The 270,548-nt window shown below is 39.8% G+C and overlaps 11 protein-coding genes and 3 long non-coding RNA genes across 26 annotated transcripts; 5 read left to right on the top strand and 9 right to left on the bottom strand.

The window, feature by feature from the left end:
* Positions 1-62,654: 62,654 nt before the first annotated feature.
* Positions 62,655-65,715, bottom strand: LOC111072122. Its single transcript, XR_002607554.2, has 3 exons — positions 65,548-65,715; positions 65,436-65,491; positions 62,655-63,435 (listed from the first exon to the last, which is right to left on the bottom strand). It is a non-coding gene; the product is annotated as an uncharacterized LOC111072122 (long non-coding RNA).
* A 3,742-nt stretch (positions 65,716-69,457) lies between these two features.
* On the bottom strand, positions 69,458-81,117 carry LOC111072121 (REST corepressor). Of its 3 annotated transcripts, XM_022363783.2 has the most exons (11): positions 80,583-81,113; positions 79,909-80,235; positions 79,786-79,833; positions 79,597-79,731; positions 79,170-79,384; positions 78,931-79,104; positions 72,544-72,926; positions 72,068-72,287; positions 71,168-71,362; positions 70,449-71,096; positions 69,458-70,376 (listed from the first exon to the last, which is right to left on the bottom strand). In XM_022363783.2, the coding sequence occupies exons 2-11, from the start codon at positions 80,135-80,137 to the stop codon at positions 70,308-70,310; spliced, it is 2,316 nt and encodes a 771-aa protein (XP_022219475.1). In that variant the 5' UTR covers positions 80,138-80,235; positions 80,583-81,113; the 3' UTR covers positions 69,458-70,307. The 3 variants fall into 3 exon arrangements, with proteins under 3 accessions (XP_022219475.1, XP_022219476.1, XP_022219477.1); XM_022363784.2 differs by lacking the exons at positions 72,068-72,287; positions 72,544-72,926 and having other exon boundaries at positions 69,459-70,376; positions 80,583-81,111; XM_022363785.2 differs by lacking the exons at positions 69,458-70,376; positions 70,449-71,096; positions 71,168-71,362; positions 72,068-72,287; positions 72,544-72,926 and adding an exon at positions 77,771-78,202 and having other exon boundaries at positions 80,583-81,117.
* Positions 81,118-82,232: 1,115 nt separating this feature from the next.
* Positions 82,233-96,994, top strand: LOC111072129 (probable isocitrate dehydrogenase [NAD] subunit alpha, mitochondrial). Of its 2 annotated transcripts, XM_022363795.2 has the most exons (6): positions 82,233-82,361; positions 82,612-82,698; positions 83,333-83,500; positions 95,268-95,662; positions 95,749-95,884; positions 95,947-96,994. In XM_022363795.2, the coding sequence occupies exons 1-6, from the start codon at positions 82,335-82,337 to the stop codon at positions 96,283-96,285; spliced, it is 1,152 nt and encodes a 383-aa protein (XP_022219487.1). In that variant the 5' UTR covers positions 82,233-82,334; the 3' UTR covers positions 96,286-96,994. The 2 variants fall into 2 exon arrangements, with proteins under 2 accessions (XP_022219487.1, XP_022219488.1); XM_022363796.2 differs by lacking the exon at positions 82,612-82,698 and having other exon boundaries at positions 82,235-82,361.
* On the bottom strand, positions 84,954-91,998 carry LOC111072130. Its single transcript, XR_002607564.2, has 3 exons — positions 91,865-91,998; positions 85,122-85,174; positions 84,954-85,061 (listed from the first exon to the last, which is right to left on the bottom strand). It is a non-coding gene; the product is annotated as an uncharacterized LOC111072130 (long non-coding RNA).
* Positions 96,995-109,187: 12,193 nt separating the features above from the next.
* On the bottom strand, positions 109,188-181,149 carry LOC111072158. Its single transcript, XM_022363837.2, has 7 exons — positions 181,055-181,149; positions 180,455-180,647; positions 135,876-136,231; positions 135,735-135,811; positions 119,973-120,178; positions 116,369-119,920; positions 109,188-111,089 (listed from the first exon to the last, which is right to left on the bottom strand). The coding sequence occupies exons 3-7, from the start codon at positions 136,058-136,060 to the stop codon at positions 109,800-109,802; spliced, it is 5,310 nt and encodes a 1,769-aa protein (XP_022219529.2). The 5' UTR covers positions 136,061-136,231; positions 180,455-180,647; positions 181,055-181,149; the 3' UTR covers positions 109,188-109,799.
* On the bottom strand, positions 139,990-179,812 carry LOC111072159 (6-phosphofructo-2-kinase/fructose-2,6-bisphosphatase 1). 5 transcript variants are annotated; one of them, XM_022363840.2, is made up of 2 exons: positions 179,724-179,812; positions 139,990-142,706 (listed from the first exon to the last, which is right to left on the bottom strand). In XM_022363840.2, the coding sequence occupies exon 2, from the start codon at positions 142,225-142,227 to the stop codon at positions 140,617-140,619; it is 1,611 nt and encodes a 536-aa protein (XP_022219532.1). In that variant the 5' UTR covers positions 142,228-142,706; positions 179,724-179,812; the 3' UTR covers positions 139,990-140,616. The 5 variants fall into 5 exon arrangements, with proteins under 5 accessions (XP_022219532.1, XP_022219530.1, XP_022219531.1 ...); XM_022363838.2 differs by lacking the exon at positions 179,724-179,812 and adding an exon at positions 172,046-172,417; XM_022363839.2 differs by lacking the exon at positions 179,724-179,812 and adding an exon at positions 172,046-172,417 and having other exon boundaries at positions 139,990-142,703.
* Positions 150,947-152,491, top strand: LOC121404205. Its single transcript, XR_005967803.1, has 3 exons — positions 150,947-151,152; positions 151,257-152,275; positions 152,338-152,491. It is a non-coding gene; the product is annotated as an uncharacterized LOC121404205 (long non-coding RNA).
* A 1,006-nt stretch (positions 181,150-182,155) lies between the features above and the next one.
* On the top strand, positions 182,156-183,087 carry LOC111072160 (NADH dehydrogenase [ubiquinone] iron-sulfur protein 4, mitochondrial). Its single transcript, XM_022363843.2, has 3 exons — positions 182,156-182,277; positions 182,345-182,662; positions 182,723-183,087. Exons 1-3 carry the CDS (start codon positions 182,231-182,233, stop codon positions 182,901-182,903), a joined length of 546 nt encoding a protein of 181 aa, XP_022219535.1. The 5' UTR covers positions 182,156-182,230; the 3' UTR covers positions 182,904-183,087.
* Positions 183,088-183,379: 292 nt separating this feature from the next.
* LOC111072161 (protein kish) lies at positions 183,380-183,959 on the bottom strand. Its single transcript, XM_022363844.2, has 3 exons — positions 183,849-183,959; positions 183,680-183,789; positions 183,380-183,620 (listed from the first exon to the last, which is right to left on the bottom strand). The coding sequence occupies exons 1-3, from the start codon at positions 183,849-183,851 to the stop codon at positions 183,515-183,517; spliced, it is 219 nt and encodes a 72-aa protein (XP_022219536.1). The 5' UTR covers positions 183,852-183,959; the 3' UTR covers positions 183,380-183,514.
* A 1,301-nt stretch (positions 183,960-185,260) lies between these two features.
* On the top strand, positions 185,261-191,113 carry LOC111072154 (5'-3' exoribonuclease 1). 3 transcript variants are annotated; one of them, XM_022363833.2, is made up of 13 exons: positions 185,261-185,457; positions 185,530-186,624; positions 186,699-187,013; positions 187,073-187,537; positions 187,602-187,870; positions 187,940-188,259; positions 188,339-189,232; positions 189,391-190,001; positions 190,069-190,185; positions 190,312-190,524; positions 190,579-190,680; positions 190,743-190,832; positions 190,906-191,113. In XM_022363833.2, exons 1-13 carry the CDS (start codon positions 185,383-185,385, stop codon positions 190,972-190,974), a joined length of 4,635 nt encoding a protein of 1,544 aa, XP_022219525.2. In that variant the 5' UTR covers positions 185,261-185,382; the 3' UTR covers positions 190,975-191,113. The 3 variants fall into 3 exon arrangements, with proteins under 3 accessions (XP_022219525.2, XP_022219524.2, XP_022219523.2); XM_022363832.2 differs by having other exon boundaries at positions 190,270-190,524; XM_022363831.2 differs by having other exon boundaries at positions 190,069-190,524.
* Positions 191,114-194,274: 3,161 nt separating this feature from the next.
* LOC111072145 (probable ATP-dependent RNA helicase DHX34) lies at positions 194,275-199,405 on the bottom strand. Of its 2 annotated transcripts, XM_022363821.2 has the most exons (7): positions 198,677-199,396; positions 198,079-198,615; positions 197,645-198,015; positions 197,381-197,578; positions 195,503-196,419; positions 195,212-195,444; positions 194,275-195,144 (listed from the first exon to the last, which is right to left on the bottom strand). In XM_022363821.2, exons 1-7 carry the CDS (start codon positions 199,227-199,229, stop codon positions 194,588-194,590), a joined length of 3,366 nt encoding a protein of 1,121 aa, XP_022219513.2. In that variant the 5' UTR covers positions 199,230-199,396; the 3' UTR covers positions 194,275-194,587. The 2 variants fall into 2 exon arrangements, with proteins under 2 accessions (XP_022219513.2, XP_022219514.2); XM_022363822.2 differs by lacking the exon at positions 194,275-195,144 and having other exon boundaries at positions 195,325-195,454; positions 195,736-196,419; positions 198,677-199,405.
* Positions 199,406-200,046: 641 nt separating this feature from the next.
* LOC111072144 (28S ribosomal protein S14, mitochondrial) lies at positions 200,047-200,966 on the bottom strand. Its single transcript, XM_022363820.2, has 2 exons — positions 200,853-200,966; positions 200,047-200,786 (listed from the first exon to the last, which is right to left on the bottom strand). The coding sequence occupies exons 1-2, from the start codon at positions 200,913-200,915 to the stop codon at positions 200,463-200,465; spliced, it is 387 nt and encodes a 128-aa protein (XP_022219512.1). The 5' UTR covers positions 200,916-200,966; the 3' UTR covers positions 200,047-200,462.
* Positions 200,967-201,012: 46 nt separating this feature from the next.
* Positions 201,013-205,092, top strand: LOC111072143 (N-alpha-acetyltransferase 16, NatA auxiliary subunit). Of its 3 annotated transcripts, none has more exons than XM_022363819.1 (7): positions 201,013-201,098; positions 201,462-201,626; positions 201,975-202,463; positions 202,548-203,335; positions 203,503-203,930; positions 204,006-204,658; positions 204,718-205,092. In XM_022363819.1, the coding sequence occupies exons 2-7, from the start codon at positions 201,570-201,572 to the stop codon at positions 204,976-204,978; spliced, it is 2,676 nt and encodes an 891-aa protein (XP_022219511.1). In that variant the 5' UTR covers positions 201,013-201,098; positions 201,462-201,569; the 3' UTR covers positions 204,979-205,092. The 3 variants fall into 3 exon arrangements, with proteins under 3 accessions (XP_022219511.1, XP_022219509.1, XP_022219510.1); XM_022363817.2 differs by lacking the exon at positions 201,013-201,098 and adding an exon at positions 201,289-201,383; XM_022363818.2 differs by lacking the exon at positions 201,013-201,098 and adding an exon at positions 201,300-201,387.
* A 34,309-nt stretch (positions 205,093-239,401) lies between these two features.
* On the bottom strand, positions 239,402-261,648 carry LOC111072118. Its single transcript, XM_022363770.2, has 2 exons — positions 259,808-261,648; positions 239,402-241,751 (listed from the first exon to the last, which is right to left on the bottom strand). The coding sequence occupies exons 1-2, from the start codon at positions 261,399-261,401 to the stop codon at positions 240,586-240,588; spliced, it is 2,760 nt and encodes a 919-aa protein (XP_022219462.2). The 5' UTR covers positions 261,402-261,648; the 3' UTR covers positions 239,402-240,585.
* Between the last annotated feature and the right edge of the window lie 8,900 nt (positions 261,649-270,548).

Here is a 270,548-nt window from a genome sequence, read left to right as displayed (position 1 = left end):
ACAAATAGAATCTAATTAATGCAGTGTTATATGAATGACAATTATATGGATATTATAATTTATTATTTTTATTAATTTGCATATACATATATAAAACAAATATTGTTTTCAAAACATTTTTTATTCACGGTGTCCGGCACGGGAGTCGTCGCCATCTGCTGCTGCTGATAGTCAGACACATTACCTTGCCAATAAAATGTTGGGAAGCCCAGATGTGCCTGTTTACGATCCAACAAAATTTCATCCACTCCCTCATTTTCCATCACCACTTATTAGTGGATCTCATGTTTAATGTGTTATGTAAGTGAATTACCGCTGTGGTTGATATGTTTGGAAATTATTTTTAAGAGCCAAGGCGCTTCCATAATCTCTATTTTTATCGGATTATTTATATCGAAGAAGAATGTGGAAGAAAATTTGATGCTTTTACATGGCAAGGCAATAGTAGTGGAAATAGTGACATGGTGGCGAAGAGCCTACCCGGATATTAGAATCTGAAATGAATTTCCGGGTCTGGAACGCCCACCGTCTCGACCCTTAAGTTTTCTTTGGGCAGCAAGAAAATATTCTTTCAGGACAAATAAAAAAACCTGAAATTCTTATTAGCCTATTAATGGAAGAACACCACTAACAATTTCAAAAGAAAACTTACCAAAGTAAATTGAATCAATTTGAAAATGATTATTTTCTTCTATCTTTGCCATTTGTTTCAGGCATGTCCCCGGAAGATGAGTGGTACAACAAGAGTCTATCCGCTCTACGGATGAACTCGTCGCATCATCCGAATCTATCGGCACCAATGCTCCAATACCAGACATAATCAAAAACCTTTGACGACTTCTTTTAAAAGATCGCTCCACAGCCGCCCAATCAAGGGCGGTTGATTTGCGGTGCTTTAAGAGCGAGTACGTCAAATGGTGTCCCGCAACACAAGCATGTATCCGTGAATATTTCTGTCTATAACTATGCATATATCTGTGTATATATGTATATAGTAAAATGGCAGTCGGTAGTTTCCAGCCCTACGTTCCAGCTCTAGACTAAAGATACGCAAAGAAAACCAAACCGGGCAGATCGCAGCTCGATCAAATCGTTCGGTTGCACTTCTAGCTAGCTGTATGCTAGACGTACTTATAAGACTTGTTGATATTATCCTGTTTTTTTGTGCACTACATGTCTTGGAAGGTAAGCGAATAAGCCGAATCAGACTCGAAAGTAAACAAAAAAAAAATGGAATATACTGTAATAAGAAACTAGTCATAGAATTTAATTGAATTGTGTATTGAGATTTTAGCGTGACATTATAAAGAATAAAAGTAAACCAGAAATCACGAAATATATATATATATATATATATATATATATATATGTATATTTATATATTTTAAACAGTATACATTATCGATAGCATTAAGCATTTTCAACTCCACACGCAGACAAGTCGGGTCTGTTCAAATCTGGCTCAAGGATCAGCGCTCAAACTGAAACTGAAATCTCCATTCTTTCAACGATTTTTAATTGCCTGCCCAGTATATACTAAATATAGAATACCGCTCATGCAGAATACGTACATAGTATATATACATACATAGGTCCAAATCCTCCCCAGTAGCCCACTCTACTATCACACAGCTCGGACTCTCTGCTGACCAAGGTAAGCGACAGATAAGGCCCAAGAAATCTAAACCAAGCTATCGTAAAAAACTATGAAACTTTCGAACTATATCAAGATGTGTCGAGTTAATATAAGGGTTTTTTTTTTTAGCTAAGCAATGCATTAAAAAGTTAAATTAAATTGTAATACTAAACTAAGCCCAAAACACGAAACCAATTAAAATACATATGTATATTAAATATTGTATGTATGTATATTTAAACAAGAAAAACAAAAAGCAAAACAGAACTACAAAAATCATTTTTAATAAATTATGCCAGACTCACCATCTATGGAAATAATAAAAGTAATACAATTTAAAAAAATTGAATCAAATATGCTATCTTTATTTTCTACTAGCGGAACCGCCGAACATCGTCTCGACCCAAATTAATGCCTTCAGATAAACTCTACAGATAGTTAAAATTTCAATATAATTTAAATGAATGGAATTAGCTCTTAATTGAAGCACCTTTTGATATACGACATTTTTATACCCGTACTCAAAAAAGAGTTAAGGGGTATATTAGATTTGTGGTAAAAGTGGATGTGTGCAACGCAGAGAAGGAAACGTTTCCGACCCCATAAAGTATATATACTCTTGATCAGCATCAATAGCCGAGTCTATATAGCCATGTCCGTCTGTCCGTCCGTCCGTCTTGATGAGCGCCTGGATCTCAGAGACTATAAGAGCTAGAGAAACCAAATTTGGTTTCCAGACTCATGTGATATCACACTGCTACAAGTGTATTTCAAAATTTCGCCCCGCCCCCTTCTGCACACACAAAAGACGAAAATCTGTGGCAGGCACAGTTTTAAAGATACGATAAAACTAAAAAAGCAGTATCGTAGAGAATGACCATATCTACCAGATTGCCGAATCTGAATCAGATCGGATCATAATTATAGCCAGAATGAAGAAATTAACTTTCAGTTGCTTCCCCTCCCCCTCCCGCCATCGACAACGCAACACATTTTCCTTCTCGCTCGCACACTCTGCCGCGTTCAGTGCGCGAGCAGCCCCTAGCGGAGGAGATGTAGAATCTAAATGGTACATGTACAATCTACATGTTAGATGTAGAATAGACATTGTAGATGAGATGTAGATAACAAATGTAGCAAAAAAATGTAAAATGTAAAATTTTTTTTTAAATTCTAAAATTATAAAAAATCATGCTCAAAAATGTATATACTGACTGAGTACGGGTATAAGTAGAGTCGCGTCCCCAGAAGCGACTAACACGTTCCTTCTCGTTTTTTTGGTATGTTTAGACCCACCTCGGAAATTATATCCATTTGATATATTTTGCCAGCAAACACGAAGCAAACATTGCAATAAGAGTACACAAAACCAAATGAAATATTTTAATAATGAAGACAAATAGAATCTAATTAATGCAGTGTTATATGAATGACAATTATATGGATATTATAATTTATTATTTTTATTAATTTGCATATACATATATAAAACAAATATTGTTTTCAAAACATTTTTTATTCACGGTGTCCGGCACGGGAGTCGTCGCCATCTGCTGCTGCTGATAGTCAGACACATTACCTTGCCAATAAAATGTTGGGAAGCCCAGGATATGCCTGTTTACGATCCAACAAAATTTCATCCACTCCCTCATTTTCCATCACCACTTATTAGTGGATCTCATGTTTAATGTGTTATGTAAGTGAATTACCGCTGTGGTTGATATGTTTGGAAATTATTTTTAAGAGCCAAGGCGCTTCCATAATCTCTATTTTTATCGGATTATTTATATCGAAGAAGAATGTGGAAGAAAATTTGATGCTTTTACATGGCAAGGCAATAGTAGTGGAAATAGTGACATGGTGGCGAAGAGCCTACCCGGATATTAGAATCTGAAATGAATTTCCGGGTCTGGAACGCCCACCGTCTCGACCCTTAAGTTTTCTTTGGGCAGCAAGAAAATATTCTTTCAGGACAAATAAAAAAACCTGAAATTCTTATTAGCCTATTAATGGAAGAACACCACTAACAATTTCAAAAGAAAACTTACCAAAGTAAATTGAATCAATTTGAAAATGATTATTTTCTTCTATCTTTGCCATTTGTTTCAGGCATGTCCCCGGAAGATGAGTGGTACAACAAGAGTCTATCCGCTCTACGGATGAACTCGTCGCATCATCCGAATCTATCGGCACCAATGCTCCAATACCAGACATAATCAAAAACCTTTGACGACTTCTTTTAAAAGATCGCTCCACAGCCGCCCAATCAAGGGCGGTTGATTTGCGGTGCTTTAAGAGCGAGTACGTCAAATGGTGTCCCGCAACACAAGCATGTATCCGTGAATATTTCTGTCTATAACTATGCATATATCTGTGTATATATGTATATAGTAAAATGGCAGTCGGTAGTTTCCAGCCCTACGTTCCAGCTCTAGACTAAAGATACGCAAAGAAAACCAAACCGGGCAGATCGCAGCTCGATCAAATCGTTCGGTTGCACTTCTAGCTAGCTGTATGCTAGACGTACTTATAAGACTTGTTGATATTATCCTGTTTTTTTGTGCACTACATGTCTTGGAAGGTAAGCGAATAAGCCGAATCAGACTCGAAAGTAAACAAAAAAAAATGGAATATACTGTAATAAGAAACTAGTCATAGAATTTAATTGAATTGTGTATTGAGATTTTAGCGTGACATTATAAAGAATAAAAGTAAACCAGAAATCACGAAATATATATATATATATATATATATATATATATATGTATATTTATATATTTTAAACAGTATACATTATCGATAGCATTAAGCATTTTCAACTCCACACGCAGACAAGTCGGGTCTGTTCAAATCTGGCTCAAGGATCAGCGCTCAAACTGAAACTGAAATCTCCATTCTTTCAACGATTTTTAATTGCCTGCCCAGTATATACTAAATATAGAATACTCGCTCATGCAGAATACGTACATAGTATATATACATACATAGGTCCAAATCCTCCCCAGTAGCCCACTTTACTATCACACAGCTCGGACTCTCTGCTGACCAAGGTAAGCGACAGATAAGGCCCAAGAAATCTAAACCAAGCTATCGTAAAAAACTATGAAACTTTCGAACTATATCAAGATGTGTCGAGTTAATATAAGGGTTTTTTTTTTAGCTAAGCAATGCATTAAAAAGTTAAATTAAATTGTAATACTAAACTAAGCCCAAAACACGAAACCAATTAAAATACATATGTATATTAAATATTGTATGTATGTATATTTAAACAAGAAAAACAAAAAGCAAAACAGAACTACAAAAATCATTTTTAATAAATTATGCCAGACTCACCATCTATGGAAATAATAAAAGTAATACAATTTAAAAAAATTGAATCAAATATGCTATCTTTATTTTCTACTAGCGGAACCGCCGAACATCGTCTCGACCCAAATTAATGCCTTCAGATAAACTCTACAGATAGTTAAAATTTCAATATAATTTAAATGAATGGAATTAGCTCTTAATTGAAGCACCTTTTGATATACGACATTTTTATACCCGTACTCAAAAAAGAGTTAAGGGGTATATTAGATTTGTGGTAAAAGTGGATGTGTGCAACGCAGAGAAGGAAACGTTTCCGACCCCATAAAGTATATATACTCTTGATCAGCATCAATAGCCGAGTCTATATAGCCATGTCCGTCTGTCCGTCCGTCCGTCTTGATGAGCGCCTGGATCTCAGAGACTATAAGAGCTAGAGAAACCAAATTTGGTTTCCAGACTCATGTGATATCACACTGCTACAAGTGTATTTCAAAATTTCGCCCCGCCCCCTTCTGCACACACAAAGGACGAAAATCTGTGGCAGGCACAGTTTTAAAGATACGATAAAACTAAAAAAGCAGTATCGTAGAGAATGACCATATCTACCAGATTGCCGAATCTGAATCAGATCGGATCATAATTATAGCCAGAATGAAGAAATTAACTTTCAGTTGCTTCCCCTCCCCCTCCCGCCATCGACAACGCAACACATTTTCCTTCTCGCTCGCACACTCTGCCGCGTTCAGTGCGCGAGCAGCCCCTAGCGGAGGAGATGTAGAATCTAAATGGTACATGTACAATCTACATGTTAGATGTAGAATAGACATTGTAGATGAGATGTAGATAACAAATGTAGCAAAAAAATGTAAAATGTAAAATTTTTTTTTAAATTCTAAAATTATAAAAAATCATGCTCAAAAATGTATATACTGACTGAGTACGGGTATAAGTAGAGTCGCGTCCCCAGAAGCGACTAACACGTTCCTTCTCGTTTTTTTGGTATGTTTAGACCCACCTCGGAAATTATATCCATTTGATATATTTTGCCAGCAAACACGAAGCAAACATTGCAATAAGAGTACACAAAACCAAATGAAATATTTTAATAATGAAGACAAATAGAATCTAATTAATGCAGTGTTATATGAATGACAATTATATGGATATTATAATTTATTATTTTTATTAATTTGCATATACATATATAAAACAAATATTGTTTTCAAAACATTTTTTATTCACGGTGTCCGGCACGGGAGTCGTCGCCATCTGCTGCTGCTGATAGTCAGACACATTACCTTGCCAATAAAATGTTGGGAAGCCCAGGATATGCCTGGGGAAGAGCAGCCCCAGCCGAAGAAGTGCATTTTATTAACTTTAAACAAAACCAAGCAGCGGTCTGAGCAGTGTAACCGTTCGGAATGCAGTGACACCTCTGGTCACACCACTGATCGCTCGAAAAATATATGACATCTGTTTGCTAGCTAACAGTTTTTGGGTCTGAGTATTAAGCATTTTTTCAAAAACAGAAAAATGTCAGATTTTGAACAGCAATTATAAATTTAAAAAAAAATTGTAAATTATATAATTTTGGTTTTGAATAGCTTGATTAATTCCTAATTGAAGTGTAACAAAAGTTTTGCCAAATTCAACAACACAATATCCGAATTTTGCAACGAGTTTTTGGAAAACGAGCCACTGTGCGGCGCTAGTCGACTTCCGTGGGGTTTCGAGCAAAAGTCCGAATAGGCCCAATGGTCAAAAAGGAGGTCAGCAGGAACTGATCACATGACAAAAATGATATCAGAAAGAACAGACGAAAAAATTAAACATTCGATTTTATACAATACTAATAGACCTGCGCGCTTCGCTGCTTACTAAATGCATTTCATGTTTAGAAATTCATCGAAGTTAAACAATGATAACACTACCCGACACGATTTTTCCTCAAGGAACGAAACCAACTTTTTCTTAAGGATTTGGGGCTTAGAAATGGTTCGATGATATATATAATTTTTTTCTATGGCAGAAGTTGTTTTTAAATGATTTTTGAAAACTGGTATTTTTTTTAAAGCTTTTTTCAGAGGTAGCGCTTGTTTTTTCACATAACTCTAGTATCTTACGTCTAATTGTAAAAAACATTGCCATTTTGAAAAGAGAATTAAAACAGCTAGAAGTTAAGCCCAAACCCTTTGTGATTTCAGCTTACCGTCTGGGAAATATAAAGCATTGAAATGCAAAAATGATGATTTTTGTGCGGTATTTTTTACGAAATTTTGACTTTAAAAACTCAGGTAAAGTCGAAAAAAAATTATATCCTGTGTCCTCTATCTTTTTGTGTATAGGTGCATTAATTTGGCGTCGTTTAAGGTATCGTTAACCAAACCTAAAAAATGAGAAAATTTAACAAAAAATACCTTTTGGAAGGTTGCGGGCCCAACTGCCAATTGGGAGCAAAGCAAACTAAAAAGGGTTGTACATTTGGTACCTGATCGCGTTCCTTTGGTATGAAATGTTGTTGACAGTTACTTTTTTCGTTATCTGAGGTAGGATACCTATTCAGGTCAAATGTTTCCTTTATATTCTCACAAGTGCAGGTCCACACAAATTAGATATTGTCGCGTATCATAGTTATGGATATATAACTCTGTGACTATAGTGTCTGTACCTTAGTATAGTAAGAACACGAGTGGAAGGTGGAAGGTGTGACTTAAAAGTTGTAGCCATATTAACGGGATTGCAAGGTGGTTGCACAAAATACTGCTGCTCCCTGTGCTTATGGGATAGAAGAGCTAGAACTGAGCATTACTCAAGAAAACTTTGGCCAAAACGGGAGGAAAATACATTGGAAAATTACAACATACAGAATTCAGCTCTCGTGAAGTTTAAAGACGTTATTTTACCACCATTACACATTAAGCTGGGACTAAAAGCTGTTTTTCCACGTCTATCGCTATCAAAAGTAAAAGAAGGAGTATTTGATGGTCCCCAAATAAAAAAACTACTAAAAGGGAAATCCATCCCAAAAATGTTATCTAAGAATAAAAAAGCAGCTTGGAACTCATTCCGAATGGTAGTAACAAACTTTCTTGAAAACAGCAAGTCGCCCGCAACCTTCCAAAAGGTATTTTTTGTTAAATTTTTTTATTTTTTAGGTTTGGTTAACGCATTTTAGATTCAAAGTCTCCATCGATTTTAATGAGCGATACCTTAAATTTTTTTAAACTTTTCCTGAGGTTTTAAAGTCAAAATTTCATAAAAAATATCGCACAAAAATCATCATTTTGGCATTTCAATGCTTTATATTTCTCAGACGATAAGCTGAGATCACAAAGTGTTTGGGCTTAGCTTCTAGCTGTTTTAATTATCTTTTCAAAATAGCAAAGTTCTTTATAACCAGAAGTAAGATACTAGAGTAATGTGGAAAAAAACAAGCGCTACCTCTGAAAAAAGCTTTAAAAAATAGACTTCAAAAATTCTACAAAAAAAATTTCTGCCACAGAAAAAAAACCATAATTCTTTAAAAAATTTCGATTTTGTCGGGTAGTGTAATCAAAAGCAACAAATATATTTGCACAGATTGCAATTACAAAAAGGTAAAAAAAAAAATCTATCATAAAATGTTTTGTTCTATAGAAAGACAAAATTAAATGAAATAGGCGTTCAATCACACATTTTTAGACCAAATTTAAGATTTTTTTGATTAATTTTTAGTTCTTCAAGAACCTATTAAGAGAAAATTAAAAATTTGTTTGTGCAAACCAGGCCACATTCTCTGGCTATCATTTAAAAAAAACAGCATGTAATTTGGTGCACGCGTTGCGCAGATAGCCGCTTACACACAGATTTTTTTCTACATCGAATTAGTTAGTGCGGAGAGGAAGTTGGAAGGGCAAAACATAGACAGACAAGAGGAATGCTTTATGCTCTAATATTAATTCTTGCACTTTGTTTATCCCTTTTGTACTCCTAGATCTAATTGTCTGGACTTTGATATTCAATGCCTGCACCATCAAGTGGCCCATGCGACACCAAGCTAAAGCCTGTTACGCGCGGACCCCAGGCAGAATCGCTGCCCCTACTCCCACTCAACCGACCGAGATGCGCTGCTGCATGACGCGCGATGCGTGTAACCGCGAACATGCAGGAACGATAGGGGTAAGACTAATATTCGAGGAAAATTAGAGCTAAACATAACTAAAAGAGCTAAGCATGCAAAGATAGCTAAGAAAAGTACGACACCCTTGATCAGGTTGTGTATAAAAATCACACTTATCATTTTTCTACGACTAACTAAGTTTGGAAGCTTTTTTAAGAGCAATATGCGAGGGAAAGAAGGCAATCTAAGGCATCCCAGTTAAGGCCACGCAGAGAAAAAAGTAAATGGTTTTTCTGGACTGATTCTTTACGGTCCTGGTGTATTTTGTGCTGAGGGAACCATACACAACAGCCGTCCTCTAGAATCGAACGAGGAAGCGAGATATAGAGCAAGCGTTATATAGGGGTCGTCAAATTCCTTTGACCGCCTCTTTATAAACCCAAGCACGCCCATGGCCTTATTTACCATGGTAGAAATGTGTTCAAAAAACTTTAACTTGGGGTGTACTTTAACGTCAAGATCAGCAACCAAGGTAATTCTCTCAAAAGAACCACCGCAGAGGGCGTAAGGAGCCAACAAGGGGCTGGAGCGATGAAATCTAATTTCTTTGCATTTCGAGGCATTTATATGTAACATATTTGCACAACACCATGACTGAAAGATAAACCACATCTCCCCAAAGGACTACAGACCCATCAGTCTGTCCTAATTTTTACTAAAAACGATGGAGCGACTAATGGATCTATATATCAGAACCAAGCTAGACAAACAAGTGTTCAGTGGAGCAGGGAGGAGTTACCTCCTCCTTCTCTGAGGAACTAGCAACCAACACATCCCTGAGACTAGTGTAGTGGTGGTGCAGTGTATTCCAGGCGGAGATATATGCAGTATGGCAAGCTGCTAAGTTGGTATACATCTTGGTGATACCTCCGAGGAACATAGCAATCTGCGTTGATAGTCAGGCTGCCATCAAAGCCTTGGTATCCTGCAAGACCACAATCAGACTCGTACGTGATACGGTTAACGCGCTAAACCAGATCAGCGCGCACTCAATCACACTCACGTGGGTTCCGGGTCATACCGACAAGGTACAGACTGCCCTACCATGACTTATGTCGCGGCTGCAGGGACGAGGAGGAAATAGAGAGCATCCATCACCTTCTCTGCAACTGTCCTGCACACATGGGGAGGCGTCACCGAATACTCGGCAGCGCCTTCTACGAAGACCAGGACAGCCTGGCAAACATCCCTCTAGAGAAACTGGTGCTCTTTATAGAGGCCTCGGGATGGTTCGCGAAACCTCCCTAGGCACCGGACATTATCCCGTGACGAGTGTGGGCATCACAATGGGCAGACTTGCCTCCGAGTGACCTCGACTTCGGTCGAGCAGACCTATAAACCTAACCTAACCTAACCTATGACTGAAAGTTATTAAGATCGGATTGCAAGCGAGAGTGAAACGAAATGTCTGTAAACTGGACAGAGAACTTAACATCATCCGCATACATGAGTACTCAAGAGTTTGTTAATACTGAAGGTCATTAATAAAGAGTGAATTCGCCATTCTGAAAAGCTAATTGAAGAAGCTATAAATTTTACTCAAACACTTTGTGGTTTAAGCTTATCGTCTGGGAAATATTGAGCTTTTAAATGCAAAAATATTGTGTTTAAAAACTCAGTAAAAGTAAAAAATAAATATATCCTAGGTTCTTTATTTTTATACCCGCCAAGGGGGGGGGGGGCCCCCGGCCGCGGCGGGCCGCGGCCGCTGCCGCGCGCGTCCCTGCGCCCAGCGGCGGGCCCGGCCCCCGGCCGCCGTGATTCCGCCCGCCCCCCGCCCCCCGGCGCGGGGGCCTAGCGATTGGAGGGGCCCCCACGCGCGCGCCCGGCGCCGTGGTTTGTGCCCGCCCCCCCCGACGACGACACACTTCCCCGCTCCCCCTGCCGCGTAGGCGGCCCCGCGGGGGGGCAGGGCCGGTACGGGGCGGTTTTTTCAGCGCGGGGCGCGCCGCGCCGCCGCCCGTTTTATTATATTATTATTTTTTGTGTATAGGCCTGTCTCCAGCACCGCGGAAAATTCCTGCCAGGAATTTACTAGTTATGCCGTGAGGGTGTAGAACATAGCTAAAATAGGGTTGATGAATCAGCTTTTTTTTTAAACAGAGCCAAATGTTAAAATTTAACTGAAATTAAAAAAAAAGGAAAAAAAATATGAACTCTGACGTTCAAGTGATTGTGTCGGTGGCGACATATATTGTTGCAAAACAAAAAAGAATAATTTGCATCTGTCTTTTATGTTTTGCGCACAGATTAATAATTCCTGCCACAGTTTTTTTATATGGAGTTTGACAGAAATTTTTCGATTCCGTGGTGCTGGATACTATGCTTTACTGAGGGGAGTGGTCCGAAATGATCAATATGCAATGTGTCTAATGGAATTGGTATTTTCGTTATACTATGCAGTGAGCGATTGTTGGAATAAGACGGAAAACTGAATGTGATGCACTTAATACAATTTGTTATAAAACTATCAACTATCAATAATGTTTTTTAATCTCGGTTGCACATTTCTTAACTCCCAAATGGCATAATTTATCGTGAACTTTTCTTATTAAAATTGGTTCCATTTCTGACGGAACATAAAGCAATTCAAAATCACCATCTTTTCTATAAACAATACCAATATTTTTCACTGGTTCATTTACTAACTTATGCTTCAACTGAACAATAGTGCTATCACTATTTTGCGTAGCCTGAAGCTGAAAATTGATGTCGTCTATATCAATAACTGAAACTATTCGATCCTTATTTGTATCTTCCTCAACTGAATTTTTTGGTTCGTATATAAACCCTGGACTTATGGTAGGGTATCTAATGAAGCCGACAACATGAGGCATATATTTACCACTTCGATGATTCACTGTGTAGTCATAATTTTCGAGTTCAAGGGCCCTGTTGAGATATTAAGCGCTTTAAACAGCTATTGATTTTTATACCCGTACTCAAAAAAGAGTTAAGGGGTATATTAGATTTGTGGTAAAAGTGGATGTGTGCAACGCAGAGAAGGAAACGTTTCCGACCCCATAAAGTATATATATTCTTGATCAGCATCAATAGCCGAGTCTATATAGCCATGTCCGTCTGTCCGTCCGTCTGTCCGTCCGTCCGTCTTGATGAGCGCCTGGATCTCAGAGACTTTAAGCGCTAGAGAAACCAAATTTGGTTTCCAGACTCATGTGATATCACACTGCTACAAGTGTATTTCAAAATTTCGCCCCGCCCCCTTCCGCCCACACAAAGGACGAACATCTGTGGCAGGCACAGTTTTAAAGATACGATAAAACTAAAAACGCAGTATCGTAGAAAATGCCCATATCTACCAGATTGCCGAATCTGAATCAGATCGGATCATAATTATAGCCAGAATGAAGAAATTAATTTTCAGTTGGTTCCCTCTCCTTCTCCAGCGCTGCTGACGCTTCTGATTCTCCTTCTCGCTCGCACATTCTGCCGCGTTCAGTGCGCGAGCAACCCCTAGCTGAGGAGATGTAGAATCTAATTGGAACATGTAAAATCTACATGTTAGATGTAGAATATACATTGTATATGTAGATGTAGATATCATATGTAGCAAAAAAATGTAAAATGTAAAATTTTTTTTTTTTCTAAAATTCTTAAATATCATAAGCTCAAAAATGTATATACTGACTGAGTACGGGTATAAGTAGAGTCGCGTCCCCAGAAGCGACTCACACGTTCCTTCTCGTTATTGTTGAGCTAGCGATCTTTTTCACTAGCAGTTGCAATTGTTTTAATGATTAAAGTCATTGGATTTAGTTGAATATATTCAGTTCATTAGTTGCGCGGTATAGCGGCCTGGCAAGGATCAATATTGTTTGTGAGGATAGAAAAAACTATTCGTATGTCGGTATGTGAGACCGACTACTATATATGCTGTTATGTATGTAGAATGTTGATATAAACCACTCAGTCAATCAGACGTGTTTACATCGAGCTCCGCGAATACGTTCGATTTGTTGTGAAGAACCTGCGAAAAAAACAAATGAGCTGCTGATATACTCAGATAAGGTGCTTACCATCATTCGCGCACTGCCAGCAAATCCCAAACTTTATGGTAATAACTGGTTTTAAGTTTTTGTTCGTCCAACGTCGAAAAGCCACTCAATTTTGGCAAAAGTGTGGAAAGAAGGCCGAAAAAAGCGGCAAATAAAATTTCACTGAGTGAAAAGTGCAATCAAAGCAACCAAAACAAAATTAGAGGTCACACCAGACAGCTGATCAACGATCGATAGCACCTGCCACCTCGATTTGAATTCAACCAAAAGGCGATTAGCATCAGTGCAAAGCAGTGCATCAAATGAACAAGGATAAGGAAGGCGAATCAATGCGTTACCTAAAAGCTGTTTTTCCACGTCTATCGCTATCAAAAGTGAAAGAAGGAGTATTTGATGGTCCCCAAATAAAACGAGAAGGAACGTTTGAGTCGCTTCTGGGGACGCGACTCTACTTATACCCGTACTCAGTCAGTATATACATTTTTGAGATTATGATTTTTAAGAATTTTAGAAAAAAAAAAAATTTTACATTTTACATTTTTTTGCTACATATGATATCTACATCTACATATACAATGTATATTCTACATCTAACATGTAGATTGTACATCTTCCAATTAGATTCTACATCTCCTCCGCTAGGGGTTGCTCGCGCACTGAACGCGGCAGAGTGTGCGAGCGAGAAGGAAAATGAGTTTCGTTGTCGTCGTCGGGAGGGGGGGCAGGGGAAGAAAATTAATTTCTTTATTCTGGCTATAATTATTATCCGATCTGATTCAGATTCGGCAATCTGGTAGATATGGGCATTCTCTACGATACTGCGTTTTTAGTTTTATCGTATCTTTAAAATTGTGTCTGCCACAGATTTTCGTCCTTTGTGGGGGCGGAAGGAGGCGGGGCGAAATTTTGAAATACACTTGTAGCAGTGTGATATCACATGAGTCTGGAAACCAAATTTGGTTACCCTAACTCTTGTAGTCTCTGAGATCCAGGCGCTCAACAAGACGGACGGACGGACGGACAGACAGACATGGCTATATCGACTCGGCTATTGATGCTGATCAAGAATATATATACTTTATGGGGTCGGAAAATTTTCCTTCTCTGCGTTACACACATCCACTTTTACCACAAATCTAATATACCCCTTAACTCTTTTTTGAGTACGGGTATAAAAACTACTAAAAGATGATGGATTTCCAAAAATGTTATCTAAGAATGAAAAAGCAGCTTGGAACTCATTCCGAATGGTAGTAACAACCTTTCTTGGAAACAGCAAGTCTGATGATTATGTTAATATCGTCCAAGAGCTAATTAAGAATTATAAAAAAATCGGGGCAAATATGTCACTAAAAGTCCATTTCCTGCACTCCCACTTGGACTTTTTTCCGACAAACCTAGGCGACGTTAGTGATGAACACGGAGAGAGATTTCATAAACAATTTAAATCTATGGAACAACGTTATCAAGGTGTTTGGAATGAGAACATGATGGGCGACTATGTGTGGAATCTCATAAGAGAAACTGGTTCGAATACAAAAGGAAGACAGCCAGAAAACTTAAATTATTTAAAAAAATGTTAACAAGCATTAGAAAACCAAATGTATCACTTATGTTTAAAAACTTGTAGCAACATAACACCAAATAAAAAAGTTTGTATATCCTTAGAATTGACTGAAAAGACTAAAAATTACTGATTGTTGTATGGGTTAAGAAATGAAATCCCATATCTCAGGTATTTCTACTTTGGTTTTATTGAAATATGATTAGGTAGACGCGACGAAATCCAAGTTGTGTGGACCTGCACTTGTGAGAACATAAAGGAAACATTTGACCTGAATAGGTATCCTACCTCAGATAACGAAAAAAGTAACTGTCAACAACATTTCATACCAAAGGAACGCGATCAGATACCAAATGTACAACCCTTTTTCGTTTGCTTTGTTCCCAATTGGCAGTTGGCAGATATCTTCAACGACGCCAAATTAATGCACCTATACACAAAAAAATAGAGGACACTGGATATAATTTTTTTTCGACTTTTCCTGATTTTTTTAAGTCAAAATTTCGTAAAAAATACCGCACAAAAATCATCATTTTTGCATTTCAATGCTTTATATTTCCCAGACGGTAAGCTGAAATCACAAAGGGTTTGGGCTTAACTTCTAGCTGTTTTAATTATCTTTTCAAAATAGCAAAGTTCTTTACAACCAGACGTAAGATACTAGAGTTATGTAAAAAAACAAGCGCTACCTCTGAAAAAAGCTTAAAAAAAGCTTAAAAAATTCTTCGAAAAAAATTCTGCCATAGAAAAAAAACCATAATTCTTAAAAAAAAATTTAAAGCCCTATATCTATCAGAAAAAGTCGGTTTGGATCCTTGAGCAAAAAAAAAATTCGATTTTGTCGGGAAGAGTTATCTAAGTTAATTTTCTTACTCAACATTATTTTTAAGAACCATTATCTTCTATTAATAATCTTTGTTAGGGATCTCACTCTCTCCACATTATCTCTCCTTACTGACAATGGATGATAGTGCATGGACATCCAGTGCGAGCAGCTATACAATGCTGAGAGTACTTGTGAATCAAGGAACAGGTTTGCGTGTCTGCCACATTAATGCCCAAAGTCTGACTAAAAAAATTGACGAATTTAGGTATATATTTGTCCAGTCCAATGTTGATGTCATATTATGTGTGTCTAAAACGTGGTTTTCGTCTCATGTTAATGATGTGTTAGTAGAATGTTTGCGGCTATGACCTGTTTCGATCTGATCGAGATAGTCAAGCAGGACTATGCCAAAAATACTGCCATACGTAACCCACTTATACAACACAGCATTGACTCAATCAATATTTCCTGATTCTTGGAAAGTAGCAAAAATCAATGGGCTAGAATTAAACCCAAATAAGTCAAAATGTATAGTCATAGGTAAAAGACAGTTCAACACTGACACTCTACAAAAATTACACTACTCGACAAAATTGAACTTTTTATTTAGGCTGTAAGCCAAAACGACTTTTCTGATAGATTTCGGGATTTAAAAATTTTTTTAGTACTTTATTATTTTTTTTATGGTGTCATTTTTTTTTAAAGCATTTTTAAAATCTGGTATTTTTTTCATGGTTTTTTTTAGAGGTTGTGCTTCTATTTTTCACATAACTTAAGTATCTTATATCTGGTTGCAATTTGTTATAAAACTATCAACTATCAATAATGTTTTTTAATCTCGGTTGCACATTTCTTAACTCCCAAATGGCATAATTTATCGTGAACTTTTCTTATTAAAATTGGTTCCATTTCTGACGGAACATAAAGCAATTCAAAATCACCATCTTTTCTATAAACAATACCAATATTTTTCACTGGTTCATTTACTAACTTATGCTTCAACTGAACAATAGTGCTATCACTATTTTGCGTAGCCTGAAGCTGAAAATTGATGTCGTCTATATCAATAACTGAAACTATTCGATCCTTATTTGTATCTTCCTCAACTGAATTTTTTGGTTCGTATAACCCTGGACTTATGGTAGGGTATCTAATGAAGCCGACAACATGAGGCATATATTTACCACTTCGATGATTCACTGTGTAGTCATAATTTTCGAGTTCAAGGGCCCTGTTGAGATATTAAGCGCTTTAAATAGCTATTGATTTTTATTGTTGAGCTAGCGATCTTTTTCACTAGCAGTTGCAATTGTTTTAATGATTAAAGTCGTTGGATTAAGTTGAATATATTCAGTTCATTAGTTTCGCGGTATAGCGGCCTGGCAAGGATCAATATTGTTTGTGAGGATAGAAAAAACTATTCGTATGTCGGTATGTGAGACCGACTACTATATATGCTGTTATGTATGTAGAATGTTGATATAAACCACTCAGTCAGTCAGACGTGTTTACATCGAGCTCCGCGAATACGTTCGATTTGTTGTGAAGAACCTGCGAAAAAAACAAATGAGCTGCTGATATACTCAGATAAGGTGCTTACCATCATTCGCGCACTGCCAGCAAATCCCAAACTTTATGGTAATAACTGGTTTTAAGTTTTTGTTCGTCCAACGTCGAAAAGCCACTCAATTTTGGCAAAAGTGTGGAAAGAAGGCCGAAAAAAGCGGCAAATAAAATTTCACTGAGTGAAAAGTGCAATCAAAGCAACCAAAACAAAATTAGAGGTCACACCAGACAGCTGATCAACGATCGATAGCACCTGCCACCTCGATTTGAATTCAACCAAAAGGCGATTAGCATCAGTGCAAAGCAGTGCATCAAATGAACAAGGATAAGGAAGGCGAATCAATGCGTTACCCAAAAGCTGTTATTCCACGTTTATCGCTATCAAAAGTGAAAGAAGGAGTATTTGATGGTCCCCAAATAAAAAAACTACTAAAAGATGATGGATTTCCAAAAATGTTATCTAAGAATGAAAAAGCAGCTTGGAACTCATTCCGAATGGTAGTAACAAACTTTCTTGGAAACAGCAAGTCTGATGATTATGTTAATATCGTCCAAGAGCTAATTAAGAATTATAAAAAAATCGGGGCAAATATGTCACTAAAAGTCCATTTCCTGCACTCCCACTTGGACTTTTTTCCGACAAACCTAGGCGACGTTAGTGATGAACACGGAGAGAATTTCATAAACAATTTAAATCTATGGAACAACGTTATCAAGGTGTTTGGAATGAGAACATGATGGGCGACTATGTGTGGAATCTCATAAGAGAAACTGGTTCGAATACAAAAGGAAGACAGCCAGAAAACTTAAACTATTTAAAAAAATGTTAACAAGCATTAGAAAACCAAATGTATCACTTATGTTTAAAAACTTGTAGCAACATAACACCAAATAAAAAAGTTTGTATATCCTTAGAATTGACTGAAAAGACTAAAAATTACTGATTGTTGTATGGGTTAAGGAATGAAATCCCATATCTCAGGTATTTCTACTTTGGTTTTATTGAAATATGATTAGGTAGACGCGACGAAATCCAATTTGTGTGGACCTGCACTTGTGAAAACTTAAAGGAAACATTTGACCTGAATAGGTATCCTACCTCAGATAACGAAAAAAGTAACTGTCAACAACATTTCATACCAAAGGAACGCGATCAGATACCAACCCTTTTTCGTTTGCTTTGTTCCCAATTGGCAGTTGGGCACGCAACCTTCCAAAAGGTATTTTTTGTTAAATTTTTTCATTTTTTAGTTTTGGTTAACGAATTTTAGCTCCAAAGTCTCTCCATAGATTGAGCGATACCTTAAACGACGCCAAATTAATGCACATATACACAAAAAAATAGAGGACACAGGATATAATTTTTTTTCGACTTTTCCTTAGTTTTTAAAGTCAAAATTTCGTAAAAAATACCGCACAAAAATCATCATTTTTGCATTTCAATGCTTTATATTTCCCAGACGGTAAGCTGAAATCACAAAGGGTTTGGGCTTAACTTCTAGCTGTTTTAATTATCTTTTCAAAATAGCAAAGTTCTTTACAACCAGACGTAAGATACTAGAGTTATGTAAAAAAAACAAGCGCTACCTCTGAAAAAAGCTTAAAAAATTCTTCAAAAAAAATTCTGCCATAGAAAAAAAACCATAATTCTTAAAAAAAAATTTAAAGCCCTATATCTATCAGAAAAAGTCGGTTTGGATCCTTGAGCAAAAAAAAAAATTCGATTTTGTCGGGAAGAGTTATCTAAGTTAATTTTCTTACTCAACATTATTTTTAAGAACCATTATCTTCTATTAATAACACTACTCGACAAAATCGAACTTTTTTTTCCTCAAGGATCCAAACCGACTTTTTCTGATAGATATGGGGATTTAAAATTTTTTAAAGAATTATGGTTTTTTTTCTATGGCAGAACTTTTTTTTGAAGAATTTTTAGTCTGGTATTTTTTTTTTAGCTTTTTTCAGAGGTAGCGATAGTTTTTTTCACATAACTTTAGTATCTTACGTCTGGTTGTAAAGAACTTTGCTATTTTGAAAAGATAATTAAAACAGCTAGAAGTTAAGCCCAAACACTTTGTGATTACAGCTTACCGTCTGGGAAATATAAAGCATTGAAATGCAAAAATTATGATTTTTGTGCGGTATTTCTTACGAAATTTTGACTTTAAAAACTTTAAAAAAGCAAACGAACAAGGGTTGTACATTTGGTACCTGATCCCGCTCCTTTGTTCCCAATTGGCAGTTGGGCCCGCCGCCTTCAAAAAGGTATTTTTTGTTCATTTTTTCCATATTTTAGGTTTGGTTAACGAATTTTAGCTCCAAAGTCTCTCCATAGATTTTAATGAGCGATACCTTAAAGGACGCCAAATTAACGCACCTATACACAAAAAAATAGAGGACACAAGATATAATTTTTTTTCGACTTTTCCTAGAGTTTTTAAAGTCAAAATTTCGTAAGAAATACCGCACAAAAATCATAATTTTTGCATTTCAATGCTTTATATTTCCCAGACGGTAAGCTGTAATCACAAAGTGTTTGGGCTTAACTTCTAGCTGTTTTAATTATCTTTTCAAAATAGCAAAATTCTTTACAACCAGACGTAAGATACTAAAGTTATGTGAAAAAAACTATCGCTACCTCTGAAAAAAGCTAAAAAAAAAATACCAAATTTAAAAAATTCTGCAAAAAAAAGTTCTGCCATAGAAAAAAAAAAATATCATCAAACCATTTCTAAGCCCCAAATCTTTAATAAAAAGTTGGTTTTGTTCCTTGAGGAAAAATCGTGTTGAGTAGTGTAATCTTTGTTAGGGATCTCACTCTCTTCACATTATCTCCCCTTACTGACAATGGATGATAGTGCATGGACATCCAGTGCGAGCAGCTATACAATGCTGAGAGTACTTGTGAATCAAGGAACAGGTTTGCGTGTCTGCCACATTAATGCCCAAAGCCTGACTAAAAAAATTGACGAATTTAGGTATATATTTGTCCAGTCCAATGTTGATGTCATATTATGTGTGTCTAAAACGTGGTTTTCGTCTCATGTTAATGATGTGTTAGTAGAATGTTTGCGGCTATGACCTGTTTCGATCTGATCGAGATAGTCAAGCAGGACTATGCCAAAAATACTGCCATACGTAACCCACTTATACAACACAGCATTGACTCAATCAATATTTCCTGATTCTTGGAAAGTAGCAAAAATCAATGGGCTAGAATTAAACCCAAATAAGTCAAAATGTATAGTCATAGGTAAAAGACAGTTCAACACTGACACTCTACAAAAATTACACTACTCGACAAAATTGAACTTTTTATTTAGGCTGTAAGCCAAAACGACTTTTCTGATAGATTTCGGGATTTAAAAATTTTTTTAATACTTTATTATTTTTTTTATGGTGTAATTTTTTTTTAAAGAATTTTTAAAATCTGGTATTTTTTTCATGGTTTTTTTTAGAGGTTGTGCTTCTATTTTTCACATAACTTAAGTATCTTATATCTGGTTGCATAGAACTTTGCAGTTCTGAAAACCTGACAAGTGCAGCTATAAATCCGACTCAGATCTTTTGTATCTGCAGCTTAACGCCTGAAAGATATTAAGCTTTCAAATTCAAATTTCATAATTTTTTGCGGTATTTTTTTTTTGAAATTTTGACTTTAAAAAATCGGGGAAAAGTGGAAAAAAAATTATTCTTGGCCAACATTTTTGGTTTTAGATAGACGCATTAATTAGGCGTCGTTTAAGGTATTGTTCATTAAAATCTATTGATAAACGGTCAACGTGCAGCCGTTTGACCGAAACGACTCAAACCTAATTTTACCTGAAAAATACCGTTGCTGGTCCAATGCCAAAGGACCAGGTACCAAAAATTCAAGCCCTTTTCGTTTGCTTTGTTTCCAATTGGCAGTTGGGCCCGCAACCTTCTAAAAAGTAAGTTTTTTGTCTGTTTTTTCACTTTTGAGGTTTGGTTAACGAATTTTAGCTCCACCGTTTATCCATAGATTTTAATGAAAAATACCTTAAAAGACGCCTAATTAATGCGTTTATCTAAAACTAAAAATGTTGGCCAAGAAATATTTTTTTTTTCGACTTTTCTCGAATTTTGTAAGTCAAAATTTGGAAAAAAAAATACCGCAAAAAATTATGAAATTTGAATTTGAAAGCTTAAGATACAAAGAGTCTGGGTCGGATTTATAGCTGCATTTTTCAGCTTTGCAGAACTTCAAAGTTCTATGCAACCAGATATAAGATACTTCAGTTATATGAAAAATAGAAGCACTACCTCTAAAAAAAACCATGAAAAAAATAACAGATTTTAAAATCTCTTTAAAAAAAAATTTTAAACCCCGAAATCTAAAAGAAGCTATATTTTGGGCCACAGCCTAATTCTAGTGTTGATTAGTGTAATATAAACTTTTTAATAGTGGGGATGGACGAAAAGAGAGCGAGACCTATAGAAGTGAAATTAAATAGATAAGTTCAATTATAATTATAGCTGTAATTACTCTTAAATGTTAATATGTATTCTGAATTTTTAATGTCATAACTATTAGAATTGTTGTGACTAGCGCCTTAATTTATAAGTATTTATATGATTGTCGCGCTAGGATTGAAAATACAAAAAAAAAAAACAAAATACAAATATGTTCTTGCAGGTTCAGGACCACATCAAGACGAAAGAAAGTTACTGTGATAATTATGACGATCAATTAAAGACTAAAAGGCGGACCGAATTGCCCGTGCCCTAATGCAAGCGAGAGAGAGAAGAGATATAAAGAGGCGAAAGAACGGTCGCTGCCGTGAGTATTTATGATCGGTTACAATATTTATATGCAGTGGGCAATGCAAATAGCAAATAAACTTGGAATTACGTTAATTTGCTCCACTGGCAATTTTGAGGAATTTGTTGGGGAATATGAGGCTGGGAAACCAGACAGGCCCATCTAGCAATTTTTATACCCGTACTCAAAAAAGAGTTAAGGGGTATATTAGATTTGTGGTAAAAGTGGATGTGTGTAACGCAGAGAAGGAAAATTTTCCGACCCCATAAAGTATATATATTCTTGATCAGCATCAATAGCCGAGTCGTTATAGCCATGTCTGTCTGTCTGTCTGTCTGTCCGTCTGTCTGTCTGTCTGTCTGTGTGTCTGTATGTCCGTCTTGTTGAGCGCCTAGATCTCAGAGACTATAAGAGCTAGAGGAACCAAATTTTGTTTCTTGACTCATGTGATATCACACTGCTACAAGTGTATTTCAAAATTTCGCCTCGCCCCCTGCCGGCCACACAAAGAACGAAAATCTGTGGCAGGCACATTTTTAAAGATACGATAAAACTAAAAACGCAGTATCGTAGAGAATGCCTATATCTACCAGATTGCCTAATCTGAATCAGATCGGATCATAAATATAGCCAGAATGAAGAAATTAATTTTCTGTTGGTTCCCTCTCCTTCTCCAGCGCTGCTGACGCTGCTGACGCTGCTGACGCTTCTGATTCTCCTTCTCGCTCGCACACTCTGCCGCGTTCAGTGCGCGAGCAACCCCTAACGGAGAAGATGTAGAATCTAAATGGTACATGTATAATCTACATGTTAGATGTAGAATATACATAATATATGTAGATGTAGATAACAGATGTAGCAAAAAAATGTAAAAATTTTTTTTTTCTAAAATTCTAAAAAATCATATGCTCAAAAATGTATATACTGACTGAGTACGGGTATAAGTAGAGTCGCGTCCCTAGAAGCGACTCACACGTTCCTTCTCGTTTCTTATAGATTTCGGGGTTTAATTTTTTTTTTAACGAATTATGGTTTTTTTTAGGGTTACATTTTTTTTAAGAATTTTTAAAATCTTGTATTTTTCTAATGTTTTTTTTTCAAAGGTAGTGCTTTTATTTTTCACATAACTTAAGTATCTTATATCTGGTTGCATAGAACTTTGCATTATGAAATTTGAATTTGAAAGCTTAATATCTTCTAGACGTTAAGCTGCAGCTGCAAACATTTTAGGAATAGCGGATTAGATATACCTCTATAATTATTTGCATCAGACTTGCTACCTTTCTTATGGAGCGGAATAATAAAAGATTCCTTCCAGATGGGGGGGAAGCATGAAGAGTTAATGGATAGGGTGAATAGTTTTTAGCAGGGGTCCACAAAGCACACAGCGGACGTTCTACGCTTACTATTTACGAAGCTGTAGAACTGTTTAGGGTTCTGTGAAAATCGTATCCTGCATCGAGATAGGTAGTTTTTATAGCATTGAGCGTTAAGAATGGAGAAAATTGACCGAGCTATTACATAGTGAGAAAGAGAAGAGGGAGAACGGAATTCTCGAAATTTTTTATAAAGTCTTGATTTTAAGTTTTTTAGACTGGACTTTTTAGACTTTGGTAAACCAAGGAGGCTTTCCAGATCTAACCGGAAAAGAAAGTGGGACACAAGAATCAAAAAATGTGTCAAGTACATTGTAAACGAGAAGGAACGTGTGAGTCGCTTCTGGGGACGCGACTCTACTTATATCCGTACCAGTCAGTATTTACATTTTTGAGCATGATTTTTTAGAATTTTAGAATTAAAAAAAAAATTTTACATTTTACATTTTTTTGCTACATTTGTTATCTACATCTCATCTACAATGTCTATTCTACATCTAACATGTAGTTTGTACAAGTACCATTTAGATTCTACATCTCCTCCGCTAGGGGCTGCTCGCGCACTGAACGCGGCAGAGTGTGCGAGCGAGAAGGAAAATGAGTTGCGTTGTCGTTGGCGGGAGGGGGAGGGGAAGCAACTGAAAATGAATTTCTTCATTCTGGCTATAATTATGATTCGATCTGATTCAGATTCGGCAATCTGAGATAGCTCTACGATACTGCGTTTTTAGTTTTATCGTATCTTTAAAAATGTGCCTGCCACAGAGTTTCGTCCTTTGTGTGGGCGGAAGGGGGCGGGGCGAAATTTTGAAATACACTTGTAGCAGTGTGACATCACATGAGTCCAGGCGTCAAACAAGATGGACGGACGGACGGACAGACAGACATTGATGCTGATCAAGAATATATATACTTTATGGGGTCGGAAAGGAGGCACACTGAGATCCGGTCACTTAATTTGAAACTTAAATTTTCAATTTTATTATCTTCATGTTTTTAATATTTATAAAATGACAATTTTAATATATATTTCTTCAAGAAAGGTCGACCCAACAGCAAGTCTTCTGACATGTATTCGTCTGGCATAATATAAAACAAAATCATATTCTCAATGTCATAATAGGTTATGTGTAAGTAAATTGTTCCGTAAGTGAAAAGAAGTAAGCCACTGACACTACGAAGCTTCGATGGTAATAGTATGTTTTTTGATGTTTTTGAACAGTAATGTTGAAACTTTCACACTATTAACGGCGCTGCTCGTGTCGAACATAGCGGAAAGAATATTTTTATAAGTTTTCGTATTGGATCAGTGTAAAAATACCTACCTGGTTAAATATCGGAACAAATGGGTATTCGTCTCTTTTCTCATCCTCTCTGCGAGTTTTTGGTTCCATTGCTGATTTGGTGTACATTTGCGGCTTCTCCAGACACGTCTTTATAGTGTGTCCAAGAGAGCCGCAACGGAAGCAGGACCCCTTCTCACGTTTGGGAGCCGTACAGTCTGAAGCGTAATGTCCAAACATCAAACAATTGTAGCATCGCATCTCACCATGGGAGGTTATTGAAGATTTTGTTGAAGTTGAAGCTGAAGAGACAGTCGATGAGTTCGATTTTGGTTTGTTTTTTGCTCGTAAGTCGGTGGGACAATTCCTTAAGTTCGTTGATAGTTTTCGCTCCATATAACATGGCAATGGCTGGCGAGGAGTCACGGAAACCATCGATGATGAAGTGGACTGCTTCAATCGCACATACTCTTGCGCGCAACGCCAACTCTTGCATTTGCAGAATGTATCCCATAACGGAAGTTTTTTCCGGAACATAGAATATTTTCTGAAGTCGGATCATTAATTCGGTTGTCAAACATGCCTTATCAAATGTTTTCAACGAGTTTGTCTTAAATTGGTCGTCATTTTCTGAAGTGTCGAGCATCAAAGTATCTGCCACTGAATTTGGTGCCACTAATAAGCGTCCACATCGTAGCTTGTAAGCGTCTCCTTCATCAACAGCGGAACAAGCACGCTCTAATTTGTTGATCCACAATCCAGCGTCTTGGTCTCGGCTTCGAGAACGGGGAAATTGCACGGATTACTTCATTGACGCTGCTATTCTCCGCCATTAGTTTTGTGAGCAAAGCCTTTTTTTGTAAAACTCTAATGGCGGCGTCGATCTCCTCTTCTTCACGCTTGTTTTGGTATGCGTCGTTTTGTGTGCGCGCCTCGTCAATTGTTGACGCCAGCGTGTCGGAGCCGCTTTTCAAGTTGAGGTTAAGGTCGGCCGGAATGTCGGAGTCGGCAGAAGCGCAAGGTTCGGTCGGAACAACAGGGCTGGTTGGATGATCAGGAACATAGCCATTCTCATACACCGATAGAAAAAAGCCTTGAAATTTTAATTTTTTTACTTAGATTTTAATATTTATGCCATTAATTTTCATCCAATAGTGGGGTTGTATTAAAATTGAATATTTTTCACTTACATTTTGATATTAATATGAAAATATTAAAATTTAATATATTTTATATTTAAATTGAATATTTTTCATACTTAAATATAATATGTTTTATATATAAATATAATATGTTTCATATTTATATTGAGTATATTTAATTTTTAAACTAATTTGTTATTATTTTGCCTACGCGGACTACATTTTAAGTCCTCATGGTGTGAAATTCACAGAAATTCACAACATGAGTAGAACTGCATTGGTTTGATTATGCCCCTACGCAAAGATAATTTAACTTTGTATTCAAGGCTGCAGCAGCGCGAACCAGTTGGGAATTCGATGGACATAAAAAAATAATATAAACATATTTAAAATAAATACAAAAAATAATTAATTTAATATGGAATATTTAAAATAAAAAGATTTCCTTTTGATTTTAAAACAAAAACTTTGAAATCAAGTCAAAATAATATTTTATTTAAATATGAACCATATTAAACTACAAATTTAATATATTATATTTATTTTAAAGTGTTTTGTATTAAGATTAAATATAACCATATTAAAAAAGCCATTTTAATACAATTATGTTTGAATAAAAGTCAATTCTATTTAATTTTACTATGTTTGTATTTAAAAATCGAATTTTAAATTCAAATATGAATGTAGTTATTTTTACTATGCCTTTTTTGTATCAGTGTAAGCGAGTTTCTGCAGCTGCCGCAAAGTTGCATTGAATAAACGTAGGCGTTTTTAAAGTGGATTCAGTATCCCACTTCTGAAGTTGTGGCACGAGTTTTGGTTATTTTAACATCTTCCTTTTCCTTATTTTTATTTGCACGTCTCTCTTTCTTTCTTCTCGATTTCCGAATACCAGCTATCGTGCTCTCTTCTTGATTCTATCGAATACTATCCATAATGTAAAAAATGTAAAATATAAAATAATTTTTTAATTCTAAAATATCATAAGCTCAAAAATGTATATACTGACCGAGTACGGTTATAAGTACAGTCGCGTCCCCTTCTCGTTTATCTTTAGATAGGCAAAAGTTTCTTCAAACGTAACCATTCTTTCTTTATTAAATGTTTAACATATCTAACTAAGTGCCCACCAAGAGGTTTCGCGCCCCGTTCTGTCCCAAGAATTCAAAGTTGCGCGGGAAATCACAAAACAGAGTTGTTTTTTTATTTTTAAGTGTCAAATGTTGGTCAGCTGTTTTGGTCAGCTGTAAGCTGTCTGTAAATTGCAATTAATTAGACAAAGTGAAAGATCAACTTTAAGCTCAGCTTTAATTCTTAAATTTAACTTAGGAAGAAATGGAAGCCGAATTAAATCGTATGAACTAGTGTACTCTTATGAAAAGTGAACGTCTTATTGTGATCCACGTCATAAGGTAAAATATACAGTTGTGTAAAATGAAATAGTAGTGCTGCACCTCATCACTTTCAAAACTTTTTTTGAGACACTTCCAGCTATCCAAATTGAACAAATTATACTTTTTAAATAGACTAGACTGTCAGAATTAAAAAAGAAAGAAGAAATATCCTTAAATTCAAGTTCCAAGTCTTACGTCATGTTAGCCGAATACCCATGAAATGTACTGTTCAATGAAATAGTAGTGTTTTTTAAGAAAATTTAAAATAAACAACGAAACTAATATGAAATCATATATTTCATGTTCTGCATGTTTCTTGAGATTCATTATTTAGTTTTTAATCAATTGGGTTTTCATTGCGAACTTGCACCGGCCGGACATGGGTCATTAATCTCTTGCCAACGCTGCAATAGGACTTGAGCCAATAATCCTTGAACCACTTGCTAAAACTTTGTTCTGGTTGACGAATTTGAAGTTGCAACAATTTTTTTGGTATGTATTTGGAACATTTCAAAACGTCGATCTTTTCCGACTAAACCCAATTCCTAGCGAGCTTTTGTGAGTGTTTCACGTGAATATCGTGATAAACCATCCTGTTAAAGGCATTTTCCAACTGTAATATGAATGTTACGTATTGTATTGTACACAGTTAATCAATACTCCAACGCCAGACTATATGGCAATAGTTCAAATGAGCTGGGCCCTATAGGGCTCAGCCCAGCATGCCCAATGCTATTTATACCCGTACTCAAAACAGAGTTAAGGGGTATATTAGATTTGTGGTAAAAGTGGATGTGTGTAACGCAGAGAAGGAAACGTTTCCGACCCCATAAGGTATATTTATTCTTGATCAGCATCAATAGCCCAGTCGATATAGCCATGTCTGTCTGTCTGTCTACTGTTAGATCTACTAGAAACTTTATTCCTTTGTTCCTTCCGCTTTTTAGATCGAATTATTCCTTGCACGAACCATTTAGGGTCCTATGCTCGGACTTCAATTTCCTCTACCATATAATATCCACTACTAATTCCCTTCCTCTTCTTAAATCACTAATACTGACATACCTTTCCCGTAATTAGTACTATTTCTTAGCTATCTTTGCATTTTTAGCTCTTTGAGTTGTGTTTAGCTCTAATTTTCCTCGAATTTTAGTGTAATGAGCTTGTCTCTGGCAGGGAAGGCGGGGGAAGCAGCTGAAAATTTCTTCATTCTGGCTATAAATTTGATCCGATCTGAATCATATTCGGCAGTCTGGTAGATATGGTCATTCTCTACGATAATGCGCTTTTATGTGCCTGAGAGTGCCACAGAGTTTCGTCCTTTGTGTGGGCGGAAGGGGGCGGGGCGAAATTTTGAAATACACTTGTAGCAGTGTGACATCACATGAGTCCAGGCGTCAAACAAGATGGACGGACGGACGGACAGACAGACATTGATGCTGATCAAGAATATATATACTTTATGGGGTCGGAAAGGAGGCACACTGAGATCCGGTCACTTAATTTGAAACTTAAATTTTCAGTTTTATTATCTTCATGTTTTTAATATTTATAAAATGACAATTTTAATATATATTTCTTCAAGAAAGGTCGACCCAACAGCAAGTCTTCTGACATGTATTCGTCTGCCATAATATAAAACAAAATCATATTCTCAATGTCATAATAGGTTATGTGTAAGTAAATTGTTCCGTAAGTGAAAAGAAGTAAGCCACTGACACTACGAAGCTTCGATGGTAATAGTATGTTTTTTGATGTTTTTGAACAGTAATGTTGAAACTTTCACACTATTAACGGCGCTGCTCGTGTCGAACATAGCGGAAAGAATATTTTTATAAGTTTTCGTATTGGATCAGTGTAAAAATACCTACCTGGTTAAATATCGGAACAAATGGGTATTCGTCTCTTTTCTCATCCTCTCTGCGAGTTTTTGGTTCCACTGCTGATTTGGTGTACATTTGCGGCTTCTCCAGACACGTCTTTATAGTGTGTCCAAGAGAGCCGCAACGGAAGCAGGACCCCTTCTCACGTTTGGGAGCCGTACAGTCTGAAGCGTAATGTCCAAACATCAAACAATTGTAGCATCGCATCTCACCATGGGAGGTTATTGAAGATTTTGTTGAAGTTGAAGCTGAAGAGACAGTCGATGAGTTCGATTTTGGTTTGTTTTCTGCTCGTAAGTCAGTATAACGGTGGGACAATTCCTTAAGTTCGTTGATAGTTTTCGCTCCATATAACATGGCAATGGCTGGCGAGGAGTCACGGAAACCATCGATGATGAAGTGGACTGCTTCAATCGCACATACTCTTGCGCGCAACGCCAACTCTTGCATTTGCAGAATGTATCCCATAACGGAAGTTTTTTCCGGAACATAGAATATTTTCTGAAGTCGGATCATTAATTCGGTTGTCAAACATGCCTTATCAAATGTTTTCAACGAGTTTGTCTTAAATTGGTCGTCATTTTCTGAAGTGTCGAGCATCAAAGTATCTGCCACTGAATTTGGTGCCACTAATAAGCGTCCACATCGTAGCTTGTAAGCGTCTCCTTCATCAACAGCGGAACAAGCACGCTCTAATTTGTTGATCCACAATCCAGCGTCTTGGTCTCGGCTTCGAGAACGGGGAAATTGCACGGATTACTTCATTGACGCTGCTATTCTCCGCCATTAGTTTTGTGAGCAAAGCCTTTTTTTGTAAAACTCTAATGGCGGCGTCGATCTCCTCTTCTTCACGCTTGTTTTGGTATGCGTCGTTTTGTGTGCGCGCCTCGTCAATTGTTGACGCCAGCGTGTCGGAGCCGCTTTTCAAGTTGAGGTTAAGGTCGGCCGGAATGTCGGAGTCGGCAGAAGCGCAAGGTTCGGTCGGAACAACAGGGCTGGTTGGATGATCAGGAACATAGCCATTCTCGTACACCGATAGAAAAAAGCCTTGAAATTTTAATTTTTTTACTTAGATTTTAATATTTATGCCATTAATTTTCATCCAATAGTGGTTGTATTAAAATTGAATATTTTTCACTTACATTTTGATATTAATATGAAAATATTAAAATTTAATATATTTTATATTTAAATTGAATATTTTTCATACTTAAATATAATATGTTTTATATATAAATATAATATGTTTCATATTTATATTGAGTATATTTAATTTTTAAACTAATTTGTTATTATTTTGCCTACGCGGACTACATTTTAAGTCCTCATGGTGTGAAATTCACAGAAATTCACAACATGAGTAGAACTGCATTGGTTTGATTATGCCCCTACGCAAAGATAATTTAACTTTGTATTCAAGGCTGCAGCAGCGCGAACCAGTTGGGAATTCGAGGGACATAAAAAAATAATATAAACATATTTAAAATAAATACAAAAAATAATTAATTTAATATGGAATATTTAAAATAAAAAGATTTCCTTTTGATTTTAAAACAAAAACTTTGAAATCAAGTCAAAATAATATTTTATTTAAATATGAACCATATTAAACTACAAATTTAATATATTATATTTATTTTAAAGTGTTTTGTATTAAGATTAAATATAACCATATTAAAAAAGCCATTTTAATACAATTATGTTTGAATAAAAGTCAATTCTATTTAATTTTACTATGTTTGTATTTAAAAATCGAATTTTAAATTCAAATATGAATGTAGTTATTTTTACTATGCCTTTTTTGTATCAGTGTAAGCGAGTTTCTGCAGCTGCCGCAAAGTTGCATTGAATAAACGTAGGCGTTTTTAAAGTGGATTCAGTATCCCACTTCTGAAGTTGTGGCACGAGTTTTGGTTATTTTAACATCTTCCTTTTCTTTATTTTTATTTGCACGTCTCTCTTTCTTTCTTCTCGATTTCCGAATACCAGCTATCGTGCTCTCTTCTTGATTCTATCGAATACTATCCATAATGTAAAAAATGTAAAATATAAAATAATTTTTTAATTCTAAAATATCATAAGCTCAAAAATTTATATACTGACCGAGTACGGTTATAAGTAGAGTCGCGTCCCCTTCTCGTTTATCTTTAGATAGGCAAAAGTTTCTTCAAACGTAACCATTCTTTCTTTATTAAATGTTTAACATATCTAACTAAGTGCCCACCAAGAGGTTTCGCGCCCCGTTCTGTCCCAAGAATTCAAAGTTGCGCGGGAAATCACAAAACAGAGTTGTTTTTTTATTTTTAAGTGTCAAATGTTGGTCAGCTGTTTTGGTCAGCTGTAAGCTGTCTGTAAATTGCAATTAATTAGACAAAGTGAAAGATCAACTTTAAGCTCAGCTTTAATTCTTAAATTTAACTTAGGAAGAAATGGAAGCCGAATTAAATCGTATGAACTAGTGTACTCTTATGAAAAGTGAACGTCTTATTGTGATCCACGTCATAAGGTAAAATATACAGTTGTGTAAAATGAAATAGTAGTGCTGCACCTCATCACTTTCAAAACTTTTTTTGAGACACTTCCAGCTATCCAAATTGAACAAATTATACTTTTTAAATAGACTAGACTGTCAGAATTAAAAAAGAAAGAAGAAATATCCTTAAATTCAAGTTCCATATTCTTGTCTTACGTCATGTTAGCCGAATACCCATGAAATGTACTGTTCAATGAAATAGTAGTGTTTTTTAAGAAAATTTAAAATAAACAACGAAACTAATATGAAATCATATATTTCATGTTCTGCATGTTTCTTGAGATTTATTATTTAGTTTTTAATCAATTGGGTTTTCATTGCGAACTTGCACCGGCCGGACATGGGTCATTAATCTCTTGCCAACGCTGCAATAGGACTTGAGCCAATAATCCTTGAACCACTTGCTAAAACTTTGTTCTGGTTGACGAATTTGAAGTTGCAACAATTTTTTTGGTATGTATTTGGAACATTTCAAAACGTCGATCTTTTCCGACTAAACCCAATTCCTAGCGAGCTTTTGTGAGTGTTTCACGTGAATATCGTGATAAACCATCCTGTTAAAGGCATTTTCCAACTGTAATATGAATGTTACGTATTGTATTGTACACAGTTAATCAATACTCCAACGCCAGACTATATGGCAATAGTTCAAATGAGCTGGGCCCTATAGGGCTCAGCCCAGCATGCCCAATGCTATTTATACCCGTACTCAAAACAGAGTTAAGGGGTATATTAGATTTGTGGTAAAAGTGGATGTGTGTAACGCAGAGAAGGAAACGTTTCCGACCCCATAAGGTATATTTATTCTTGATCAGCATCAATAGCCCAGTCGATATAGCCATGTCTGTCTGTCTGTCCGTCCGTCCGTCTTGTTGAGCACCTGGATCTCAGAGACATGTGATATGTGATATCACACGCCTCCTTCCGCCCCAGAAAGGACGAAAATCTGTGGCAGGCACAATTTTAAAGATACGATAAAACTAAAAACGCAGTATCGTAGAGAATACCCATATCTACCAGACTGCCGAATAATCAGATCGGACCATAATTATAGCCAGAATGAAGAAATTCATTTTCAGTTGCTTTCTCGGCCTCCCCCTGCCAGAGACAGACACGCTACTCATTCTCCTTCTCGCTCGCACACTCTGCCGCGTTCAGTGCGCTAACAACCCCTAGTGGAGGAGATGTAGAATATGAATGGTACATCTATAATCTACACGTTAGATGTAAAATATACATTGTAGATGTAGATAACAGATGTAGCAAAAAAATGTAAAATGTAAAGGGGGCGAGTTGCCGAGTTATACGACATTGCGGTACAGTTTGCCACCTATTATCTGTTAGTAGCTTGAAGTGCTCTTTTATAATGTGCTTACAAGTGGCCATTGGCATACGAATGTCCTCCTTATCTTGGAGAAGGGGGTTGGCTTCAATGTCCTGGTGGCCAGGGACCCATATTAGGCTGATAACAAACTGATGAGCCATCTCGTGGATAGATTTGCGACAGTTTGCCACGGTAGCCGAGCTCGATGTTATCGCATTTAGCGATTTGATCGCAGCTTGGTTGTCACTATAGATGTTTAAATGAGTTGCCGTAGTGGCAATTTCACAAAGACACCACAAAGCTTCGTTAATCGCTATGACTTCCGCTTGGAAGACACTGCAGTGATCTGGAAGCCTGAAAGAGTGTCTTATTTTTGGCTGTTCGGAGTAGTATCTATTCGGAAAGTATCTATGCACTCCCTGGGAACACAGTAGTCCGTTTTTGTTGGGACGATCTCGTTTCCATTTAGGATAGATGCGTGACCAGTGTGCTGTGACACCCATTGGTCGGAGTCTCTCAGACGAATTTCTGCCATTTCTGCCTGCTCCCTGCCTGCAAGGTCTAGGCTCTGGAGGCATAGGATGGCATTTAGCGCGTCATTTGGTGTGGTGCGTAGGGCTCCTCTGATGCATACTGCGTAGAGTAGTATTGGCCTAACAATTGCTAGGTATTCGTTAACCAAACCTAAAATATGGAAAAAATGAACAAAAAATACCTTTTGGAAGGTTGGGGGCCCAACTGCCAATTGGGAACAAAGCAAACGAACAAGGGTTGTACATTTGGTATCTGATCGCGCTCCTTTGTTCCCAATGGGCAGTTGGGCTCGCAACCTTCCAAAAGGTATTTTTTGTTCATTTTTTCCATATTTTAGGTTTGGTTAACGAATTTTAGCTCCAAAGTCTCTCCATAGATTTTAATGAGCGATACCTTAAACGCCAAATTAACGCACCTATACACAAAAAAAATTGAGGACACAAGATATAATTAATATAATTTTTCGACTTTTCCTGAGTTTTTAAAGTCAAAATTTCGTAAAAAATACCGCACAAAACCATCATTTTTGCATTTCAATGCTTTATATTTCCCAGACGGTAAGCTGAAATCACAAAGTATTTGAGCTTAACTTCTAGCTGTTTTAATTACCTTTTCAAAATAGCAAAGTTGTTTACAACCAGACGTAAGATACTAAAGTTATGTGAAAAAAACTATCGCTACCTCTGAAAAAAGCTTAAAAAAAAAATCCCAGTTTTCAAAAATTTTTTTAAAAAAAGTTCTGCCATAGAAAAAAAAAAATATCATCAAACCATTTCTAAGCCCCAAATCTTTAATAAAAAGTTGGTTTTGTTCCTTGAGGAAAAATCGTGTTGACCAGTGTAATTGGTGAAATCTATTGCATATATATTAATACCATTCATATCGTCATTAATCAGTTATTGGCAGTAAGAAACCTGCACAAGCTTTTGCGAACTAGTTAACTAAATATATCAACCTCAGCTAAACTTCAGGATTTTCACTAATCGTTAATTTTTGAACAGAAACTAAAAAAAAAATAAAAATACCTTTTTTTAATATGATCTAGTTTCGAAGAGTCAATATTATTTGAAAAAACCGACGAATTAAATTTTTTTTAATGTATATTTACGCAAACATTTTTATTTTCTTTTCGTGGTAGCAACCGCCAAACTTTTAACTAAAAATTTGAAAAAATTTTATAATTTCATTGAATAACAAAGATTAGAATTGGGAGGTGTCCCCTTGAATAAACAAAAAATTAATTTTTTGGTCAAATTTTGGCCCAGCCTATTGTGCACCCTGGAAAATGTGTCTCGAGTAGAATATGTAGGGATTCCTCACTAGAGTTAGTCCACGTACCATCCATTCTTTTGAGGTACCCCACCGAGGGGGCTGTTTTTGAGAGGATCTTACGGAGCCTTTCAGCTTCCGACGTATCCTCAATGTCAGACCAGAATTTTTGCCAAGAGGCTCTTTTTGCTCTCCTAGTTTTCCTCTTATATAGGGCTAGCTTACTCTTGTAGTTTGCCCAGTGCTCCTCCTCGCTGTGGCGTTTAGCTCTATTGAAAAGAGTCCTGCAGCTTTTACGTAGGATATCTATTTGTTCTGACCACCCTGGTGCACTAGGGGGGTTTCTTTTTCCCCCTGGGCTTGGTTGAGGGGCATGCTGCCGTGAAGGCTTTTTTACATGCTTCCGTGAAATTGTCCACTAGACCATTAAAATCATCTCGAGTGTCCGGGAATTTGGTGCTAAAGGGGGAAGTAGTTCTTCCATTTTTGAACTATATACAGTATATCCCAGTTGGCTTTCCTGGGGTTTATGTAGTCAGTGGGTTTAGGGTTTTCGAGAGATAGGACTGTCTCAATATACCTATGATCAGAGAAGGAGTGGTCCTCTAGGACTTTCCAACTCTTAATTATGTCTGACAGTTTGTGAGACACTGAAGTGAGGTCGATAACCTCCTGCCGGTTTTTTTATAATAAAGGTGGGATCGCTCCCCCGATTACAAATAAGCAGATTCGAGTTTAGGATGAGCTGAAAAGTGACTCACCCCTTACATTTGTGTCCGAGCTCCGCCATTGAGTGTGGTGAGCGTTGGCGTCGCAGCCTATTATGAGGCCTGTATTCGACCTCTCACAGTCGCTGGCTAGCTTGCGAACGAGGTCACTTGGAGGATCGATTTCCTCGTGGGCTATGTAGGACGACACCAGTCTTAGGTGTGTCCCCTGTATTTCTAGGCAAGCCGCCGTATTGTCGCCGTTGCTAATATTGTGGAGCAGAAAGATATTTAGGTGTCTTTTTGCAAGTATGCAGGTATGAGTTTTACCTTCCGTTTGGGCTACGGTAAGCTTGTAGTCCTTCGTCACTAATCTACAGACCTTGCGAGTCGAGTCCGTGAGGTAGCCATCCTATTCCGGCCCCAGCTAAACATCGGGTCGGTAACTCTTTCCCGTTACGAGTGTTAAATCTAGCACGTTTGAAGAGGTGGGACCTACGAAGGTGTATTCCTCTCCTACGTTTGCTACGTCTAAGTTAGTCCATAGTATAAAGTCTAGGACTGACCTCTGGGGCATCGTTGATGTCGGGGCTTCCCCACACGTTGTGATGTGCGTTTGCGTCCGTACCAGCGAGAAGTTGCTGGTCTTTCGGGATGGCTTCCGCCACTAGATGCCTCAACTCTTCAGGTGGAGCTGGCCTGTCGTGTGCCATGTGCAGGAAGCTACCATCAGGCGCCTTTCCTTACTTTCTAGCATCACCACGGTAAGATCGTCGGTGCTGTAATGAGACATAAGGTAAGCATGGATTCCCTTTCGTACGAGTACGGCGGTTCTGTTCCTGCTTACCGATGGTGTATAGAATACGTTAAATTTTGAGGACTTTAGCCCGGCCACAGCATTGCCTGAGGCAACCCATGGCTCCTGGACTAAGGCTATGTCGGCGGGCCCTTGCTCCATGGCAAAGAGGAGCTCCGCCGACGCAGTTTTACTCTTGTGGAGGTTGAGCTGCAGCACACTCACCATGTGCGTCTGGCTCAGCTCCGCTCGACGGGTTGACTACTACCGTCAGGTCACCGTCCTCCTCCGAGTCCAGCGCAAGACCCTGGGCGGCCTCCACGATGGTGTCCAGACCAAGGTCCTTCTCCACCTCGCCTGCCTGTAGAGTGCGCGCATCCTTATCCTCGGGGTGGCGCTTTTTCAGACGCAGGTAAACACTGCCCATCCGCCACGCCATCTTCCCGAACCTGGGGTAGAGCAGATCCTCCGCCTCCTTGCTAATCTGCAGGATGGAACATTGGCCCCCCTCGTTGGGTAATGGGCTCCCAATGTGCAGTATCCTCCAGTTCGCCGGTGGCACATCCGGATTCTGCCGCTGTAGCAGCTTCAGCGCACGGTCCCCTTGGATTGCGATGGGGAAGAGTCCCTTTGCCTTTGGTATGGTCGGGATTAGCTCCCTGTCCACCACCTCCAGTTTGGCCCCCTCCCACAGCGCTTCCAGTTGGCAGACCCTTTGCGTCAGCCACTTGAGTGTGGGGTCGTCAATACACTTGAGTATTTTGACCCCGTTCAGCCAACCTGCACCATCGAACGTGGGCATGGGGGCCGTTAGGTCCTCCTCCATTAGAGTAAACAGCGCATCCACGAGCCGCGCGTGCACCGTCTTCCACCGCGTGTGCCGTCATTTTTCCGTTCTCGTCGCTTCGGTCAATGAATGCCACGATTAAATGTCGTCACCTCACTGACCTTCGCTTTGAGCTGGGGTTTCTTCGCTTGTTTGGGTGTGGGGCCTGCCACCTTGGGCCCGCGTTGCCGCTTGCTCACCGGAGTGTCCTTGATGGCACTCTCGGTCGAGCGTTGCCTTTTGGTGGCGAGACTCTCCTCCACCTTATTGGCAAATCCTTCCGTCGATGCCTTCATCTGCGGCATCTGCGCGAAGTGCAGCCGTCCCTCTTCTACCCTCTGCTCGGCCCAGGCCAGTTTGGTCTTCTCCTCTTCAGAGAGGTCATTCTTGCCCTGGAGCCGGCCCAGAATTTTGAGGGCCGCTTTATATTGGGCCTTTGCCTTCATCCTGGAACCTGGTTAAGGGGAGCGGAGAAGGCTTACTTCCTCCGTCTTAGTAACGTAGAGCACGCTCTCCAGGTCCGAGTCTGTATCGACCACGGCACCTGTGCGGCTCAACTTGGAGTGAGTCGTTTTTGTGGCAGCAGCATTGCAACTGATATGACCTGCTCACGCCATATCAGAGGTGTGGCCGCTGGCGACACGCAGAGAGGATTGCTCCTCCCCGTGCCCGCCGGTGGTAGCAGTCACGCTTTCCACAGACGTTTGGGATGACATCCCAACCCTTGTTTGCTCCTTCTTCCGCTCCATTGTTGGCCCATGCTGGTTGATATTTTTCGGGGGGACCCTAGCGTTTTATGCCTACCCGCCAGGCACCTCCAGCCATGGCCATGGTTCAGTTCCCCCAAATTTTTGGTCGGGAAGACCTGGACCTGGCCTTGGCTAGACACTGCATTACCCCGGACAGAGCAAGCGGCAATGCATTACCCGATCCGGGATGATCTGGGTGAACCACCAAACGTAGGCGATCACGCGCAAGCAGGGCCATTCCACCACATGTCACTTCCGACCAGGTCAGTGGGTGCTAGCCCTCGACTGGCCAGGTTGTCCGGATTGTCTTCGGATCGGACGTGGCTCCATCGCGCGCTGGGCCAACAGCGAGGGATTTTGGCTACTAGATTTCCCACGAAAGTGGTCCAATCCCATGCCGGCCTGTTCAGCCAGGCCAACACAATTGTGGAATCAGTGCAGAAGGACACCTGGATGGTGTCTAGAGGCAGTTGAGGAAGGATGGCCTCGTAAAGTTCAGTCAGAAGGAAGGCTCCGCACAATTCGAATCGAGGCAAGGAGACCGTTTTCACGGGGGCCACGCGGGTTTTGACTGTGCCCTGCGGCCGGTCAACTCGGATATAAATCGCTGCCCCATAGGCACGTTGAGATGCGTCGCAGAAGCCATGTATCTGTACCTTGGCCGTCGGACAACCGTGCAACCACCGCGGAATGCGGATACCTTGGATGGCCGGAAAACTTCTCAAGAACGTCTCCCAGGCTTGATACAGATCGCTAGGGAGGACGCCATCCCGCCCTAACTCTCTCAACTAAATTTCCTGCATGAAAATTTTCGCTTGAATGACAAAGGGGGCAAGCCATTCCGCTGGATCGAACAGCTCCGCAATCTGGGACAAAACATTGCGCTTCGTACAGGGCTCCCGATGGATTAATTTGGGAGGAGCAAAGAACAACTCATAGGCACTGGCTTGCCATCGGACCCCCAAAGTGTTAGCGACCCTACTTTCTTCAAGCTCTAGGAAGTCAGCTCGAAGTAGGTGGTCGACCGGAATGTCGCGCAGCACGCCCTTATTGTTTGCTATCCATTTTCGGAGGGGAAACCCAGCGGAGTCGAGTGCTTCGCGTAATTCGGAAATGGCGGAAATTGCCTGCGACTGAGTGTGAGCACCAGCTAGCACGTCGTCCACATACATGTAGGTTTCCAGGATGTCACTGGCCATTGGCAACTGTGGGCGCAGCTCTTGTGCTAGTTTCTTGATGGCGCGAAGGGCGAAGAACGACGCGCAATTCACTCCGAAAGTGACAGTGGTGAGCTCATAGTCACACACGTCGCCGTTACGGTCGCGAAAGAGTATTCGCTGGTAGGGCGTGTGTTGGGAAGCCACTTGGATCTGGCGATACATCTAGTTGATGTCGGCATTAAAGACATAAGACGCGCCACCTCAGGATTTGCATGGTCAAGTCAGACTGAAGGACTGGGCCTGCATGCAATGTGTCGTTAAGGCTTCTCCCGTTGGAAGACGGACTGGAGGCGTTCAAGACGACGCGCAATTTGGTTGTGGTGCTGTAGGGTTTGAACACAGCGTGATGTGGAAGGTAGAAATGGCCGAAGACATGACTGGGTGTAACCGCTGTCATGTGGCCTAGCTCTAAATACTCATGAATAACGGCGTCGTCCTGCTCTTTTAGCGGCAAATTCTGCTGCAGACGCTGCTCGTTTCTAAGGAACTGGGCGTGTGCCGCGCGTCTGGAGTGGCCTAGATCGACATTTTCTGGACATTTGAAAGGGAGAGTGACAATGTATCTCCCATCGGGGGCTCGTTTAGTAGTCTGGCGGAAATTTTCCTCGCACATGAAATGTGACTCACTCGTAGGTCTTCCCGGAAGGTCCTCCATCTCCCAGAATCCGGCTCGAAGGATCAATGCTTAAGCTAAGGCGTCTCAGAGGGGTCCCACAGATAGAGTCCCAAGATAAAATATGCAGGGTCCAAATTCTTCAGTGTATGGTTTTATTCAGTATATATGTATAATCGCTTGCAAAAGAAGTCGGTCTTTTTGCTTAGGTTGTAAAGCGAAGTGTTCTGAGGGTTGCGCTCAAAACTGCCGGTGGCTGTCGACAGCGAGAGCGGGAGCGTGAGCGTGGTGAGTTGTAAGCGCGAGAGCGCGTCGCCGGGTGGAAAAATGCTCAGAAGCGCGAGAGCGAGGGCAACCGCTTGCGTAGTTGGAACGCTAACAGAGAGTTGTGGCTGGAATGCCCACAGAGCGAATGCCCCGCCGGCGCCCTCCCCCCTCGGAACACTGATGATTTGCGTTTATTTGTACAATCGAATATAACCAAATTGAATATTCAGCAAAAACATGTATATGTCACAATCATGCAAGCCGTTTCCAATAATGCAGGTGGATTATATTTCTTGGATGCACCTGGTGGTACAGGCAAAACGTTCGTTATTTCATTGATTTTAGCGACTATTCGATCGGAAAAAAAATTGCATTGGCACTTGCATCTTCGGGAATTGCTGCTACATTATTGCCATTGAATGTACAGGTGATTGAAACTCCAACTTGCAATATTTCGAGAAATTCAGCTATGGCAAAAGTTCTGCGATTAACGTCAATTATTTTATGGGATGAGTGTACAATGGCGAATAAAAAATCACTAGAAGCATTTACTTGAACAATGCAAGATTTACGTGGTGGTGCTTTGATTTTCGGCAAACATTGCCTGTCATTCCTCGGTCAACTCCTGCTCATGAAATAAATGCCTGATTGAATTCATCAGTTCTTTCGAGATATGTAAAAAAAATTGACACTGAACATTAATATGCGTGTTCACCTACAAAATGATCCAGCTGCCCATGAGTATTCAAAACAATTGTTAGAAATTGGTGATGGAAAAATACAAATCGACAATACCAACGGATCGCTGTACCGAACAATTTGTGTACAATTGATAGATGAATTGATTGAATGTGTTTTTCCGAATATTCTTCAGAATGACAAAAATAAAGATTGGTTGAGAGAACGTGCCATTTTAACACTGAAGAACATTCGTATCAATGCCATTAATTTTAAAATTAAGGCGAAACTGTTAGGTGTAGTCACAACATATAAATCAATTGAAAGTGTTATGAATCAAGATTAGGCAATGAATTATCCTATTGAATTTTTAAATTCATTGGAACCGGCTGGTATGCCACCGCATTGCTTCTTGCGAAATATTAATCCACCAAAACTGTGTAATGCTACGATCTTAACTGGCAAATCAAAAGGAGAAGTTTGTTTGATACCGCGTATCCCTATGATTCCAACTGATTTGCCATTTGATTTCAAACGATTACAATATCCTGTGCGTTCATAATTTTTTATGTCCATCAACAAGGCCCAAGGGCAAACACTTTACGTTTGTGGTGTGAATTTGGAGTAATCAAGTTTTTCACATGGCAGATTAGACGTGAAAAGCAAGTGGCCGATACTGTGCGTCGGTCCAGACGAAGACAGGACCTGAACATAGGATTAGAGAACAGGCACAAAATACAGTAGAACACATAGTAAGGCACACGGACGCGCGCAGACTAGACGTGACTAGCAAAGGACAAATACAGAGAGGAGACAGCGCCTGCGTGGATACAACGAACGGAGACGACTGTTAGAAAGAGAGCAGGATAGAGTTCGCAGGGCCCAAGAAAGATGTTTAATAGACCTCAGGCATATCTTGGGAGAGCGAGAAACTCTGGCACGTCAAACTGCTCGTGCCGCAGCTCGTCGGTCCGCAATTGACGCTGCCAGAAGTGCTAGTCAGAGACTTAGACAATATAGGAGCGATAGCAGCAATTGGCTTGAGCAAAACTTGAGAAACGCCTCCCGAATGCAAGAGGAAAGAGAAAATATCTCCCAGTATTTAAAACTAGTTTAGCAATAGACAATACCATTTGGAGCGCAAACGGCCTGATCAACAACAGGCCCGAGGTCGAGCTATACTGCAAGACCAACCAAGTCGACATCATACTCATCTCACCTTGAGAGGGTATGACCTTATCTCCGCCAACCACCCCAATGGTTCAGGCCGCGGCGGGGCGAAAATCCTCATCCGCAGCAGCATCAAGTTCGAGACCCTTCCGGCCATCCAAGAGGATTGTGTGCAATGCGCCCGAATTTCCGTCAACGCCACCCACAGTGACATCACTGTATCCGCTGCCTACTGCCCTCCCAGGCAAATTGTCAGGGACGAGGATTTTGGAATGCTCCTGGACAGCCCCAAGTTCGTCATAGACTTCAATGCCAAGCAAACCTGGTGGGGATCCAGGGTCTGCAATCCAAAAGGCTGAGTGCTGTCTACGCAGGTTCTGTCCCGCAATCTCAATTGCCACGGGACTGGCGCATCGACCTACTGGCACACCGATCCCAGAAGTCTTGGGCGAGAGAGGGCGAGGGTCTCCTCTCGGACCACAGCGCCATCGCCATCTCCGTGTACGCCTCAGCCTTGCTGCGATCCGTCTGTAAAGATCTGATCTACAAAACCTCTGATATCAGCAGATACCATCACTGAATAACTCCACGAGCCCCAACCCACCACTGGACACTCCCGAAGACAGCGAGGCGGCTGTCGAGAATATCGCCATGCAAATTCAGGAGGCAACGGCACATGCTGACCCCCACCACAACCTGTGGAATGTCACTAAGCACATTAAGCGACCACTAAAGGATTCCGCCCATTAAGAAAGCAGACGACTCTGGTGCAGAACAGAGGCGGAGAGAACCAACTCGCCGAGCACTTTGAGGGAGTCTTCACACCAATTAGTCGATGCTCTCCCTATGAGGCAACGGAAACGGCCAGGCTCCTGGCTGAACCTCTCGAAGACTCTGAGCCGATTCCCTAGGTCACGGAAGAGGAGACTGCCGAGCTAATAGCTGCAATGGGTAACAACAAGGCACCAGGCGATGATGGCATCAATGCAATCGCATGAAAACTCCTCCCACCCACAAGCATGAAGCTTGATATTCAACAAATGCTTTCAAATGGGGCACTTCCCATCATAATGGAAATGTGCTGAAGTAGTTATGATATCTAAGCCTGGTAAACCTGAAGCTTATCTTGCGTGCTATCACCCGATCAGCTTACTGCCAGTGCTCTCCAAGATACTCGAAAGAGTATTCTTGAGTAGAGTATTGCCGGTCATGGATGAGGCTGGTCTGATCCCCGATCACCAGTTTGGCTTTAGGCGCCGCCACGGGACCCCAGAGCAATGCCATCGAGTGGTTGAATATATCTTGGCTGCCTTTGAAAACAAGAAATATTGCCTAGCGGTCATGCTGGATGTCAAGCAAGCCTTTGATCGGGTCGGGCACCCTGGACTCCTCCTGAAGCTTAAAACTGACCTGCCTCAGCCATACTTCAAGTTACTGAAATCATTCATGGAGGTTCGCCGTCAAATGTGGAGAAACGCGCTCAGGAGTCAAAGACGTTCACGCTGGTGTTTCCCAGGGAAGCGTCCTCGGTCCGCATGCATACACGGCCTTCCTTACCGTAGCAAACACCCCAGCAGAGGCTTCCCAGGTAATGCAAGAGCAACTCTACCTGCTTAACTCGTGGCACAAGAAGTGGAATATCTCTGTCAATGGCGATAAGTCCACCGCCACCACTTTCTCCATCCACCGCGGCAACTGCCCTCCAGTTAGCCTTAACAACGTTCCACGACATCCACTCTCAATTACCTTGGCAGCACTCTTGACAGAAAGCTAACGTGGAGACCACACCTGCTGAAGAAGCGCCGCCTGGCAGAAGACCGCGCCAAAGCATTCCACTAGCTGATGGGTAGAAGATCGAAGCTGCCGACGTCATCAAAGTTGCTCCTATACAAGGCGATCATCAGGCCAATCTGGACATATGGGATAGAATTGTGGGGCACCGCCTAATGTCCACATCATCCAGGCATTCAAGAACAGAGCTCTCCGCACCGCCACCAGCGCTCACCTCCTGCACGACAACGCCACAATTCATCAAGTCCTCAGCTTCTCTTGAGTGGAGGACGAAATTAAGAGAAGCAGCAAGCGGTACATGCAGAGGCTACACGACCACCCCAACAATTTGGCGATCAATCTGCTGGACAACAGTGAACGGACCAGGAGGCTGCTCAGGACCCATCCTCTGGACCTCCCCTGGGACTAGCCGGATACTGCTAATTGACAAATGAAATAATTTAATTGTGAAGTTTCATTTAACCAATTTAATGATTACACTACTCAATAAAATTGAACTTTTTCTTTAGGCTGTGGACCAACATGACTTCTGATAGATTTCGGGATTTAAAAATTTTTGTAGTACTTTATTTTTTTTGTATGGTATAATTTTTTTTAAAGAATTTTTAAAATCTGGTATTATTTTTCAAGTTTTTTTTCAGAGGTAGTGCTTCTATTTTTCACATAACTTAAGTATCTTATATCTGGTTGCATAAAACTTTTCAGTTCTGAAATGCTGAAAAATGCAGCTTAAAATCCGACCCAGACACTTTGCATCTGCAGCTTAACGTCTGGAAAATATTAAGCTTTCAAATTCAAATTTCATAATTTTTTTAATTTTGACTTTAAAAACTCGGAAAAGTCGAAAAAAAATATAATTCTTGGCCAACATTTTTAGTTTTAAATAGACGCATTAATAAGGCGTCGTTTAAGGTATTGTTCATTAAAATCTATGGATAAATGGTCAACTTGCAGCCGTTTGACCAAAACGACTCAAAACTAATTTTACCTGAAAAATACCGTTGCTGGTCTCAAATAGAGTTTTGTAAGTGATGAGGTGCAGCACTACTATTTCATTGAACATAACTGTATGTGTCTCTTAAATTTGTAACAAATGGATATTTTGAATATGTTTTTAATACGCTCTGATCCAATAATATCTTTCAAACGGAAGTTGCCGGAAAAAAAATGTTACACATTTTAAAAAGAAGCTTTATAAAAGCTCCAGAAATAAATAAAAGCAACAACCAAAGTGAAGAAAGCGAAAGTATATCGAGTCTGATTATTTTATATATAATTTAAATTTTTTTTAATTTATAATGTATGTTTTTAATAATAAACTTTGAATTTTGTATGACTCTTTCTTTATTTCGAAGAAAAAAAAGATTTTCATGCATTTTTAGCATGTTGTTTCTATGGCAGATAGTCCACCGATTCTTATTATTCTTCATATAATAGATTATGGAAAATTTCAGCGTTAAAAATAATGCAATTCCTATTTTTGTTGTGAAAAACCGAATATTAGGAAAATTGACTGAAATAAAATAATTAAAAAAAACAAAATAAGTACTTAAATAGTTAATGATTTGCACTTTTATTGATCAAATACAAAATAATAACAGTCCAATTTTTGGACGGTTGAATTAATCGTCACTTTTGGGGTCTTTCACCACAGTGTGCGTCAGTGTGCTGATAGCACTAGTCAACACGATTTTTCCTCAAGGAACAAAACGTTCGTTTTTCTTAAAGATTTGGGGCTTAGAAATGGTTTGATGATATTTTTTTTTCTATGGCAGAACTTTTTTTTAAAGAATTTTTGAAAACTGGTATTTTTGTTTACCTTTTTTCAGAGGTAGCGATTGTTTTTTTTCATAACCCTAGTATCTTACGTCTGGTAGTAAAGAACTTTACTATTTTGAAAAGATAATTAAAACAGCTAGAAGTTGAGCCTAACACTTTGTAATTTCAGCTTACAGTCTGGGAAATATAAAGCATTGAAATGCAAAAATGATGATTTTTGTGCGGTATTTTTTACGAAATTTTGACTTTAAAAACTCAGGAAAAGTCGAAAAAAAATTATATCCAGTGTCCTCTATTTTTTTATGTATAGGTGCATTAATTTGGCGTCGTTTAAGGTATCGCTCATTAAAATCTATGGAGAGACTTTGGAGCTAAAATTCGTTAACCAAAAACCAACCCTTTTTCGTTTGCTTTGTTCCCAATTGGCAGTTGGGCCCGCAACCTTCCGAAAGGTATTTTTTGTTCTTTTTTCCATATTTTAGGTTTAAAAAAAATTTTTTTAAAAAGTTCTGCCATAGAAAAAAAACCATAATTCTTTAAAAAAATTTAAAGCCCCATATCTATCAGAAAAAGTCGGTTTGGATCCTTGAGGAAAAAAAAGTTCGATTTTGTCGAGTAGTATAGCCAGACACATTTCCTTGTCAATAAAATATGTGGGGGCCTAAGATATGTTAAGTTTAAACAAATTTTTAAACAAAACACAGCTGACTGAGCAGTGTAACCGGTCACACTCAGCCGCTAGTAGGCTGCTGCGCCTTAGCAAAGTCTATTGTCATAACATTTTAAATCTGCTGCAAAGAGAGGGACAGCATGAGACACAAAATGCAAAACGATTGTTCGTAGTCGTCTCTAGACACTTCTAATGGTTTTCCGTCGAACAACTGAGGCACTAATTGATACAAAATTATGTTTCTAGCTAAATACAACCACCAAGCCAGCAAAATTGTTTCCGCAAATTAAAACATAAGGCTAACTGTATTTTTGTAGTGCAGCTATAGTCATATGTTTTGTGTAGGGTATAGGTGAGTTTCTTGTAATGATATTAGTTTTGGGATGTGGTTTTTAATAAGGATTTGCAACTGATTATACTACACAACAAAATTTAACTTTTTCCGCTGTAGTCCAAAATTAATTTTTTTGATAGATTTCGGAATTTACAAATTTTTAACGAATTATGTTTTTTTTTTAAGAATTTTTAACAATCTGGTATTTTTTCATGTTTATTTTCAGAGTTAGTGCTTCTATTTTTCACATAACTTAGGTATCTTATATCTGGTTGCATAGAGCTTTGACAGTTGAAAAACGCAGCTATAAACCCGACCCAGACACTTCGTAGCTGCAGCTTAACGCCTGGAAGATATAAAACTTTCAAATTTCATAATTTTTTCCGGTATTTTTTTCCAATATTTTGACTTTAAAAACTCAGTAAAAGTCGAAAAAAAAATAATTCTTGACATGCATTATTAGTTTTAGATAGACACATTAATTAGGCGTCGTTGTTCATTAAAATCTATGGAGAGACGGTGCACAGTGGCTCGTTTTCCGAAAACTCGTTGCAAAAGTCGGATATCGCGTGCTTAAAAGGCAAAGGCTAATGAATTTTTTCTTAAAAAGTACTCAAGCTGGGAAAAAATTTTTTTCTTCCCTAATTTAAGGAAAAAATTTAAAATATGAATTTAGAAAAAAAAGGAAATATTTTTTGCGATTATATGTATTTTTGTTAGATTTTTTTAAGAAACGTCATATTTTGCACTATTTTCAATTTTTAGCGGAATATAAAAAAAGGCCATATTTAGCCAAGCATTGGACTGCACGAAAAAATAGTGGTGATATTCAGCAAACAAACAAAAGAAAAAACCATTACCACAATTGCACCTTTTAGGAGATATTAGTTATTTTCTATTCTAACCCATGCTAACTAAACGGCCCAACGTAGCCGGTCATTAGAGAACGCAGCAGAGATGATGCTCAATATATTCATTGTTTCAAATTCTTACTAGCTAACAATTAACAAACACATTCATATGGTATAAATGCGTAAATTTTAGATTAGCCAAGCCACGCCCCCTTCTAAATGAATATATGCATATTAGACTGGGCCAAAAAACTTTTTTTTCGAAATTCAAACGGGACACCCACTAGTTTTGTTACCTTGGATTTAATAGTAATTTACATGTTTTTATTTTTATTTTTTTTAATTTTTTAGAGGTTGCTACCGAATTTTACAAAAAAATGTAATCAAGAAAATTTAAAACAAGTTTTTGCTGAATGAGTTGTATAATTGGTGAAATATATTGCATATATATTGATAACATTCATATCGTCATTAATCAGTTATTGGCAGTAAAAACCTGCACAAGTTTTTGCGAACTAGTTAACTAAATGTATCAACCTCAGCTGAACCTCTTGATTTTCACCAATCGTTAATTTTTTAACAGTTACTAAAAAAACGAGAAGGAACGTGCGAGTCGCTTCTGGGGACGCGACTCTACTTATACCCGTACTCAGTCAGTATATACATTTTTGAGCATATAATTTTTTAGAATTTTAGAATTAAAAAAAAAAAAATTTTACATTTTACATTTTTTTGCTACATCTGTTATCTATATCTACATATATTATGTATATTCTACATCTAAAATGTAGATTAAACATGTACCATTTAGATTCTACATTTCCTCCGCTAGGGGTTGCTCGCGTACTGAACGCGACAGAGTGTGCGAGCGAGAAGGAAACTGAGTTGCGTTGTCGTTGGCAGGAGGGGGAAGGGGAAGCAACTGAAAATTAATTCGGCAGTCTAGTAGATATGGTCATTCTCTACGATACTGCGTTTTTAATTTTAGCGTATCTTTAAAAATGTGCCTGCCACAGATTTTCGTCTATTTTGTGGGCGGAAGGGGGCGGGGCGAAATTGTGAAATACACTTGTAGCAGTGTGATATCACATGAGTGTGGAAACCAAATTTGGTTGCCCTATCTCTTATAGTCTCTGAGATCTAGGCGCTCAACAAGACGGACAGACAGACAGACGGACATGGCTATATCGACTTGGCTATTGATGCTGATCAAGAATATATATACTTTATGGGGTCGAAAACGTTTCCTTCTATGCGTTACACACAGCCACTTTTACCACAAATCTAATATACCCCTTAACTCTTTTTTGAGTAGCTTCTAAAGACGCGACTCTACTTATACCCGTACTCAGTTAGTATATACAGCTTATGATTTTTAGAATTTTAGAAAAAAAAAATTTTACATTTTACATTTTTTTGCTACATCTGTTATCTACATATACATATACAATATATATTATACATCTAACATGTAGATTGTACAATGTACATGTACCATTTAGATTCTACATCTCCTCCGCGCACTGAACGCGGCAGAGTGTGCGAGCGAGATGGAAAATTAGTTGCGTTGTTGTGCTGAGGAGGGGGCAGGGGAAGCAACTGAAAATTAATTTCGTCATTCTGGCTATAATTATGATCCGATCTGATTCAGATTCAGCAGTCTGGTAGATATGGGCATTCTCTACGATAATGCGTTTTTAGTTTTATCGTATCTTTAAAAATGTGCCTGCCAGAGATTTTCGTCCTTTGCGGTGGCGGAAGGGGGCGGGGCGAAATTTTTAAATACACTTGTAGCAGTGTGATATCACATGAGTCTGGAAACAAAATTTGGTTGCTCTAGATTTTATAGTCTCTGAGATCCAGGCGCTCATCAAGACGGACGGACGGACAGACGGACATGGCTATATCGACTCGGCTATTGATGCTGTTACCACTCCGTGTGGCAAATAATTAACAACAACACCAAATAGAATCTTTATGCTTCGAAATACATTTATTTATGTAAGCACTACAGTTATGATTTATTAAATTGTGTTGTCGTGCCGCCGTCTTCTTTTTTACTCTCCTCTTCGTTCTGTTTTTTAGAGATCGGCGACGCGACTTAGTCCCGATATTTTCTCGTTCTCAGAAACATCGATAGCAGGCTGATAATATTAAGGGTAGGAGCATGGTGACCGTTTGAGATTAAAAATTTGAGTTCGAATCAGCAACCGAATATTTATTGAACCAGCAACATCCCGCCCACCGTAAAACTACTCCGGTGTTTTACCTAAGACATCCAAAACTGCTAATTTTGATACTGGACGAATGCCTGTGGATGTTTTAACTTCTACTAATCTAATATGACCATCTTTGGCTAGAATCGTGCTGACAATGATTCCTCTTTTCCAACTTCCTATAGGTTGATTATCTTCGCAAATTATTACTACATCTCCAATGGTGATAGGCTTGGTCCTTAAATGCCATTTGGTTCGTCTAGTCAGAGTCGGCAAGTATTCTTTAATCCATCGACTCCAAAAGTGATCCTTTAATTGCTGGGCAATGCGGTATTGTTTACGATGACAAAAATTGTTTACATCCCCTGGCGTTTGAGTAGAATTCGTCGTTCCGAGCAAAAAATGGTTAGGCGTTCGAGGCTCCAGGTCATCTATGTTAACAGGTAGGTGAGTAAGAGGTCGACTATTTACAATATTTTCGGCCGAAATAAGTAAACATCTTAACGTTTCAACGTGTGGTGCTTTCTCCTTGAGTGTTACGCTCAGGACTCGTTTTGTTGATCTCACCAAGCGCTCCCAGCATCCTCCTGAACTGGGATTCGAAGGGCAATTGAATTTCCAGTCGATTCCTTTATTTGACAGCTCCGATTTTATGTAATCCCAGTCAAATAAATTCTTAACCTGTTTTAGTTCGTTATCTGCTCCGACGAAATTTGTTCCCATATCTGATCGTATTTTTACGGGAACACCTCTTCTGTTCACGAAGTTCCTTATACATAAAATACAGGCGTCTGTGGATAAATCAGCAGCTAGTTCCAAGTGCATGGCTCTGATTGTCAAACACGTAAAGAGTGCAACCCATCTTTTTTCTTGTCGTCTTCCGATGGTAACCATCACCGGACCAAAGTAGTCTAATCCCACAAAGGTGAAAGGTCGTTGATATGGTGTCACTCTCTCCTTGGGTAGTTGACCCATTAAAGGAACGATTGGTTTGGCACTATGATTTTTGCAATATTGGCAAAAAGCTTTTGCCCGACGAACCGCTTTTCGTAGATTTGTGATCCGGAATTTGCATCTTATTTCGTTTATAATGGTATCGTCGTTTTGATGGTGGTAGATTTCATGATACCATTTTATAATAAGTTCCGTGAAGCTATGTCGTGGCGGCAGTATTATTGGTTGACGTTGTGTTTCTGGTATAGCGATGGCATAGTCCAATCTTCCTGCGACAACTAAAACTTCACACGCATTTAGTTTTGGAGAGAGCGTATAAATGGAACTACTCTTAGAAACTGTTTCAAATTTGTGTAATTCAGCAACCTCCTCTGCGTATACTTGATTTTGTACCATTTTAGTTTTAGTTTTTACAGTCATTGTGATTTTACGCCTTTCAGTATAGTCATCTCTCGAAGAACTGTACTCCATCGTTGGCCAGGTATCCTTTTCAGCAAGCAAAAATTCGGGACCGCTTATCCATTCGCTTTCAACTGAATACTTTGGGCAATGGCTAGACTTTGTTGCCTTGTCTGCTGTGTTAAAATGCGTAGGCACCCATCTCCAATCATTTTCAGATGTCGATTCCAGTATTTCGCTGACCCGATGGGCAACGAACGGCTTAAACTGTCGATGATCTGATCTAATCCAAGAAATGACAGTTCGCGAGTCTGACCATAGTGTCGTTTTATCCACAGTCACGTCATGACTCTCTAAAATGGTTTTTTTCATGCGTGTACCCAACACTGCTACTTGCAGCTCCAGCCTGGGAATTGATAACATTTTCAACGGTGCGCACCTGGTCTTTCCTGCAATAAAGTAATACCACAAGTTATGCGCATCAACGAAAATATGCAACTCTATGTTATCCTTTGCTGACAAAAATTCTGGCTTATAGCATCTATCCAATTTAAAATGTTTTACTTGCTCTAACTGAAGTACCCAAATCTTGAGTTTTGAAAATAAATTTTCCGGTAATAAGTCATTCCAATGTATTCCAGTCCTCCAAACATCTTGTATCAAAATTTTACCGTGTATCATTAAGTCCGCTAACATTCCGAAGGGATCAAATACAGACATGACTAGGCTTAGTAGTTGGCGTTTAGTAGGGCACTTCATTCCCTTTACAATTTCTTTGTCGACACGGTTTAGCTTGAGATCGAATACAAAGTTGTCGGACTTACTATCCCAATACATGCCTAAAATCTTGTCTGCTGATTCGTTACTCATTTGGACGGTTTGTGCTACCAAGTCGTTTTCCTCCGTGTCATTTAGCAATTCCTGAATTCGTTTGGAATTAGATACAAAGCCCCTGAGTTCAAATTTTCCCATCTTATGTACTCTCTTGACTTCCTGACTGATTTGAAAGGCTTCTTCTTCGGATTCAAAACTAGCAACGAAGTCATCTACATAATGCTTCGTCTGAATGGCATCGATTACTTTCTCCCTATAACTTTCAGCGTTTTGTGTATTGATATTCTTTATGTATTGGGCACAACAAGGAGAGCATGCTGCTCCAAATATAAGGACAGTCATCTTATAGGTTTCAACCTGAGCATTACGATTGCCATGTCTCCAAAGGAATCTTAAAGAATCCTGGTCCTCTTTTCTGACTTGCACTTGTAAAAACATTTCCTTTATATCAGCACATACTGCAAATTTCCCTTGTCGAAATTTGAAAAGAATCGTTGTCAATGGTGGGTTTTCATCAGGTCCCTTTAAGAGCATGGTATTTAGGGAAACAAAATTGATAGTCGCGGCTGCATCGAAAACCAATCTCATTTCTTGGGCTTGTTTATGTTAACAACACCGAAGTGCGGTAAATACCAAGTCCTTGGTTCAATAAGGGCTGCTTCTTGCTTTGCCATTTTAACAGCGTATCCTTTTTGAACAAAATCCATAATGGCTTTGTCATATTCGTCCATCTTTCCTAATCCGTGCATTTTGTTCTCTACTCCGTGCAACCTCTGAAGAGCCATGTTGTAGCTATCCGGGAATTTAACCACATCCTCCTTCCAAAGGAGTCCAGTTTCGTAACACCCTTCTAGTTTTCTAGTTGTGTTCTTTAATATATCCCTAGCTCTAGATATATCCTCTGATTCCAATGGTTTTATAGGTATCTTTACTCCAAAGTTCTCCGTTGTGAAGTAATCTGCCATCATATCATGGATTTCTTGTTCTGAGCTGTCTTCTTTTGGACATGCATGTAAAACCACTGACAATCGTGTTAACCCAATCTTTTGGACTCCATTCGAGCCATACAAAAGCCAGCCCAAAGGCGTTTTAGCTGCTATTAGATTTATATCTAAATAAACACTTTTGATGTTGGCTATCAAATGACAATTATTAATTCCGATCAAAATCATAGGATTAGCGTCTGTATATCCGTTTATTGGTAAATTTCTTAGCCGTGTGTATTTTTCAGTAAGTTTCTCTACATCTATTGACTGCAAGGGTAGATCTAATTGAGGTACTGAGTTCCCGGTCATACGTAGCCATTTTTTATCAGCTCCAGGTGATCTAATGCGAAGATTGCATTCCATTGACAAAAACTCTTTTGCGTGATTTTCTATCCAGTTCAAAGTTAACTTTCTTTTTTGTTCATTTACGCCCAGCATATCTGCTAAATTCTCGTTTATCAATGAGGCAGATGATCCTTCGTCTAAAAATGCGTATGTTCGAATGATCTTGTTGTTTGGTCCCATAATTTCTACAGCCAAAACCTTGAACAGCAATTTTGGAGTGTCTGGCTTAATCGTATTTATCGTAGCCTCCTGCGGCTCAACTTTCTCTTCCTCTTTAGCATCTTCCGGGTGTAAAGAGACATGGTGCTGCTTCTTGCATCCATTTTTCTTACATTCGCGTTGGTATTTGCAAAATGTCAGAGTGTGTCCCTTCCGAAGGCAACCATAACACAATCGTAAATCCTTAACGATTTTCCATTTATCCTTTCCTTCAGCCTTTAAATATTGTTCACATTTATTTAAATAATGTTCACCATGACAATGAAGACATTCCACTTTGTTCCGGCTATGTTCTTTTTTGGAAGAGTGTAAAATATAACTTTGTGGGCCTTTATATTCACCTTTCGACTGTTTTACGTTAATTGGGCCTGCAATCGTTGCTCTTGCTATACTTCTGGCCATATTGCTCAGCCAGTTGCTAAAGTTGTCCAAATTAGGATAGGGCTGTATTTGCGATGAATATTCAATCCATTGAATACGTTTACTAAGTGGCATCTTTCCTACCAAGCTTTCTATCAAAGATGGATTCTGTAAATGCTGAGTAGCATTAGCTGATTTCAAAAATATTACTAAGTTATCTACTTTAGAAGCAAATACGACTAGCTTTTCTAGATTATTCTCTGTTACAGGTGCTATTTGATTAACCATATTCATTTGACTACTAATTAACATTTCTGGCCTTCCATATGTAAACTGTAGTCGTTCCATAACAAACCCAACATTTACAGGATTAATTAATAGACCCTTAACATCTTCTCTTGCGCCTCCCTTCAGACTCTTTTGCAACCTCAGCAGGTTATCCAAATTTGTATACCTATATGCATTCGATGATTCCCAAAACATTGTTGAGAATACTGGCCAAGACTCAGGGTTGCCATCAAATTCTGGTAAATCTATCAGTTTTCGTGGGCATATATTTTGGGAGTGCTGATGTTCATTCAAATTACCATTAATGTCACCATGCTAATTGTCCCCACCAACATTATCAAACCTGTACCTACCAATATTTCTGTTGACATCAGTATTTCGAAAGGGTTGACTTCTAGTCGCATCTCCACCAGTGCTGAAGCCATGTCTTCCTTCCGTAGTGCTAGAACCATGTGCGCCTCCAGTAGCGCCAGGATTGAGTATGCCAGGGCCATGTGTGCCTCCAATGGCACCGAGATTCTGTGCGCCTCCAATAGTGCCAGGATTATGTGCGCCTCCAGCAGCGCCTCCATATGGACCAAGACTATGTGTGCCTCCAATGGCACCGAGATTCTGTGCGCCTCCAATAGCGCCAGGATTATGTGCGCCTCCAGCAGCGCCTCCATATTCATCAAGACCATGTGTGCCTCCAATGACACCGAGCTCCTGTGCGCCTCCAATAGCGCCAGGATTATGTGCGCCTCCAGCAGCGCCTCCATATGGACCAAGACCATGTGTGCCTCCAATGACACCGAGCTCCTGTGCGCCTCCAATAGCGCCAGGATTATGTGCGCCTCCAGCAGCGCCTCCATATGGACCAAGACCATGTGTGCCTCCAATGGCACCGAGCTTCTGTGCGCCTCCAATAGCGCCAGAATTATGAGAGCTTTCAGTAGCCATAATCACCCTGTTGTCTTGCTTCTGCAGAAATTCATTTGGATGCTCCGGTTGTACCAGTGTACGCTTTGCTTCTTCCATTGTTTCACATGCAGATCTAATTTCATTTTTGCACATGTACATCAATCGCTTTTCCAACAACATGACTTGGTTTTCCTGACCATCAATTCGGCCATTTAATTGATCTTTCATGTTAACTTGTTCTTCTTTTATGCTTTTCATCATATCCATTAAATCCCGAAAGATGTCATTTTTCGAATCCTTTTCTTTTGGTTCCACCATTGTATTCTCCTTGTCAGAATCCATATTGTCCTCTGAGTTTGATCCATGGTTTGATCTTGGTGTAGATGTACCAGCCATGTCGCTCGAATCAAATTCCAATTTTTTCTTGCTGCGCAGATTCATCTGAGCTTGTGTGTTAATTTCACAACTTTTCAAAGTGTGTACGGCTTCATACGTGCATGTATTTGTGAATTTCACCACTTTGCGAAATTGCTCTTCGACGGTCAAAGTTGCAAATTTAATAAAGATGTTACCACTCCGTGTGGCAAATAATTAACAACAACACCAAATAGAATCTTTATGCTTCGAAATACATTTATTTATGTAAGCACTACAGTTATGATTTATTAAATTGTGTTGTCGTGCCGCCGTCTTCTTTTTTACTCTCCTCTTCGTTCTGTTTTTTAGAGATCGGCGACGCGACTTAGTCCCGATATTTTCTCGTTCTCAGAAACATCGATAGCAGGCTGATAATATTAAGGGTAGGAGCATGGTGACCGTTTGAAATTAAAAATTTGAATTCGAATCAGCAACCGAATATTTATTGAACCAGCAACAGATGCTGATCATGAATATATATACTTTATGGGGTCAGAAACGTTTCCTTCTCTGCGTTGCACACATCCACTTTTACCACAAATCTAATATACCCCTAACTCTTTTTTGAGTACGGGTCTAAAAATGTGTTTCGTTTGCTGGATGGGGCGGGGGGAAACAACTGAAAATTAATTTCTTCATTCTGGCTATAATTATGATCCGATCTGATTTAGATTCGGGAACCTGATAGATATGGTCATTCTCTACGATACAGCGTTTTTAGTTTTATCGTATCTTTAAAAATGTGCCTGCCACAGATTTTCGTCCTTTGTGGGGGCGGAAGGGGGCGGGGCGAAATTTTGAAATACACTTGTAGCAGTGTGATATCACATGAGTTTGGAAACAAAATTTGGTTGCTCTAGATTTTATAGTCTCTGAGATCCAGGCGCTCATCAAGACGGACGGACGGACAGACGGACATGGCTATATCGACTCGGCTATTGATGCTGATCAAGAATATATATCCTTTATGGGGTCAGAAACGTTTCCTTCTCTGCGTTGCACACATCCACTTTTACCACAAATCTAATATACCCCTTAACTCTTTTTTGAGTACGGGTATAGCAATTGCGTTAAAAATTTGTAAACCCCGAAATCTATAAGAAAAAGTAATTTTAGGCCACAGCCTAAATATAATAACCACTTAAGTTCCATTGGAGAATTTTTAGCATGGTTAAAGTTAAGTTTTTGGTAGGGTGCTATATGGTATTTATTTCATTTCAGGTGCAGTTGCATTTGGTTAGTTAGAATTAAACGCTGTCGCTATCACTATTACGCAAAGAGCTAGTGTTTTTGCTGTTTTTATTGGGTCTTTCTTAATTTCATTACTTTTAGGGGGCTTGGCAAAGGTGTTTTGTTTATTTGCGTAATTTCTAAGTTTAAGTTCTTCTGATAGGGATGAGCTGATTGTTGATGTTGATTTTGGTGTTGAGGCTGATGTGGTTTTGGCGAGTTAGGTGTTGTTGGATGGTTTATATGCGGTTTGATGATCGGACAAGCAAGTAGATGGTTTGGTATGGTAGGGGTATTGTTGCATTTTTGGGTGGTTGTTCTGCTGATATGGTAGAGTATAGTGCTGGATGGTGTCGGGTTTGGTATACTTTAATTGCTGTTTTGTGGTCAACTTTTTCCGGGGATTTGATTGATGTTAGCTCTTTTATTTTTTATGAAAGCTGGGCATGTTTTATCAATTGGGCTGTGTTTGTTGGCTGGCAGGTCGTATTTGCAGTTTATGCAGAACTTATCATTGGATGTGTATTTCTCTGCGGAGCAGTTGTTGCATAATGTGTTGGATTTACAAGCTATTTTGGGGTGTCCAATTGCGACATCTGAGTGGGAGTGGTATGTATGGGCGTAAGTTTACTTTTTCTTAGCCAATCATTGTCTCTGGGAGTGTTAGTGATGCGAAGGTTATAATGATGAGTCCAGTTTCTTTTAGTTAGTTTTTTTCCATTTTCTTTACTTTGCGTATTTCTGTGACGTTTTGTGGTTTGAGTTTTTGCAATATGACTTCTTCATCGATGTTACGTAGCTCGTTTTCGTAAATTACTCCCTTGGAAAAGTTAAGAGTACTGTGCTCACTAACTGATACGGGGAAGTCGTGGAAGGTGTTAGGCTTTGCGAGTTTCAAGGCTTGTAGTTTGTTTTAGTTTTGATAAGTAGACCGCCTACTCTTGTTTTTTTGCACGATTCCACTACACCATTGCATGTATGATCAATTAATTTTTTTTATTAGGAAGGGGTTTACATTTTCAAATGTTTTATTGTCTGTTCTGTTTATAATAATGAATTTAGGGCCGGTGTCGCTTGTTTCAAAAAGTATATTTATATCGGGAGGCATTGTTGTTGCTGTAGGGCAGTTGCTGAAGCTTTGTAACTTTTATGTCGATTTTTTTTTGTTTTTATTGTCTTTTTTCAGAGTTTGTTTTGTGCACTTGTTTTTGTTGCAGTTGTTTTTAACTGATCAGACTTGTGTCTGGGGCTCGCTCGCATGTCACATGTCGTTACTCCTCAAAGCACAGAGTGAAACTGATAGGTACATTAAGTAGCGTCGTTTAAGGTATTGTTCATAAAAATCCGAAAATTGTACCATTTGTAACGTTGCTGGCCCACCAAGCAATTCTTGTTTGACATGTAGGAAAATTATAATAACATACCAAGTAAACAAGCATTTCTTGGTGATATATAAAATGGGGTACACTTACTATAAAAATCGTACCGTTGGCATTCTTTGAACAATTTTATTTATTACTAGCTTATTTTGTTAAGAATGTGTGCCGCTTAAAACAACCATACCATACGAAATAATATTTTTTAAAATGCCAAAGTGGAAGAAACATTATAAATGGTATAAAACTTAAGCTTTGAGTCGCTATATCTTCGCTATATCTTAAACGACGCCTAACTAATGTATATATGTAAGCGCAAAATATAAATACAAAAAATTAAGGCAGGCTCACGTTTTCACATTCACTTTGCGTTTTACTTTTCAGCAAAAAGTCGCTCTGGGATCCACAAAACTCGATTTATTTACCCCCTGTACTGTTATGCGCTAAATTTACTGCTGTTATACCCACGCGCTAGTGCTAGCTCATAAAAAAATACCTCCGTTATGGTTAACAGAGATTATCGATAGCCAAATCGCGCTGCCACAGCTGTTCGGAGAAATTCACTATTTGTTGATGCCCTGACAAATTTTTACAGATCCAATTTTGAGGTTGTTTTTATTTTTTAATTACACTAGTCAACACGATTTTTTCTCAAGGAACAAAACGAACTTTTTCTTAAAGATTTGGGGCTTAGAAATGGTTTGATGATATTTTTTTTTTCTATGGCAGAACTTTTTTTTGAAGAATTTTTGAAAACTGGTATTGTTTTTTTAAGCTTTTTTCAGAGGTAGCGCTTGTTTTTTCACATAGCTAGTATCTAGTATCTTACGTCTGGTTGTAAAGAACGTTGCTATGTTGAAAAGATAATTAAAACAGCTAGAAGTTAAGCTCAAACACTTTGTGATTACAGCTTACCGTCTGGGAAATATAAAGCATTGAAATGCAAAAATGATGATTTTTCTGCGGTATTTTTTACGAAATTTTGACTTTAAAAACTCAGGAAAAGTCGATCCTGTATATCCTGTGTCCTCTATTTTTTTTTGTATAGGTGCATTATTTTGGCGTCGTTCAAGGTATCGCTCATTAAAATCTATGGAGAGACTTTGGAGCTAAAATTCGTTAATCAAACCTAAAAAATGAAAAAAATGAACAAAAAATACCTTTTCGATAGTTGCGGGCCCAACTGCCAATTGGGAACAAAGCAAACGAAAAAGGGTTGTACATTTGGTACCTGATCGCGATCCCAATTCCCAATGGGCAGTTGGGCTCGCAACCTTCCAAAAGGTATTTGTTGTTCATTTTTTCCATATTTTAGGTTAGGTTAGGTTGAGGCGGTTGTTGGGATCGCTAGGAACCCGACACACTTGGGCCGGTTACGGCCCGTTCTGATGCCGCGTGGATCATGTCCTCTTCCCTTGTGAGACACTATGTCAGCAGTTGTCCCATCCGGATACCCTTATGAAGTTTGTGATCCTTCTTGGACTCATATTAGACATGTCCGATATGTCGTTCATGAAAGGCATTCCCAGGTATTGTAGCCTCCTTCTACTGAGAGCCGGACAGGAGCAGAATAGGTGTTCCACCGTTTCTTCCTCGTCCTCATCTATACAGCTACGACAGAAGTCGTTGAAGGGTGCACCCATCCTGTTGGCATGGATGCCTATTAGCCAGTGTCCTGTAAGGGAGCGTATGACTGAGCTGCACCTTCTTCTGCTGAGCCTGCAGAGCTCAGTGGTGCGCTTCTTTGTGATATTAGGCCATGTTTGCCGAGTTATACGACATTGCGGTACAGTTTGCCACCTATTATCTGTTAGTAGCTTGAAGTGCTCTTTTATAATGTGCTTACAAGTGGCCATTGGCATACGAATGTCCTCCTTATCTTGGAGAAGGGGGATTGTAGTTCCAGTTCTGGCCAGCTCATCTGCTATGCAGTTGGCTTCAATGTCCTGGTGGCCAGGGACCCATATTAGGCTGATAACAAACTGATGAGCCATCTTGTGGATAGATTTGCGACAGTTTGCCTCGGTAGCCGAGCTCGATGTTATCGCATTTAGCGATTTGATCGCAGCTTGGTTGTCACTATAGATGTTTAAATGAGTTGCCGTAGTGGCAATTTCACAAAGACACCACAAAGCTTCGTTAATCGCTATGACTTCCGCTTGGAAGACACTGCAGTGATCTGGAAGCCTGAAAGAGTGTCTTATTTTTGGCTGTTCGGAGTAGTATCTATTCGGAAAGTATCTATGCACTCCCTGGGAACACAGTAGTCCGTTTTTGTTGGGACGATCTCGTTTCCATTTAGGATAGATGCGTGACCAGTGTGCTGTGACACCCATTGGTCGGAGTCTCTCAGACGAATTGCTGCCATTTCTGCCTGCTCCCTGCCTGCAAGGTCTAGGCTCTGGAGGCATAGGATGGCATTTAGCGCGTCATTTGGTATGGTGCGTAGGGCTCCGCTGATGCATACTCCGTAGAGTAGTATTGGCCTAACAATTGCTAGGTATATCCATTGGACTATGCTTGGGTTCATGCCCCATTTCAATCCAATGGCCTTTTTGCAAGTGTAGAGGGCTATCGTGGCCTTCTTCACTCTGTCTTTGATATTCAGGTTCCAACATAGCTTTTTGTCAATTACCAACCCTAAGTATCTGGCATTGTCGCTGAAGGGGTGACAGGACACCACCTTGCGGGGTGCCTCTGTTGACATACCTCGACTGAGTGGACGATCCCATTGATGAAGTCACCGTCCTGCATGTAAGCAATTGATCAATGAGCATCACCATGTGACGATCCACCCCCAGGTCAGTCAGGGCCTCCGTGATGGCCTCTAGAAAATCTAGGATATCTAGGAAAGCTATTAAGGAGTATTCTTTGACGTGTAGGGATTTCTCTACCGTCGAGACTACTTCATGGAGTGCCGTTTCCGTGGATTTTCTTTTCAGGTAGGCATGTTGTGCGCCTGACATTACTGAGGATTTATGGTTGTTCTCAGATATAGCCCGACTAGTGTCTCAAAAGTTTTGAGAAGAAAGGACGATAGACTGATTGGTCTGAAGTCCTTTGGGGTTGAGTGTGAGGCTTTCCCTGATTTGGGGATAAAGACTATTTTAGCCTTAAGCCAGGCGTGAGGAATTTTTCCCACTACCAGTATCTTCCTGAAGATGCATTGCAACCAGTTAATGGCTATGTCTCCGGCTTTTTGTAATTGAGCCGGAATGACCTGGTCGGGACCAGGTGATTTGAAGGAACTAAAGCTATTTATTGCCCAGCTGATGTTTATTTTTGTGAGGATGTGCGCCATCGATGTTTCCGGGCCATCAGTGGGGGGGTCTGCCAGCTCGATGGTTGTGCACTAGGCTGGGCCAAAAAATATTGTTTTCGAAATTCAAACGGGACACCCCCTAGTTTTTTTACCTTGGATTTTATAGTTATTTACATGATATTATTTTTTTATTTTTATTTTTAGAGGTTGCTACCGAGTTTTAATCAAGAAAATTCAAAAAAAAATTAGTTGCTGAATGAGTTGGATAACACTACTCGACAAAACCGAACTTTTTTTTTCCTCAAGGATCCAAACCGACTTTTTCTGATAGATATGGGGCTTTAAAATTTTTTAAAGAATTATGGTTTTTTTTTTATGGCAGAACTTTTTTTTGAAGAATTTTTGAAGTCTGGTATTTTTTTTTAAGCTTTTTTCAGAGGTAGCGCTTGTTTTTTTCACATAACTCTAGTATCTTTCATCTGGTTATTAAGAACTTTGCTATTTTGAAAAGGTAATTAAAACAGCTAGCAAAACAAAGCAAACGAAAAAGGGTTGTACATTTGGTACCTGATCGCAATCCCAATTCCCAATGGGCAGTTGGGCTCGCAACCTTCCAAAAGGTATTTTTTGTTCATTTTTTCCATATTTTAGGTTTAGTTAACGAATTTTAGCTCCAAAGTCTCTCCATAGATTTTAATGAGCAATACCTTGAACGCACCTAATGCACCTATGCAAAAAAAATAGAGGACACAGGATATACAGGATCGACTTTTCCTGAGTTTTTAAAGTCAAAATTTCGTAAAAAATACCGCAGAAAAATCATCATTTTTGCATTTCAATGCTTTATATTTCCCAGACGGTAAGCTGTAATCACAAAGTGTTTGGGCTTAACTTCTAGCTGTTTTAATTATCTTTTCAAAATGGCAAAGTTTTTTACAATTAGACGTAAGATACTAGAGCTATGTGAAAAAGAAGCGCTACCTCTGAAAAAAGCTTAAAAAAAAATACCAGACTTCAAAAATTCTTCAAAAAAAAGTTCTGCCATAGAAATAAACCATAATTCTTTAAAAAAATTTAAATCCCCATATCTATCAGAAAAAGTCGGTTTGGATCCTTGAGGAAAAAAAAAGTTCGATTTTTTCGAGTAGTGTTATTTATAAAAGGACACAAGCTCAATTGCTCTATTAATGATGTCAAATTCATGTCAATACATCAATACGTCATCTATTTTTTTCCTTTTGCAATTTTGTTGTATAAAAAGCCGTTTACTTTTCATATGTTGTCTGACTTGTCTTTTTGAAAAGTTAATCACATTTTTTTTGTGAATGTAAAAACCGTGGGGCAACGCCGGCTAGCTCTCGACCCCAGGGATGGGTAGTTCCCCTTGCCCGCCAAATGTAAGCAAAGTTTGAGATTTCGACTTCTCGGGACATCAATTCAGACAAAAAAACTACAATAGACTGCAAGACAAACAAAAAGAACCAAACAAATAGACGGCTGTCAAGTGGGTGAAGTCTAGGTGCCCACCCTACCTGTGGTCAAATACAACGTTCATTTTGGCCACCCTCTGCTGGAACGGCTGCGGCTGGTCTAATCCATGGCTTATGCCACGCGTCCTCCCTCTAAATTAATTTAGGCCTTCATCCTTTCAATATTCCTTAGTTTAATATATAATATAAAATGACAAATACATCTCCTAACTATAATTTTTCTTCCTAGATAATAAACAATGATAATTTAAATAAATAACATAACAAAAAAAAATACCAACTCACTTAACGACAACACTCAAATAAATACCAACTGGATTAGGAGAATATACCTATGTGCGTAATGGGAGTTTTTATGCAGAATTAAATTGGGAAATGATTTAAATTTCTTTGGGCCCTCCCGAGACTAACCTACCAAGAGCTCTTGGTAAGGGTCATAGGGGCAGATAAAAACAAGGCCATCGACAACAAAAATGACCAAACAATATTTCACCAAAACGGTGGGCTTGTGGGACCCCGCGCCGCGCACAAGGGTTAATCCTACCATATGTTTTGTTTTGTGTCTATGTCGGGCAATGTTTGGCGTTTACAAAAGTGTTTGTTTACGTTAGGGTTTGCTTAAATTACTAATAAATAACAATTAACACATATAATAGGGACAACACGATGGACAATACGAATACTGTCGGGCACATATGTGTCCGTAGCAGCTAGCGAGGAGTGTGAGGAACAATTCCCAAAAAAAACATATATTACCTGTGGGCGATCGTCGGTCTGCCAATATGTAGGTGCAAAAGTGAGTGTAAACGTGAGTGTAAATCCTTAGGTGATCGTAGAGGTGGCTCCGGCAGAGTCCAACGGCTCGGACTACGTGTACCACTGCGTCTGCGGCACCGTCCTTGGTCACTCTGCGCGGATCGTTCGTTTGACCTGGTTAGGCATGCACCGCTCACAAATCTCGTCTTCATACACGGCACAAAATAACAGGCACGGAACGGACTCACAATTTGGTTTCGACGGTCGGCTCATCTGGCACATCCTCTCCAGAAATTATCTCCCTTGAGCAAAATCACTGACCCGGCTGCGCTGGGCAATCTTCCGGGCCAGGCTATGGGAAATGCATCACGGATTACATTTTATTTAAATTCGAATTTTCACCACTCACTTTCACTATGTTCCGCCACTAACCATACAGTATATAGATGTGCCAGTTCATACAACGAAAGGGGCGCAAGCTGAGTGTTCTGTCCCGGCTCCCAGCGCTTCGGCTCTGTGAGGCTGAGACACTCGGGTCGGGAGCCAGGCCATTCGGGTCGGGAGCTGGGCCGTTCGGCATGTATGACTCATGTCGAGAAGCGAAAGCAAGCTGAGAATTTCAAATGTATGTGTGTAAACAGACACGACAAAATTTTGTATCAATTCTTATTTTCCGAAACCGTTTTGAGTTTGTTTTGAGTTTCGTTTCCAGGTTACGTAAATGTGTGTGTGCCATGTATTCACACATACTGTGCTTGTGTGTGGGCTCTACAATTGTTGGCCGCTTGAATTGGTTTTTCGCCCTCCTTTATTTTGTATTTTTCTCAGTGGCTATTATATTTTTTATTCATTATTTGGAGTTTTGTTTTTTCAACAAAATTTTTCTGTTATTTCTAGGAGGGCCCTAGGCAACTGCTAATCCGGCCCTGGACCTATTCCCGTCGTCAGACTTCATATTTTATTGGTGTATTCTGTCGCTCGACTCGACGCGGGCAGAGGCATTTACGAAGCCAAAAGCAGAGGCAAAGGCTAGCCTAAAAGAGAATGGAAGAAATACCCCGCGCGCCCGTCGCAACATCAGCTTTTCAAAACAAAACGAAAAAATATTTTATGAACGGCTTCGTCAATGCCTCGACCCGACCCGCGTCGAGTCGAGCGACAGAACACACCAAGAAAATATGAAGTCTTACGACGGGAATAGGTCCAGGGCCGGATTAGCAGTTGCCTAGGGCCCTCCTAGAAATAAAAAAAAATTTTGTTGAAAAGACAAAACTCCAAATATTGAATACAAATATAATTTATATAATACAATATAATATAATATATTTTTTATTATAATAATATAATAGTAATATAATGGTTGCCCAGGGCCCGGTTCAGGGTTGATCCGGCCCTGAATAGGTCGCTACATCACATCAGCCCTCAAAACAAAACGACAAACCAATTCAAGCGGCCAACAATTGTAGAGCCCACACACAAGCACAGTATGTGTGAATACATGGCACACACACATTTACGTAACCTGGAAACGAAACTCAAAACTCAAAACGGTTTCGGAAAATAAGAATTGATACAAAATTTTGTCGTGTCTGTTTACACACATACATTTGAAATTCTCAGCTTGCTTTCGCTTCTCGACATGAATCAAACATGCCAAACCCGAAATGCCCGAACCCGACTCCAGGCCCAGCGCTGGAGCCCGAACACTCAGCGCGCCCTTCAGAACTGGCACATCTAAACGTTGGTCCAGCACCCAGCCAATCGGATTTAACCCCACTCGGCCTCGATTCTGGCTCTCCTAATACACTTGTGCATCCGCTTCGGATGACCAGCAATTATTCTGTCCACGTTTTGGATTTTTTCACTCCTATTTAATCCCCTCCGGCCGCCCCAAACACCTACTAACCACCCCTCTCAGTAACGGAACTCGCTCTCACCGATACTGTCCTACCATAGTCTCCTTGGAAAACCGATAGTGGCGCTTGGACTCAGCCCTGGACAATCTATCGCTGAGGTGGGACTGGAACAATATTTCCCAGACCATAATCTGAAGATACAAAGTGTTCGGGTCTGCTTTACACCTGAACTTATTAGCTTCTCAGAATGGCAGAGTTTATTAAAATCAGATGTAAGATACTCAAGTTATGTGAAAAAAGCGCTACCTCTAAAAAAAACCATAAAATAAAACAAATTAAAAAAACTTAAACTTAAATCTATCAGAAAAAGTCGGGTTGGGTCTTGAGTAACAAAAAAGTTCGATTTTGTCGTGTAGTGTTATCAGAATAAAACAGAATCTTCTGCTGATCGTATTGATAATTTATATTATTTTCCACCTTCTTCCAATCAACATACTTGTAACATACCGAGCTAGTACCGAGCTCCGCCAATATATACGTTCTTTCAAGAATCTGCAAACAATAAAGGATCAGCTCTTGGAAAATACAAGCATAAGGTCAGTTCTTACTAACACTGACTCTCCCACTGAACGAGCTGTGGAAAAAACAACTTTATATTTTTGTCGAAATCCATCATCTCAAAAACACTCAAACTTGGCTCACGTGAGGAATGGAGACGAGGAAAGAGCTCGAAATAACAATTCTCACTCAGCGTGTGAAGACAAAACCAATTGCACTTTGCATTAGAGGTAACAATAGACAGCTGTTCAACGATTATTACCGATATCGGAAAAGCTTGTCACAAATTGTCACCAGAGGGCGCTCGCTTACCACACCAGATCCGTTGATCGGCAAAGCAGTATCGGTGTTACAACTTTCAAGCAGTTTTTCCGTTACAAGTTTAAATGCCGCCAGTTACGAGTGTGTGAAAACACCGACACTGACCTCAAATCAGCACAAAAAGCTGATTCTCTGTCGCCAAGCCTTCTGCAACTATTGGACAAACGCCTAAAGGAACAGACGGATCTCATTGCAATAAAAATGGAATAGTGCGAAAATCGGCTATGTGATTTGTTAGCCGAAAAAAAAGCACTCTAAATGGGCAAATAAAGAAGCAGCTTAGCGACCGGGTGGAGTTCCTTGAAAAGGAGTTGGGCGTGGCTCCCTGTTCTTACGTTGTTGAATTTTACTTCATTTAAACATTTAAAATGGGTGATTCCAGAGAAAGCATAAGCCCTAATACTCATTGTTTGTTAAGAACTCTGGTGAAGCAAAGAGCTGGCCTAAAAACTTGCCATATTAATGCACAAAGCCTGCCAAAGAAAATGGAAAAGTTCAGATACTGATTTACTGTTACTGATACTGTTTACTGATTCTAAGATAGATGTTATTTGTGAGTCTGAAACTTGGTTTGTCTCTGAATGTAGTGACTTGTTGATTGCATGTAGTGGTTAAAATGTGTTTCGTTCAGATCCAATGCCAAAGGAACACGTTCAGGTACCAAAAATTCAACCCCTTTTCGTTTGCTTTGTTTCCAATTGGCAGTTGGGCCCGCAACCTTCCAAAAAGTATTTTTTGTCTATTTTTTCACTTTTGAGGTTTGGTTAACGAATTTTAGCTCCACCGTTTATCCATAGATTATAATGAACAATACCTTAAACGACGCCTAATTAATGCGTCTATCTATAGCTGCATTTGCCACCTTTTAGAACTGCTAAGCAACCAGATATAAGATACTTAAGTTATGTGAAAAATAGAAGCACTACCTCTGAAAAAATACATTATAAAAATACTAGATTTTAAAAAATTCTTTAAAAAAAACTAAACCATAAAAAACGTGAAGGAACGTGTGAGTCGCTTCTGGGGACGCGACTCTACTTATACCCATACTCAGTCAGTATATTAATTTTTGAGCTTATGATTTTTTAGAATTTTGTGAGGGTTAAAAAAAAATTTTTATCTGCTCGCGCACTGAACGCGGCAGAGTGTGCGAGCGAGAAAGAATTCTCTTAGCGTGTCTCTGGCTGGGGAGGCGGTGGAAGCTGAACTGAAAATTAAATTTCTTCATTTTGGCTATAATTATGATCCGATCTAATTCAGACTCTGGTAGATATGGGCATTCTCTATGATACTGCGTTTTCAGTTTTATCGTATCTTTAAAATTGTGTCTGCCACAGATTTTCGTCATTTGTGGTGGCGGAAGGGGCGGGGCGAAATTTTGAAATACACTTGTAGCAGTGTGATATCACATGAGCCTGGAAACCAAATTTGAGAGATCTGGGATCTCTGAGATCTAGGCGCTCATCGAGACAGACAGACAGACTGACAGACGGACGGACAGATAGGCATGGCTTTATCGACTCGACTATTGATGCTGATCAAGAATATATATACTTTATAGGGTCGGAAACGTTTCCATCTCTGCGATGCACATATCCACTTTTACCACAATATTGTATATTGTAACCCCTTAACTCATTTTTGAGTACGGGTATAAAAAGAGTTTGGTTTGACCGACGCGTCGATTGCGACGTCGACTTCATATTCTGCTCGTCTGCCGCAGCGACAGAGAAAAAAATCCTGAATGACGCGTAGTTGACATTTGGTCATTGCTCACTTCTGGTACTGCAGAGTGGCACAATATGAGTTTTAAAACTAAATTTGGTTGCTTTAGCAACACCAAGATGCCGCATGAGCGACCAAAAAGCTGTTCTATGGCGAGGCTTAGCGGTGCCCCATGGACAGGGGGGTTTCAATTCTCTTCTCGGCTATGCCGACAGCGTTGCTGCCCGACGGCTTCGTCTGTTTGTAAGAAACGAGTCGAGCGAGCTCGAGACAGCTCAGCAGATGCGCACAGTGAGCCCAGCTTGATAAATTATAAATTAAAAAGAGTTCAAAACATTTTTGTACATTTCATTTTCAACATTTTCAACTTGAGTGCTCATATCTCCTAAACTAAAATTATCTTGCAAATTAGATTCGCTAAGATTCTGGAAATTTTAAATTTTTTTTCAAGTGGACACCCTCTTATTCTGTTCTTTGTTAGAAAATAAAATTATACAATTTTTTTCAAATTTTTAGTTTAATGTTTGGGGTTGCTACCACGAAAAGAAAGTACAGTTTTTTGGTTAAATATACATTAGAAACTAAATTTAATTCGTCGGTTTTTTTAAATAATATTGAAACTTAGAAAATAGTTCATATTGATAAGGTATTTTTATTTTTTTTTGTTTCTGTTAAAAAATTAACGATTGCTGAAAATCAAGAAGCTTAGCTGAGTTTTATATATTTAGTTAACTAGTTCGCAAAAATTTGTGCAGGTTTTTACGGCCAGTAACTGATTTATGACGATATGAATGGTATCAATATTGGATAATGTGGTGAAATCAATTGCATATTGATTTCACCACATTATCCAATTCATTCAGCAAAACAAATTAAAAAAATTTTTTTTGTTTCAATAATTTTGTAAACATTGGTAGCAACCTCTAAAATATTTGTTTATACAAAAATAAAAACTTTAATATTACTATCAAACCCAAGATAACAAAATTAACGGGTGTCCTGTTTAAATTAAAAAAAAATTGTTTGACTCAACTTAGTGTACAATTTATTTTATTCAAAGCGTTCATAAAATATTTATTAATTTTGGCACCTCTTTTCGGCTGAGTCCCCACTGTATATGTACACAATACAAACAAATAACAACTTTAAAACCAAACTCGACCTATTCAGGATCAACCCTCAACCGGGCCCTGGGCAACCATCAATCTGGGGGCCCTTCTTTTTTTTCACGACAGCTCCCTTCTTTTTTCATTTTAAATAAAAACTTATAATTTTATGTTTGTTTGATTATTTTGTATGTTTTTCAGTGGCTATTATATTTTTTATTCATTATTTGGAGTTTTGTTTTTTCAACAAATTTTTCTGTTAGCCCTAGGGGGCCCTAGGCAACTGCTAATCTGGCCCTGGACCTATTCCCGTCGTCAGACTTCATATTTTGTTTCTTTTATTTTATTTCTGTCTTTCGACTCAACGAGGGCCGGGACATTGACGAAGCCGAAAGCAGAGTCAAAGGCTAGCCTAAAGGAGAATCGAAGAAATACCCCGCGCGCCCGTACCATGAAGCGTCAAACGAAAATTGAACGAGCATTTGCTCCTCATGCAACATCTTCGTATTGAATAGTGTTTGACATTATCGGAAGCACTATTTTGAATGTCAAATTAAGTGAACATTTTTTGCTATCAGCAATTCCAATTGTTCCAATAGACGTTCCAATTAATATCAAACTTTCTATTAGATTGACTTTACAAATGACAATAACAAGGCCAAGCCGAAGTCTGTTTCCGGCTGGGATTTGGGCTTATTTACGTTGGCTACACTTCATTGCTTTTTGAAATGACAGAACAACGTTGGACGGGTCAGCTTGTATTTTGAATTTTTGTTTAATTTTATCATTTTATCAAAAAGATCTCTTTTTATTTAATATAACGTATTTATTTGTATGCTTTTAAATGGATGTCGCTTTTGTATACATTTTGTCCAGTTATATTGTAATTTATCTAATAGCAATTTGCAGTTGAAGTCGAGCAATCTCTTTGCCGTTCTTATATGTGTAGAGACTGGATTCAGCTGTCCTATCGCTTGGAATACATCCCATCTTGCTGTCTAGTGATGGTTTCAAGACTTTGCCAAGTTCTTCATTAAATGCTAATTACAGCTCAAAAAAAAAAGTGACAGTACAGTTTATAATTTACACTTGTGTAATTCGTTTATACTCATATTATTAATTATATTAATATTACACACAGGTTCTGTAGTAACTTCTCTGTGTACTTTTCGTTAGTTTTTGTGGTCTATACAGCCCCGACTACGCAGCACTTATAAATTTATAGGAAAGTATTTTAAGACTTTATCTTTTCATCCAACTCCAGCAACTTTGTTCCGTCAAAAAATATGCACATCTGCCTGTCTAATCAATTTCAGTGTAATTCGAAATACGAATGTAATGTAATTGCTTTAGGTCTAGGTCATGCTGTGATGCTTTTTATATATTAAATGCGTCCCAAAAACGAAATATAAAGAAAAACAGTATATGTAGTCAATTCAATAAAAAAAAAAAACATTAGAAATACCCCCTACACCCAGACTGACGGCATATTCGTGTGTCTGTATTAATCACCGGTGGTTTCGGCTCAAACAAGATGTCTCAGCTTGAGTGCAGATTGAGGCGGCTGCACAACAGTTGGCTATATATGTATGTATCGGTATATATTTAAATGTATATATATATCTTATGTGAACACAGCACCGAGCTCCGTAGGTCCTTTAGTTCTCGACGAATTCCACGCTGGCGCAGAGTGCTACTTTTTTGGCTGGGGGCTGTTCGGCAGACGTCTGTGGACAGATACAAGAAAGACAGTAGTGATAACAAATGTTTTTACTGAATCGGCATTGGATTAGACCTACCACGGTGGAGATGTCGCGCTTGGCAATGGTCACCCCTGTGACCGAATTTGCTCCAGCAGCATCTGCTGTTGAACTGTGATTGGGTGCGGATAACTCTTCGCTGTCGGGCTCTTTCTGTTCAACCGATATGAGCGCGGGTGGAGTGTTAACGCTCGATAGTGACGAGGATGAGACGGCAACACCGGTATTGGTGCTGCTGGTGACCATATCGCTACTCGAGTTAGTGCCGGTATCAGACTCATCCATAATGGTGATTGTAGCAGACTTGTTGCCGGTACTTACGGCAACGAGGCTACTGTTTGAATTAACAACCGCGGCGTGCATTGCAATGGCAGTGATAACTGCTGTATTACTGCTGTCGCTTTTTACTGGAGCTGTTCCCAGTTCGGGCTTCTCCATTTTAGCCTGTAACTCCTGATCAGGGTTAAGTCCGTTGTTGCTGGCATCGGTAAACGGATTGATGACTGAACCTGAATTGGGTGTTGCTGCTGATCCCTCATGTTCGTTCCCATCTTCAGCACCGGACTCTTCAGACTTTCCAGCCTCATACTCCTTAACGATCTGGTCGAGATTGTATCGGCGCCGATTATTCAAGTAGAAGGTTCGGGCATGCGCTTCCGTCTTGGTGGGCACTAGCTTCGCTATCATCTGGAGTTTCAAGGAGGGCATATCCAGATAATTGTTTCGGACTTTTCGTGAATAAAAGAAGTTATACTCACCGGATAGTTCTTTCCATAGTCGCGCAAGACCAGGAGCGCCACCTTGATCTCATCCGGAGTCCAACGAGCCGACGTGCGCGGCTGCGCAGTGGGCGCTTCCGAAATCGCTATCGTTGGCTTAGATACAACATCCTCAACATTGATGGCATCGCATTCTTTATCCAACAGCTCCATAAGCTGTCTATTTTTTTGTATCTGCAATGGGTCAGGGTGCAGGGGGCATTCAATTGAAAATTGTCATTGTGTCTAAGGGTACAATTGGGTCAGGTAAACGTGTAAATATATATGTGAGTATACATATATATGTGCGTATTGGTGAATGTGAAAGCAGTGATATGAAAATCTCTGATCTCAATCAGCCGCATTCTTATATGATGACCTTGGATTACGAGCTGTTTTAAGCGTTAAGACAATTAACTCTGGAAAGGAATTGCAATTGGAATGCACTCGCACGTTTGATGTACATTAATGTACAAAGTAGACAATACTCCGAATAAAGAATTTAGGCCACTTTTAATATACGATGATGTTTATATTATTAATATCATTATATCATTATTGTGCGCAATGTAAAAATCCTTTGCTACTTTCCGAGAAGATTCTTGTATATTATATTATCAAATGGAGCTAACTAAAGCAAATTATATCGGTCTAGTCAACAACGGTAAAAAAAATTGTCTGCTATTTTCATTGTTCCTACTTTAGCTTAGGTTAAAAGACTTTCTATATTTAGATAATATATTAAATTATATGTGGGAAAACCTTTTTTAAATGGTTAGCTTTGTCAAGGTCACAAAAATTTAATTTTAATTAGGTCGGAACATAGTTTTTTATCAAAAGGTGTGTTAGAAAGCACCAGGTGTCATGGATGGAAAAGGAAGAGCTTATCACATTTCTTACTTCAGCCATTAATGCGTTGATCTTTCGATCACGTTCGGCTAAATACACGCTGGGGTTCCTGCAGGTTGCGAGGGCAGTGAGATCGTCATGATTGATATACATGCCCTTGGGTGGTTTTCGTTTGGAGCGATCGGCAGCCACAGTCGCGGCGCTGTTGTGATTAGAACGTCTGGGTGCATTGCTCTCAGGACCGGAGATTGGACGAAGATTTCCGGTACGTCTATCATAGGGTCAAGTAAAAGAATTGGACCGTGAAAGATTCGGGAACGACACGATTCATGTGTAAGTGTGTATGTGGGACGAGGAGCATTGTTGTGGCACAAACAATATTCAATTGAATGCAATATTTTTAGAGGAGAAGGGAGAAGAGAGAGAGATAAAAAACTTAGCATTATCTTGATGGTTTGTACAACTTATAGCGGATATTATATATACATATATAGTACAGTATATGTTATCCATAGCATAATATCTACCTCCAATGCGTATGACAACTTTTACACATGCGCCCCAATGGCGAATCGTATAGAACATGGCAAACCACATTGCACGTCTTACAAAAACCGCCCACAACCACTCGTCGCGGCGAATTGTCGTCGGTGTTGATATCGCCGCCAATGTTGCCGTTTCCATTGTTGCTGTTGGTGCCATTGGCTGCAGCTTCGGTTGACAGACCATAGCCTAGCATATCATCGCTGAGCGCGTTCGAAGTGTAGATGCACAATTGATCCGCGTCCAAGTCATTGCTGTTGTTGCTGCTGTTGCTTCCTCCATTATTGTTGTCGCAATTATTGTTGCTGATGCAGCTGCTGCTAGTACTATTACTGTTGTTGGTTGTACCATTGTTATTATGGCCCTTCTGTTGGCGCACAGACCAGGCAAAGATTTGATTCATGTCAGATTTGATGCAACGCATTCACAGTGCAGTAGCAACGATTTTTTAAATTGTTTGTTGAAATTCAAATTCGAGACCGGATAATTTAATGGGTACCACACGTTATGCTCAATAATTTCGACGATTTTTTTTTTATTTTGGTTGTATGTTTCGGACAATTTTGAGTTGAGTTTGTATTGTGAGGTGTTTAGTGTGTCGGATTTATTGACAGTAAATGCAAAGAGAAGAGAAAAAACGTATTTGGTTGTTGCTTTAGTTCAGTTGGTAACACTTAACAAGTACAAGATTGTAATTGAATTGTTTGTTGTAGGCTGATTGCTTGATTGGTTGGTTTGTATCTTGTTTCTTGATTGGCAGTCCAAACGGTGCTGCGGTGTCCCGGCTTTTCATGCTTTCCCTACCCAAACCCTTCCAAAAAAGATCTCTTCCTACATGTGATTCTTGTTCCACAGTCCACAATCTCCAGATGATTTTTCCAAATAATTGAGAATAAGGTGCACTAATTGTGCTGATTTTCCGAAAGCAAAGCTCGTGTATGCATTGATGTGTGTTTGTGTGTGTGTACCAATACATGATTGTGTATCTTTCTCTCTCTCTCTTTCTCTCTCTCTTCAGGTTTCTCTCTGTGAATGGGGGGGGAGGGGCAGGGTCGGCTTGAATACTGTCTTTTACTTAAGAGTAGAAAATTCAAATTTCCACCTTGTTAAATAGAATTAAATTTGAGTACATACTACGCAACATTATACCGAGTAGCGAGAAATGTTTTGACAGTGGATTAATCAGGGAATACAATGGCGCATACATTATGACAAATATCAATACAAATTTGTTGTTCTACATAAATGTATGTATGTATTTTCATATCCATGTTCATATGCATAACATATATGTCTGGGTGGTTCATTGCGAAAGTGTAAAATTGAAAATCAAACAGATATGGAGGAAATAATAACGAATCTCCATAAATAGGAACCAAAAGGTTTCAATTTTCGTTTCGACTTTCTAAAAACAAGAACTTTAAGAAAAATATAACCTAAAAAGGATAGCATTAGGTGTGGTGATCCACAGGTATTGTGATCTGCATTTTTTGCGAGCGTTGAGTATTTTGCCTGAATTTCTATATCTGTCAATGTATTTATGTATATAAATATAGACATACTATACACATGTACATATGTACTATATACATTAGGGTTTGGCTTAAATAAAGAAATTTAATTTTCAATGGTCTTAGAATGTTCTTTTTGGTTTACAGAAAATAGCTGCAAAGCTATAGCCTGATCCGACAAGGTTTAGAGCTGCAGAATTTACCTAAAAGTGGAAAAATACATTTTTTCCGAAGGCGGAGTAGGAGCTTAGGAGTTTTTATTATTTAATGGATATTATCTAGACTCTAGAGCAGTGGTCGGCAAGCACACATTCACATTTTTACAGCACGCATTCCAAAACACATTGTTCCAACCACGGTAATGTACATGACCGGCAGCGCAGTAGCAGCGCCTTTTTGTATACCCATTGTATAGGGCTGTGCCAAGCCCTCCTCTAGAGTATACCTTTGGGACGTGCAATAACTTCTGAAATTACTCCTGTTCTACTTTCAGCTGTCTGTACCTCTAAACATTGTCATGTCGGGCTATAAATTGTATGTTGTGTTATACCAGTGGTCGGCACGCACATATTCACATTTTATGCAATGCGTTTGTGTGCATATACAGCAAGAAAAACGGAACATTGTGTTGGTGCCAACCACAGTTAATGCACTTGTACATGAGCGGCAGCGCAGATGCAGCGCCTTTTTTTATGCACAACTGATAGGGGCGTGCCGACCCCGGTTTTACAACAAGAGGAACAATTTTAGACCCTGAGAACTTAGATTAAAACCAATTTTCGTTCGTTCAAATAATTGGGCCGAACTCTTATGTACATAACATATTTATAAATACTTTTAAAAATAGATATTTATGTACATATGTACATACATATATGTACATACATAATACAACGAGAAGGAATGTGCGAGTCGCTTCTGGGGACGCGACTCTACTTACAGTCATGTGATTAATAATAAGGACACTTGGCCATGCTTCAGAAAATGCTCTATAAAATGACTATTTTCTGGAATTTTGCGGTGATCTTAATTTTTATTAGTAGATTTATGTTTGCACTCCATAAAAAAAGGTAAAAAACCCAAGTATAATGGTGAAAAAAATAATACAAAATTTTGATCGGTACGTCATCGACTTTTGGCTGTGCGAAATAATAGGGACACCGAAATAAAACATGTTATATTTCGTAAAAACAGCATTTTTCTAAGACGTGTTTGGTCTTAAACTAATGATTGTAATTAGTTTTAGTAATTTTAGATATAAAAACATCCATAAAATGAAGTTTAGATATTAGAGATGGGAAGGGACTTGCTTAGAAGTACCCAGATACCCATGGACATGAAAAAGTCCACAAAATGGATTTTCGTAACGGAATATTTGCCGAAACATTGACGTTTTCCAAGAAAAATAATGATAATGCAATAAAACATACTATTTAGGAGGAAACACTGGAAAAAAAATCAAAAATATTCCGAATTCTGGAGAAAAATGTGATGAGATTCGTGAGGCAAGACACATTTAAAAATTCTTATAATTAAAAAAAAAATAATCTATGGAGGCAAACCCTTCTAGAATATGAATAATACTTGAAGCTAACAATCTAAAGTCCAAGAGACCCCAAAGAGTTCCGTGTCTATTGAATAGGGATATACCAAAGATGGTGATGGTCGCTGCGGACCATGAACCATAATTTTAGTTTCCATGTTTCCTCTTAAATAGTATGTATTATTGCATTATCATTAATTTCCTGGGAAAACGTCAATGTTTCGGCAAATATTCCGGTACGAAAATCCATTTTTGTGGACTTCCATGTCCATGTGGACTTTCATGTCCATAGGTATCCTGGGTACTTCTAAGCAAGTTCCTTCCCATCCCTAATATCTAAACTTTGTTTTATGGATGTGTTTATATCTAAAATTACTAAAACTAATTACAATCAATAGTTTAAGACCAAACCACCTCTTAGAAAGACGCTGTTTTTACAAAATATAACATGTTTTATTTCGGTGTCCCTATTATTTCGCACAGCCAAAAGTCGATGAAGTACCGATCAAAATTTTGTATTATTTTTTTCACCATTATACTTGGGTTTTCTACTTTTTGTTTATGGAGTCCAAACATAAATCTACTAATAAAAATTAAGATCACCGCAAAATTCCAGAAAATAGTCATTTTATAGAGTATTTTCTGAAGCATGGCCAAGTGTCCTTATTATTAACCACATGGCGGTATACCCGTACTCAGTCAGTATATACATTTTTGAGCATATGATTTTTTAGAATTTTAGAATTACAAAATAAAAATTTTACATTTTACATTTTTTTGCTACATCTGTTATCTACATCTACATATATTATGTATATTCTACATCTAACATGTAGATTATAGATGTACCATTTAGATTCTACATATCCTCCGCCAGGGGTTGCTCGCGCACTGAACGCGGCAGAGTGTGCGAGCGAGAAGAAAAATGAGTTGTGTGGTCGTTGGCAGGAGGGGGCAGGGGAAGCAACTGAAAATTAATTTCTTCATTCTGGCTATAATTATGATCCGATCTGATTCAGATTCGGCAGTCTGGTAGATATGGTCATTCTCTACGATACTGCGTTTTTAATTTTAGCGTATCTTTAAAATTGTGCCTGCCACAGATTTTCGTCCCTTGTGGTGGCGGAAGGGGGCGGCGCGAAATTTTTAAATACACTTGTAGCAGTGTGATATCACATGAGTCTGGAAAATTTGGTTGCCATAGCTCTTATAGTCTCTGAGATCTAGGCGCTCAACAAGATGGACAGACAGACAGACAGACGGACAGACAGACATGGCTATATCGACTCGGATATTGATGCTGATCAAGAATATATATACTTTATGGGGTCGGAAACGTTTCCTTCTCTGCGTTGCACACATCCACTTTTACCACAAATCTAATATACCCCTTAACTCTTTTTTGAGTACGGGTATAAAAATAAAGAGACATACATAAGTACATATGTAAATACATATGGGCATTTCTCTGACGAGGTCCTCCGAGACCACATAATTAAATGTCTATAAAAATGTATTGAACGAAAACTTAATAACACAATAGACATATAATTTCATTAACTTTCATGTAAAAAACTATAAAACCTAGCCATGTTTTCTATTACTATGATCTCTTATAAAAATATGATTCTTGAGAAAAGTTATTCCACATAATCTTTCTAACATATTTAACTATCTAACAAAAAATATGAGAAAAATGGTTCAATCTCGACTAGCGGTTAATTTTTAACTGTTATTAGCCTAGGAATTTTTTCCGTATTTTTTGCGTATAATTATAACCATTTTAAAGAGACATCAATGCACAACATGTGGAGAAATTCGCATCAACATATTGCATCAACTTTTTCCCGTGCGAATGGTTTGGGTTTTTACAACATCTCGATAACGAATAGTTGCCCAATATCGACCTTAGCAAAACTTTTAGGGCTAGTCAAGGTAAAACAATTTTGAAAATCTATCTTATTTTGACTTTTCTACCACTTGAAATGCGTGCGACTGTCCTGTTCGACTTCAGAGAAATGCCCATATGCATATCCATTTATTTATAACTATAATAACATACATATGCATTTTTATTAATTTAACTTTTATATTTAGCTTTTTTGTTGGTTTAATACTCAGGTAATTTTAGTTGAGCAATGTCTTTAAATAATTTAATAATTCATGTTATTAAAAAAAATATTTGTAGCTGAAGAAATGGTTTTTTTTTTCGCTTAGTCTAGTGCATTGTTAGGCACACACGCACGCACAGGTTTGCAGTGCGTATACAGCCAAACACTGTGATACACGTGTACGTGAGCGGCAGCGCAGCAGCAGCGCCTTTTCCTATGCACAATAGATAGGGCCGTGCCGAGCCCTAGTGTAGCCTAGTGTAACACTGATCTTTTGATTTAGCCAAGTAAAATCATAGTTTCTCAATCAAATCAGTTAAACTCTGCAATTTTTGCAACGTATTTTTGTACGAGTACGAAGTGTTATTAATGTAAGTCTTGTGTATGCTGGTCAATGTATTGGTTTTGGCATTAGTATAAGTATGTGTGCGTGTACTCTGTTAAGTGTTTATGAGATGTATGCAGGCACGGCGATCATCTGAAAAAATAACGAACCATACTTTGTAACGATGTATACCGATAGCTGAGTTTGCAGAGCTGGGAATCGCAGAAGATACAGACCCAACTTAATATACATACAAGCACGAAATTTCAATTTGTTAGAAGAAGGGTTTGGAAAGGAGTATCAATACATGTATTCATACAATAAAAATCAGGTAAATCTCTTTCATTCTCAAGCAGTCATTGTTCAAGAGTTCACCCTTAAGGTGTATTTTTGGGTCGTTGAAAGATCAGTTTAAGAATAGAATATATGTACATATGTATGTACCTAATAAATCGGATCCTTAGATATATTAGAGTATAAAAAAGGGAAAAGAAACTGTACAAAACATGTAAATACATATGTAGGAATCGAGACAAACAGATCGAACAAATTATCGAAATTTACCTGCTACAAGCTAACTAAATTCTATACGTTACATACATATGAACATAAGCATGTACAAAAAAACAATTTTTTGTTTTTCCGCCAACCATAATTTACTGTGGTAATTGCTCATTTATGGTTACGGGGGAAGCGGACGGGACGGCCCATCTTTCTCGCTTGCTTATGAGTACGTCATACATACATATGTTTTCGGTTTGAGTAGATGAGAGGAGCGTTTATATATATGTATTCGAGTGTTTTTGTACATATGTATGTATGGATGTGATATAGCAGGGACGAATCTTTACATTAAAGGTAGCTTTCTACCTGATAATTACCTTATCATCGTTATCAGACTCCTCATTGCTGCCTACTTCACTGCCATTCTCGGAGCCATCCTTGACAGAAACCTTTATGTTCTTTTCCTGTCGATCCATTGCGCTGCTACGATGACGCGTCTTCTTCCACGAGTAATAGTATTTCACCAAACTTGCGATTGATTTGTCTGGTAGCTTTTCAATAAGTTAAGGAGAAACTAGGTTAAGCTAACATCGGATCGCCCCAGAGATTCACGTACCATTTGACGTATGCGATGGAAGCTTTTCCCATGAAACTGAAACGCCTGCTCAAATAAGACTTTGTCCTCAATGGTCCACTCATCAGGAAATGGTGTAAAATTGGCCAAATCCATCACGGCCCGCTCCAAGTCGTGTTTGTGCCAAAACAGCATGCCCAAAGCCTGTTCACCGTTGTATCCGTACTTCTCCTTTGCCACTGAAATGTATTCCTCGACTGCATGTTGACGAGATTTCATATGAATAATTTAGTAGACAACAGAACATAAACAGCGAGTTCGGCATGACATTACACCACCTCATACAAAAGAACAAATTTATCAGTTTACCGAGTGAATATACAAATTCAGAGGTCAATCTGTCAAATTTAGATTCAAAGAAGCTTTGGATTGGGTATTGTAATGCCACCAAGCTTACTATGTAACGTACGTTTTAGGTCTGGTATCTCTTTTGTTGGCGACCAGACCAAGAGGGCGCGTTCATTCATTTGTTCAGGGCGGCGCTCCACTTCGGCGACGAGTGGGGGACAAACCGCCTGATAGTCGCGTCCAACGCGAATTTTTTCTGTGAGGAAGTATTTAGCATGAGAAGCGAACGATGAGCAAGCATCTGATTTACCTTCATACTCAGACTGCTTGGCCTTTGACTTGCCGTTGCGCTTTGTTGCTAGGATTTTGTGGGAGAGAAGAAGCAGTTCACTTTCTGAATTACTCACTCGTTGGGCTAACTTCATCTACTTACAGTTGTCGTCGTCTGAGCTCTCCGGCGTGCCCGCACCCGGTACGAGCGTTGAGGCCTTCTCATTGGATGTGGGATTTGTGGGGTTACCACCCCCAGCCCCACCACCACCGCTGACAACTATGTTTGCATTAGAGGCGACACCACCAGTTGTATTCGTGTTTGGGCTGGGTCCACGCGACCGACGTCCGTTTCGCACCACATCCGTGGTGTTGCGCTCAGCCAACACCATTTTGTCCCGTATGAGCTGGGCGCGTTTATTTACCTTCTCCAGTGTGCTAATTTAAATTAATATTGCCGTCTCAAAGAGAAATACAACGATCCCGAAAACTATGAGTAGAAAAAGAAAAAGCGAAGTGTTAATAGCATGCTTATGTATATTCATATATTCATATATATTATATTATATATTATTCATATATTACTCCTGGGGGAAAATAAAAATGTTAAACGGAAACTTCAACGTTTGCAACGCATTAATCGAGGGTGTGCGTACTTTGTCTAAAACAGCCGCAACATTGTTCTGGCAAACATACATGTATTAAACTATACGTGTGTGTATGGGTGAGAGCTCGCGCAAATGGCAAAGCTAGAAAAAGTTCAGATTCATTGGATTTAGGGAAAAATGTTTGTTTTCAACTATGCGAAATTTGTATTTTCCCGAGGGACCGATTTACCTTTCAGGCTGACCGACCGCAGCGTTCCACCCGGACAATTGAAAACCCGCGCTAGAGTGCTGCACAAAAGAAATGGACGCTCACTTTCGCTATCGCTTACGTATTTCTTTAATTTGTAGTCCCTTATCATAGAATGATACAATGCACAGACCCACAGACAATAACTGTGGTAAAATTTTTTATTTTTAAATTCGAGTCATTGGGACGCTCAACCAAACACGACAAAAACGGCTGGGTTGTTTCGCGCAGGTAACCGAAACCAAAACTGAAATGCGAAAAAAAAAACCGCTCGCGTACGTCTCTGGCGGATTTGATTTCAGCGCACTTTGACTCAAACAACCGTAGCGTAGCTTTGTCTGTCGCTAGATCTGGTTTAATGTTTAGCGTTGGTAATTTGTCTTGCGATTTTCGCGTAAAGCTCTACAATCCATGATTTGAAAATTTAGCATATCTTTAAATTTGAGTTTATTTAACAGAATAGACGGTAAAACTGCCGAAATGCCCGAATTTTTAAACTAAGGCTGAAAAAACCATGGTTGTAAGGGATACATTTACACTATCGATATAAACGTTTCGATGTATCAATTACGGATCCGCTGTTCAGGTTTATAGTAGTCGTATTCCAATACACGTCAAGACCAATCTAGTCTGAAAAAAACACTACGATAAATTGGTGTTGGTTTTGTTGTTTCAAAACACGCTAAGATGATTTATAATCAGCCAGGCTCCGGCTTTCACTACGTTCTACGTTTTCACCCAAAAGTCATACATTTCATTTCAAAGCGCTCTGACATTTGCAAAATTAAGGTTTATTTACAAATATTTCAGATTTCAATTTTTTCAGATCCAAATTTGAAGTTGGCTTAAATAAATTGAATTAAAATTTTGTATTGGCAAGGTAATGTGTCTGACTATCAGCAGCAGCAGATGGCGACGCCTCCCGTGCCGACCACCTTGAAGACAAAATGTTTTGAACACAATATTTGTTTTATATATATTAAAATTAATAAAAATAATATATTATAATATCCATTTAATTATCCTTCATATAATACTGCATTAACTAGATTCTATTTGTCTTCATTATTTAAATATTTCATTTGGTTTTTTGTTCTCATATTGTTTGCTTCGTGTTTGCTGGAAAAATATATCAAATTGATATAACTTTCGAGATTGGTAGAAACATACCAGCAATACAAGCAAATAATTTGGATATTTTTTTAGAATATACCGACCTTTTTTTGTTAATCTGAATACTGTCTTCCGTTCAGAGCCTAGAAAACAGTTTTGGCCCGAAAATATTTCTTATCGGTTTCATACGAATATCAACCCTGATTCTGTTCGCGAGGTGTTTTATCATAAGCCTAGTGTTCAGATATGCCTGGAGAAGAGCGAAGAGCCGAAGAAATGCATTTTATTAACTTTAAACAAAACCAAGCAGCTGTCTGAGCAGTGTAACCGTACGGAATGCAGTGCACACCTCTGGTCACACCACTGGCCGCTAGAAGAATATATGACATTTGTTTGCTAGAAAACAGTTTTTGAATCTGAGTATTAGGCTTAAAATTCTTTAAAAACTCAAGGTGGCTAGTGGATATTTAATATCGATATCATGTATTCTATCATTCATTCTATCGGCAGACTCGCCAGTTTTCCGCAAGGTGGCGACTACGGCGGGCGCAAATAGATTGACAAACGAGTGAATTTTTTTCTATCCACGAAGAAACAAGTGCAAATATTTTAAGCAACGAAATGGCTGCTAGATTCATACAGAAAATTGTAAGAATATGTGTAAATTTAATTGGACACTGTTCTAAGCTAATTTGATGGCGAAACATCGCATAGAAGTTTTTTCCTGGATCACCCCTTTGTACAACCCCACCTTGGGGCTAATAGGACCAACAATGATTACGTTCTTGTTATAATATCTATAAATAATGAAAATAAACTTATTTTATTTTTCGTTCGGATGGCGTTTCAAAAACATGTACTCAATACAACCACAAACCATTACGCAAAACATTTCCAGCTCAATCAATTGGGTTTCAGTGCTGCGCGTGATCCGGCAGCAGTGTCTGCGTCAACGATCTTAACTGAAACAACACTTAAAACTAAGGTTCGTTTATACAAAAGTGAATTCGAGCCAGAATCATTCCTATCTTCGCCCCATAATTCGCAAAATACTGTATACCTTAAATTTGCGAACTTGCAAACAAATTGCAAGAGCCCCCTTTACATAACAAGTTGCGAATCGTTCCTTCTCTTGTTGCGTGGTCGTGGTCGTAACTGGCTGGTGGGAGTTTTTAAACATTTGCGTAGATTGGGTTGCAATTAATAAGCACTTCAAATTGGAACAGTAAGCGTTATTTAGTTAGTATCCGTTTACCATTTGTGCTTAACACTGCCCTGCTGCTCTCTAACCTCAACCTTACGCTCTCTGCAGCAGCAGAGCTAGGGTAGAGGAAATATCCACGGGGATAGAGGCTGCAGCTGCCTTTGTGTTTGTTTCTTTGCAAGGTTTCTTATGTAATCTTTCTATGCATATGTGTATGTGTACTATGTTTTTATATGACTTCATTCTAAAAAAATTAAACACAGGTCTTTCATTCTTGTTTTTTTTTTTATAACCGTTCTTAGTTAAACCTCTAGCCACTAGCCAGTAAGTTCAAATTGCCTTTTCAGTCAATTTGTCCCGAATTTGTGCGAGCGCGCAAATGTACGATGCATTTAAAACGTTTTGTTGTTTGCAGGTCAACACAACTCCATCTGCCAGTCGTGCCTACTCATCTGGATCTAAAAAAGTCACACTGATACCCGGGGATGGCATTGGTCCTGAGATCTCCGCAGCCGTTCAAAAAATATTCACTGCGGCGAATGTGCCCATTGAATGGGAAGCCGTCGACGTGACCCCCGTTCGTGTAAGTATCACCTGTGTCTCATAAGACTACATATGTAACAAAATAAATGTGTTTTATTTAATAATGAAACCAATACTTCTGCAGCAGCAGGGCATAGGGTAGAGTGCGACACGAAGATGAATAGCGAGTACCCACGAGGATATAAAATAAATTATGGTTTTCAAACCCTTTATTCGAAGATTTTGGGGATATATTAGATTTGTGGTTTGTCTGTAACACTAAGAAGGAAGCGTTTTCTACCTCAAAAAGTATGTATGTATTTATGTACATATATTCTTAATTAGCATCAATAGCCGAGTAGATATAGCCATATCTGTCCATCCGTCCTGCCTGTCGCCTACTTCTCAAAGACTAAGAGCTAAACTCCTGTGATATCATACTGTTACTAGGAGAGTTCGTATGAGTTCTAATTTTTATAATAAAAATGTAATGGGATTCATGTTAAGATAGTTAAATATTTGCTCAGCCATTTTTTTTTAAAGTCACTGAATCTAACAGATTGAATATCACTGTTTCATCGGTAGTTGGCACACAAGCTTCTTTTAATTTTCTTGATGAAAATGAGACAATTTTGTCTAAATTTCTCTGGTATCATCTTCATCCTTTATATAACGTATCCGCAAATGCCTTCGGTAGTTAGTATGACACGGCCAGATAACAAAAAATGCGTGCGGTTGCTTTCAACTATTTCGACTGACTCAATTAAAAATAATAATTCGAGCAAAACGGAATTAGAAGAGTGTAGTTAGCTGTGCTTTTGGCTATGCATGTGAGAGCGTTACAGTTAGTTTTGCACATAGTCAATAACAAGAATACTATGAACATAAAAATAGTTGCTTAAACATTCAGTACAATGATGAACATACATACTATACATATGAATTGGAAATGTGAGAATATGATTGCAATGATATACAATATCACGATGCGTGGCTCAACACTTTACATTTTATTTTCGCTTATTTTGTCTTTTGGATGGTATTATTTGGTATTTTTATCCTTTATAATTCCAGTAGTCAGATCGGCTAAATTTTTTGTCGACCGAATCAGGGATGATATTCGTATGAAAACGATAAATCCTAGTACTCAGATCCAACAACTGTTTGCTAGCAAAAATATGTCATATATTCTTCTAGTGGACAGTGGTTTGACCAGAGGTGTGCACTGCTTTCCGTACGGTTACACTGCTGAGACAGTTGCTTGGTTTTGGTTAAAGTGAACAAAGTTAATGAAAGGCAATTCTTCGGCTGGGGTCGCTCCTCTCCAGGTATGTCCTGGGCTCCCCAATATCTTATTGCCAAAGGAATGGCTATCAGCAGCAGCAGATGACGACGCCTCCCGTGCAACCGCCGCCGACCACCGTGAAGAAAATATGTTTTGAAAAAAATATTGGTTTTATATTTATACAAATTAATAAAAATAATCAATTTTAATATACATACATATAATTGTCCTTCATATTGCTGCCTTAATACGATTCAATTTGTCTTCATTATTTAAATATTTCATTTGGTTTTTTGTTCTCATTTTTAAATGTTAACGTTTGTATTTGCTAGGGTACCTGGCGGAAGATAGAACATTGATATCTTTTTCGAGCTGCTAGCAACATACCAACGAATACCAGCAAATGCTATTGGCTGCTTTTCTAGTCTCTTTCAACCTTCCGTACAGAGCCTAAAAAACAGTGTGCCCAAAAAAATATCTTATCGGTTTGATACGAATATGCTTGTCACTTAAATGTTTTTGAGTGATAGTTTGCAATATGTGCTGTTGTACTGCGTCTTATGGGCGATTGTTGTTGCTCCAAATGTCTACACATATTGTACTACAAAAATTCGATTTGTTCGAAAACGTGTAGATTTGGAGTAAAATAATTAGTTTTTCACTAATCTGCACACTTTGGTTAATAACTACTCACTTAAAGCTCCTTGCAACTCTTTGCCATGCAAAAGTACTGATCCACAAAACACAACTAAATTCGCTATGGTCATTCTAAAACACACATAGACAAAATCCGTCACAATTGGACAGAAAAACATAACATCGACACAAATATTTGTAAACTATAGTTTTAAATACCTGGACAATCGTTTTCCATAACAATCCTTTTCACTTTTGTGTAAACTTTAGCCAAACAAGCAATCCAAGTTGTAAAATTTTATCCGCCAATTTCATAATTGTGGTACATAACACTACTTGACAAAATTGAACATTATCTTCCCGCTGTGGACTAAAATGAATTTTTTTGATAGATTTCCGGATTAAAAATTTTTTTTAAGTATAATGTTTTTTAATGGCTGAGTTTTTTTTTTCAGAGGTATGTAGTGCTTCTATGTTTCACATAACTTAAGTATATTTTATCTGGTTGCATAGAACTTTGCAGTTCCAAAAAGCTGAAAAATGCAGCTATAAATCTGACACAGACACTTTGTAGCTGCAGCTTAACGTCTGGAAGATATTTCAAATTTGATAATTTTTGTGCGGTATTTTTTCCCGAAGATTTGATATTTAAAACTCAGGAAAAGTCGAAAAAAATATTTCTTGGCATGAATTTTCAACCCTTACTCAAAATCGAGTTAAGGGGTGTATTAGATTTGTGGTAAAAGTGGATGTGTGCAACGCAGAGAAGGAAACGTTGCCGACCCCATAAAGTATATATATTCTTGATCAGCATCAATAGCCGAGTCGATTTAGCCATGTCAGTCCGTCCGTCTCGATGAGCGCCTGGATCTCAGAGACTATTAAAGCTAGAGCAATTTGGTTTCCAGACTCATTTGATATCACACTGCTACAAGTGTATTTCAAAATTTTCAAAATTTTTTTAAATTCTACAATTCTAAAAAATCATAAGCTTGAAAATGTATATACTGACTGAGTACGGGTATAAGGCTGCTTTTTCATTCGTAGATAATATATTTTCAAATCCATCATCTTTTAGTAGTTTTTGATTTTGGGGGCCATCAAATACGCCTTCTTTAACTTTTGCCAGCGACAGACGTGGAAAAACAGTTTTTAGGTAATTCATCGATTCACCTTCCTTATTCTGTGCTTTAACAAAATTTTTCATTAGTCCCAGCTTAATGTGTGATGGCGGTAAAATAACGTCTTCAAACTTCACTGCATTATGTATGTTTTAATTTTCCAATGTATTTTCCTCCCGTTTTAGCCAGAGTTTTCTTAAGTAATGCTCAGTTCTAGCTCTACTAAACCATAGGCACAGGAAGCAGCAGTATTTTGTGTAACCACCTTGCAATCCCGTTAACATGGATACGACTTTTAAGTCACACGCGACCTTCCATTTGTGTTCTTTATATTTTATATTTTCAAAAAATGTAGCCATATTTTTATATGTGTTTCCTTCATATTAACAGCATGGGCAATGAGAACAGACGGCTTTTGGTTTCCATTGTGTAACAAAACAGCCTTTAAAATTTCCTTACTGCTGTCAACAAATAACCTCTAATCTTTTGGGTCTTAAGCTTCACCCAGTTGCTTGAAGAGTTCAAGAATGTCGTGGCAAACGCACATATCATCCTTCGTCATATAAAATTGTGCGTGACCCAAATGACGCGTCTGGAAATGAGTTATTTTGACATCTTCCTTCAATATAAGGGCATCCTTAAAAAAGAAAGATCCAGTATCCTCAACAAATCGTTCAATTATTCCTCTGAAAGAGGCTTGCAATATTTATATTCTCCTGATTGGTCATTACATGAATCCATTGTTCCATGCGACGAAGACGACATCTATTTTTTGCGTTTTAGTATTTCCTCTAAAGGAGGAGCAGGTTGTTTCGGGTAGTCCCATTTCATGGATCATGGATTCCAGTAATTTTGAATGAACAAAAGTAACATTCAGAGGCGTGAATCTCTGGTTTTCTCCACAGAATTGGAGTAAAAGTAACTATCCACAACATTTACAACCCAAATGGATATGAACAGGTATTTTGTTTTCTGCAATCCCATTTTGGCAGTTGAACCAGCAACGTACCGGGCGGTATTTTCAGGTAAAATGAGTTTTGAGTCGTTTTGGTCAAATGGCTGCAACTTGGCAATTTATCCATCGATTCTTACAAACGATACCTTATGCCTAATTAATACGTCTATCTAAAACTATGCCAAGAAATATTTTTTTTCGACTCTTCCTGAGTTTTTAAAGTCAAAATTTCGGGAAAAAATATTGAAAAAAAATAATCAAATTTAAAGATGCTTAAGTTATGTGAAAAATAGAAACACTACCTTTGAAAAAAGACATTAAAAAAATACCAGATCTTATAAAATTCTGTAAACACGAGAAGGAACGTGTGAGTCGCTTCTGGGGACGCGACTCTACTTATACCCGTACTCAGTCTGTATATACATTTTTGAGCTAATGATTTTTTAGAATTAAAAAAAAAAAAAAATTTTACATTTTTTTGCTACATCTGTTATCTACATCTACATCTACAATGTATATTCCACATCTAACATGTAGATTGTACATGTACCATTTATATTCTACATCTCCTCAGCTAGGGGTTGCTCGCGCACTGAACGCGGCAGAGTGTGCGAGCGAGAAAGAGAATCAGTAGCGTCAGCAGCGCTGGAGAAGGAGAGGGAACCAACAGAAAATTCATTTCTTCATTCTGGCTATAATTATGATCCGATCTGATTCAGATTCGGCAATCTGGTAGATATGGTTATTTTCTACGATACTGCGTTTTTAGTTTTATCGTATCTTTAAAATTGTGCCTGCCACAGATTTTCGTCCTTTATGGGGGCGGAAGGGGGCGGGGCGAAATTTTGAAATACACTTGTAGCAGTGTGATATTACATGAGTCTGGAAACAAAATTTGGTTGCTCTAGCTCTTATAGTCTCTGAGATCTAGGCGCTCATCAAGACGGACAGACGGACAGACGGACGGACGGACAGACAGACATGGCTATATCGACTCGGCTATTGATGCTGATCAAGAATATATATACTTTATGGGGTCGGAAACGTTTCCCTCTCTGCGTTACACACATCCACTTTTACCAAAAATCTAATATACCCCTTAATTCTTTTTTGAGTACGGGTATAAAAACTAAACCTAAAAAATACCATAACTCGTTAAAAATTTGTAAATCCCGAAATCTCTCAGAAAAGGTAATTTTGGGCCACAGCGGAAATGTCGTGTCGACTAGTGTAATCAGCTGACTTTAACATCGCGTTGACAGAAAAGGGTTGCTCCACATGTTAAAATTAAATATTATTTTATTTTATATAATTAGGGTGTGTAGAAATTAAAAATCAACTATATATTAAATTACTTAACAAAAAAAATTGACTTTATCTGAATATTATTATTGCTAGGGCGACCAAATTTGGTTTCCAGACTCATGTGATATCACACTGCTACAAGTGTATTTCAAAATTTGGCTCGGCAGGCACAATTTTAAAGATACGATAAAACTAAAAACGCAGCATCGTAGAGAATTACCATATCTACCAGATTGCCGAATCTGAATCAGATCGGATCATAATTATAGCCAAAATGAAGAAATTAATTTTCATTCTCTTTCTCGCTCGCACACTCTGCCTCGTTCAGTGTGATAGCGTGGCCCACTAGCCCGCTAGCCCGCAGTGCCCGCTAGCGGAGAAGATGTATAATATAAATGGTACATGCATAATCTACATGTTAATGTAGAATATACATTGTAAATGTAGATAACAGATGTAGCAATGTAAAGCACACATATTTATATACTGACTAAGTACGGGTATAAGCAGAGTCGCGTCTCCAGAAGCGGCTCACACGTTCCTTCTCGTTTTATACCTGGTACTCATTTTAATAATTTATAAGGAGATAAAAAACATGTTGATTACATTTCTGTCCGGCAAATAGATATTTCTGCTTGCTTTAATACAAAATTTGAAAATTTTACAGATTCTTTTCGTCATGTCATGCCATGTCTGTCTGTCAGTCTCAGAGACTGTATGAGCTAGACCAACCAAATTTTGTTTCCGGACTCATGTGATATCCATGTGATGTCTGTGACATCCACAATTTTGAAGATACAAAAAAAACGGAAAATGCAGTATCGTAGAGAATGCCCATATATAACAGATTGCCGAATTTGGTACACGCTACTTATTCTCTTTCTCGCTCGCACACACTCTGCCCTATGCAGCGCGCGGAGAAGATGTAGAAGATGCGTAGCAGATGTAGAATCTACATTGTGTGTGTATAATCTACATTTTAGATGTATGTATAATCGAAATTTTATAAGTATGTATCAGATGTAGCAAAAAAATTAAAATTTTTTTTTAATTTTTCATAAGCTCGCAGATTTATATACTGACTTATTACGGGTTTAAAAGTAGAGTCGCGTCCACAGATACGACACACGTTTCTTCTCGCTTTTTTATTTTTCTACATAATTCTCTTTTAGCTCTACTATATGGGCAGTTCCTATCTGGCGTTACGTTACATTCGTACGACAAACTGTTGAAAAAAAAGAATAAAAAAGTAATCAAAGTTAATTTTCCAACTTATTTAATGTAAAAACTTTTCCTCTTTTTTTGTGAAAAATCCGCGGAGGCATCTGGCGAACGTTACTGGCGTGACGTTACATATTTCTATTGAAAGTTTTTTTCTAAGAATGTTTTTAAATCCATTCTTAACGAAAGTATAATAATTTAAAAGACATACAAATTTTTTTTAAATTTTACTTAGAATATATCAATTTTTATTGATTTATTATTTGAAGATAATAAAAAAATTAATTTTATATGAAATGGGTTATGAGTGTGAGTAATGGGCTATGAGTTAACACTAGAGAAACAAAGAATTATTGTAATATAATAGTATTATTTGAAAATGCAGTTTCAGCTGCTTTTATTTGCATTTCTTCGCTGCTTGACAAATAATGCATTTCATGTATGCCAGATATTTTCTTCACCTTCTCCCACTTTTCAGCTCGCCCAGTCGAAAATGCGTATATTTGTTTTGAAGAAATATATGTTAAATTAATTCCTGACAGATTATTTTTATCTGTAAAAAAATAGGCGCTGTCAAAAATAATATTCTTTGTTTTTGTAATCTGCCAAACATTTCGTTGTATGGTTGCCCCTACACCATCGATCGCACCTTTGCCGTGAGAGGTTGTAAAATAGTTCCACTCCAAAACCTTGCATTTGAATTCAGAAACAAAATCAGGTAAAGTTCGAGCTATAAACTTGTTTTTAAACTTGAGAGCTGCTTCCATCTGAGAATATATAAATATTTTGAAATTGTTCGTGTTCTGTTTTAATGATCTCCACAAGTTTTGTCAAAAAGCAACAAACATCGAACTTATTGTGGGTGGGTTTGTCACTCATTACAGCATACGATTTTACACCGCTCATTACCAAAGCAACGCAAGTAAAAATGGTAACCTGTCGATAGCTGAATTGAGCGCTCTGTATCTCATTTTGAAAAATTATTAATCTGTAATTCTCTGCAGAGCCAGGTCTTCTGCCCGAATATTTTTTTTAACAAAAAAGTGACGTTTATAAACGGGTAGCTGTGCATTTAGTTTGTACAGAAGATCGGATAGAGAACCTTCGGTGCTTGTCAGATCTATCCGGTCTTCCACTTGGCGCCTATGCTTCCATTTAAGGATTTCATCCATTAATGAATAGTATTTTAAGGGAACTAAATCACTTTTTACCTTCCTTGTAAAATTTCAACAATTACTCATCATACATTCTTCATTATCTATGCTGCAACAGACAGATTTCAGGAATGTTTCGAAATTTGTGGATATTGTTTGTACAATTTCTCCACTGCTTTCCAGCAGAAACGAAAAATTGGCATGATGCATACAGACGCACATATTATGTGGTATCTTGCATAAGAGTAGTACATATTTTGGTCGCAATTCGTAAAACACCGTCTTACTAACGTAGTTAGTGCCAATCTCCTTTTTGTAAAGTTCATATGACTCCTTAACAGTCAGCAACAAAAAGCGCTTGGCCATTATCACGCCATCGACAATTAAAGTGTCCTTCCGACCAGGAGCTTGTATACCAATATCGTGGCGCAAATGAAATTTTTTAACAAGTTCTTTTTCTTTTTTCGAACCCGAACTGATCATTCCAAAACATAATGAACCATATTTTTTATACAGTAAGTCAACAATATGTGCTCGTTTCTCCGGGTCGCCTTGCAAAGCAGTTTTGACTTTCTTGAAAGCTTTCCCAAACGTTTGCTTACAATTGTAGGGTTGACCAAGTGGGGGAACGACTGTTTCTGCAGGTTTATTCTTCTCCTTCAATCGGAATTGTTATACCCTCAAACGAGTTTGTTCTTTATCTATTCTTTTCTTTTGTCTAGTCTAGATAGTAATAAAAACTACTTACAATCTTTCGGGAAGTTACAAAATTTAGAAAATTGATATAAAATAGAGTACACGCTACAGTGTCCTCGCGATTTTTGTTGAAGTGTGTTTCTTAGTTGAAGCTTTATTAAGTCGCTAACTTTTATCCACTTCTCATCCACATCGCAGACACAAGAAGACTAGATGATATTTTTTTGGCATTACGTTACATTAGAACATCGCTCAAAAGCAAATCGAAATTTTACAGTTAATATATATTTGCTAGCTCTCTTTCATATTATTTTACGGTTATTAGTTATTGGAGCAACAGTTTTGCGAAAAGAGTGCAATTGAAGATGTTAAGATGTAATCTGTAAAGAGAATACGCACTGACAAATAAACAAAACAGCCCAAAGCATGAAGTTGGACTTTGAGGACCGGTATCTCGCAATCGGTTTGAAGGAGACCTTTGATCTATTTAAATTATTTAATTGAAAATATTTCTCTTTGCTATTACAAGTTAGAAAAAGCTTTTGGCTAAATTTAAAATTTTCGGTCGTTGTGGACCTTGTGGCGGAACTGCCCAGATATACTTTTTACCATAATTTCTCCAATTTTTTTTATCCCTTCATTATTGGACTGAAATCTTTTTCCGCCAATGCATTGTCCTGGTGGAAAATAAATTTTTTCTGATAAAATAACAATTTTTAAAAACTTAATTGTCTTAAAGCTTTTTTTAGAGGTAGGGCTTATTTTTTTCACATAACTTTGTTGTTTTTTTTTTTTTAATTCCAAATTTCAGAAAGTGAGCGGAACGTAAGTAGATGCTACAAAGTGTTCAGATCCACTTAATAGCAGCATTTATCAGCTTTTATGAATGGCAAAGTTCATTACAACCAGACGTAAGATACCTAAGTTATCTGAAAAAAGCGCTAAAAGCATGCTGTACAAAAAACGAGAAGGAACGTGTGAGTCGCTTCTGTGAACGCAATGTAAAATATTTTAAAATTCTACATAAATCATAATCATAACAGTAGAGTCTGTTATACCCGGGCTCAGTCAGTATATAAATATGTGAGCTTATGATATATGTAGAATTTTAAAATATTTTACATTGCTACATCTGTTATCTACATATCTTTTCTATATATATAAAAGAAAGTCGTGTTTGTTACAACACTTATAACTCGAGAACGGCTGGACCGATTGCCATGGTTTTTGATTTGTTGGATTTGTTTCCGTCCCGAATAGCAGAATACATCTTAAAAACAATGAAAACTCGATATGTGTAATGAATACTGAATCATTTGAATAGATGCTGATTTGTTTATTACATGTCAGACATTTGTTGTCCAATCCTGTCAAATAGTGTAACAACTATTTTTTTTTTTCTTTGGAGCTTATGGCCTGGTTTCTGAGACCTTTAAGCCACAACTTTATTTTTTTCTGAAGACATCATGTGTGCGTTCAGAAATTTTTTTTTTGTAAAATGTCTACAAAGTTCGGGTACTGTTATATTTGTTTGTTTTAGACATTAATTTTCGAAAATTATTTATTAATTATTTAATTTTTAATTCCCGAAAAATAATACCTAAGATTTATTCTACAGTAAAAACATAAAATCATCGGAAAGGAACGGAATTTAGGGAATAAAAAATCAGTTTGGTGGTTTTATGCGAATGCACATTTTAATAACAATGCCGCGACCTAGAAGCCGTAATGCAATTAGGCAACGGAATATCGTGAGTCAATTATCTGATGGAGAACGAGAAATTGCACGAGAACAGCGCAATGACTCGAGATGTTTTGGTGGTGCAATGATTTTATTATCTGGCGATTTCCGACAAACACTACCAGTCATTCCAAGATCTACTGCTGCCGACGAAATAAACGCTTGCCTCAAAGCATCAAATCTGTGGCGATATGTAAAGAAACTTCAACTGTCTGTAAATATGAGAGTTGCATTGTTGAACGATCTATCTGCTGATGATTTCTCGAAGCAATTGCTGACTATCGGTAATGGCCGTGTTCCTGTTGACAAATCGAGAGGTTTGATTTCATTTCCTCCAAATTTTTGGAATTTCGTATCATTAAAAGACGAGCTTATCAACAAAGTATTCCTTGATATCATTGCTAACCACAAAAATACTAAATGGTTAAGTGAGCGAGCAATTTTGGCCGCTAAAAATAAAGATGTAGATGACCTCAATTTTATAATTCAAAATCAAATCGTAGTTACTCTGTATTCATTCAAATCTATCGACTGTGTAACAAACGAAGAAGAAGCCACTAATTATCCAACTGAATTTTTAAACTCCTTGGATGTGCCTGGTTTACCACCGCACAATTTAAAACTTAAAGTTGGCTCGGTAGTCATCATGCTTAGAAATTTAAACCAACCAAAACTGTGTAATGGAACGCGTTTGGTGATAAGAAAACTGATGAGCAATGTGATTAACGCGTCGATACTTAAAGGAAAATTTAAAGATGAGGAAGTTCTTATTCCAAGGATTCCGATGATCCCAACGGATATGCCCTTTGAGTTTAAACGAATTCAATTCCCGATTCGTCTTGCCTTCGCCATGACGATCAACAAATCACAGGGCCAATCCTTGACTATTTGTGGCCTCAATCTAGAAAATGCATGTTTTTCTCATGGTCAATTGTACGTGGCATGCTCACGTGTCGGCAAACCATCCGCTTTATTTGTTCTTGCGCCTGACCAAAAAACAAAGAATGTCGTTTACCACAAAGTGCTTGAATGAAAATCCTATTAATGAATTAATCCGAGTTTTATTTTTTTTTCCCAATCTGCACAACATAGTTTTCAATAATTTTTTTCTGACATGAGTTTGAAGTACTTAATTATTATTTTTTATTTTTTTTAATTTTTATTCTCATTCTGTATGTATGTTTTCATCATCATTTATCATAATAAAATACTTTTTTGTTTCTATCTATATAAATATATTATTTTGTATCATTGTTTTACGTTCATCAAAGCCTAAATTAGTTCAGCTAAAAAGTAACACGACATTCATTGACTGTTAGGCGGTACGAAGTTTGCCGGGTCAGCTAGTACAATATATATAGTACATCTAACATGTAGATTATACATGTACTGTACCCTTTATATTATACATCACTGACATCATCTCACTGAACAAGGCAGGCAACAAGGTGTGCGAACGAGAAAGAGAATAAGTAGCGAGGTCTCGTGCTAGAGGAGGTGGGGGAAGCAACTGAAAATTCATTTCTTTATTCTGGCTATAATAATAATACGATCTGATTCAGATCTGATTACCATCCATTGAAGTATCAATGCAAAATTATGAGGGGTGGGTTTATAAACCCGTGCGGGAGGGGTTGATTTAGTGCGCTGTGCCCCCCTAGTACCTACATATATATATTAATTTTATTACATTCCTTTAAACGATTATGAACAGGGCCCAGATGGAAAATTCGGCATTCCACAAGCAGCCATCGATTCGGTGAATACGAACAAGATCGGCTTGAAGGGCCCACTAATGACGCCCGTTGGAAAAGGACATCGATCGCTTAACTTGGCCCTTCGCAAGGAGTTCAACCTCTATGCCAATGTGCGTCCCTGCCGCAGTCTTGAGGGCTATAAAACACTGTACGATGATGTTGACGTTGTTACTATCCGTGAAAACACCGAGGGCGAGTACTCAGGCATTGAACACGAGATCGTCGATGGCGTCGTTCAGAGCATCAAGCTGATCACCGAGGAGGCCTCTAAGCGCGTGGCTGAGTATGCCTTTCAATATGCCAAGAACAATAATCGGAAGAAGGTAACCGTCGTGCACAAGGCGAACATTATGTAAGTAGATCCTAACCGATATAATTCAATCATAGTATATATTTTGCAGCGTCAGCACTGACTGAATTATCGAATCTTATTTTCAGGCGCATGTCTGATGGTCTGTTTCTGCGATGTGTTCGTGATATGTCCCAGAAGTTCCCGGATATCCAGTTCGAGGAGCGATACTTGGACACCGTGTGCTTGAACATGGTCCAGAACCCAGGCAAATACGACGTACTGGTGAGTTGACACCTTTCAGTTCTAAGTGCTGGATTAATGCTCTTAGCTCCGTTTGCTTCCAGGTCATGCCCAATCTGTATGGTGATATTCTATCCGATATGTGCGCTGGTCTGGTTGGCGGTCTCGGCCTGACGCCATCTGGCAACATGGGCCTGAATGGCGCGCTCTTTGAGTCTGTGCATGGTACCGCTCCCGACATTGCCGGCAAGGATTTGGCCAACCCCACTGCCCTGCTTCTTTCGGCGGTCATGATGCTGCGGCACATGGAGCTTAACTCACACGCCGATAAGATCGAGCGCGCTGCTTTTGAAACCATCAAAGAGGGTAAATACTTGACCGGAGATCTCGGCGGTCGCGCCAAGTGCTCTGAGTTCACAAACGAGATCTGCGGTAAACTTTAGATTGCAGCCCGGAAAACCCGCCTCAAATTATAAAAACCTCAACAAAACCAGAAAAAGTCGCCGCAAAAATGTGCAGATGGGTGAAGATAGATCCAGTATGAAAAAAAGCTATTAAACACTCGCTCCCCAAACAAAAACAATGTGTTGTAAAAACGCATTCTTTTTACATAACTTGACCGCAGGTTTTTTATTTTCAACTTTCTCAAATTCAACCAAAATTTGCTCTCCCCAAGCAACAAAAAAAAAAAACAGATTAAAAAAATAGAATAGCTACCTAAAGTATTTTATGTTCGAATACTTGCGTATATTATTTCATTTATTTCCGACCATATTTGCAAACGTTAAAATTCGTTAGTTGCCCCCATTTTTATTGCGCTATGTCGTTTATTTGTGAATTTGTGAAGACGTGGAACCACCACCATTTAATTAATATGCAACAAGTTAAATCTAATTATTTATTGAAAATTGATTTGTTAAGCCTTGTTAAGTTAAACCTTCCATAATATCATTCAGAAAATTTCACCACAAAATAACAATGGAAGAGTAAAAGCAAATCAAGTTTAAAGTTGAAACGGTTACTATAATTTGATAAAAAAAAAAAAACAAAAAAAAAACAAGGGAAACGTATAAAAACGTGCAGAAAAACATACAAAAGCTATTGTATTAAGCAATTGTTATTGATAATAAAGCGAAATGTAATGCAAAAGCATCAAGCTATTGTTAAAAATAAATCAAATAAACCAAACTAAAACCCAACACCACCAGACACCATTACCAGTGAAATTAAGCTTGTGCCCTTTTTATAAATAATTTTAATTTGAGCCAACCTCAAAAATAGATCTGAAAACATTGGTCAGGGCAACAAAAAATACTAAATTTCTCCGAACAGTGAATGTGAAACAGTAAATATGTGACCAAATTTTGGTTTCAGGGGCCTGTGAGATCCTCAAAATAGCCAGGATGAAAAAATTCTTTTTCAATGGTTAACCCACAACTATTTTTCAACATATGATTCTTTTAGATCTATATGTGCAGTTCCGCCAAAAAGTCCACCAGGCCAAAAATCATGAAAAGTCAATAAAAACCGATTTCCATATAATTTTTTCGGGATATTATTTTTTAAATTTATTGAAAGCTAACTAATTTACTTTACAAATTGGAACTGCCCATATGCTCTTTTCAGCATTTCTCCCATTTTTGTATGCTTTTCAATAATTATGATTTTTCGAGGTCCCCAAAATAGGCATTTCTTGTGAGGTGACTTCATCATTGGACTGAAATTTCTTACCGCGGATCCATTTTTTCAGGTCTGGGGAGCAATTCGTAGCCTTATTCATGGATTCATGGATCGCAATGGAAACTGCACATGTCGTGCCATTGCATTGTTCTGGTGGAAAAATTTTTTTCTTGGCCAAATGCTGTCTTATCTTTTTCAAATCCTCATTAAATCGATGCAATTAGTTTGCATAATATTCGCTACTGTCTTTTTAACCCTTTTGAAGGTAATCAATGTAATTAATACCGCGTGCATTCCAAATCCATCGCCATGACTTTATTGGCTGAAAACCCAACCTTGGCCGTCTTTGTCCCAGAATCTCTCTGAGAAACGTTCTGTCTTGACTGCTTTGGTCTCTTGTGTGTTGTGTGTAAACAACGCCAAACACTCCTTTGAAGTTGTCACACCATTGGGTTTTTGGTCGATTTTCATCGATCTTGCAGAAAGCAGTACCATTTTTTGGTCAATATGCGAGGTACAGCCCTTTTCGAAATGCCTACACATTCAGCTAACTCAATAACTTTCAATCGCCGATCATCCAGTACATATTATTTAATTTTTGCCATCATTTCTGATGTGGTCACCTCATTTGGTCGTTCGCGCTTAAACTCTGCCAAGCAATATTTTATTGTAGTAAATGAAGAAGCAGAATCACCTTAGGTAGAATCCAGCTCGGCTTAAATTTTGGTTGCATTAAAGTTAGATGAAAGTATTGAATCACATAACGATGACCAATTTTGTCCATGTTTGAAAATCAATTTAGAGCCTTCTCTATTAAAATCGACCCAAAAAAAAATGCGCAAGGTAAAGGCACCAAACTTCATACCTCTGTAATTTTCGATGGTGGATCTTAAATCTTTTTTGTGAAGCGGAATGATGTAAGATTCGTTCCGAGACAAGAATTTTTCAAGGATAAGTTAAAAGTAAAGGTCAAGGGTTGACAAGGTGACGGCACAATGTTTTAAAATACAACTTGGAACTTTATCTGGACCCACAGAGAATGAAGTGTCTATCAATTTCAAACCGTCCAGAACAACGCTTTCCTCAAAAAAAGGTAGAAAAAAGCTGTTAGCATGAGGTATGTAGATGGTAAGGATACGGAGTGGAAGAGCTGTATACATATGTATATGAGACGAGTACGTAGATTGGAAAAAAAAAATGGAAAATAGATTTGCAATACCAGTAGCAGCGGAGGAATATTGTGCGAAGAGAGACATGGAGTCAGTTTTCTGCTACTTTTTAAAGATTCTGGATTTTCGATTTTTTCAGTAGGACAAATTACTGGAAAACCAGGGATGTTTGAACGATACTCATTTAGTAAAGTCAAGGACAAATGTGTCTAAGGCAGAGTTTATGGTGTTGTAAATCGAGTTGACTGCAACGTCAATATTTGGTGATTGCTGAAGAATAGACCAATCAACACTCGAGAGATGTAGGTTTAGATCGGTGAAATTGGTTTTGCGAAAAAATTTCAAGCGCCTTGGTGCCGTGGAAGTGTCAGCACAACTAGATCTAGAAGCAAGTCAAATAGATACATAGATACCGAAACAAAACGAACCTTGACTGCAATGAACAGACTGCGTACGTTCTGGTAATGAATGATAAAAAAGTTATTTAGTTTTTTTAATTACCGGGGCCAGTAAAATTGGGACTCTGGTTAGAGTCGTTTTGTAGGAATTCGTGCATAATTGTATACTCAGGCCATAGAGACGCGTCAAGTGAACTTGAATGGAAAGAATCGGGGAGAAGAATCTTAAAGGAGGTTATGTCTAAGTATGAATTTGGTCACAATTATATCATTAGGCGAGGCGTTAAGTCTAGAGCAAAGATGTTTAACATCCTCTGTTGTAGCCTCCGGTATAAGTCTGGAGACAAAGATAGCTTTATAAGGTACCACTGATCTTAGTTGAAGTTGAAGTCCCGAGCGAGAGGGAGAAGGTGGAGCCACTCCCAAAAGAGATCTCGGGGCAGAAACGACGGTAGCGTCAGTAACTGCGGATGGAACAGGAACGAACAGGAATAGTGAGGACATCATCAGCAACAAGCACACCCACATTGGGAGCACTCACAGGGGTGTCGACAGCAATGATGGATGTAGATGTAGTGTGAGAAACACCGGAGCGGCTGAAGGCGGATTTACTAACGGCGTGCCATGACCGCTCTGAGTAACAAATGATTCCGATGTTTGTAGGTGAGAAGCAGGCGTTCCAATACGAATATGTTGCTAAAGGTTGTTGTTATCGGTATTGAGGACTTTCCGTCTAGGAGATTCACTCAAGAGTTTGAGGATAAATTGCTTCCTTGCATCTTGAAAACCAGTACGAGTCTGTCTCATAAAAATGCGCAATTCGGCCTCAATCTCCCGGCAAACCAAACATGGCCAAGTCATCCGTTTTGAGATGAGATCGTGTAGTCGTCCAAAATTAGCACCACCAGCACATTTTTTATTGGCGACATTGTCGCATAGCCAGCAGCTGAGGAATGAATCGCCGACTATGTTGCCACCGAATTCGCATTTCTTTGCACTGCAGACCACAGCCATTTTTGACAGCAGTTGAATCACTGTGCACGAAGAAGAACGCAAAGTGGGAGCGAAAATAAATTACGCCATGATTTATTTCAATAGCTTGATGTCCCAGGAATATTGTAAAAATACCTTTCTGCGGGGATTCACAGAAATATGTCACAATAAAACACCACACATGAAGTGAAAATGATACTTCGAAAACATCAAATTTGTATTTGTTAGCAGAGGAATAGTTGTGAGTTCCCACACTTATAATGGAAATACTAGCTTACCATGAGACAAATCGATGACAGTTGTTGGCAGCTTTCATTATTCACTAGGAAAGAAAAATAGAGCTGGCTAACGATACCCTGTGGCCTAAAATACCCCGACCTCCCCTGTGTATTTACATTATTTGTATATTTACATCCGTTTGCCCATTTTTTTTATTACAAATTAAAAAATATTAGCATATATGAGCTATAAAAAATAAAAGTTCTTCTGATATTATGGGGCAAGCTTCTTCAAAAAGTGTCACAATTCTCAAAAATTCGAATGTGAAGGGTATGAGAACTTAGAGCGAAAAATCAAACACAAAATTCAAACAGCAAAACCTAAACAAAAACATACACGGAAAATCTATATACTGTATGGTTAGTGGTGAAGCTCACGAAAGCAGAGCCACCGAGAGAAAAATTCTCGGAGTCTCTGCTATCGTGAGCTTCAAAAAAAAATTTTTCGTTGGGTATGCTTTTAATCTTGACAAAATAAGCTACTAATAAAAAAAATTGTTCTAAGAATGCCAACAGTACGATTTTTTTTGTAAATGTTCCCCATTTTATATATCACAAGGAAATGTTTGTTTACTTGGTAAGTAATTCCAATTTTGGTACATGTAAAATTAAAAAATGTCAAAACAAGACCCGACTCTACTTATACCCGTATTCAGTCAGTATATACATTTTTGAGCTTATGTTTTAAATAGAATTTAAGCAAATTTCACATTTAAAATTTGTTTGCTACATATGTTATCTACATATACATCTACAATGTATATTCTACATCTTCTCCGCTGGCGGGCACTCCCGCATTCAACATGGCAGAGTGTGTGCGAGCGAGAAAGAGAATGAGTAACTGGTCTCTTGCTGAAGGAGGTGGCTGAAAATGAATTTCTTCATTCTGGCTATAATAATGATCCAAACTGTACCAGATTCCGCATTCTGATAGATTTGGTTACTCTACGATACTGCGTTATATAGTATCTTTAAACTTGGGCTGCCACAGATTTTCGTCTATTATGGTGGTGCGGGGCGAAATTTGGAAATACGTTTGTAGCAGTGTGATATGCATGGGTCTGGAAACAAAATTTGGTTGCTCTAGCTCTTTTAGTCTCTGAGATCTAAGCGCTCATCAACACGGAAAGACAGACAGACGGGCAGATGGGCTATATCGGCTACTACTCGGCTATTGATGCTGATCATGAATATAAAGCAAAGAAAGCTCCGGGCCACGATTTCTTTTTCCCTAAAATGATCAAAGAATTGCCGAGCTGTGCAGTATATTTCCCTACTGTGAAATTCAACAGCATGATGAAATGGGGCTATTATCCTCAAGTCATCAAGTCAACAAGTCCAAGCCATCATCATATAGACCTATCAGCCAACTGCCTATCAACTTGCCTATCAAAGATATTTAAAAAGCTGCTCCTGAATCGTATCAAACAACACATACACATCAGCGGTGCCATCCCGATGCACCAATTTGGATTTCGCGAAAAACATTGAACAAGTAAACCGTATAACCTCTGAGATACGAAATGCATTTTTGAAAGTATTGCTCCGCTGTTTTTCTGGATGTTGCCCAGGTTTTCGACCGCGTTTGCTTAGATGGCTTAATCCACAAAATCAAAATATTACTTCCACAGAAAATCCATGGAATATTGGAGTCATACCTACAGCAAAGAAGTTTAGGAGTACAATTTCCTTTCTGCATATCATCCAATTGAAGCTGGTGTACCCCAAGGTAGCGTATTCGGACCGACACTGTATATCATTTTCACAGCAGATCTACCGACAAACAGCCTAACGAACACTTCGACATTTGCTGATGATACTGCCATACTAAGTCGCTCCAAGTGCCCACCAAGAGCAACGGAACATTTATCATCTCATCCCGTGGCCTTGGAAAAATGTCTAGCCGGCTGGCGCATACTCGTAAACGAGCAAAAGTGCAAGCATATCACCCTAACCAGACAAACTTGCCCTCCAGTATATCTGAACAACATCAACATTCCACAAGCCACCGAAGTAACATACCTTGGTATTCATCTGGATAGAAGGCTTACTTGGCGTAAACACATCGAAGCGAAAAGAAATCTACTTAAATTTAAAGCTAATAATCTACATTGGCTAATAAACACCCGTTCACCACTAAAACTGGAGTACAAAGTACTTTCGTACAATGCAGTTCTTAAACCCATCTGGACATACGGCTCCGAGCTATGGGGAAATAGAAATTATAGAAATAATCCAGAGAGCTCAATCGAAGATACTTAGAACTATCACTGGGGCATCATTTCGTATGTAGTACATATAACGCTATAATTCAGTTAAAGATATAATTGCCAAGGTGAAAGCAAAGTACCAGGCCAAGCTTCAGGCCCATCCTAATAGACTTGGGCAGTCTTTAACTTGGCACACTAGCCATACACGACTCCGGCGAAGAGACCTCCCCACCCAGCAATAATACTTAGTTGGGGACGTACTCTAAATAATAAAGTGGAATTAATTAAATAAATTTATTAAGATTTAAGATTTGCATACTTGTCGTCAGTCTCTAACAGAGAAGATTCGATAAATAAAATACATTTCAGAATCCAGTTTCAATAAGACCTGGAATTCCTGTTTTTTTTATTTTTTATAACTTGTTCGTAAATTCAACCCTAATCGGATACCTCTATATTCGAGCAGCATCTGTCCACTTTAAAAACTGTTTCTTCCTCGCTATCAGATAAAGACCAGTTGATAGCTCTTGGTGATTTCAATTTGCCAGGAACTGTTTGGTCTTCGGTAAACGAGTCTAATAACCTTGTGCCCATGTCACGACATAACTTTATTGACGGCTTGCTAGACCTGTCCCTCTCTCAAGTCTACCATGTGAAAAATTCCTTGGGCCGATTGCTTGATCTGCACTTTGTGTCGGATATAGCGTTGCTAACCCGAGCCCTTCCGGTCACTATACCTGAAGCCTCCTACCATCCTACATTCGAAGTGTCGGTCGATATTGGACCTACTGTATTGGATCGAGCGGGTAGGCTTTTTAACCGCTTTCGTAAAGTCGACTTTACAAAGCTTAATAACCTAATTAGGGATTTTTATTAGTCCGCTCTGTACTCGTGCACTGAAGATATGAAAGTCACAAACAGTTTTTACAATGTACTTGACACGCTTTTTGATTCTTGTGTCCCACTTTCGTGTCCGGTAAGATCTGGAAAGCCTCTTTGGTTCACCAAAGAGTTATCCAGTGTAAAAAAAACTTAAAATCAAGATTATAACAAATCAACAGAAGTATATTCTCCTTCTTCTCTCTCTCGCTATGTAATAGCTCGGTCAAATGTATACGTTATTAACGCTCAATGCTATAAAAACTACCTATCTCGATGCAGGATACGCTTTTCACAGGACCCTTAACAGTTTTACAGCTTCGTATGTTTTCCTCGCTATCATTTCTTAATTCGTCGGCAAAAAATGATCAGGTCATTGCCGATCTTTTTGCCCAATTTTTCCAAACAACCTATTCGCATGAAAGCTACTCTGGTCAGACGTATCCATATAGCTTACCAATTTTCAGTCCCGTGGATATGACTGGGGAAGAGCGACCCCAGCCGAAGAAGTGCATTTCACTCACTTTGTTTACTTTAAAGAAAAAAAAACAGCTGTCTCAGCTGTGTAACCGTATGGAATGCAGTGCACACCTCTGGTCACACCACTGGTTGCAAGAAAAATATATTACTTATTTTTGGCTAGCAAACAGTTTTTGGATCTGAGTCTAGGCTTTAAAGTGTTTACAAATACAAAAATAATATTTTGACTACTGTGTACATAGTATGCATGGGGAGATAAGAGAGGTATGTATTTGGAGAACTGAATTTATTGAATTATTTGGCGCTTTTTTGGTGCTGGAGGGGTACTATACTGGAATCAGACGCCAAAATACCCAATATTGGATCAGCTCATTATTTAGATATGTACAATATCTACATATATATACATACATACTAGAAGATCCGCGCGCTTTGCTGCTTAATAAATGCATTTAATGTTTAGGAATTAACCGAAATTACAAAAAAATCCGGCCAATGACTTCCGCTACCGAACCGTTATTTGATCCTCTCGCCTGAAGTATAGAAAATTAAAGTTTGTCGAACCGCAAAAGGCAAGAGGCAAGAGGGAAAATGAAATATGCGTACAGTAATCAAATCGAAATGTGGTCTGTTGGGATTAGTCAAGTCTTCCAACCCGGGGTCCCTCGGCTCAAAGCCTGTGCTGGATTATCTTCTTTTTCTTTAACAAAATTTTTTTTAATTGACCAGCCAAACTCATGTTTTTCCTGTAGGTTGCATTGCACAGTGGGTGCGCCCATAGGCCAAAATTCAAAAAATCCATTTAAAAATTTTTAGTCAAAATTTAAACAGTTTTTCTCTAAATTGTCCAAATTTCTTATTGGCAAACCATTTTTTCCGGAAATCTTACTGGACTTTCTGAAAATAGAATGCAAAGCGAGAACACGTGTTCAATTTTTCAGCGCCGTTGCGTCAAGTTAACTTTTCGTCAAAACAAAAGTGCTTTTAAAAGTGGTCAGGCGTTCGAAAGAGTTCTCCTAATTTAATTATTTAAAATGAATTTTAAAGTTGAAGGTATTTACTTTAGTTGTTGTTCTTGTAAAATTAATCTGATTGATTAAATTTTGTTTGTGTATTTTAGATCGATTAAACCTTTTTTGTGTATTTTGTAAACGTATTTTTCATGTTTAGTTGGAGTTTTAGTTGTGATCCCACAAAATTCCACAATTCGTTTGTGTGTAACTGTGTTTGTCTGATTCTTAAGGTACAATAATCGTTAAAATTAGCTGCAGAAATTTGCAGATGTGTATATAATCGTAAATATACTGACGACGTCTGACGTTTTTCAAGGTTATGTTTTTGCGTATTTTGCTTTTGCTCTATCTTCGTCTTTCGTGTTTGTTGCTTTCTTACTTACTTATTTGTAACATTCTTATTCATTCATTTCATTGGAATTTACTTTTTAGGCGTTTCTCATAAATGTGTGTTTGCACGCCTATATATTTTTAATCTATGGTGCACACACCGCCCACAGTGCACAAAGTTTTAATCCATGCATGGCCATGGTGCAGATGTGATTAATTTTGCGCTTGTTTCAATTGGCGAACTATCAGAAGAAGCTGCAGAATCGCGAAACAAAGACATAAAAATATTTAGAAGGCAACATAGTAGGAAAATATCTCGAATTGCAACAAACACGGATTTAATAAACAGACTACTTTTGTCTTCCGATCCCTTTATTACAGGACTAAGGAAATTACCATGCAAATATAATTCAAATTTAATGAAGTCTGCATTAGATTTGTTAGAAGAATCGGATTAATTATTATTTCTTACCTTTTTTTTTTGATTATTTAATTTTTACCACGCCCATTTCTTTTGTTATGACTCCTATTTTGTTTGCATAAAAGTATGTTATTGTTATAATAAAATTACTAATATTTGAATCTGGTATATTTTCTAAAATTATTTTTGTTTGCAATTGTTGCTATGGAAGCTATATGATATAGTATCCCGATTTTGACTACACTCGCTCGGGTTACATAAAGTTCTTATTTGTGCAGAAATATAATATTTAATTGCATTAAAATATAACAAAAAAAGTTTTTCATACAAACACTCGATTTCATACAAATGGTTTATATGGCAGCTATAGGATATAGTAGTCCGATCCGGCTGATTTTTATACGTCAATTTACAAAAAATAAAATAAAATGTTGTGCAAACTTTCAAGCCTCTACCTTAACTTTAAGTCTTTTTGGCCGCTCTCCCATAGAACGCCGCCCACTGTGCATTGGCGGCTCCAGCAACTTTATTTATTTTATTATACATCTCCTTTCAAAAATATCAACGAGGGAAGCCGCCGAGGTCTTGCTAATAATAATATATACGCATGTACAATATAAAATGGAATCGTTGTGGACCTTCGACTATTTTTTTTTTTTTTTGATTCAGAGGTGAGCTTGCTTTATTCCACATAATTTTTGTATGCTTACCATCTGGAAAATATAATGCTTTAAAATCAAAAATGTATAGTTTTTAAGAGACTTTTTTCGTAGCTATAAATCTACGTGTACTATACTCAAGTTATAAGAAAACAGCAATTTTACCTCTGAAAAAAACTACAAAAAAATACATTTTTTTTAGAAATAATATAAGCTATAACAATAAAAAACGCATAAATAATTAAAAATTTTAGAGTCCCAAGTCTCTAAGAAAAAGTGGGTTTGATGCGAGGGATATTATTATTTTTATACACGTACTCAAAGAGTTAAGGTGTATTGTATTTCTGGTAAAAGTGGATGTGTGCAACGCAGAGAAGGAAACGTTTCCGATCCCATAAAGTATATATATTCTTTATCAGCACCACCAGCATCTACATTGTAGATGTAGAATCTACATATTAAATATTTTAAAATTCCACATATGTATATCATAAGCTCACATATTTATATACTGACTGAGTACGGGTATAAAAGTAGAGTCGCGTCCACAGAAGCGCCACACAACGTTCTTTCTCGTTTCTATTTAAATTGTATGAAAGACTGATGTGCTGTCATGCCCATTGCTGCCATGTCTGCCTGCCCCTTGCCAGCAAGGTCAAGGCAGTGAACCCAAAGGATAGCGGAACGCATACTGATGCATATGGCGGCAGTTCGTTGTACTTTGCCCAGTTGTTGGTGATTGTTCTTTTTGATATGGCAGGCCACCATACTGTAACTGCATAGAGTAGTATAGGTGTAACTCTTTCTTTGATGTTCAGGTTCCAATTGAGCTTCTTGTCAATTAGCTACTCTAAGTAATTTTGTACGTATTTGTGAATAACACAATATCCGATTTCGAAGGATATGGTAGATATGGTCACTCTACGATACTGCGCTTTTAGTTTTATCGTATCTTTAAAAATGTGCCTGCCACAGATTTTCGTCCTTTGTGCGGGCGGAAGGGGGTGGGGCGAAATTTTGAAATACACTTGCAGTGTGATATCACATGAGTCTGGAAACCAAATTTGGTTGCCCTAGCTCTTATAGTCTCTGAGATCTAGGCGCTCAACAATACGGACAGACGGACGGACAGACAGACAGACATGGCTATATCGACTCGGCTATTGATGCTGATCAAGAATATATATACTTTATGGGGTCGGAAACGTTTCCTTCTCTGCGTTACACACATCCACTTTTACCACAAATCTAATATACCCCTTAACTCTTTTTTGATTACGGGTATAAAAATATTTGTGCCTTTTATATCTTCAGTGCACGAGTACAGAGCGGACTAATGAAAATCTCTAATTAGGTTATTAAGCTTTGTAAAGTCGACTTTACGAAAGCGGTTAAAAAGCCTACCCGCTCGATCCAATACAGTAGGTCCAATATCGACCGACACTTCGAATGTAGGATGGTAGGAGGCTTCAGGTATAGTGACCGGAAGGGCTCGGGTTAGCAACGCTATATCCGACACAAAGTGCAGATCAAGCAATCGGCCCAAGGAATTTTTCACATGGTAGACTTGAGAGAGGGACAGGTCTAGCAAGCCGTCAATAAAGTTATGTCGTGACATGGGCACAAGGTTACTAGACTCGTTTACCGAAGACCAAACAGTTCCTGGCAAATTGAAATCACCAAGAGCTATCAACTGGTCTTTATCTGATAGCGAGGAAGAAACAGTTTTTAAAGTGGACAGATGCTGCTCGAATATAGAGGTATCCGATTAGGGTGGAATATAAAATTAAAAACAATAGGAATTCGAGGTCTTATTGAAACTGGATTCTGAAATGTTCCGACGGGAAGTTTAAGTCGACTACAATGAGGACCTCTCCTTCACGTCGATACGAAAGGCTATAAAGATTGTGTGTCAAAACTTCGGAGCCAAGGATGTCCGGCTTTAACCAGGTCTCGGTAAACACAATAACGTGGGACAAAAAAGAGAGACTATCAATGAAAAGAGTGCTGAGCTTACTACGCAAGATTCAAGCATTCTGATAGGTTACTAAGGAGGAATTTTGGTTTTTGACTGTTAGGAGTTAGAGTGGGAAGATAAGAATGAAGCACTGGCCTGATTCCTAGGAAGAGTTATGGGGGGCCTATTCTTCTTCTTAGCCTTTTACTCCTTCAAAACAAAGTTCTCCGGCAAAAATTTGGCAGAGCAAATGATTTCGAAATGAGTATGGCAGACGCTTATCTTTAAGGAAGCTGTCAGGGTGACAAAAGAAAAATTTAACTTCTCCATTTTTAAGCCATCAGCTTTTATTTTGCTTAAGATAGAAGCAGTTACATCGTTAAATGTGTGGTCAGGGGCAAGTCGTGAGACAAAAACTTACTAGGCTGTATGATTAACAGAGATTTATCGTTAGCCAAATCGAGTTACCACATCTGTTCGCACAAATTTACTATTTGTTGTTGGCCTGATAAATTTTTTTCAGATCTAATTTTGAGGTTGGTTTAAATAAAAATTATTTATAAAAAAGGCACAAGCTCTTGTTAACTGTTAATGGTGTCAAATCTAACTTGTCTAAACAAATTTGTAAACAAAATAAACCAGCTTTCTGAGCAGTGCAACGATAGGTTATGTACTCCTGGTCACACTCGGCCGCTAGCCAACATTTTTGGAACTGAGTACTAGGCTTTAGGAAGGAAAATAAGTTGTTTCAGTTATAGTATCAGTATTTTTCCGTGTTAACTATAGTATCTTTACTAGTCCATGTCGAATAATTACAAAGGTTAATACTTCTAGAACTCTACTGGACAGACGTTCCCAATATGGATCTAGAGTTGATGTTTGGAGTATGCTGACTTTATTTAGTTCGTTGCCTTGTCAAAGCAGTTAACTTCTCGGTATTTAGTTTACACATTAATTTTGCTTAGCCAAAGACATATGCGACGTAATAAAATGTAAGTTGCGCTTGAAGTTTAGATGTTTACATGTACATATATCTTCTAAATATTATCTCATATTCTCTATGTGCTGTACTCCTGTTGAATATTGATGTTTTCATCATCATGATGCTTCTTCTATCGCATACTTCCGTTTTTTCTGCGATGATGTATCAATTATATCTCCTACTTGCTAGAGTAATATTTATTTTGCACTTACTCATTCATTTTCAATGTAAATGGAGAAACGTTGTCAAGGCTAAGACCTTAGGATAGGGAACTATTCCATGCGTGCTCATACAGATATATATATAGATTGTATGTGATACCTTACATCAAATCGGTTCTTTATGCTAAATAAAATTAGCAAAACGTAAAAAAAATTAATGTCTTACTCTTGTACGCTCAACATAAAATCGTTCTCGTTAAATCTACTACGGCTAAGAAAAAAACTCTTGTGTATGATAAAAAACGAACAAATAAAGAGGAAAAAACTGTGTCGACGCGATCTATCGCTTACTGAAAGGGAGCGAACCCCAGAATTTCCGCGATGGGGACTGTCACGCGGGGAGCTATAGCCGGATTCGTTACGGTGATTGGGAGCTCTAGTGAGGTGGGTACGCCACTAGTGTTTGTTACGCCGATGACGGCCAAACTGTCTTCCAGGTTAACTTCGCCCAAAGGAGATACGCATCTCAGCTGCACAGCGCTAGGATTCTCCAGCGTCGACATTATAGGCGTCTGGTTGAGAAGCGCATTTGTTTCGTTGGTCCGAGCCGTGATGGGTGGTGTGAGGTGTGCAGCAGCTGGCGGCAGCACGTGTGAGACGAACACAACGCCGTCGGGTTCGTCGTCGACAACGTCTATGAGGCCAGCGCTGGCAGAGCTTCGCGTCTCTATGTTTAGCAAAGCTACACTAGCGTTGGCGGCGTTTACATATTCGATATCGTTGACCACTTGGCTGTCCGCAAGTGCTTCGGCCAGCATGTCCGTGGCGGGGACTGTTATTGCCGATGTTCCACCGACATCCTCCTCATCTAAGGTCATGTCTTCCACATTGACAAGCTGCAAATCGCGCTCCTGCAGGTACGCCTGGGCTGCTTGAAGTATATCGCGGGCATGGAGCACGGCCCTGACACCGCTGGCACCAGTCTCTGTCACATTTAGCTCGATGCAGGAATCTGGCTGTTCCGCAATGCTGAAAAGCACTGAAGGGTCCAGTTCAAGGCGATGCCCGTTGACATTTAGCTGCAGTACGTTAGACTGCAATTGGTCCTCGTGCAGCGACAACTCCTCGTCTACATTGAGAGTACCACCAAAGCTGGGCACAGGCAAAACCCCTTCGGCCACTTGGCTTAGGGGCGTCATGATACCCAGCATTTCCACCTGTTTGTTATCGATTGTGGTTTCTTCCGAATGACTATTCACGACCTGCACCGACGACTCCACTGAAATGGGCTGCTCGGGTGCGTCGAACTGCTCCTCGCTGTTCTGCTCAAAGTCCACGCCCATCTCCATCTCCATGTCCGCTGGCTCTACGACCTGAGCCATAGCCTGGCCACCACGGAAGTCAATGTCCGCAAAGACAGCTGACATGGGATGCCCATCTGCAAGTCGCGGTGGCTCCACCAACGCCTCTCGCGGCACTGGTACCAGGTGGTTCTTCTCGCTGTCCAGGTACAATGCCACGTTGTTCAACGGCATGAAGTTGTTGTTGGCCAGCGAGCAGAGCATAAATGTATGGTTGTAGCCCGGTATAGGACGGGTCATCACAGCGCAGATGCGCCCAGCGCACAACTGAGGCGGCTGCAATGAGCAAACATAACATGTTGAACAATTGACTATTGAGGGGAATTATATATTCAGATGCACTAAAGAATATTCTGAAGACTATAGTCGACGTTCCGACTACTCAAAAAATCGGTATTTTGATACCCGGTGCTCAGTTTATATGTATGCAATCTTAAGCTGGTTGTAAACGATGCAGCGGCTGCCTTGCAGTAACTATACAATTCATTTCACACAGAATGTGCAGCCCTACAGACATAAATGCTGCACGTGTAGCTTATGCATCGCTTACAACCAGCTCTAAGATTTATACATCTTATAAAATTATTTGCTGCACTCCTATATTCTCTTTATTCCCAGTTATTATTAAAATTGTATATCTGTTTCCATTCCGTTATATCTCGCTCTCGCTCACGTTTATTTCAGTCCGGAAATAATAATGATCCAATCGAACCTTTTTTATGCAAAAACAGTAGATATGATCATTCTTTTTATACCCGTACTCAAAGAGTTAAGGACGCAGAGAAGGACACATTTTCGACACCATAAAGTATATATATTCTTGATCAGCATCAAAAGCCGAGTCGATATAGCCATGTCTGTCTGTCTGTCCGTTTCCTTCACTGCGTTGCACACATCCACTTATACCACAAATCTAATATACCCCTTAACTCTTTTTTGAGTACGGGTATAAAAATCAAATGAAATATTTAAATAATGAAGACAAATTGAATCGTATTAAGGCAGCTATATGAAGGAAAATTATATTATTATATGATGATGCTGCAGCTGCTGACACCTGCGGCCCAGAAGGCACTCAGATATCATGGACCGGTAGCCACAGAGGCAGCATTTCGAGTGAAATCGAAGGGCTGCTTCTTCTTAAGAAGCGACTCAGGCGCGAGTACATTCGTACCAATGACCCACCCGCAGGTTGACAGAGTTTTTAAAAGGTCTTCAAACCGAGTCCGGAAAGAGCTGTTTAAGTCTAGGACTAAGGCCATGGACAGGATGCTTTCCGAAGCGACTGCTGACGAAAGGTCCAACTACACCCTCTGGAAACTCACTAGCCGGTACAAGAGGCAAGCCACTCCAAACTTCCCTATTAGGAAGCCTGACGGCACTTAGGCAAGGTCTGCTGCTGACAGATCTGTGGAATTCACAGTAGATTTGGAGGAAAGGTTACTACCCTTTCAGACATCATCAGCGCGAAGCCAAGCTTGACGCACTAGATGGAGCTTCCAGTAGCTCCGATAACGCTGGAAGAAGTGAAGGAGGACATCCAAAAGCTAAACGTCAAAAAGGCCCGGGCCTCAGGTATACGGCATTGCTGCGAAGACACATTTAAAGAGGATACGCACTTTACAAAACCAGTTTCTACGGAGGATCACAGGAGCAGAGTGGTTTGTTAGAAACATACACATAGCCAGAGACCATCGTGTCCCTCTGGTAGGGGATGTCATAAACAAACAGTCCGAATGGTACATGGCCAAGCTAGCAAACTAACCAAACGTCCTGGAAAGGAGACTTGCTAGAGGTAGACGTTTAGAAGGCTGGACCGAGTCCTTCCAACTGACCTGACCAACAGGAGGCTGTAGGAAGAACAACAGACCTTAGTGTGTTTCAAACCAAGAGTATCGTCCTGTCACAGATCTCACTCCTTTCGTTGTTAATTACTTGTAATTCTAATTAATGTCAATTGTCCTAAGTCCATAGTATAAGTACTTCGACCCTAGCCGAAGAAGTGTATTTCATTAACTTTATTTATTTTAAACAAAACAATACAGCTGTCTGAGCAGTGTAACCGTGCGGAATGCAGTGCACACCTCTGGTCACCCCACTGGCTGCTAGAAAAATATATTTACATTTTTGGATCTGAGTACTAGGATCTAAAAGAAACGAGAAGGAACGTGTGAGTCGCTTCTGGGGACGCGACTCTACTTATACCCGTACTCAGTCAGTATATACATTTTTGAGCTTATGATTTTTAGAATTTAAAAATAAAAAAAAAATTGTACATATTACATTTTTTTGCTACATCTGTTATCTACATCTACATCTACAATGTATATTCCACATCTATCAAGTAGATTGTACATGTACCATTTATATTCTACATCTCCACCGCTAGGGGTTGATCGCGCACTGAACGCGGCAGAGTGTGCGAGCGAGAAAGAGAATCAGTAGCGTCAGCAGCGCTGGAGAAGGAGAGGGAACCAACAGAAAATTAATTTCTTCATTCTGGCTATATTTATGATCCGATCTAGTTCAGATTCGACAATCTGGTAGAAATGGGCATTCTCTACGATACTGCGTTTTTAGTTTTATCGTATCTTTAAAATTGTGCCTGCCACAGGTTTTCGTCCTTTGTGGCGGCGGAAGGGGGCGGGTCGAAATTTTGAAATAAACTTGTAGCAGTGTGATATCACATGAGTCTGGAAACCAAATTTGGTTTCTCTAGCTCTTATAGTCTCTCAGATCTAGGCGCTCATCAAGACGGACAGACGGACAGACAGACAGACAGACAGACGGACAGACAGACATGGCTCTATCGACTCGGCTATTGATGCTGATCAAGAATATATATACTTTATGGGGTCGGAAACGTTTCCTTCTCTGCGTTACACACATCCACTTTTACCACAAATCTAATATACCCCTTAACTCTTTTTTGAGTACGGGTATAAAAACATTGTAAAAAACTAGTTACATCGAAGCTCATGATAGCGGGCTCAGTGGAATCCGCAAAAGACATAGAGGCACCCTATCCAGCAAAACAAATGGACGCATGTGCATATGAAGAGGACCATGCTACTTTGGCGGAGCCGGGACCTACCTCCGCAAAGCAATTTCTTCAATAAAATATGATTTACGACCGCCAAACAAAAGAAGAAAGTGATTATCAGCAAGAAGTATTAAGCCCCACTCGGGAGCTTTAAGAAGGAGACACGAAACGTACAAAGAAACTCGTGAAGAAACTTCTGATCGAGTATCGAGGAAGTCAAATTCAAAGCAACTCATACAGAATCAGCTAAAGCTAGACGTCGGAGAGTGGACTGAGGGTAGTGAAGAAGCTCACTTCTAAGGATGCGCTGAGGCACCAGATGGTAAAAAGCACCAAGCGCCAAGGAACTCATCGACTTTTTGTCATATTTGATGTGGATTTCTAAGCCAAAAATGCTTACATCAGCTTGGTTTAACTTTTATTTACGAAGTACAATGCGTTGTCAGTGCGAAAGACTGGTACAACAAATTCAATCGTGGACGCCCTTCGTTGCAGGACAAACTTCGTTCCACCAGAAAACATTGATGATGAGCGCTCAATGATTGAGCAAGATGGGCATGTCACATACCGCGAGAGACATCTTTGGACATTAGTGGGACGAAAAGAAAATACGTCAATTGGTTTAAGAATATTATCAAAAAAAATAAAAATATATATATATATACATATATATACGTATATATATATAATATATACATATATATACGTATATATACACATATATATACGTATATATATATAATATATATACATATATATACGATCGTGGTGATTCAGAAGCTGTGTATGTCATTTAAACATGTTACGAATCAGGGATATATAAATATAAAGCAAAACGAGAAGGAACGTGTGAGTCGCTTCTAAAGACGCGACTCTACTCATACCCGTACTCAGTCAGTATTTACATTTTTGAGCATATGCTTTTTTAGAATTTTAAAATTAAAAAAAATTTTACATTTTACATTTTACATTTTTTTGCTACATCTGTTATCTACAATGTATATTTTACATCTAACATGTAGATTATAGATGTACTATTCATATTCTACATCTTTTCCGCTAGGGGTTGCTCGCGCACTGAACGCGACAGAGTGTGCGAGCGAGAAGGAAAATGAGTTGCGTTGTCGTTGGCAGGAGAAGGCAGGGGAAGCAACTGAAAATGAATTTCGTCATTCTGGCTATAATTATGATCCAATCTAATTCAGATTCAGCAGTCTGGTAGATATGGGCATTCTCTACGATACTGCGTTTTTAGTTTTATCGTATCTTTAAAATTGTGCCTGCCACAGATTTTCGTCCTTTGTGGCGGCGGAAGGGGGCGGGTCGAAATTTTGAAATACACTTGTAGCAGTGTGATATCACATAAGTCTGGAAACCAAATTTGGTTTCGCTAGCTCTTATAGTCTCTGAGATCCAGGCGCTCATCGAGACGGACAGACGGACAGACAGACAGACAGACAGACGGACAGACAGACATGGCTATATCGACTCGGCTATTGATGCTGATCAAGAATATATATACTTTATGGGGTCGGAAACGTTACCTTCTCTGCGTTACACACATCCATTTTTACCACAAATCTAATATACCCCTTAACTCTTTTTTGAGTACGGGTATAAAAAAAAAAAACCGTAATCGACGGTATGGGTATTTTCAAGCGAACCAAATGCCACAAAAGTTTTCGCACTAAACCATTTCAAATCAAGTTGTCGCCTGTTTTGTCAGAAACTGGTCAACAAAAACTGTTCACACTAACGGAATATAGGTGGAGACGGCACTGCATTCGCTCGTAGCAATCATCGAGAGATCCCTTTACAGCAAATCTGCAAATCCAACTATCCAGGCAGGCATTGCTCTGCATCACGGGGGCGCTGAAGTCGACCAAACTAAAGCACTCTAAACCACACTCGGAACAGAGACCTGACCATCCACGCACACCCGACTGTGAAAAAGGCGGCACAACACCTTGTCGCATGGGGAAGCACGTCATTACAAGGATACGGGCACAGCTCAATTGGACGGGAAATGATCAAATCATCTGACTGCATGATCCCCAGAGCTTGACTCGATGCCAAAACAACCTCATACATGTAACATGTCGGGAGGAGTAAGAGCAAGTATACTGCACAGACCCTGAGACACGACTGTCCTATACGCTACCAAACCATTGCAGCATATTCCAGGCCGTAGTCTGCGCCATAATGAAAGAAGCACAGGTTGCTCAAGATCATCGATACTCGATATAGCCTGTCTGCCTGTCAAAGGATCAAGAGCATTAAAAGCTTTGCCGCGAAACTAGTACCAGTCAACTTATTTTTTAAGATTTTATTTATTTCTCTGACTTAAAACAAATGGATAATTTCCTAAAATTGAGAATTATTATGGAATTGATAGAGGGTGAAAATGACGGAACTCTTTTTATCACTCTAAAACAAGAATGTAGAGGCGGGAATGGAAAGCAACCGCTTCCATGAATATTTTATACTGTGAAGGACATAGAGGGACACTTACGTTATCTAGACTCTCATGCTGTTCCTTCGGATCACACGACGTCTCGACGGTGTCGTGGCGGGTGCCGCTCACTACGTTGTCGCTCCCTACATTGCGCGAGCGTCGACGCTGGCGCCGCTGCCCAAACTGCAACAGCGGCATGGGCAATGAGCTGGAGCGACGGCGTTGCTGGTCACGGAGGTCTTCCAGCTGTTGGTGGGCTTTGGCAACATCTTCGTCACAAAATATCTGGGCATAGCTCAAGTCTCCGCTCTTGAACGTGGGGGCGGCTGTTGAGGAATTAACCAGGGAATAGCTGACAGGGCGCCGGGCGAGTAGCGAATATGGCGGTGTCACCACCAGCTCCGCTGAGGCAAGTTGTGGCTGCGGCTCAAGTAACGAGCTTACCGATTCTTCAGAATTTTCCGCCTCCATATCTGTTGGAGGTGGCCCCTTTTCTGGTTGACCGGCTTCATCTTCGTCAGGTGTTCTTATTTCAATGTCTAGAGATACTGACTTCAGTTGCAGTACTCCATCTGTATCTAAAGACGACTCTCCTGTAGATTGTAATACTTGGCTCCAGCGTTCCCGCGCCCTGCGACACTTTTCGACACTCCGTCCGCTAACCAGATCAGCCTCGTATTGGCGAAGTAGCTCTTGCTCTCTCTTTTTCAAAAGCAATTCCCGTTTTTGGGGCACAAAAGACACAGCCTCTGGCGTATCTGGTTTTGTTGAGGCAACCAATTTCGTATCTTGCTCAGATCCCAGCTCTTGCCCTGGCTCAGAATCTAGCTCCTGTTCTTGCTCTGGCCCAGATTCCAGATCCCGATGCTCTGTGCCAGCCTCAAGATCCCGCCCAGATTCGATCTCTTGCTCTGGGCAACGCTTTTGTAGTTCCTCCCCGTGGACTTCGTCCAGCATTTTCTTGCTAATATGATTGGCCGCCAGTTTGGATTTAACTTCATGAGGTACGATTTGTTCTTCGTCTTCCGAGTCCTGCTCATCTGTGTCTCTTGAAAGTTCTTCCTCGACGGCCACCTTCTCGTGGTTTGACTTCTGATGGCGGCTGTCATTACTGTCTGACGAATGTAGGCTGCCGAAAGGAAGGCGATCGTAAAGATTGGGCAGCCGTATGTCTTCAAGGATTAGCACACCCCCTCGCTGCACAGGCTGTGTGGCATCCACAATGGCTGCATTGATAAGACCTGCTCCCGACGCGGTTCTTTGAAGCTCCCGTGCCTCCTCCGCAGATATCACTGCTATATTTGAAGCAATCGAGCAGCTCGTGCTGGAGCTGAGAAGGGGGGATGCCATTCTACTTGTGTTTGATATGGAACTGGAGTTGGAGAGATTATTGCTGTTGCTGCTACAGATGTTAAATTCCTCGGCTGTTGGTTTGGGCTTAAGCTTAAATCGAGCCTTTAGCTTGGAGCGTCGATGCTGTCTACGGGATAAATCTGTCCTGGGTTTACTGCCATGACGTATTTTGCTACTCCTTCCGCTGCTACTGTTACTGCATCTGCTGTTGCTCGAGCTGCGGCTGTACCCTCCATTGATAAGTTGGGGAGAGGCTCCCCCTTCGGCCACCTCTTCCTCGTCACTAGGTAGTGTGGATACCGATGTGGGAGGACTTTCATCTTTCGGCACTATCTCTATTGATTTGTTGCGCGATTTAAAAATACGCTTCTGCCGTTCCTTGATGGGTAAGCTCAGCTGATCGGCCTCAAGCTCCGTTTCATCTAGTTCGGAATCAGCGTATTGATGCAAATTTTCCTGATTGTCGATCGGTTTAAGAGATCGATTAGCCTCGAAAGAGGCTGCGGCGGCAGCTGCCAATTGTAATTCATCGTGGAATCCCTTGAATAATTCGTCATTGCAAGCATTGACTTTGGATCTGGTTCGTGCTGTCGACGCTTGTCCCGGCTGCTGGCACTTGACGACTTCCCTTGACAGCACTGGCGACAAGAGCCATTCTTCTATATCCACAGCGCCTTTGCCATTAGCGTCATTGCGGTTAGTGCGACGTCTGTAGCTCAACCTATTTTTTCCATCCTGTTGCTGCAGGTCCTCCTCCTCTTCAAAGTCGAAGCAGGATGAAGAATTGTGGGCCTTGGATTTGCTATTTCCATTGCTTCTCTCGCGCGCTGGGACCTCATCCTCAACAAAAACCACACTTTCGTTGGAACTGGCATCGCTGTCCTGAATGACGATTGGTTCGTCACCCGTTTCCAGTTTGCTATCCACGTCAAACTCCTGTAGCACCACGTCCCTCCGATCCTTCTTTGGTATATTGCGTATTCGCTTTTTGGAAGCGACGCCTCTATTTTTTTCCGGCTCCTTTTCTCGGTTCTGAGCTTTTTCAATGGTTTTTTTGGGATCGATTGAGCCATCTAAGGGCTCCTCACATTCATCGTCGCCCCACTCGGCCATCAGACTTAGCTGAAGCTCCAAAGAAGCGGCAGTTGGGGTCTGCGACAGCAAATAATTTACTTTTGGTTTCTGCGATGCTGCTGATGTTGGTGTAATTGGTAATGGCGATGCTGAATCTTCAGCGAGCACTGCAGTTGCTGGTAGAGAAGCAGCATACTGCAATAAATCATATGTGGATTCGGAACTAATAGCAACGTTGTCAGATCTCTTTTCTTCTCTGACTAATAGAGAAGACTTCGCCGATTTGATTTTCGAGACTGCTCTCTTTCGGCGCTTCGCTTTTGGTGCACTACATTCAAGTGAGATTGTATCTGGTACTTGGACTGGAACGGTTTTTGTCATTAAAGTCTTCCCTTCTTCACTGGAACGCTTGGGCACGCCCAAAGCCTGCTCAGCCATAGTCGCTGCCAAGGTGCGGCGTCTTTCAGCAGCAATACCACGTCCGCCACTGCGCCGCGGAATCATTTGCGGTGGTGGCAAAGAAGGCGATGGCGATCTTTCTTCGGTTAGAGAAAAGCCTTGCTGACGACGGGTCATGGATCGTGTCAGGCGGCGCTGCTTTGCCAAAGGCTGCTCAGGGGCGGGCATCGTGGCGCGCAACCTGTTTAAGCGCTGATTACGAGGGTCCCGTCGGTTCTGTCTGCTTTGACGCGGGGAAACAACCTGGGGCGAGGACGCCCTTGAGTTGCTGTTGCTATGGGCTTTGGGCTGTACCACACGCTCAATGCTTTCCATCGTGATCTGGGCTATAGAAGCCACTCTCTGCTGAGCCTCATCGCCGAGCGCGGCGTCCACCACAATCGAAACGTGGCGCGAGTGGCAACGGAAGTGGTTGCTGCTGTCCTGACTGCGCCTTCCAAAAAGTGGGGGAGAATCGAATTCATTGGCGGTGTTGGCGCGTCTGGCTGCTCTTGTCCGGCTGTTGGGGCTGTGACTGAGGCTGGTGATGCTGGCGTTTTGGCTGCTGTTGCTGCTAGTGCTGTATTTGCTGGAGGACTCCAGGTGTCCGCGTCGGTGGATAAGGAGAACATTCATACTGCTGGTGCGGAATCTACACATGGTGCACTCGTAGCTGGCCTCGGTAAAACGCTCGGGGACTGGGTCAGCCGCGCGCGCAATGTCCATAATACGGAAAGTGGACTCCTGCACGGGAAAGGCATTAGCAATTATTTTATGAGACACCAAACCTACTTACTTGCTTGGGCGTCGATGACGGCCCGTTCGAGCTGCGAGTGCTGCTGCTCTGGCTGTTACTGCTGCTCGAGAGAAGCGCCTTGATCAGGCTATCTGGTCGTGAAGCGGCGTGTGCACTTAATCGTTGATGATGATTACGGGACTCTGCGATTGCGACATCATCATTAAACTTGACTCTCATTTCCGTGCTTATTGCTTCGGCTTTTCCTGCAATAGAATTGAGGCAGTGAAGAGAGATTATCAGGGATACACGATTATTAGTTTTATTTTTGTCATCGTGATAAAATTAGTTCAGCTGCAAGGAAATATGCACATTCATTGTCACATTTTTTTCAGATATTTAATCTTGATCAGGAAAACAAGCCGAGTCGATCTTCTTATGTGCGGCTATCCTTAAAAGTTTTATTAAAACTGAGCTTAAAGCTGTTTTTATAAAAAAGCTTATAAGCTTATATGCTGATATATGTAGAACAACTCTGTAAATTTTTCAGCTTAGAAAGATTGTCAAGTCTTTGTGCGAACACCTTTTTTGTGTATTAAGATATCAAAACTAACAGTTTTTGTCGCACTATATCCTAACAGTTGTCACACTATTAAATTAAATATAATTGTTTGCGTGTATGTGGGAATGCTTTCAGCTTAATAAACGGGTTGGTAGAAAGAAATAGATTTAGTGGTAGTCAAACTTCAAGTGTATAATCAAATCTGTGCCCCAAGTTTTGAATGTATAAATTAAATTCCAACACATTTCGAATCATAGTTTTTTTTTTTTTTAAAAATCGTTATGTAAACTTTATTTATATGATCAAGAACTATATTCCGAGGCTCTATTTGTTGTCCACTTTTCATAGACAATGTGCTGCGTACAGAAAATACCCGATAGTATTGTGGATTGGAAAATTTTGGAATATTTTAAGTTTGTGGATTAATAATAGCCTGAAAGAACATATGTGATAAAATGTATTTATCTAATTCTGAATATAAAGACGGTATAACTGTCTTAGACAGACGCGGTAAAAAAAATTCGATTTTATCGACTATTGGTCTACCATTTGGTGATGGCAACTGCAAGGGCTACCGCACTCTATAGCTGGAAGAGGAGCCGAAAGCGGAGCTGATTTTTTTATGTATTTTTCTCAGAGGTAGTGCTTCTATTTCTTACATAATTTAAGTATCTTATATCTGGTTGAATAGAGTAGTAGCTGCAGCTACTGGAAGTCTGGAAGATATTAAGCTTTCAAATTCAAATTAGATCATTTTTTCCCCAAAATTGTGATATTTAAAACTCAGGAATAGTCGAAAAAAATATATCTTGGCATTCATTTTTTTTTTTTTATATAGACGCATAGACACATTTTGGAAGAATACTTCATCATTGGACTCAAATCTCATTCCGTCGAGCCATTGTATTTCTGGTAAAAGTGGATGTGTGCAACGCAGAGAAGGAAACGTTTCCGACCCGATAAAGTATATATATTCTTGATCGCACACACTCTGCCCTGTGCAATGCGCGACCTTTGCGGAGAAGATGTAGAATCTACATTGTAGATGTATAATCTACATTTCAGATGTGTAATCGACATTTTAGATGTAGATAACAGATGTAGCAAAAAAATTTAAAATATATATATGTATACTGACTGAGTACTGTCTTCTCGTTCCTTCTCGTTTACCATTGAAATCGATGGAGAATAGATCCCATAGTATAAATCAAGCTTTTCCTTGGTTTCATTAGTAGTTTTTTCCGCAAAAAAAAAAATGCTTAATGCGAGTACGAACTTCACTTTTTTCCATTTTTATACCCGTACTCAAAAAAGAGTTAAGGGGTATATTAGATTTGTGGTAAAAGTGGATGTGTGTAACGCAGAGAAGAAAACGTTTCCGACCCCATAAAGTATATATGGGCAGTTCCTATCTGGCGTTACGTTACATTCGTACGACAAAATGTTGAAAAAAATAGTCAAAAATCTGAAATTTGGAAAATAGATTATCCTCGTTGAATATACTTTAGTTAGACCTATATTCACAAAAAAAAAATGGAAATAATCGAGCGTACGGTTTTAAAGATATAAGCCAAAGTATGACCTAAAAGTGCATTACATAAAACAGAAGTGGTTTTCGAGGTTTGGGTACAAAATGGCAAAACTCTGCGAATTGGATAGGGCTATCTGTTTAACATTTTTTGTGCTAATAAATGAAGTATTGAGAGTTAATTTTCAAACTTATAAATGTAAAAACTTTTCCTCTTTTTTTGTTAAAAATCCGCTGAGGCATCTGGCGAACGTTACTGGCGTGACGTTACCAAATTCCGCGATTATAAAAGCCTAAAAATATACTGTTAGCCGAGGTTGGACAAACACTCTGATAATGGTTTTAGGTAGTTTAATATGTTAGAAAGACTTCAAGGAGAAACTTTTATCAATAATCATCTTCTTCCTAGGAGATAATAGTAAAAGAAAAATGTCTATAAAAATACCAGAAAATAACAAAAACGTGAACTTTTGCTAATTTTCATAGGTTTTAGGATGAAAGTTAATGAAATTATATGTCAATAAAGTGAATTAGTTACCTTTCAATAAATTTAGAATTAAATATCCGGAAAAAATTTTATGGAAATCGGTTTTTATTGACTTTTTATGATTTTTGGCCTGGTGGACCTTTTGGCGGAACTGCCCATATATTCTTGCTCAGCATCAATAGCCGAGCCGATATAGCCATGTCTGTCTGTCCGTCTGTCTGTCTGTCTGTCTGTCTGTCTCGATGAGCGCCTAGATCTCAGAGACTATAAGAGCTAGGGCAACCAAATTTGGTTTCCAGGCTCATGTGATATCACACTGCTACACGTGTATTTCAAAATTTCGCCCCGCCCCCTTCCGCCCCCACAAAGGACGAAAATCTGTGGCAGGCACAATTTTAATGATACGATACAACTAATACAACGCAGTATCGTAGAGAATGACCATATCTACCAGATTGCCGAATCTGAATCAGATCGGATCATAATTATAGCCAGAATGAAGAAATTTAATTTGCAGTTGCTTCCCCTGCCTCCCCAGCCAGAGAAACGCTACTCATTCTCTTTCTCGCTCGCCGCGTTCAGTGCGCGAGCAACCCCTAGCGGAGGAGATGTAGAGTCTAAATGGTACATGTAGAATCTACATGTTAGATGTAGAATATACATTGTAGATGTTGATGTAATTAACAGATGTGGCAAACAAATGTAATATGTAACATTTTTTTTTAATTCTCAAAAACCATATGCTCAAAAATGTATATACTGAATGAGTACGGGTATAAGTAGAGTCGCGTCCCCAGAAGCGACTCACACGTTCCTTCTCGTTTCTTCAAAGCATGAGGACGGTTGCTATCAATGGCTGTAAAACACAAAAAAACTGGCGCAGCTTCTTCAAAGTTTGAAAGGAATCAGTTAATAGATGCCTTTAGACAGAAAAATTATTGCCATATCAATTAAGTGGCGAGAAATTCAAAAGGTCTCGGACTTATTGATCCGCCCTCGTAGAACTAATGGTGACTTGTGCAAAAATAGTGACCATATGGGCAAATTATAAGAGTATAGCTCATTAAAAAGTGATGTTCGCCTAATTTTAAACCTTTTTATTTCCGATACTCGAAGAGTTATGGGGTATGTTAGATTTGTGGTCAAAGTGGCTGGCGTAACGCACAGAACAAAATTGTCCGACCCTATAAAGCAGTGCTCGGCATGCATACAGTGACATGTTTTAAAGTGCGCTTGTGAGTGTAGCAAAAGCTCATAAATGCCTGCGACTGAAAACGTTTTATGCTTTACACTGCCAAAAGCGATTTGTAGTAAAAGTTGCAACTATATCGTGCTGATACTTCCGTGTAAAATAAAAATTTAAATAAAATAATAACAGGCAACATAATAACATATGACGCATTGCGCATCGCCATCCATATTTTGGATGAAGAAAAAGGTTTCCTCCCAATTTTTGTCTGGACGTTGATATGCAATGACTGCACCATCAAGTGGCCCATGCGACACCAAGCCAAAGCCTACGCGCGGAACCCAGGCAGAAACGCAGCCCTCCTCCCGCCCAACCGACCGAGGGGCGCTGCCGCATGACGCGCGACGCGTGTTACCGAACCGATCGCGAGCATGCAGGAAAGATATGTGTTAGACTAAAATTCGAGGAAAATTAGAGCTAAACACAACTCTAAGCGCTAAACATGCAAAGATAGCTAAAAAATATAACTAATTACGGGAAAGGTATGTTAGTATTAGTGATTTAAGAAGAGGAAGGGAATTAGTAGTTGATATTATGTGGTAGAGGGAATTGAAATCCGAGCAAAGTACCCTAAATGGTTCGTGCAAGGAATAATTCGATCTACAAAGCGGAAGGAAAAGAGGAATGAAGTTTCTAGTAGATCTAATAGGAATCGTAAAGTTTATGCGGCTCAACAAGTCAGGGCTGTCTACATCACCCTTGATCAGGTTGTGCATACAAATCACACCAAGCATTTTTCTACGACTAACTAAGGTTGGAAGGTTTATTAAAAGCAATCTACGAGGATAAGATGGCAGTCTCACACCTGCATCCCAGTTAAGACCACGCAGAGCAAAAAGTAAAAAGTTTTTCTGCACTGATTCTATACGGTCCTGGTGTACTTTGTACTGGGGGCACCATACACAAGAGCCGTATTCTAAAATCGGACGAACAAGCGAGATATAGAGAGTCTTCGTTATATAGGGGTCGTCAAATTCCTTTGACCACCTCTTTATAAACCCAAGCACACCCATGGCCTTATTTACCATGGTAGAAATGTGTTCAGAAAACTTTAACTTTGGGTCTAATTTAACACCAAGATCATCAACCAGGGTAATTCTCTCAAGAGAACCACCGCAGAGGCTATAAGGAGCCAATAGGGGGCTGGAGCGATGAAATGTCATTACTTTGCATTTCGAGGCATTTAGGTGTAACATATTTGCACAACACCATGATTGAAAGTTATTGAGATCGGATTGCAAGCGAGAGTGAAATGAAATGTCCTTATACTGGACACAAAGTTTAACATCATCCGCATACATGAGTACTCGAGAGTTTGTTAATACTGAAGGCAGATCATTAATAAAGAGTGTGAATAGTAGGGGGCCTAGATGGCTGCCCTGTGGTACTCCAGAAGTAACCTTAACAGGTGAAGAGAAGGAGTTTTTGAAGAGGACTCTTTGAGACCTAGAACAAAGGTAGCTAGAAATCCATCTCAAAAGATTAGGCGGAAACCCTAAAAGGTCAAGTTTTTGTGCTAAAAGAGAATGGTTTACAGAATCAAATGCTTTACTAAAATCAGTATAAATGACATCCGTCTGCAAGTTACCTTGAAAGCCCTTAATGATAAAAGAGGTAAACTCTAATAAATTTGTGGTTGTTGATCGTCGCCTTATAAATCCGTGCTGGGACGGAGATATAAGTGATTTGCAGAGATGTTGCAAGCAGGGATCGTAAATAATGAATTTTTTTTATTTTTTTTTCGAAAAAATCATCTACTTAAAGTAGCCGCACAGAAGAATTAAATAGACATATAGTCTGCTCTAAGGATAAACTATGCAAATCCACAAAAATTTTTAAATTTTCAGTTTTTAGGATAATCATTATTGATAATAATTATTTTTATTAATTATAATTAATGATTATCCATAATAATTATGTTTGAGCAAAAAAAATAAAACTCAAAAATAATGATTAAACTTTGAGTTTTATTTTTTCGCTCAAATATAAAACTCAAAGTTAAATAATGAAAAAATCATTGGAAGCTGAGAAAATATTGATACATATCCTTACTAATTAAGTCAAGACGAACGCATAAAACATGTTTTTCAATAAAAAAAAAATTTCTTATATTTTTATGAAAATATGTATACATTTTTAGGATTTTGAGGTAGAGCCGAGATGGCCTTGTATTTGTGCTTCTTAACTATATAAAGCAAAAAAAGAAATAATGTATAGGCCCAATTGGTCTATTAATTATTTCGTATAAATCAAAAACATGGCACACAAATAAAAATACGTACATTTTTATTAAAGCATGATTATTAAATTGTGGTAAAGCTTGCTTGCTTTGTACATGCATGCATTTCCGAACTGGTTGCTAGTAGAAGCTTCGCTCGCCATACATAAGCTTGCTTGAGCGAAAATATAGGCGGAGAATCTTAGTAGTTGCAGAGCTTTAACAAACATTCAAAATTGTATACGAAATGTGCGGTCGAACTGCCAGAAAGCTTTTAATGTTATGCACAAAATTTTGGCTCTAGATGAGCTTATCATGATCGTATTCTAGCTTGCAGTAAGAGCACGCCTGGATTCTGGAAGTGCTTTAATATGCCTTCCAATGCAAGAGATGATCTACAGGGTGCGCCTCTTACCGGAGTCTTTACAAAAACTTCTTTTTGTAAAATTAAACAAATAAATCAATTTAAAAAAAAATTATATTTATAAATTATTAAAAAAAAAAATTTCCTTAAAACATGTTTTATGCGTTCCGTTTGACTTAATTAGTAAGGATATGTATCAATTTTTTCTCAACGCCCCATGATATTTTCATTATTTAACTTTGAGTTTTATATTTGAGCGAAAAAATAAAACTCAAAGTTTAATCATTATTTTTGAGTTTTATTTTTTTTGCTCAAACATAATTATTATGGATAATCATTAATAATAATTAATAAAAATAATTATTATCAATAATAATTATCCCAAAAACTAAAAAAAAAAAAATTATTATTGTGTGATTTTTAAATAATAGCTTATAATGATTACGGTCCCTGGTTGCAAGTGCGGAGTTAAAATTTTTTCAAACATTTTAGGAATAGCGGATAACTTAGATATACCTCTATAATTATTTGCATCAGACTTGCTACCTTTCTTATGGAGCGGAATAATAAAAGATTCCTTCCAGATGGGGGGGATGAATGAAGAGTTAATGGATAGGGTGAATAGTTTAAGCAAGAGTCCACACAGAGCGTCGGCACAGTACCTGAGTACACAGCCGGGAACTCCGTCGGGACCTGGTGAAAACACCGGCTTAACTAGTCGAAGATCATGAAGCAGTGAACTTTCATTTAACAAGGGGCTGAAGATGCCATTCGACCTTGGTAAACTGTATGGATACGGCTGACCAGAGTAGCTTTCATGAGAATAGGTTGTTTGGAAAAATTTGGCAAAAAGATCGGCAATTGCCTGATCATTGTTTGCTGACATATTGAGAAAAGATAACGAGGATGGATGTACGGACGTTCTACGCTTACTATTTACGAAGCTGTAAAACTGTTTAGGGTCCTGTGAAAATCGTATCCTGCATCGAGATAGGTAGTTTTTATAGCATTGAGCGTTAAGAACGGAGAAATTTGACCGAGCTATTACATAGTGAGAAAGAGAAGAGGGAGAACCAACTTCTTGAAATTTTTTATAAAGTCTTGATTTTAAATTTTTTAGACTGGATAACTCCTTGGTAAACCAAGGAGGCTTTCCAGATCTAACCGGACAAGAAAGTGGGACACAAGAATCAAAAAATGTGTCAAGTACATTGTAAAAAATGTTTGTGCCTTTCATAACGTCAGTGCACAAGTACAGAGCGGACCAATCAAAATCCCTAATAAGGTTATTAAGCTTCGTAAACTCGGCTTTACGAAAGCAGCGGACACGTTCAGATAGCCTACCCATTCGATCCAATACAGTAGGGCCAATATCGACTGACACTTCGAATGTAGGATGGTAGGAGTCTTCAGGTATACTGAGCGGAAGGGGTCGGGTTAACAACGCTCGGATCCGAGACAAAGCACAGATCAAGCAATCGACCCAAGGAATTTTTCACATGGTTGACTTGAGACAGGGATAGGTCTAGCAAGCCGTCGATAAAGTCGTGTCGTGAACCCCGGGGAAAGCCGCGGGGGGGGGGGGGGGGGGGGGGCGTTAGAGAGTTAAATTATAGATAAAAAACACCGGCTGTTTAAGTTAAACAAAAGGAAAATGCGGAGCGCAAAACAAAAACACGTCTGGTCACTACGAAAGAGAACGAACGTTCTAATTTTCATTAAACATGTTTTCTCTCCGTGTCGCATCAAATAGTTTCGCAGCGTGGTCTTGCATTTTTCGACGGCTGAACACAACTGATTTCATTTTCATTCTCGCTTTGTGAAAAAAGGAAGACAACAAGAGCCGAAGTCTCATTGCCGAAGCAACACGAAGGCTTTTCCTATGCTCATTAGATAGGGCCGTGCCGAGCCCTGCTATAAAGAATATATATTCTTAATCAGCATCAGTCCGAGTCGATATAGCCATGTCTGTTTGTCCCTCCGTCTGTTCGTCTTGATGAGCGCATAGTTCTCAAGGACTAAAAGAGCTAGCGGAACTAAATTTTGTATTCAGACTGCTGGGATATCACATTGTTCCAATTATACGAAAAAGAACGGATATCTGTGTTATCCACAATTTTATAGATATGGGCAGTTCCGCCAAAAGGTCCACCACGACCGAAAATTTAAAATTTAGACAAAAGCTTTTTTTTTCTTGTAATAGCAAAGAGAAATATTTTAAATTAAATAATTTAAATAGATCAAAGGTCTCCTTCAAACCGATTGCGAGATACCGGTCTTCAAAGTCCAACTTCATGCTTTGGGCTGTTTTGTTTATTTGTAAGTGCGTATTCTCTTTACAAATTACATCTTTACATCTTCAATTGCACTCTTTTCGCAAAACTGTTGCTCCAATAACTAATAGCCGTATAATAAATGAAAGAGAGCTAGCAAATATATATTAACTGTAAAGTTTCGATTTGCTTTTGAGCGATGTTCTAATGTAACGTAACGCCAGAAAAATATCATCTAGTCTTCTTGTGTCTGCGATGTTGATGAGAAGTGGATAAAAGTTAGCGACTTAAAAAGTTGAAGCTTTTTAAGAAACACATTTCAACAAAAATCGCGAGGACGCTACAGTTACTCTATTTTATATCAATTTTCTAAATTGATTAACGTCACGCAAGATTGTAATTAATTTGTATTACTGTCTAATTTATTATGATTTTACAATAAATTACACTAGTCAACACGATTTTTCCTCAAGGAACAAAACGAACTTTTTCTTAAAGATTTGGGGCTTAGAAATGGTCTGATGATATTTTTTTTTTTTCTATGGCAGAACTTTTTTTGAAGAATTTTTGAAAACTGGTATTTTTTTTTAAAGCTTTTTTCAAAGGTAGCGCTTGTTTTTCTCACATAACTCTAGTATCTTACGTCTGGTTGTAAAGCACTTTGCTATTTTGAAAAGATAATTGAAACAGCTAGAAGTTAAACCTAAACACTTTGTGATTTCAGCTTACCGTCTGGGAAATATAAAGCATTGAAATGCAAAAATTATGATTTTTGTGGGGTATTTTTTATGAAATTTTGACTTTAAAAACTCAGGAAAAGTCGAAAAAAAAAAAATATCTTGTGTCCTCTATTTTTTTGTGTATAGGTGCGTTAATTTGGCGTCGTTTAATGTATCGCTCATTAAAATCTATGGAGAGACTTTGGAGCTAAAATCCGTTAACCAAACCTAAAATATGGAAAAAATGAACAAAAAATACCTTTTTGAAGGCGGCGGGCCCAACTGCCAATTGGGAACAAAGCAAACGAACAAGGGTTGTACATTTGGTACTTGATCGCGTTCCTTTGTTCCCAAAGCGGAACGCGATCGAAGCGGTCAAATTGTTTTGGGAAACGTATTTAGTATTCAATATTTTAATTTAGAAAATAACTAGCACAACTTTCCCGGAAAAAAACACAAGTTTGACGATTTTAGCTCAAGGTGGCCTAAGTATATGAGCAGAGCGCAATACTCCTTTTTGACATTTAGTCAATTTTTTGAGAACCCCCGAATTCCTACTTGTCATTTTTTACTGTGATCAGCTGCTTAAATAACAGTGTTGCAATATGTAAAAATACATATGTTCAAAAAAGTTATTAAGAAAACAGTTTATGGTAGTGGCTTAAGTCTATGAGCACCACTGTACAGCATATTGAGCATATGATTTTTAAGAATTTTAGAAATAAAAAAATTTTTTTTTTAATTTTTGCTCATCTGCAGAGTGTGTGAGCGAGAAAGAGAATGAGTAGCGGGTCTCTCCCTGAAGTCGGCGGGGGAAGCAACTGCAAATTAATTTCTTCATTATGGCTATAATTATAATCCGATCTGATTCAGATTCGGCAATCTGTTAGATATGGGTATTATCTACGATGCTGCGTTTTTAGTTTTATCGTATTGTGCCTGCCATAGATTTTCGTCCCTTGTGGGGGCGGAAGGGGGCGGGGCGGGGCGAAATATCAGGCAAACAAAGAAAGACTAGACAAAAGAAAAGAAAAGAACAAACTCGTTTGAGGGTACAACCATTTTCGACTGAGGGAGAAGAATAAACCTGCAGAAACAGTCGTTCCCCCACTCGGTCAACCCTACAATTGTAAGCAAACGTTTGGGAAAGCTTTCAAGAAAGTCAAAACTGCTTTGCAAGACGACCCGGAGAAACGAGCACATATTGTTGACTTACTGTATAAAAAATATGGTTCATTATGTTTTGGAATGATCAGTTCGGGTTCGAAAAATAAAAAAAAGAACTTGTTAAAAAATTTCATTTGCGCCACGATATTGGTATACAAGCTCCTGGTCGGAAGGACACTTTAATTATCGATGGCGTGATAATGGCCAAGAGCTTTATGTTGCTGACTGTTAAGGAGTCATATGAACTTTACAAAAAGGAGATTGGGACTAACTACGTTAGTAAGACGGTGTTTTACGAATTGCGACCAAAATATGTACTACTCTTATGCAAGATACCACATAATATGTGCGTCTGTATGCATCATGCCAATTTTTCGTTTCTGCTGGAAAGCAGTGGAGAAATTGTACAAACAATATCCACAAATTTCGAAACATTCCTGAAATCTGTCTGTTGCAGCATAGATAATGAAGAATGTATGATGATTAATTGTAGAAATTTTACAAGGAAGGTAAAAAGTGATTTAGTTCCCTTAAAATACTATTCATTAATGGATGAAATCCTTAAATGGAAGCATAGGCGCCAAGTGGAAGACCGGATAGATCTGACAAGCACCGAAGGTTCTCTATCCGATCTTCTGTACAAACTAAATGCACAGCTACCCGTTTATAAACGTCACTTTTTTGTTAAAAAAAATATTCGGGCAGAAGACCTGGCTCTGCAGAGAATTACAGATTAATAATTTTTCAAAATGAGATACAGAGCGCTCAATTTAGCTATCGACAGGTTACCATTTTTACTTGCGTTGCTTTGGTAATGAGCGGTGTAAAATCGTATGCTGTAATGAGTGACAAACTCACCCACAATAAGTTCGATGTTTGTTGCTTTTTGACAAAACTTGTGGAGATCATTAAAACAGAACACGAACAATTTCAAAATATTTATATATTCTCAGATGGAAGCAGCTCTCAAGTTTAAAAACAAGTTTATAGCTCGAACTTTACCTGATTTTGTTTCTGAATTCAAATGCAAGGTTTTGGAGTGGAACTATTTTACAACCTCTCACGGAAAAGGTGCGATCGATGGTGTAGGGGCAACCATACAACGAAATGTTTTGCAGATTACAAAAACAAAGAATATTATTTTTGACAGCGCCTATTTTTTTACACATGTGCTCAAAATAATCTGTCAGGAATTAATTTAACATATATTTCTTCAAAACAAATATACGCATTTTCGACTGGGCGAGCTGAAAAGTGGGAGAAGGTGAAGAAAATATCTGGCATACATGAAATGCATTATTTGTCAAGCAGCGAAGAAATGCAAATAAAAGCAGCTGAAACTGCATTTTCAAATAATACTATTATATTACAATAATTCTTTGTTTCTCTAGTGTTAACTCCTAACCCATTACTTATACTCATAACCCATTTCAAATAAAATTAAAGTTTTGTTATCTTCAAATAATAAATAAATAACGAGAAGGAACGTGTGAGTCGCTTCTTCATTCTGGCTATAATTATGATCCGATCTTATTCAGATTCGGCAGTCTGGTAGATATGGTAAATCTCTATGATACTGCGTTAGTTAGTTTTATCGTATCTTTAAAATTGTGACTGCCACAGATTTTCGTTCTTTGTGGGGGCGGAAGGGGGTGGGGCGAAATTTTGAAATACACTTGTAGCAGTGTGATATCACATGAGTCTGGAAACAAAATTTGGTTGCTCTAGTTTTTATAGTCTCTGAGATCCAGGCGCTCATCAAGACGGACGGACGGACAGACGGAAGGACAGACGGACATGGCTATATCGACTCGGCTATTGATGCTGATCAAGAATATACAGTGATGGAAAAAATAATAGAAACGGCATGCGCATTCAAATTTGAAACCAAATATTTCATTTTTGGAGCAAATTGTTTGAATAAAAACAACAGTGCTTAGTTTCAGGATAATGGGTGTTTACTTTGGATTCTTTTTTGGGCTCCTTTCGTAAAAATTATAAGCTATGTAGGTACACTAATTTTTAGGAAGATCACGTTTTTGTCTTGGAAAAAATAATAGAAACGCATTCCAATTTTGTTCTTATATTGTAATAAAACGGTTAAAATCGAATTATATAGGTAATATATTATCGCCAAAAGACAAAAGAAGATATGAAATGAAATTCCTAAGGATTCCGTTTTTGTTGTTGTTATTATTCGGTTCGGAATGGGTCGTGGAGTATATTGTAGGGATATTAAAAAAAAACATATCCTAAATCTAAAAACTGAAGGCCACACAAGGTCAGAGGTCACACATATCTAAAATGGATTTAAAAAAAGTGTTTACTTCGATTTACTACAAACGAGAAGGAACGTGTGAGTCGTTCTGGGGACGCGACTCTACTTATACCCGTACTCAGTCAGTATATACATTTTTGAGCTTATGATTTTTAAGAATATTAGAAAAAAAAAAAAATTTTACATTTTACATTTTTTTTGCTACATATGATATCTACATCTACATATACAATGTATATTATACATCTAACATGTAGATTTTACATGTTCCAATTAGATTCTACATCTCCTCCGCTAGGGGTTGCTCGCGCACTGAACGCGGCAGAATGTGCGAGCGAGAAGGAAAATGAGATGCGTTGTCGTTGGCGGGAGGGGGAGGGGAAGCAACTGAAAATTAATTTCTTCATTCTGGCTATAATTATGATCCGATCTGATTCAGATTCGGCACTCTGGTAGATATGGGCATTTTCTACGATACTGCGTTTTTAGTTTTATCGTATCTTTAAAACTGTGCCTGCCACAGATTTTCGTCCTTTGTGTGGGCGGAAGGGGGCGGGGCGAAATTTTGAAATACACTTGTAGCAGTGTGATATCACATGAGTCTGGAAACCAAATTTGGTTTCTCTAGCTCTTATAGTCTCTGAGATCCAGGCGCTCATCAAGACGGACAGACGGACGGACAGACGGACATGGCTATATAGACTCGGCTATTGATGCTGATCCAGAATATATATACTTTATGGGGTCGGAAACGTTTCCTTCTCTGCGTTGCACACATCCACTTTTACCACAAATCTAATATACCCCTTAACTCTTTTTTGAGTACGGGTATAAAAATAGCGAGACACACGCGTATGAAAGCCCGCAACATGGGTTCATTTTGACAGGCGCATTGTTCGACAATCCAAAAAAAATCCCTTTCTCTCGTTGATAGATCTGAAAAATGATCTTAAAGCACGGGTTAGTAGTCGTACTATAAGGAATAGGCTGATTGATGTCAATTTAAAAGGTCATATAGCTCAAAAAATATAACACTACTTTTCAAAAAAAGTTTAGAAACCGAGTAAATTTCTCGAAGGTGTCGTCCAAGTTACAAAAATGTGTTAAAGTCATATGAAACTAAGGTAAATGGGCTTATATTTGTTGGGGCACTTCATATAAGGCATTTTAATACTACTTCTCACGACCCAGGTATTCTATTAAAGCGGGTATGCATGGTGGTGGGCACATAATGTTGTGGGGAACCATTCGGTTATTGGTCCAATACTTTGGATATAGAAAAAAATGTGTGCCTCCGACTATGTAAATATACTCGACAGTATAATTCTGAGTAGGAAATACCATTGAAGTGGTAGTTCGATCAGGATAATGACCCGAATCACTCCTAAATGCTGACCAAGAAATGCTTCCTGGACAAAGAAGTTCCCCTGATGGATTGGCCAGATGGAATATCAGACCTTAATCCCATAGATCACCTTTAGGAGATATTAATGAAAAGGACTGGTGGCTATAAGACCAAAAATAGGAATGATTTTTTTCAAAAAGTTAAGTCCGAATGGTTCTCCATGGATCCATCCATTTGTGACGAACTGGTCGCAGATGGGTCGAAGTCACTAAAAATCACCGTGTCACTTCCAAATATATAAGCTTTAAATTAACCTACTAGCCTTTGAAGCTAAGAAACGGTTTTTCATAGCTTTAAGTCGGCCGTTCTATTATTTTTTCCAAGCCCTAAAAATGAAAAACTTTGTTTTTGCTACACTAACTTTTTTTAAAATTATTATTTTGTTATGTTTTGATACATAACTGTATAGGCTATCAATCAAAATTATTAAACTTGAAAAATAAAAATTTTGTACTGAAGAAAATTTTGAAAAATGCGAAATAAAATTGTCGTTTCTATTATTTTTTCCATCACTGTATATACTTTATGCGGTCGGAAACGTTTCCTTCTCTGCGTTGCACACATACATTTTTACCACAAATCTTATATACCCCTTAACTCTTTTTTGAGTACGGGTATAAATATATTCAAAGTAAAATTAAAAAAAAAAATGTGTCTTTTTAATTGTTATACTTGCTTTAAGAATTTATTTAAAAACATTCTTAGAAAAAAACTTTCAATAGAAGTATGTAACATTTTTACATTTAATAAGTTGGAAAATTAACTTTGAATACTTCATTTATTAGCACAAAAAATGTTATACAGATAGCCCATTCCAATTCGCATAGTTTTGACATTTTGTACCCCAGCCGCGAGAACCACTTCCGTTTTATGTCACGCACTTTTATGCTTGATTATTTCAATTTTTTTGGAATATAGGTCTAACCAATTCATATTCAACAAGGATAATCTTTTTCCAAGTTTCGGCTATTTGATTTTTTTTTCCAACACTTTGTCGTACGAATGTAACGTAACGCAAGATAGGAACTACTCATATGAGAAAACTAAAAGCGCAGTATCGTAAATAATGACTAGAACTACCAGATTGCCAAGACTGGCTCAGAGGTCATTATTATAACCCTATTGAAGAAATTTTCAGTTGCTAACCCACTTCATTCCAGCGATACTCATTCTATTTCTCACTCATACTCTGCCTGAGATAGAGAAAGAGAGATTTAGATGTGGATAACAGATGTAGAAAAAAAAAATGGAAACATATAAAATATTCTTACTGACTGGGTACCGGGTATAAAAGTTGTGGAGCGGCTTAAGTCAACGTTCCCCCTAGTTTTGTTTAAAAAACTGTACGAAGAAATTCATTAAAATCACGCTTATAAAAACTTGCCAATCTTATACAAAATTATTTAATCTATCGGATACAATTATTTGTCAATTAAAAATAGCCATGGGAAAGCTCTTAAAAACAAGATTCTTTCATATATGAAAGTATACTTATGGGGTCTGGCCATTACAAGCTGCTTCGCAATTTTAATATACCCCTCTTTACGGTCCATCATTTGTGCGGGTACTTACTGATACCACGTTGGATGAACTCCTCCTTTTTGGAGCATTCAAATGGATAAATCAGTTTGTTTGATTTGACTTGCTCGCTGAAAACAGAAAAGAAAAAAATTGTCTCTGAACTGCAAGCGAATACGGGCCAATGTGACTTACTAAGTTTTCTCGTTGAAGAAGGCAACAACTGCAAAGGGGGGCCGACTGGACTTGACGAATCGAATGTTCTGAGACAAGGTAACTTCGCCAGGCCACCAGATCTCTGTGTTGTGTATTTTCACCCATACCACATCGCTCTCGTTGTACTGCGGCTCGTTGGGCTCCTCGGTCCGAGAACGTGACATTTCTTGGATAATGACCGATTCTACGTTCTGTGAATACTTATAAAGTGTTTCTTGATTCTAGGAGAGGAGGGCGTCCGTCGCCCTTCTGCCTTTCTCTTCTGTACAGTCGACTATTGGAAGATCTATGTCCTCCTAGCACGGTTGAGCAACTCCTAAGATACTTCGTGGCACCTGAAATGTAAAACATCAACGAAATGAGCATGAGATTTACGGGTTTACTGCAGTTTAGCATGGTCACTTTGCATTTCAAGAAATAATGGAAAATTTGAATTCTTGTGCTGACTATGCACTATTTTTTGCATAAATCTTCTCCATAAATTTCAATGGTCAAAAATGGTTTACTCTTGTTTGTTGTGCCCGTACAAGCACTAACGATGCCGCACATCCTGGACGCCCAGTTATGGTCATAAGACCATGGCTAAGTGGCTTCAATTTTTAATGATCACTTGGGTATGAGAAAGCTTTCCGCAAGATGGCTGCCGCGCTTGCTCACAATCGACCACAATCACACTCGTGAGACAACTTCGAAGGAGAGTTTGGCGTTGTTTAACCACAATAAGGACGAGGACTCTACATGTGTACCCGTACTCAGTCAGTATATATGTATGAATGAACTTATGATTTATGTGGAACTTTTAAATATTTTATGTTTTGATTTTTTTTGCTATGTCTGTAAACTACATCTACATGTATGTTATACCTTTACTCCGCCTGAGGGCGCACACTGCACGAAGCAGAGTGTGTGAGGGAGAGAGAGTGAGAGGGATAATGAATAGCCATATAATTGGGTGGGTTAGAAATTAATTTAATTTAAAAATTAATTTCGGCAAACTTTTTAATATACACTTGTACACTTGGCACACTTGTACCAAAAAAAAAAAAAAATTACGTGGCTTCCTTAGCAAAATAGACGGAAGATTGCAATAGTGCACTTCAACATAATCAGTTGAGCAAGGATAAATAGGCGTTTTCTGCTGTTTCTTAAAAAAAATATAAATATCATATGGATTTCGTGGAAACAGCAAACTTTCTTTTTTCAACTGTGGTTTCTTCCTTTCGTAGGTCATGGTAGATTTAGCCAGAACGAAGAAATTCCTTTTCAGTTTCTTTCTTTCGCTCGCACACAGTCTGCACGGTGCAGAGTAATGCTTGTTTGCTTGACATGTAATTCCAATTTTTCTACATGTAAAATTCCAAAATGTCAAAATAAGCAGTGCTTGGTGAAATACCCTTTTTTACCATTTTTAGAGTCGTTTAATTGCTTTTCGCGACCCATTATACAAAAAAAAAAAACAATGTTAATTACTTCGACTGCAAAAAAGCTATTATAAAGTGTTTTACTAAGCGATGTAGACGGAAAACTGCAATATTGTACACCTATGTAGTTGAGCCAAAATAAAAACGGCTTTTCTGTAATGTTTCAGATAAAAAGATCTTAAAAATACGTTTCGTAAAGGCAGCAAACTTTCTTGTTGCATTAATAACACTACCCGAAACGATTTTTCCTCAAGGAACCAAAAAGACTTTTTCTGATAGATTTTGGGTTTAGAAATTGCTTGATGAGATTTTTTTGTCCTACAGCATGAACGTTGCCATTCTTAAAAGTTGATAAATGCAGCTATAAAGTGGACATGAACACTTTGTAGCTTCAGATTACCGTCTGGGAAATATTAAATTGCGTTTTGTTTGTCATTTTTGAAAATTTTATGAATAGTGAAATTTAAACGAAAACGATAACCCCTTTATTTAATACGCAAGTATTTGCAAATTTTTATGGCCGTTAGACAGCTCCTTAATAGTATAAAAAGAAACCATAAATAATGGTTTATTTACATATTCCATTTTGAACATGTATATTAGGCTGGGCCAAAATTTGACCAAATTTTTCAAGTGGACACCCCCCAATTCTGTTTTGTTATACCTGTACTCAAAAAAGAGTTAAGGGGTATATTAGATTTGTGGTAAAAGTGGATGTGTGTAACGCAGAAAGGGAAACGTTTCGATCTCATAAAGTATATATATTCTTGATCAGCATCAATAGCCGAGTCGATATAGCCATGTCCGTCTGTCCGTCCGTCCGTCCGTCCGTCCGTCCGTCTTGTTGAGCGCCTGGATCTCAGAGACTATAAGAGTTAGGGTAACCAAATTTGGTTTCCAGACTCATGTGATATCACACTGCTACAAGTCTATTTCAAAATTTCGCCCCGCCCCTTTCCACCCCCACAAAGGACGAAAATCTGTGGCAGGCACAATTTTAAAGATACGATAAAACTAAAAACGCAGTATCATAGAGATTTACCATATCTACCAGACTGCCGAATCTGAATAAGATCGGATCATAATTATAGCCAGAATGAAGAAATTCATTTTCAGTTGCTTCCCCTGCCTTCTCCTGCCAACGACAACGCAACACATTTTCCTTCTCGAACGCACACTCTGCCGCGTTCAGTGCGCGAGCAACCCCTAGCGGAGGAGATGTAGAATATAAATGGTACATGTATAATCTACATGTTAGATGTATAATATACATAATATATGTAGATGTAGATAACAGATGTAGCAAAAAAATGTAAAATGTGAAATTTTCTTTTTTTTATTCTAAAATTCTAAAAAATCATATGCTCAAAAATGAGTACGGGTATAAGTAGAGTCGCGTCTTTAGAAGCGACTCGCACGTTCCTTCTCGTTAGTTTTATCATGTCTTCAAAATTATGCCTGCCACAGATTTTCATCCTTTGTTTTGGTCAAAAGCGGGCGGGGCTAAATTTTGAAATACACTTGTATCAGTGTGATATCACTTTGTGTGAACTTTATGGATTAATAATATTGTTATTAGGTCATGAAGTAAATCGAATTTTTTATTTTATTTTATTTATTTTATTTGTATGCATTCAAAAAACTTTATTGTACACTTAACAAAACGAGAAGGAACGTGTGAGTCGCTTCTGGGGACGCGACTTATGTAGAATTTAAAAAAATATTTAATTTTTCACATTTTTTTTGCTACATCTGTTATCACATCTAACATGTTTATTCTACATCTGAAATGTAGATTATACATCTTCTCTGCGAAAGATCGCGCATTGCACAGAGCAGAGTGTGTGCGAGCGAGAAAGAGAATGATTAGCGTGGTCTCCTGCTGGGGGAGGTGGGGAAAATTAATTTCTTTATTCTGGCCATACCCATGATTCAATCTACTTCATATTCGGCAATCTGGTAGATACAGTCATTCTCTACGATACTGCGTTTCCAGACTTACGTGATATCACACTATTACAAGTGTATTTCAAAATTTCCCCCCGCCCGGTTCCGCCCCAAAAAGGACGAAAATCTTTGAGCTTGGGGGCCCCTACGTAGCTACGCCATTGGATCAAAGGTTTTCGATACCAGAAAAAGCTGTTGATGCGTTCTAAATGCATGTTTCAGAGATTTCTCATCTGAACTGGTAAAATGCTACGAAAATTGGTTCATTCGAATGCAAAAACGTATTAATCATCAAGGAGAATATTAAAAAAAACCATAAAAAAAATATTAAAAAAAACCATTTTCAGACGCCTTAGTTTTTTTTTTCATAGTTAGGCCAGAAACTTAAATAGCAGACTACGTACCAATAATGCCATTGATGACGTCATCCGTGTAATGTTATAGGAAGTAGTAGGTACTAGTAGGTACCCTTATTATTTTATATAAAAGAGAAATACTTTATGGGTTCGATAATGCTTCCTTCTGGCTAATAATCGTTTAGAACAAGGTAGGGAAACGGTAAGGAATAGACTTCAGATAACCGCATAGTAAATGAAAAAATGCAATTTTTTGTTGGCTGTTTGTTTAATAAATCGTTATTTATTTCTAAAATAAATGGATATATCATAGGTCAGGCTATACGGATTAATCGTTTTATTATTTCTGGATAAAACAAACCCATCAAATCAAGATGTGAAAAAATGCAAAATATATATTCAAATAGATATAGTGGTAGCACCTTTGTAGTAGCAGAGGACTCACTCATTTATGTGCACAGTAAATATACATATTTACATACATGTTCATGTTCATATTTAGATATTTAGTTACACGTACTTCAGATTAGTTCTTATGTATAATTCACAATCAACTTAGTAGCTAGATCGCTATACGGTTAGGTTTTGCATCATTATTTCATATCATAATTCAATATTTGAGAGAACAATCCTGTCTGTTGCTTTAAAAACATCAATAATGAGCTCAATGAATGTGTGCAGTCAAAAAATAAAAATAAAAAGAGAGCTCAATGCCTAAAATCTATTGACAATCTTTCAAAAATTGATTAAGTAAAAGAGAGCGATCCAACTAGAGACATGGATAGCATCACGGATAGTTAACGTAATAGCGACCTTAGGCACCGTGGGTACCGGGAGTGCGGACCGTGTTCATGTCTGTCGTGTGTTGTGCTTATGCGATGAAAAAGTAGCTCGTGCATTATTCCTGGGGTTGTTTGGGAAAAAGCGTGAAGCGACGAGTGACTGATCCTAAAGTGTCTTGGATTTTGAGGGACGCAACAAGTGCAGCCACCGTCGTCATTGGTGGGATTGGGCATCAACGCGTCCGCCATTACCATTTGTTGCCGTTGCCACATCATCGCCCACAATGAGCACCTTGCCAACGCCATCGGGCGCCACCAGCTCACCGCTCAGGCCATCGAGTCCGGGCTCACTCACGTCGCCGGGAATCTTGGGCTTGGGACGATGCGTGTCTACCGCGTCAATAGGTAACTTGATATGCTCCACCTTGCATCCGTAGGCCACAGGGGTGAGCTTAATGACGGTATGCAGGGGCACATATAGGTAGGGCAGCTCATCGGCGGACTTATCTAGAAAGTAAGCGAAGAGGCAGCGCAGAACTGCCTGGTGGGAAACCACCAAGACATTCCCCTGCCGCTCCAGTTCCATGATGACGGGCTCCAAGCGCGCCACTAGATCCTCGTAGCTCTCGCCGCGCGGATAGCGATAGGCGAACTTGTTGACATCGCGCGCCTTGAACTCCTCGGGGAAGCGCTCTTTGATCTGCTCGTAAGTCATCTCCTCACAGTGGCCTGCATCGATCTCGTTAAGCGCTTTCCAGCGCTCTTGCGGAGCCTTCACATCGGCCACCGTTTGGATGGCTCGCTTCATCCACGAGGTCCACACACGCAGCCCATCGATGTGCTGCTGCGATATGAAAGAGGACAGGGCCCGGCCGTATTGATGACCCCGTGCGCTCAGATTCGAATCGCCGCCAATGAGCCCGCTGAGGTTGTGCTCGCTCTCCCCATGGCGCGTCAGATAAATGGTTCGCGGCGTTATGTGTATGTTCATCAGATAGTAGACGATGCGCGACTCCACGTGACCCTCGTTATTGTAGACTACCACCTTTTTCCCAGCGTTGTAGACCTTCATGAAGCTGAGATGTGACTCGGTGACCTCGTCGATTGGCTGGTAGCGCTCCTCGTAGTGCTCGATGCGTTGCAGGAAGTCCCGCACCACCAGCTCGGTGTTCATGTTAAGGTAGTCTGGTGAACTCACCTTCACCTCCAAAATGTTCTGTTCGATGATCTGCGGATCATCACAGATCGACTCCACAAAGAAAAGACGGAATCCGTGCTGCTTAACCACAATATCGTAGATAAGCTGTCGCCGGTCTCGGGTCGAATTGGTAGCATCAAACACAGCAATGCTACCCTGGCCGCTCAGCAGCCACTCGCATGAGTCGTGCAGCGCATGGTTGGCACACCGATTTCTGATGGCCATTGCCTCCTCGTTGTCGGCACGGAAAAACTCATGCGACTTGTATGCTGTGGTAGCATGGCGACGGTACTCGCCCAGGTTGAACACGCGCGTCGCAATCCCAATCCAGTTGAGGTAGCGCGCCAGCTTCTTTGAGATAAAGGTCTTGCCCCTGGCAGGCAGGCCCACCATCGCTATAACATGGGGGGTAGTACAGTCAGCGATTGTCCGCTCCCCACGGATGGGGAAGGGTTTCGTCATCACCGTCTCCGAGGTGGGTGGAAGGAGCTTGCGCAGCTCCTCCGACATCACTGACGGGCACACATGAAGCTCATTCTCTATCGCCAGGTCGGCGGTCTTTTTCAGTTGATTCAGTGAGGTGGTGCGCACGCGTAGCGAGGGCGATGTGTTGTAGGGCATGTCCATGATGCTGGTAGCGGTCACTGAGCGTACAAGCTGCTTGGTAACAGCGGATCGTGTGATACCTTCCGCTGAGCCTGGGTCCTGAGACGAGGATGATGACGAGGAAGTGGACGAGGCTGATGATGACGAGGCGCTCGATGCACAATTGCAGCAGCTGCACAGATCCGAGTATGAAGAGGAGCGAGGTGGGAGAAAAGTACGGGGGAGGAGGGTATTTTTCTTCTTAATGGGAAGCAATGGCAATGTTCCTACTACGTCCTCGTCGTCGACCACGTCTCCGTGCCCGATGACGTCTTTCTTATCGTTTTTCTGTTTACTTTCAAAACCTATATGGCCCTTGCTGTTGCTTCCGTTGCTGATGTTCGTCTGGCTGGCTGAAAGTATTTGGTTAGAAATTGTTTCTGTCAAGTGTAGTTTCTGTTGTTGTTGAAGATACGCAGGTGCTCCTGATGCTGATTCGGATGCTGATGTGGTTCCTGCTGCTGTTCGTTGGCGTGGCGAAACATGAAATAAGTCGAGGATTTTTACATAAATGTTCAGTTGGATTTTCTGATGTTGTTGGTAAAAGCTTTCTTCAATGGGTCGTGCGAATGGAATGGGAGTAAAGAAGAGTGGGAAGATGATCACAACAGAATTACTCATAAATGTGTGAGCATATGTACATATGTAAGTATGCATATGAATGTAAGTAAATTCACCGACTATCATGAGTGTAGGAGCAGGGAAGGATGGGGCCAGCGGAATGGAAGTAAAAGTCGAAAGTAGCTGCAAATTATCTAGGCACACGAACTAGAAATGTGTTCAAATTAACATGCGCACACATGAGCTTGTGTATATAAATACATACATATGTGTGAATGTGTGTATGTATGGATGATATTTGACTTGTTTGAACTTGGAAACCAGAACGAGCATACCAACGCACGAACGAAAGAGTGAATGAGCACAAGAAAATGAAGCTACACTCTCTTCAAAGAGAGAGCAAACCACACAAATAAACGAAACACAGCAAGCAAGCAGCTGAGCTGGCGAACTATTGCCGCTATCAATATTTTCGGTGGCACGGTGATGGACAATCGAGTATCCGATAGCTGGTCTTCTCGGTGAAGGTGGCCATATACAGGCAAACATTCTCGACGGAATAACCAGCAAAAACAAATTACGAACTAGCCCCTTCACAGTCGAACATTCATCGAGCACAATTTCTGCGAGCATGTGCGCCTGTGGATGGCCACCTTGAACAGATGACCTCACTACCCAAAGCAAGCAAAGAGAGCTGCCACATAGTGGCCTGATCAGGTAAGGTATTAAAGTTACCAGCCAGTGTCTGGCGCTAGGGATTGTGCTGCTGTTACCGATGTTTTCACATGTGGTCTTATAAACTTTTTATACTTTGAGCGTTTCCTATTGATATCAGACGCAATGACGCAGAATACGCGTTTTCACTGGCAGACGAAGATTATTAGGTCACGAGAATTTTATACCAAAACAAATAATTTTACTTTTACGGATTATTTTTTGTGACTAATGCATTAATTTATTAAAATATTTCTTGTCGCACTAGGAAATAAGTAATTAAATACAAAAAAAAAATATTATAGAATGGTGTGCATGATGAAATCAACAGAATTATGCAAGACGTTAGGAAAATAAACGAAATCTCTTTCATTCATATTTATTTATTTTTTCAGTCATTTCCTTTTAGAGTTTGTTGGAGTTTTTCTTTACACCAATGGGCCGCTATACATAAGTTCCGAAACATGCAGTTCCGAAAAAAAGCATGCTATCAAAATCAGGATTCATATTCGTATGAATCCGATTAGATATTTTTTGAGCTTTCTACGGTCTGTACGGAAGGTAGTACTCAGTTCAAACAAATAAAATGCCGATAGATACTAGAAAAGCATCCGATGGTATTTGCTGATATTCGTTGAAATGTGCGCGAAAAATATATAAATTTTCTATTTTCCGCCAGGTACCCTAACAAACAAACGTAAGCATTGCAAAATGAAGAGCAAAAAACCAAATGAATTAATTAAATGAAGATGACAAATAGAATTTTATTAAGGCAATTAAAATTGGAAATTATAATTTATTAATTGTATTGTATTATAAAACAAAATATATGGGACATTTTGATAGCAAAATTTGTGTGGAACTGAGTACTACGCTTTAACCTATTTAAGACGATAAAACCCAAAGACGCAGCCACAGCACAAGTGTAAACAGCCTATTACTCCAACGTGCCAATGGTCCAGAAGTCGATTTTTCTTTGGCATAAAGTCGAAATTTTTTGCTTTTAAGTTTTTAAAGTAAATTCATCATACATATTGAAAATTAAAAAAAAAACTTTCAAAGCTTCACTGACGATTTTTGATAGCTTTTAAACGTTTTTTTTAGAGCTTTTTTTCAGAGGTAGCGCAACTCTTTTTTTCACGTAACTCTAGTATCTTACGTCTGGTTGTAAAAAACGATTATAGCTATACACAAAAAAAATAGAAAACACGGGATATAATTTTTTTCGACTTTTCCTAAGTTTTTAAAATCAAAATTTCGTAAAAAAAACCGCACAAAAATCATCGTTTTTGAATTTCAATGCTTTATATTTCCCAGACGGTAAGCTGAAATCAAAAAGTGTTTGGACTTAACTTCTAGCTGTTTTACATATCTTTTCAAAGTAGCAAAGTTCTTTAAAACCAGACGTAAGATACTAGAGTTATGTGAAAAAGAACGCTATCTCTGAAAAAAGCTTAAAAAAAATACCTGACATAAAAATTCTTCAAAAAAAGGTTCTGCAATATAAAAATAATCATAATTCTTAAAACAAAAAAAAATGTTAAGTCTCATATCTATCAGAAAAAGTCCGTTTGGGTCTTTGAGGAAAAAAAAAAGTTTGATTTTGTCAAGTTATGTTATGAGAAAGAAATTGCCGCCCAATTACTTGCTTACATTTTTTTGTGACACTCGAGTAAATTTGTCCAAATAAATTTCACTAATTAATGGAAATTGAAGATCAGGGTATATAGAATATAATATACATATTTATTTATATTTAGTTCTACGATTTAAGTGTTGTGTAATGTCCAGTTTAGGTGTAGTTTTGATTGCGTCCTCTGTGTTTCGTGGAATATAACTAACGTTCTGACACTGGCTAACACAAAATCGCAAAGTAATGACTTTGGCCAGTTTTTGCGCGATTTGAAAAAAAATTGGCTTTCAGTCACATATACACCTGTGTTCAATGAAATAGTAGTGCCGCACCTCACTACTTTCAAAGCTCTTTTTGAGATATTTCTAGTCCTTCAAATTAAACAAGTGATACCTTTACGGAAAGCCTGGAATGTAAGCATTCGAAACTTGAAGAAACCCCGTTACATTTGCATTCCATCTTCTTGTTTTTCATGACTTTAGACAACTACCCATGATATCTGCTGTTCAATGAAATAGTAGTGTTTTTTTAGAATATTGAAAAAAAATAACGAAACTCAAATAAAAACATATATTTCATGTTCTTCATGTTTCTTGAGCTTTAATATTTAGTTTTTTATCAATTTGGTTTTCATTGCGAACTTGCATCGGCCGGATATGGGTCATTAATCTCTTGCCAACGCTTCAATAGGATTTGAGCCAATATTCCATGAACCACTTGCTAAAACTTGGCTCTGGTTCACGGATTTGCAGTTGCAACAATGTATTTGGTATTCCAGCATAAGATTCCGATGAGATTTATATCCAGTTGGACAGTTGGCCATGGCAAAACGTCGATCTTTTCCGATAAAAATCAATTCCTAGCGAGCTTTTCTGGGTATTTTAAGTCTTTATCCTGTTAAAAGATCCTTTTAACATAAATTTTTCAACTGTAATATGGTTTCGCTCAAAACCATACTATACTCGAACGCCAGGCTAGAAAGTACTAGCTTATATGAGCTGGGCCCCATAAGGCTCAGCCTAGCATGCCCAATGCTATTTTTTTCATGATTTTAGGTGGTAGTCAGATTTCTGTGAATGCCAAACACAATCTTTTGAGTTTATATAACCATATAATACAACTTTACTATCATCAGTCAACAGCATTTTTGTCACTGTGAACACAGGCCAGACCACATGCGATCTTCCAAACTGAAGTCGTCCACCCATGTACTCTCAGACCCAAACGCGGAGCTTTCTGGGACTTCTTGCATTCAAATAATGTGTAATCAACCGTCTAAGAACCGTCACATCACTGACAGAGCGATTAAAAATTCTTTTCATAATTTTTGAGGATTTTGAAGGCCTGGTCTTGCCTTCGACCATCGCAGACCATCCTCTAAAAAATATGTTTTTCGAATACAAAATCAATTTTCAGTCTATTTCTTATAGTTAATTAATTAAACACAATAGTAAGAGTGCATACAACTAAGTTTTCAATCCCATTATACCTCCTGCCTTCAGTTTTTAGTCTAAATCTTAGGTCTCCTCTTCTGGACCGAGCAATGATTTCTTTAACGCTTCAAAATCAAAAGTACCGCTATTTACAAACCTTTCTTTCATCAAATTATTTGATAACCAAATTGAGCTTACGGGTTGTGACTTATTTAAACTAATTTGCTTTTTTTCATTTTTAAAAATAAATTTATCCCAGCACTACTATTTCATTGAACAGCAGATATCATGGGTAGTTGTCTAAAGTCATGAAAAACAAGAAGATGGAATGCAAATGTAACGGGGTTTCTTCAAGTTTCGAATGCTTACATTCCAGGCTTTCCGTAAAGGTATCACTTGTTCAATTTGAGGGACTAGAAATATCTCAAAAACAGTTTTGAAAGTACTGAGGTGCGGCACTACTATTTCATTGAACACAACTGTATGTTTCGTCGATCGCTGTGCCGATTCAGTAATTTATTTTATATTGGGAAAAATTAACAAAAGCAGAGTAAAAAATATTCCAATTATTTGATCTGAAAAGCTATGAATTTTGAAAAACGAAAGTCCTTGTTTGAAGCACTGCTTTTTGCGTAAATAATTTTGTGTTCACAATATATCGTTGTTACTAAGCAGATAATTCAATTATTTTTAAGAAAACAAAATTTTTGTGTATTTTCATACACTCTCAATGTCGAATGTCGAATATCAGGCAACGACGGGAAACTTATACTGGGTAATATATGGGCGAGAGAGGTGGCGTGGTCGGATTCCTACGAACCTTTTTCCTTGGTTGTTTATGTATTTGATCTTTATTTCAATACTACCCAGATTTTAGCTTGCATATTTATACTCTTTATTGACCCATAACACTACTCGACTACTAGCCGAGTCGATATTAAGTTTTCAGTAACTAAATTTTGTATCCATACTTCTCTGATATCACACTGTTGTTATAAGTGTAGGGGAGGGGTCCCTGTTGTGGACACCCTGTTTTTTTAATTTAATTGCGTGTATTTGGTTAAGAAACTGCCTTGTTTATGGTAATGTAATGGTAGTTCATCAACCCTGTTTTAGCTATGTTCCACGCCCTCACGAAATAACAAGCAAATTCATGGCAGGAATTTTCCGTGGTGCTGGAGACAGGCCTTAAACGAATATTTCCTGCCACAGTTTCTTTTGTATGGAGTTTGACAGTAATTTTTTGATTCCGCGGTGCTGGAACTATGCTTCAAGAGGATATGAGAAGACAAAATATTTGCGAATACAAGATCACCTCTAAACGAAAAGTAAACGTTTAGTTTGAAAACGTAAGACGCAAAAGTAAGTGAAATCCGGGGGCTTCCTGATTATATAGCTTACATAAGTCATAAGTTCACATATGTATGTACTGACTGATTACGAGTTGTAAAAGTAAGAACGCGGCATTTGCCGGTACTCAATGGGGACCAAGATATATTCAATTTGTTTAGATGTACATACATACGTAATTAACAGCCAGAAGAAATCATCACCGATACAATCAAATACAGATATACATATGTTCAAGATCAGCATCAATAGCAGAGTCGATAGAGCCATGTAAATATAGGCTGTCTGTCCGTCCGAAGTAACAAAACAATAGGAACCGCACTTTACGTTTCGCTCTTTCAACCATTGACTTTCAAAGACTATCAATGAAAGGACAATGAGCCTTTGAGTGTGGATGCCATTCAGTTTTGTCAGTCAGTTTTGAAGCCTTCCGGTTAAAAACTTGTATGGAACATTCTTTATCATAAGTTATGATTCATAACGTAGCTAACATAGGGGCTCGGATTATCGGTTCGAAACCAAGTATTTTTTTGAGCTAGAAGGCCTCTGAGTCTCTCTGCCCTCCCTCTGCTTTTGAATGGGCTCAGAGTGACTTGCTAAGATGCGACCCTAAAAAACACAAGGGAATCGCGTAACACGAACTCGGTAGCTGTCAGATGTAAGAACCAACCAATAATAAAACATTTTTTGCCTACATTTTTTCAATTCTAGGAACGTAACCCTTTCTGTTGTACAGAATACATATATCCGCTTAACACGAGGTTTTCCAGGAACGTAACTGCCGTGTTAAGCGGTGGACGGGTGAACTGGGACCGTTTATCATTTATTGAAATCCAAGTGAATCCCCACAAGTACATGTGTGTGTACTAGAGCAATGCATGAGCAGGCAACTTAATCGATCCGGTGGGATTCAGTTTTTGCTATTTCGGTCACTTAGAGTATTGACATTTCTCTGACGAGGTCCACAGAGACCAAAAAATTCAATGTCTTTAAAAACACATCTCTATATAATTCTGTTGCGATATTATAGTCTTAATTTAATGAAAGACAACTAATCTACGTAATTTACATATATTTTTTCTTTAATTTTTAAGTGAAAACATATAAAAGCAAAAGTTCACTTTTTCGGTATTTTTTTATATATATTTTTTCATAGCCATGTTATCTATGACTAATATCTCTTATAAAAAAGATGATTATTGAGAAAAGTTATTCTACAACATTTTTCTAATACATTCATCCCGGCTAACGTTACATTTTTAACTGTTATCAACCTCGGCATTTTTAATGGTTTTAATTAAATTAAAAAAAAAAACTACGAATCATATTTTAATAAAATCCTGAAAATGAATAGTTTCCCAAACTTAACACCAGTTATAGGGTTTGTCAAGAGGTGTGTCATAAAGGTAAAACAATTTTGAAAATCCGTCTTATTTTGACCTTTCGATTACTTGCAAGCGTACAACTGTCCCGTGCGCCTTCAGAGAAATGCCCATATGGGCAGTTCCAATCTGGCGTTACGTTACATTAGTACGGCAAAATGTTGAAAAAAAAAAGAATGAAAAAGCTAAAATTTGGAAAAAAGATTATCCTTTTTATACACGTACTCAAAAAAGAGTTAAGGGGTATATTAGATTTGTGGTAAAAGTGGATGTGTGTAACGCAGAGAAGGAAACGTTTCCGACCCCATAAAGTATATATATTCTTGATCAGCATCAATAGCCGAGTCGATATAGCCATGTCTGTCCGTCCGTCCGTCCGTCTGTCCGTCTTCATGAGCGCCTAGATCTCAGAGACTATAAGAGCTAGAGCAACCAAATTTTGTTTCCAGACTCATGTGATATCACACTGCTACAAGTGTATTTCGAAAATCTGTGAAAGGCACAATTTTAAAGATACGATAATACGCAGTATCGTAGAGAATTACCATATCTACCAGATTTCCAAATCTGAATCAGATCGGATCATAGTGATAGCCAGAATGAAGAAATTCATTTTCAGTTGTTTCCCCCACCTCCTTCAGCAAGAGAACAGCTACTCATTCTCTTTCTCGCTCGCACACTCTGCCACGTTCTGTGCGCGAGCGCCCCTAGCGGAGGAGATGTATAATCTACATATTAGGTGTAGAATATACATTGTAGATGTAGATTTAGTTGACAGATGTACCAAAAAAAAAAAAAAGCAAAATGTAAAATTTTGTAAAATTCTTCATAAATCATAAGCTCAAAAATGTATATACTGACTGAGTACGGGTATAAGTAGAGTCGCGTCCCCAGAACCGATTCGCACGTTCCTTCTAGTTTTTTTTCTTCGATAAATGTTCAGGTCAAAATATGGCCTAAAATTGCGTTACATAAAACAGAAGTGGTTTTCGAGGTTGGGGTACAAAATGGCAAAACTCTGCGAATTGGGTAGGGTTATCTGTATACAAATTTGTTGTGCATGTATATGAAATATGATGCGGTTATTTTCAAAGTTTTTAATGTAAAAATATGCTCTGTTTTTTTTGCTATAAGTGCGCGGAGGCATCTGACGAACGTTACTGGCGTGACGTTACCAAATAAAAGCCGAGGTTGGACAAAAGCTCTGATAATTTTTTTGGGTAGTTCAATATGTCAGAAACACTTTAAAGAGAAACTTTTATAAAGAATCATCTTTTTCCTAAGAGATAATAGTGAAAGAAAACATGTCTACAAAAATATCAATAAATGCCAAACTCGTGAAATTTTACTTATTTGAATAGGTTTTCGCATCAAAGATAAGGAAATTATGAGTTACCTTTTCATAAATTTAGAAAATAGTATCCCGAAAAAATTATATGGAAATCGGTTTTTATTGACTTTTCATGATTTTTGGCCTGGTGGATCTTTTGGCGGAACTGCCCATATGCGTATATGCTTTCACATGCTTTTTCACTTACTTTCCATTTGATTTTCTGGTAGAGACCGACCTTTCAGTAAAATAATTTGCTTTGCCTTCAGCCTGAAAATATTTAATTCTGTGTGCGCGTAGACAACAGGCCCAAGGCCACACGAAGATGAAATTGTTGTCTTGCTTTCTCACTGAAACAAATGAATTTCGGAAAGTATAGCCGAAGCCGAAGCGTAATTCAGTCATTTAAGAGACTTGCAAACGAAATGATATGATTACTCGGTACTCGCTCTCGGCTTTTAGTGACTTTAGGTAACGGTGACCTCAATCAGATTCGGGACTGAAGTAAGTGATCGAAGCATTAAAGAAGCATGAGTATTGATGTGATTTAATTAATACTGTGATTTTATGAATGCTATGATTTTCTGAATACTGTGGATTCATGCAAGGCTCTAGTATGTATTGGCAGTTACCTGAGCCAAGAAGGGAGAGAATGGGAGCCGCCGTGAAAAAATAAATCAAAGCGGAATAAATGATAGTGAAGCTGACACAACGTAGAACGCGGAAACACTAAACAAATGTAATGCTAAATCGAACTCTGAAGTCTAGAGAACGACTGCGGCGGCAACGACTGCGACAATGCCGATGACGACGATGACAAACAAAAGCGATGCCGATGTTGACTGCATGTCATGTAATGTAATTCTATCCCAATTCAAGCGATCAAGAATAGCATAGTTTATATCCGACTATGAGATGCCCTTGCGATACCTTTTTCACACGGTATTCAGGCGTACGTTCATTCACAGATTCAGCCGTTAATCTGCAAAAGCACAGCATACCCTTCCTTGTTCTCTAGGAGGATTGGGTGGAAAAAAAAATTATTTTTTTTAATTGTACACCAAGCCGAGGTCGTTTGATGCTGCAATCACTTTCATTTAAAAATTAATCTTCACTTGTTTTTCCACGACAGTCGACTTGCGCACAACATGCTAAGTATGTAAATTGAGGGCAACAAATAAGGGGGGATCGCCTCGAGTCCCCTAACCGAGTCGAAGTGCAATCAAACGCTGTCGGGAATCGAGATCGGGAATGGTAATACAAATATAATAGAATTGCACTTCTATAAGAGATTAGTAGCGGGTCCAGCAAACGCTTGCGTCATCTGTCATCTCTATCTGACACTACGAGATACGAAATGTATTTGTATTTCTGTAAATATGTAGATGGAACGATACGGAAGCTTTTGGAGCAACTCTGAACTGGTCCAGATACCCCATCCAAAGTCAAACACGTAGAAGGCTGCCGTCACGCTTTTTGAGCGTGCTATAAAAGCAAGAGAGTAGAGCAGAGCAGAGCACCAGGCAAGGCCTTCCTGCAATTGAACATATTCTCGTTCTTATTAAAAATTCAAAACTATCGAAACTTTCTAGAGTCTAAATTTAAGTTAGCGAATTAAACTTCTTCGGTAACTATTTGTGCCTTTAATTTGTAGAAATGGTTTGTTATTTCTGTTTTGACATTTTGAAGCGATGCCACCTGGTAGAACTACAAATGACTACAAATGTTCTCAATTTGCACAAAAAGTATGCACACGTTCGACGTAAATGAAGTTTTACTGCAATGAGCTATTTTTTGTAATGCTTAATTAAAGAAAAACAGAATGCTTTCAATATAATTAATATTAAATATCTTGCTCCGAATTCGGCTTTAAAAATGTGGCATTACTGCATTAACTTCGAAAGTCCGTATCGCCCTAGGTGGCCACCTCGCACTGCAGCGGATTGAGCGCGGAATCGTTAAGTGAAAATTCAGTCAGCGGTTTGGATAGTGATTTGCTAAAACGTCTATTTTATTAACTTAACATATACATATAATGTTAAATTATTTGGATGAGGGTTAATCACCAATTGAACAACCTTTATGGGAAAGTAAGATTCGAATCGTTTTAGGTGTGTTTTATGGGTGTATTTAATCAAATCGCTGGATAAATTGTGAGCGATTTTGATTCCGCTAAAAAATCTGTGTGTGACTCGGCGGAATGGAATTGAGGTGTTTTTCCAGCGGAAGTGATTTCTGTGGCAACCCTGATATTCTACGTACATTTTTATATAACGAAGGCCGACGATCTACTGGAAAGTAGGTCGGAACTAGCTCCTGAGCAACTAGCTACTGGTAAACGAAGAGTAATCGATCGGGAACCAGGGGTGTTTACGCTCTAGGACATGCATGTGTTAAATTCTCCGCTGAAATACATTTTTGGGAAAACGAAGCCGAACTAGGGACGAGAGAATAGTAGCTAGTTCGGCACCGGTGCCGAACTAGTTGCCTGGTACATACATGTACATCATATGTGTCTCTTTCACAATCCTTTCCCTACAATACCAGAAGTGAGCGATGACAAATGTCAACTACGCGTCATTTAGGCGTTAAGACGTCCAAACCGAACACTTTTTTTCTTTCTGGTGTTATGGCTTTTGCTAACTTTGCTGCAAAGAGAGAGATAGCATGTGAGACAAAATGTCAAATTTGTTTTGAAAAGTACAACCAATCGAAAAATTCTGCCGCAGCACTGCTCCCAGCTCAACTGGAAAGCCAGCTGGAGCTGGAATATACTTCCCTCGCTCTGACTGCAGGCATTTTCCATAAGGCTATCTCAATTTTTGCAGCTAGTCAATTAGCAAAGTCTAATGTCATACAACCATTACAAGCATGAAAACATCAACAACACTAAATCAGGTTCTGTAGCGAAAAAACATGTGTAAATCTACAATATAAACAAACAATAAATAAATAATAATACATATACATTAAATATTTTTAAAAGCGATTTACCCATGTCTTTTTCTACAAAAAAGTTCGGCTATTCATGAAATACATCACTTATAAATCGATAAGTGCTCGATGACAATGTCATCGCCTATGCTCCTAGGACATCTCCATGTTAACATAATCAGTTCATCGTATGGCTTATGTCATTGAGATGCATGCTACTGGCATCTTTGTGTCGCTGTTGACACATCGATGAAACGTAGTACTTTGTTCACTTCAGTGAGTGAACAAAAATGAGTTATTCACTCCAGTGAGTGAACTGAACATGTTCACTTACTCACTTGCTCACTCAGTTTTTCCCTTTTCAATGCTATATTTTTCACTCATTTGTTTACTTTTCCAGTTTATTTTTGTGGTATGTACATCTGTAGAGTTATATTCAGAAAAACCACCATGTTCGAATATCGGAAAATAGTACATACATGCAAAAACATAATCAGGCAGGTTACGGTTTTCACTTTCGCAAAAAATTTCCGATTTACATTTGCATTCGCAAAATTTGTCTGTTTTCAAATCGGCAACATATTCCTCGCCGAAAAAAACGCTATTTTATGCAACAAAACGAATCCTAATTGCAAAAGGAAAAAATAGATGACTTATTGATGCCATGACATGATATTGACACCATAACCAGTGCGATTGAAAATGTGCCCTTTTTAGAAATAATTCTTTTAAAACCTACCTCAAAATTGGATCTGAAAAAATGTGTCTGTGCAACAACAAATAGTGAATTCGTCCGAACAGCTGTTGCAGCTCGATTTTGTTGTCGATAAATCTCCGTTTAATATAACAGAGGCCTTTTTATCATATAATGGCACGCGTGGATATAACTGCAGTACATTTTGCGCTTAACAGTACAGGAGAAAATAAATCAAAATTTTGCGAATGTCGGAGCGTAAAACGCAAAAGTAAGTGAAGGCCGGAATAATAAAATTTGTATACTTTTATGTATTATTATCCGATAGACGAAAATGATGGTATTGCTAATGGTGTTATCACAGTAAACTTTTCCAACTGACTAGCTGGAAAAATAGAGATATCCTTATGGGAAATTCCTGCAATCAGGGCGAGAGAAGTATATGCGTCAAGCAGGGCTGCGGCAGAATTGATCGATTGTTTTACTTTGCGGATAAAATTTTTCTGGCTTGGTGTTATGCTGAAAAACATCATTTTGTCTCAAGTAGTGCTGTAATGTGCTGTAATTCTGTAATGTCTAGAGACGTCTACAAACACTTATTTGGCATCTAATGCTATCCCTCTGTACGCAGAAAAATTGGCCAAAACTAATGTCATAACACCATAAATATACTTATACATACATAAATATGTACACATGCACGTATTTTGAATGTAACACAAAAATAAACTGGGAAAGTAAATAAATGAGTAAAAATATATAAAAACGAGAAGGAACGTGCGAGTCGCTTCTGGGGACGCGACTCTACTTATACCCGTACTCAGTAAGTATATATATTTTTCATTTTGATTTAATTTTTTTGAATTTTTGAATTTAAAAAAAAGTTTACATTTTACATTTTTTTGCTACATCTACAATGTATATTATACATATAACAAGTAGATTATAGATGTACCATTTATATTGTAATCTCCTCCGCTAGGGGTTGCTCGCGCACTGAACGCTGCAGAGTGTGCGAGCGAGAAAGAGAATGAGTAGCGTATCTCTGGCTGGGGAGGCGGGCGAACCAACAGAAAATTAATTTCTTCTTTCTGGCTATAATTGTGATCCGATCTGATTCTGATCTGAGATTCGGCAATCTGGTAGATATGGTAATTTTCTACGATACTGCGTTTTTAGTTTTAGCGTATCTTTAAAATTGTGGCTGCCACAGATTTTTGTCCTTTGTGGGGGCGGAAGGGGCGGGGCGAAATTTTGAAATGCACTTGTAGCAGTTTGATATCACATGAGTCTGGAAACAAATTTTGGTTCCTCTAGCTTTTATAGTCTCTGAGATCCAGGCGTCAAACAAGACGGACGGACGGACGGACAGACGGACAGACAGACATGGCTCTATCGACTTGGCTATTGATGCTGATCAAGAATATATATATACTTTATGGGGTCGGAAACGTTTCCTTCTCTGCGTTATACACATCCACTTTTACCACAAATCTAATATACCCCTTAACTCTTTTTGAGTACGGGCACAACTGAGTAAACAAGTGAACAAATGAAAAAGTAACAGTACAACTGAGCACGTGAACAAGTGAACAAATGAGCACAGTGAGTGAGTTTTTTCACTTACTTAAAATTGAGCACCAAAGTCTTCACTAAAGTGAACCGTACTGCAGGGATCCTAGTCCCTGTCTCGGCCTCTTCCCCTTCCACTGACCGCTTGTGACCCGCAGTTGAGGACTGGGTCACCCAGTGGGCCAAAACTTCGTAAACGATATCGCAAACGTGAGTTACGCGAAACTCAAAAGGGTAAAACTATCCGATTTACATTTGCATTCGCAAAATTTGTCTGTTTTCAAATCGGCAACATATTCCTCGCCGAAAAAAACGCTATTTTATGCAACAAAACGAATCCTAATTGCAAAAGGAAAAAATAGATGACTTATTGATGCCATGACATGATATTGACACCATAACCAGTGCGATTGAAAATGTGCCCTTTTTAGAAATAATTCTTTTAAAACCTACCTCAAAATTGGATCTGAAAAAATGTGTCTGTGCAACAACAAATAGTGAATTCGTCCGAACAGCTGTTGCAGCTCGATTTTGTTGTCGATAAATCTCCGTTTAATATAACAGAGGCCTTTTTATCATATAATGGCACGCGTGGATATAACTGCAGTACATTTTGCGCTTAACAGTACAGGAGAAAATAAATCAAAATTTTGCGAATGTCGGAGCGTAAAACGCAAAAGTAAGTGAAGGCCGGAATAATAAAATTTGTATACTTTTATGTATTATTATCCGATAGACGAAAATGATGGTATTGCTAATGGTGTTATCACAGTAAACTTTTCCAACTGACTAGCTGGAAAAATAGAGATATCCTTATGGGAAATTCCTGCAATCAGGGCGAGAGAAGTATATGCGTCAAGCAGGGCTGCGGCAGAATTGATCGATTGTTTTACTTTGCGGATAAAATTTTTCTGGCTTGGTGTTATGCTGAAAAACATCATTTTGTCTCAAGTAGTGCTGTAATGTGCTGTAATTCTGTAATGTCTAGAGACGTCTACAAACACTTATTTGGCATCTAATGCTATCCCTCTGTACGCAGAAAAATTGGCCAAAACTAATGTCATAACACCATAAATATACTTATACATACATAAATATGTACACATGCACGTATTTTGAATGTAACACAAAAATAAACTGGGAAAGTAAATAAATGAGTAAAAATATATAAAAACGAGAAGGAACGTGCGAGTCGCTTCTGGGGACGCGACTCTACTTATACCCGTACTCAGTAAGTATATATATTTTTCATTTTGATTTAATTTTTTTGAATTTTTGAATTTAAAAAAAAGTTTACATTTTACATTTTTTTGCTACATCTACAATGTATATTATACATATAACAAGTAGATTATAGATGTACCATTTATATTGTAATCTCCTCCGCTAGGGGTTGCTCGCGCACTGAACGCTGCAGAGTGTGCGAGCGAGAAAGAGAATGAGTAGCGTATCTCTGGCTGGGGAGGCGGGCGAACCAACAGAAAATTAATTTCTTCTTTCTGGCTATAATTGTGATCCGATCTGATTCTGATCTGAGATTCGGCAATCTGGTAGATATGGTAATTTTCTACGATACTGCGTTTTTAGTTTTAGCGTATCTTTAAAATTGTGGCTGCCACAGATTTTTGTCCTTTGTGGGGGCGGAAGGGGCGGGGCGAAATTTTGAAATGCACTTGTAGCAGTTTGATATCACATGAGTCTGGAAACAAATTTTGGTTCCTCTAGCTTTTATAGTCTCTGAGATCCAGGCGTCAAACAAGACGGACGGACGGACGGACAGACGGACAGACAGACATGGCTCTATCGACTTGGCTATTGATGCTGATCAAGAATATATATATACTTTATGGGGTCGGAAACGTTTCCTTCTCTGCGTTATACACATCCACTTTTACCACAAATCTAATATACCCCTTAACTCTTTTTGAGTACGGGCACAACTGAGTAAACAAGTGAACAAATGAAAAAGTAACAGTACAACTGAGCACGTGAACAAGTGAACAAATGAGCACAGTGAGTGAGTTTTTTCACTTACTTAAAATTGAGCACCAAAGTCTTCACTAAAGTGAACCGTACTGCAGGGATCCTAGTCCCTGTCTCGGCCTCTTCCCCTTCCACTGACCGCTTGTGACCCGCAGTTGAGGACTGGGTCACCCAGTGGGCCAAAACTTCGTAAACGATATCGCAAACGTGAGTTACGCGAAACTCAAAAGGGTAAAACTATCGAATTCTGATCCAAAAACGATAAGAAAATTAATCACTAGTCGCTCAGTTTGTGGCACTGAAAGTTTCGTTTTCGGAAGCTCGCAGAAGGTATCGTTTGCGGACCTTTTATAATATCTTTTGCGAGCCTTTTATGCCATCTTTTACGATACGATTTTAATATCATTAACGAGCCGAAAGTAATATTAAAAGTAAATTAAAAATAATATTTTTTGGCTCGTATTTTATTTTGTTCGCATATGGGCATATCCGCCGAATGGTCAACCAGGACCGAAAAATAAAATGTTCATAATCATCGTATTTTTTTGTGTATTCTTATAAAGAAATGTCCAAATTTTCATAATGCCATGGTTTTATGGCATATCTCAGTGGTTTTCATGAGAAAATTTGCCTGAAAACTTGAAAAATGTGATTTCTTCACTTTTAGCTTTTTTTAAAGGCATTTTTATATTTAATTATTTTGCATGCAAAACATATGATATGTTTGCACTCTTTCTACCAAATCTCTCTATTGCAATCTGTTAAGAAGAGAAAAATGCAAAGAGACCGAAAAAATCTTCAGTTAACGGTTAATTTTTATTTTGCTTCTTATCTATGTTCTAATCGTACGTTCGCGACCGAAAACATCATTTTATTGTAATTGCTTCGCATTGAATGCAAGCAGGTGGCTTAAACTGCATGTGTAAAGTAAGTTTTGTGTAACTATTTTATATATAAAAAAAACTTTGGGGTTATTATTAACCAAACTTTTTATTTTGATTTTCGAAGTAGCGTACGTTCGCGACCGTAAGTATTTTTTTTATTTGTTACTTTTACTTTTAATTATTTAACACGCATATAAATATTCGTAGATGGCTAAAACAAGTGAAAAACAGACCCGATATCTCAATAAAATTAAAAGTGATCCACAAAAGTAAAATGAATTGCTCGAAAAAGCAGCTCATTTTTTTCATTTTAAATAAAATTTTCTCTTCTTACTATAAATGTTATTACGTACATAAAATGGAGTAATTAGTTGGTTTTAAGGGAAATATGAACTGATTCAAGGGAAAACGTAAGGTGAAAAAATTTAAAATACATATGGAACGAGAAGGAACGTGTGAGTCGTTTCTGGGGACACGACTCTACTTATACCCGTACTCAGTCAGTATATACATTTTTGAGCTTATGATTTTTTAGAATTTTAGGAAAAAAAAAAAATTTACATTTTACATTTTTTTGCTACATCTGCTATCTACATCTACATATACAATGTCTATTATACATCTAACATGTAGATTGTACATGTTCCATTCATATTCTACATCTCCTCCGCTAGGGATTGCTCGCGCACTGAACGCGGCAGAGTGTGCGAGCGAGAAGGAAAATGGGTTGCGTTGTTGTTTGCGGGAGGGGGAGGGGAAGCAACTGAAAATTAATTTCTTCATTCTGGCTATAATTATGATCCGATCTGATTCAGATTCGGCAATCTGGTAGATATGGTCATTTTCTACGAGAAAGTATCTTTAAAATTGTGCCTGCCACAGATTTTCGTTCTTTGTGGCGGCGGAAGGGGGCGGGGCGAAATTTTGAAATACACTTGTGTGATATCACATGAGTCTGGAAACCAAATTTGGTTTCTCTAGCTCTTATAGTCTCTCAGATCTAGGCGCTCATCAAGACGGACAGACGGACGGACGGACAGACGGACATGGCTATATCGACTCGGATATTGATGCTGATCAAGAATATATATACTTTATGGGGTCGGAAACGTTTCCTTCTCTGCGTTACACACATCCACTTTTACCACAAATCTAATATACCCCTTAACTCTTTTTTGAGTACGGGTATAACAAAAGTACTACAACAATTTTTAAATCCAGAAATCTATCAGAAAAAGTCATTTTGGTTCTCAGCCTAAATAAAAAGTTCAATTTTGTTGAGTAGTGTAATTAGGCGTTTGGAGAAAAGTTCCAAACGGTAAAATGTGATATTCGGAGGGTTTGTCGACCAATTTTATCACAGCCTTGCCGAATTTTATGAACATAGAATTTTATGAACATTACTTAAGACGACGCCCAATTAATGAAACTATACACAAACGAGAAGGAACGTGTGAGAGTCGCTTCTGGGGACGCGACTCTACTTATACCCGTACTCAGTCAGTATATACATTATTGAGCTTATAATTTTTAAAAATTTTGGAAAAAAAATAAAATTTTACGTTTTACATATTTTTGCTACATCTGCTATCTACATCTACATATACAATGTCTATTCTACATCTAACATGTAGATTGTACATGTTCCAATTAGATTCCACATCTCCTCCGCTAGGGGTTGCTCGCGCACTGAACGCTGCAGAGTGTGCGAGCGAGAAGGAAAATGAGTTGCGTTGTCGTTGTCTGGAGGGGGAGGGGAAGCAACTGAAAATTAATTTCTTCATTCTGGCTATAATTATGATCCGATCTGATTCAGATTCGGCAATCTGGTTGATACGGGCATTTTCTACGATACTGCGTTTTTAGTTTTATCGTATCTTTAAAACTGTGCCAGCCACAGATTTTCGTCCTTTGTGTGGGCCGAAGGGGGCGGGGAAAAATTTTGAAATACACTTGTAGCAGTGTGATATCACATGAGTCTGGAAACCAAATTTGGTTTCTCTAGCTCTTATAGTCTCTGAGATCCAGGCGCTCATCAAGACGGACAGACGGACAGACGGACATGGCTATATAGACTCGGCTATTGATGCTGATCAAGAATATATATACTTTATGGGGTCGGAAACGTTTCCTTCTCTGCGTTGCACACATCCACTTTTACCACAAATCTAATATACCCCTTAACTCTTTTTTGAGTACGGGTATAAAAATATCAAAATACGGGATATGAGTTTTGTTCGACTTTTCCTGAGTCTTTAAAGTACGAATTTTAAAACAAAATAGCGCACAAAAAAAATAAAATTTGCATTTGAAAGCTTAATATTTCCCAGACGGTAAGCTGAAGTAACAAAGTGTTCAGAACTACTTTATAAATGAATTTATCAGCTTTTTAGAATGGCAAAGTTCTTTACAACCAGATGTAAGATACTTAAGTTATGTGAAAACGAGAAGGAACGTGTGAGTCGCTTCTAAAGACGCGACTCTACTTATACCCGTACTCAGTCAGTATATACATTTTTGAGCTTATGATTTTTTAGAATTTTAAAATTAAAAGAAAAAATTGTACACTTTACATTTTTTGCTACATCTGTTATCTACATCTGCAATGTATATTTTACATCTAACATGTAGATTATACATGTACCATTTAGATTCTACATCTCCTCCGCTAGGGGTTGCTCGCGCACTGAACGCGGCAGAGTGTGCGAGCGAGATGGAAAATGAGTTGTGTTGTCGTTGGCTGGAGGGGGCAGGGGAAGCAACTGAAAATTAATTTCGTCATTCTGGCTATAATTATGATCCGATCTGATTCAGATTCAGCAGTCTGGTAAATTTGGGCATTCTCTACGATACTGCGTTTTAAGTTTTATCGTATCTTTAGAAATGTGCCTGCCACGGATTTTCGTTCTTTGTGGAGGCGGAAGGGGGCGGGGCGAAATTTTGAAATACACTTGTAGCAGTGGGATATCACATGAGTCTGGAAACCAAATTTGGTTGCCCTAGCTGTTATAGTCTCTGAGATCTAGGCGCTCAACAAGACAGACAGACGGACAGACGGTCAGACAGACAGACGGACAGACAGACATGGCTCTATCGAACCGGCTATTGATGCTGATCAAGAATATATATACTTTATGGGGTCGGAAACGTTTCCTTCTCTGCGTTACACACATCCACTTTTACCACAAATCTAATATACCCCTTAACTCTTTTTTGAGTACGGGTATAAAAAATTCCTCCAATTTTGTACTTTTCAATTTTTTTAATTTTTTGTAAATGTTTTGTTTAAAGGTGCTTAGCTTTTATCACACTCGTAATACGTTTGGGCATACTCTCGACTAAATTTTATATGTGCTCGACAGGTTTCATGCGCCACTTATGTAGCTTGCACGCTGTCCTAAAGCTCATCCAATCCCTATCCCTATTAAGGGTAAACTCTCAATATTGAGCCAATTTATTACGATTTTCGCTCGAGCTCGTAAGAAGTGGTCCCTTTTAGCAAGCAGTCATAAAAAAAACTGGTTGTTGACGGACACGATTAAAAACGGAATCGAAAAGACCCTTCCGTTTTTTTTTTTCGCTCTTCGCTCTTTGCTCAACCAACGGGAGTGTCTTGTCCCTCTGCATTCGTTCACTTGAGACACTTCTTTGAGCCGAAAGTGTCTTTTGCGAATGCATGTGTGTGTGTGTGTTGCGTCCGTGCCTCAATTACGATGAGCCCTATATCTTTCTTCCTTCCTCTTTCAAGCTTTGGCTGCGAGGAAATGTAAAAACAACAACAAAAACCTAACGCAACTACAACAAAAAGACACTTTGTACTTGCACTTGACTCGTTTTTCTCATTGAATGATGCTCAGTTGCTGAGCGCCGAACGAAAGTCTCTCGCTCAGACTGTTTTCGTAGGAAAACACTTGTCCTTCGTTCGCCGCTCAGCTCGAGACCGACAACACGAGATCAACAAAAATACGTATTATGTTCGGAGAGAGAGCACGTCTGTTTCATTTTTCTCTGTCTTTTCCGCGAGCAGACAGCATAAAAAAAATTGGTTGAGCATCTTTTTCGAGCTCTGATTTTAGCCATGTTCTTCGGGTCCCCGTCTTGCTGAAAAAGGATCTTCGGCTGGGCACAATCAAATTAAAATTTTTTTAATTTGAAAATTTGGCAAATTGGTCTCCAAAATATAAAGCTAATATTCTTTTTTTTCATCATTACGATTTTAACCGATCGGCCACTATTTAACAAAAAACTCTTATTGAAGATGATTTTTTTTAATGGTAATTACTGGTGTGTTTTATCTCTATATAATTAAAGAATATATAAAACAAACAAAAAACTAGAAGGAACGTGTGAGTCGCTTCTGTGGACGCGACTCTACTTTTATACCCGTACTCAGTCAGTATATATGTACATTTTTGAGTTTGTGATTTATGTAGAATTTTAAAATGTTTTACATTTTTGATTTTTTTAGCTACATTTTGATACATATAAAATGTAGATTATACACACACAATGTAGATTCTACATCTTCTCCGCAAAGGTCGCGCACTGTACAGGGCAGAGTGCGTGCGAGCGAGAAATAGAATGAGTAGCGTGGTCTCCTGCTGCAGGAGATGGAGGAAGATACAGAAAAATTAATATCTTCATCCTGGCTATAATCCTGGATATGGTAGCTCTCGACGATACTGAGTTTTTAGTTTAATCGTATCTTTAAAATTGTGAGTTCCACAGATTTTTAGTCCTTTGTGGGGGTGGGGCGAAATTTGGAAATACACTTGTAACAGTGTGATATCACATGAGCCTGGAAACAACTCTTCGAGTACGGGTATAAAAATCAAAAGGATTGGCTCATCTTTAAGATTTTACAGGCGATTAAACTGAGAAGTGATGAAAATGTGTCCAAACCTGCTCGCCACTGTACAAACATATGTACATACATATGTATCCATCTTCTCTGGCAGACATCGTGCACATTTTTTCTGTGAAGCTGAGTAATTTTTCCGTTCCCACTATCAGTAAAAAAAAACACTAGAAGGGGAAAAAAACAACCCAAAAAATTACCAACAGAAGGAATAACAACTCCCATTATCGACAAAATGAATGTACAGGGCCGAAAGCCTGATAAGATATAGGAGCTGTTCCAAAGGGCACATCAAATGATGTGCAAATATTGTAGCGTGACAAAAGCACTGGTTCTTATCAGTTCCAACGCCATCAATCGTGCGAAATATCCAAACAGAGCCCAAATCTCTTTGGATCTTAATAAATATATATGTACTAGGGGGTAAGTCCCCTGTTCACTCGCTTTGCTCGAGCGCCAACCCCCGGTTCGCGCGCTCTCACAGCCAACACTGTGCCTCTTCTACCTCATTCTCTAACACACACACACACACACAAAACCACTTATTATTTTATATAATAGAGAGATGTACACACATATGATAGCGTTCCCTGCCTTAGCCAATTTCGATAAGCGATATCCTATGTGTGTATGTGTGGATCTCTAAAACTGAAATAATAGTTACAATAATAGTACATACATATATTCAGCAAAATGGACTAGGGCCGGTTTCTCGACTTTGGGTTACCGGTTAGTTGTCGTTAGGATAAAGTTAACCACCAGATAAACTTTTCGATAAAAAAATTGGGTTTTCTCGAAAGGGCGGTTAATCCGCGTAATCTTTTGAGATGGATTTCTAGTTACCTTTGTTCTTGGTCTCAAAGAGTCCTCTTCAAAAACTCCTTCTCTTCACCTGTTAAGGTTACTTCTGGAGTACCACCAGTGTTACCATCTACTGGTCAGCCGTATCTATACAGTTTACCAAGGTCGAATGGCATTTTCAGCCCCTTGTTAAATGAAAGCTCACTGCTTCAAGATCTTCGACTAGTTAAGCCGGTGTTTTCACCAGGTCCCGACGGAGTTCCCGGCTGTGTACTTAGGTACTGTGCCGACGCTCTGTGTGGACCCCTGCTTAAACTATTCACCCTATCCATTAACTCTTCATGCTCTTTTCTCTTTTCTTTGGGCTGTGCACCAAAATGACTTTTTCTGATTGATTTCGGGATTTAAAAATTTTTGTGGTACTTTTTTTTATGGTGTAATTTTTTTTTAAGAATTTTTAAAATCTGATATTTTTTCATGGTTTTTTTTCAGAGGTAGTGCTTTTATTTTTCACATAACTTAAGTATCTTATATCTGGTTGCATGGATCTTTGCAGTTCTGAAAACGGAGCTAAAAATCGTTAAACAAACCTCAAAAATGAAAAAATAGACAAAAATACTTTTTGGAAGGTTCGGTCCCAACTGCCAATTGGAAACAAAGCAAACGAAAAGGGGTTGAATTTTTGGTACCTGTACGTGTTCCTTTGGCATTGGACCAGCAACGGTATTTTTCAGGTAAAATTAGAACTTTTTAGAACTGCAAAGTTCTATGTAACCAGATATAAGATATTTAAGTTATGTGAAAAATAAAAGCACTACCTCTGAAAAAAAACATTAAAAAAATTCCAAATTTTAAAAAATTCTTTTAAAAAAAACTAAACCTAAAAAAAAAACATAATTCTTTAAAAAAATGTAAACCCCGAAATCTATAAGAAAAAGTCATTTTGGGCCACAGCCTAATTGTCGTGATGACTAGTGTAATAAGGACACTTATAATGACTATTTTCTGGAGTTTTGCGTCGATCTTAATTTTTATTAGTAGATTTATGTGTGCACTCCATAAACAAAAAGTAAAAAACCCATGTATAATGGTGAAAAAAATAATAAAAAATGTTGTTTGGTACGTCATCGACTTTTGGCTGTGCGAAATAATAGGGACAAAGAAATAAAACATGTTATATTTTGTAAAAACAGAGTTTTTCTAAGAGGTGTTTGGTCTTAAACTATTGATTGTAATTAGTTTTAGTAATTTTAGATATAAACACATCCATAAAACAAAGTTTAGATATTAGGGATGGGAAGGAACTTGCTTAGAAGTACCCAGGATACCTATGGACATGAAAAAGTCCACAAAAATGGACTTTCGTACCGGAATATTTGCCGAAACATTGACGTTTTCCCAGGAAATTAATGATAATGCAATAATACATACTATTTAAGAGGAAACATGGAAACTAAAATTATGGTTCATGGTCCGCAGAGACCATTATCATCTTTGGTATAAACCTATTCAATAGATACGGAACTTTTTGGGGTCTCTTGGACTTTAGATTGTTAGCTTAAAGTATTATTCATATTTTAGAAGGGTATGTATCTATAGAATATTTTTTTTGTAATTGTAAGATTTTTTAAATGGGTCTTGCCTCACGAATCTTATCACATTTTTCACAAGAATTCGGAATATTTTTGATTTTTGTTCCCATGTTTCCTCTTAAATAGTATGTATGTCATTTTATAGAGCATTTTCTGAAGCATGGCCAAGTGTCCTTATTATTATTCACATGACTGTATCTAAGTTATCCGCTATTCCTAAAATGTTTGAAAAAATTTCAACCCCGCATTTGCAACATCTCTGCAAATCACCTATATCTCCGTCTCATCACGGATTTATAAGGCGACGATCAACACTCAAAAATTTATTAGAATTTACCTCTTTTATCATTAAAGGCTTCCAAGGTAACTTGCAGACGGATGTCATTTACACTGATATCAGTAAAGCATTCGATTCTGTAAACCATTCCCTTCTAGCACAAAAACTTGACCTTTTAGGGTTTCCGCCTAATCTTTTGAGATGGATTTCTAGCTACCTTTGTTCTAGGTCTCAAAGAGTCCTCTTCAAAAACTCCTTCTCTTCACCTGTTAAGGTTACTTCTGGAGTACCAAAGGGCAGCCATCTAGCCCCCCTACTATTCACACTCTTTATTAATGATCTGCCTTCAGTATTAAAAAACTCTTGTATGCGGATGATGTTAAACTCTGTGTCCAGTATAAGGACAATTCATTTCACTCTTGCTTGCAATCCGATCTCAATATCTTTCAGTCCTGGTGTTGTGCAAATATGTTACACCTAAATGCCTCGAAATGCAAAGTAATGACATTTCATCGCTCCAGCCCCTTTTTGGATCCTTATAGGGTCTGCGGTGGTTCTCTTAAGAGAATTACCTTGGTTGATGATCTTGGTCTTAAGCTAGACCCCAAAGTTAAAGTTTTCGGAACACATTTCTACCATGGTAAATAAAGCCATGGGCTTGCTTGGGTTTATAAAAAGGTGGTCAAAGGAGTTTGACGATCCCTATATAACGAAGACTCTATATCTCGCTTGTTCGTCCGATTTTAGGGTACGGCTCTTCCCAGTACAAAGTACACCAGGACCGTATAGAATCAGTCTAGAAACACTTTTTATTTTTTGCTCTGCATGGCCTTAACTGGGATGCAGGTGTGAGACTGCCATCTTACCCTCGTAGATTGCTTTTAATAAACCTTCCCACCTTAGTTAATCGTAGAAAAATGCTTAGTGTGATTTTTATGCACAACGTGATGTGATGTAGATAGCCCTGACTTGTTGAGCCGCATAAACTTTACGATTCCTATCAGATCTACTAGAAACTTTATTCCTTTGTTTCTTCGACTGTGTAGATCAAATTATTCCTTGCACGAACCTTTTAGGGTCCTATGCTCGGACTTTAATTCCCTCTACCATATAATATCCACCATTAATTCCCTTCGTCTTCTTAAATCACTAATACTAACATACCTTTCCCGTAATTAGTACTATCTCTTAGCTATCTTTGAATATTAAGCTCTTTGAGTTGTGTTTATCTTTAATTTTCCTCGAATTTTAGTCTAACCCCTATCTTTCCTGCATGCTCGCGATCGGTTCGGTAACACTCGTCGCGCGTCATGCGGCAGCGCCCCTCGGTCGGTTGGGCGAGGGGCTGTGTTTCTGCCTGGGTTCCGCGCGTAACAGGCTTCGGCTTGGTGTCGCATGGGCCACTTGATGGTGCAATCATTGCATATCAACGTCCAGACAAAAACAATCCGAACTAAAAAAAATAACAGGTGGCTTTTAAGCGCAAAAAAAGTGCTGCAGAGAGCAAAACACATGATTGCTTTGACTATTGCATCAGCTGTTTATTTTTATACCCGTACTCAAAAAAGAGTTAAGGGGTATATTAGATTTGTGGTAAAAGTGGATGTGTGTAACGCAGAGAAGGAAACGTTTGCGACCCCATAAAGTATATATATTCTTGATCAGCATCAATAGCCGAGTCGATATAGCCATGTCTGTCTGTCCGTCTGTCTGTCTGTCTGTCTGTCTGTCTGTCTGTCTGTCTGTCTGTCTGTCTGTCTGTCCGTCTTGTTGAGCGCCTAGATCTCAGAGACTATAAGAGCTAGGGCAACCAAATTTGGTTTCCAGACCACACAAAGGACGAAAATCTGTGGCAGGCACATTTTTAAAGATACGATAAAACTAACCAAATTTGGTTTTCAGACTCATGTGATATCACACTGCAACAAGTGTATTTCAAAATATTTGCCCCGCCCCCTTCCGCCCCAACAAAGGACGAAAATCTGTGGCAGGCACAATTTTAAAGATACGATAAAACTAAACGCAGTATCGTAGAGAATGACCATATCTACCAGACTGCCGAATCTGAATCAGATCGGATCATAATTATAGCCAGAATGAAGAAATTAATTTTCAGTTGCTTCCCCTGCCTCCTCCTTCCAACGACAACGCAACTCATTTTCCTTCTCGCTCGCACACTCTGCCGCGTTCAGTGCGCGAGCAACCCCTAGCGGAGGAGATGTAGAATATGAATGGAACATGTACAATCTACATGTTAGATGTAGAATAGACATTGTATATGTAGATGTAGATAGCAGATGTAGCAAAAAAATTTAATATGTAAACATTTTTTTTTTTAATTCTAAAAAATCATAAGCTCAAAAATGTATATACTGACTGAGTACGGGTATATGTAGAGTCGTGTCCCCAGAAACGACTCACACGTTCCTTCTCGTTTAATTCTAAAAAATCATTAGTTTAAAAATGTATATACTGACTGAGTACGGGTATAAGTAGAGTCGCGTCCCCAGAAGCAACTCACACGTTCCTTATCGTTTTTCGTAGGGAGTGAGCCGAACAAAAACACCAAAAACAAAAAACGAGATCCGCAGGAATAATTATTTTATTTTATTATTATTATTATTATTATTTTATATCTTCTTTTTTCCTTAAGTTTATTAAATTTTACCGGTATTAATCGATTACAACCGATTCAAAAAAAGATAGGAACCACATCCGACTGCTTTCTCCCCAAGACAAAAACTTTCTACAGCATATCCGTATCCGTATACCCAGCTAATATTTTTCACGAAAGTCCAATAGATAATCCAAAATAAAGCACCATTTTCCTTAAACCAAACGATTTCAAATGTGGATGCGCCAGCCGTTTATATTATTTTTTCCATCACTGTATATTTTTTACGGAGTCGTTTCGCCCTCTTCGTTTCACACATCCATTTTTACCACAAATCTAAAATACCCCTTAACTCTTCGAGTACGGGTATAAAAAGGGTGATCAAGGGTGATGTAGATAGCACTGACTTGTTGAGCAACATAAACTTCACGATTCCTATTAGATCCACGAGAAACTTTTTTTCTTTGTTCCTTCCACTTTGTAGATCGAATTATTCCTTGCATGAATCGTTGTTTAGGGTCTTATGATCGGATTTTAGTTCCCTCTACCATATACTATCCACCACTTACTACCTTCCTCTTCTAAAATCATTAATACTAACATACCTTTCCAGTAATGAGTATTATTTCTTAGGTATCTTTGCATGTTAAGTCTATATTAGTCTAACACCTATCTTTCGTGCATTTTCCGCGATCGGTTCGGTTACATGCTTCATCTAGCAGAGCCCCTCGGTCGGTTAGACGGGAGGAGGGCTGCGATTCTTTCTAAAATCCTCGCATAACAGGTTCGGCTTGGTGTAGCATGGGCCACTTTATGGTGCAGTCATTGCAAATCAACGTCCATATAAAAAGCTCAGTTGGCAAAAATACACATAGCGGGTGATCAAACTCAACTCCGATCGTCGTCGAGTTTTAAAAAGCAGAAGTCTGTATAAATATAGGGAGAAAAAAAAGCGTTGAATTCCGGCATAAAGACCATCGTTCTACCTTTTCCCCAGTATGTCGACAGTTTTCCGATTGACAATGGAAAGTTAAGTGAAACAAACAAATAGAAATGCCGAATACACGGATTTATGTTTAGTTTGAAAAATAATTGAGTTACATTTGAGTGGCGTGATCAAAAAATATGTTAAGCTACCAGTTGTCAGAGAACTATATTTGAACTGCTAGTAACAACATATGCGCATTTCCAATAAGGAGTGACGTGACATTCGTACAACGAAAAATAAAAAATATGTAGAATTATGTTGAATTCAAACTCTTTTGCTATTTGCATGTAATTAAGTTTCTCTATATTCAATAAAAAAAAACGAGGGGGAACGTTGAGTCGCTTCTGTTGCCGCGACTCTACTTTTATACCCGTAGTCAGTCAGTATGTGAGCTAATATGTGGAATTTTTAAATATTTTAACTTATTTGTTTGCTACATCTTTCAATTACATCTCTCTTCTTTCACTTCCGCCAGAGGGCGCACATTGCACGAGGAAAACTGTGTATGACCGAGAATGAGTAGCGCTGCACGAGGAAAAGTGTGTGTGAGCGAGTATGAGTAACGCTGCACAGCGCTGGAATTTTTCATTCTGTCTACAATAATAATCCGATCAGATCCAGATTCGGCAATCCGGTATATATGGTATTTTTCTACGATACTGTGCTTTCCGTTTTCTCGTATCTTCGAAATTGTGGATGCCACAGATTTTCGTCCCGTTCGAAGATGGTTTTAATTAAATTTAAAAAAACAATGAATCATATTTGAGTAAAATCATAACCATTTTAAAGAGACATTAATGCAAAACATGAACACAAAATTTGACTTAATATATTGGCCAAACTTTCGCTGAAATCGGAGTTTGAATTGATTGACATAATCTCGAAAACGAATAGAAAACGAAACCTTAGAACCACTTATAGGGCTAGTCAAGAGGTGTATCATAAAGGTAAAACTGTTTTGAAAATCTGTCTTATTTTGGCCTTTCTACCACTGGAAATGCGTACGAATGTCCCGTTCGACTTCAGGCCTGAAAAACTCGAACTCGGGTTACAGAAACTCTGCGAATTGGGTTACACAATAACATTTTTTGGAATAATATTTGAAATGTGGAATGCTAATTCCCCAAGAATATTAAATACAAAAACCATTCGGGTTTTTTTTTTATTATTAGCCGAAGAATCTGGCGTGAAGTTACGAAATTTATTGAAGAGTCCAGAAATTGACACCTGACGACGAGTTTTGCAAATGAAAACTTTCATGCATTTGTGATCGACAACGCAGAGAAAACAAGAACCAGTCGACACTGAGTGGCATGCACTCTCTCTCTCTTTCTATTGGTATCGCTATTCACAAAACGGACACATTGATTAGTTGGTTAATCGTTAATGGAAGAAGGGTGATTGTATTAGAATTGTATTGTATGGACAAAGCAGGCTACGCATTTCTACTAATTTTTCTTGTATTGTCATGAGATGGGTGAAACATAAAGAGAGCGAAATGAAGTTGAACTTTGAAACCCGTTATCTCGCTATCTCATTAAGGGAGCGCTTTCAAATATTTACATTATTTAATTTGAAAGGTATCTCTTCAATAATACAAGTAAATAAGAACTGTTGGCTAACTTTTCATTTTTTGGACATGGTGCACCTTTCTGTGGAAATTCCCAAATCGGGTCGATATTATTAATCACACTTGTTACTTATTTGATTTTGATGGTTTTTGGCTATACTTACAGCTCCAAGAAATGGGAGCCCAAAATATTTAAAATTTACAATTTCAGAAAAGGGAATGGGGAATGCAATATGCACTCAAAGACTCCAAAGTCTAACGCAATATACATATGTACCGTATTTCTATACCCGAAAAATAAACTTACGCACACAGCCGCAATCTTTTTTTGTCGATGCTTAATCAGGGAAGAGCGGGAAGAGCCTGAACAACACCATCGTCAAAACATGAAAAATTGACATATACATACGTAAATTTCATTTAACCAAATAGATGCTAAATACGCAATTGCACAAAGTATACTTATGTATGTGAATATGCATGTATGAATGCGTGCATGCATGCCAGAAAGTCGCAGCAAACGTCGAGTCAAAAGCAAAAATAACAGCTGAGCTACAGTGCAAAAAAGGCTAAAACAGCGGTAGGAAATGGGAGTTCATAGTCGTGGTGCTGTCAGGGCTCCATACATACACAACAACAGCGATTGACCCGTCATCTGGTTCGGCGCTGAGCTGGACATGCTGCCTAAGCAAGGTGAGGAGCTCTCGCAGAATTGAGCCATGGCTGTACAAAGCTGCAAGTGCTTTTAATACTGCTCTTAATGATTACCGTTGTTGGGCTTAATTTTTTATTTTTATTTTATTGGATTGTTGTCAATTAAAAAAAACGTCAAGAGCAAAGACAACAAACAAAAAACAACGCGGGACCACACTAAAGGTTAAGAATAACAGTATGACACAGAACACACGAAAAAAAATCGATCGAAAGCTAGATCGAAATCACCGCAGCGCAATGCGTTCCGTTCCGCGCACACGTTGCTTGTCGCTTGTCAAAATAGGAATGAGCAAAAGGCACGGTAGAGCAGCAAACGGCACGCGCACGATCGACGACGTCGCAGTCCGCTGTTGGTAATCGCAATCGTTTCACTAGGCACAGATTATGAACAGTGCTACCAGCTCAAATATATTGCCACAGAAAAACAAACCGCAAGCTATCTGAGTAAGATATTTGTATTCTAAATTCGTTCCTTTATTGATGTAACTGGCATTTTATACACTTTTTAATTTTCTAATACTATGCTGATGGAAATTATTTGTTTTTTTTTTTTTAATTAGCGTATCACTAGACCTATAAATACCAACGGCATGGTGGATTGGGAAGAATAATGCAAATTTGTACAAACAGTAAATACAAATATATATACATACGTATAAGTACATATAAAATATATTTTTTTGTATTTCAAATATTTATACGTTTATCAACTTATAGCTCTCACCACCAACGGTAATTAATACACACACATGCATATGTACATGAAGGTGCAAGTCCAAATGTGCTCCCACACAGTTAGGTACCCTAATGGTAGAGAAGAAGGCGGAAAATATTTTGTTTAAGAGCACACAGCGGATAGAACGGGTTCCTAATTAAATTAGCACATCAATAGGTAGGTGCTGAGCTTGCCAACAAAACTATTTTTGACAAGCGAGAGAAAAGGGACTAGGTGAGCAGAATTGTAAAGTGAGAAGAAATTCAGCAAGGCGTTGAAAATCCAGCTATTGAATCTCTTCTGAGGGAAGATAATAATATAATATAAAATAATCTACATAGAAAATTAAAATAATTAAATAAGTAACATACGTTGGAGAAACATCACATCTACAGAAAAATGTACAAATCAACATATGTAAATAAATTAAGCGAGAGAGACTTGGTAACCAAATCAAACTATACAGCCTAGGCGGAGCCCTGGTCAGCAGTAGGTGCCGTGCCGATATTTTGCTTCGACTGGTCCCTGGCTTCTCTTTTCGAATCGATCAGAGCACAATCACGTGATCTCTGTTTAATTAGTATTTTCGCAGATTTCTTTGAAATGTTCGAAAACACACACACACATACCTTTTTTGGATTTATAAATAAATGACCAAGTCCACAGCAATGCGCTATCGCTCGGTCAAGCTCTGCGCCTCTACTCTAGCTGACACCAAAAAGCCAATATCATGAAAAACCATACCTGTTAGAACAATAACAACATAAATAGCAATATGCACTTGACAATGTGTAGGGACTGTCATTTTAAAAGCGCAAATGTATGCTGCGGTCAAAATAATAGTAATGCCAATATGACTTTTCATATATTCTCAATAAAAGGACTTACGAGCACTTCCCCAAAAGAATTTTAGTGTTTTTAGAAACTACTTTAATTGCAGATTGTACTAATGGAACAACTTAAAATAAACCATCAACATTTTTAGAATAAAATTAAAATGTTGAAGTACATCAAAAACGGGTCGCTCAAAATAATAGTTTTCATAAGTGACTACGGTCAAAAAAAATTTTCGAAGAGTGTTCTTTATATCCAGTATAATAACTCTATATTCGAAGCTAGTTTTAAGATTTAGTTGAGTAGCCTATGTTAGCTTTACCGCATGAACGACGCTAACTATATTTTGGCACCTTTCTACAGAAATCTTCATCCAGGACCTTTGTAGCACATCCAAAAGTTGATCGTGTTATTTATGAGACTTCTCCTTTCACACTACACCATACATACACCAACTCTATTAGATTGAGATCGGGTGATAGATCCGACCATTCCAATGAATTTACCACTCTTTGGCAGCTTTGCGGCTGTCCTTTGGATCGTTGTCCTCCTGAGACGTCCAAATAAGTTGCATATCCTCAGATGCATAAGGTAGCATCATATCGGTCGATATATAAACGTATAAATGATTCAATATGTTCTTAACCCATTTAATGGTCAAATTCCGTAGCAGGAAAAACTCCCCCAAACCATTGTTTAGGATGCCGCAATTTTTAGTTTTCCAAAAATATTTTGGCGAAAATTTAGGCAACCGGGTTCGTCTTAGGTAACAACGAGATATCAGGCTAAAAAAAAAGCTATTTTGGACTCGTCCGACAGAAAAATATACCTCCACTTTCCCAATGGTCAATTTAAATATTTCCTGGAAACCTTTAATAGCCGAGTCGATATAGCCATGTCTGTCTGTCCGTCCGTCCGTCCGTCTTGTTGAGCGCCTGGATCTCAGAGACTATAAGAGTTAGGGTAACCAAATTTGGTTTCCAGACTCATGTGATATCACACTGCTACAAGTGTATTTCAAAATTTCGCCCCGCCCCCTTCCACCCCAACAAAGGACGAAAATCTGTGGCAGGCACAATCTCGTAGAGAATGACCATATCTACCAGATTGCCGAATCTGAGATCAGAATCAGATCGGATCATAAATATAGCCAGAATGAAGAAATTAATTTTCTGTTGGTTCCCCCGCCTCCGCCAGCCAGAGACAGACCCGCTACTCATTCTCTTTCTCGCTCGCACACTCTGCCGCGTTCAGTGCGCGAGAAACCCCTAGCGGAGGAGATGTAGAATCTAAATGGTATACAGTGGTGCTCATAGACTTAAGCCACTGCCACTACCATAAACTGTTTTCTTAATAACTTTTTTGAACATATTTAATTCGGCGACATTTTCACATTTTGCAACACTGTTATTTAAGCAGCTGATCACAGTAAAAAATGACAAGTAGGAATTCGGAGGTTCCCAAAAAATTGACTAAATGTCAAAAAGGAGTATTGCGCTCTGCTCATATACTTAGGCCACCTTGAGCTAAAATCGTCAAACTTGTGTTTTTTTCCGGGAAATATTGAATACTCAATACGTTTCCCAAATAATTTGACCGCTATGGATAAAAATAAAAATACAAATCCGGCCGAAAGAAAGCTAATATGGGAATATTACGGAAAAAAACACAAGTATTCTAAAAATTTGTAAGACTTTACATTTTTCGCGTGGCAAAGTCAGAAATGCCATTGCATTTTATAAGAAACATGGAACCTGGGAAAATATTCCACGTGAAAAGCCCAGAAAAACCACTTTAAACGACGATAGACGGATTGCCAAAATCAGTAAAGCCGATCCGTTCTTGACTTCGACGCAAATCAAGGTCAAATGGTGGCAGATTATGGCGTGAATGTGTCATCTCAGACCATAAGAAGACGGCTAAATGAATTCGGGTTATATGGACGCACTGCCCAAAAAAAACCATTGCTGTCCATTAAAAATGTTAAAAAGCGCCTTCAATTCGCCAGAGCATATTCAAAAAGGTCCCAATTTTTGGAACATGATTGTTTGGAGCGACGAATCCAAGTTTAATGTCTTTGGGAGTGATGGTAAACCATATGTACGACGTCCTCCAAACAAACAATTGGACCCCAAATTTCACCGCATCGGGCGTAGGTCCCCTAGTGAAGATAGAAGGCATTATGAACGGCGAAATGTACAGGGACATTCTTATTAACAATTTATCTGGAGAATATGCCGATAATTTGCCACTTGCCTGGATATTTCAACAGGACAACGACCCGAAACACACCAGCAAGATAGTCAAGTCGTGGCATAGCCAACAGGCAATCAATGTTTTGCATTGGCCACCGCAGAGCCCCGACTTGAACCCTATAGAGAACTTGTGGGGAATTCTTAAACAAGTCGTTGGCCAAAAAAAACCAGCAAATAAAAACGATTTGTGGCGAATTTTGCAAGAGGAGTGGAAGAAAATCACCCCTCAACAGTGCGCACGCCTTGTGGATTCAATGCCAAAGCGTTGCTCCGCTGTTCTTAAGCAGAAAGGTCATCCCACTCAATATTAAAGTAAATTTATTAAAAGTATAAGGAATATTGGGCAAATTTTAACTTTTTCAAACATTTTTTTTCAGGTGGCTTAAGTATGTGACCACGACATTTTGGAGAAGGTCTCAGATTTTTTAAGTTTTTCGTTGAATATATATTTTTATAACTTGGGTGTTCTTCTATTAGAACACTGATATAATGACTAATGACACTGAATAATGTGACACAAAAAATTGGAGCTGTGACATAAAAACTTTTCTTAATTTTCGTTTAAATCAGAGATGGACACGCCGTGGCTCTTTCAACTCCCGCGGCTCTTTCCAAAATGTTTTTCGGGAGGCGCCAGCAAGTCGGCTCAGACGGTCGTCGCTCGCGTACAGCGATCCGTGAATTTTACAAAAACAATGCCACAGAAATTTGGCGTCAAAGAGACGCCAAAATTCAAAATGCTTCGAAGGCGCGATCTGTGTCTTGGGCTACGCACATGAAAATCAGAACAACAACAAGTGTATTCACTTTGCTCGCCCATTCTGACTCCTAACTGCGACGCGTCGCGACGGGGGTTGTTTTTTTTTGTTTTTTCTGTCTGGCTCTTTCCGTTAGTTTTCGTGCCCATCACTGGTTTAAATTCTTGGTTGAAGTCTTGTGGCTTAAGTCTATGAGCACCACTGTATGTATAATCTACATTTTAGATGTAGAATATACATTGTAGATGTAGATAACAGATGTAGAAAAAAAAATGTAAAGTGTTACATTTTTTTTTTTTAATTCTCAAAAATCATAAGCTCAAAAATGTATATACTGACTGAGTACGGGGTACGGGTATAAGTAGAGTCGCGTCCCCAGAAGCGACTCACACGTTCCTTCTCGTTTATGTACTCCAACATTTTAATTTTTTCTAAAAAATGTTGGTGGTTTATTTTAAGTTATTATCTGTTATTAAAATCTGCAGTTAAAGTAGTCTCTAAAAAAACTAAAATTATTTTTGGGAAGTGCTCGTAAGTTCTTTTATTGAGGATACATGAAAAGTCATATTGGAACTACTATTATTTTGACCTCAGCTGTAAATATACAGTTGTGTTCAATCAAGAAGTAGTGCCGCAACTCACTACTTTCAAAACTCTTTTTGAGATAGTTCTAGTCTTTCAAATTGAACAAGTGATACCTTTACGGAAAGCCTGGAAAGTAAGCATTGGAAAATCGAAGAAACCCCGTTACGTTTGCATTCCATCTTCTTGTTTTTCATGACTTTAGACCACTACTCATTATATCTTCTGTTCAATGAAATAGTAGTGCTGGGTTTAATTAATTTTTAAAAATGAAAAAACAAAGCAAATTAATTTAAATAAGCCACCATCCGCAAGCTCAATTTAGATATCGAATAAATTATTCATCAAATTGATGAAAGAAAGTTTTGGACACAGCGGTACTTTTGATTTTGAAGCGTTGAAGAAATCATTGCTCGGTCCAGAAGAGGATACCCAAGAGTTAGGCTAAAAACTTAAGGCAGGAGGTATAATAGGATTGAAAATTAAGTTGTATGCACTCCCACTATTGTATTTACCCCAATTAACTAAAAGAAGTAGACTGGAAATCGAATTTGTATGCGAAAAACTAATTTTTTAGAGGATGGTCGGCGATGGTCGAAGGCAAGATCAGGCCTTTAATATTCTCAAAAATTATGAAACAAATTTTAAATCGCTCTGTCAGTGATGTAACAGTTCTTAGACGGTCTGTTATACATTATTTGAATGCAAGAAGTCCCAGAAAGCTCCGCGTTTGGATCTGAGCGTACATGGGTGCACGACTTCAGTTTGGAAGATCGCATGTGGTCTGGCCTGTGTTCACAGTGACAAAAATGCTTTTGACTGATGATAGTAAAGTTGTATTATATGGTTATATAAACTCAAAAGATTATGTTTGGCATTCACAGAAATCTGACTACCACCTAAAATCATGAAAAAAATAGCATTGGGCACGCTAGGCTGAGCCTTATGGGGCCCAGCTCATATAAGCTAGTACTTTCTAGCCTGGCGTTCGAGTATAGTATGGTTTTGAGCGAAACCATATTACAGTTGAAAAATTTATGTTAAAAGGATCTTTTAACAGGATAAAGACTTAAAATACCCAGAAAAGCTCGCTAGGAATTGATTTTTATCGGAAAAGATCGACGTTTTGCCATGGCCAACTGTCCAACTGGATATAAATCTCATCGGAATCTTATGCTGGAATACCAAATACATTGTTGCAACTGCAAATCCGTGAACCAGAGCCAAGTTTTAGCAAGTGGTTCATGGAATATTGGCTCAAATCCTATTGAAGCGTTGGCAAGAGATTAATGACCCATATCCGGCCGATGCAAGTTCGCAATGAAAACCAAATTGATAAAAAACTAAATATTAAAGCTCAAGAAACATGAAGAACATGAAATATATGTTTTTATTTGAGTTTCGTTGTTTTTTTCAATTTTCTAAGAAAGTACTACTATTTCATTGAACAGCATATTTTATGGGTATTCGGCTTATGGCATGTAAAACAAGAAGATGGAATTTAAATGTATGGATATTTCTTCGGTTTTCTAATGCTAACAGTCCAGTCTATTTTAAATGGTATCATTTGTTCAAGTTGGATAACTGAAAATGTCTCAAAAAGAGTTTTGAAAGTGATGAGGTCCGGCACTACTATTTCATTGAACACAGCTGTATATATACATACATATGTACATATACATATGTATGTACATTTTGAAATATTTCTGCATTGATTTAAAATACTCTTCTGTCAGAAGAAAAGCTCCTCTACAGCAGCACACAACACTGCTAAAACGGACTTAAGCAATGGCCAAATAGTCTCGATCATGACGCAACTATATAAGGTGGTCTCATCGCCAGATCTGCTCTCTTTTGAGGACGGCATTTTTGCCAGTCGTTTGTCAAACGTCGTTTACTATCTCTTTCTAGCGCATGGCTCTCTGAGAGCCGAGAGAGTGGACTGAATATGTTTATCGTCCTCCACCCAACTGATGGGACCAACTTATATAGTTGCATCATGCTCTCGATGTCTGTATTCGCGTGCGTGTGTGTGTGTTCGTGTGTGTTGAGTGAGCTCGAGAGATCGAGCACGAACTAGAAAAAATGTGAAATTTCAAAATATTGCGTAAATTTTCGCTCCAATAGTTATATGCTCAGCTCGTTTTTTGAAACTTATAAAATCAAAAATACTATATACGAAAACCGATGAAAGAAAATGTATATTTCGTCGGTATGGCATTTAGCCCGCGACGAAAGAAAAAATTTAACTCGTATTCACTAAATTCACGCACCGTTAGCAGAAAGCAGAGTAAAGAACAAGTAGTGAAAACAAAAAAAAAAGCGCCTGCCCAAACTCTTTTCCTTGTGTTCGGAGTGGTTCCTCTTTGCGGCCGTTTGTGTGTTGCAGTGTTTGCATGTGTGTGGGGATGCGCATGTCAGAGAAACGACGAACGTAAAATGCAGCTCACCTTCCCATCGTTTTGCTTTTGTTTCACATGAACGAACAATCCTTTCAATATTTGATCTGATATTTATTTTATTTTTTGTATGCCGATTATGTGCTTTGGATTGTATTCGACTAATTTTCCACTAAATTGCTAATAGTCGATGGTCTTCCAACATATCTTTCGCGTCTGTTGGAAAAACGTCTCTCCCAACGTCGGGGCCGAGAAAGAAGAAAGATAGCGAGCGAGAGCAGTAGCAGTAGCAGTGACGCAAGGTGAATTTACTTATAAGGTGACGTCTTTAGCAGATACAAACAACAACAAACAAAGACTGCTATCTCTTTCTAGCACTTGTCTCTCTAAGAGCCGAGAGAGCGAGTTGAAAAAATGGACCACAGCGGACGACTTCACCTTATTACTAAATTCATCTTGCTCCAAGCATATCAATAACAGCTCGAAAAATAAATGTGTACTCTATATTTTTCAATTTATTTATTTTTCTCATAAACAATCACTTTTGCATTTCATTTTAAGTTTAGCCGACGCTAGCCGAAATGTTCTCTTGGCTGCAGCGCTTCGTATGTGAGCGTACATGTACGTATTTATTCAGTTCTCTTTTGACAGCAGGCTCTTTCGGCGTCGCGAGACCGACGGTAATACACACAAATACGTATGTAAATACATATACATATGTATATCTTTATGCATTTTTATGTCTTTTGAACACGTATTATTGGAGCTTTTTTTGAACTTACCTCTTTACAATGGCAGCAACTGAGAGTAAGCTTCAGCATGATAGTGGAGTAACTGCAAGGTGCTTTTCTGGGTTTTTATTTTTATTTTTGGGGATGCGTTTTTCTCACAGACATATATATATGTACACAAAAAGACGAGCGGCTAAGAACTCGGACAAAAAACGCAGCGCGCTTTGGTAACAACACACATACACTACACAAAAAAGAATAGGTACATTTCTGTATTTCGTGATATGCATGTATGTGCGAATACGTGCACACAAATGTACAAAACAAGAAATGGTATTCAAATATTTTATAAAAGTATATTTGCAATGTGAACTTTTAATTTATGTAGACACTGTAGAATTAATACAATTGCCACCACAGACAGGCACACAATAGGCTGGGTGAAGCAAAAAAGAGTCTATGTAGAAGTAGTGCTACTCCGGACTTTAAAAAAGACGATTTTTTGGTCTTCCACTCTGCAGGCATCCATTCAATGGTGCTCTTTCTCTCTCGCACTATCAATTACAAGTCAAACGCAGAGCTGTATGCAGTGCATGGCACGCATAGTACACAGTCAAGACAGCAAAACGAACGATTTTGATGTTTATTCACAGTAGGCAATGTAGCAACGAAATTGTATTTAGTATTTATAAACTAAAAAGAGGCGTGGGGGTGAGCCGTTTTGCTTTGAAGAACGACGTGTGGCAGTGTTATCATCGAGCTATCGAAAAAAAATATACCGATTGACATATTTTCAGTCCTTAAAGATAGTACTCAGTTCAGCCTAGTACTCATATAGCCTAGTATGGCCAGTGGTGTGACCAGGGGTGTGCAGTGCATTCCGTACGGTTACACTGCTCAGACAGCTGCTTGGTTTTGTTTAAAGTGAATAAAATGCAATTCTTCAGCTGGGGCCGCTCTTCCCCAGGCATATCCTGGGCTCCCCAATATTTTATTGGCAAGGTAATGTGTCTGACTATCAGCATCAGCAGATGACGACGCCACTCGTGCCGGACACCGTGAAGAAAAAAAGTTTTGAAAACAATATTTGTTTTATATTCATGAAAATTAATAAAAATAATAAATTATAATATCCATATAATTGTCATTCATATAATACTGCATTAATTAGATTCTATTTGTTTTCATTATTAAAATATTTCATTTGGTTTTTTGTACTCTTATTGCAATGTTTGCTTCGTGTTTGCTGGCAAAATATATCAAATTGATATAATTTTCGAGGTGGGTCTAAACATAACAAAAAAAAACAAGCAAATGCCATCGGATACTTTTCTAATATCTACCGATCTTTTTTATGTATTGGTTTCATACGAATGCCCTGATTTGGCTGATGAGCAGTTTTTTCGGTACTGAGTACTCGGCTTTACGGCCATTGGTGTCTATATAGTAGTTGCCATGTAGTAAAATGTGTAGTTGCCATGTAGCAATATATTTGGATATTTTATTTAAACAATATTTTAACAAAAATTCAATTAAATAAAATTGCTTAAAATTAGTCAATCTAGTTGAAAATTTATTGATTTATCAGATAAATCAATGTTTTTAGTGCTGAGGGTCCTAGCTAGCTAGTAATACTAAACGGAATATCAATACCTAGGAATATAATTTCCGATTATGAAAAAAAAAAATAGAACGATTTAGGGGAACTTATTTGGTTCGTTCACTGAAGTTCATAGTTCTTTTTTGTTCGTTCGTTCATGAACGACCCAACACTAAACAAAACCGATTGATTTGTGTTCCAAATTTTACGTAATTCTACTTGCGAAAATGTCGCTCCTACGCAGAGTCATGTGCAGGACTACGTCCTTTCAGTTGTAAGTGTCTGACCTCTCACATCTTAGATATGTTAGCCATTAAATTCGTTTTTGGATGGTGCTGTAGATTAAACGCCAAGAAAATCGCAACTTCCCGCTGCGCGTCGACCAAAGATACCGCTCCACTCGATATAAAAACGGCCTTGGCCCGTCCCGAGGAGTTGGAACAGCGTAACAAATTGAGCGGAACGATCACCGTGCCCACTGCCGTAAATCTTAGTCCCATTTCCGGAGTGCCTGCAGAGCAGCTTAAGGATCGTCGTGTGCGCATTCACATACCACCTAAAAATGCAATGCAAAGCGGCACCGACAACATTAACAATTGGCAGATTGAGTTCGACAATCGAGAGCGATGGGAAAACCCTCTAATGGGCTGGGCCTCTTCGTAAGTATAGCGATAAGACTGTTAATGGCCTAGTACACATTAACCTTGCGTATTTCACAGTGGCGACCCGTTGTCCAATTTAAATGTGGAGTTCGGAAGCAAAGACGAAGCCATCACCTATTGTGAACGCAACGGCTGGCGTTGGTATATCGACGGCGAAGAGAAGTCCAAGAAGGAGCGCGTCAAGAACTACGGGGTCAACTTTTCCTGGAACAAGCGAACGCGTGTCTCTACCAAGTAGATTGGGCAGTTTAATCACTCGGTGAACTATCAAAGTTTAAATGCACGAGCAAAAAAAAAACCACGCCTTGAGATTCTTTATGTCCCGATGAACGTTTCAATGTATGAGTTGCAAAGTTGAGCTTGAAATGGAAATGTGCATCGTCTCCAATAGAATTTAACAAAGCAAAATGTAGCTGAACGAACTGAATGCTCTTCATTTAGTTGGGGCTTGCTTTTGCGATGCCGGGTTTGTTTCTTTTGCTCCTGGTGGGTCACGACTCGCAGTGAAAGGTGAACGCAGGGTAGGGAAGTCCCCTGTATGCGTATGATCCCTAACCGTATTCTTCTCTTGAACGAAACTGCTAATGTCCGTAGATACTATTATAGTTCATATAATCATTGATCGTAATCACCGTCCGCTTACATCGAATTCCAGTGGTGCTTTAACATCAAGGGCAGTGCAAAACAATGCATGTACATATGTACATACATATATTTACAATTCTTACATTTATGTTAAATATGTGGGAAAGTACTCAAGTACATCCATATTTACAAATGTATACGATTCAGATTTGGCTGTTGCTTGTAAGCCATGAATATGTCCAGTGACATTACTGAAACTTAAAGTTAACTCCAAAAGAGAACAGTGAACGCCATCAACAGGCAAGCGGCACCGACCCAGGGCGACTTACGCTCACCAATACGCGCAAGCTTCCAAAACGTGCCAAGTAGGCTGCAATGAAGATATATGTATTAGAACGGAAGGATGGTGTTTAATGGGTCCTGTCCTACCCAGTCTTTTTCCGGTCGATGATGCTGGGGAACATAGACCGCAAATACGCACAGGTACAGATCAGAAGCAGGATAACGGAAAGCAAGCTGTGGAAATTGAACAGGGCACTCTGGTGAAGAGAAAGATTTAGTGATTACTGTTCTTTACGCAGGACCACGGTTTCCATACCATTGTTGCTTGACAAATTGATTATGGGCTGTGCTGGTTGCTATGATTGACAATAGTTAACGCTAATGACGTGCCACATACATGTTCTTGTGAACTAGTTCTTGATCGATACAAAAGAGATGGGTCGAAATGAGGAACAGCATATTTTATTGGAACTATGGTGTTAAGTCGAGCCTCAAGCCTAGTACTCAGACGCGCTAAATTTTCCGTCGACCGAAATTGCTATATATTCCGCTCGGTGCCCAGTGTGATCAAAGTGGTCAATCTGCGTTTTTTTTTTTACAAACAGAAATCTGTTAAAATTTCAAATTTTGTATTAGAGCAAGCAGAAATGTCTTATTTGTGTGCTCTGTGGAGCTGTAGGACGCTAATGCACACTGCAATATTGGATAAATCCGATCCTGAAGGACAGATATGGTTTCAACCTGGTTTCTATCTCCTTTTAAATAAATAATATGAAACCCGGGTATAAAATTAATAAATTATAATATCCATATATGTTTTCATTCGACTGCATTAATTAAATTTAATTTGTCTTCATTATCGCACTTTTGTAGCTGGATTTCCTTCCATATTTAATGTGTGTGTGTACGTGTGTGTGTGCCTTTTTGAAGACGAAAGATAGAATATTTATATTTTCCGCTCGAGATGGGAAAATACCATCGGTTGCTCTTCTAGTATGTATCGAATGGCCTATTTCGGAACTGGTACCGGTCTGCGAAACGCCTGCTGCGAAATTTTCGGTCTAACAAAAACCAGGGATGATTTCTTATCGGTTTCATACGAATATCATCCCTGATTTCGGTCGACGAAAATTTTAGTGCGTCTTAGTACTCAGACGCACGGCTTTAAAACAGGGCTCGGCACGGCCCTATCTTTTGCGCATAGGAAAAGGCGCTGCTACTGCCCTGCTGCTCACGTACACGTGTATCACAGTGTTTGGCACCAATACAATGTTCCGTTTTGTCTGCTGTACAAGCGGCCAAAAATTGTAGAACCCACACAAGCACAGTATGTGAGAATACATGGCACGCACACATTAACGTAACCTGAAATCTCATGAATAATCGTTTTCGGCAGCTAAAAATTATTCTATGCATACAATCATATATTTTTGAGTGTTACACGTACACACATGCATGCTTGCTGTCAGTCGGCTCGTGTCAATTCATTAGCCGAACGCGGTCGATCCCAGAGCTGAACGCCGTCGGTCCCAGAGCCGAAGACCTGGGACCGTACACTGAAACCTCAGCTGTGTCACTTTCGTTTTATGAACTGGAACATCTATATACTGTATAGTGAGTGCTTTAACATCAAGGGTAGTGCAATACGATCATCGTGAAATAGTACAAATATCGATTTGTATACATATCTATCGATATTTTTACTGATATATTTGCTACACCTGGATGGAATGTGTGCTCCTTTCTACTCTTGCAAAATTGACAGTGACGTGAGCAAAGGACAAATTCGCATAGTAATATTTGTAAACTGATTGAGATTTTTTTAATAAAAATTGTACACTTAAGCTGACATGGGTGTTCCGAAGTTTTTCCGATATATTAGCGAAAGGTATCCGTGCCTGAGCGAATTGGCGCGGGAGCACAGCGTAAGTTGTTGGTCAATGTTATCTCCCCCCAAACACGTCATCAGCTGTTTCCTATCCTTTTCATGCTTACAGATTCCTGAATTTGACAACCTTTACCTGGACATGAATGGCATTGTCCACAACTGCTCTCATCCGGATGACAACAACATACACTTTCACATGGAGGAGCAGCAGATATTTCAGGAGATATTTAACTATGTGGATAAGCTATTCTACCTGATTAAACCTCAGAAACTCTTCTTCCTGGCTGTGGATGGCGTTGCACCGCGGGCGAAAATGAATCAGCAAAGAAGTCGCCGCTTCCGCTCTGCTCGTGAGGCTGAGTTGCTGGAGGCCAAAGCGCTTCAAAGAGGCGACCGTCGGGAGCACGAGCGCTTTGATAGCAACTGTATCACGCCAGGTACTGATTTCATGGAGCGGCTGCAACAGGGTCTCCGGTGCTTCCTCAAGACAAAGATCTCCACAGATCCACTCTGGCAGAAGTGCTCTGTGATTCTCAGTGGACAGGAGACGCCCGGCGAGGGTGAACACAAGATTATGGACTACATTCGCTATATGAAGGCCCAACCCAACTTTGACCCCAACACCAGGCACTGTTTGTATGGCCTGGACGCGGATCTTATCATTCTGGGTTTGTGCACGCACGAGCTGCACTTTGTGGTTCTACGCGAGGAGGTCAAGTTTGGGCGCAATGTTAAACGTGCTTCCGTAGAGGAGACGCGCTTCTTTCTCCTGCATCTCGGATTGCTTCGGGAGTATCTCGAACTGGAGTTCCACGAGCTGACCACCGCTCAACAGAAACTAGATGTGGCCCAGCTAATCGATGACTGGGTCCTAATGGGCTTCATGGTCGGCAACGATTTCATTCCCCATCTGCCCTGCCTGCATATCTCCTCCAATGCCCTGCCGCTGTTGTACAAGACCTATATACGCATTTACCATTCCCTTGGTGGCAACATCAACGAGCACGGAAAACTCAATCTGCAGCGACTGCAGACCTTCATGACGGCTCTCAGCGAGGTAGAGTTGGATCAGTACAAAGAGCACGCCGATGAGCTAAAGTACACGAATTCCAATACAGAGGCCTTCGACATAGACATTCGAGAGATATCCTCCTCCAAAAACTACGATTCTGACCTGGAAGCCCTGATCGATGACAGCATAAAGGTTAGACCGTTCTTCCCTGAATCTTCTATCAAAAGTAGTCTCTCTATTCATCGTTTATTCCGACTCTGATGTAGCTCTACAAGGACGACAGTGACGAGGATTTAAGCGACGAAGAAGGTGGAGTGATAAAAGAGTTCCAAAACTACAAGCGTAACTATTACCGTAACAAGTTCAATCTTAACTCGCGGGGACAGAATCAGCTGATCGAAGAGTTGGGGCACCACTATGTAACGGCGCTGCAGTGGATTCTGGATTATTATTATCGGGGCGTGCAATCGTGGGACTGGTACTATCCCTTCCACTACGCCCCTTTCATCAGTGACCTGAGTAATATCGAGACTGTTCAGATAAAGTTTCAGCTAGGGACGCCATTTCTTCCCTTCGAACAGGTATATGCTGCTCCCCTCTACTTGTAGTCCAAAATTCTCATATAAGCTTTCCATTTCAGTTGCTCGCTGTTTTGCCGGCAGCCAGTTTTAAGCTTCTTCCCGCTGCCTATCACGACCTTATGCTGAACCCGACCAGCCCGTTGGCGGAATTTTACCCCACGGAATTTAAGAGCGATCTAAATGGCAAGAAGCACGACTGGGAGGCCGTCGTTCTCATACCGTTCATAGACGAAAGCCTACTACTCAGCGCAATGCTGCCGTGCGAAGCTCAGCTATCGCCCGTGGAGAGAGCTCGAAATAGGCACGGACCGATGTACCAGTACGACTACAGTCCCCACGATGTGGGTTCGATGGCAGCCCTGCCACCGCTGAAGGCTCTGCAGCACGTCAACTGTACTGAAGTGGCCCGGTGGGCAGAAGAGATTGCTCTGAATCTCTCCCATAGCGTTTGTGTTGAAATGCCGAATGCGGCTCGTCACGTCTTCTTCCCCGGCTTTCCTACTATGAAGCATCTGGCCTTCAATGTGAGTTTGTGTATTATTTTAGTATTCAAGCGCGGTATCTTATTTGTGCATCTTATTTCGTTAGTTTGAATTGCGGCACGGTCGGGTTAAAGTCTTCGAGCAAGTCAGCCGCAACCAGAACATGGTGCTGATGCCACGAAAGCAAGCGATAGATGATTCTTTGGAGGCAATAGCTGCACGGTATTTGGAACAGGTCGTGCACATTGGATGGCCCCATCTAATAATGGCCAAGGTTGTGAAGGTAGCCACACGAAGTCAGTGTATCGACAAGGAGGGAAAGTCCTCCAACGAGTCGCGACGCTTTGATATGGAGTGCAAGACGCTGAAAGAACAGTTGAGTGCTGCCTTTTTATCTGTGCTGTCAGATTCTAATGCCTATGCCATTCACTCTATTATATACAGCTTTAGTACGCGCATGGGCATTCAGTTCGACAACTACGATGTTCTCGTATATGTGCGTACCTACGCCGGTAGTTCCGTCGATTTTGGCGCCAAGGGCACCGTACATATGAAGGATGCTTGGAGCAGCAGTATTACTGAATACCCTGCTCAGGGCGTGGTTGGTGAGCTGTCTGTGCAAAAGAACATGCGCCAGCAATTCTCCAAAATAGAGCAACTTTTCCCTTCCGGCTGCTTAGTATTTTTCATCGGCAGTCCTTATCATGGTAGCGAGGGAACTGTGCTGGACCCACTGCTCGTCTATAGCTGCGGACGCATCCAGGGTAAGCGTTGTGTAGAAATTGTGGCAGCTTTCTGATATTTGTTTCAACAAGCTTTGATATAAACTGGGTATTTTTTTAGTCAATATACGGGTTCATCCCGAGCCGAACCTGGAGGAGGCCCGACTGGAGCAGGAGGAACGCGACAAGGACTATATGAACACCTTCGACGTCTGCCGCCAGCTGAACATCAATGGCAGAGCCCTGGGTCGTCTGACTGGCACCTTCTGGGTGGTGCTCGGACCACGGCGCGAAAAGATGGAAAACGTAGCCAAACACAATATCGGGCTGCAGCTGAAGTATCCCCGACAAAACGAGGAGCGGGTCGGTTACTGCCGTCGCTCAAACAACCAGTGGTTCTACTCTAGCCTAGCTCTCGAGCTCATGCAAAGATACTGTGAACGCTTCCCTGAGGTGGTCAGCTACTTCGGCGTCAGCAACGACAGGAACGAGTACTTTTTTGAACAGGATATTTACCCGGATGCCATGGGCCAACACAATATTGAGGATCTGGCTAATTGGGTCCGTCAGCAACAGCACATGAAGGTGGACCGCATTGCCTGCGGCTCCAAGACAGTTTGTAAGGAGACCGTGGAACTGCTGATTGGCGCCGCCGAGGAGCTGCGATCGATGCCCGTGAAAGATGTAAAGCTGCAGGTGAAGCCACACCTCCTCATTAAACCAAATGTCACACTGCCCGAAGTGTATAAGTCCCGTCGTCCAGCGCGCCTGTTCGATCGCGTCATAATCGTCCGAACCATCTACATGGTTCCGGTCGGCATCAAGGGCACTATCATTGGCGTACACCCTGTCAGTGACCCCAATCCTGTTCGGCTAGAGTGTGTTCATGCCATCGACACCTTCTGCGAGGTGCTCTTCGACAAGTGCGTTCCCAACTGCAACGACATCCACGGCATAGCAGAGGAGCGTGTTTACAAGATACCAGAAAATGCTCTCGTAGTAATTTGTTCAAATGGTGAGTAGTAGGGGCATGCTCAGGCACACCAAACCTCTTACACAGAAGTCAATTTCGATAGCCACAGCCATAGCCAAAAACAGGTACCTTATCCCACCTGTTTCACTACTTACCTACAGAAATCGATGTCTGCTAATCTCCAAAATTCTCTCGCTTAGAAAATGGACAGAATCAGCAGTCCGGCCTGCAGTTTGAGAAAAGACGCCAAAGTTATCTTTCCAACCAAACGAATTCCCCACGCATAGAGAAGCGAGAACAGCAGAATTGGCAGCCACAAAAACAGCAGCAGACAAAAAAGGAGCAGCAGAAGCCTCCGGCAACTAGCAGCCGGTACGTTACGGCAGCAGGGTCGAACTGGAATCAAATTACGATGAAAACACAGATAGCCGATGAGTTTGTCAAGCCGCAGTCCGATCTCCCGCTTAGATCTAACCAGCATCTGTCCAAATGTTATACTACCAATCGGGGTCGTTCTACCTTGCCAACTAAGTCGCAAACGGAGGTTGCAAAGGAAAGTTGCGGCCAAAGTTCTACGCGACTTCAGGGAGGCAGTGTTTGCGCAGACCCAAAACCAACCAACATATCGCCAGCGATTGCGACGCCACAAGAACAGACTCTGGCTCTCATGTCGCTGCTGGGCTTGAATAAAGAGCAGGACACGTTGCAGCAGCCACTTGGCCATGTAACTCGTATTTCCTCGCAGCAGCAGCAGCAGCCGCTGATATCTAAATCGCAAATACTTCAGCAACCACTTTCTGGACAAATGCCTGTGAGTCAAATGTCAAATGTGTGTGGATTAATTTTTTTTCAATTTCAACCCCGTAATTTTGACCCAGAAACTGCCACAGCCTCCGCTCTTTTGGCAGAAGGAGGCTCAGCAGCAAAAACAGCAAGCACAACAAGCCAACCGCATTCAGACCCAACAGTGGTTTAGATCTATGCAGCCACCAGAGGTAAGTCTTCATCAGAAAGCTGCGTGTCTCCCACGGCAGCAGCCTAATCACCAGCAACAAATACAACAGTGGCATTCACAAAAGATGCCCCCCCATATTTATCAATTGACTTACAATGGAAATCAGCCATGTTATAATAACACGCTGGGGCATGAAGTCTACAGCAACCCTCGGACAACACTTGAGCAAAAACAGTATCAGACACAACATCCCCAACAACTGCAGGATATCAGCACCAGACCTCGTTATTCATCCATTCAGGACTTTGTGCCCACACAAGCATATCGTCCCAAGATATCGCAGCGCCCTCAACGAATTGTTCAAATAGATGCGGAAATGGTGAGTTAATTCAACAAATTTTCAAGTAATTCAATGTTTCATGTTGTTTCGTAGCCGTCGTTGACATCGGCAGGAGATGTAAACTCCCGAGCTAGTCATCGGGAAGCAGTACCAAACGAAGGGACTTCTACACTTAAGCAAATACTGAACACTGAAGTAAGAACCAAAGCAATCCACGGACTATATCTCTTAATAATGTGATACCTCTATTTTTCCAGCCGTCGACATCACAAGCTAAATGTAGTACCATCTTAGCTGCGAAGGTCGGTGAAGATCCTGGTGCTGGTGCAGAATCCACTGCAGCCCAAGTAGGTGGAATCCCATAAAACGCTGTTTCGCTCACTCAACCTTTCTCTATGTGTCTCTTTCTTTTTTGTGTAGTTAAAGATGAGGAAACAACGAGTGCCTCGCATTGGCGCAAAATTCGATTTGGATTATATTATTCATTGAACTCAAAATAGGAAGACAAAGGAGACTTAAGAATCACAGACAGCTCATTGAAATTCATTATCTTTATATTATTATGTGTATATAGCCACTTATACATTTCGTTATCATCTTACGTCGCTTATAAAGAACCTCAACCCTACATTATTTCAAAAATTTCTCTTCAGATAATCTTTGTCTGTCCAGAAGAGCTTTTATGCATCGCCTTTTTATACCCGTATTCAAAAAGTGTTAAGGGGTATATTGTATTTGTGGTAAAAGTGGATGTGTGCAACGCAGAGAAGGAAACGACCCCATAAAGTATATATATTCTTGATCAGCATCAATAGCCGAGTCGATATAGCCATGTCTGTCTGTCCGTCTTGATGAACGCCTAGATCTCAAAGACTAAAAGAGCTAGAGCAACCAAATTTGGTTTCCAGACTCATGTGATATCACACTGCTACAAGTGTATTTCAAAATTTGGCCCGGCCCCGTAAAGGACGAAAATCTATGGCAGGCACAATTTTAAAGATACGATAAAACGAAAAACACAGTATCGTAGAGATTGCCGATATGACCGATTGCCGAATCTGAATCAGATCGGATCAAATTATTGCCAGAATGCAGACATTAATTTTCAGTTGCTTCCCCCACCTCCTCCAGCAAGAGACCCACCATTCATTCTCTTTCTCGCTCGCACACTCTGCTAGCGGAGAAGATTTAGATCTAAATGGTACATGTATAATCTACATCTTAATTGTAGTAATAGATGTATATAACAGATGTAGCAAACAAATTTAAAATTTTCGAAAATTCTACATAAATCATAAGCTCATAAATTTATATACTGACTGAGTACGAGTATAAAAGTAGAGTCGCGTCCCCAGAAGCAACTCACGCGTTCCTTCTCGTTAGTTATACATTGAAAAACTTAATTATTAGCATAGAATTAATTTTTATACCCGGTACTTAAAGATTATCCGGGTATATTAGATTTATGTAGATGTATGTACAATATCTCAATCGCATAATCGGACAAGATTTTTCTTCAAAGTCAAGACTTATTTTTTCAAAATTTTATTATAACTCATACTTTCTAGTGAGAACAGTTCACTTTAAAATAATCACGAAAAGAACCTAATTTTTCGAGGCTCAAAGAAGCACACATCATAAAAGCAATGAGAATAAGGGATTGATTGATTAATCAATTTAATTCACCTATATTCTTTATCAGCTTTTGATTCGGCTATTGATCCGAGTCAATATAGCCTTGTCTGCCTGTCGGTCCGTCTGGTTTGTTACTTATCTCTCAGAGACTACAATTTTGAAGATACCAGAGAACCAAAAAATTCAAAATTATAAAGAGCTATGTATGTTATCTACCAAATAACAGATTTGGACCAAGAAATATGTAACTGCCGAAATGCACTTTGTTGGTGGGAAGATAGAGAGAGAGAGAGATAGAACGCAATGTGTGGTATGGAAACAGATAGAATACTCTTCATTAGGTCGAAAGAGGATAGACGGTATGAGAGCATAAGTTAAATAAGTCATAAGATTGCACATGTACCTACAGTGATGGAAAAAATAATAGAAACGACAATTTTTTTTCGCATTTTTTAAAATTTTCTTCAGTCAAAATTTGTATATTTAAAGTTAAATAATTTTGATTAATAGTCTATATGTATCTTATGTTCTCTTATGTATCAAAACATAACAAAATAATAACTTTAAAAAAATTAGCGTAGCAAAAATAAATTTTTTCATTTTTAGGGCCTGGAAAAAATAATAGAAACGGCCGACTTAAAGCTATGAAAAATTGTTTTTTATCTTCAAAAAAGTTAACCTACTAACCGGTTAATTTTTAGCTTATATATTTGGATGTGATACCGCGATTTTTAGTGACTTCGACCTATCTGAGAGCCTATGGACTCCACCAGTTCGTCATAAATGGATGGATCCATGGAGAACCATTCGGACTTAACATTTTGACAAAAATCATTCTTATTTTTGGTCTTATAGCCACCAGTCCTTTTCATTAAGATCTCCTAAAGGTAATCTATAGGATTAAAGTCTGATATTCCATCAGGCCAATCCATCAGGGAAACTTCTTTGTCCAGGAACCATTTCTTGGTCAGCATTTAGGAGTGATTCGGGTCATTATCCTGATCGAACTACCACTTTAATGGTATTTCCTACTCAGAATTATACTGTCGAGTATATTTACATAGTCGGAGGCACACATTTTTTTCTATATCCAAAGTATTGGACCAATAACCGAATGGTTCCCCACAACATTATGTGCCCACCACCATGCATACCCGCTTTAACAGAATACCTGGGTCGTGAGAAGTAGTATTAAAATGCCTTATATGAAGTGCCCCAACAAATATAAGCCCATTTACCTTAGTTTCATATGAATTTAACACATTTTTGTAACTTGGACGGCATAAATGCACCTTCGCGAAATTTACTCGGTTTCTAAACTTTTTTTGGAAAGTAGTGTTATATTTTTTGAGCTATATGACTTTTTAAATTTTCATCAATCAGCCTATTCCTTATAGTACGACTACTAACCCGTGCTTTAAGATCATTTTTCAGATCTATCAACGACAGAAAGGGATTTTTTTTGGATTTTCGAACAATGCGCCTGTCGAAATTAACCCATGTTGCGGGCTTTCATACGCGTGTGTCTCGCTATTTTTTGTAGTAAATCGAAGTAAACACTTTTTTTAAATCTATTTTAGATATGTGTGACCATCTGACCTTGTGTGGCCTTCAGTTTTTAGATTTAGGATGTTTTTTTTAATATCCCTACAATAATATTAAAAAAAACATATCCTAAATCTAAAACTGAAGGCCACACAGGTCAGATGGTCACACATGTCAATCGAAGTAAACACTTTTTTTAAATCCATTTTAGATATGTGTGACCATCTGACCTTGTGTGGCCTTCAGTTTTTAGATTTAGGATATGGATTTAAAAAAGTGTTTACTTCGATTTACTACAAAAAATAGCGAGACACACGCATATGAAAGCCCGCAACATGGGTTCCACGACCCATTCTGAACCGAATAATAACAACAACAAAAACGGAATCCTTAGAAATAGGTATTTCATATCTTCTTTTGTCTGTTGGCGATAATATATTACCTATATAATTCGATTTTAACCGTTTTATTACAATATAAGAACAAAATTGGAATGCGTTTCTATTTTTTTTTCCAAGACAAAAACGTGATCTTCCCCCAAATTAGTGTACCTAGCTTATAATTTTTCCGAAAGGAGCCCCAAAGAGAATCCAAAGTAAACACCCATTATCCTGACACTAAGCACAGTTGTTTTTATTCAAAAAATTTGCTCCAAAAATGAAATATTTGGTTTCAAATTTGAATGCGCATGCCGTTTCTATTATTTTTTCCATCACTGTATATAGTTTGGTTTTTGATGCTCATTTAGGAACAACTTTAATGTTTGTGAACTGTTCGCTAACAGCGCGGCATCAGTTGCTAAGAATCGGATTTTTACTGTTTTTTGGATTTACGTAATTGCTAATGTAAATAAATAGATATTTACTGGTCGCCGTAAAGGCTGAATAATCGTAGGAAAAGTATTTCTCTATCTCGTACGACACTACTTTTTGTCTTTCACACACTGTCGTCGATGTCGTAGAATGTCGATTGGGAAAATACTCAAATGGCGTTTGCAGCTCTCACAAAAGTAGTGTCCGTTAGAAGCTTTGGGTGACTGTTGTTCCTGTACTGGGCTGGCTAGCTTACGACGTCTCTGCTCCTCCTTGCACTGTAGACGATGCACTAGCTGTTCGAGCACATCAAACTTGTTCATCTTAAAGTCGCATTTTGGGCACTGCCAGGCCCGTGCCAGGAGTGCCGCTTGCATAGCCAGTGTCCACGGCTGGTCCACGAGACAGCCGTACACGACGTTTTCAGAAACGTTGATGCCGCCCTTGGCCATGTTGGGACTCAGAGGATAGTCGATGGCAAAGGGATTTTCCTGTAGCTCTTCAAGGCGCGGTATTGATGTTTGGTGTGTGTAGAGCCTCTTGAGATCAGCTGGCAGCAGTCGACTAACGGCGTACGGCACATCCAGTCTCATGAAGTCGATAAGATCGTGCCAAAATGTGATATTTTTGTTAGTAACAGCTGAAGCTGTGTCGCTAATGTTGAGCTCTAAAAAAGGGTTGGTTAACGTAAGAACTAAAATACTAACGATTTCTCCCCAGGAGGGGCCACGCACCATCAAGCTTGTTATACAGCAGGCTGCTCCAACGGCGCCGCAGTTTGATGGATCGGCAGAGCAGCTTCATCCCACTACCAGGCACAGGGAAATCCAGACAGAGCCACTCGTCGAAGACCATCTGTGTCAAACCTGCGTTCGTATCGATCGCGAAGCCAAATAGGAGAAGTGTGTGGGCCACTGGCAGACGAATGCAGCTCATCAGGTATGGCTTCGCAGTCTCAAGTAGTGACCTGCAAGTGCCTGGTTATAAAGTATTTATTATTTCTGGCGTCGTTGCCGGTTAATTACTGATAGCACAGCAGCTGATGGCGCTCACTGAGCGGATGCTTTGGTGTGTAGTAGTCCGGCTTCGATATTAGGTCACTTTCAGCGAGCCTAAGGTAGTCGTAGTACTTGGCAAAGTGGGAGTTCGGATGCAAAGAGAGGAATGGCTTTAGTCGGCTATGAAAGAACTGTTGCCCGCCTCCCTTGCAGTAGTTGAACACATCACCGATAGCCAGCTGTGGGTAGAAGCCGCTTACCAGTAGCAACTTCAGCAAAATCAGATCCCCATTGAGGTCCAGACGTGACGAGCGCTCAAGTAGTGCGAGCTGGCGGGCATCGTGACACAGTCGAAAGTCTACGTCACGCATGTCCTCGCAGCTCTCATCCATCTCGTCATATTGTCCCCCGCTATGCTGGTGCTTGAGTAGTTTGGGGTGTCGGGGATGCTCAAACCGATGGCGCCGCTTGAGGGTCTTTAGTTGACGCACTTCACCGTGGCGTCTGGATCTTTCAGCACTAGTCAGCGGGCCAGAAGTGCTGGAGGGAGCCATGCGACAACTCTCCAAGATACGCTGGAACTGCTGACGCAGCTTGCTTACCTCGTAGAAACGTTGTTCCTCAATGCCTAGACGATGGCACCATTTCCTGGTGTTATCCCGGACCATTTTCAACTGCAGCCACTCGCGGTAGGCGCTCATCAGAGTGAAGAGATCTCCCTGAGCGGATTCTAGATGCTGACGTTCCCGTTCGCAGCGCGGGTCCGTGTAAGCACGGCTGGTAAGCGGATTTTGCACGCTAAGCATGGCGGCCAGCGTCAATAGCTGATCCACCTCTGGGAAAACGCAGCCCATTAGGAGCATTTTGCCAATGGATAGTTCCACTGGCAGGTTGCTCAACGATCTGCCCAATGGGGTGATCTTCTCCTCAATGCTAATGGCACCCTAGTGGATAGAAACAAAAGAAATTCGTACATTTACTTCCTATTTTCTTATATATTGATTGTGTGGTTTGTGCTTGTTATACCCGTAATCGAAGAGTTAAGGGGTATATTAGATTTGTGGTAAAAGTGGATGTGTGTAACGCAGTGAAGGAAACGTTTCCGACCCCATAAAGTATATATATTTTTGATCAGCATCAAAAGCCGAGTCGATATAGCAATGTCTGTCTGTCCGTTCGTATGGAAGATCATACCTACCAGATTGCCGAATCTGAATCAGATCGGATCATTATTATAGCCGGCGCTGCAGACGCTATTCTTATTCTGCTTATTCTCTTTCTCGCTCGCACAAACTCTTCCCTGTGAAATTCGCGACCATTGCGGAGGTGTTGGATCTATTTGTATATTTAGAATATACATTTTAGATGTGTACTCGACATTGTAGATGTAGATAACAAATGTAGAAAAAAATATGCAAAATATAAAATATTTTAAAATTCTACATAAATCATAAGCTCACAAATATATATACTGACTGAGTATACAAGTAGAGTCGCGTCCACAGAAGCGACTCACACGTTCCTTCTCGTTTCATTTTTTAACTGGCTAGTTTGACTTGATATAAAATTGAATTGCTTAATTGCTTAGCAAACTGATGATCCCTGCCTTTTTTTTCACATTCATCTAGCAATAAACTGAATTTTTTTGTCACCTTGAAGAAATTGATATTTTGTAACAAAAGAATTTTAAATGTAAAATATTTTAAAATTCTACATAAATCATGAGCTCACATATTTATATACTGACTAATTACGGGTATAAAAGTAGAGTCGCGTCCACATAAGCGACTCACACGTTCCTTCTCGTTTTTCCACGTTTTGTAATTATTTCTTGTTAAATTAAGTTTGGTGAGATAAAAGCCCATCTTCCACTTTTAAAAAAAATATAGCTATAAGGATGCTTACATGCTGCTTTAGTGCTAGAATTGTCTGTTCGATGCGCTCTGATTCCGGAGGCTCAATGAAGGGAAAGGCTCTGACGTCAGGCAGTCCCATGGATACCATTTGCAGCAACATATTGTCCAGAGGGACGCGGTAGATTTCTGGAGCAGGATATGGCTCGAATGCATCAAACTGCTGCTGGGTGTAGAGGCGAAAACAGAACTGAGGGAAGTAAGCAGAAATAGATAAGAGCTGGGACTACTCCACTCGTCGGATTATTCAGCTTACACCTGGCCCTGTGCGACCTGCGCGACCCTTGCGCTGTTCTGCCGAAGATTTGGACACCCAGAACTCTTTCAGGCGTTGTCCCTTACACGCTGCATCGTAGCTCATCTCTTTGACCTTTCCCGAATCGACTACAAACCGCACACCGTCCACAGTCAATGAAGTTTCGGAAATATTCGTGGATACTATGCACTTGCGCGTGCCTTCGGGTGCATAATCGAACACCTTGTCTTGCTCGGCCAGTGCCAGTCCGCTGTGAAGTGGCAGGACGAGCCAGTGCGTTTGGTGGGTGGCGTACTCCTGTATAGCCTCGCAAACGGTGTCGATCTCGCTAACGCCGCTAACAAAGATGAGCACATCACCGCGCTCCGTGGCTGAAAGTGAAGTCCGAAGGACTCAACAATGTATAATCGTTCATTTTGGTTGTAAAGGCTTACGGGGATATTGCTGGTCGATCAGGTTAAGAACTTGCACGAATGGAGCTGGGTCGATACGCGTTCCCTTCGAACGATTAGACCTCGCCGTGGCTTGGCCGGCTGTCAGCTCTATCGCTGGGGATGGCATGTAGCGCAATTTTATGGGAAACAAGCGTCCCGGCACCTGCACCAATCGTGCTCCCTCCTCTTTAAAGTAACATTGGAACAGTTCCACATTGATGGTGGCCGACATAAGGACTAGTTTTAGTTGCGGCTTGTTCCGTAACAGGCATTTGCTCACACCTAGCAGGAAGTCACCAAAGAGATTCCGCTCGTGTATCTCGTCCAGAATGAGCACGTCATAATCATCTAAGTTAGAAGAAATCGCAAGTTGGCGAAGTAACAGACCTTCCGTGATGAACAGGATGTTCGTGTGCTGTGTTTTCCTTCGTTCGAACCGAATCTGGAAGCCCACCTTGCTGCCGAAGTCTTCCAGCAGTTCATGAGCCACTCGCTTTGACAGCGATACGCATGCCAAGCGGCGCGGTTGCGTACACGCTAAATTTGTATAAAAAGGAATTAGCCTGGCTACTGGAATAGCTTCAAAGCACTTACTTACCTATGCTGCGATAGCCAAAATCATAGAGGAATTGCGGAACTTGTGTGGACTTTCCACATCCTGTGTCGCCCGCGATAATGACCACACGGGACGAGCCCATTGCCGTACGCAAATCACCCTTGAAGCGGGCAATTGGTAAATTTCGCTGCGCTTGGCGCAGTTTCTTAATACGTTTAAACTTTTCTTTTTGTTTAAAGTCAAGGTAGATAAGCAGTAGCTGCTGCAATTGCGCCTTCACCTCGCTAATGTTGTCTTGTTCTTGGCGCAGGGCACACTCATCCAGTTGAATAGCCAGGTGCTTGCTCCTGTGATATGGCTGTGATCTTACAAGCTCTTGCTCTGGCAAAACTTGCGCAAGAACTGTCTGGCCCATACTACGCAACATGCACTCATATTTCTTTACAAATTTCCAGAAGTCGGGCTCGTTCTCGACAAAACTTAGCTGTTGACGACTTTTTACCTTCAGAATGGAATTGAGCTCAACCTTTAGTTCCAAAAAACTAAAGTCCACTAGATTGAGCAATCCCATTGTTTTGCTTGATTTCTTTGACATAGTGATTCAAACTCAGGTGAACATCGTCCTCGTCCTCAGTAAAATTATTCCACTACACTTCACGACCGTATATGATACAAACACATAGATAGATAGCGTTGGTGGTTTGTTGGTTCATATCATTTCGATGATGCTTGCTGACTGCAGATCGATTAAAACTATAAAAAGCATGAAGCCTAGTACTCAGTTCAGCCTAGTACTCACATAGCCTAGTATGGCCAGTGGTGTGACCAGAGGTGTGCACTGCATTCCGTACGGCTACACTGCTCTGACAGCTGCTTGGTTTTATTTAAAGTAAACAAAGTTAATGAAATGCCTTCTTCGGCTGGGGTCGCTCTTCCCCAGGCATTACCTGGGCTCCCCAATATTTTATTGGCAAAGGAATGTGTCTGGCTAGTAGCAGCAGCAGATGGCGAGACCTCCCGTGCAGCCGCCGGCGACCACCATGAAGAAAACATGTTTTGAAAACATTATATTTTTATATTCATAATAATCAATAAAAATAATCAATTTTTATGTCCATATAATTGTTCTTCATATAGCTGCCTTAATTAGATTATATTTTTCTTCATTATTTAAATATTTAATTTGGTTTTGTGTTTTCATTTTGAAATGTTTGCGTTTGTGTTCGGTCGACCGAAAATTTCGCAGCAGACTACATACTAGAAAAGCAACCGATAGTATTTTCACATCTCGAGCGGAAAATAGAAATATTCTATTTTTCGTAGTCCAAAAGGCACATACACACACACACACTTAAAAATGGAAGGAAGACAAAGTAAATTGAATTAAGGCAGTCGAATGAAAACAGATTATATGGATTTTATTATTATTATTTATTAATTTTATACCCGGGTCTCATTTTAATTAAATAAACCCATGTTGATTGCATATCTGTCCTTCAGGATAGGATTTATCCAATATTGCAGTGTGCATTATCGTCCTCCAGCTCCACAGCGCCCACAAATAAGACATTTCTGCTTGCTCTAATAAAAAATTTGAAATTTTAACAGATTTCTGTTTGTAAAAAAACACGCAGATTGACCACTTTGATCACACTGGGCACCGAGCGGAATATATAGCACTTTCGTTCGACGGAAAATTTAGCGCGTCTGAGTACTAGGCTTACAACTAGAAGTGTAGTGGAATGCGACCACTATACGTTTACTGTTTTTTTGTATAAATTGTTAACACAAGCAAAGAATTCAAATACAAAGAAGATTTACTTAGATGCTACCACATGGCACGTTGCACACCGGATAGCTTGTTATAGTCTGCCAAATGTCGCCACACAATCCTGCTGAGGCGATATTTGTGGACAACTCCACGCGGCCGTGACGTAAGTGCGCAACGTTCTCGAACACGGACCAACGAAGAGTCACGGGGAAAGGCAGCAATCTCGGCATCGGCCATTTCCCTCAGCTCAATGGGCAGTATGTCGTTTTTTCGAAGTGAATTAACGCGAAGCCGCTCCTTGGCATGCTCACTAACGCACTTGCGGCGCTTGACATCCCGGATCATTTTCCAGTCGGCATACTTTGTTCGCACTTGCTGCAACTGCGTGTGTACGGAAAGAAGGCTCATTAAATTTTAAAGATTGATTTTAAATTATTATAAACTTACGCCAAATCCGGCGATTTTCCCGGCTTCACAAGCGAAACCACCAATTCTAGCCAGAGAATTCATTGTTGCTATTAATTTTTGGTTCCGTTCCTTCTCCTCTCCCCGAGGTTTAGTTCATATCGATATTTTTCAGCTAAGCTATCGATATGAGGATGACGACAGCTGATTGAGGCCAACTATGGTGAATGGCTCATTGCTGTGGACAACATTTTTGTGTTGAATTGTGGTTCTAGTTTTAAATTAAACGTGAGCAACCAAGAAAGAAGGGAAAATTAAAGTCTTACAATTTTTTTTCCGGTTTCATATAATTTATGGTATAGGGCAGATTTAATTTAATAACCAACCGTTTTACATAACAAGTTTTGAGAATATATCTTCTTCTTTATACATTCCCCATCACCTTGTTCATTGTCATTCAGGGAGAAACGCGCCCACGTCGCGTGCATGTGTATAGTTCTAGTTCCTGGTGTGTTGCTGTCTCCCCATTAAGTTAAAAATTTTGCTCGTGCTAGCAAAAGTTTTTTTTTTGCTGTGCGTGCGTATTTGGTACATGAAAATTCTTTAAATTAATAACCGATTATTCCATTTTCCTTCAAATACCTCCCGCAGAAGTCTCAGTCGTCAGTCGCGTCCAAGCATTATCACTTCCAACAACCAAGCTCAGTTCGGTCTAAAGGCAAGACAACCGTCAGCAGCTGAAGAAGAAGCATTGTAGAGATGCCTTCCAGTGATCCACTGCCGCCCAAGGAGGGTGCGCTTTTCCGAAAGCTACTGGTAAGTCATAAACATCTCATATTTTTGTCCACACACTTGCTAGTCAAAAAATTGCCGGCTTCCGACTGGTAACGCTTGCCGTCCACATCCATGTGCTTTTTTTTATGGCGTGCCTATTTTAGGCACTGCTGCGGAAATAGCCAAAGCTAAAGCTCAACCAACTACATATATTCCAATTGGGAAGTACGAACTCTTGAATCCGAAACTTATATTGCACTATGTTTTATTGTTTGGTGTTCTCGTCGGTCGCATAACCTCAAAATTTTTCATTGGGCGGGATGTATAAAATGTTATTGACTAATTAACCAATGCTACGCCTCTACTATTTGCTTCTTTGCCTCTAATCAGAAATGCTACGAACTCAAGCAGTACAAAAATGGCCTCAAGCTGGCAAAGCAAATACTATCAAACCCCAAGTACATGGAACACGGAGAGACACTGGCCATGAAAGGTCTCACTCTTAACGGGCTGGGGAGGCGCGAAGAGGCATACAAGTATGTGCGCTTGGGTCTGCGCAACGATCTTCGCTCTCATGTCTGCTGGCATGTTTATGGCCTTCTCCAGAGGAGTGATAAGAAATACGATGAGGCCATTAAGTGCTACCGTAATGCCCTTAAGTGGGAAAAGGACAATCTGCAGATTCTGAAGGATCTGTCGCTGCTTCAGATACAAATGCGTGATCTGGAGGGGTATAAGGAGACCCGTCATCATCTTTTTACGCTGCGGCCCTCTCAACACGCTTCCTGGATTGGGTTTGCCATGAGCTATCATCTACTAAGGGACTATGAAATGGCCAACAACATACTGGAAACGTTTAGTCAGTCTCAGACATCGATTGTATGTAGCAGGAAACAACCTTTTAATTCCATTCTTATAATCTGTTTCCCAATTTCCATCTTTTCGATCTCACTCCGCTGGCAGGAGGCGCACGACTATCGCCATTCGGAGCTGCTTCTTTATCAGAACCAGATACTCATCGAATCATCGCGTCTGGAGCAGGCCCTCGACCATTTGATCAAGTACAACGCACAGATTGTGGATAAGTTAGCCGTGCGCGAGACAATGGGCGATTTGTACATTCAGTTGCAGCAGCATGATATGGCGGTGCCCATCTTTGAATCTTTGATTCGTCGCAATCCCGAAAACGTCCTCTACTACGAACAGTACCTGTCCGCAAGACAGGTCTCAGAATCCAGCGCTGTCGTGGCCGTTTATCGTGAGTTCCAGGAGAAGTATCCACGCGCGCTCTGCCCCCGCCGTCTGCCGTTGAACGTTGCCAGTGGCTCGGAGTTCCGAACGGTAGCCGACGAGTACTTGCGCCGCGGCCTCCGCAAGGGCATTCCGCCGCTTTTTGTTAACGTGCGCACCCTTCATCAGGAGTCTGAAAAAGCGACTGTTATCGAAAAACTCACGTTGCACTACTTTGAGAATCTGTCTCGCTCTGGGCACTTCTCACGCGAGGATTCTGATGCTGGGGCGCCCGTTGAGCCAGCCTCGGCGCTTGTGTGGACGGCTCTGTTTCTGGCGCAGCACTATGACTACATGCGGGACACAGATCGGGCTCTGGAGTACATTAATGTCGCAATCGACCACACACCTACTTTAATCGAACTTCTTATAACTAAGGGACGTATTTTCAAGCATGCCGGCGATGCCGTTGAAGCCTACGTCTGGCTGGAGGAGGCTCAGAGTATGGATACAGCCGATCGGTAGGTATTTCATTTTATCAATTATACACAAATTCCAAGTTAAACTCTATCCTAAACGGACCCTAAAAAAATCGATTCGCTTGAAGTTCGTACCCTAAAATGGACTAGTTTTATATTATAATTATTATGTATGCTTCTTGATAATTTCAATTTTTTATTTTAAATAGCTACATCAATTCAAAATGCGCAAAGTACATGCTGCGCGCTAACATGGTGCAGGAGGCGGAGGAAATTTGTGCTAAGTTTACTCGAGAGGGTGTCTCTGCAATGGATAATCTAAATGAGATGCAGTGCATGTGGTTTCAAACGGAATGTGCGTTAGCTTACCAACGCATGGGTCGTTGGGGCGAGTCATTAAAAAAGTGCCACGAAGTAGAACGTCATTTTGCCGAGATTGTCGAGGATCAGTTTGATTTTCATACATATTGCATGCGCAAGATGACGCTTCGGGCCTACGTCGGCCTGTTGCGATTGGAGGATGTCCTGCGCCAACATCCATTCTACTTCAAGGCTTCCAAGTGCGCCATTGAGGTGTACCTACGTTTGTATGATAAACCTCTCAAGTCGGAAGCGACCATTGAAGAGATTGACATTGGTATGTTAAAACTGAAACTTATAATGCACCAGGCAATATTATTTTTTAATAACACGTTTCTCTGCTCTGAAACAGAAAACCTTCCCCCGTCTGAGCTGAAGAAGCTGCGCAGCAAACAGCGCAAGGCAAAAAAGAAAGCTGAGCTTGAGAGCGCGCAGGCCGCGCAAGCACAAGTGAAGCGCGAACAGCATCAGAAATCCAAGCAGCAGGCTAGTCAGGAAACCGATCCTGATGCGCCGCAACTGGACGAGCTCGTGGCAGAGAAGTTGGAGCGGACAGACGAACCCTTAGAAAGGGCTATTGACTTTCTAAAGCCGTTGCAGCAGCTAGCCAAAGAACGCATTGAAACGCATTTACTGGCCTTCGAGGTTTACTATCGTAAAAACAAGCTGCTATTGATGCTTCAGTCCATACAGCGTGCCCGTGCCGTTAATATAGCGCACCCTGAGATCCATAGTTGCATTATTCGTTTTATGAAATCGCTGTCCAGCGCCTTTAAGCAGCAGCCTTTCAACGAACACGTCCAACAGGTGCTTAACAAGGCTACCAAAGAACTGATAGGCAGCAAGACACTCCAGCAACTCAACGATGAATTCATTGCAAAGCACAACGAATCCATACTGCACTTGTATGAAGGGGCACGTAGTCTCTTCGAGCTAGATGCTAGTAAAAAGGATACCGCTATCAAGCTGGTCACCAGCTTTAATCAGAAAAAGCTACGGTTAGAGGTAATATTCGATTACACTAAGAACGTGGTCATTTGGCACTAATTTTTTCAATTCCACAGGAGGCCATCAAAGTCTACACCGCGTTGCGGGACGGGGATGTGTTTGGAGAGTGTGAGGAGGCAGCCGCTGCATATCAGCAAGCGTGTCAACAACGTTTTCAATACGCTCGCATCTTTCGTAAAATAGAGGAGCTAGAGGCACAACTACAAGAGAAAGAGGCTGCCAAGTTACGCGCTGAAGAGGAACAACTCCAATTGAATCATGTCGATTCCAGTGAAGCGATTTCACCAGTTTCGGCCACAGCAGTGGCAGCGTCTTAAGACAAAAGAAGACTGCTACATTACATAAAAAACCACAGCATCAACAACAGAAACTGCAACACAAGTAACAAAAGAAAAACCTTCAAATAAAAAATGAGTTCTATAAAACAGAAACTAGAATAAAAATCAATATTAACAAATTAAAAACTTCTAAAAAGCGTGAGCTTATCAAGCCAACATGAAACAGATCTACTGTAGAAATTCAGTGGTGGGGTGAGCTGCGACAAGCCGAGATTGCACTCCATTTATATGAATGTGGTCACGCTTGGCCGATCGATAACACCTGAACACATCAACAACTAAATCACACCCACCTCATAGACAGGAAATGTTTTAGCAACAAAATAGAAGAACTCCGTGCGGAGGAAAGATATAATGGTATATCGCATATCTTTTCCTGCATCGTGAACATACTCGTATGTAGGTATACCCAATGTGAACAACTACTGCTTGTTTATTTTTAAATACATTTATTTGTATTATTTTTAACATGCGAATTGTGTTTGTATATATAAAGTCGTAATTAAATATACGCAACTCTAAACCTTAATTTTTAATGACTTTTTACTCAATACAAACCTTGCTAATATCAATATGTATTATTATTGTTCCTCTTTTTTCATTTTTATACCCAGTACTCTAAGAGTTAAGGTATATATTAGATTTGTGGCCAAAGTGGATGTGTGCAACGTGGAGGATAACCATTTATACTAGATGGCCGAATATGGATCAGATCGGATCATTATTATAGCTAGAATGAAGAAATTCATTTTCAGTTGCTACCCCACCCCCTTCCAGAGCTACAGTCGCTACTCATTCTATCTCTCGGTCACACAATGCGCTGTGGCAGCGACTACTTTTAGTAATTAAACTAAGTCAGTATATATGTATGTGAGGTTATGATTCATGTGGAATTTTAAACTATTTTATCAGTTTACATTTTTTGGCTACATCTGTCATCTAAATCTACATCTACCATGTATATTCTACATCTCCTCCGCTTGCGCACTGAACGAGGCAAAGTGTGCGAGAAAGAAAGAGAATGTGTAGTGATACAGCGCTGGAGGGTAACAACTGAAAATTAATTTCTTTATTCTGGCCATAATACTGATCCAATCTGATCCAGATTCGGGAATCTGGTAAATATGGTCAATCTCTACGAGTATCGTCGTTTCTTGATCTGTGGATGCCACAGATTTTCGTCCTTTGTGGGGTCGGGGCGAAATTTTGAAATACACTTGTAACAGTGTGATATCACACGAGTCTGGGAACAAAATTTGGTGGCCCTAGCTCATATAGTCTCTGAGAACTAGGCGACAAACAAGACGGACGGACAGACAGACATGGCTATATCGACTCGGCTATTGATGCTAATCAAGAATATATATACTGAATGGGGTCGGAAATTTGTCCTTCTCTGCGTTACACACATTCAATTTTACCACAAATCTAAGTGGAAGTTCGGAAATTATAACCACTTTACAACAGAATTTATCGAAAATTAAACTTTGCGGATACAATTTTGCTGGCTTGGTGTCTGTGTCCTGCTGGAAAACATCATTCTGTGGGAAGTGCCTCAGTTGTTCTACTAAAAGCCATTAAACGTATCTAGAGACAGCTACGAACAATAATGTTGCATTTTGTCTCTCATGCTATCCCTCTCTACTCAGCAAAATTGTCTAAGTCTAATCAAAGACAATATAAGAACGAGAAGGAACGTGTGAGTCGTTTCTGCGGACACGACTCTACTTATACCCGTACTCAGTCAGTATATACATTTTTGAGCTTATGATTTTATAGAATTAAAAAAAAAAAAAAATTTTACATTTTACATTTTTTTGCTACATCTGATATCTACATCTACATATACAATGTCTATTCTACATCTAACATGTAGATTGTACATGTTCCATTCATATTCTACATCTCCTCCGCTAGGGGTTGCTCGCGCACTGAACGCGGCAGAGTGTGCGAGCGAGAAGGAAAATGAGTTGCGTTGTTGTTTGATGGAGGGGGACAGGGGAAGCAACTGAAAATTAATTTCTTCATTCTGGCTATAATTATGATCCGATCTGATTCAGATTCGGCAATCTGGTAGATATGGGCATTCTCTACGATACTGCGTTTTTAGTTTTATCGTATCTTTAAAACTGTGCCTGCCACAGATTTTCGTCTTTTGTGTGGGCGGAAGGGGGCGGGGCGAAATTTTGAAATACACTTGTAGCAGTGTGATATCACATGAGTCTGGAAACCAAATTTGGTTTCTCTAGCTCTTATAGTCTCTGAGATCCAGGCGCTCATCAAGACGGACAGACGGACAGACGGACGGACGGACGGACAGACGGACATGGCTATATCGACTCGGCTATTGATGCTGATCAATAATATATATACTTTATGGGGTCGGAAACGTTTCCTTCTCTGCGTTGCACACATCCACTTTTACCACAAATCTAATATACCCCTTAACTCTTTTTTGAGTACGGGTATAATAAGATACATAACGCCATACGAAATTTTTGCACACGAATTTTTCAGGCTGTCTTTAGAGCTGGTTCCAGGCTCTCTTGAAATTTTATAGAGAGAGAGAGAGCGCTCTAGAGCCAGCCGCTCTCTTGTATGCATACAGCATACCATGATGTGGTCTCGTCGGAAAAAGTAGTCCCTTAACAATGCTTACAATAAGTGCGAGTGAAAGGACTCAGCGCAGTAAGTGGAGTGAATTAACAATAAATCGTGTTGATTAACCCTCACATGAACCATGGGGCTTAAAGTTGGCTGTTATAATGAAAAAAGTGGTGATGTTTTTTTAAATTTAATTTTTAATAATTTGTAATTTGAAATTAAACGTTGTTTTTGTTTTTGTTAAGGATCTTAATTCTAATATATGTAAATTCTAATCTTAAAATAAAACGTTTTTATATCTAAATTAATTGTAACTGTTTCGGAAGCCATTAACAATTTTTGTTTAACATTTTTTGTTATGCAACTGTTCTTTGCACGTTCTTGCGGCAAAAACTACAATATGTAATTTTTGTTGTGCACAAGGGTTAAGGCTTCCGAAAAAATTCGTCCGCACACAACCATTCTCTTCGAGCACGCACTGAACGTTAAGGGACTAAAATCCGAACGATTCGGCAGCCGACGCGACCACCTTATATAATTGCATCATGCCGCATATGAAGGCACACGAAGTTGGTTCTCTGCCGCTGCGACACCCGTGCTTTATAAGTGAAAGTTAATTTTGCAAGACGCTTACCACCCCAATATTAAAAAACTCCTATATTGTATATATCCCTCCAATGATAATTTCTTTTTAGATGGTATATGCGATAATAATGAGCGGATATCTATACTATAAATTTGTAGAAAAAAATCTGTGTGTAAGCGGCTATCTCCGCAACGCGTGCACCAAATTGCATGCTGTTTTTTTAAAATGATAGCCAGAGTATGCGGCATTCTTTCTTTACAAAAGTTTTCACTTTTCTATAAATAGGTTCCACAAAAATTAATCAAAAAAAAAATCTCAAATTTGGTCTAAAAATGTGTGTTTTTTAAAGTTAAATGTCGAGACGATTAAATTTGGGTAGGCGAACGCGAAATTCGTTTCAAGTTGTGGCTTCAAGGAGCCGTGAAAGTAGCCAAGACATTACACATCGCAATGAAAACGAGAAGGAACGTGTGAGTCGCTTCTAAAGACGCGACTGTACTTATACCCGTACTCAGTCAGTATTTACATTTTTGAACATATAATTTTTTAAAATTTTAGAATTAAAAAAAAAAATTTTACATATTACATTTTTTTTCTACATCTGTTATCTACATCTACAATGTATATTATACATCTAATATGTAGATTGTAAATGTACCATTTAGATTCTACATCTCCTCCGCTAGGGGTTGCTCGCTTACTGAACGCGGCAGAGTGTGCGAGCGAGATGGAAAATGAGATGTGTTGTCGTTGGCAGGAGGGGGCAGGGGAAGAAACTGAAAATTAATCTTGTCAATCTGGCTATAATTATGATCCGATCTGATTCAGATTCGGCAATCTGGTAGATATGGTCATTCTCTACGATACTGCGTTTTTAGTTTTATCGTATCTTTAGAAATGTGCCTGCCACGGATTTTCGTTCTTTGTGGGGGCGGAAGGGGGCGGGGCGAAATTTTGAAATACACTTGTAGCAGTGGGATATCACATGAGTCTGGAAACCAAATTTGGTTGCCCTATCTCTTATAGTCTCTGAGATCTAGGCGCTCAACAAGACGGACAGACAGACAGACAGACAGACAGACAGACAGACAGACGGACAGACGGACAGACAGACATGGCTATATCGACTCGGCTATTGATGCTGATCAAGAATATATATTCTTTATGGGGTCGGAAACGTTTCCTTCTCTGCGTTACACACATCCACTTTTACCACAAATCTAATATACCCCTTAACTCTTTTTTGAGTACGGGTATAATAACACTAGTCAACACGATTTTTCCTCAAGGAACAAAACGAACTTTTTCTTAAAGATTTGGGGCTTAGAAATGGTTTGATGATATTTTTTTTTTCTATGGCAGAACTTTTTTTAAAGAATTTTTGAAGCCCGCAAACTTTGAAAAGGTATTTTTTGTTCATTTTTTCCTTATTTTAGGTTTGGTTAACGAATTTTAGCTCCAAAGTCTCTCCATAGATTTTAATGAGCGATACCTTGAACGACGCCAAATTAATGCACCTATACACAAAAAAATAGAGGACACAGGATATAATTTTGTTCGACTTTTCCTGAGTTTTTAAAGTCAAAATTTCGTAAAAAATAACGCACAAAAATCATAATTTTTGCATTTTAATGCTTTATATTTCCCAGACGGTAAGCTGAAATCACAAAGTGTTTAGGATAAACTTCTAGCTGTTTTAATTATCTTTTCAACATAGCAACGTTCTTTACAACCAGACGTAAGATACTAGAGCTATGTGAAAAAACAAGCGCTACCTCTGAAAAAAGTTTAAAAAAAAAATACCAGACTTCGAAAATTCTTCAAAAAAAAGTTCTGCCATAGAAAAAAAACCATAATTCTTTAAAAAATTTTAAATCCCCATATCTATCAGAAAAAGTTGGTTTGGATCCTTGAGGAAAAAAAAAGTTCGATTTTGTCGAGTAGTGTAATCGTCTACGCACAGTAAGGTCCCGTTCAAATCAACGGAACAATGATGCAACAAAAACCGCAAATGAACGGATGATATTCAAAATCTACAAGGTGTTGCGTTCGCGTACAGTAGTGTCACCGATTACGCTTCTCATAGGCAAATTATAATTGGTCCAATGAACGACCGTTGTCGCCATTGTCAGGCATTAAAATTTAAAGGTGAAGCAGATGGGATGTGCTGTGCGAGTGGTAAAGTGAAATTGCCTGAATTAGGCAGCCCACCACAACCATTGAGCACATTACTTAATGGATTGACACCTGAGTCTAATCATTTTTTGAACAATATACGAAAGTATAATTCCAGTTTTCGAATGTCATCTTTTGGCGCCACAAATATTATAAGAGACAACTTCATGCCAACGTTCAAGGTAATTAAATAGTTTTGGATTATGCAAATTGTACGTTTGTTCTCATTCTATCATATATTTTATTCAGATTCAAGGTCAAATATACCATCGAGCTGGCTCTTTGTTACCTTTCGACAACGCAGACCACCAATTTTTGCAATTATATTTTATCGGGAACGCGGAAGACGAAGCTGATCGTCGGTGTGCCATTATTACCAACACGCGGAGACAAATTATTTTAGATTTACAAAATATGTTCCATGAGCACAACGAATTGGTTCAGGTTTTCAAAACATCGCTTGATCGAATGCCATCTGACGATCATAAAATTGTTATTCGAGCTGATAAAACACCGGTTGGCGAACATGCAAGGCGTTTCAATGCACAAACAGTTGACGAAGTGGCAATAGTCATAGTTGGTGAGCAATTTAATAATCGTGATATTGTGCTTCATCGTAGAAATGAACAACTTGAACGTGTATCCGAGTCTCCTCGCTGTTATGATGCACTACAATATCCCATATTGTTTTGGAGCGGACAAGATGGCTATAATTTCAACATTAAAATGATAAATCCAGTAAACGGTCAAGAAGGAACAAAGAAAGTTAGTGCTATGAATTATTACGCATACAGGCTGCAGATACGGCAAAATCAAGACAACCACATATTGAGGTGTATAGCACTTTTCCATGTTAAATATTGTTGACATGTATGCAAAAATTGAATCGGAACGGTTAAATTTTCTTCGATTCAACCAAGCCAAATTACGTTCCGAAGAGTATGTTCATTTGCGTGATGCCATTAACAACGATGGTAATGCACAAAACGTTGGAACTATGATAATATTACCGTCATCGTATGTTAGAAGTCCACGTCATATGTTTGAGTACGCGCAAGATGCGATGTCATACGTTCGCCGTTACGGTCGACCAGACCTCTTCATCACCTTCACGTGTAATCCGCAATGGGAAGAAATCTCGAAATTATTGTTTGTTGGCCAAACATCGAAAGATCGCCATGATAGTTTAGCACGTGTTTTTAGACAAAAATTGAAATCACTCATGGATTTAATTGTCAAACACGGTGCATTCAATGTTGGATGTATTCAATTGGATGGAAGAAACGAGGTTTGCCTCATACGCATATTTTGATTTGGCTAATTGAAAAAATAAGGCCAAATCAAATTGACGATGTGTTTTGGCCGAAATTCCAGATCGGACAGTGGATCCTGAATTGTTTGAAGGTGACCAAAATATGATTCATCATATGATTATTATCTAAGATTTTTAAAGCGCACATAAACGTAGAGGTCTGCAATTCAGTTCAATCTATTAAATACATTTGCAAATACATCAACAAGGGCAGTGATATGGCTGTTTTTGGAGCAGTTGCTAATGTTACCGATGAAATCACTCAATTTCAAATGGGCAGATACATCAGTTCAAATGAAGCAGTATGGCGCATATTACAATACTCGACAAGATCTAACTTTTTTTTTCCTCAAGGATCCAAACCGACTTTTTCTGATAGATATGGGGCTTTAAAATTTTTTAAAGAATTATGGTTTTTTTTCTATGGCAGAACTTTTTTTTGAAGAATTTTTGAATTCTGGTATTTTTTTTAAGCTTTTTTCAGAGGTAGCGCTTGTTTTTTGCACTTAACTCTAGTATCTTACGTCTGGTTGTAAAGAACTTTGCTATTTTGAAAAGATAATTAAAACAGCTAGCAAAACAAAGCAAACGAAAAAGGGTTGTACATTTGGTACTTGATCGCGTTCCTTTGTTCCCAATGGGCAGTTGAGCTTGCAACCTTCCAAAAGGTATTTTTTGTTAATTTTTTCCATATTTTAGGTTTGGCTAACGAGTTTTAGCTCCAAAGTCTCTCCATAGATTTTAATGAGCGATACCTTAAACGACGCCAAATTAATGCACCTATACACAAAAAAATAGAGGACACAGGATATAATTTTTTTTCGACTTTTCCTGAGTTTTTAAAGTCAAAATTTCGTAAAAAATAACGCACAAAAATCATAATTTTTGCATTTTAATGCTTTATATTTCCCAGACGGTAAGCTGAAATCACAAAGTGTTTAGGATAAACTTCTAGCTGTTTTAATTATCTTTTCAAAATAGCAAAGTTCTTTACAACCAGACGTAAGATACTAGGGTTATGTGAATAAAACAATCGCTACCTCTGAAAAAAGGTTAAAAAAAAATACCAGTTTTCAAAAATTCTTTAAAAAAAAGTTCTGTCATAGAAAAAAAGAAAATATCATCAAACCATTTCTAAGCCCCAAATCTTTAACAAAAACTTCGTTTTTTTCCTTGAGGAAAAATCGTGTTGACTAGTGTTATCTTTTCAAAATAGCAAGGTTCTTTACAACCAGACGTAAGATACTAGACTTATGTGAAAAAAACAAGCGCTACCTCTGAAAAAAGGTTAAAAAAAAATACCAGTTTTTAAAAATTCTTTAAAAAAAAGTTCTGCCATAGAAAAAAAAAATATCATCAAACCATTTCTAAGCCCCAAATCTTTAAGAAAAAGTTCGTTTTGTTCCTTGAGGAAAAATCGTGTTGACTAGTGTTATCATTCCCGATCCATGATAGGCATCCAACTGTAGTTCATTTAGCTGTTCATCTTGAAAACGGTCAACGCATTTTTTTCACACCCGGAAATGCAATGCGAAGAGCTGCGCAACCACCAGCAACGTGGTCGCACGGCGCACTCTGCCCTTAAGTTGCCCTTGAATATGAAGGCTGACGATAATCCTACATGCAACATTTCAAAAAGATCTGCAATGGCGAGAGTAATGCAGCAATGCTCTCTTATTGTATGGGATGAGTGTACTATGGCCAACAAGAAGTCACTGGAAGCACTCAATCGTACGTTGAAAGATATTCGTGGAGATAATCGATTGTTTGGTGGTGCATTGATATTGTTAGCAGGTGATTTCAGACAAACATTACCTGTAGTTAAACTAGGAACTTCTGCTGATGAAATTAATGCGTGTTTGAAAACATCTAATTTGTGCCGCTCTGTGAAAACACTTAGATTGACTACAAATGTACGTGTTCAATTGCAAAACGATGCTTCAGCAGATTTGTTTTCCAGACAACTGTTAGACATTGGTAATGGCATACTTCCCGTTGACAATTCTGGCTTCATAACGTTACCAAATAATTTTTGCACTTTTGTGTCATCGAAGGAATTTTTGATTCAGAGCGTGTTTCCAAATATTGTACAAAATTATAGAAACCATGACTGGTTTGAGGGAAAGAGCAATTTTGGCCGGAACAAATAAAGATGTCAATGAGATCAACGCATCTATTTTGAATTCCATCCCAGGAGGTCGGTTGATACAATAATCAATCAAGATGATGTTGTAAATTATCCAGTCGAATTTCTAAATTCATTGGACTTACCTGGATTGCCGCCATACTATTTACAAGTAAAAGTTGGAGCCACCATAATTAGCTGCGGAATCTTAATCCACCATGACTTTGCAATGGTACAAGACTTGCTGTGAAAAAAGTTATGACTAATTTACTTGAAGCAACTATTTTGATTGGGAAATTTTGTGGTGAACACGTTTTAATTCCGAGAATTCCGATGATTCCGACTGACATGCCATTTGATTTCAAACGACTACAATTTCCGATTCGTCTTGCTTTTGCTATGACTATTAATAAATCCCAAGGACAGTCGTTGCAAATTTGTGGTTTAAATTTGAATCATCCGGTATTTTCACATGGTCAACTGTATGAAGCGTGCTCACGAGTAGGCAAACCTTCGGCATTAATTATTCATTGTACCGACGGCAAAACAAAGAATATTGCTTATCACAAAGCATTGCAATAAATAAAATATGTCATTACATCAAAATTATCATTTTTTAATTTCGATGAATTCCTAAACATTAAATTCATTTAGTAAGCAGCGAAGAGCGCGGTTCTGCTAGTACATATATAAAAATACATAATATATTAAATACATGACTTCACATGGGAATAATTGTCGTTAGGGTATTCAGCGTGCGACGTGTGAAAAAGAAGTGTAAGGTAAATAATTTCGTCTCTCAACTCATTAAAAGGTTTTCGTCTCGAAAATCGTCCGCTTCGCACAAGTACGCACACATGCGCACTTGCTGGTTTTGTGTGTACTCACACATGCAAGCGGATTCTATTTTTAGATTCGTACGCTCTCGAATTTCGTCGCTTGCCGAAAAATTGGCTTGTATATGGCATGAGCGTTACGCATCTTATTCTTATATTGTCGGCGTTTGGCATTTGGCCGAATTGTACACACCACGAATATGTCGTAGATTCCCATTTTTATTTTGAATCTAACCAAAAACGCAAAACTGTGTGGGCAATACAAAAATTCTTCCAGAAATGAAAACCACAGGTTCTAATTCCAGAGACGCCAATGCAATAAAATGCCCAATTCCCAAGAAGCGCTACCTCTGAAAAAGCTTTAAAAAAAATACCAGATTTAAAAATTCTTCAAAAAAAGTTCTGACATAGAAAAAAAAAAATATTTTCATCAAACCATTTCTAAGCCCTTAATCTTTGAGAAAAAGTAGATTTTGTTCCTTGAGGAAAACTCGTGTCGAGTAGTGTAACCTGTTACTAGAAGAAAACATAAACATAGTTAAGAGTGGTACATGCTACCCAAAATTTATAAATAATCTTAAGCTCCAAACACTTACCTATCAAACAAATATATAACGAGAAGCAACACGTGAGTCGCTTCTGGGCACGCGACTCTACTTTCATAACCGTACTCAGTGAGGATATAAATTTTTGAGCTTATGATTTATGTAGAATTTTATAAAAATTTACATTTTACATGTTTTTGCTACATGTTTTATCTACATCTAACATGTAGATTATACATGTACCATTTAGATCAGGGGTGCCAAAAATCAGCTTACGGCAGAGCACTCACCAATACTCCCAAACAAAAACAGAAATATGAATAAGGGAACAGTGCAATCTCGAAGAAAACACAACAACAATATCATAACAAAAGTCGGTAACACCAATCAGAGAAGAGACAAAACCGGGTTTTGCTGGACGGAACGCATACACACAAAGATGTTTCCTATGCTGAGGGCAATTACAAAAACAAAAGGGCTCGCAGGGCAATGGGCCTGGCCACCACATTAGCGTTAATGCCGGGTAACTATCCAGCTGTATACCTAGAAGGGGACGAAAAAACGCCGAAATACCTTGGCATGACACTTGACAGGAGGCTAACCTGGAGGGCTCACCTGATAAAGAAAAGAAAGCAGGCGGATGACAAGCTGAAGAAACATTACTGGCTAATTGGCCGCAACACCCGGTCGATGCTGCTCGTCTACAAGGCGATCATTAAACCAATATGGGCCTACGGCATTCAACTGTGGGGAACTGCCAGACGAAGAAACCGGCGGATTATACAAACTTTTCAAAATAAAACCCTGCGCATAGTCCGTCCCCGACAACGCCACCATCCACAGCGTTCTCAAGATAACGTGGGTAACGTAATTGATCGCTGAAAGTAGCACCAGTTACCTCACGCGCCTCACGAGCGAGAAAGAGAATGAGCAGCGTGGTCTCGTGCTGGAGGAGGCGGGGGAAGCAAGTGAAAATAAATTTCTTCATTCTGGCTATAATTATGATCCGATCTGATTCAGATTTGGCAATCTGGTAGATATGGTCATTCTCTACGATACTGCGTTTTTAGTTTTATTTAAATATCGTAAATTGTGCCTGCCACAGATTTTCTTCCTTTGGTTGCTCTAGCTTATAGTCATCAGCTCAACAAGACGAAAAGACGGACGGACAGACGGACGGACAGACGGACATGGCTATATCGACTCGGCTATTGATGCTGATCAAGAATATATATACTTTATGGGGTCGGAAACGTTTCCTTCTCTGCGTTGCAGACGTCTCTCTTTGAGTACGGGTATAAAAATATAATTAAAGCCAAGACAATTGAAAAACAAATCACAAGCAGACGTATCATATAGCGTCACCACAGACAAGGAAATAATACTATACAAACTGCTACCTGAATTTTCCTCCATATTCACGGCGGAAATTGCGGCAATCCTCGCCACATGCATATTCGCCAACAAAAAAAGCAATTAACAACACCAACAATCAAATTTATTACACAAGTGCGATACGAAACACAGTAGGCAAATACAAAACTGACAAACTGACCCTGCTTTGGATACCCGGACACTGCGGTATAAAAGAGAATGACCTTGCAGACACAACAGCTAAAAACACCCACAACTTCCCTCTTATCACCGAATGCAACTATGTATGTATAACCCATCCCACCCATATAATCGAATACATCAAACAGAACTTATAAGTACTGAACAACAATATTCTTCGCTGAGTTTATTTTAAAAAATTATTGTTTCTTTGTGACGTATTGAGAAAATCGTGCGTCTCGATACTGAAATTTTACCTATAAAATCAAATAAATTAATGTGTAGAGGAGTGTCTCCATTTATTTTGACGATTTACAAAACAAGGACAGATTGGAGGCGGATGGGGATGGATGTCAATAGTTCTATTACACGAAAGTCTCGGGTATGTAAGTAAGTAACAAACGTTATGTTCCTCAACGATTTACCACTAAAACATATAAGTACAGGACACGTAAATATATTTTTATTGTATACATACTAACTATGAGAAATTTAAACAGTTATTTAAGGACTATTCGCTAAAAACTAAGTTTAAGTCAGCTAAATCACAAGCCATAAAACGGCGGGAAAATTTACTTAGGTACTTAGTACTTAGGTACTTAGGTACTAAGTACTTAGGTACTTAGATCAAATCCTGTGTAAAAAACTCAAGGTTGTAGCCAACTCTTATAAAAAATCACATGCACAATGAAGTCAAAACCAATTTCTTGTCCATATTGGCCGAATCAGTTCCTTTCTGGCTGAATCTCGTCTACACTGTTGGCTATGTTGTTCGCTTTATTCAGGCACAAAACATCTATCTCGGGTCAGAAGCTCCCAATCCCAGGCACTATGTGTTTGGAACACAGACAAACTTGCTTTTAAGACGACTGCCAACTTCTACTCGCCTAGAAGCCACTACGGAGCCGATCTCAACAGATGGAACTTTCGCCAAGCATGGACAAGCGCAATTTACTCAGCGTTGGCGGACGATTGCCACTCGCAATTGCCAACAGAAGCAAAACACCCAGTTTTTCTGCCAAAAACTCATCGCGTCACTACATTGATTTTGGAACACGAGCACCTGGTTAACCTTGATGCAGGTTTCTGCACTCTTTGTGATTGTTCGGAAAAAGTTCTGAATATTTGGCGCACATAATCTCATACAAAAATTACACACGACTGTTTGGCTTGCTTTCGAAAAAGACAGCATACATCTCAGCAACGAATGGCTGACATTATCAGCATTCGTGTAACGCAGGCACTGCCGTGGGGAAAATTCCCATTTTTCGGGTATTTAGTCATTTTCTCAAAGTATTAAAATGGGTTGTTTTTTTTTGGTAACATATTAAGAAAACTTCAAACTGTAAAGTCCAATACCAAAAATGTTATATAACATAGCACTGTTAAGTCTAACAGCTGCTAAAGTCAGCTGTTGCTGTAGAAAAGCACTTGCTTTAAGATTGCAATATTTTTGCAGCCTATTTTCAAAATGCCACTATTCAAACGCGAAACATTCTTTTTGTGAAATTTAAAAAGGATAGCAATCACACGGGTTTTAACTATGTAATATTTGTACTAATACTTTGTAGTTGTGCTTGTTCTATTAATATTTTGTAAAAGTAGGAAACGTTCTCAAAGCACATTTCGTGGAAATATATTTCAAGTTCGTGGAGACATATAAAAAAACCAGAAGGGTTGATACGTGTACGTCCAATTGTATTATTGTAATATTATTAAAAAAATACATTTTGTTTTTTTAATTTGTGGGCGGTAACACGCCGACTTTTTCAAAAAATGTTTTTAGGGGTGTACATAACATTAATCAAAAAACCGCATCGAAAAATCTTGCTTAGTTTAAAAGTTATTAATTAATACCCGAAATACACTTAGAACTATCTATGTGGAATGTGCAGCAAAATCTACAGTGACAACAGCACAATTTCCATTATTGCAAAACGCTTGAGCGGGTCAATCATCATTACCCTGGCGGATGATGGCATCCATTCATTTAACAACGTGCGCCTCACTGGGGTGGAAATCGGCAACTCGATCTGTTAAACTGCATCTTCGGCGAGCTATTGGAAACTCAACGCTTACATTTGAGCAGTTGCGTAACCTACTTGGTACGCAGTGGCAGTGGCGTCACTAGGTAGTAAAATTTTACTCGAAAATATCGAAATTTTATTCCTCAAGGAATTAAATCGACTTTTTCTGATAGATTTGGCGCTTTCAATTTTGTAAAGAATTATGGTTTTTTTTTTCTATGGCAGAACTTTTGTTTAAAGAATTTTTGAAAACTGGTATTTCTTGTGTATGCTTTCTTCAGAGGTAGCGCTTTTTATACCCGTACTCAAAAAAGAGTTAAGGGGTATATTAGATTTGTGGTAAAAGTGGATGTGTGTAACGCAGAGAAGGAAACGTTTCCGACCCCATAAAGTATATATATTCTTGATCAGCATCAATAGCCGGTTCGATAGAGCCATGTCTGTCTGTCCGTCTGTCTGTCTGACCGTCTGTCCGTCTGTCTGTCTTGTTGAGCGCCTAGATCTCAGAGACTATAAAAGCTAGGGCAACCAAATTTGGTTTCCAGACTCATGTGATATCCCACTGCTACAAGTGTATTTCAAAATTTCGCCCCGCCCCCTTCCGCCCCCACAAAGAACGAAAATCCGTGGCAGGCACATTACTAAAGATACGATAAAACTTAAAACGCAGTATCGTAGAGAATGCCCATATTTATCAGACTGCTGAATCTGAATCAGATCGGATCATAATTATAGCCAGAATGACGAAATTAATTTTCAGTTGCTTCCCCTGCCCCCTCCAGCCAACGACAACACAACTCATTTTCCATCTCGCTCGCACACTCTGCCGCGTTCAGTGCGCGAGCAACCCCTAGCGGAGGAGATGTAGAATCTAAATGGTACATGTATAATCTACATGTTAGATGTAGAATATACATAATATATGTAGATGTAGATAACAGATGTAGCAAAAAAATGTAAAATGTAAAATTTTTTTTTTAATGCTAAAATTCTAAAAAATCATATGTTCAAAAATGTAAATACTGACTGAGTACGGCTATAAGTAGAGTCGCGTCTTTAGAAGCGACTCACACGTTCCTTCTCGTTTTCACATAACTTAAGTATCTTACATCTGGTTGTAAAGAACTTTGCCATTCTAAAAAGCTGATAAATTCATTTATAAAGTAGTTCTGAACACTTTGTTACTTCAGCTTACCGTCTGGGAAATATTAAGCTTTCAAATGCAAATTTTATTTTTTTTGTGCGCTATTTTGTTTTAAAATTCGTACTTTAAAGACTCAGGAAAAGTCGAACAAAACTCATATCCCGTATTTTGATATTTTTTGTGTATAGTTTCATTAATTGGGCGTCGTCTTAAGTAATGTTCATAAAATTCTATGTTCATAAAATTCGGCAAGGCTGTGATAAAATTGGTCGACAAACCCTCCGAATATCGCATTTTACCGTTTGGAACTTGTCTCCAAACGCCTAATTACACTACTCAACAAAATTGAACTTTTTATTTAGGCTGAGAACCAAAATGACTTTTTCTGATAGATTTCTGGATTTAAAAATTGTTGTAGTACTTTTGTTATACCCGTACTCAAAAAAGAGTTAAGGGGTATATTAGATTTGTGGTAAAAGTGGATGTGTGTAACGCAGAGAAGGAAACGTTTCCGACCCCATAAAGTATATATATTCTTGATCAGCATCAATATCCGAGTCGATATAGCCATGTCCGTCTGTCCGTCCGTCCGTCTGTCCGTCTTGATGAGCGCCTAGATCTGAGAGACTATAAGAGCTAGAGAAACCAAATTTGGTTTCCAGACTCATGTGATATCACACAAGTGTATTTCAAAATTTCGCCCCGCCCCCTTCCGCCTCCACAAAGAACGAAAATCTGTGGCAGGCACAATTTTAAAGATACTTTCTCGTAGAAAATGACCATATCTACCAGATTGCCGAATCTGAATCAGATCGGATCATAATTATACCCAGAATGAAGAAATTAATTTTCTGTTGGTTCCCCCTCCTTCTCCAGCGCTGCTGTCGCTACTGATTCTCTTTCTCGCTCGCACACTCTGCCGCGTTCAGTGCGCGAGCAACCCCTAGCGGAGGAGATGTAGAACCTAAATGCTACATGTATAATCTACATGTTAGGTGTAGAATATACATGTATATGTAGATAACAGATGTAGCAAAAAAATGTAAAGTGTAAAATTTTTTTTTAAATTGTAAAATTCTATAAAATTATAAGCTCAAAATGTATATACTGACTGAGTATGGGTATAAGTAGAGTCGCGTCCCCAGGTGCGACTCACACGTTCCTTCACGTTTCTCTTAAAAACGCTAACGGGCTTTGATGGCATCATTGGCCTTGACCTGCTAACGCAGGTAGGGGCCACGCTATCTCTTAAAAATGGATCACTTATATATGGGTGGTAGATAAAAAAGGCACTGATGAAAAGGGCAATAGGAAGAAACGTCTCTTAGTGGACTTTCGGAAGCTCAATCAGAAAACAGTGGCTGACAAATACCCCATGCCGAGCATCTCAATGATCTTGGAAAATCTGTGTACTGCAAAATACTTTACTGCAGGTCATTTCACTCTTGACCTGAAATCCGGATACCACCAAATAACATTGGCGGAACGCGATAGGGAAAAAACTTCATTTTCCGTAAATGGAGGAAAGTATGAGTTTTGACGACTGCCCATCGGTCTGAGGAATGCTGGCGGCATTTTTCAGAGGGCAATCGACGATGTTTTGCGCGAACAAATCGGCAAAACATGCTATGTCTATGTCGATGACGTAATCATTTTTTCGAAGTCCCAGGACGACCATGTTAAACACGTCGACTGGGTATTAAAAAACCTCTATGAAGCCAACATGAGGGTGGCTCAAGAGAAGTCGCAGTTCTTTAAAACGAGCGGAGAATACCTCGGATATATCCTAACAAGCGAAGGCACAAGAACGGACCCTGAGAAAGTGAAAGCTATCCAGGAATACGTCGAGCCATCAACGCTTTTCGGGCTAAGATCGGGCTTAGGCCTGGCAAGGTATTACAGATGTTTCGTGAAAGATTTCGCGGCAATCGCCCGCCCGCTCTCCGACATCCTGAAAGGGGAAAATGGGTCGGTTAGCAAATATAAGTCTAAAAAAACCCCCATTTTCCAAAAACTAAGGAACATTCTGGCATCAGAAAACGTAATGCTGATGTACCCAGACTACAAGAAACCTTTCGACCTGACTACAGACGCTTCTGCCTAAGGCATAGGAGCGGTACTGTCACAGGGAGGCCGACCAATAACGTTGATCTCAAGGACTCTTAAAGACAATGAGCTGAACTACGCTACTAACAAGCGGGAGCTTTTAGCAATTGTGTGGGCCTTGGGGAAATTGCGCCATTATATTTATGGCGTCAGGGACATAAATGTGTTCACTGACCACCAGCCACTCACGTTCGCGGTGTCGGAGGGAAATCCTAACGCAAAGATTAAGCGATGGAAGGCACGCATCGATGAGCTTGGCGACAGGAAATTTTATAAGCCTGGGAAAGAAAACTTCGTCGCAGACGCACTCTCGACAGAACATTTGCGCGCTAGAAAGCAGCGCGCCGCGGTCAGACGCAGCGACGATTCACAGTGAGGTTTCAATGACTTACACGTCAGAATCATCAGCCAAGCCCGTCAATTGCTTTAGTAACCAAATCATCCTAGAGGAGGCGCGCTTCCCTCTGAAACAGATTTTTGTACTTTTTGGGGAAAAAACACGCCACGTAATACATTTCCATGACAAGGACGCTCTCGCTGAGATTGTCAAGTCCGTGGTGAACCCACAAGTAGTGAACGCAATCCATTGCGACCTACAAACCTTAGCATGCGTACAGCATGAGTTGGTAAGAGCCTTTCCGTCGACAAGATTCTGGCATTGCAAGAATCTTGTCGCCGACGTGTTCGATGAGAACGAGAAAAAAGAGATCATCACAGCAGAACACAATCGGGCCCATAGGGCGGCCCATGAAAACTTTAAACAGGTGTTAACTGATTACTATTTTCCCAAGATGTCCAAACTTGCAAGCGAGGTAGTAGTAAACTGTAAAGTGTGCTCCCGAGCAAAGTATGACAGGCACCCAAAAAAACAGTAGCTAGGCCCGACGCCGGTCCCTACATACACTGGGGAAATGCTACATGTTGATATTTTCTCAACAGATAGGAAATACTTCCTCACGTGTGTGGACTGTTGCAAATAATGAACGTGTTCCCGCATGCAAAACAGATTTATTGCGACAACAAACCGTCGCTTAATTCTGAGACGATCAGATCGCTTTTGCAAAATAACTTTGGGGTCTACATCGCGAACGCGCCCCCACTACACAGCACCTCTAACGGACAAGTAGAGAGGGGTCCACAGTACGTTGGTGGAAATTGCCAGATGGCTTAAAAGGGCTAAGGGCATCGGCGACACAGTCGACCTATTCTTGCAGGCAACGGTACAACAAATCAATACATTCGGTCACGAAAAAAAGACCCGTAGACGTTTTTCACGCTTCGGAAACAAGTTGACCCCGATATATGTGGAAGAAGCTGTGGAGGCGGACTTGGGGGCAACAGTCCTGATTAGAGGGAGGGTGGTCCATAAGGACAACCTAAGATAAGTTCACTAGTTAGGCCTAAAAAAATAAATGGTGGTGGTCCTTATCATTCCTTATTATCCGTATATTTTATATTCATCCTTTATCCGCAGGATTTTCTGGGTATTTCACACTTTAACAATAGTTCACCGACTATTCACACTCCCGCTACATTCCCATTACAGACGGGTCGGTATTAGTGTGGGAGGAATTAAACAACATTAGGCACATAGCAAACTTATCAGAATATGGCCGCATTGCCGACGATACCATACAAATGACAGACCTTTTCCCAAGATCTCACATGAGACAGCTGCTGGAGGACTCCAGCCACGTCAAGGATATGTAAGAAGATATTGGCATTCACCATAGGCTGGCGAGAAGTTTAGACTTCCTAGGGACGGTCCTCAAGGTAGTGGCCGGCACGTCAGACGCCTCCGACTTGGAAAATATTAAGGTTACTGAAGCAAAGCTGGTCCATTCAAATAATAGACAGATAGTAATAAACTCAAAAGTTCAGAGCCAGATAAACACCCTCACAAACACAGTCAACCAGATTCTTAGCACAGAAAGGAAGGAACATATCAACTCAGCCCATTTGTACTAAACACTATTAGCTAGAAATAGAATTCTTATTACAGAGTTGGGGAACTTAATGCTCACAATCACCTTGGAAAAAGCCAACTTGGTAAGCCCTTCTATTCTTGACCATGTTGACATAGAATCCATTCTCACTAACCATTTCACAGGGGTTACAGTTTCAAACCTGTTAAAAGTATCCAGCATTAAGATTTTGCAATTAAATTATATTATCCATTTTATTATAGGGTATCCTAGAGTAGTGTAGGGGCTACACTCTGGGGGCACGGCGCATTGCCGCTCTCAACCCAGCCACCTGGAACCCGTCACCATAGTAGACGACGGGGTTATCATCATCAACAACAGTCCCGCCACAATCAGTTGTGATTCCGACACGTTGGTTAAAACCTCGGGAACGCAACTGGTCGCCTTCAATGACTTTGCCACCATCAACGGCTCCCGGTTCCTGAATCGTGACAACACCAAACGTCGGGTACCCGGCATCGCTTCGGTGACCGCCATGAATATCACAGGGAACCACACGGTCCTGAGCCTACCATTAATCCACCAGCTCAGTGAAGACAATCTGAACTATATTAAGGAGGTCGAGCGAACCGCAACGGGCAAGGTAAATCCTATCCTCGCCTTTGGTCTAGGAACAGCGCTGTGCGGAGTCATCGGAAGTATCGTCTACATCAGATCCCTACTCAGGAAGATGTGGGATTTGTTCCAGGTCAACGCGCTGATAGAGAAACACTCCCCACCAGCTACAGAGTATCGGCGCAACTCTTAGCCGTAAGAACACTGACCCAGCGCCGATATGAAGGGGCAGCATCATGTTACCATGTTGCATAAACATCCGCCCGACCAACTGTGTCCGCACGAGGCGCTGACACAGCAAAGTTGGAGACCGCTGCTGGAGCAGCGCTGCCCAAACTGGGTGGCCCTTTTCATAATTGTATCATATTTGTACTTTTAGTTTTTAACTCATTCTGAACCGTGCCGGTTGGCCGGAAAAAAAATGGCTAATGCCTCGGTTAATATTGAGGGATACAAATAATAATTTATACACAAAACGAGAAGAAACGTGTGAGTCGCTTCTGGTGACGCGACTCTACTTATACCCGTACTCAGTCAGTATATACATTTATGAGCTTATAATTTTTTAGGATTTTAAAATTAAAAAAAATAATTTTAATTTTACATTTTTTTGCTACATCTGTTATCTACATCTACATATACTATGTATATTCTACATTGTAAAGGAGCAGGCTCCTGCACAACAACAGGGCAGTGGACACCGTCCTACCACAAGAGTGGTAAAACCCACACGGGCCCATCGAGGCGGGCCGGCAAACAGGACTGCCAGTATTTTGATATAATTATTTCTTATTTTCTATTACTATTATTCATTTTTCATTACTATTCATTTACCCCATATTATTACTCATATTAGACGTAAGCAGTTAACAAAAATGTATATAATAAGAAGTTAAACTAAGCATTGATTAGTGGGAACGATGGTCACTGGGAGCAGTCAGGTACCATCACTAGGAACCAGGAACCAGCACCAAGAACCAGCACCCAGAGCCAGGAACCAGCAGCAAGAACGAAGAACCAGCACCCAGAGCCAGGAACCAGCAGCAAGAACAAAGAACCAGTACCAAGAACACAAAAGAGAAAAACCGAGCGAACGAAAAGGGAGCATACGCTTAAGAGAGCGATAGGCGGGCCTAAGCAAAGAGAACATAGCTGACCGTCGGGAGAAGAGAGCCCTTCCCAAGCATAACTGGCACGCGTCAGAAAAATGAGCAGCAGAGCCAACGACGCAATGCTAGCACAAAGCCGAAAACCACCCCAAGCCAGCCCACAGCAGCCGAGAGAGGAGCAGCGCCGCGACGCGAGAGATAATCGACGATCGGCTCAGCGTTCGGCAGCCAAGCTACAAAGTAGCCGAGGGCCGGGCAGAATTACCGGCAGAGGCCGGATCAAGCGGCTTGGCACGCGTCAAAAAAGATGCGGGCCGGGAGTCGAAAAATGGTGTCAGAAGTGAGCAGTCGAGTTCCAGAGCAGAGTCCAAAGCGAGTGCGATCGCCGTGACCCCCGCCCCCAGGATTGGCAACAACGACAACAACACAGGACCTAGCCAACGACACCGACGGAATCCTGCCCGCTGAAGATTTCTCCAACACGGAGGCCACCGAGAATCAGCGAAGTAACACCAAACCAGGCGCAAGAGGACGGGTAAGCCGGCTCACTTACGTGGGTGTGTAGGGAGAGAAAGAGACGGTGCGATAGGTAGGGACCCAACCACGGATATAATAAAGAATATATATAAAACGCTCTTGGCTATTGTATCGGCTGCCACCAAACTGTACCCTTCCATCTCTCCACCACTATCCTTGGGGAGACGGGCCATAGCATCGGTACGCGGTCAACGCACGGTGACTGTGGTCCGCCCCTCCCCCTTCCCGTAGCACCTTCCCCGTAGAAAACCTCGCCTTTTTCCCCCCGGAGGACCAGTTGAAAGGTGTGTACGCGGGCACGCACGGCACGCACGGCACCCCGAAACTGGATCCCCCATTCCCCCCGAGCATTTCCTTCCCGTGCCTGGTTGTAAGGGCCCCGTCCCGGTCCCACGCGCGGAGCGCTACACTTTTCCCTCGCCACTCATTCCAATCTCTAGGTCCCAAAAATACAAATAGGCTGTATTAGGATCGGGCCCTGGACAGACTGAGAGGCTGTACCCCGGCCTGAGAAAGCATCCTTACAGATGGCGCCCGAGCAGGGACTTTTAGAGAAGAAATTTGCGAAAAATAGGGCAAGGAATTGTAGGAGCAACCAGCGATAAGTGGTATGAACACCAGTACAGCGTAGATCAGCCTCAGAGAATCACCCACACCCAAAGCCAAGACCACAGACCCAGCCCCTTATACCTCGTGGGACGACGACAGGGACACCACAGAATCATCCAAGAACAAGGAGCCGAGCAACAACACACACAGGCAGCAGAAATCAGCACCATACATCTTTTTTTTCGACCCTCCAACCCATGTACAGCTGAGGCTGGTTTTTCTTAGCTCCTCGCAGCCACGCGCCAAGAGAAGTTTGGCAACAGCGCAGCCACGCGGTCGCAGCATCGCCACGCGCAGATCACGCGACGTGAAAATCGGCAACCGCGCGACCACGTTTCGCGGTCGGCCGTAGCGGCAGCGACGCCCGAAAACACATTGGCGCACGTGTGGGAAAGAGACAGCAAGTGACGCCGAGAAGTGCGGCAACAGCGCGACCACGTTTTGCGGGCGGCCGTAGCAGCAGCGACGCCCGAAAACACATTGGCGCACAGGCGAGAAAGAGACAGCAGGTGACGCCGAGGAGTTCGGCAACAACGCAACCACGCGGTCGCAGCATCGCTACGCGCGGATCACGCGACGTGAAAATCGGCAACAGCGCTTCGACGCCCAGAAGGGCAGCAGCGACAAAACTACACGGCGACGGTAACTACGCAAGAACAATATAAGGCAGCGCCCAAGCCCAGAAAGAGAGTGGAGTTCTAGCCCTCGACGTGAACAGGTAACAAAATAAAAGCTCTAGCTTCCAACGAAAAAGACTCTAACAAACAAAAGCCCTGTTCATAGATCCTTTAGTGCAAAACCAAATATCCTGCCGCAGGATCGATCGCCTAGTACCGCGCCGCGAATCCTGACAAAGGATCAAAAGTCTTAGGTGCCAAACCAAGCATCCGTCCGCAGGATCACCCGCCTTCTACCAACCGTTTGGTAACGCGCCGCGTCTCGTGCCAAAGTGCACCGATCCCTAGTGCTGTGCATAGCCCTTGCCAAGGACCACCGATTCCTAGCACTGTGCCGTGCACCCGTGTCCAGAAGGAGTACTTATTCCCCCGCACCAAGCCACCAGAGTGGCCAGAGTAACCACCAGCAGCCCAACAGACAGGAGCCACCCCAAATGGCCGTGGCTGAACCATGCAGTGCCCCTCGAGGGCCAGGACCTAGCACCGGGCCACGCCCCACCCCGGAGTCAGCCATCAATCGTCGACAGCCACTACCAACCGGGTATGTCTCAGGGACAACGGGCCCCACACTCAGGAGGCGAGATCTCGTCTTCCCTGCTGGCAGACAAGCTCAGGAAATGGGGGCTCACGTTCAATGGCCATACGGACCCTCTGGCATTCATCGAACGACTAGAGGAGCGGGTCGAGTCGTACGGAGGAAGCCCGGAGCAACTGCCACGAGCCGTATCCGGTCTCTTGACAGGTAAGGCCGAGGGGTGGTTTCGAACCTTTCAGATGCAAGGTCAGAACTGGACAGATTTCCGGAAGGAATTCTTGGAGTTTTTCTTGCCGCCCCGATACTTCCAACGCTTAGAGGACACCATCCGGAGCCGGGAACAGAAGCCCAAGGAGTCCTTCCGGGACTACCTGATCGAGCTACGACTGATGATGCAGCGGGCTCAGTACACTCGAGAACAGGAATTGGACCGGATTTACGAGAATCTTCGACCAGAGTATCAAATGTATACTCGCAGGCAAGACTTCCGCTCGCTGACGGAATTAACTCAGCTCATCTCGGCATATGAGACCGCCAGGGACCGCGGCCCATCACGCACCAACGTATCTACACCGACGTACCTACAGCGGGCCTCACACGGAGGCCAAGGGGCCACAAACCAACGGGGTGCCAACCACGAGGCATCCAGAAGGTCGGAGGCCGCCCATCTCGGGAAACGGCCGGATGAGGATGAACCGGTCGACGTGCAACGGGACTGCCGAAAGTGCGGAGAAGATGGACATTTTCGTAGCGACTGCATCAATCAACAGAAGCTATTCTGTTGGGAGTGCGGCCGCCGAGGAATCAGGACTATCAATTGCTGCCGAAAGCTCGAGTCGGGAAACGAGTCGGGTCTCCGCCCCACTGGGACACGGGCGGAGACGCACACCCAAGATCCGGGGACATCCACCCACTAAGTATGGCAGGAGGGAGGATCGTGGCTCTGGTGACCATCAATGGAAGGGCTTGCTCAGCCACCCTTGACACAGGGGCCACCCGGTCTTTCATTAGCCGGCGGATAGCGGACGAGATAGGAACGGCAGAAAACCAACGAGCAGTGAGAACCAGGATCAGCCTAGCCGACCACTCAAAGAAGGAGATCACACAGGCAGTAGCAGCGACGGTGCGCCTCGACCAGCAGGAAACACAGGTATCTCTCTTAGTGTTACCCACGGTACTGGATGACATCATTCTGGGGCTTGACTTTCTGTGTGGTATCCGTGCAAGGATCCACTGTGGACGAGCGTATCTGCAACTCAAGCGGCGCCAACCCTCTCCTGAAAACACACCAGAAATCACGGCGTCACTGGGTCCAAGAACGGTGACGTTTGCCGACCCGATAGTCAGGAACGACGGCCTGACCCCCACTCAAACGCCCTTGCCCACAACACTGGGCACCATCCAAATGAACAGCCATAGCCAAGCAGGACACGACGACCAAAGCAGGACAACAGATTCGACGCCCAAACCGGACCCAAGCCCGATTACGACAAGGAAAGCTGCGACACCGATGAATCCAACCATGGCCAGTTCCCTCATTCGTAGCACGCCTTCAAAGCATCGCCAGGACCAAGGGACTTCGGCTCAGATGGCTGTGGCTCCGCTGGATCAATCCAGGGCCAGTCTGACGAACCGAAGCACGCCTTCAAAGCATCGCCAGGACCAAGGGACTTCGGCTCAGATGGCTGTGGCTCCGCTGGATCAATCCAGGGCCAGCCAGACGAACCGAAGCACGCCTTCAAAGCATCGCCAGGACCAAGGGACTTCGGCTCAGATGGCTGTGGCTCCGCTGGATCAATCCAGGGCCAGTCTGACGAACCGAAGCACGCCTTCAAAGCATCGCAGGACCAAGGGACTTGGCTCAGATGGCTGTGGCTCCGCTGGACACCAGGGCCGCTGACGAACCGAAGCACGCCTTCAAACATCGCCAGGACCAAGGGACTTGGCTCAGATGGCTGTGGCTCCGCTGGATCAATCCAGGGCCAGCCAGACGAACCGAAGCACGCCTAACATCGCCAGGACCAAGGGACTTCGGCTCAGATGGCTGTGGCTCCGCTGGATCAACCAGGGCCAGTCTGACGAACCGAACACGCCTTCAACACGCCAGGACCAAGGGACTTCGGCTCAGATGGCTGTGGCTCCGCTGGATCAACAGGCCAGCCAGACGAACCGAAGCACGCCTCAACACGCCAGGACCAAGGACTGGCTAGATGGCTGTGGCTCCGCTGGATAACCAGGGCCGCCAGACGAACCGAACACGCCCAACCGCCAGACCAAGGACTTCGGCTCAGATGGCTGTGGCTCCGCTGGATCAATCCAGGGCCAGCTGACGAACCGAAGCACGCCTAACATCGCCAGGACCAAGGACTCGGCAGATGGCTGTGGCTCCGCTGGATCAATCCAGGGCCAGCCAGACGAACCGAACACGCCTCAAACATCGCCAGGACCAAGGGACTTCGGCTCAGATGGCTGTGGCTCCGCTGGATCAATCCAGGGCCAGTCAGACGAACCGAAGCACGCCTTCAACATCGCCAGGACCAGGACTTCGGCTCAGATGGCTGTGGCTCCGCTGGATCAATCCAGGGCCAGTCTGACGAACCGAAGCACGCCTTCAACATCGCAGGACCAAGGGACTTCGGCTCAGATGGCTGTGGCTCCGCTGGATCAATCCAGGGCCAGCCAGACGAACCGAAGCACGCCTTCAAAGCATCGCCAGGACCAAGGGACTTCGGCTCAGATGGCTGTGGCTCCGCTGGATCAATCCAGGGCCAGTCTGACGAACCGAAGCACGCCTTCAAGTACGACGGGAACAACAGCTACAACTCACCTGCAACGAAAGAACGCGTCCACATGTCTGAAAGCCGCAACTAACAAGCGAGAGGTCATCAGACCAAGCAACCCAAGAAGTGAAAACAGCACCCCGACACCACGGGACGACCCCAGCCAGAAAAGGACGACAGACTACCAGCTGGAACCACGGGCCGACTCTAGAACAGCTCGAGAACGAAACCCGTTTCGTACAGCTGAGAAGGACTACGACAGAGCGGTATTAGCGGCCGCCACCGCCATGGAATTGGAGGACCTCTCTCCTTGGCAACCAGCCCAAGACCCGGAACCACCTGCTACGCCCTGGGCAGCCAAATTTCTGGAGGAAGAATTGGCCAAAGATGAGGAACTTCCCACACTCGACGCGGTTCAAGCGGAGCAGGATTGGCCGGTGGCACCAGAGGGGTGGCGAGTGGAGACCCCAGGGCGTCGATTGCCACAAAGCCTCATTGACAGCGTAAGCCAACGACACGACCGGGTCGGGCCACGGTCCCGAACGCTGGAAAACTTTGCGGGACAACGTTTCCGCATCTCCATCAACCAGCGGAAGGAGATTTTTATTTCGTCCCGCCCCCCGAAATAAGAAGGGAGTGTGAAGGAGCAGGCTCCTGCACAACAACAGGGCAGTGGACACCGTCCTACCACAAGAGTGGTAAAACCCACACGGGCCCATCGAGGCGGGCCGGCAAACAGGACTGCCAGTATTTTGATTTAATTATTTCTTATTTTCTATTACTATTATTCATTTTTCATTACTATTCATTTACTCCATATTATTACTCATATTAGACGTAAGCAGTGAACAAAAATGTATATAATAAGAAGTTAAACTAAGCATTGATTAGTGGGAACGATGGTCACTGGGAGCAGTCAGGTACCATCACTAGGAACCAGGAACCAGCACCAAGAACCAGCACCCAGAGCCAGGAACCAGCAGCAAGAACGAAGAACCAGCACCCAGAGCCAGGAACCAGCAGCAAGAACAAAGAACCAGTACCAAGAACACAAAAGAGAAAAACCGAGCGAACGAAAAGGGAGCATACGCTTAAGAGAGCGATAGGCGGGCCTAAGCAAAGAGAACATAGCTGACCGTCGGGAGAAGAGAGCCCTTCCCAAGCATAACTGGCACGCGTCAGAAAAATGAGCAGCAGAGCCAACGACGCAATGCTAGCACAAAGCCGAAAACCACCCCAAGCCAGCCCACAGCAGCCGAGAGAGGAGCAGCGCCGCGACGCGAGAGATAATCGACGATCGGCTCAGCGTTCGGCAGCTAAGCTACAAAGTAGCCGAGGGCCGGGCAGAATTACCGGCAGAGACCGGATCAAGCGGCTTGGCACGCGTCAAAAAAGATGCGGGCCGGGAGTCGAAAAATGGTGTCAGAAGTGAGCAGTCGAGTTCCAGAGCAGAGTCCAAAGCGAGTGCGATCGCCGTGACCCCCGCCCCCAGGATTGGCAACAACGACAACAACACAGGACCTAGCCAACGACACCGACGGAATCCTGCCCGCTGAAGATTTCCCCAACATGGAGGCCACCGAGAATCAGCGAAGTAACACCAAACCAGGCGCAAGAGGACGGGTAAGCCGGCTCACTTACGTGGGTGTGTAGGGAGAGAAAGAGACGGTGCGATAGGTAGGGACCCAACCACGGATATAATAAATAATATATATAAAACGCTCTTGGCTATTGTATCGGCTGCCACCAAACTGTACCCTTCCATCTCTCCACCACTATCCTTGGGGAGACGGGCCATAGCATCGGTACGCGGTCAACGCACGGTGACTGTGGTCCGCCCCTCCCCCTTCCCGTAGCACCTTCCCCGTAGAAAACCTCGCCCTTTTTCCCCCCGGAGGACCAGTTGAAAGGTGTGTACGCGGGCACGCACGGCACGCACGGCACCCCGAAACTGGATCCCCCATTCCCCCCGAGCATTTCCTTCCCGTGCCTGGTTGTAAGGGCCCCGTCCCGGTCCCACGCGCGGAGCGCTACACTTTTCCCTCGCCACTCATTCCAATCTCTAGGTCCCAAAAATACAAATAGGCTGTATTAGGATCGGGCCCTGGACAGACTGAGAGGCTGTACCCCGGCCAGAGAAAGCATCCTTACAACATCTAACATGTAGATTATACATGTACCATTTATATTCTACATCTCCTTCGCTAGGGGTTGCTAGCGCACTGAACGCGGCAGAGTGTGCGAGCGAGATGGAAAATGAGTTGCGTTGTCGTTGGCAGGAGGGGGCAGGGGAAGCGACTGAAAATTAATTTCTTCATTCTGGCTATAATTATGATCCGATCTGATTCAGATTCGGCAGTTCTCTACGATACTGATACTTTACTTTTATCGTATCTTTAAAATTGTGCCTGCCACAGATTTGCGTCCTTTGTGGGGGCGGGGCGAAATTTTGAAATACACTTGTAGCAGTGTGATATCACATAAGTCTGGAAACCAATTTGGTTACCCTAACTCTTCTAGTCTCTGAGATCCAGGCGCTCAACAAGACGGACGGACAGACAGACAGACAGACGGACAGACAGACATGGCTATATCGACTCGGCTATTGATGCTGATCAAGAATTGGGACACGTTTCCTTCTCTGCGTTACACACATCCACTTTTACCACAAATCTAATATACCCCTTAACTCTTTTTTGAGTACGGGTATAAAAATAGAGGACACAGGATATAATTTTTTTTCGACTTTTACTGAGTTTTTAAATTCAAAATTTCGTAAAAAATACCGCACAAAAATCATCATTTTTGCATTTTAATGCTTTATATTTCCCAGACGGTAAGATGAAATCACAAAGTGTTTGAGCTTTACTTCATGCTATATCTTTCTAATTATCTCTTCAAAATAGCAAAGTTCCTTACAACCAGACGTAAGATACTAGAGTTATGTGAAAAAAGAAGCACTACCTCTGAAAAAAACTTTAAAAAAATACCAGACTTCAAAAATTAATAAAAAAAATAGTTCTGCGATAGAAAAAAAACTTAAATTCTTAAAAAAAATGTAAAGTCCCATATCTATCAGAAAAAGTCGGATATGTTCCTGTTGGCCAAGTCGGACGGATAGATGCGGTTTAACCTTCGCCTGGTTGTGCTCCTTACCAATCTCCTTGTGAGGACGTTCGGGTAGCTCCTTATTTTGGTCAGGTATCTTGTTTCTTTCTCTTTAATCATGTCACCGACTTAGGAAACTCCAAGGTCTTTGGCGATGTCTCTATTACGGACATACCATTCATCACCACATATCCTTCGAAGGGTCTTGTTCTGAAACACCCTGATTCTGCCAAGGTTCATTTTCGCTGCGATACTATAAACCTGGATGCCATACCTCCATGCAGGCGCCAGGATTACCTTATATATGCGGATCTTGTTGGCCAGGCTGAGCTTGTTGTTAGGCTTAAGAAGCCAGTAGAGTTTTATAGCCTTTCTTTCCAAGGCGTTTCTGACCATCCTTGTGTGGCTGGCAAAGGTCAGACGGGTGTCCAGCGTGATTCCCAGGTACTTATGTTACTGATGGTCCCGACCCTACGTTCCTTTCCTAAGCGTGTGTGTCAGGGTTCACAATGATAATTCCACCTACATGCCCTCAGTTCTCAAACCTTTTAAGATACCGCTGGAGGTTGTCCGTGGCATCGAAAACGCAGTTGGCCCTTGACAGGACTGCCGTGTCGTCGGCAAATGTGTCACATCGATTGGCTGGGACGTATTGTCAACACTATCTTTTGGCATATCGTGCGTGAAAAACCTGTACAGCGTTGGCCCTAGCACACTGCCTTGCGGGGCTCCGGCTTCAATCACCTTCACCGTGGAATCTGATCCGCTCTGTGCGACTTGGAACGTTCTGTCCTTTAGGAACCTTCCAATAATCAGGAACAGCTGGGGGTTTCTCAGGTGTTTTATCTTCGCAAGTAATCCGTCGTTCCAAACTCTGTCGAATGCTTGCTGGATGTCCAATTACGCTGCTACGACGTACTGCTCCTTGTAGAAGCCATCCAGGATATGTTCCAACACCCTATGCAGCTGCTCCGGAGTACCATGTCTCAGCCTGAGCCCAAATTGGTAATTAGGCTCGATTTACGGATGGGCTGTCCAAAAATCTGCGATGAATGCAGCGCTCCAGGATCTTCCCAAAAGAGGGGAGCAGGCTGATTGGCCTGTAATTGGCCAGGTCGTCCGGGAATTTGCCAGGTTTATGTAGCATGACATCCTGCGCGGCTTTCCATGCTTTGGGGAAGTGTCCCAAGCTCAGTATTTGTAACAGGTACACAAGCGCTCTAAGTGGCAGCACTTTTGCCACTCTGTTATCTATATGGTTCTTTCCTGAGGCCTTTTTAGCTTTGGGCAAGCGGATATCCGTCTTTAGTTCCTGGAGCGTGATTGGAGCCACCGGGAGCTCCATTTGGTGTATTTCATCCAGCTTAGCAACAAGTAGGCTTGCTCTCCTCGCTGAGGCCGTCCTGAATGGTCTTAATCTGCGCTCCAGCTCATCTGCAAAGGCTTCCATCCGGTCCGCTGCTGACCTCGCCCATGAGCTATCTGCCTTCCTTACTGGGAAGTTAGGGGTGGATTGCCGTTTGTACCGGCTCGTGAGCTTCCATAGGGTGTAGTTCGAGTGCACGTCTGCAGTGCACGTCTCCTCAGCCCGTTGGCTACTCTCCTGAAGAGTCTATCCACCCGGCGGTCATTGGTGCGAAGAAATTCTTTCCTAAGCCTTTTTTTTACAAGCAGTAGTCCTTCTACTTCACTCAACGTCACGCTTCTGTGACTTCCACTACGCGATGATTGAGTGACTTGGTGACCTTGTTGGGCAGCAGCTGCAGAGGCTCGTAGACCGTGGCCACAAATAAGTCAATGGCCCCTTCCACTTCCTCGGTGGTCCTCAGCTCAGTGTTTAGGTCCAGGAAGACTTCAAGAATTACTTTGAACTGGGCTGTGTATGTATCAGTCTTGAGTATCCAGTACTTGGGCCGCACAGTTTGTGAGGGCGTCGTGCAGTGCCGCACTGGTCTTGGGCTGCCTGCGGTTGCCTTGGAGTACCGGAAAGGAGCTGTTGTAGTCCTGTTGGAAGTATGATGCGTTCTGTTGGCCTCCTTGGTGCCATGCTTGCTGGACTGGTTAAACCTGTATGCATCCGCGAAGGAGATCCCTCGCTGGACAGTCATCGAGGAGACATTCATCATCCCTCCAGCCTTTTTTTGTGTTTTTCTCTGCCCCTGCGGTGCAATAAACACGATCGATTGGCGATTTCTTAGCATCATTACGTAGATTTTACATGATATGTCCGTATACTGCATGCTTCCCCCCACAGTTCGAGCAGCAGAGGTCGTCAACTGTGTTGGAATTGCAATTGGGGGCACCTGTCCAGACATCCCCATGAGCACCGACCACATACCGGTCGCCTCAGGCAGTAGTTTTTCGAGTGATCGAACTCATAACAGAGAAAGCATTGCCTCACGCCGTTGTTCTTCCTGGGCAGCTCAATTTGCACACGGTGCCTACCCACCCTGGCAATTTAAAGGGCCTCCTTGTTGTTTGGGGCCTGGGCAAGGTCAATGAACCAAACGATTTGGACTTCGGGTTATATAGGTTAACCACCCGATGACCCAATTCCTCAAAGGTCTTGTTTATAGTTTCCTTTGGGGTGGAATGTGCTAGATTTTTAGCCACTACACACGGTAGGCCCTGTCTTCGGAAAGACAGAAGTGGGTTTATTGCACCTGCAGGGAATTGAGGAAACTGTCGTTGTCAGAGCTGCACACGCCGTAGTTGAGTTCGTCGTGTTTGTTAAGGCAGTGGGTCCAGTCCCCATCGTCCTGCCTCGGTTCCTCTATTGACTCCATAGTTCTTGACGATTGCTTCAGCAGGTGCCATTCTTAGGTCACTCGAGTGCCATCCGACCGCGTTGGTTTTCGAGCGACCTTTGTATTCGTCTTCATCGAAATTGTTTCTTTTTTTTTTAGAGAACACGTCTGCTTCCAATGCATTGGTCAGAAAATTAGTACGAAACTCACTAATAATTATTAGTATGATTATAATATGAACAGCCCATATGCGAAGTCTCAGCTTCTAGCTTTACCGGGAAGAGTTGAAGAGCTGACGGCAAAGCTGGCAGAGCTAGGGCTAGGAACAGTGGGTCGTAAAGCTGAATTGCAGCAAAGATTAAAACATTAAAACGATCATTGACAGATCTGAATTTCAAAAGCAGTTAGGAAAGCGACAGCAAAGAAAAGGTGAGACGTTACAAGAGTTTTTATACGCGCTCATGAAACTCTCAAAGCCAATATATGGATGAGAGTCTCATCAAATATTTTGTTGATTCCTGATTCCAAGACAAAAAAAATGCTATTGTATCAGGCGAAGACAGTAAGCTCGTAGTCCATTTTTGTCATCACAGGACATCCCATCAACAGGACATGTGCGAAAGTGCTTCAAATGTGGTGACCATTTGAAGAGAGATTGGCCTAAAAACGATTTTAATAGTTTCAAGTGTGGCAAGCCAGTACACTATTCAGCGTAATGCAAAGCTGATTATCGATTGAAGGCAGAAAGTCTGACGAACACTCTTCAAGACGAGAAGTAGCCAGAGATAAAGCCTTCAAGCAAATTCATTGCTGCTGACTTGGAGCTAAAGGATGTGCATTGGGGCGCAAAGGTCTCATTGATAGTGGAGGAAGCCAGTCTCTAATGCGTAAGTATCACGAATATCTCCATATGGAGAAAGCCAAAGATCCGAATGGTCAACTTATTTTTGGCCAAATGGAATTGATGTAGATGGTTTTTCGAAATTCGTTAGTAAAATTTAGTGTCATGTCGGGTATGGATGTTGAGAAGTTTGAAGATGGTGAGGCACATGCAAATCTTCAACTGTCGCCGAATATCTGAAGAATTGGGATTCCTTTAGTTAAAAGGACATGTCAGAACGGGAATTTGTGAATTCAAGACCCAGGGGTGCACACATTTAAAAATGTCGCATGGCTCAAAAACGAAGAAAGCTCGGTGCACTAACATCACCCGTAATAAAATAAGACAAAAGCCAATTATAATACATTAATTAAAAATTATTATCGAATTATCGAATATACATACAAATAAACGAAAATCAGTTCAAACCCCGAAAGTTAAGAACTCAGACATGTGTAACTCACATGTATGTATTCAGATCTTTATACATACATATACTACATATATGGGTTTGGAATTTGATGTCTTCAGGTTTTGTTTTTTTTTTAGTACTGGGTATAGCAGCCCGCCCTTCTTAGTTAGGTTGCCGATCTAAAAAAAACTAGTTTCGGTAAGTTCGTTTTATTTCATCTTTAATTTTAATATTTTATATTTTAGCAAAAATTATAAGAATCTTATGTATAAGAGCCCTTCTATAAATTGAATTTAGTTTCAAATTGTTAAAAAATATAATGGTTTGGGCTTTTGCTAATCTGATAAAAAATTGTTGTCTGTTTGATGCATGTTTTCGTGCTTTTAATTGATGCCTGCAAACTGTTTTCGCGTTTAGAGATCTCTTTTTTTCGAATATTTGGCGCACGCTCCAAATGTTAACACAATCCTACACATAAATAAAAACAATTGTAGTGTTTAAATCTCTACAAACAGGAAAGCAGCACGAAAACGGTTAATTATAATTATTAAATATTTAATACTTTGCTTATTTAATCGATTTTGTGTTGGGTTTTCCGCCTCTGCTGATGCTCCTTTCGCCATCTTTATGTCTTTCACCAAACAGTCGTTGAAGGGGCAAGTATGGGCATGATTTCTTACTTATCCTATCAGTTTTCTATGGTCTGTGATTTCCAGATTTGAAACACCCAAATCAATTTTAATGCTAATTCTTTTTCGGGTGTTTAGTTTTTTGATTCGAAATGCACTACTTGAATTGGTTTAACTTGGCAGTTACTTAAATTACTCAGTGCATGGGAGTATATTTTTATTAAATAAAAATACACACATACGTAGCTGCTGTTTCGTTAACTAATTCAATCTATATAGTTCTCTGTTGAAGTGCAATTGATAGACAGGTATCAAGTCAATGTATGAAAAATCGGTAAATACAAATGTCATAAATACTTAGTACACATACACAAGCGTATATATGTTTATATTTACGTGTAAGTATGGGAAGCTCATGCAAAGTTCTGTTAGGTGTAACCGAAGCTATGAAATGATGGCTATCAGAATAGCAGGGAAACTCGTGACGACTGAATCATAAGAATAACCAAGGTGGTGCACTTAGGAACTGCAGTCAAGTTTTAAAATAGTTATCAGTTATTAAAATCGTGTCGGATGTGGTCGCAACTGTATCTGTAACTACTTGTACTTTACATATGTAGCTATAATAGTTGATCTTTACTTTGTTTTGTATTGATTTGCAATTTAAAGACCTATTAAGAGTTGACTAAATGATATACCATTGTTATTCCTTTATTTTTCTAGTTTGTTGTTTGCCTAAGAGTTTATCGTCTATATTAAGTGTGTATGTATGTGATCCTGTTTTAGCGATTTTGTTTCGGAACAATTAAGGGAGGGGGGGGGGGGGGATTGGAAATTATATAAATATTCTGCATAGAAATACATTCACAAGTACATGTATTTACATATGCATGTATTTCAATTACATCGTCCTTTGTTTTAGTTGCGAGTGCAAACTCCTTACAATAATACATTATGTGCTCAACATACTTCCCTATGCATATACAAATGTACTTCTTTATGTACTTCTTCTTATTTCAAACATTTCAAAGAAAGTTTCAATTTAAAAATTTTGTTTGCATATACGTATGTACATACAAACATAAATATGTACATATGTGTACGCCTTAGTTGTGTATTATTTATATATAAATAGTTATTACTTAGTTTTTAACTGTATGCATTACTATTATACAATTCTTTAAATGTTTTTTATAAAATTTATTTATAAATAAAAAAAAAAGTTAATTGGGTTTCGATATCCTTTAATGTTTTTAATGCTTCCGATCAAATAAAATGGCTTATAGATAAGATGTTCCTTTTATAAAATTTTCCGTTTTTGTGTAGTTTTTATTATTATTTTATATCTTTGTATGTATATGTTTGCATCAAACAAACTAGCCTAATGGGAAAAAAAATTTACTTTTCTTATTTGGGTTCATACATATATCTGTATTTGGGATTAGATAATGCTAAAATGGTTCTTTCTGCCAGCGCTCGGGACGACACATAATACACATCCTTGCGTACTTGGTTTCCATCTGGGTTCTTCTAAGTATATATATATTTGATGTTCTGGTTTTCGGTTATATTGGCTGCTTTTGTTTCTCAGCTGCGGTTTTCTGTTTGCTATTGTATGGTCGTGCAGAGTCGAATGTTTATCGGTGTAATTACTAAATTCTACATCAGTCGTTTGGCACACACGTCACGCGAATAGCGTGCATTTCGGAGCAGCCAAGGGCAGATGGGAGATGTGCAGGTCACCGGGTGTTTGTGCAGACAGGAGAAGAGGCAGGTGCTCCTGTTTTTTTTTTTTGTTTCTGCTCCAGTTAGCTGTTTGAGAAGCAGGTGTTTGCACACTCAGCCACCTGCTGCTACTAACTCTGATGCCGGTGTCTTCATATGCGTATGCTACAGTGACGACTGCTTCGTCGCTTCTAGCTTGTACGTAGAGGATTCGGTTTATATTTCTGCGGGTGTACAGGGCATTTCCCATTCCATTTCATTGTCGAGTTCCTCGTGATGTCAAACTAAACCTCGGTACCATCCTCGCCCTCGTCGTCGAACAGCTGACTTGTGCTGCCCTGCCCACTGCGCGTCGTCGTTACGGACATCTTCTTCTTGGGCTTCGGTGGTGGTCTTGGTGGTATCTTAGCCATCTTCGGTGAACCGGAGCTGCCGACGCTGGCGTGTGTAGGGGACACTGATTTCGCCATCGAGGGTGAAAGGGGGCCGGAGTGACCCAGGCCAGCCCCACTAATGCTGGCCCCCGGAAGTATAGTAATCCCATGGTGTTTCACCCCATACAGAGACTCTGTTTCTGAGGGATAATGGTGTTGCAGTTGATGCTGCTGTTGCTGGATCAGCTCGTGAATGGGCTCGTAGATCTTGCTAGCATTTGCCGCTGAGGCCACTGACGTGAGGCTGGGGGTGGCGGGGAGGGGACGATCGCGCATCGAGTACTGCTGCTGGGCTCCCTGGGCTCCAAGAGCCTTGTGCAGATTCAGCGTCGAGTTGCCGCCTGCAGTGGTGCGTAGCCCCAGGTTGTCATAGACGGGCTCGACCTGCAGCTCCGCGGTGGTCGCAGTCCCTGTCTCGCTCGGATTGGGCGAAGTAGGCGACTGAAACTCGCTAAGCTGAGTTCCAGGGTGGGATGATACTCCCGACGTGCTGGGAGCCCAACTGGGCACACGTGGCTTACGTGGAATGGTCATGTAGCCCTGTTTCATTACCACAGCCGTGGTCGGCGAGTACACCACTGGGGCTGGAAGGAACGGGGACGCAGCGGCCTGCTGATGTTGCAGAGCGGCAGCCATTTGCTGCTGCTGTCGGGAGCTGTTGGCAGTGGCAATTAGCGCCAGGTTTCGTGACCTGGGGTGCTGCAGTGTCATGAAGCCGTTATGAGTGGTCGCCGAAATTGTGGTGGTTCCGTAGATGCCGTGGGGCGTCATGTGTGCGTATACGGGGCTAGTTAGTGGCGGGGACCGTATTCCGTAGAGGACTTGGTCCGGTATGTTGGACTGAGATGACTGCATGGAAGGGGAGGTGGGTGGCACGCGTGCTGGGAAAGCGAGCAGATCCGGCGGCAGACCGTTTCCATATGCGTCGTCAACGTAGGTGTGCCTGGAGCGGGGAGTGGCTGTCGTGTCCGACAATGCCACCGAATGCGTCTCATCGTCCCGCGAATGATTTGCCACTGGAAGAATAAAGAACAGGTTAAATTATGTTTCCTCTGATTGTGTTCATTATTTTAATAGCGTTTTCGCAATGCTTGTTTGATTGGTTTTTGTCTTAAAACTAACAGCTGTATTTTTTTCTGTTTTAACAGTAAGTATGTACATCAATTTAGCATTCATAATTATTATTATTTTTTTTTTATACCGAATAAAGGTCGCAAGCAGCTATGCAACACCCAGTAAAACTCTGACATCAAACCCACTTTTTCTAAAACAAAGGTGCCACAAAAATCGCGAGTGAAATGGGAATCCGCTCAGAGGATTTCCGCTTAAAAATTTCCGCGGTGCCACAAAATTCCGGGCGATTTCATTTTTACACCCTTACTCAAAAAGAGTTAAGGGGTATACATATTAAATTTGTGGTAAAAGTGGATGTGTGTGACGCAGAGAAGGAAACGTTTCCGATATAGCCATGTCCGTCTTTATGAGCGCCTAGATCTCAGAGACTATAAGAGCTAGGGCAACCAAATTTGGTTTCCAGACTCATGTGATATCACACTGCTACAAGTGTATTTCAAAATTTCGCCCCACCCCCTCTTTCGCGACACAAAGGACGAAAATCTGTGCCAGGTACAATTTTAAAGATACGATAATACGCAGTATCGTAGAGAATGCCCATGTCCAGCAGATTGCCGAATCTGAATCAGATCGGATCATAATTATAACCAGAATGAAGAGATTCATTTTCAGTTGCCACGCGTTCAGTGCGCGAGTGCCCTCTAGCGGAGATGATGTAGAATCTAAATGCTATATGTACAATCTACATGTTAGATGTGTAATATACATTTAAGATGTAGATGTAATTCTAAAATTCTAAAAAACAAGCTCAAAAATGTATATACTGACTCAACGACTGTATAAGTAGATGCGCGTCCCCAGAAGCGACTCACACTTTCCTTCTCGTTTTTTTTTTATTTTATCATATCAACACAATTAGCTTTTAATTTTTTTCTTTTATGATATAAAATAATTGATTTTTTCAAAGCTGTGCTTTTATAATTTCAAAGAAAGAAAACATCCCATATCGTGCGCGTCAAACAAAACAATGTAATCGGCAACTCTAGCAGTTGACTGGCAACACTTCGTGCATGGCAGCACAGTTTTTGGTATAATGACCGCTATGCTTCTCTTTGTGCTGCAATGGGTCTGCACTTAGCCGAACAGGCGTTTATGTCAAATAAATGCAATGGCAATAATGTGTAGAAATGGGTTGTTAGTTCTGTTTTGGCATTTTGAAGCGATACCACCTGGTAGAACTACAAATGACTTCACATGTTTACACAATTTGCACAAAAAGTTTGACGTAAAGGAAGTTTTACTGCAGGTTTTTTTTTTTTTTAATTCTTAATTAAAGAAAATCAGAATGATTTCAATATAACTAAAATAAAATAGCATGCTTCGAATTCGGCTTAAAAAAGGTGGCATTACTGTCCTAACTTCGAAAGTCCGAATCGCCCTAGGTGGCCACCTCGGTTGCCAGCGGATTGAGCGCGGAATAGTTAAGTGAAAGTTACTAAAATGCTTATGTTATTAACTTAACATGTATAATGTTAAATTATTTGGATGAGGGTAAATCACCAATTGAACAACATTTATGGGAAAGTAAGATTCGAATCGTTTTAAGTGTGTGTTTATGGGTGTATTCAATCAAATCGATGGATAAATAGTGCTCGATTTCGAAAATCGGTGTGTGGCAGCGCGGAATGAAATTGAGGTGAAATTCCACCGGAAGTGATTTCTGTTTCTTTCGTTAGTAAGATTAATTTTTTCCGTAGAGTTCAAGTATGTTAAACCTAGTTTTAACAAACATTGCTAATTCAATATTTCGTTTATGTAAAATACAATTTAGTATCTGAAATTTTAGTATTTTTTTTTAAATTAAACAAATTTTAAACAATTTAAAAATACTTTAATTTGGAATTAATGTTTTGAGTCGTTTCTGTGGACGCAACCTAAGTTTTATACCCGTACTCAGATGTGAGTTTGATTTAAGTAGAATTTAAAAAATATTATATTTTAAATTTTTTTGCTACATCTGTCATCTACATCTACACATAAAATGTATATTTCTACATCTAAAATATAGATTTTACATCTACCATTAAGATTTTACATCTCCGCTAGGGGGCGCTCGCGCACTGAACGAGGCAGAGTGTGCGAGCGAGAAAGAGAATCAGTAGTCCTGCAGCGCTGGGAAAGGAGGGGGAACCAACAGAAAATTAATTTTTCATTCTGGCTATAATAACACAAGTCAACACTAGAATTAGGCTGTGGCCCAAAATAACTATTTCTTATAGATTTTGGGGTTTAAAAACCTTTAACGAATTATGGTTTTTTTTATGGTGTATTTTTTTTTAAATTTTTTTTTAAATCTGGTATTTTTTTAATGTTTTTTTTCAGAGGTAGTGCTTCTATTTTTCACATAACTTAAGTATCTTATATCTGGTTGCAGCTTGCAGTTTTGAAAAGCCGACAAATGCAGATATAAATCTGACCCAGATCCTTTGTATCTGCATCTGTATCGAAAAAAAAATAATTCTTGTTCAAAAATTTTGGTTTTAGATAGACGCATTAATCAGGTATTGATCATTAAAATCTATGGATAAACGGTCAACTTGCAGCCGTTGGACCAAAAAGACTCAAACTAATTTTACCTGAAATTAGTTTTTCACATAACTTGAGTATCTTATATCTGGTTGCACTTTGTTTCTGCAGCTTAAGGCATGGAAGATATTAAGCTTTCAAATTCAAATTTCATCATTTTTTTGCGGTATTCTTTCCCGAAATTTTGACTTTAAAAAACTCGGGAAAAGTCGAGAGAAAAATAATTCTTGGCATGCATTTATAGTTTTAGATAGACGCATTAATAAGGCGTCGTTTAAAGTATTGTTTATTAAAATCTATGGATAAATGGTGGAGCTAAAATTCGTTAACCAAACCTCAAAAAATACCTTTTGGAAGGTTGCGGGCCCAACTGCCAATTGGAAACAAAGCAAATGAAAAGGGATTGAATTTTTGCTACCTGAACGTGTTCCTTTGGCATTGGACCAGAAACGGTATTTTTCAGGTAAAATTAGTTTTGAGTCGGACAGACAGACATGGCTATATCGACTCGGCTATTGATGCTGATTAAGAATATATGTACATATATGTATACTTTATGGGGTCGGAAACTTTCCTTCTCTGCGTTACCCACATCCACTCTTATCACAAATCTAATCTACCCCTTAACTCTTCGAGTACGGGTATAACAAAAAGCTTAGCCATGAAAAAAAGTTTCTACGTCTATCAGAACAGTTCGCTTTCGTACCAGATACAAACAAAATAGATAAGGTACATAAAAAGTGTTTTCCAGTAACCCTTTGCCCCTACCGTCCGTCAGCAACATGCAATGGACAATAGGCAACGTTTAATGTCAGTGTTCACCAGCAGCAACGCTACTCCAGATCTTCAAATTCCTTTTTAATTGTCAGCTTCAATTGGACATTTAAAAAAAAGCATCCGTTATCCCGTCGGGCTTGTGTTTTCGGCTGTGTTAGGTAGGAACGTACGGGTAGGCGCAAAAGTGCTGCCTTTGGCCCCGGCAATAGCGATGGTATTGCTGGGGCAAGAGCTGCATTCAACTAAAAATTTTGTCAAATAGTCTTGAATGTTTTTTATCCGTTGATACACAACAATAGCACCGACGCGTCGTTTGGCATTAGTTAGTTAGGAAGGACCAAGGCTCTACTTTTAATGGTATTGGAGCCGGTGACTCATTCTCTATATCTCTCTCAGTCTTTTTGTATCGCTGTTTGCAAAAGACACGAGTTGATTTGTTAGGTAATGCGGGGATGGGGTATTTTCCGCGATCTCTCAAAATTGGTCGAACTTATTGTGAGAGAAGGTAAAAACTTAGAAAAAACGATGGGGACCCGGACCGCTAGTTATGTTCCAATTTTAGTTCTTCAACTTCGCTTATCTCCTTTCCACCAAAATATGTGATTGAGTTTATAAATATTTTATCTGTTTCCATTTTACAGCAACTGTCTTTTAATTCCGTTGTGTATCGATCCTCTCTGAGTGAGACGGCGCACAAAGACAAAGTAATTTTTTAGGTTTCTGCGTTTACAGTTATCGTATCCCCAAAATTGAATGTTCGCAGCAGCAGCCGTTAATAGTTCGTAAGAAATTAATATCAAATAGTCACACATCATCTCTTATACTGAAAATCGCTCTCTCAGTACGTTCCCGTACCCACACACATAAGTCATTACTGCTTATAGTGCATTGCTTCGTCCTGTTCTCGCATCAGTCCAAAATATTTGTCGAACACATCGAATCGTAGTTCACGGCCACAGCCTTAACCCCTTGTAACCCGTCGAGAAATTATAAACCTTTGTAAACTTTACCAATGGATTAAATTATTTGTAAATGTGGAGTCAGAGTTGCCGAAAAAGCTCGGCAGCTTCCAACATTTTGGTGACCCCGACGTGATTGCCGTGGACTTACAGTGCGTTAAAAGTTTTTAAACCATTCAAATAATCCAATTTTGAAGGTTTCACGTGACATTTGTGAAAAAAGTAGCGAACCAAAAGTCGTTGTGGCCGACCTTAGCAGTTCTAGCGGCCCGCTATTTGTTTTCGTATTCTCTTTCACCGTCTGCTTCAGCCTGCGCAACGCACTGTCGAGACATGCTGCATAGAGTTCTAAGCGTGGTCCGTTAGTTTTCTTCGCCTCCTCTTTGGTCGTTTGCTTCAGCCAGCTCTTGTGAGAGGCTGCAGTAATATCTCTCTAAAATTCGAACTCGAAAGCAGAGTACATCTCGAACGTTCTCTCTTTTGCATAATTGTTGGCTTTTCCGTCGTCGCTTCGTTGCTTTTACCGGTGCATACATATCGCATATACAAGTGACAAAAAAGTGAACGCAAAGGCGCTTGAACTCGTTTGAACTCGCGCGTTGCGTAATCATTTTTAATTGTGATCGTCTAGCACCCTCCGCGTCAGCCGTTTTCTATAACCGAAAACATGGGCAAGAGAAAGAATAGTAGAAAGAGTGGATCGTTTGCTATGGACAATGAAAGTGATTCTGTGACATTTGGCGCTGCTCCATCTGGTGAAAGTTTTAGTGCGAACGCAGCCAGCTTCCAAGTCCCTGTTCCGGTATCTCGTATCTCCTTCATGAGACTGTAGGCTAGAGCTATTTTCGATCGGCTAGCGTCCATACGCACAGAGATGGATAGTGAAAAGTTGCGCTAATTGAATGAATACGACTTGCGAGGGCTGTTGGAATCATTGACGGAGCTTAAATCAAATTTTGTTGTGGCACACACCAGTTTGGAGGAAGTGGATTTTGAGTCAATGTCCAGTGAAATTCCTGCCAAATTCGACTCGTCCATGTTGTCGTTGAGGACCATTATTCAGAGCGAGCTTGGAAGTCGCTCGAGTAATAAGCATTTTTCCACATTCAACGCCAACTCTAGTGAATCGCAGTCAATCGTCATAATGTCCAATCGATCTCGGTTCATCTCATCTGGAGCTGCCCAAAGTCAGTGGAATTTATACGGAGTGGGCCAATTTCTTCTCAATCTTCACCGCGATTATTGACAAGGAGTCTGAGCTCAGTCCTATCGAAAAGCTGCAGCATCTACGTTCCTGCTTGAGTGGCGCAGCCCTGAATACCATCAGCTCGTTGGAAATAAATGAAGCTAGTTATATCGTAGCATTAGACATTCTGAAGCGAAGCTTTGACAGTAAACGTTTTATTTTGCAGGCACACATCAGAGGGATATTTGGGTTGGAGAAGGCTGACGCATCGGTGGGCAGGTTGAGGGAACAGACCGACAGAGTTATCTCGCATATTTGTGCTATGGAGTCGCTTGCAAGCAAGGAAGAAGTAGCGGATTGTATTCTCGTGCAGACTGATGGTCAGGTTGGCAAGTTAGGAAAAACCGTGAGTACGCATCAAAGAAAGTCGTTTGTAGCATCGAGCGCTCCAGTTTCCTGTGAATTGTGCGAGAGTACTCATCGTATGATTGCCAATTGTCTACCGTTTGCAATTCTATCGCCGAATGATCGTCGCCTGGAAGCCAAGAGGCTCTTGCTATGCCTTAACTGCCTACGAAAGGGCCATCAATTGAGAGATTGTAGATCAGGTCCCTGCCGCACTTGCCGATCGAAGCACCACACTCTTTTGCATTTCATTCGTCCGACAGAGGCTGCCCAATCTGTTCCTCCAATTGAAGCCTCACCAGCACAACCAAGTCGTAACGCCATGGTTGCATTATCGCCCTCCTTGCCTCAAGCTGTTATGTCCCACAGTCCATCTGATGCTGTTCTTTTAGCCACCGCCGTCGTTCTCGTAAAAAACAGCGTTGGAACTTTCGTGCCATGTCGCGCATTTTTGGATTCGGGATCGCAATTGAATTTCATAACTAGTCGTCTAGCTAATCAGCTAAAACTTCGAAAAACCAAATCGCTTACCGCTGTCTCTGGCATAGGAGATGCTAGCTTCCCAACAGAAGGTATCTCGGTGGATCTCGTTCTGAAATCGCGGATTTCAGAGTTCACCACTAGCATTACTGCCGTCGTTGCCCAGAAGATCACGGACCATCAACCTAGCATCACAGTTAGCACTGCTAATTGTCCTATACCGTCGAATATCCAGCTTGATGACTCTTAGTTCCATAAGCCGCAGCGGATTGACCTGCTCATCGGAGCCGGACTTTTCTTCGAGTTGCTGTGTGTGGGGCAAATTCAGCTGGGGCCTGAACTACCGTTGCTGCAGAAGACACATCTAGGATGGATTCTTTCTGGTAGCGGGCACTCGGCCCTCAAAAACTCGTCGTTCATCGCAACCCAATCTTCGGATGACATCAATCAAAGCACTCGGCTCGATGAGTTGGTTCGTCAATTTTGGGAAGTGGAGCACATCTTTGAGCCAATCGCTAGGGCAACAAAGGAGGAGCTGCACTGCGAGGACCACTTTGTCAACCATCACACTCGATTACCCTCAGTGGAATATTCCGTTAGCTTGCCCATGAAGCGAAGTCTGGAGCCCTTGGGCGATTCCTACTTTCCAGCAAAGCGACGGTTGGAAAATTTGGAGCGCAAGTTCGTGCGTAATCCAGCTCTGCATTCGAAATATTCGGCATTTATGAAGGAGTACCTGTCCCTTGATCATATGTCTCTGGCTCCACGACAAAGCTGAGAGTCGAATTCGACGGCTCTGCAGCTACCACATCTGGTCTCTCGTTGAATGATCTATGTCACGTCCCACCATTCAAGCCCAGCTGTTTCACACTCTCATTCGATTTCGGACATTTTCCATTGCTCTTACAGGTGATATAGGTCAAATGTATAGGTGCGTGCGTGTCTCAATGTCGGACACCATGCTCCAATGTATATTATGGCGGGACTCTCTTGACGACGACATACAGATCTTCAAGCTAAACACTGTCACCTATGGGACTAAGCCTGCTTCGTTTTTAGCTATTGTAGCTATGCATGAGCTGGCCATAGGCCTTCATAGGGTTCGGAAATCTTCTAAGTGGACGATATGATTTCTGGAGGAAATTCAGTCGAGGAAGTGCTGGATATTATGCGTCAAACCACGTATCTTCTTGCTTGTGGCAATTTTCAGTTAAGGAAATGGTGTTCCAACTCTCCTGATGATCTTCGTGAAGTCCCTGAGGCAGAAAGGGAAAGTTTTCTGAAGTTCGATGATGGCAGCGATGTGACCAAGACGCTTGTAATCATCTGGGAACACCATAGGGACACGTTCTTGTTTACTTTTGCACCTCAAATCGGTGTTGGCAAGCACACTAAGCGTTCGGTGTTGTCAACCATTGCACGGTGCTATGATCCAATGGAATTGATTGGACCCACATTGACAAGAGCGAAAATCATCATGAAGCGCATGTAGGGATACAAGGCATTGGGATGAAAGTCTTCGTCAGCCACTGGAATCGGCTGAGTTTTTGCAAGGACTTCGCTACTGTGGGTCACGCTACATTTCCGCGTTACATACTTCAACCTAAGGCAAGGTTTGAGTTGCATGCCTTTTGTGATGCCAGCCTCCAGGCCTATAGGGCTTGTATCTATGCTCGTTCGTTTAAGGATACCGCCGATGAGGTACATTTGCTTTGCTCGGAGGCTAGAGTTGCACCATTGAAAACCCTAACGGTGCCCAAGCTTGAGCTATGTGCAGCGTTCCTATTAGCCAATTTACTTCGCTAAATTAGAAAAACTGATACCTTCGACTGCCCGATCCATTGCTGGTCGGATTCAACTGTGGTGCTGTCTTGGTTGCAAGAGGAACCATCCAAATTTAACGTGTTCGTGTCTAACAAGATTTCTGCAATACAGCAACGCTATGGCGCTATGTCCCAACTGAAATGAACCCGGCTGACATTCTGTCAAAGGGAGCAGCCCTCAGGAGCTCTTCCGAACTCAGTCTTCCGGAAATTAGACATCGAGTATTGCTGTCGTCTGAGCGTGTCGACATCTCGCTTTCGTTTAAGCACATTGACTCATTCGGAGTCATGATGAGCATTTTTGGATATGTTCATAAGTTCGTCAGTAAGAAAAAGTCACCTGATCTCTCGTCTGAAGACCTTTGCAAAGGATCGCATTTGTTGTGTCGCATCATTCAACGCGCACACCTGTATCCTGAGTACCGTGCTCTGCGGAAGGGGAACAGTGTGGAGTCCTCCAGCAGCATTATATCTCTCTCGCCTTTCATAGATGACGTTGGTTTGATTCGTGTTGGTGGTCGCTTGCGGCACTCAACTCTTGGCTTCGATGGACGCCACCCAATCATTTCGCCCAGGGATCATCCATTGACGTTCGCCATCATCATGCACTTTCATCGGAAGCATCACCATGCTGGTCCGCAGTCTCTACTGGGATCGATTCGCTTCAGTTCTGGCCCATCGGCGGCATGAAAACTGTTGCTCGAGCGTTGCGAACATGCATCTGCTGCAGGTCCAGACCTCGACTTGTGGAGCACATAATGGCTGACCTACCGAAGGATCGAGTGCAGGATTCACCTGCATTCACGTCACTGGAATCGACTACTGCGGTCCCTTCTATTACAAGCCAGATGGGCGCACTCGAACGCCTACAAAATGCTACATCAGCGTCTTCATCTGTTTTGCAACAAAGGCCGTTTGGTTGGAGCCCATAACTGCTGGATTTTTGAGTGCCCTCATTTGGTCGGACAATGCCACCAATTTTGTGGGCGCAAGGAACGACTTGGAGGATTTTCGGCGGCTGTTTATGAGCGAGAAGCATCGTGATGCAGCTCATAATCATTGCATCAGCAATGGTCTCAATTGGAAGTTTATTCCGCCTCGCTCAACCCACTTCGGGGGCTTGTGGGAGGCAGCAGTGAAGATGGCCAAGCAGCATTTATATCGTTCCCTGGGATCGTCACTCTTTGGCTTTGACGAGCTGCGGACAGTGGTCTGCCAAATCCAGGCTGTAATAAATTCTCGTCCTCTTCTCGCAATTTCAGAAAACCCTGAAGATCTTGGCGTCCTTACACCAGGAAATTTTCTAATTGGTCGTCCGCTGATGGAGTTTCCCGAGCCAGACGTTACTAATCTAAACTTTAACAGACTAGATTGCTGGCAAAGAGTCGCCTGTGCTCAGCAGATATTTTGGAGGTGTTGGAGTGAGGAGTATTTGACTCTGCTCCAACAACGTGCCAAATGGCGCACACCGCAGCCATCGATCCAAGTCAACGACATCGTCTGTATCAAGGACGAAAACTTGCCGCCGTTGAATTGGCCATTAGCACGGGTGATCGACGTCATCGCTGGAGCTGATGGGGCTGTGCGAGCTGCCATCCTGAGAACACCATCTGGAACCACTCGTCGAGCTGTCAACAAGCTGTGCGTCCTACCCGTTGAGGATCCTGTTAAAAGCCCCGGGGGGGAGTATGTTCGGAGCAGCAGCCGTTAATAGTTCCTAAGAAATTGATATCACATAAGTCACACATCATCTCTTATACTGAAAATCGCTCTCTCAGTACGTTCCCGTACCCACACACATAAGCCATTACTGCTTATAGTGCATTGCTTCGCCCTGTTCTCGCATCAGTCCAAAATATTTGTCGAACGCATCGAATCGTAGTTCACGGCCACGGCCTCAACCCTTGTAACCCGTCGAGAAATAAACGAGAAGGAACGTGTGAGTCGCGTTGGGGACGCGACTCTACTTATACCCGTACTCAGTCAGTATATACATTTTTGAGCTTATGATTTTTTAGAATTTTAGAAAAAAAAAAAATTTTACATTTTAAATTTTTTTGGTACATCTGTTATCTACATCTACATATATTATGTATATTCTACATCTTACATGTAGATTCTACATGTACCATTTAGATTCTACATCTCCTCCGCTAGGGGTTGCTCGCGCACTGAACGCGGCAGAGTGTGCGAGCGAGAAAGAGAATGAGTAGCTTGTTCGTTAGCAGGAGGGGGCGGGGGAAGCAACTAAAAATCTATTTCTTCATTCTGGATATAATTCTGATCCGATCTAATTGGTCATTTCCTACGATACTGCGTTTTTTGTTTAATCGTATCTTTAAAATTGTGGCTGCCACAGATTTTCGTCCTTTGTGGGAGGGGAAGGGGGCGGGGCGAAATTTTGAAATACACTTGTAGCAGTGTGATATCACATGAGTCTGGAAACAAAATTTGGTTCCTATAGCTTTTATAGTCTCTGAGATCCAGGCGTCAAACAAGACGGACAGACGGACAGACAGACATGGCTCTATCGACTCGGCTATTGATGCTGATCAAGAATATATATACTTTATGGGGTCGGAAAATTTTCCTTCTCTGCGTTACACACATCCGCTTTTACCACAAATCTAATATACCCCTTAACTCTTTTTTGAGTACGGGTATAAAAACCTTTGTAAACTTTACCAACGGATTCAATTATTTGTAAATGTGGAGTCAGAGTAGCCGAAAAAGCTCGGCAGCTTCCAAAATTGTATATGCCACAGTTTTCAAGTTTTTTGGGGGCTGTAGGAGGCGTGGCAAAATTTGGTTGCGTGTCTGAGAACTATGCGTTAAGAAAAGGATCTATACTTCTTGAATAGTAAAAGGTATTTAAGTATTCACAAGAAACCCCGAAAAGATATCCATTAGTCGCAAGCTTCCATAGTACTATACATTTTTTTGGCCGACCCGTGACAAACCCCTTAGTTATAACCGTATCAAACTTGGGCGTAAGTGAAGATTCATTACACTTAGATACATACTCACAGCTTAAATGGCTTAAATGGCTCACAGCTTAAATGAACCAGACGATCAGAAAAATTTCAAAGTGTATACGACTTTTAACCACTTTCACAACTTCTGAACCATATAGCTTAGTACTGAAAATCAACTGTATACCAACATTTTTTTAAAGCAGTTTTAACAATTAATTACAATAACTCTGCCTCATTTTATCATACAGCTTATTTGAACCAGTCCACCTAAACGATTTTTTGGTTTCTATTTTACTTTTAAACTAAAAGTTTATATATTTTTAGTTACTCTTATTGTTTATAGCCCTTTTCAGCCTTTTTTGCATCGATTCGACCAATTTTACTGTGATCTATAGCGTAATTATTCCTCACCCTCTGTAAATGCTATTTTTCAATCCTTTTAACGTTTTATAATTTTCTCATCCAATATTAACCGAACATTCTCAATGCCATTTAAAGTCAGGCTATTAAGTCGAAGGAACATTAAGTGGGGGGCACCTTTAAATTGGCCAGTTCACCTGGTATATCGAGATTTTCGAATATTTGAAGAAGGTTCGATAAATAACATGTCCTTGTCCATGTTCTTATCAAAGAAATACAAATTCCCATCATCGGCTGACATATGGGTCTAAATATGTCTCATGATTTCCTCCATGCATAGCTGCAGCGTTTAGGTTCTTCGTAATAAGCTCTGTATTTGGTTTTCTCCAGACATATGTATTAATTCGGACGGGCCTTTAAATTTTTTGGCCCGTTTTAACCCAATAACCCAATATGTACATTAGGCTGGGCCAAAACTTGACCAAAAATTTTCGGGGGACACCCCTGATCTCTGTTCTTTGTTATTCAATAATATTATAAAATTTTTTTAAAATTTTTAGTTTAATGTTTGGGGGTTGCTACCACGAAATGAAAATACACTTTTTTGGTTAAATATACATTAAACAAATTTAATTCGTAGTTTTTTTCAAATAATATTGAAACTTAGAAACTATTTCATATTGATAATAAGGTATTTTTATTTTTTTTTTTAGTTACTGTTAAAAAGTTAACGATTGGTGAAAATCAAGAAGTTCAGCTGTGGTTGATATTTTTAGTTAACTAGTTCGCAAAAACTTGAGCAGGTTTTTACTGCCAAGAACTGATTAATGATGATATGAATGGTATCAATATATTTGCAACAGATTTCACCAATTATCCAACTCATTCAGTAAACAAATTATGTTTGAATGTTCTTGATTAAAATTTTTTGTAAGATTCGGTAACAACAAAAATTTTTTTTGGCCCAGCCTAATGTACATTGTAGCATATAAGCGCTATACAAAATAACAGTTCTTCTGATATTATGGGGCAAGCTTCTTCAAAAAGTGTGATAATTCTCAAACATTCTAGGGTATAGGGTATGTGAGAAGAAAAAAGAAAACAAACACAAAATGCGAAGAGCAAAACCTATAACCCATAAAAGCACAGTATGTGAGAATACGTGGCACAAACAAATTTACATAGCCTGGAACCTCAAGACAAACCCAGTTTGTGGCAGCTAAAGAATTAAAAATACACAATCGTGTATGAGTGTGTAACACACATATTTTCTTTCGTCTCACGTCATGGTCGAACATTTTTTTTTTTATTTACGTTATTTTATTTATCGAATCTTCTCTATTAGAGACTGACGACAAGTATGCAAATCTTAATTAATTACACTCAATTATTTAGAGTATGTCCCTGGCTAAGTATTATTGCTGGGTGGGGAGGTCTCTTCACCAGAGTCGTTTATGGCTAGTGTGCCAAGTTAAAGACTGCGCAAGTCTATTAGGATGAGCTTGAAGCTTGGACTGATACTTTGCTTTCACCTTGGCAATTTCATCTTTAACTGATCCTACATTTAAGTCTTTATGGATATTTTCATTCCGTATGTACCATGGTGCCCCAGTGATAGTTCTTAGTATCTTCGATTGAGCTCTCTGGATTATTTCTAAATTACTAACGCAAGCATTTCCCCATAGCCCGGAGCCGTATGTCCAGATGGGTTTGAGAACTGCTTTGTACAAAAGTACTTTGATCTCCAGTTTTAGTGGTGAACGGGTGTTTATTAGCCAATGTAGATTACTAGCTTTAAATTTGAGTAGATTTCTCTTCGCTTTGATGTGAAGGCCAAGTAAGCCTTCTATCCAGATGAACACCAAGGTACGTTACTTCGGTGGTTTGTGGAATGTTGATATTGTTCAGATAACTGGAGGGCAAGTTTGTCTGGTTAGGGTAAAGGTGATATGCTTGCACTTTTGCTCGTTTACGTGTATGCGCCAGTCTGCTAGCCATTTTTCCAAGGCCACGAGATGAGATGATAAATGTTCCGTTGCTCTAGGCGGGCACTTGGAGCGACTTAGTATGGCAGTATCATCAGCAAATGTCGGAGTTGTTGTTAGGCTGCTTGTCGGTAGATCTGCTGTGAAGATGATGTACAGTGTCGGTCCAAGTACGCTGCCTTGGGGTACACCAGCTTCAATTGGATGATATGCAGAAAGGAAATCGTACTGCGAAACTTCTTTGCTGTAGGTATGACTCCAATATTCCATGGATGTTCTGGGGAAGTAACATTTTGATTTTGTGGATTAAGCCATCTAACCAAACGCGGTCGAAGGCCTGGGCGACATCCAGAAAAACAGCGGAGCAATACTCCCGTCTTTCAAATGCATTTCGTATCTCAGAGGTTATAAGGTTTACTTGTTCAATGGTTCCGTGTTTTTCGCGAAATCGAAATTGGTGCATCGGGATGGCACCGCTGATTGGTAGGTGTTGTTTGATACGATTCAGGAGAAAATTTTCAAATATCTTTGATAGGCAAGGCAGTAGGCTGATAGGTCTAAATGATGATGGCTTGGACTTGTCTTTTCCGGCTTTATGGATCATTGTGATGACTGATTTACTCCATGCTTGAGAATAATAGCCCCATTTCATAATGCTGCTGAATATCATGGTGAGGAAATAGTCTGCACAGCTCGGCAATTCTATGATCATTTTAGGGGAGATGAAACCTTTCGAGGCAGGTGATCTGTGGGCTTGCCACTCTCGCCGAAGCCTTCTTTTATCGCGTAGCAGCACTTCAATGTGCCTAGAAACACGACTGCTGTTGGAAAGTTTATTAGCTGCTAATATTGGTGTTGAGTGTTTTGCCGCCAGTGACATTGACCTATCAATGTCATTTTTACAATAAATGTTTTGGCGGCTTTCAATATAGGAACTTATGTACTTCCTGTATTTGAGCCAATCTGTTTTGGTAGATGTTAGAAAGTGTGGGCGTTCCGAAAGCTGTGGATGGTCGTAAAGATGAAGTAGAATGGGCGAGTGATCCGATGATAGATCTCTTAAGTGATCTACATGAATCTGAGCATGCAGCACTCTTCGTGCAATTCATTTTTTCATTTTCGAGGTATTTCTAAGCTGATCGATAGTTTTTTTCGTCATTGACTTGAATTTTTGTTTAATTTATGTTACCTCTTTTTATGGACGTGACATAGGATGTGTTTGCGCCAATTTTATCAGCTATTTTTTTTACCAGTTCAACACAATTTGCCTGACGAACATAAATAGGTGGCGGCCTTAGCTTGTTGGCCTTGGGTGTTTGGGCGATCTCATCTTCATTTGGGACACTTTGTACCGCAATTCATTTGTTTGCTAGTGCCTTATGTGGCACAGTGTTCTGGGTTATTTTAGTTATTTTAGCTGCATTATTATTGATCGAAGTTTGTGGGCTCAATTTTCTTTTTATTTGCACATAGCGATCGAGCCCATCGATCTGAATTAACGCTCCGTTAGCGTTTTTCGAACTTATTGGTTGGAAGAGGTGGGGCTTGTCGCAGTGGGTCGACAGTATCGGGCGCTGAGCAATTGCAGTGGTTGATGTTGTGGTTGTTGTCGTTGTTGTGGTCGAAGACACAGTTTTGAGCGAGGGCATTGTACTAGTTGTTGTCGATAATAGCAAATCGTTGGTTAGGCAGTACGAGTCGGGGGATGGGCACTGAGCACTCCAAGACCCACTATGCAATGCAGGGGAGAGAGAGAGAGCTCTCTCCTCGTTCGCTGCAGCCTTTGCCGAGCGTATAGAGAAGTACGCGTTGTTTTTTAATTGCGGGAGCCGACGCTCGTCTTGTTGCTGCTGCCGGGCTAGGCTCATTTTGGCTTTGGTTACAGTGCTTGTGCTCTTTACCGAGCTGGTGCTCTTATACGTTGACATTTTTTTTTCCCATTATTTCTATTATTCTTTATTACACGATTAGATGATTGAACTAGTACCCATGCATACCCCGAGCGCTTTTTCGAGAATTCATTTGCGATTAATTGATTTTCACGACGGAGCTATACAAAAATATGTCTGAAGTCGTTGACGGTTAACGGTGAGTCGAACATGTTCGTGGTGGTTTAGCATGGTTGGTTTAGCATAGCACTATGGGGAAAATTCCCATTTTTCGGGTATTTAGTCATTTTCTCAAATTATTAAAATTGGTTGTTTTTTTTTGGTAACATATTAAGAAAACTTCAAACTGTAAAGTCCAATACCAAAAATGTTATATAACATAGCACTGTTAAGTCTAACAGCTGCTTAAGTCAGCTGTTGCTGTAGAAAAGCACTTTCTTTAAGATTGCAATATTTTTGCAGCCTATTTTCAAAATGCCACTATTCAAACGCGAAACATTCTTTTTGTGAAATTTAAAAAGGATAGCAATCACACGGGTTTTAACTATGTAATGGTTGTACTAATACTTTGTAGTTGTGCGTGTTCTATTAATATTTTGTAAAAGTAGGAAACGTTCTCAAAGCACATTTCTTGGAAATATATTTCAAGTTCGTGGAGACATATAAAAAAACTAGAAGGGTTGATAAGTGTACGTCCAATTGTATGTCGTAGAGCTAATAATTTTGATTTAAAGGCAGTTTGTCTCAATGCACACTTTTGCGCACTATCTGCGCAAATTAATTTTTTGCAGCGGACTTCGAGTTTTCAAACGCGCAGCTGTTTGATGTATGGCGCAAGGAAAAAGGCAAATGCAATCAAGAAAATGCGATTCTGGATTTTTTTAAGAAGAGATTTAATAAAAACATTCATGTTTTTAAACATGTGCTATATTTAAAGAGTAAAAGTCAAATTGTGTGCCGAAACTTGAATGCCAAATGGAAAAAATTCATACAGAAGAAAAAATATTTTGAAAAAAGCGTTAAAATTGATTAATGAGCACAAAAAAAATATATAAAAGCGACTCAAATAGGAACAATAATCGACAAATTGGTCATCCAAAGTTGGCTTACTTGATAAAGGGGTAGGAGCTAAAAAAACAAGCAGCAGCTCTATCAAAAACTCAAGAGCAATACCTCTTTGTTGATTCAAGCAGCAAGCATAAAGGCCTTGCCCTTCCCATTGATTTTTAAATCCTCTTATTATGTGAAATTGAAGGCCCATATCAAACTTTTGAGGATTTCGAAGATGAATTAAGAAAAAACTAAGAAAATTTCTATTAATATTAACTATTGTTTCTTTAGCTCCTGAATTTCATCAAAATGAATTTTTTCCAAAAGTAAAACTTTATTTTTATGTATAAAGGAGTATTATAGTCAATAAATATTAATAAAGATATTCCAATTTTTAATATTATTATTTTTTTTAATTTGTGGGCATCGAAAAATCTTGCGTAGTTTAAAAGTTATTAATTAATACCCGAAAAATTGGAATTTTCCCCATAGTGCATAGGAGGCTCCTATTAGGAGCCTAGTAGCCTAGTGGTGGCAATAAGTTGGGTTATGGTTGCGTTTTAGATGCGTTTGTTCGATTTTCCGAATAAGGACAGTTCATATCTGGAGTTACGTTACATTCGTACGACAAAATGTTGAAAAATATAGTCAACAAGCCGAAACTTGGAAAAAGACTATCCTTGCTGAGTATGAATTGATTAGCCCTATATTCACCAAGAAAATGGCAATAATCGAGCGTACGGTTTTAAAGATGTAAGCCAAAATATGACCTAAAATTGCGTTATATAAAACAGAAGTGGTTTTCGAGGTTGTGGTTCAAAACTCTGCGAATTGGGTAGGTCTATCTGTATAAAAATTGTTTGTGCATGTATATGAAATACGTAGTGTTCATTTTTAATGTTATTTACTGTTAAAACTTGTCCTACTTTTTGTTTTGTTATAAGTCCGCGTAGGCATCTGACGAACGGTACTAGTGTGAGTGACGTTACCAAATTCTGCGATAATAAAAGCCTAAAAATATACTATAAGCAGAGATTGGACAAATTGGACAACAAAACCATATGTTGTTTACAATGAAAAATGGAGGGAAAATGTAAATTCTTATATATTCCTTAAAAATAATACTTTTAACCAATTTTATGATGCGAGATTTTTGTGGACCCATTTGGATTTGCAGACACTTCTGGACTTATGGGAGGAAAACAATAATGGATTTCGTGGTGTGCGGAAGAGCCCTCAAATATATGAATGAAAATCTTTACAAATAAATGAATTTGAATAACTGAACTTGTTATTCATTGAGAACTATTTATGAAATGTAGCCCCAAAACTTTTCTGTCCATATTAATAATTTGTTTGATTTATAAAATTTGGTTAGAAACACGCAGAACGTGATTTTTAAAATCTTATAACACAAAAACTAAACTTTGTGTCAATGTAAACACAAAGTCTGAGTTATTGAGTTAACATAACTATCGATAGGTAACTCATGTAGGTGTAAATAGGCTATCAGATGTACTCACCATAAACTGTTTCGTCGAGAAGAGTCTTCTTGATCTCGTGTCCATCGTCGCCGCCGTCAACGCTCTCGATATCTGTTCGTCTGGGTGGTTTCTCCACTGGATTTACCTCGTTGAGAAGACTCTTTTGCATTTCCATGATGACGGAGCCCTCCAGCATAGAGCCGTTGTGGGTCTTGTCCAGCTTCGAGGATATCAGGCCATCCGCACTCATCATGGTGGTGTCCTTTTGGTAGGTCTTAATGCGTCGGCAGTACCAGAACAGAGTCAGTACAACGACAATTAGAACCACGAGCAGAGTGGTTGTGATTAGGCAGATGATCAGAAACACATTCGTCTGAGGATCGCTGGTGGAGGCGCCAATAGCACCGCTCATACCTAGACCGCCCAGGCCGTCGGAAGCGGAAGCCGCTCCAACATAGTCGCCATCAACAAGCAGCTGGAACTCGGCCTCCGCCTTGCCACCTCGGTTATCAGCCACACAGATATAGGATCCTTTGTCTGATGCACGCACGCCGAATATGCGCAGCTCGGAAGTCATAACCTGCGATAGCTGCTGGAGGGGTAGCTGTTCCAGTGAGTTTATCACTTGGATTCGGTGATCATTGAGGTTGAGGGGCCGCTTGTTGTATATCCACGTGACGTTTGGGTGCGGAGTGCCCACTATTCGACAGGGCAGAGTGATGTTGTCCTGGTTAGCTTCGAAGAAGGAGCGAATCGTGCCGAGAATGCGAGGCCTGCAAGCGAAGTTCTCTGAGGGCACCTCGCTCCACAGTTTGCCGCGCAGCTGAGGTGGCTCTTGGCAGTCGGTAGGGGGAGTGTAGAGGCGCTTAGCGATGGCATAGTCGCGAAAAGCCTGCAGTTCGCAGCTGCAGTTCCAGACGTTGCCCTGCAGTGATAGGTGCATGAGCTTTTGCAGGTCCTTGAAAGTCTCCATGTGCAGGTGTGTTAGCTGGTTTTGCTCTAGCGAGATGGCGCTAATGGGCAGGGAGCCCACGAAAACGTTAAGCTGCACCTGCTTGAGGCGATTGTTGCGGAACTCGATCCGCGACAGGTAACTAAGGTTGACGAACAGGTGATTTCGCATGACCTCGATCTCGTTATTGTTGATGATCACGTTTCGCAGCTTCTCCAATCCGGCAAACGTGCCAGGGTGCAGCTCCCGAATACGGTTGCTGGAAATGTCCAGCTCGATCAGAATATGTAGACCCTTGAACGCCTCCCGGTGCACCTCCTGAATGGTGCAGTTGCGCAGGTACACCTTGTGGAGATTCGGCAGCCCCGCCATCAGAAACTCCTCGCGGCGCAGCTCCGGAATCTGGTTGTGAGCAAAGTCTACAACCTGCATCTCGTTGCTCATATCCTGCGGTATTTTGGCCAGCGACTTATTTTTACAGTCGGCGCTTTTCTTACCCGAATTCCAGTGACAGTGGCAATTGCTGCAACTCTGCATCCAGTCCGTGTGTCCCACTGCCTCCTGTGCCAGGGCCAGCAGAACCAGGAACAGCGCCATCACTCCTGCGCACATCCTGCCGCATGTAACTGATCGATGACTCTGCCTACTCAGTCCTGGGTGATGCCGTTGTCTGACTGTCATTTTGCTGGAGCTATTTCACGGCGGGAGGCCGCTGAGCATGTGCCAAGTGACGGACTTGAGCGGCCCTCGACAATGCCACTCTAGTGGTCAAAATCTTCGCTAGTGGCTCTGTGGGTCCTAGCCTTAATTTTATTTATTCGCTTCTCCTCGCTTTGCTTATCTACGCTTCTCCTCGCTTAGCTTATCTACGCTTCTCTTCGCTATTGGTGTCAGCGGTCACGTAATTTTCAAATTAAGCTCACTTTACCACTCCTGTTTGCCGCCCCTTGCCAGTTAATACTTTTGACGCGCTGGTTTTGCGCTCCAGGTACTGTTTTGGTTACAGTATCTCCCTTTTCTGCTTCTCGTCCAGACAAGGCTGTGACTAACTAATGGTTGTTGTCCTGGAGTCCATCAGTTTCCACCTGAAAGGAACACGAAACAAAGCGAAGAGTTCGTCGATTAATAAGGAATTAGAAAGGGATGATTATGCGACCAAAGGTCGCTAACGGTGCGGAAGGAACATGCGGAACATTAAATAATTCCGAAAGGTTGTACTCTGATTGGAAAAAAGTATCATTTATTGGGAAATGTGTATCATTATTAAAGATGATTAGCGCTGTCCGACTATTGCCTGTATCGATCAGCGTACAACGATGCATCGATGGCAGATTATAACGATGTAGAGGATTGGGATTATGTTACGTAAGCGGCGCCGGATTTCAGTAGGTCGCGACGCAACGGCATTTCCGATAGCGACTTATTCTGGTCGTGCATGTGTCGTGCTTTAATTTAAGTTGTGAACGAGGGCTGCTACTTACGTTTTAGGCCTAGGTCACTTCTACTATATTGGGACCAAATGGTCTTTTGCATAAAAAAGTTTGGAATTTTATGGCTTAAACCTACATAGAACTTTTTCAAGTACGATCTCGTTTGATATCAGTCTTTTTCAAGATTTTCTACCATATTTGAGGTGGATTTTAAAGACAAGTATGCTTTGATCAGCTTTAACTTTTATTGATGAAGCATCATGCATTACCAATGCAAAAAACTGGGTTCGCGAATTCAATCATGGACTTCGTTCGTTGCAGGACGAATTTCGTGAAGGTCGCTTAAAATTTGGATTTGGATTTTTGTGCCACAAAATATCGATGCTGTGCGCGAAATGATTGCGCAAGATCGTCATGTCACATGCCGTGAGGTTGAGATATCCTTGGGCTCCATTAATAAGATTTTCCATGATCACCTCGTGGTAAAAAAGGTGTGCTAGTCTGGGAACCCACACAATTCAAAAATCGAAAATTTTCAAATTCTGCCCGATCAGCTGACCCCCACAGTCCAATCGCAACTCGTGGTGGACACGGAAGATAAGCGAAATCAGGAAGAAATCGAGGAAACTCTTTAACAAAACTAAAGCGACGAGCACACAGGAAGCTGAGATGAATATCATCACACCTTCAATGCCTACAAGAACACCTGTAGGAACGAGAGAGAGAGTGGTGTTCATCCCTCAGGCTGGCTGGCTAAGCCGCATCCCAAAGGACTACAGACTCATCAGCCATTCCTCCATTATGCTGAAAACGATGGGACGACTAATGGACCTACACATAGGCACAAACGAGTGTTCATAGGAGCACAGCACGCCTCCCTCAAGGTTGGATCAGTTAAGACCGCACTACTCGAAGTGGATACAATGCTTTGGCGGCCTTCCTTGATATAGAGGACTCGTCAGGATTGAGTCAATAAACAACGCGCTGGCCAATATTAGCACACACCCGACGGTAACCAAATGGCTGGACACCGATCTTAGGAGCAAAACGATAAGCACCAATATAGGCTCTCACCTAGAAAACCTCCGTAGAGTCAAACGTGCTGGACACGTTACAAATTCGAACTAAGGCACTTTCCAAGACAAAATTCATTTTTATTTTTTTTTTTATCATATCAAAACAATTAGTTTTAATGTTTTCCTTATATGATATAAAATAATGGATTTTTCAAAGCTCTACTTTTATAATTTCAAAGCAAAAACATCCCATTTCTTGCAGGCCAGACAAAAAAATATGCTCGGCAGCTCAAGAAACTGTCTGGCAAATCTCAATGCCTGGCATCAATCAGCTGCTAAAAAAAAATTTATATCTGAATTGTTATGTAAACTTAAGAAAAATGGCTTTAGCGAGACTGTTGGCCATCGAAAGGCTGCTACGGAGGAAACCGAGTAGAAAACGAGAAGGAACGTATGAACGCTTCTATGGACGCGACTCTACTTTAATACCCGTACTCAGTCAGTATTTAAATATGCGAGTTTAATATATTAGGGGTGCCACAGAAATCATTTCCGCTGGAATTTCACCTCAATTCCATTCCGCGGTGCCGCACACCGATTTTTAAGCGGATTCGAAATCGCGCACTATTTATTCATCGATTTTATTAAATACACCCATAAACACACACTTAAAACGATTCGAATCTTACTTCCCCATAAAGGTTGTTCAATTGGTGATTTACCCTCATCCAAATAATTTAACATTATACATGTATACATTAACATTATACATATACAGTTAATGACATAAGCATTTTAGTAATTTTCACTTAACTATTCCGCGCTCAATCCGATGGCAACCGAGAAGGCCACCTAGGGCGATTCGGACTTTCGAAGTTAGGACAGTAATGCCACCTTTTATAAGCCGAATTCGGAACAAGATATTTAATAATAATTATATTGAAATCATTCTGATTGCAGTAAAACTTCCTTTACGTCAAACTTTTTGTGCAAATTATTATTATTATTACGTAGTTAACACGCAATTAAAAATTGAGTGTAACTTAAATTTGGGCTATAGCAACTAAGGCCTTAAGCTTAAGCTGTTCCTTCCGTTTTGTAGATCGAATTATTCCTTTGACGAACCATTTAGGGTCCTATGCTCGTACTTCAATTCCCTCTACCATATAATATCAATTACTAATTCCCTTCCTCTTTTTAAATCACTAATACTAACATACCTTTCCCGTAATTAATACTATTTCTTAGCTATCTTTGCATGTTTGCATGTTTAGCTCTTTGAGTTGTGTTTAGCTCTAATTTTTCTCGAATTTTAGTCTAACACCTATCTTTCAAGCATGCTCGCGATCGGTTCGGTAACACGCGTCGCGCGTCATGCGGCAGCGCCCCTCGGTCGGTTGGGCGGGAGGAGGGGCTGCGTTTCTGTCTGGGTTCCGCGCGTAACAGGCTTCGGCTTGGTGTCGCATGGGCCACTTGATGGTGCAGTCATTGCACCAAACAAAGCTTACTGCGCTTGGAATCTATATCTATAACAAAAAGTATATTATACCTTATAATTTATGTGGTGTGTAGTGCTATAGTCTTAGATGCATTTGTATTACTTAGTTTTAACTTAAATTTATTGAGTGTTTATTTACAGTATTATATCGAGTGGTAAATTTTGTGCGCATTTTTATATGATTGTATTTCATTTATTGTTGTTTTGAGGAATTTTGTTCTATTCGGTTGGTATTGGGGGCATTCTATGAGGATATGAGGAATGGTGAGAGTAATATTGCAAGTAGTGCAGGTTGGAGGGGGATTTTGTTAAGGATAAAGTTGTGTGTTAGATTGGTGTGACCCAATCGAAGTCTTACGAATTTAACTGCGTCGTTTCGTGTCAAGTTTGAGGTTTGAGTTTAAGTTTATTTGTTGATAGTGTGGTGAGGTGCTATTCCAAATTGTTTCTTTAAGTGTATGAGTATTGTTTTTTTTTTAATTACTGAAGTCTGTAGGATTGAGGTTGTTTTGTATAACTTTAGGATAGTTTTGGGGATTTTTAGCAACTTCATCCGCTAATTCGTTACCTGTTATATTGCAGTGTCCGGGGACCCAGAACAGTAATATTTTATGTTTCTTAGATAAGAGTATTTTTCTAATTGAGTTAGTGTAGAAATTTTGGCTATTCGTATTTTGTATTGCTTCTAATGATAAAAGAGAGTCGGTACAAATTTTTCCTTTCTGTTTGTTGGCATAGACACAGGCTATTAAAACGGCTGCTATTTCAGCAGTGAAAATAGATGAGTAATGGGATAGCAATTGATATTTAATTATCTCTCTTTCTGTTGTAACGCTGTAAGATACCACGTTAGAGGATTCGGAACCATCTGTGTATAAACATTTTTGGTTGTTTAAGGTGTTTTTGAGCTCTCTGAATTTTTGTTGGTAAATTATTTGAGGGGTATCTGATTTTAGTGAGGTGTGAAGAGATGTTTATGTAAGAGTTATTGAAGAGCCAGGGTGCAGTGTTTTCTATTATGGATGTTATGGGTTGTATATTGATATTCAATTGTTTAAGCTGTTTCATTGTGTCGCAAACTGAAAGTTGCAATTGGTCTTTCGACAGATATGGAGATGTTTGCATTTAGGTACCCAAAGTGATGCGCCAGAGTATTTGCACCAATAATTTATTCTATCGAACAGTGGGTTAATATTTAAAAAAGTCTGATTTTTTTTATTATGTCTATTATTGTACATTGTATTGTATAGTCATTGGCGTAGGCAGTGATTTCGTTGTTGTAGGCTATGGAAAAAATAAATACTGAGAGAGGGGATCCCTGTGGTATTCCGTTTTCTAGTGGCTTAGGGTTGGAGAATTCGTTGTTGCTTTATACTATTATTTTCCTATTAGTTAGAATATAATTTAACTTTATGTTATGTACGTAACGTTATGTATAAGATACATAACGCCATACGAAATTTTTTCACACGAATTTTTCAGGCTGGCTTTACAGCTGGCTCCACGCTCTGTTGAAATTTTGTAGAGAGAGAGAGAGAGCGCGCTCTAGAGCCAGCCGCTCTCTTGTATGCATACGAATGCACACGAAGTTGGTTCTCTGCCGCTGCGACAGCCGAGCCGAGTCGTCGCGACGACTGTATGTATGCACATGCATACGTTTTTTACAGCGCTGTCGAAATATACCCTTCTTTTTATAAGTGTAAGTTAATTTTGCACGACGCTTACCACCCCAATATTAAAAAACTCTTATATTGTATATATCCCTCCAATGATAATTTCTTTTAAGATGGTATATTCGATAATAATGAGCGGATATACATATATAAAAATACATATGTAATATACTTAATACATGACTTCACATTGGAATAATTGTCATTAGGGTATTCAGCGTGCGACGTATTCAACGACTGTAAATAAATTTGTTTCTCAACTCATAAAAAGGTTTTCGTCTCGAAAATCGTCCGTTTCGCACAAGTACGAACACATACGCACTTGCTGGTTCTGTGTGTACTCACACATGCAAGCAGATTCTATTTTTAGATTCGTACGCTCTCGAATTTGTGCGAGCGAGATGGCGCGAATTTCGTCGCTTGCCGAAAAATTGGCTTGCATATGGCAATTTAAATGTATGAGCGTTACCACTAACCATACAGTATATAGATGTGCCAGTTCATACAACGAAAGGGGCGCAGCTGAGTTTTCTGTCCCAGCTCCCAGGCACTTCGGCTCTGTGAGGCTAAGACATTCGGGTCGGGAGCCAGGCTATTCGGGTCGGGAGCTGGGCCGTTCGGCATGTATGACTCATATCGGGAAGCGAAAGAAAGCTGAGCATTGCAAATGTATGTGTGTAAGCAGACACGACCAAATTTTTATCAATTCTTATTTTCCGAAATCGTTCTGAGTTTGTTTTGAGTTTCGTTTCCAGGTTACGTAGATGTGTGTGTGCCATGTATTCACACATACTGTGCTTGGCGCAAAAGATGTGATTTGAAAACTCGAATTATACTTTCGTATATTGTTCAAAAAATGATTAGACTTAGGTGTCAATCCATTAAGTAATGTGCTCAATGTTTGTGGTGGGCTGCCTAATTCAGGCAATTTCACTTTACCACTCGCACAGCACATCCCATCTGCTTCACCTTTAAATTTTAATGCCTGACAATGGCGACAACGGTCGTTCATTGGACCAATTATAATTTGCCTATGAGAAGCGTAATCGGTGACACTACTGTACGCAAACGCAACACCTTGTAGATTTTGAATATCACGACGTTCATTTGCAGTTTTTGTTGCATCATTGTTCCGTTGATTTGAACTTACTGTGCGTAGACGATTATTTTCATTGCGATGTGTAATGTCTTGGCTACTTTCACGGCTCCTTGAAGCCACAACTTGAAACGAATTTCGCGTTCGCCTACCCAAATTTAATCGTCTCGACATTTAACTTTAAAAAACACACATTTTTAGACCAAATTTGAGATTTTTTTTTGATTAATTTTTGTGGAACCTATTTATAGAAAAGTGAAAACTTTTGTAAAGAAAGAATGCCGCATACTCTGGCTATCATTTAAAAAAAACAGCATGCAATTTGGTGCACGCGTTGCGGAGATAGCCGCTTACACACAGATTTTTTTCTACAAATTTATAGTATAGATATCCGCTCATTATTATCGCATATACCATCTAAAAAGAAATTATCATTGGAGGGATATATACAATATAGGAGTTTTTTAATATTGGGGTGGTAAGCGTCTTGCAAAATTAACTTTCACTTATAAAGCACGGGTGTCGCAGCGGCAGAGAACCAACTTCGTGTGCCTTCGTATGCGGCATGATGCAATTATATAAGGTGGTCGCGTCGGCTGCCGAATCGTTCGGATTTTAGTCCCTTAACGTTCAGTGCGTGCTCGAAGAGAATGGTTGTGTGCGGACGAATTTTTTCGGAAGCCTTAACCCTTGTGCACAACAAAAATTACATATTGTAGTTTTTGCCGCAAGAACGTGCAAAGAACAGTTGCATAACAAAAAATGTTAAACAAAAATTGTTAATGGCTTCCGAAACAGTTACAATTAATTTAGATATAAAAACGTTTTATTTTAAGATTAGAATTTACATATATTAGAATTAAGATCCTTAACAAAAACAAAAACAACGTTTAATTTCAAATTACAAATTATTAAAAATTAAATTTAAAAAAACATCACCACTTTTTTCATTATAACAGCCAACTTTAAGCCCCATGGTCCATGTGTGTGTTAATCAACACGATTTATTGTTAATTCACTCCACTTACTGCGCTGAGTCCTTTCACTCGCACTTATTGTAAGCATTGTTAAGGGACTACTTTTTCCGACGAGACCACATCATGGTATGCTGTATGCATACAAGAGAGCGGCTGGCTCTAGATCGCTCTCTCTCTCTCTATAAAATTTCAAGAGAGCCTGGAACCAGCTCTAAAGACAGCCTGAAAAATTCGTGTGCAAAAATTTCGTATGGCGTTATGTATCTTATTCTTATATTGTCTTTGGTTATAGGGTATATTTTTGAGCATGGGGTAACTAATTCGGTCGTGTCCTGGAGTTTTTCCTTTTAATTGGTTTATTGCTGCTTTTGGTTCTATCAAGGTGATGTCTTTTTCTAAGTTCTGTGCTAAGGGGGATGGAATGTGAGATATGGTGCGGCTTGTGCTAATTTTTTTTTGTCTAAATGTGGCATGAAAGTTATCGTCGTGAGACGAGCTTGACCAATGGTTACATAGTGTGTTGGCAATTTCGTGGGAGTTGCTAATAATTTGATTGGGGTTGTTAGGATTGTTTTTCCTGTATTACCAATTGATGATAGCTACTCTGAAAAGTATTTGTACAAAATTTCAACTTTTTAAAAAAATATCTTAAGGTTCCGCATTCGACTCTAATTTTGGAAAACAACCCAGTATGAGACATACTAAAAAATGTGTTTCATGAATTTTTAACGATTATTTTCGTGTATTTATCTTAAAGTTAATAGTATTAAAGTCAAAATAACGAAATATAATTTAAATTCGCTTAAAGTACTTAATATTCTATATATTCTTTTGGTTGAAAAATTGAGATGTTGTTTCAAACAGTGGTAGTTCTTTTCTTGCTTTTATTCGGGTACGAATGAACACATCCATAGCTTCTGGTCAACAGAAAGACAATGAAGTCTCTGTCACAAGCTTCACGCATCTTTTTACAGCTTGAGTGTGGCAAGGAAATTTATCAAATTGTAGGAAATCAGTACCTGATGATATCCAGCTTTCAACTTCGCGTTCTCTATACATCATTGTCATCGGAGGCTCTGTTATTTTTTCTTTCGCCCAATCTATTAAATTATAATAAATTGACACATGTACTTGAAGTTCTGGAAGATGAAAATGACGAATTTTAATTGTTTTTGCCAGTTCCCTTATATGAGACGCATCATCTTGTAACATGGCCATTAAATATTTTCTGGATGAGCGAAAAAGGAATTTCTTTGTATTGTTTTCAAAACAATGCTCTTTAAACCATCTCTCAAATATAAACACCTTTTAACCATGTTAAAAAAGTGGACCGGCCCATATTTATAAGTCGAATTCGTTTTGGTGTCAAACCAAGTTGGTGCGTAGCGGTCATAACGAAAGTGGCCAGATCTTTTGGGTATTATAGTCTTTGCTGTTCCGATATATAAACGAAGAATCCTGTTTGCGCAAGTTAGCCAAAAGGAATGTGCCAGGCTCCCTGGGTCTATGCTAGCCAAGTTTTGTGAGACAGTGCCTGCTGAAACTGCGGAGCAAATGTCATACAAATATTTTTGATCGCTGCTTAATCAACCACTATCAACGATTGGCAATTTAATTGATATGGTATCAAAAGCTTCTGGTTTTAAACTACGACATTTTTCGAGCATTTTACCAATGCTACCAGTAAAGCTATTAGGGCCTGTGGTGGTACCGTCCACAGTATTAAATAAAGGGCGAAGTGGTAATTCATTCGCATGCAACAAGCACACAAGCCACTGCAAGGGCCGATTGAGATGTTTTTCCAATAAGGAAACGACTCCATTTTTATGTCCACTGTTAACATCAGTTCCATCACATCCAATTGCCACAAGAGAAGAACGAACGAATGAATGATTTTTCTAAAAATTCGACAATTTTTTTTCCAATTGTGGCTGCTTTTCCCGAATCAATAGAAAGATGACCGATGTAATCTGAGCCCGGCTCAGGTATTATTGATATATGCTTTTCGGTGATCGTTTTTCGAGATGAAATATTTTTAGAACATGTCATAAATAAAGTTTTGTCTTTACAAGCGTCAAAATAAATAGCCATCATAGGTTTATCTCGTTGACGCTCTCGTCGAATCTTATTTCTACCTA

This window comes from Drosophila obscura, unplaced genomic scaffold (genome assembly GCF_018151105.1).
Source record: "Drosophila obscura isolate BZ-5 IFL unplaced genomic scaffold, ASM1815110v1 contig_188, whole genome shotgun sequence".
NCBI classification, from domain to species: domain Eukaryota; kingdom Metazoa; phylum Arthropoda; class Insecta; order Diptera; family Drosophilidae; genus Drosophila; species Drosophila obscura.
The sequence above is the reverse complement of the archived record's forward strand: the minus strand, read 5'-3'. Positions and strand labels throughout refer to the sequence as shown.

What these genes read in the sequence shown, in the direction of transcription:
- LOC111072121 (XM_022363783.2), bottom strand. Translation starts at nt 80,137, where the DNA reads ATGGTGTTGGCTGAGCGCAACACCACGGATGTGGTGCGAAACGGACGT. An exon ending in TCCATCGCATACGTCAAATG is followed by an intron (nt 79,105 to 79,169) that starts GTACGTGAATCT and finishes CTTATTGAAAAG; the next exon opens with CTACCAGACAAATCAATCGC. An exon ending in AGCGCGACATCTCCACCGTG is followed by an intron (nt 70,377 to 70,448) that starts GTAGGTCTAATC and finishes ATCTGTCCACAG; the next exon opens with ACGTCTGCCGAACAGCCCCC.
- LOC111072129 (XM_022363795.2), top strand. Translation starts at nt 82,335, where the DNA reads ATGGCTGCTAGATTCATACAGAAAATT. An exon ending in TCGACGTGACCCCCGTTCGT is followed by an intron (nt 83,501 to 95,267) that starts GTAAGTATCACC and finishes GATTATGAACAG; the next exon opens with GGCCCAGATGGAAAATTCGG. An exon ending in GTGCACAAGGCGAACATTAT is followed by an intron (nt 95,663 to 95,748) that starts GTAAGTAGATCC and finishes TCTTATTTTCAG; the next exon opens with GCGCATGTCTGATGGTCTGT.
- LOC111072158 (XM_022363837.2), bottom strand. Translation starts at nt 136,060, where the DNA reads ATGTCACGTTCTCGGACCGAGGAGCCCAACGAGCCGCAGTACAACGAG. An exon ending in TTCTTCAACGAGAAAACTTA is followed by an intron (nt 135,812 to 135,875) that starts GTAAGTCACATT and finishes TTCTGTTTTCAG; the next exon opens with CGAGCAAGTCAAATCAAACA. An exon ending in CGTCATCGACGCCCAAGCAA is followed by an intron (nt 119,921 to 119,972) that starts GTAAGTAGGTTT and finishes TTTCCCGTGCAG; the next exon opens with GAGTCCACTTTCCGTATTAT.
- LOC111072159 (XM_022363838.2), bottom strand. Translation starts at nt 172,136, where the DNA reads ATGGCTCAATTCTGCGAGAGCTCCTCACCTTGCTTAGGCAGCATGTCC. An exon ending in GGGTCAATCGCTGTTGTTGT is followed by an intron (nt 142,707 to 172,045) that starts GTATGTATGGAG and finishes GCCAACGAACAG; the next exon opens with CAGCAGGAACCACATCAGCA.
- LOC111072160 (XM_022363843.2), top strand. Translation starts at nt 182,231, where the DNA reads ATGTCGCTCCTACGCAGAGTCATGTGCAGGACTACGTCCTTTCAGTT. An exon ending in AGGACTACGTCCTTTCAGTT is followed by an intron (nt 182,278 to 182,344) that starts GTAAGTGTCTGA and finishes ATGGTGCTGTAG; the next exon opens with ATTAAACGCCAAGAAAATCG. An exon ending in CTAATGGGCTGGGCCTCTTC is followed by an intron (nt 182,663 to 182,722) that starts GTAAGTATAGCG and finishes CGTATTTCACAG; the next exon opens with TGGCGACCCGTTGTCCAATT.
- LOC111072161 (XM_022363844.2), bottom strand. An exon ending in ATCGACCGGAAAAAGACTGG is followed by an intron (nt 183,621 to 183,679) that starts GTAGGACAGGAC and finishes TCTTCATTGCAG; the next exon opens with CCTACTTGGCACGTTTTGGA.
- LOC111072154 (XM_022363831.2), top strand. Translation starts at nt 185,383, where the DNA reads ATGGGTGTTCCGAAGTTTTTCCGATATATTAGCGAAAGGTATCCGTGC. An exon ending in CACTTTCTGGACAAATGCCT is followed by an intron (nt 190,002 to 190,068) that starts GTGAGTCAAATG and finishes ATTTTGACCCAG; the next exon opens with AAACTGCCACAGCCTCCGCT. An exon ending in CAGAATCCACTGCAGCCCAA is followed by an intron (nt 190,833 to 190,905) that starts GTAGGTGGAATC and finishes TTTTTTGTGTAG; the next exon opens with TTAAAGATGAGGAAACAACG.
- LOC111072145 (XM_022363821.2), bottom strand. Translation starts at nt 199,229, where the DNA reads ATGTCAAAGAAATCAAGCAAAACAATGGGATTGCTCAATCTAGTGGAC. An exon ending in TTTTGGCTATCGCAGCATAG is followed by an intron (nt 198,616 to 198,676) that starts GTAAGTAAGTGC and finishes ATACAAATTTAG; the next exon opens with CGTGTACGCAACCGCGCCGC. An exon ending in CAGGTCGCACAGGGCCAGGT is followed by an intron (nt 197,579 to 197,644) that starts GTAAGCTGAATA and finishes TACTTCCCTCAG; the next exon opens with TTCTGTTTTCGCCTCTACAC.
- LOC111072144 (XM_022363820.2), bottom strand. Translation starts at nt 200,915, where the DNA reads ATGAATTCTCTGGCTAGAATTGGTGGTTTCGCTTGTGAAGCCGGGAAA. An exon ending in GGAAAATCGCCGGATTTGGC is followed by an intron (nt 200,787 to 200,852) that starts GTAAGTTTATAA and finishes GTACACACGCAG; the next exon opens with TTGCAGCAAGTGCGAACAAA.
- LOC111072143 (XM_022363819.1), top strand. Translation starts at nt 201,570, where the DNA reads ATGCCTTCCAGTGATCCACTGCCGCCCAAGGAGGGTGCGCTTTTCCGA. An exon ending in CGCTTTTCCGAAAGCTACTG is followed by an intron (nt 201,627 to 201,974) that starts GTAAGTCATAAA and finishes GCCTCTAATCAG; the next exon opens with AAATGCTACGAACTCAAGCA. An exon ending in CATTGAAGAGATTGACATTG is followed by an intron (nt 203,931 to 204,005) that starts GTATGTTAAAAC and finishes GCTCTGAAACAG; the next exon opens with AAAACCTTCCCCCGTCTGAG.
- LOC111072118 (XM_022363770.2), bottom strand. Translation starts at nt 261,401, where the DNA reads ATGACAGTCAGACAACGGCATCACCCAGGACTGAGTAGGCAGAGTCAT. An exon ending in TCTCGACGAAACAGTTTATG is followed by an intron (nt 241,752 to 259,807) that starts GTGAGTACATCT and finishes TTATTCTTCCAG; the next exon opens with TGGCAAATCATTCGCGGGAC.